This window comes from Mirounga angustirostris, unplaced genomic scaffold (assembly GCF_029215605.1).
Source record: "Mirounga angustirostris isolate CCGP_5_RB_7025 unplaced genomic scaffold, mMirAng1.0.hap1 SCAF_5, whole genome shotgun sequence".
In the NCBI taxonomy this organism is placed as follows: domain Eukaryota; kingdom Metazoa; phylum Chordata; class Mammalia; order Carnivora; family Phocidae; genus Mirounga; species Mirounga angustirostris.
In genome coordinates this window covers 108,816,327-109,104,684 of record NW_026991713.1, presented here as the reverse complement: position 1 = coordinate 109,104,684, position 288,358 = coordinate 108,816,327, and the positions used below count along the sequence as shown (strand labels likewise).

General features: G+C 37.3%; 2 protein-coding genes and 2 pseudogenes across 2 annotated transcripts; 3 read left to right on the top strand and 1 right to left on the bottom strand.

Moving 5' to 3' along the window:
- The first annotated feature begins 13,142 nt into the window (after positions 1-13,142).
- LOC123842362 (putative ankyrin repeat domain-containing protein 26-like protein) lies at positions 13,143-16,262 on the top strand. Its single transcript, XM_064590293.1, has 4 exons — positions 13,143-13,204; positions 14,669-14,783; positions 14,941-15,114; positions 16,171-16,262. The coding sequence occupies exons 1-4, from the start codon at positions 13,143-13,145 to the stop codon at positions 16,171-16,173; spliced, it is 354 nt and encodes a 117-aa protein (XP_064446363.1). The 3' UTR covers positions 16,174-16,262.
- Positions 16,263-65,585: 49,323 nt separating this feature from the next.
- Positions 65,586-242,594, top strand: CCDC7 (coiled-coil domain containing 7). The gene is made up of 18 exons (XM_064590292.1): positions 65,586-66,418; positions 67,563-67,655; positions 82,880-82,963; positions 113,493-113,513; positions 113,837-113,869; positions 122,404-122,570; positions 131,155-131,216; positions 132,292-132,348; positions 148,711-148,786; positions 163,447-163,477; positions 163,909-163,998; positions 179,307-179,392; positions 181,433-181,481; positions 191,864-191,929; positions 201,289-201,507; positions 239,000-239,158; positions 239,992-240,061; positions 242,503-242,594. The coding sequence occupies exons 1-18, from the start codon at positions 66,140-66,142 to the stop codon at positions 242,592-242,594; spliced, it is 1,734 nt and encodes a 577-aa protein (XP_064446362.1). The 5' UTR covers positions 65,586-66,139.
- LOC123845202 (U4 spliceosomal RNA) lies at positions 222,435-222,594 on the top strand (annotated as a pseudogene).
- A 7,531-nt stretch (positions 242,595-250,125) lies between the features above and the next one.
- LOC123841757 (60S ribosome subunit biogenesis protein NIP7 homolog) lies at positions 250,126-250,652 on the bottom strand (annotated as a pseudogene).
- Between the last annotated feature and the right edge of the window lie 37,706 nt (positions 250,653-288,358).

Sequence of the window (288,358 nt, the reverse complement as noted above, 5' to 3'; positions counted from 1 at the left end):
ATAACTTTGGATTTATTGCCTGTACGCATTACTCTAGGAGATAACTGAAAATCTTTTGAAAATACAGTGTTAATTCTACAAGAAAAGAAAGAACATAAAACTACAGGGGTGAAAAAAATATTGTACGATTTATTAGTACAGACCTGATCAATGACTGATAAAAGGCATGGAATGAACTGGTACATTAAGTAGAGCACACATTAGAGGTGGTTAATCAAAAGACAGAGTATCTTAGTAGAATTAAAATTGACTTTCCATATATTATTTTTAAATAATATTGTGCTCCTTAACACCAATATTCCATTTATTTATTAAAAATAATAAAGGGTGGGGCGCCTGGGTGGCTCAGTCATTAAGGGTCTGCCTTCCACTCAGGTCATGATCCCAGGGTCCTGGGATTGAGCCCCGCATCGGGCTCCCTGCTCCACGGGAAGCCTGCTTCTCCCTCTCCCACTCCCCCTACTTGTATTCCCTCTCTCGCTGTGTCTCTCTCTGCCAAAAAAATAAATAAAATCTTTTAAAAAAATTTAAAAAAAATAATGAAGGGAGGTGCCTGGGTGGCTCAGTCAGTTAAATGGCTGCCTTCAGCTCAGGTCATGATCCCAGGGTCCTGGGATCAAGTCCTGCATTGGGCTCCCTGCTCAGCTGGGAGTCTGCTTCTCCCTCTGCCACTCCTCCCACTCGTTCTCTCAATTTCTCTCTCTCTCAAATAAATAAAAATTTTAAACAACAACAATAATAATAAAGAGGCACCTGGGTGGCTCAGTGAGTTAAGTGTCCAACTTTTGATTTAGGCTGAGGTCATGATCTCAGGGTCATGAGATTGAGCCCCCCCATCAGGCCCTGTGCTGAGCGTGAAGCCTGCTTGGGATTCTCTTTCTCCCTCTCCCTCTCTCCCCCCCCCTCTCTAAAAAGATAAAATAAAAATAATAAAACAAGGAGATGTACTATGCATACATAGCTGAGAAGATGATACTATATAGTAAATTCTCAACTATTCCCATTACTGCTGGGAAAGCCAACTCTAAAAAAAAAAAGTCATACAGAACATAGGAAATATTTTAATATTTGATTTGGGAAGGTGCTTTTTTTAGTTACAATGAATACAGCTTGACCAATACTTGTGAATTTAGAGCTATAAAATAAAGCTAAGAAACTATGTTTTGAGTAAGCAATCTTTAGATCTCTACCTAGTATTCCCAACTGGTCCCAAAGTTCTCAATATAATCCTGCTACCTACTCTCAAGTGAATGCTAAAAACTAGCCCAAAGGAAATTACTTTCTCGAAATTTTTATTCAGATGTTCCTTTGGTTAGAGGAAGAAGACAAATGTCTTGCTAAAAGATATTCTGTTTGGTTGTAGGTTGAATAAAAGGAGTAAACACAAAGTAAATTTTGCCACAAAAATATTTTTGAAAAATCACATATGGGGACGTCATGGAGAGACTGAATGCTTCTTTATTACCTTGTTTGTGCTCTCTGCTTTCTGGTAGGTGTGATTTACACAGGTCATGGAGTTTATAATTCTCTAACAGAAACACAGCTCCAATATTATTAATCTTTTCTTTCTCTATGAAGGTCGTCCGTCCAAATTCTGTGGATGCTGACTGATTTTTGGTCACCGATTGTGATACAGATGGGCATTTATCTTCAACTCTCAAATCCCTGGATCTTTGACAAGGCTCATTAGAGTGGCCCAAACCCACAAAAGACTTCCAACAGGAAAAAACTGAAAATAAAATTTCATTTATTAGAATGTAAGTAATAATATAAACTTGGCTAATTTCTATAAATCCTCTTCTCAGAGGAGTCCCATGTCCTACTCTTCTCCCACACTATGACTCATTCGTACCTTATAGTATTTTACATGTCCTATACTTGCCATTCACACAGCTGAATTTAACTGTCTCTTTTTTTATACTCTAGTATTCCATATTTAATTTACTCACCAAGCTCTATTATATATTCTGTATTCCATAAGAGCTCTTGTTCATTAATAATTAAGATTTTCAAGGGTATGAATTTTTTTAGTAAGAAAATTTATGCCTACCTTTTATGTTTAAATACGCACAGTGGGGGGCGCCTGGGTGGCTCATTCATTAAGCATCTGCCTTCAGCACAGGTCATGATCCCGGGGTCCTGGGATCGAGCCCCAAATCGGGCTCCCTGCTCCATGGGAAGCCTGCTTCTCCCTCTCTCACTCCCCCTGCTTGTGTTCCCTCTCTCGCTGTGTCTCTCTCTCTCTGTCAAATAAATAAATAAAATCTTTAAAAAATAATAAAATAAAAATAAATACGCACAGTGGGGGGTGCCTGAGTGGCTCAGTTGGTTAAGTGGCTGCCTTTGGCTCAGGGCATGATCCCAGGGTCCTGGAATAGAGCCCCACGTAGGGCTCCCTGCTCAGTGGGAAGTCTGCTTCTCCCTTGCCCTCTGCCTGCCTCTCTGCCTACTTGTGCTTTCTTTCTCTCTGTCAAATAAATAAATAAAATCTTTAAAAATAAATAAATAAATAAATAAATATGCACCATGTGTTCTAAAGACATGGGTTTTAAAAAACTTTTAATGAATGGTACTACCTTTAATTACAGTGAGATGGTCTTTCCTCAATGCACCAACATCTTCAGAAATTTTTATTTTTTTAAAGATTTATTTATTTATTTGTCAGAGAGAGAGAGAGAGCGCGCGCACAAGCAGGGGGAGCAGCAGAGGCAGAGGGAAAAGCAGGTTCCTCACTGAGCAGGGAGACCGATGTGGGACTCGATCCTAGGCCCCTGGGATCACGACCTGAGCCACAGGCAGATGCTCAACTGACTGAGCCACCCAGGCGTCCCTATCTTCCGAAAATTTTAAGCCTTGGACAAACATCATAAATTCATCTGAGAAATGAAAGCCTCGGGTAATCTAATCATTTCCAGGTAAAAACAGAATAAGTCTCAGTCCACACTAGATCCAAAAACTAGAGTGCCATGAAACAGAAAATGAATATATAACAAAAATACTTTCCTTTTTTTTTTAAACAAGATTTTCTGATTTAAACCTCTTAAGACAAGGGAAAGAAAAAAGCAAGAAATGCAGAAATGAAACCTTAATGCCCATTTCACCACAAGTGCCCCTTTATCATTTTGTATCCATGAACCCTCTCCATGGTTTAAAACAGTTCTCCCATGTCATCTGAGAATCTCCGGAGTTCCAAGATCCATCCATTCAATGATGCTAAATGTTATTTGACATTTTCACTCTCATTCTCTTATTAAGTGTACTGTGAAGTTTTCTAAAGATAGGATATGTGATAGTATCACAACTCCCATGATTAGTGGGTCAGAGCTCTAACGGCTAACAATGTATGATCAGGTATGCTTGTATTTTAAATGCTTGTTTTAATTTCTAATATTGTAAATATCAACACTTAAACAGAAGTTCTTTGGAATTCCTAATAATTTTTAAATAGTATAAAAGGACCCTAAGGCCACTAAGTTTAAGAATTACGGTTTTAAAAGATTGTATCTACCAAATATTAGGATATAATTAATTACTTCCCCCATTTTTAATAATCAAAGACACCACACACACACACACACACACAGAGTCTGCTAATCAGAACATCTGTTTGGCTTATGATCAACATAATAACACTAAGATGAAATAAACTTAAAACACAATTGACATGTTAGCAAGTGAAGCTTTACTCTAGGTAAAGGTCAGAATTGAAATAAGCATTGTGAACACTGGAAAAATCTGAGAGTCTAATAATTAACTTCTGGGAATCCCAAGGAAGTAATGGGATTCCAAACTGGGAACTTCAGGATTTCAAAACATAAAAGTAGAAACTAGAGCTAAAGCTTACATTTTTAAAATCTCTTTTTCTTATGCTTATAAATATCTTTGGTTCAAACATGAGTATCAACAATGGTATCTACCTTAGTTATGTCAAATCCTTCAGTTAAATTTGCCACCAAAAAAAAAAAAAAAAAAGAATTCAGAATAAGAAGACTGTGAGCATTTCAAATATTTTAGTGTACTTCTTTCCACTGTTAAATTTGTATTGTAAAATTTACCTGAGTTGGATGTTGGTTTTTCCTTCATTTCTACTGTTTTATTAGGAACAGAATCTTTCACTTCAACGGTAGGCTGAATGGGTATTGAAACAATATGATTAAGACATGATGTACCTAGTAGTATTCGAAGAGTGCTTTTCCTCACCGACGAGTCTAACTTCTGAAAATGTTCAGAAACGCTCAGGCAACTCTCGCCAACATTTGAAGGGGAACCCAGCCCGGCTCACAAGCGATGGCTGAGATTTGAGAGACTTGGACCTCACACATGCGCTTTGGGCATCCTTGGCCGCCAGCCCTTGGTGCACACGTGCAGCCACGCCAGTTTGTGAGGTGCGCCAGCGCATTTGTGTTTGGCGTCGTTATTCTGCGCTCAAAGATGCCAAACCGCGGAGTTTCGCTACTGTGATGTAGTGGCGAGGCGGGTTTGGTTTATCTCTAGCGCTAGTGATAGGGGAAGGGGAAGTGCTTGTGAAGCCTCCAGGCTTTGCGATGAAGAAGTCTTTTAGCTTCAGGAGTAAGAAGGGCGGGTCGTCCTTTCGCGTTACCAGCTCGCTGAGGGACCGCTTGGGCATCCGGCGTGAGAAAAGAATTGGAACCAACAGCTCGGGGCGGGGCTACAACATCCGAGACAAAGATCTCAGAAAGATCCACAAAGTTGCCGGCATGGGGGGGCGGAGCAAGATGGCGGAGGAGTAGGAGACCTGGATTTCGTCTCCTCTCAGGAATTCAGCTGGATAGGGATCCAACCATTCTGAACACCTACAAACTCAACAGGAGATCGAAGAAAAGAAGAGCAACAACTCTCTCATCAGAAAAGCGACCATTTTCTGGAAGGTAGGACAGGCGGAGAAGTGAATCCGCGGCGATATTCGGGAGGATAGTTGGCGGGGGAGGGGCCTCTGTTGGCGGGGGAGGGGCCTCTGTCGGCCGCTTCTGGCAAGTGATAGAACCACGGAGCACAAAATCGGAACTTTTAAAAGTCTGCTCCGCTGAGGGACGTCACTCTGGTGGCTAAGTGGGGGGTGGAACCCTCCAGGACAGTGTGGTCTCAGGACCCTCGGGGTCACAGAAAGACCGGGGGTGCCTGAGTGTGGCAGAGCTCCCAGGTATCGGAGCCGGGAAGCCGGCTGCAGAGGCGGAGCCCAGGCGCAGGCTCTCAGCTCGGGGTGGCCATAAACCGTGATCCGCGGCACAGTCGGGCCACTGCTCCTCCAGCAGGGACCCAACAAGCGGCAGATCCGGGGAGACTCCCCTTCCTCCCCCGGGAGGAGCCGCACGGAAGTGCACCGCAGGGATCTGCTGGGTTTGGAGACTCCAAACTGGGTCGGGTGCCGGAAATAGAAACGCGCAGTCACAGGCCAGGTGAGCACGGAGTGCGGCCGGAGACCGGGGAGACGGGAGTGACTGACGGCTTTTCTCTGGGGGCTCACTGAGGAGCGGGGCCCCGAGTTCTCGTCTCCTCTGGAGCGGAGATTGGGAGGCCGCCATTTTCACTCTCCGCCTCCAAAGCTGTACGGAAATCTCGCAGGGAACAAAAGCCCCGGAGAGCAAACCCGAGAAGATTACTTAGCCGGGAGGGGGAAAGGGCGGAGCAATTCCGCCTCGGGCAAAGACATTTGGAAACCACGGCAACAGGCCCCTCCCCAGAAGATCAGCGAGAACAGCCAGCCAAGACCAAGTTTACCGATCAATGAAAACGGCAGAACTCCAGCGCTAGGGGACTACTGCACATAGAATTCACGGCTTTTTTACCATGATTCTTTAGTCTTTTAAAGTTAATTTTTTTTAACTGTCTTTTTTGTCTTTTTATTTCTTTTTGAATTTTTCTTTTTCCCCTTTTCAACCAACATCTTATCAATCCCTTTTTTTAAAAAAACATTTTTATTTTTCATTTTTAGAGTCATATTCTATCCCTTCATAATAGTTACCCATATTTTTGGCTTATATATATAAGTTGTTCTCTCTTTAAAATTTTGAGATAGTTTCTTCTAACAGATTAAAATATACCCTAAATCTCTAGTATATGGTGTTTTCTATTCCCCTGCCTGATCACATCCTCTCCCTTTTTTTCTTTTTCTTTTTTCTTTTTTTAAATCCTCTTCTTTCTTTTTTCAAACAACTTCTTATCAATTCCTTTTATAAAATTTTTTATAATTTCCATTTTTACAGTCATATTCCATCCCTTCATCATATCAACCCTTATTTTTGTACATATATAAGTTTTTCTTTCTTTAAAGTTTTGGGAGGCACTTTCTTCTAAAAGACCAAAATACACCCCAAATCTAGTGTGTGGCACTGATCAATATACCGTATAGCTCATATTTGATCACATTCTGGTTTTTCTTTTGTTGTTGTTGTTTTGTTTTGTTTGTTTTTGTTTTTATCTTTATCTTTTTCTTTTTTTCTTTTTCTTTTTTTCTCTCTTTCCCTTTCTTATCCCACTGCTTCAGGTCTTTTCTGATTTGTTTAGAGTATATTTTCTGGGGACGTGGTTACTCTGCTAGCATTTTGTTCTCTCATTAATCTATTCTCCTCTGCACAAAATGATGAGATGGAAAAAATCACCTCAACAAAAAGAACAAGAGGTAGTACCGACTGCCAGGGACCTACTAAATACGGACATTAGTACGATGTCAGATCTAGAGTTCAGAATCATCACTTTAAAGATACTAGCTGGGCTTGAAAAACATATGGAAGTTATTAGAGAAACCCTTTCTGGAGAAGTAAAAGAGCTAAAATCCAACCAAGTAGAAATCAAAAAGGCTATTAATGAGGTGCAATCAAAAATGGGGGCACTAAGTGCTAAAATAAATGAGGCAGAAGAGAGAATCAGTAATATAGAAGATGAAATGATGGAAAATAAAGAAGCTGAGGAAAAGAGAGATAAACAACTACTGTATCACGAGGGCAGAATTCGAGAGATAAGCGATACCATAAGACGAAACAACATTAGAATAATTGGGATCCCAGAAGAAGAAGAAAGAGAGAGAGGGCCAGAAGGTATAATGGAGCAAATTATAGCAGAGAACTTCCCTAATTTGGGGAAAGAAACAGGCATGAAAATCCAGGAAGCACAGAGAACCCCTCTCAAAATCAATAAAAATAGGTCAACTCTCCGACATCTAATAGTAAAACTTACGAGTCTCATAGACAAAGAGAAAATCCTGAAAGCAGCTCGGGAGAAGAGATATGTAACCTACAAGGGTAGAACATTAGATTGGCAACAGACCTATCCACAGAGACCTGGCAGGCCAGAAAGGACTGGCAGGATATATTCAGAGCACTAAATGAGAAAAATATGCAGCCAAGAATACTCTATCCAGCTAGGCTGTCATTGAAAATTGAAGGAGAGATAAAAAGCTTCCAGGACAAACAAAAACTAAAGGAATTTGCAAACACAAAACCAGCCCTACAGGAAATCTTGAAAGGGGTCCTCTAAGTAAAGAGAGAGCCTAAAAGCAACATAGACCAGAAAGGAACACAGACAATATACGGTAACTGTCACCTTACAGGCAATACAATGGCACTAAATTCCTATCTTGCAATAGTTACCCTGAATGTAAATGGGCTAAATGCCCCAATCAAAAGACACAGGCTAACAGACTGGATTAAAAAACAAGACCCATCAATATGCTGTCTGCAAGAGACTCATTTTAGACCCAAAGACACCCCCAGATTGAAAGTGAGGGGGTGGAAAACCATTTACCATGCTAATGGACACCAAAAGAAAGCTGGGGTGGCAATCCTTATATCAGACAAATTAGATTTTAAACCGAAGACTGTAATAAGAGATGAGGAAAGACACTATATCATACTTAAAGGATCTATCCAACAAGAAGATTTAACAATTGTAAATATCTATGCCCCTAACATGGGAGCAGCCAGTTATATAAGGCAATTAATAACAAAAGCAAAGAAACACATTGACAACAATACAATAATAGTGGGGGACTTTTAACACCCCCCTCACTGAAATGGACAGATTGTCTAAGCAAAAGATCAACAAGGAAATAAAGACTTTAAATGACACACTGGATCAAATGGACTTCACAGACCTATTCAGAACATTCCACCCCAAAGCAACGGAATACACATTCTTCTCTAGTGCCCATGGGACATTCTCCAGAATAGATCACATCCTAGGTCATAAATCAGGTCTCAACCGGTACCAAAAGATTGGGATCATTCCCTGCCTATTTTCAGACCACAGTGCTTTGAAACTAGAACTCAATCACAAGAGGAAAGTCGGAAAGAACTCAAATACATGGAGGCTAAAGAGCATCATACTGAAGAATGAATGGGTCAACCAGGAAATTAAAGAAGAATTAAAAAAATACATGGAAACCAATGAAAATGAAAACACAACTATTCAAAATCTTTGGGATGCAGCAAAGGCAGTCCTAAGAGGAAAGTATATAGCAATACAAGCCTTTCTCAAGAAACAGGAAAGGTCTCAAGTACACAACCTAACCCTACACCTAAAGGAGCTGGAGAAAGAACAGCAAATAAAGCCTAAACCCAGCAGGAGAAGAGAAATAATAAAGATCAGAGCAGAAATCAATGAAATAGAAACTAAAAGAACAGTAGAACAGATCAACGAAACTAGGAGCTGGCTCTTTGAAAGAATCAACAAGATTGATAAACCCCTGGCCAGACTTATCAAAAAGAGAAGAGAAATGACCCAAATCAACAAAATCATGAATGAAAGAGGAGAGATCACAACCAACACCAAAGAAATACAAACAATTATAAGAACATATTATGAGCAACTCTATGCCAGCAAATTAGATAACCTGGAAGAGATGGATGCATTCCTAGAGATGTATCAACTACCAAAACTGAAGCAGGATAAAATAGAAAACCTGAACAGACCTATAACCACTAAGGAAATTGAAGCAGTCATCAAAAATCTCCCAAAAAACAAAAGCCCAGGGCCAGATGGCTTCCCAGGGGAATTCTACCAAACATTTCAAGAAGAATTAATACCTATGCTTCTGAAACTGTTCCAAAAAATAGAAACGGAAGGAAAACTTCCAAACTCATTTTATGAGGCCACCATTACCTTGATCCCAAAACCAGACAAAGACCCCCATCAAAAAGGAGAATTACAGACCAATATCCCTGATGAACATGGATGCAAAAATTCTCACCAAAATACTAGCCAATAGGATCCAACAGTACATTAAAAGGATTATTCACCATGACCAAGTGGGATTTATCCCTGGGCTGCAAGGTTGGTTCAACATCCGCAAATCAATCAATCTGATACATTAACAAAAGAAAGAACAAGAATCATATGATCCTCTCAATAGATGCAGAAAAAGCTTTTGACAATGTACAGCATCCTTTCTTGATCAAAACTCTTCAGAGTATAGGGATAGAGGGTACATACCTCAATATCATAAAAGCCATCTATGAAAAACCTACAGCAAATATTATTCTCAATGGGGAAAAACTGAGACCTTTCCCCCTAAGGTCAGGAATGCGGCAGGGATGTCCACTATCACCACTGCTATTCCACATAGTATTGGAAGTCCTAGCCACAGCAATCAGACAACAAAAAGAAATCAAAGGCATCCAAATTGGCAAAGAAGAAGTCAAACTCTCACTCTTTGCAGATGATATGATACTTTATGTGGAAAACCCAAAAGACTCCACCCCAAAACTGCTAGAACTCATACAGGAATTCAGTAAAGTGGCAGGATATAAAATCAATGCACAGAAATCAGTGGCATTCCTATACACCAACAACAAGACAGAAGAAAGAGAAATTAAGGAGTCGATCCCATTTACAATTGCACCCAAAACCATAAGATACCTAGGAATAAATCTAACCAAAGAGGCAAAGGATCTGTACTCAGAAAACTATAAAATACTCATGAAAGAAATTGAGGAAGACACAAAGAAATGGAAAAACGTTCCATGCTCATGGATTGGAAGAACAAATATTGTGAAGATGTCAATGCTACCTAGAGCAATCTACACATTCAATGCAATCCCCATCAAAATACCATCCACTTTTTTCAAAGAAATGGAACAAATCATCCTAAAATTTGTATGGAACCAGAAAAGACCCTGAATAGCCCAGAGGAATGTTGAAAAAGAAAAGCAAAGCCGGCGGCATCACAATTCCGGACTTCAAGCTCTATTACAAAGCTGTCATCATCAAGACAGCATGGTACTGGCACAAAAACAGACACATTGATCAATGGAACAGAATAGAGAGCCCAGAAATGGACCCTCAACTCTATGGTCAACTAATCTTCGACAAAGCAGGAAAGAATGTCCAATGGAACAAAGACAGTCTCTTCAACAAATGGTGTTGGGAAAATTGGACAGCCACATGCAGAAGAATGAAACTGGACCATTTCCTTACACCACACACAAAAATAGACTCCAAATGGTTGAAAGACCTCAATGTGAGACAGGAGTCCATCAAAATCCTAAAGGAGAACACAGGCAGCAACCTCTTTGACCTCAGCCGAAGCAACTTCTTCCTAGAAACATCGCCAAAGGCAAGGGAAGCAAGGGCAAAAATGAACTATTGGGACTTCATCAAGATAAAAAGCTTTTGCAAAGCAAAGGAAACAGTCAACAAAACCAAAAGACAACCGACAGAATGGGAGAAGATATTTGCAAATGACATATCAGATAAAGGGCTTGTATCCAAAATCTATAAAGAACTTATCAAACTCAACACCCAAAGAACAAAGAATCCAATCAAGAAATGGGCAGAAGACATGAACAGACATTTTTCCAAAGAAGACATCCAAATGGCCAACAGACACATGAAAAAGTGCTCAATATCGCTCAGCATCAGGGAAATCCAAATCAAAACCTCAATGAGATACCACCTCACACCAGTCAGAATGGCTAAAATTAACAAGTCAGGAAACGACAGATGTTGGCGGGGATGCGGAGAAAGGGGAATACTCCTACACTGTTGGTGGGAATGCAAGCTGGTGCAGCCACTCTGGAAAACTGTATGGAGGTTCCTCAAAAAGTTGAAAATAAAGCTACCATATGATCCAGCAATTGCACTACTGGGTATTTAGCCCAAAGATACAAAAGTAGGGATCCGAAGGGCTACATGCACCCCGATGTTTATAGCAGCAATGTCCACAATAGCCAAACTGTGGAAAGAGCCAAGATGTCCATCGACAGATGAATGGATAAAGAAGAATTGGTATATATATACAATGGAATATTATGCAGCCATCAAAAGGAATGAGATCTTGCCATTTGCAATCACGTGGATGGAACTGGAAGGTATTATGTTGAGTGAAATAAGTCAAACAGAGAAAGACATGTATCATATGATCTCACTGATATGAGGAATTCTTAATCGCAGGAAACAAACTGAGTGTTGTTGGAGTGGGGGGTGGGGTGGGAGGGATGGGGTGACTGGGTGATGGACACTGGGGAGGGTGTGTGCTCTGGTAAGCGCTGTGAATTGTGCAAGACTGTTGAATCTCAGATCTGTACCTCTGAAACAAATAATGCAATATATGTTAAAAAAAAAAAAAGAAGAAGAAGGTAGCGGGAGGGGAAGAATGAAGCGGGGGAAATCGGAGGGGTAGACGAACCATGAGAGACGATAGACTCTGAAAAACAAACTGAGGGTTCTAGAGGGGAGGGGGTTGGGAGGATGGGTTAGCCTGGTGGTGGGTATTGAGGAGGGCACATTCTGCATGGAGCACTGGGTGTTGTGCACAAACAATGAATCATGGAACACTTCATCTAAAACTAATGATGCAATGTATGGGGATTAACATAAGAATAAAATTAAAAAAAAAAAAGTTGCCAGCATGGGCGACGTAAGGAAACTGCAGGAGATTCTATTTTTCGGGAAACACAGCTTGGACGAAAGAGACAAGATGATAGAGGAGGTGGGGCTGACCCGGAGAAGCGCGCACCTTCCCGGTCTCCGCCTGTGGAACGGAGCCCTCCTGTCACCGAGGGCACTTTGAGGTCTTCCCTCCTGAGGTCCTGCAGCAGGGTTCTAGTGCCCAGGCTGGCTGTCTGAGCATGAAAACGAAATCTTCAACTGCCTTTGGACCCACTCATAATTCCTCGTGTAGACCACTTTACAGACAGGTGGTTTTTGTTTTTTGTTTTTAAGATTTTATTTATTTATTTTTCAGAGAGAGACAGCTAGAGAGGGAACACACACAGGGGGAGTGGGAGAGGGAGAAGCAGGCTCCCTGCTGAGCAGGGAGCCCGATGCGGGTCTGGATCCCAGACCCTGGGAACATGACCTGAGCTGAAGGCAAGCACTGAACTGACTGAGCCATCCAGGTGCCCCTCTTATTTTCTATTTAAAAAAAATTTGGGAGTGCGGATGGGGATTGGTATCTTCTGACAACGTTTAACCTCTTCAGAAGTAAAAGGAATGTTTTTCCCTGTACATGTTGATTTTATTCATACATTAAATATATACATGTTTTTTGTTGTATGTAGCTTTATTACATATAAGTGATTATAGATTAATTATTTTATTTTAGTTACATCCTTATGAAAATTAATATAAATGATAATATAAAAGTTTATAAAATTTTAGTTGTGTCCTTATGAAAAAATCAAAAATAGGAAATATAAATGATTATTGCAATTTCAAATGTATTGCTTGACTTTATAAAAGTTTCCTTTAAAAATACTGAACTCTGGGGTGCATGGGTGGCATAATCAGTTGAGCATCAGAGTCCTGAATTCAGCGTGGGTGGTGATCTCGGGGTTGTGGGGTCGAGCCCCATGTCAGGCTCCATGCTTGGTGGGGAGACTGCTTGAGATTCTTTCCCTCTGCCCTTACCCCCGCTTGTGCATACTCTCTCTTTTTCTCTAAAAGAAATAAATCTTTAAAAAATATTGAGCTCTCCAACTGTATTTATCTACTCTTTCAATCCATTTATTTATCAAATAGAATCTGAACACATGTAATGTAGGAGACATACTCTATCCAGAATCTTTTCATTCTTAAAGACTTCATGTTGCCCAGTATTAGTAAGATGAGAAATTCTATTTATTTTATTTTATTTATTTATTTATTTATTTAAAAGATTTTACTTTTAAGTAATCTCTATACCCAACATGGGGTTTGAATTTATATCATTGAGACTAAGGTTGCATGTTCTACTGATTGAGCCAGCCAGGTACTACTAAGATGAGAAATTTTATTTTATTTTTTTAATTTTAAGAAAAGATTGCTTTATTTGAGAGAGAGAGAGAGAGAGTGAATGGCAGTGGCTGGGGAGGGAGAAGGGAGGGTTAAAGGGAGAGAGAGGATCTCAAGCTGACTCCACGCTGAGCACGGAGCCCGACATGGGGCTTGATCTCAGGATCTGGAGATCATGACCTGAGCCAAAACCAAGAGTCAGACACCCAACCAACTAGCCACCGAGGTGCCCCTAAGATGAGCAATTTTAAATTGAAGTATTAGGACTTAATCTCAGTTAAAGCTTTTCCTCCTTCCTTTCGAATGAAAACATTTCTGAAGATAGGAAATTGTAAAAGTTAACCTTTACCTGTCCTTTTGAAATTTATACTAGTATTAAATACTAATATTGATAATTGGTAGTACTTGATTTTTCTTGTGATTTATAAATCTAAATATTTAATAAAATGAGCTGTCCCTGTTTATTTAAATCCTGAGTTTCCTTTGGCTTAAAGTTTCTTGAAAATCAGAGTAAGAATTACTTAAAAAACATTCTCCATTATTTTAGTCCTCTTTTAATGCTTTCAGGAACTAAAATTTATTTAAATGCCAGGTATATGACTAGAACTGCAATAGACCTGTTGTGTATATCATTATTTCATTTAATGTAAGGCACCATAGATTGTCTGATGCCCCAGTATTTTCTGTACCAATAAGAACTTTTAAAACAATTCTGCCAATTATAGTTGTAAGACATTTTGAATTATAAATTGCATTCCAATGTCAGAGATATTAAAAGGTGACAAAATGAGAATCTTAGAATCACTGAAATGAAGTATTCTTGCGAATCCTTAAAACATATCTACAAAGTAGGCATAATTGTATCACTTTACCTAATTGGATGTTGTCTTTGTAAAATGGTAGTAATAGTAATAGTTATAATAATATTATGTAACAAACTCTGCATAGATCCTCATTTAAGCATCACACTGAGGTCTTGTGAGATAACTAGTCTTTATTTTATTTATTATTATTATTTTTTAGTAATCTCTATACCCAACATGGGGCTCGAATTCACGACCCTCAAGATCAAGAGTCACATGATCTTCAAACTGAGCTGGGCAGGGGCCCAGAGATAACTGTTTTTATCCCCATTTTGTTGATGAGGAAATTGAGGATAAGGCTAAGTAAGTGATAACTGTTAAGTGACAGAGTTAAAGTAGGATTCAAACCGAAGTTAAGCTGAATCCTGAGGTCATGCCCTACCTACTCAGATAGGCTGCTCTTTATTAGTGTGGTGAAGAATCACTAATAAATATTGTACTTTCTTCAAAAGAAAACTAAATCTTTCTTTTGGAGTCATAGGAATAAGATGCTATTTAACGTTTACAATTACATGAATTAACTGCATGTTTTGAAATAGTGCACTATAATTTCCTAAAAAGTTCTTTCACTTTCATAGGACTGCTCTCCATTTGGCCTGTGCCAATGGCCATCCAGATGTTGTTGCTGTCCTAGTGGAGAGGAAATGCCAGCTTGACCTCTTTGATAAAGATTATAGGACTGCTCTGATGAAGGTATGTGGAAGCAGCTGTGTCTGCCTGAGATGGATTTGATTTAATTACTTAGAATGAAAACTTATTGCATTTAAACATAACTAATTGGTGAAACCTGTGGCATGTTTACTTTAAATTCCCAGAATTGACACTCTGTTTCTTGGTATAATACTGACAGGCTGTACAATGTCAGAATGAGAGATGTGTGACTATTCTTCTAGAACACGGTGCTGATCCAAATCTTACGGACATTGCTGGCAATACTGCTCTCCACTATGCCGCCCTTGGTTCGAATACATCAATAGCAGAGAAGCTGCTTCTACACCATGCAAATATTGAAGTGAGAAACAAGGTGCAGATCAACTGTATTTATAGAGTATTTGAAATAATATATATATGTATATATAATTTTTTTTAGCCACAAAACATTTTATTAATGTATTTATTTATATGTGTAATAAATACATATACTGAATTCTATATATCAGGTCCTGTCATCCTGGACACAACTCCAAAGCCAGGGCAGGGAGGGCTAGAGAAAGGTGATGCCCATGGAGAGGGCGAAGTTCTGTCTCCCAGCCCCGCTTCCACCCCAGAAAGAAAATCTTCCCATTAGTGCTTGGGAGTGGATGGTGGGCTCAGAGCCCACAAAGGATTGAAGGCCTAGAGGGGAGTGGAGGTGGTGGAGGCTGGGTGCTGTGCAGGGGCTTAGGAAATGGGTGCTGCTGGGAATGGGTGGGAGACCCTGACCCAGTGGGGTAACTTGGGTGAGTGCAAGTGGGAGGAGAAAGCAGCAGGTTGCAGGCCCTGGGCACTTGAGGCCCCAAGGTTCTGAAAATGAGAGCAAAGGGATCAGGTCATGACATCCTACAGGGGCATTTACTTGTGCTTGTAGCCACTCTTCCCGCCACGTACCACATTGGGGTCTCCCATTTCAGAGAGTAGTTCCTGCTTAGCCTTGTGTAGTTCCTCAGTGGGGTGGTAGCTGTACATGGGGAGTAGTTGATGACCACGCGCACCAGTCCACCTTCTGTTTCTGTGACATGCATTATTTCTACCACTGCCCTTACAGAAACACTGTTGGTTGACATAGGTAGGGTCAGTTTTTCATATTTGGAAGCTCCTGCATTCCCTGAATGAAAATATTTTGAAATAACTTAATTGTCTAAGATTTCACTTTAATGATACTTTTTTTTTTTTTTTTAAGATTTTATTTACTTGAGAGAGACGGAGAACAAACATGAGTATGGAGGAAGGGCAGAGGGAGAGGGAGAAACAGGGGAGCCTGATGCAGGGGTGGATCCCAGGACCCCGGGGGTCATGACCTGAGCCAAAGACAGATGCTTAACTGACTGAGCCACCCAGTTGCCCCAAAGCCACTCTTTTAATTCGGAGTCCATCTCCTCAGTGACCCATTTGGATCAAGAGTGCCTTATGTTGCCATCTGGGATCCTGATACCATTGACAGAAGAGAATCAAGCATGTTTGTGTAACCTGGAGAAAACCTTCATTTTTTTTTTTTTTTAAGATTTTATTTATTTATTTGACGGAGAGACAGCGAGAGAGGGAACATAAGCAGGGGGAGCGGGAGAGGGAGAAGCAGGCTTTCCGCCAAGCAGGATGTGAGGCTCGATCCCAGGACCCTGGGATCATGGCCTGAGCTGAAGGCAGACGCTTAACGACTGAGCCACCTAGGTACCCCGAAAACCTTCATCTTTATTGGAAAGCTCTCAAAACTATATCCCCCAAACTCTAATTTCTCAAATGTTAATGTTTGCCACAAAAAAGTATTGTCAAATGGGGATAAGCAAATTTAAACGAATTTCTTTTGTGCTTGATACATAGTGCAGTTTTGTAATATTTCTCAAACATAGATGATCATTGAATCTTTCTATTGGGGGACAGTACTTACCTTCCAGCAAAGTGTATGTTCTTTGGAATGTAATTTAAAAAACACTACTCCAGAGATAATCATTTAGGTTGTTAACTCAATAAAAATACTTAAAGCATTTACTGCTATGCTTTAGATTTTGGAGACGTAGAGAAAAAAAATAATCCCTTCCCTCAAGAAGCTCTTGGTTTAGAGGGGGTGCAATAAAATAACTAGAGTATACCATAATAAATACTGTGATAGAAGCCAAGATTCTTGGAACCAGTCAATGAAGTGAGTTTTGGAGAATGACTGCAGTTAATCTGTTGAAGAGGTGGAAGAGGGCTATTTAATTTAGTTTTATTTATTTTATTTTTTAAAAAAGATTTTATTTATTTATTTGAGAGAGAGAGAGAGTGGGCGAGAGAGCAGGAGCATAAGGGCGGGGCAGAGGGAGAGGCCAACTCCCCTTTGAGCAGGGAGCCTGACTTGGGGCTGGATCCCAGGATGTTGGGATCACGATCTGAGCTGACCTGAGCCCAAGGCAGATGCTTAACCGACTGAGCCACCCAGGTCCCCTGTGGAGGGCTATCTTAAAGAGAAGGAGCAGCTGGTGAAAGCACAGAAGTGTGAGAGTACTTTCTATATTATATATTTGAGTTTAGAGGATCCTTTATAAGTTTTAAAATTCAGTATGGAAATATGTAATTTTGTAAATTATAAATTGTTTTTGCACTTTTATAGGATGAACTCACCATTTTTACTTGCTGTGAGAACAAACAGCAAATGGTGGAATTTTTAATAGAAAAAGAAGCAAATGCACATGCAGTTGATAAGTTGCAAAGGTACAGTAGTTTTGGGGTTTTTTTTAAAACCTTATATTGTTCTAGAGTGGTACAGTTACTCGTCATAAAGATTAACTTAATAAGAAGAGGATTAATTTATATAGTGAAAAATGTCTACATGTCATCAGTTAGGCAGAAAGCAATTATTCTGATGGGGCAACATGAAGAACAGTATATGGTAGAATTTATATTCCTTCATATTATTGACTGATGTCATTTGCAGTCTTTTTTTTTTTTTTTTTGCCATACAATTTTATATTAGCTAAAGGGGTTTCATATTAGTTTTATTAGTTTTATGTGTGGACTCCTAACTTTTATTTTACTTTATGATGTAATATTGGGCTTCTTAACCCTTTTATAGTATTTTTGAAACTTCTACTTCATATATATTTTCCTTAAAAGATGAATATTAAACATAAATAGGAGTTGCTTTGTCTTTTGGATGACTCTTTGCTTTAAATTGATTTTTGTTTTTGAAGAATACTGATGTTAGATGATCCCTAAGTGATTATTAATTACTCTTACCAGATAATATGGGCTCATCATCCTTTTTCATGTTCAGTATATATTTTTTTTGTTTTCATTGGTAAGGATAGAAGGATGAAAGATAACTTTAATTGAATAGGCTTTTCCTTTAATGAGGACAAATCATAGGTGGGTATAAAGAGAAAAGAGATGGGCTTTAGATTGACACAAGACTAGGTTTAATTCCTAGCTTTCCTACTTGCTGGGTGTGTGACTTTGGAAACATTACTTATCATAACCAGATACATTTCCTGATATGAAAAGGATAATAATATATCCTTCAAGGGTGGTTGTGTGTAATATTTCATATATATATAGCATTTAATTTAGTGCCTACCACGTGCTTATCTTAGCATCATTAACTGCAACTATGACTGTTTTATTACCATTAGTATGAATACTGTTATTTTAAGCCTGCAAATAAGATTTTTTATTTTTTAATATTTTTTTATTTTTAAAGATTTTATTTATTTGAGAGAGAGAGAGAGCATGAGCAGGGGGAGGGGCTAGAGCAGGGAGCCAGACCTAGAGCTCCATCCCAGGACCCCGAGATCATGACTGAGCTGAAGGCAGACGCTTAACCGACTGAGCCACCCAGCGCCCCTGCAAATAGCTTTTTATACGTATCTGTCCTCTAGATGGCTTGGAAGTACACTGTATCAGATTAAGGAAGAAATGGGGAATTCTTTTTTAAAATCTTTACCTATTCAGATAAGTGACCTCAGCATAGTTTCTTGTTCATCAAAGGATTTTTTTTTTTTTAAGATTTTATTTATTTATTTGACAGAGAGAGAGACAGCGAGAGAGGGAACAGAGCAGGGGGAGTGGGAGAGGGAGAAGCAGGCCCCCCGCCAAGCAGGGAGCCCGATGCAGGGCTTGATCCCAGGACCCTGGGATCATGACCTGAGCCGAAGGCAGACACTTAACGACTGAGCCACCCAGGCGCCCCCATCAAAGGACTTTAAATTAGCAACTTCTACTGTCATAGCCAAGTAGGACAAGGGGCTTCTTTTTTGTCCTTTCATTTTAGCCATGGAGGTATTTACAAAGATGAGCACTTGAACTTGTTAATGGTCAATTCTGTACTGACAGGCAAGATATTAACCTGATAAACTATATCAAATTAGCTGTTTAAATAACTCTTAAGTTCCTAAGGGTGAAGTTCTCTCTCTGTTATTTTAGAACAGCCCTCATGCTTGCTGTACATTAGGATTCTGCGGATCTAGTCAGGGTTCTTCTTCAGCAAGGTATTAATATCTTTTCTGAAGATGCGTGTGGGTGGACTGCAGAAGAATGTTCTATTTATAATGATCTTAAAGTGTAAGTGTTTACATTAAAATGTTAGTTATTACTAAACTGAGGTATATAATAATTCAACTGTTAGTTTTTTTTTTTTTTTTAAGATTTTATTTATTTATTTGACAGAAACACAGCGAGAGAGGGAACATAAGCAGGGGGAGTGGGAGAGGGAGAAGCAGGCTTCCCGCTGAGCAGAGAGCTTGATGTGGGGCTTGATCCCAGGACCCTGAGAGCATGACCTGAGCCGAAGGCAGACGCTTAACAACTGAACCACCCAGGCACCCCTATTTGTTCTTATGTAACAGATGAGAATTCATTGTTTGATTCAGGCAGTTTGGGAATGGCAGTGAGTTAGCCCATGTCATTTGCCAGAAATCAAGAAAAAGGCTAGACTAGTAAGAAGTAGTAATGGGTGCAGGAATCTTTTTCTCAGGACTATTGAGACCTTTATCCTTAGGGATCCTAACTGTATCTGTTTCATTCCAAGTATAACCATTATGCATGAGGTACAAATAATGTTACATCTGTGTTTTTTCTTTTTCTTTTTCTTTCTTTCTTTTTTTTCTTTTGTAGATTTTATTTATTTGAGAGAGAGAGAGAGAGCACAGGTGTGGGAGGGACAGAGGGAAAAGCAGATTCCCTGCTGAGCAGGGAGCCTGATGTGGGGCTCCATCCCAGGACCCCAAGATCGTGACCTGAGCCGAAGGCAGACGCTTAACCGACTGAGCCACCCAGGCGCCCCAACATCTTTGTTTTTTCGAACTAGTTACTTGGGTCTTGAGATGTTCAGTTTAGTAGAAGACCCTATACTTTCCCTTGAGGGCTATCTCCTATACTTTCCCCCTTGAATTTTTCAAGAACCTGGCAAGTTCCCTAAGACCAAAGAGACCATTTTTTTTCACAAGTCATTTGGAAGGAAAAGACATTCTTATCTTTCCCTTGTTTCCTCTGATTCTACTACTACAGCATTGCCATTGAAACTGGTTCTGCAGGGCACCTGGGTGCCTCAGTTGGTAAAGCGACTGCCTTTGGCTCAGGTCATGATCCTGGAGTCCCAGGATTGAGTCCTGCATCAGGCTCCCTGCTCAGCAGAGAGTCTGCTTCTCCCTCTGACCCTCCCCCCTCTCACGCTCTCTCTCTCAAATAAATAAATAAATAAATCTTAAAAAATAAAGTAAGAAAGAAACTGGTTCTGCAGTCTGGTCATGATTGACCTTTGCTCCTAGGATGCCCTTGCTGATCCACATTCCTCAGTCTTCATGGTGATCCACAGTTAGACTTCAAAGTTACAACTTATTTTTAGTTTACTACATATGCTTATATGCTCAGCTATTCCAAAGCACCAGCACCCTGTTCTGTCAGCTGGGCCTCCTGGTTTTAGCCCACACACCCTTCCCTTCATACTCAAAAGCCTTATGTGAAGCCCATATGTTAGCCCAGACCTTCATGAGGAATTATCCTTGTCTTTTCTGCTAGCAGATGGTAGTTGGGACCATTCTAAGCTGTTAAAGAGGTTCAAATAATGCTGCAGGAAGAGACTGGACTTCTCTTTCTCCTTTGTTACTAGACCTATATCCCAAGCCTGCTTTAAATCCTGTGGAGCGCCTTTTCTTATTAGATGACGAAAGGTCTCATATTGCCCTTCCCAGAGTAGTGGGCATCACCTTTCCCGGAAGGCCATGTTTTGGGTTTAATACTTCCTTAAATCCTCTTAACAACCTTGTAAAATAAGGCAGTAAGATGCCTGTTTTATAGAGGAAGACTTTGAGCCCAAGAGAAGTGGCTTGTCCAAGAGGAAATAGCTGTGAGACTTAGGACTTCTGAGTTCTAGACACTTTCCATTATGGCAAGCTAACTCTAATTTACTAGCTAATTACTAAATTACTAATTCATGACTGGTTCACCTTACTTTTTTCTCCTTTAATTACATACTTAATAAAAAGTGTATAGAACTTACAAATTTGAAGTATATGGGGTACTTCAAGTTTTGATATTAGTTCTGATATTATTTGAAATACTCTTAAGAATTTAATATTTGGTAAATGTTTTTCATATCAGTATTACAATAGTAACATTGTTTATCACCCTTTTTTATATGTAGCAGTCGCCAACTAATTGCCGAACATAGAGAAGAAAAACTTAACAATTATTTGCAAAGTAAGAATGCAGGTAAGACTTTTCAGAGTGAATTACTTTTGGTGGTCCTAACATAGATGAAGTCAGAGTAAGGATGTTTTGATAATGAAAGAGCAATGGAAAAAAAACACAAAACCTAATGTGTAAATTGCATATGTATTTTTTTCTTTTGTCTTTTCTTTTTTTTTTTTTAGATTTTATCTATTTATTTGACAGAGAGAGATAGTGAGAGAGCACAAGCAGGGGGAGTGGCAAGCAGAGGGAGAGGGAGCAGCAGGTTTCCTGCCTGCCGAGCAGGGAGCCTGATGTGGGGGTTGATCCCAGGGTCTGGGGATCATGAACTGACCTGAAGGCAGACGCTTAACCAACTGAGCCACCCAGATGCCCCTATTTTTTTTTCTTTGTTAATTTCTTTCTTAATAGTCTAGTATTCAGGATTATTTAAGAAGTTAATTGTAGGCATTGCTGTCATGAACAATGGGAAGAAATCAGAGGGAGACAAACCGTGAGAGAGACTGGACTCCGGGAAACAAACTGAGAGTTACAGAAGGGGGGGGGGTGATGGGGTAACTAGGTGATGAGTATTAAGGAGGACACGTGTTATGATGAGCAGTAGGTGTTACATGCAACTAATGAATTGTTGAACACTACATCAAAAACTTACAATGGACTATATGCTGGCTAACTGAACATAATAAAAAAAATTAAGTACCTCAGTATGAACAACAACAACAAAAGAAGTTAATTGAAGGTAATTTAAAATATGAGGCGGTATTGTCTGAAAAGAAATTCATTATTTTAGTCATGACCCCTAAAATCCCATAAGATATCTTTGTGTAAATAAGAAAAAGAGATTTTTAAGTTAGTATGTTTTATGTTTTCTCTATAAGCATATTATAATAAATTGAACCTGTTATGAAAATGAATCTTTGGGCGCCTGGGTGGCTCAGTTGGTTAAGCAACTGCCTTCGGCTCAGGTCATGACCCTGGAGTCCCTGGATCGAGTCCCGCATCGGGCTCCCTGCTCGGCAGGGAGCCTGCTTCTGCCTCTGACCCTCCCCCCTCTCATGTGCTCTCTCTCTCATTCTCTCTGTCTCAAATAAATAAATAAATAAATAAATCTTTAAAAAAAAAAGAAAATGAATCTTTTAATTTTTACAAGTGGATTACATTTAGTAAATATTATTATATCGTGATTTGTCTCCTTAAAAAAGGAACTATCCTTAAAACTGGGGACTTTACAATACCTTCCTGGTATTGTAAACAAATGGCAAACAATAAGAACTGCAAAACTTAGCTAGTATGCAGCAATACCAATGAGACTTTTTTTTTAAGGTAACTGTCTATTGCTTTTGCAATTTATTTATTTTCATTTGTTCACTTAACAAGTAACTATCAAGTGTCTTTTAGTTCCTGTTATTCTGATGTTGTAGAGTGCAAACATTCAAAAAACACAATCCCTGCCCTCCAGTAATTTGTTATTATCATTGTCATTTTTATTACTCTACTTTATTCAGTGCTTACTATGTGCCAGAGTTCCCTAGTGGTTATGATTACCACTGTTATTTTTTTATTGGTATTTGATATGTTCCAGATACTGTAAGTCCATAGTGAGGAATTAGAGTTTTAGGAGAGTGGGTAGAATTTAGGGTAAGTATGCAGACTGAATAGTAAGTTTGCCAGGTAAAGTGGTAGAAGGACGATGTTTGGCAGGAGAAACATCCATCAAGATTACATGTTTTGCAGACGGAACAGCAGTGCAAAGGCTAGGATGTACGAGTGAACTTTGGAAGATTTATGAGCAGTTCAGTTTTGCCAGTACAAAAAGTGTGCTATGGGAACGGTTGGAATGAGGTGAATACTTAGCTAAGGCAAGCTTATGAAAGTTTTTCAGTCGTATGGAAAGGAGTAGATCTTACCCTGTAGACCTTGGTAACTTTATCAGGTAAAATGCTTTTAGCTGCAAATAATAGGTGACTTATAACAGTGACTAAAACAGGGGCACCTGGGTGGCTTAGTCAGTTAAGTGTTGACTCTTGGTTTTACACAGTCTCGGGTCCTGAGATCAAGCCCCACATCACGTTGGGCTCCATGCCCAGCATGGAGTCTGCTTGAAGATTCTCTTCCTCTGCCCTTCCCCCCATTCGTGCACTCTCTTGCACGCTTCCTCTCTTTCTCAAATAAATAAATCTAAAAAAAAACCAAAACAGTGACTAAAACAATAGGAACTAGAATTGTTTTGATGGTTCAGTGATGTCATCAGGATCCCAGGTGTCTCTTTTTCAGCTTTGAGGTTGGCAGTATTTTATGTCTCCCTGGTTGGCTAATTAGCAACAGCTCCAGGCCTAGTCTCACATGACAATATCCAATGACTGGAAGGACTGTTTTTCTTTATATGTTTCTTTCATTAATTAACTAATTAATTTATTTAAGATTTTATCCATTGATTTGACAGAGAGAGAGAGAGAGACAGCGAGAGAGGGAACACAAGCAGGGGGAGTGGGCGAGGGAGAAGCAGGCTTCCTACGGAGCAGGGAGCCTGATGCGGGGCTCAATCCCAGGACCCTGGGATCATGACCTGAGCTGAAGGCAGATGCTTAACAACTGAGTCACCGAGGTCCCCCTCTATGTTTCTTTTATTTTTTATTTATTTTTATTTTATTCTATTTTTTTTTTTAAAGATTTTATTTACTTATTTGAGCTAGAGAGAATGAGAGAGAGCACATGAGAGGGGGGAGGGTTAGAGGGAGAAGCAGACTCCCTGCCGAGCAGGGAGCCCTATGTGGGACTCGATCCAGGGACTCCAGGATCATGACCTGAGCCGAAGGCAGTCCCTTAACCAACTGAGCCACCCAGGCGCCCCTATATGTTTCTTTTAAATAAGTAGAAAACTCAGAGGCTTGCAGTGAATTTCCTCTAACATTTTATAGGCTAGGTTATATCGCATGCTTGTTCCTAAACCAGTCACTGGTAAATCAGATACTGTGATTAGCTTAGAATAATCATTTCTCCTTTTGAAGCTGGGGTGAGGCCCCCTTCTTTGTGTATGGGGACAATAAATATCCAAATAAAGTTGTAGTTCTGCAGCAAGAATGAAGAATTACGAAATGGCTACCAGAGAGGGAGCCGGCAGTATTTGATGCAGGGATTCATTGGAGAATTTGAAGCAGAAGGGTAATAAGGTTAGATTTGAATTAGGGCCCTCTGGTTATGGCATAAAATAGGGATCACCAAGCTTTTTCTTTCAAGGGCCAGATCGTGACTTTTTTAGGCCATGTGGTTTCTCAACTCCAATTACCATTGTAGGGTGAAAGCAGCCATAGCAATATATAGGTGAATAGATGTGGCTGTCCTCCAATAAAACTTTATTTACAGAACCAGATGGCAGGTCGGACTTGGCCTGTGGCCGTAGTTTGCTGGCCCCTCATGTGGAGGATATATTGAAGGAAACCATGTAAAGAGACTGGAAGACAAAGGAAGCTTATATTTCCTTAGCCTAGTATCAGTCCATTATGAAATTTTCACCCTTCTATACTGAAAAAGTCAGGAGGCTCAGTTTATTCAATTTAAAATGTTGTTCTTTTTCTAGGCCTTATGTCTTTCTCATTTTTTAAAATTTAAACAATTTTTTTAAAAGATTTTATTTATTTGAGAGAAAGAGAGAGATAGGGAGCACAGTGGGGCAGAGGGGCAGGGGCAGAGGGAGAGGGAGAAGCAGACTCCCTGCTGAACAGGGAGCCCGATGCGGAGCTTGATCCCAGGACCCTGATACCATGACCTGAGCTGAAGGCAGATGCTTAACTGACTGAGCCACCCACTCGCCCCCTTTCTCATTCATTTTGCTTAAAATTTTTTTATTCATTTAAGAAATAACAATAGTTGGTGGCTTTTTTTCCCCCTCTGAAAGTCATCAGTTAACAGCTCATGTTTGAGTAGGGCAGTGGCAGGGGAAATATAAAGCAGAGACAGAAAAGAAGTATAGTTAATATGATTTCATGATTATTGAATGTAAAAAGTTAGGGGAGAGAGGAAATCTAAGAAGATTCATATGTTTCCAGGTTGTACACTAGCATTTAAATTGGACATGAAGAATGAGTAGGACTTTATTGGATGAAGAGAGGAGAGCGGTGGGAATAGGGAAGACCAGGTTTTTTTCTGTATATGTTGAATTTGATGGAATGTCCATGTAGTATATTTTCAGTAATTGGATAATCGAATACTAGGAGTTTCTAGCTGGAGATAGAACTTCAAGGTTGGAGGTCCAGATTTGAAATAATCTGATTAGAATTATTAAGCAAAGTGATAGCTTGGACAAAGATTGAGCTTGTCCATGGTGGAGAAACATATAGAATGAGAAGGAGGCCAGTGAACAAACCCTGGGAATACCAATATATAAGGGGTGGATGGAGGAGTAGGAGTTAGTAGAGAAGACTGAGGAGTGACTGGGGAAACGTAAGAGAGGAATTAGAGGAAGTGATGTTGAAAAAATTAAAAAATAATATTTCAAGGAGGCGTATTACTGAAAAGAAAGAAATTACTGAAAAGAAAGTTGGATTTAACTTTTAAAAGCTCTTTGGTGGTAACCTTTTCAAAAGAATTTTTGAGTTGTACAATCTATTATTTACATGATTGGTACTTTCTATGTCCAGATATGGAAAAATAACACATCAAGTAAGGTCCTATGTAACTTTTTTGTAAGTGCAGTATCTACCCGGACAGGGTCAAGGGAAAATGGTCTAGCCTGGTGAGTAGACTTGCCAACATTTTTCCATAATTGTCCAAACCTAGGAGTCAAGTGTGAGGAAGAGTGTTGTCTTTTTACCTGTTTCCGGTGGAGATACTTGAGTTTTTCCTCAAGTCCTTGATACACTCTTCTGGATGAATCCGAAAACAGAAACAGCAACAGGCAGGAAGCCACTGTCAGGCCCTATCTCTGATATGGAATCATGATGCAGCTGTATTTTGAGAGTTTTAAATTTTGATCAGAAATAGTTTACAGACCTACAGTTTGGAGACTTTTGACCTCTTTTAATTATTTTATTGCAGAAAACTAGTATAATACCAAGGAGAAAATATAAGGTGATACGCTGAATATACTAGTCTCACTAGTTTAGGAATTCTGTGTCAGTAAAAACAGTCAATACGTGACTATTTTGGTTAGTGCTGTCTCTCTTGATCCTTTTTTCATTTGCCTTCTTCTAATATCTCCACTTTTACTGCTCCTTTCTGAATTTCATCTCTAAAGAAAGCACTAAGGAAAATTGTCTTGGAATCCAACATTATTAGAACACATTTCTACCATATGTATGTTTGACATATATGTGTATTTCCTTCTAAGGTAATGGGCTACCTAATCTAAAGTGTATCTCATATTTTATTAGTTTCTTGTGCTAAATTTCTTTGTATCTGTATCACAGTGACAAAGTTAGTAATGATGGTCAGCCAAGACTGAAAGCATTTTCTGGATTGTCAGAAATTTTTATCTGATACAGTTTTAATGGAATCTTATAGAGACTCAGTGCCTGAAGTTTTCTTGAAATGATAATCATGTAGGCATCTTCTCCCTAGCGTATACCAAAATTCCAGGTTCCCTGAAGGAAATCAAGTATACAGGATAAGACACCTGGTTTGTACCAACACTTAGGCACAGCCACTCTTACCAGCTATGGAATGGTGGGAACCCTCCCGAAATCCAAGTTCCCAGATACCAACCAAGGGCCAGCCATTCAAGTGGGATCTAATGGTGGCAGTCTTTGGCCTGCTCTATGGAATCTTTTTTGCACAGGAATTATAGCCCTGACTTAATTTTTGTTGTTGTTTTAAGATTTTATTTTAACAGCAAGTAATATGATGGTATCACATGGTACTGGTTTCAGTAGCATGATCTGTATTAAATTGAAGTGCTGGTTACTTTTTTGACTTTTGGTGAATATTTAACAGGTATTTGTACATAAATTACTGGGGCAATATTAGGTAATTAAAATCTTTTTTTTATCTTATTAAACTTTCATTATGATTCTTAGATTAAACAATGATTTCTGATATAAAATTAGAATAAAAACTCTTAATTATATAGATAATCCAGTTTTGTTTCATATGATAGTGAATCCCTGTTTATAAGATTCGATTATATAGTTGTCCATTTTTTTCTTGCCTAAGTATGCAATTAAAATTATTTGCTTTATGTATTTTCACATACTTCAATTCAGTGGATAATACCTGTATTCTGTTACTTCGGTCTTTATCTTAATTTTCATGGTGGCTGTATCTTACTTTAGTACATGGTAATAGCAGGCTCAATGGATACCTTTTTTTTTCTTCACGATAAATAGACCTTACTTTTTTAGAACATTTTCAAGTTAACAGCAAAATATAGCAGAAAGTACAGAGAGTTTCCATTTACCCCATGTTCCCATACATGCATAGCCTCCCCTGTTGTCAACATCCTGTACCACAGTGATACACTGTTTTATTTACATTACTCATTTTTATCATCCAAAGTCCATAATTTACATTCTGGTTCAGTCTTGGTGTTGTACATTCTATTGGTTTTAACAAATGTATAATGACATGGAATAGTTTCACTGCCTTAAAAGTCCTCTGTGCTGTGCCTATTCATCCCTCCCTTTGCCGCAACCCTTTATTCCTAACTTGAAAAGTTTGGCTTTTTCCAGAATGTCATATAGTTGCAATCATACAGTGGATATCTTCTTGAATGTTTATTTTTTATTTATTTTTATTTTATTTTGTTTATTTTTTTAAAGATTTTATTTATTTGAGAGCGAGAGAGAGAGAGAGAGAGAACTCGAGGAGGGGGAGGGGCAGGGGAGAGGGAGATGCAGACACCCCCACTGAGCAGGGAGCCGGATGTGGGGCTTGATCTCAGGACCCTGAGATCATGACCTGAGCTGAAGGCAGATGCTTAACCGCTTAACTGACTGAGCCACCCACACGCCCCTCTTCTTGAATGTTTAAAAAATTAAAATTCCAAGGTAATTGAATGTAGTGATTCAAGATATTCTTTGTCCTTTGTTTTGTTTTGTGTTCATCAGTGTAGGATCTAATGACATATGCCTTACAGACTGAAAAAGTGTGATTTCTATAGACATTTGTCACATAATGGGGAGGGTTGAGAACAATGACATCATGTACTACTACCTAGAATTAACCATTGGTACCACCCTGGTCTAAGAGGTGGGTCCAGATAGACTCTCTAACAATGAAAGTAGATAGTCTCAAGAGGTTATACTTTATATCAGTAAAATCACTAAATCTTTCATACTTACCTGCAATTGAAATACGGCCAGAGAGAGTCTCTTTGCTATGTTTTGCCATGCTGCAAAATACAGTGGCTATAGACCAAACTTTGTGATGAGATGTTTCATCCTAAACTTAACAGTCTCTGCTGAAGAGCTGGAGAAGTTCTGTTGTGTTACAGCAAAATAAATACGGTCTCTTTTAACTGCTCCTAGTAGTGGAAGTCCAGAAGAATCATGTTATTTAGGTTTGACATTGTCGGTCTATGATAATGATTCTGCTAATGATACCATTTCTGTCAGTCTCATAGGGTTTGGTTACAATTATGGTCATTATAAACATTCACTTGTAGGTATCAAATTCTAATAAATACCATTCTTTTCTTGCATTTGGTAAATGTAGAGGAGAAAATAAGATTTCTTAATGCATTAACTGCCTACCAATAATATAATTAATACTCATTCCAGTATGGTTTCCAGGTGTGGTCTTGAAGGAATACTTTTTAACAAATCATCAGTCTTATACTTTTAATATTCTGTATTTTCCTATTGTTGATTTAAAATGTATTTTGCTTTTTTCTTTAGTGGTGGATAAGAGTTCTGAAGAAGAGTCTTTAAGCAGGTAGGATTTTTATGGAGTCTTTAAAATTATGTGTTAAGTAAGGGAATGCAGAGAAAAGCATTGGTTGGGTTCTGCTCTGGGCTAGACAGCATATTATGTGCTTGACATTTATTACTTATATAGTCATGGCAATAGCTTCACAAAGTAGCTCTGCTATTATAGCCTATTTTTTTATGAGTCAGCTGTGGTGCAGGGAGGTTGATTAATTGACCCGTGATTGCATAGTTAATGAGTAGCAGACCCATGATTTGACTGTCAGCCTGTGTGACTCCCATCTCCATTCTTTTGTCCCTCAGCAGCACTGGGATTTAGATACAGATCCTAATCAGATCAACTCAGTCAAATTTAGTTATGTGTTAATCCTGATTTAGAGTTTTCTTAAGAAACCAGGTTAGTTCAAGCATTTGTCCTAATATATTTGACAACTAGTGATAACTAGAGGTAATTACTGCAGTGGTAACTAGTCTGTTGTTTTTACTGTCAAAGATTTTAGGGTGGATCTCAGTTATCTATGGCCACAGTACATAGCTTTTACATAAGCAAGACCTAATCAGGCAAATTCTTAGATATAGTGATGTCTGCTCTCCTTGAGATGAATGATTTTTCCAGAAGTGAAGGATATGTAATCTAGGTGTAGACCATGTTACATTAATTAAATTTATCATCCATTTAGAGGATATTTCTAAATGATTCTCTATTCACTGACTTCCCAGTCTAGTTTTCCCTTTAGGCTAGTACCCTTGACCAGTTTTTTGAAGCTTCTTCTTTTTTTTGTAGACCTCTTTCTTTTTCTCCATGACTTTTCTATAATCTTTTCTTGATTTTTTTTTTTTTTTACTTTGTTCTCTGCTTTTCTTGGTATTTCTTTTAGTCTATTAATTGTTTCCATTCTGCCAGCTAAATAGTCTCTGTTTTTCTATAGACAAAATCAAAAGCACATAGAATTTCAGGATTTTAAGGAATCTTAGAGATGAATTAATCAAAATACCCTCTGATACTGCAACCTATGTTTAACATCCTCACCCAGTGGTTGTCTAAATGGAGAATTTGAAACTCAAAAGAGATTAAAAGTGACTTATTTGGATATGATAAGTGACAGAAATGAGATTTAAATTTAAGTTTTTTCCTTTTTCTCATCTTGGAGGTAAATGTTTTAATAATTGAAAGATGGGGAGGGGATCTTATGAACACAGTGAAAGGGGGGTAAGGAAGGAGTTAGCAGGAGATGCCAAGTTTCAAGAAGAATAACACTGGGTTGATAGTTTTAGAAAAGATGTCAGAATATGGGGTTTATGATAAGTTAGATAAGGATGAATTATAGGAATGAAGGACACACACACACACACACACACAGGAATGAAGGACACAGGATATTGGGAGTTGTTTAGAAAGGCATATTAAAATAGAGGGTAGAAGAGAATCTTGAGCAGCTTTTTTGTTTGTTGGTTTAATTGAATGAACTAGCATACTTCAGGTTTTCTGTTGAGAGATATTAAAATCATTTGAGCCACTGGGAAGAATCTTTTTACAGCATATAAGAATGTGATATCATCTACTTCCACCCCAACTTACAGAGAGTGGCTTAGATCCTCTTGAGTAATAGGCGGAATGGAGATTCTACACAACATAGATGTATGGCCCAAGGTAGCGGTCTCCTCACTCCATCTCTTTTCTTAATTCTCTGATGCCCTGCCCATTTACATGTAGGGTTTGGTGGGGTACGACTGGCTGTCAAATCAGTAACAGAGTTTTATTTGGGTAGTTGGTAACATGTCTATGTTGAGATGACTACATGGATGACTGAAATTCCATTTCGCTTGTTCTCCAGGAGCAGGAAATGACTCTTACTCTTGGTCATTTGAGCCTATCCTTGTTTTGGGAGTCTGTGCTTTCATAGGCTAAAGACTTAAAGGTTGGAGGGTACCACTGAGCCCTGCAGAAGAGTGATAATAGGAGTGGGAACTCACAGAAAGAAAATATTAGGCAGTGTATAGGGAAATAGAGGCACAGCTACCCGGACTCTATTTTTATAGCAGTCTCTCTTCTTGGGTATCTGAGTGCCTATGAAGGTTTTTACGGTGTGGCTAGTTTATGTGGACCTAAATAAGGCAGGACCTGTGAAGGAAAAAATTTGGACCTTATAATTTTTAATCTTTTAATCTGGGAATAGTATTCCCACTAATAACATAAATTTGTTCTTTAACATTTATATATTTATTTATTTATTTTAATTGAGGCAAAGTTGACACAAGATGTTATGTTAGTTTCAGGCGTACAAGGTAGTGCTTGAACAACTCTATATGTTACACCATGCTTACCACAAGTGGAGCTACTATCTGTTAAACTGCAAAATGCTATTACAATACCACTGACTATATTCCCTATGCTGTACTTGTATCCCTGTGACTTACTATAACTGGAATCCTGAACCTCCCATTCCCCTTCATCCATTTTGTCCGTCCCCCAACCCTTCCCTTCTGGCAATACAGAATTCCCTCTATTTCTGGGTCTGTTTCTGCTTTTTGTTTGTTCATTTGTTCTGCTTTCTAGAGTCTACATATAAGTGAAATCATATAGTATTTGTCTTTCTCTGACTTATTTCACTTAGCATAATACCCTCTAGGTACATATACATTGTTGCAAATGGCAAGATCATATTCTTTTTTATGGCTGAGTAACATTCCTCTGTGTGTGTGTGTGTGTGTGTGTGTAAGAGATACATCTGTTGATGGACACTTGGGTTGTTTCTATATATTGGCTGTTGTAAATAATGCTGCAGTAAACATGGGGGTGCATATATCTTTTCAAATTAGTGTTTTCATTTTCTTTGGGAAAGTAAATAACCAGTAATGGAATTACTGGATCATATAGTATTTCTATTTTTAATATTTCAAGGAACCTCCATACTGTTTTTCACACCATTTTCTATCCCCATCACCAGTGCACAAGGGTTCCTTTTTCTCTACATCCTCATCAACACTTGTTTTTTGTGTTTTTGATTCTAGCCATTCTGACAGGTGTAAGGTGATAATTCATTGTGGTTAACTTTTGAACAATTAACTTTCAAACATTTCAGAGAATTCCTTGCCTGTCACTCTTAGTTATGGGAACTAAGACTGGGTCTTTACTAGGTATTTCACATCTTCGGAGAGGTGGAGGCAAGATAGATAACGAAAACCTTTTTAGAAAAAGAGACCAAATTTTGAAAGACCTGTACTCTAACAACTATAAAACATTGATGAAAGAAATTGTGTCAAGACAAAAGAAGTGGAAAGACGTTGCATGCTCATGGATGGAAAAAACACATATTGTTAAAATGTCTATACTACCCAAGGCAATCTACAGATTTAATGTAATGCCTATTAAAATACCAACATTTTTCACAGGACTAGAACAAACAATCCTAAAATTTGTATGGAACCACTGAAGACCTCGAATAGCCAAAGCAATATTGAAAAAGAAATTGGAAGTATCACAATTCCAGATTTCAAGTTATATTACAAAGCTGTGTCATCAAAACAGTATGGTACTGGCAAAAAACAAATATAGATCAGTGGAATAGAACAGAAAACCCCAGAAATAAACCCATAACTATATGGTCAATTAATCTGTGACAAAGCAGGAAAGAATATCCAATGGAGAAAAAGCAGTCTTTTCAACAAATGGTGTTGGGAAAACTGGACAGCTACATGCAAAAGAATGAAACTGGACCACTTTCTTTAACAATAAACTCAAAAATGGGTTTAAGACCTAAATGTGACACCTGACATCATAAAAATACTTGAAGAGAGCACAAGCAGTAATCTCTCTGATATTGGCTGTAGCAGTGGGTTTTTTTTTTTTTTTTCTCTAATTATGTCTCCTGAGGCAAGAGCAATAAAAGCAAAAATAAACTGTTGGGACTACATCAAAATCAAAAGCTTTTGCACACTGAAGGAATCAGTCCACAAAATGAAAAGGCAACCTATGAATAGGAGAAGATATTTGCAAATGACATATCTGACAAAGGGTTAGTATACAAATATAAAGAACTGATAGAACTCAACACCCAAAACACAACCCAGTTTAAAAATGATCAGAAGACATGAACAGACATTTTTCCAAAGAAAACCTACAGATGGTCAACAGGCACATAAGAAGATGCTCAACATCACTCATCATCAGGGAAATGCAAATCAAAACTACAATGAGACACCACTGCACACCTGTCAGAATGACTAAAATCAAAAACACGAGAAACAAGTGTTGGCGAGGATGCGGAGGAAAAGGAACACTCTTGGATTGTTGGTGGGAATGCAAACTGGTGCAGCCACTGTGGGAAACAGTATGGAGTTTCCTCAAAAAGTTAAAAATAGGGCGCCTGGGTGGCTCAGTTGGTTGAGTGACTGCCTTCGACTCAGGTCATGATCCTGGAGTCCCGGGATCGAGTCCCGCATCGGGCTCCCTGCTCGGCAGGGAGTCTGCTTCTCCCTCTGACCCTCCTCCCTCTCATGCTCTCTGTCTCTCATTCTCTCTCTCTCAAATAAATAAATAAAATCTTTAAAAAAAAAAAGTTAAAAATAGAACTACCCTATAATCCAGTAATTGCACTACTGGGTATTTACCCCAAAAATACAGAAACACCAATTCAAAGGGATACATGCACCCCTATGTTTACTGCAGCATTATTTACAAGAGTCAGCCCAAGTGTCCTTTGATAGATGAATGGATAAAGAAGTGCTATATATACACAGTGAAATATTATTCAGGCATAGAAAAGAATGAAATCTTGCCATTTGCAATGAAATGGGTGGAACTAGAGAGTATTATGCTAAGTGAAGTCAGTCAGAGAAAGACAAATACCATATGATTTTACTCATATGTAGAATTTAAGAAACAATAAAAATGAGCAAAGGGGAAAAAAAAAGACAAACCAAGAAACAGACTCTTTTTTTTTTTAAAGATTTTATTTATTTATATGACAGAGAGACAGCGAGAACAGGAACACAAGCAGGGGGAGTGGGAGAGGGAGAAGCAGGCTTCCCGCTGAGCAGGGAGCCCGATGTGGAACTCGATCCCAGGACCCTGGGATCATGACCTGAGCCGAGGGCAGACGCTTAACAACTGAGCCACCCAGGCGCCCCAAGAAACAGACTCTTAATGATAGAGAACAAATTGTTAGTTACCAGAGGGGAGATGGGTGGGGGAATGGGTGAAATAGGAGATAGGGATTAAGGAATGCACTTGTCATGATGAGCACTGGGTGATGTATGGAATTGCCGAATCATTATATTGTATACATGAAACAAATATAGCACTTGTATGTTAATGATACAGGAATTAAAATAAAAACTTAATAACAAAAACTGAGGCCAAATTTTAACTATATCAAGAAACTTCATTCAGTAAATAGCTGACCTTTCATTCGATTTTTCTTTTTAATGAACTTGTTTTTGTTGTATGTTTTTGCTCTAAAGTATTTCCATTAAACCTGGTACTGATGATTCATGGCCTACATCAGATGATGAAGACTTTAATTTTGATATCAAGGTAAAGTACTCTTGTGAAATTTGTTTTCCTGCTCTGAATTTAGTTTGTATATTTACTCTTAAAATTTAGCAGTGGCCTACCTATCATCATTTTATGTTTGTAATGGAAAATGGTCAGAAAAACCATTTTGTAGAAATATGACGAGTTGAATTCCCCCCCCACCCCCCCCGGTGAATACTGAAGGTGGAGGCTGAAAAAAATGGGCTGGAAAATACATAATGACAGGAAAATTATATTGGGAAAAGCTTTTCCATAATGGAGGAAATAAGATATTTGGTCAAGGATATGGATTTTTAATATGAGTTTTAAATTATCTTAACGTGACTTTTCTTTCTTTCTTTCTTTCTTTTTCTTTCTTTCTTAATATGACGTTTATAATACTCATGCCTAAATGAAATCTTTAGTGGATTCAATTATTGCGGACATTTTTTACCTCAGTAACATATAGTTTTACAAAAGACTTTTTTCTCTATTTCTATCCTTTGTTGTACATTTAGACTAAAATAATATTAGAAATTGTGGAAATTCAGAAATTTAAATTGTTTCTCAAAATTTATATTGCAAAGGTATTCCACTGTGTTTTCAAAATAATTCCTTTAAGAGTATAGTTAAAACGTTATCTAAGTGAAGAATACATGTTTTGCCTAAAATAATAATCAGCTCTAGAAGCAGAGGCTCTTCGTACCCATATGGTAAAAGGTCCAATTTCAGAAATCTTTTATATTACAGTTTTTAAAAATATCTACTCAATCTTTGTATCAGATTCTAAAATTTAAAATTTCATTCTTATTTAAATACTCATTTTAAAGCCCCTGCATCATTATACGCTACTGGATGTTAGGAAACGTAATTGTGCATCTCCTGGAACACCTAGAATAAAGTCCTGCTTAGAAGAAGCAATTTAATATATTTTGAATGTGAATAAATGAGCAGACAGATGGAATTCTGTATAATGGAATGTTATAAGTAATGTACATAATGTGTCATAATTAAGTATATGAATTTTTAAAAATATGGCTCAAATTTATATTCCTTTTTTTTAAAGATTTATTTATTTGAGAGAGAGAGAATGAGAGAAAGAGAGCACATGAGAGTGGGGAGGGTCAGAGGGAGAAGCAAACTCCCTGCCGAGCAGGGAGCCCAATGCGGGACTCGATCCCAGGACTCCAGGGTCATGACCTGAGCCGAAGGTAGTCGCTTAACCAACTGAGCCACCCAGGCACCCTATATTCCCTTTTTATGTTTAAGATTGATAAGTGAATTATGTTGAGCAAATAAATAAATAAGAAAAATTTTACAGTGTATTTTTTAGTATCCTCTAATTGTGAGCTCAGAATTTTCTTTTTTCTTTTTTTTTAAGATTTTATTTATTTATTTATTTATTTGGGAGTGCGCGAGAGAGAAACAGCATGAGAGGGGAGAGAGTCAGAGGGGGAAGCAGCCTCCCCGCAGAGCCAGGAGCACAATGTGGGACTCGATCCCAGGACTCCGGGATCATGACCCGAGCCAAAGGCAGACACTTAAGCGACTGAGCCACCGAGGTGCCCCATGAGCTCAGAATTTTAGATTAAAATTCCTCAACTTTTTTCTTTAACCCCATCTGTGTCTCATTAGAATATCCTTTCAAGGTGTACATTTCTCCTTAGAATTCTCATTACCAATTCTTTCTCCATGTGGAAAGTTGATGTGTTAGAAATATTTCTTTTTCTATTTTTTTCTCTCTGTAGTAATAATTTATAGCTTTCAGGTACTGATAAGGTAAAGGGAAGTGGAAAAAATATTTTTCAGTATATATAAGTATGATTATGGATATACTATAAACAGAAGTCTCTTAAATTTTTTGAATTACATATTATAAATATATATATTACATATATATTATAAATATATATATTACATATATATTATAAATATATATATTACATATATATTATAAATATATCTAAAAGGCTTTCGTTCATAGTATATTCCTAATAACACTGACTTTTCTCACTCTACAATTATTTGTTTATAAATACTGTAGTAAAGAATTTAATATTTTCACTATAAAGTAAATTGTTGGGGTGCAGGTGACCCTTCAGATCACTATGTTTGTATCCTTTGGATAAACACCTAGTAATGCAATTGCTGGGCTGTAGGGTAGCTTTATTTTTAACTTTTTGAGGAAGAATTTATATAATAATCAGTTAGGGGTAAGGAAAATAACATTTTGGGACTAGCTATTAAATCTCTCATAATCCTCATCCCATGAGAAAATACAGGCTTAGTAAATGGCAGAACTGAGATTTGAATCTACATTTGAATGATTCCAAAACCTGTGTTCTCTGGGTAGTGGTGCTCATTTGATAATGGGGAATATTATAATTCTTTTATCAAATGTGATACTTGTAATCCTTAAAACTATTAATTTTTTCCTAGACTGTCGCAAAACCAAACTTAAGAGCGCTAATGAATGCTTCTGAGCAATTCAAAAATGGTAAGCTATTTGAAGACGTGTTATTCACTGATTTTTGTCCATTCTTGTATTATTCAGTAATTCAAAATTACAGATATTTTCGTGTTCTTTTTATTTTGTTTTTTACTAAGTGGGAACTAAATGTGGCCTTATAACACTAGGAGGTAGAACTTTATCTGAGCATGATAATTCTGATTATGAAGATGAAAATATAGTTGGACTTCTTTACAAACCACCATTCAAAGCCAATGACTTTTCTTGCTTTTTCAAAACCTTCTGTCAAATCGTTAGCAGGCCATGGTGTGATAAAGGTAAGTTGTTCTGTTTTAAACTTTTTTCCCTTTTTTTTTTTCACATACCATCCTCTTGATCCTTAAAATGAAAAGAATCTTAGGAAAAAACGGAAGTCCTCAAGATCATAAGGGGAAATAATGTAATAACAACAGAGAGGTAAGTATCGGATTGAGATTTATAAAGGATGGTGGGAGTAAACAATTCTTAGGTATGCCATTATGGAAGGAAAGAATTAGAAAGCAGCTGGAAAGAACAGCTAGATGGATGTAAAGAGGAGGGAGGGGGTGGGGGGAAGAATTCTTTTAAGAAGGGCAAGATGAATGTAAAGATTGAAGAGTTGAGAGAGATTATTATAAAAACACAACAGCAGTAGTGAGGCTAAGGGAGAGCAGATACTCTATATTACAAAATATGGTAGAAATTATTTTAAGTGCAAAATAAGAAAACAAAGTCAAGTAATAAAAAAATGCTTAGACTCTTCTGAATGACTTACAGCTGACTTTTATGAAGAACTGGAAGAAAATTTTATCCTTCCATTTAAGTTTAATAAAGTGTGATATCTTATATTTAATTTAGCAAAACCTGTGTTTATAGATAATGCAAAGTGAAATCTGTTTTAGGCCTTAATCAGATTTATTCTGAATTTTGAATTTTTGGCCATTGTCTTCCTTGTGGTTTCTTTCTTTTTTTTTTAAGATTTTATATATTTATTTTTGTGAGAGAGAGAGTGTGAGTGCACGAGCAGGGGGAGGTGCAGAGGGAGAAGCAGACTCCCCACTGAGGAGGGAGCCTGATGCAGGACTCAATCCCAGGACCCTGGGATCATGACCTGAGCTGAAGGCAGACACTTAACCAACTGAGCCACCTAGGTGCCCTTTCTTGTGGTTTCTGATTTAACTTCCTGTGTGGTAGAATCTTGGTAGGTTTTAGATTTTTTTGAGACTGAAGAGAGGAAATAAGTAAACATTTAGTCTTTTCATTAATTAAAACTGAAATTTCTGATAATGTAAGTGAGGTTCTTTACCCAATAAATGAAATAAATTTTAAGCTGCAACACTCTGATGAAAGAAAAAATACAGAATTTTGTTTCTGGATTGTGATTTATAATTTATTTTTAATTGTAGCTGCATTTAATAGATACATAGACACACATCAAATGAATGAACTCAGAATTTATAGTTTTTTTTCTAATATGAACTGTTTTGTCATTGTAGAATCACAAGGAAGGAAAGGTTGCCAACAGAGTATACAGAATTATTTCTGGAAGATGATTTTTAGTTTTTCAAATATCTCCAATAGTAGATACATTTTATATTATTCTCAGGAAACTTTAGTATTCATAGTTGTTAATTTTTGTTTTAGATTTAAAAAATTTTAAGTAATCTCTATACCCAACATGGGGCTTGAACTCAGAACCCTGAGATCAAGAGTCACACACTGTTCTCACTGAGCCAGCCAGGCGCCCCCATAGTTGTTAAATTTAACATGTGAATTCTTTCATATCTGAAACTCAGAAATACTGGTGATTTGATTTTTTTTTGTCCCTTTCTTCTTTCCTCATGTGAATATTGGGTCCTGCTTGATAATCATACATGTATTTGGAGACTTTAAAACCTTCAACTTGGATGATCATAATTATTAATTTTTTAATACTAGATTCTTTCCCCAGTCTTTAACTACCATCCTATATTCATAGATAGGAAATTAGAGCTATTAGTATGCTGTTCACAGTGGAATAAGAAAATCATGTGAATTTTAAAATAGGGTTTTATATATATATTTACATATATATTTTTTCTTTTTTTTTTTTTTAAGATTTTATTTATTTATTTGACAGAGAAAGACACAGTGAGAGAGGGAACACAAACGGGGAGTGGGAGAGGGAGAAGCAGACTCCCTGCCAAGCAGGGAGCCCGATGCGGGACTCGATCCAGGGACTCCAGGATCATGACCTGAGCCAAAGGCAGTTGCTTGACCAACTGAGCCACCCAGGCGCCCTATATATTTTTTTTGTACATTGTAGTAGTACTTAAAGATGCCTCAAAATTCTATAATCCCATAAGTATTTCTCTTCTACAATTTAAATCTTTTAAAATTAATTTTTAGAAAAGTATTCTTACAAAATCTTGAATTGGTGTTTTGCAATTAAATCTTTTTATTAATCTTAAAAATGCTATTCATTACAGAAATTAATACTTGCCTATATATATATTTTTTTTCTAAATATTTATTTCAGAGGGAGAGAGAAAGTCGGGGGGAGGGTCAGAGGGAAAGGAAAAGAGAGGGAGAGAAGCAGACTCCCCAGTGAGCATGGAGCCTGATTTGGGACTCAATCTGACAAACCTGAGATCATGACCTGAGCCAAAATCAAGAGTCAGATGCTTAACCAGCTGAGCCACCCAGGTGCCCACTAACTTGCCTATATTAATAAAAGTCTATTTTCTATCCTTGAAACTAATGTTGAAGTATATAAATGAACTATTGAATCCCATGGTGTTTTCCCCCCTGCTTTTATTTTTATTCTGAAAATTTCAGAGCTCTGTGTAAGTTCACATATAGATATTTATGTTTTATTATTTTTTTTTAAAGATTTTATTTATTTATTTGAGAGAGAGAGCACATGAGAGGGGGGAGGGTCAGAGGGAGAAGCGAGGAGCCCGATGCGAGACTCGATCCAGGGACTCCAGGATCATGACCTGAGCCGAAGGCAGTCACTTAACCAACTGAGCCACCCAGGCGCCCGATATTTATGTTTTATTAACATCATGTGCTTTTCCTGTCATTTTTTCCTACTCCAAATGTATTTGTCTAAAACTTTCTCCTTAAGTCTCCTGGATGCTTCAAATTTGGTATGTCCCAGATTGAAGACGTTTCTGACCCATTCCTCTACCCTGACCTTTTGTAATCTGCTTTGTCATTTGTTTTCCCCATCCTAGTATATTGTGCCACTGAAACACTGAAGCAGGAAAAATCCTGGACTGCAAACTTCCCTGAAATTACTACATCCAGGGGCACCTGGGTGGCTCACTTGGTTAAGCATCCGACTCTTGATGTTGGCTCAGGTCATGATCTCAGGGTCCTGGTATCAAGCCCTGTGTCAGACTCCATACTGAGTAGGGAGTCTGCTTGAGGATTCTCTCTCTTCCTCTCCCTCTGCCCCTCCCCCTGCATGCACACACACTCTCTCTAAAAATAAGTAAATCTTTAAAAAAAATCACCACATCTCTACCTTTGAAACTAGTAATACATTATATGTTATTTAATTGAATTTAAATTAGAAAAAGGGATGCCTGGGAGGCTCAGTTGGTTAAGCGGCTGCCTTCAGCTCAGGTCATGATCCGGGGGTCCTGGGATTGAGTCCCAAGTTGGGCTCCTTGCTCAACGGGAAGCCTGCTTCTCTCTCTGCCTGCCACTCCTCCTGCTTGTGCTTTCTCTGTCTCTGACAAATAAATAAAAAATCTTTAAAAAAAAGTAGAAAACAAAACAAAAAAATCACCACATTCAGTATTTTGTCCCTGCTTACCATTTTTCATATCTTATTATCATAATTCACTCTCTCACATATAGTTTTGAAATACTCTTCTGGTTTTGGTTCCTTTATGTTCAACTTTACATTGCTGTCAGACCTTTCTAAAATATATTTCTGATGATGTAACTCCTCTGCTTATTTAGTGGATCCCCATTACATGAAGGAGAAAGTTCATATTCTAGCATGACACTTGCCTTTTTTGGTTCAGTCCTGATTTTCCAATTATCTCTCTCTATCCCATTCCCAAAAATTGTGTTCCAGTTTTGCCACATTCTGGAGCTGTCGTCACTTACTGCGTTATTTCATACTTCATCCTTTCGCTCATTCTACCTTTTCTAGAATGTCCTTCACACCCTCCTTGTGCACCTTGTCTGTCTGTCAATATACAGCCCTATCTGCAGCATTTCCTGAGCTTCCCATATGCAACTCTTTTCTCCTTTGTGCCTTCACTGTGCCTTAGTCACTTCACCTGTAGAACTAGTAAATGATACTCTTCTGTTCTTAATTGTTTTGGTCCATCTCTACCCCTACTAGCATATGGGGCAGTCTCTGTCGTTTATATTTCCAGCTTCTCCCACGATAGTGCCTATGACTTGACAGGTACGGTATGTATTTGTCTTTCTGAGTGAGTGAGTGAGTGAACAAGTGAATTAATGTGATGTTTTCTGAAGTTGGGTTTTTGTTTTGTGTTGTTTTTATAGGAAGGAGAGGTGAAGCCGGCAACTGGAAAAAAGGACAATGGTATATTACTGAAAGTGCTCCACAAGAGCAAACAGTTAATGACAATCTGACTTCTGCTGATAGAGCATACAAAAGTAATAGTAGTGGTAAGTTAGTAAACATCTATGAATTTTTTCCTGTGCTCAAATGCTATAAAGAAATCTGAAAGTATGTAGATCCAGATGTTATGCATTTCATTAAGATATTTTTCTTTTGCTGTCTTTCTTTTTAAGTATCCCGACTACTACCAACTTTTTCTTCCTGAAAATAATTCAACCCTCTGGAAATCTTTACTGCTATTACTTTTATTTTATTGAAATATTCATGAGTGGGGATAAGCTTGTACATATGTTTAAAATTCATAACAATACATGTTCTCATTAATGTATCTGTGACTGTATTTTATAGTTATGATGTCAGCATTAGGATTAGGAGAAGAGGAAGATGGAGAATCACCATGGGATTCTGAGATACTGTTTTCTTATTATTTTAAAATATAAGCATTGAATGATGTTAAAGCATAAAAGGGATGCTTAGACTTTACTCTGTCATCTCTGCATTTGCCCATAAAAACTATTTCCTTATACTTTTTACCTGTAATTGATAAAATAATGATGTGCTAAATATAATAATACAGCATAATACAGTTCTGCTAATTTGCAAGCTTAACTTAATGAAAGCTGTGTAGTATTATTGCAGAAAACTGAGGCTTAGGAGTGATAAGGAATTAGTTTGCATTTTGAAATTAAGTTATCTAAAAAACTAAAGAATTACTCCAGGCCAGTCTATGGCCAGATGTGATTCTGTGGTGTATATGGATGTGCAAAATTGTGATGAGTTCTAGAAAGTTTGGATTATAGTTCTTTACAACTTGGAACTTGAAAAGCTAATGTCTGGGACTTGAAAGTATTATATATATATATATATTTTTTTTTTAAGTTTTTATTTATGTATTTGAGAGAGAGAGAGTGTGAGTGAGCAGGAGGGAGAGGGGGAGAGAATCTGAAGCAGACTCCACTCTGGGCGCAGAGCCTTACTGATACCAAGAGTTGGACACTCAACTGACTGAGCAATCCAGGGGCCCTGAAAGTATTATATTTGGATAATCAAGTAGATTTACAAGGAGCATTGGGATTATAATAACAATTTGGTTTAGTGGTGTTTTATTTATTTACTTTAAAAAAGATTTTATTTATTTATTTGAGAGAGAAAGAGATAGAGAAAGAGAGCATGAACTGGGGGAGGTGTGGAGGGAGAGGGAGAAGCAGGATCCCCCTGAGCACATGGGGCTAGATCCCAGAACCGACTGAGCCACCCAGGTGTCCCTGGTTCCATGGTGTTTTAATAGGTAAAAGCCATTTTGGATAGTTAAAATAGTGTGCATTGAGTATCTTTGTGGCAGCCATACTTGTAGAAACATAAGTATAAAGTAATGATGACCTATTCTAAGGTGACAGACTTTGGAAGGAGATAAAAAGGGGCTGATCTCTTAGCACAGGCAGGTGCTTCAGAATGGTGCAGGCACCGTATCTGAAGTCGAAAGATATGGTAGCATCCTGGTTCTGTCACTTGGTAGCTGTGGGATCCCAGAAAAACTTGTTTAACCTGTTTGAATGTCAGTGACCTCATTCATAAAAATGGTACTAATACCTACCTCTCAGGTATGTGTAATGAACAAATGTGGTAACAAATGTGAAAACACTTTGTATACTGTAAAGGCTGCTGTAGAAATATAGGACAAAAATGATCACAGCCATATTTAGTGATTTATTAAATATTGAGGACACTTTTTTTTGAATGTGAAGATTTCTGAAGGACAGTAACATAAATGGCAGTAGTGTCCAGAAAAGAATGGGAAAGTTAGAACGGGCAGGTGCATTTCTAAGTTGGGGTATGTTACGTTTCAGTGACATTGTATAGGTATACTGTTGACCTTGGAACAGGATGAGTTTGAATTGTGTGTCCACTGACACACAGACTTTTTTTTTTTGATACAGTACAGTACTGTTAATCTGTTTTGTCTTCCTTATGATTTTCTTAATAACCTTTTCTTTATATTGTAAGAATACAGTATATAATACATATAACATACAAAATGTGTTAATTGACTTTACATTATTGGTAAGGTCAGCATTAGGTTATGATTTACTCTGACCTTCCATGCTCAGTTTGCAGAGTCAATGGCCAAATGAGGATTAAGACGTAGATTAGATCTAGAGAGCATATACGAGGTCTTCTATTTAAATGTTTTGGTTTTTAATTTACATTTTTCCTATTTTTAAGTCTAATTGCTTTTGAAGTAGGAAGTTCAATAGGAGATTAGTAGTTAAGTTTTTGGGGAATCAAAAGTTATATGTGGATTTTTGACTGCACGGCTGTCAACGCCCTTAACCCTTGCATTGTGTAAGGGTCGACAGTATAGTGACTTGGCACTTGAGACCTTCTCAGTGAGGTGATTTTACTTATTTTTTAGAGAGAGAGAGAGAGAGAGCGTGTGAGAGGGGTGGGGAGGGGCAGAAGAAGAGGGAGAGAGAGAATTCCAAGTAGGCTTCATGCTCAGCACGGAGCCCGACATGGGGCTTGATCTCATGACCCTGAGATCATGAACTGAGCTGAAATCAAGAGTTGGACACTTAACTGACTCTGCCACACAGGCACCCCCTCAGTGAGATTATTTTAAATGTTTTGACCTTAAATACATTTCTGTTATTGAATATCAGCTATGTACCAGGCTGTATAAGTTGAGGGGTTAGGCTGTAGTGGTAAGAGCAGAAAAAATAAGGAAACAACAATCCATTGTAAGTTACTGTGAGTGCTTCATATAAAGAAAATGGAAATGTTAGGTTAGGGAATTTGGGGGGAGTTTGTAATTAGGATGGGGATGAGAATGGGAGTGGAATTTTGTCAGGAAAGATCTCTCTGAATGTGGCAAGAGCCACCAAGTGGCGGATGAGAAGGACCAGTCGTGCGAAGGTCTTGGAGAAGGACATTCTAGACAGAGAGAACCATGGATCACATTTATTCACCATTTCACTCTTATGTCTTGGAATGACCAGGAAGCAGGAAGATCCACCCCATTGTCATAATCATTGTTATTGTTGTGTGTAGAAAAGAAAATGTGCATACTAAAATAAGTGCCTGGTACATTTTAGGTAATTAATAAATGTTCTTATTCTTCCCTTATGAAAGCTTACTATACTTTTTGAAGAGTTTCATCCCCGCATCTAAAATTTTTTGCTATTATTTAAATATAATTTCAAGAAAAGTTTTTCTTCCTACTTTGCCATTTCATTCAACCATTTCTCCTATCAATAAAAATTCCAAGCCCTGTTTATCTAAATGAAGCAGCAGCTACCACAGTGTTCTGTTTATACTCAACATGATATACTCCAAGGTTTCTCATCATGTCAAGTATCTTACTTTAGCACTGAAAAAGTTTCTGCCATTAGGAACAGTTTAAATTTGTAGCAAATATACTTATTAAATAATTTGTTTAACTACATATTTTTAATGTCCTTTTATTTTGGTGGGAAATGCAAAGGAGAGTTAGGTGTTTTGTTAGTTCCTGTTGAAATGTACATATAAATCAGTCTTCTGTCTATGAAAGTATTAACTCTGGCCTTCCATGTTCAATTTACAGAGTCAGTGGGCAAATGTAGATTAAAAGGTACACTTGATCTAGAAAGCATATATGAGGTTTTTAGATGTTTTGGTTTTCAATACATGCTTTTGTTATCTGTAAGTCTGATTGCTGTTAAAGTAGGAAATTCAGATATTTTCTTAGAAAAGGATTAGGAAGTCTTTATGTAGCTTATTTTTGATGTTAATTTTAACAAAGTATTTCTGAGAGTCTTCCAAAGAAAGACATTAAACATTTATTTGGAGCTGCGGATCAGAAAGGACCACGTATATTAAATGAACAAGTAGAAGGTAAGAATTGTATTTTCTTAAAAAGTCACTTGATAGAATGTTAATTTAAAATGGGAATACTGATATGATCTAATATCCAAAGAAAATCACCTATTAAATGCATAGAAAGGAGAAAGATGTGAAAAGGAGATAAACTGTATATCTTATCAGGTGTCAGCAACAGATTAAATTGAGAGTGCCACTGAAGGAGCTAAATTACCTGTTCCATTTCAAGATACTCTAAGACCTAAGGAACGTCAGGAAATAAGAGGAAAAGAGGGAATGATGAGAAAGGCGGAGAGTACCGGGAGTAAATGAAGGACAAAGCAGCTCTTTATAGTGGAAGGTGGTAACATAAAATAATTCTTTTAAAAGGAAGAGCAGAGTATTTGAAATGCAGGAATAATATCAAGTGAGCTTCCAGCACCAAAGTTTGTCAGAGTAGTATGCCAAAATTTTTCCACTATTACTGATTTCCTCACTGTTGGGAAGACATTAAGGACTGGCGTAGCTGATTATGCAGAGCTATGTCCTAGTCAGCTATAAATGTATATATGTTAATGTCATATAAAATGGTGGCACTTCATAAGAAGTACCATTTAGTACAAAATAAGAGAATTGGAAGGAAGAAGAGAGCAGGGTCAGTTAGGGGGAGATCAAAGCTTTATCCCTGATAAAAAGTCCATTAGAAAGTTTATGACTTTTTTTTAAATTAATTTACTTATTTGTCACAGAGAGAGAGAGAGAGAGAGGGAACAGAAGCAGGGGGAGTGGGAGAGGGAGAAGCAGGCTTCCCGCCAAGCAGGGAGCCCAGTGCGGGGCTCGATCCCAGGACCCTGAGACCATGACCTGAGCTGAAGGCAGATGCTTAACAACTGAGCCACTCAGGCACCCCGAAAGTTTATGACTTTTAATACATTTTCAGTTTTGGAGAATCGATAGTGATGAATTTGAGGCTTTTTCTAGAAGGTTAAGTTAAGGTAAAGGAATGTGGCAACATACTCAGTATGGACCAGAATTTCTCAAATTTTAGTGAATCATCCGAGACCTTGTTAAAAATGCACATTGTGAGCAGCAGGTCTGGGATTCTGCATTCTGACTTCTCAGGTGATGCCAGTGTTGGTCCTTGGGTCATGTGCTCTGTAGCAAGGATGTAGACTTCCCTTTAGAGAAATTTGGAAAGGCCACTGATAGTTCAAGACATAATAGGATCAAGGAAAAGCATTATTTTGTTTTTAGCTAGAGGAGAGCAGGGAGATGCAGAAATAGAGGTTATAGATGTAAGATACTACTGCTAAACAAAGAGGAAAGAAGTGGTGGAGATAATCCATAATAAAAGGGATGTAAAAGCAGAACAATCAAGACCATAGATCCAGAAATTACTTTTTTTAAAGATTCATTTATTTATTTTAGGGAGAGAGAACGAGCGACCAGGGCGAGGGGCAGCGGGAGAGGGAGAGAGTATCCTTAAGCAGACTTCCTGCTGAGCCTGGAGCCTGATGCGGGGCTCAATCCCAGGACCCCGACATCACGACCTGAGCCAAAATCAAGAGCCAGACACCCAACCGACTGTGCCACCCAGGCGCCCCAGAAATTACTTTTGAAGAAGGTGGATAGTGAAGGGAGGGAGGGAAGAAAGAAAAGCGTGTTAGCTAGGAAATTTTGGAGTTGATGAGGAAACTCGAGAGAATTCACTTTAGATGGCTTGAGTGTATTTGCACTAAAACAGATTAAATTATAGCTGCTCCACAAAGAATACTGAAAGCAGATGGAGTGCTAAACTTGGGGTAAAACAGCCACTCATTCATCCTCCTCAGATCTATGGGACATCCAAGATCTCTGTTGTATTGGTATTCATTATTCAAATGAGATTAATTTGAATATGGAAGCTTTGGCTTTTTTTTTTTTAAGATAGCTGATTTATTGATATAGCTGTTTTCAAAATAACCTTTTAAAGACTAACATGATGTACCAATCAAACTAATTTTGGAAACAAAAGAGATTATGGGGTTCATTCCCTAAATGCTAAAATTGTTATTATCGGCAAATATGACACTGATTTTGAAATACAAAAGATTTTCAGTATCTAAAAATTCTGTGGCAATTAAATTGATTTTTTCCATTTTGGTAGTCATATTTCCATATTGAAAGCTTATTATACATCATTTCTTAGATGTGTTTTATATACCTTCTTGCATGAGTGGATCAAGAAACTTTAAGATGGCTAAACTAGAGGATACAAGAAATGTAGGCATACAAATAGGCCACATGGGTATGGACAAAAATGAATACTTTTATTAACTATTATCCTACAAGTGTATATCCAAGCTGATCAATTCATAACACTTTCTCTGATGAAAACTAAGTTATGCATTCAATTGAACTATCATCACACTGTGTACTGCCTAAATTATGGGGCAAATTGAAGAACATGGTAAATATTTGTAGGATAAGGGTATAAATGATTCTGCTGTACTGCATTAAGAATGTGCTGTTGCCTTCTACCATTGGCTTTCACGCTTATCCTCTCAGGGTCATGATTTGTTCCTCTGATTAAAAATTGCTTTTCTCCCCATCAATCAGCACGTTCACATTAGTATATGTGCACTTTTCTATTTTAGTTATAGTCATTTGCAACATAATCTTACTTTTGAAATCCTAACTGCATGTTCTGTTGAACATATATTCGTATTTTTTTCAATATTTATAATGGGTTCACATTTCTCTCTTGTCGCTGTCCTAACCCACCTTCCTATTTCCAGAAACAGAACACCAAAACCTAATGTAATCATTTTCAGAGCCAAGCATGAGGATTCAGCTTAGTACTAACTGCATGAACGTTTAATTGGCTTTCATGTTTACATATAATTAACTATATGTCCATTTTGCTGTTTAGATTCTCCTAAAAGATATCCTTACGTGAAGGTAAAACTTTTATATTTTTATTTTGAATTTTTACCTACAGATTGTATGAAAGGTCCATCATGTCTTAATCATAATGTTTCAATACCCATTCAGCCTACCGTTGAAGTGAAAGATTCTGTTCCTAATAAAACAGTAGAAGTGAAGGAAAAACCAACATCCAACTCAGGTAAATTTTACAATACAAATTTAACAGTGGAAAGAAGTACACTAAAATATTTGAAATGCTCACAGTCTTCTTATTCTGAATTCTTTTTTTCTTTTTTTTTTTTTTTGGTGGCAAATTTAACTGAAGGATTTGAAATAAATAAGGTAGATACCATTTTTGATACCCATGTTTGATCAAAAGATATTTATAAGCATAAGAAAAAGAGATTTTAAAAATCTAAGCTTTAGATTTTTAAAAATCCTTGGGATTCCCAGAAGTTAATTATTAGACTTTAAGATTTTTCCAGTGTTCACAATGTTTATTTCAATTCTGACCTTTACCCTTAACATCGTATCAGTCCCTTGGCCAGACATGGATCAGTGTAGGAGGGGACTACACAAGGATATGAAAACCAGGAGACAAGGATCATTGAGGGCATCTTGGAGATTGACTAATATATATCACTATATATTAGTTTTACTGTTTTTGAAATTCATATAAAGGGAATCATGCAGTATATGCACTTTTGTGTTGGCTTCTTTTGTTTAACATAATGTCTGTGAGATTTAGGTTATTGTGTGTGGTGGTGATTGCTATTTATATTGCTGATTAGCATTCTGTCCTATGATTGTGACACAGTTTGGTTACTTGTCGTTCTGTTGATGGACATTTGTACGGTTCAAGTTTGGTATTATTATGATTAAACATTCCATGCCCTTGTCTTTTTGTGTACATGTTTCATTACCTAGGAATGGATTTGCTCAGTCAGAGGGTAAGATTATGTTTAACTTATAAGGAATGACCGAAATGTTTTCTAAAATTGTGTTGTCATTTCACGCACTCATGAGCAACGTATGAGAATTCCAGTTGTTCCATATTCTCAGAACATGTGGTATTCAATAATATTTAGCAGTTCTAGTGGTTATGTAGTGGTATCTCACTGTATTTTAATTTGCAGTATCTCACTGTATTTTAATTTGCATTGCCTTAATGAGAAATAATGTTATTGATGCTATGCATTCACTTATGAAATACCTGTTCAAATCTTTTGTTTTTGATATGTAGGAATAATTTAAAATATTTTCTTTTTAATCAGCTTTATTGAAGTATATTTTACATAAAATAAATTGCAGCCACCTTAAGTGCTCAGTTTGATGAGTTTGGACAAAGGTACATAGTGTGTGACCACTATCCCAATGAAGATATAGAACACCCTAGAAAACAGCCTGGCAGCTTCTGACAAAAGTAAACACACCCTTACCATATGCCCCAGCAACTTTAGTTCCAAACATTCATTCACTGAATAATTTTAAGCGAAGCATCAATACATGGGGGATTATTTTTGTAATTTGTATTTAAAAAATTACATATAGGAAAATTGACTTCTTTGGTGTACATTTCTGTGAATTTTAACACATGCATGGATATAATCATTGAATTATGAAACAGAATAGTTTCATAATGCCAAAACGCTCCCTTATGCTATCCTTTTATGATCATATAATCCCCCACCTCTAACCCCTGGAAATTGATGATCTTTTCTCCCTTACTACAGTTTTTGTCTTTCTGAGAATGTCATATAAATGGAATGATACAGTGTGTAACCTTTTGAGATTGGGTTCTTTCACTGAGCATAATGCCTTTGAGATTCATCCAAATTGTTTTGTGTATCAATAGCTCCCTTTTTTTTATTGCTGAACAGTATTAATGATTGTAATGATACACCATAGCTTGTTTATGTATTCATTTGTTGAAAGATAATTTATTTGGAAGAAGTGCAGTTTATAAATTTCTTTTTTTATAGTTAGTACTTGTCTAAGTACCAGTCAACTCATATTATAGTTGTGTGTTGTCTAGGACAACTTTGCTTATATCAAGATCATGAATATGTTCTCTCATGTTTTCTTCTAGCTTTATGGTTTTTGTTTTTACATTTAGGTCTCTGTTGATTTGGGCCCTCCAGGAAGCAGATGCCAAGATGAGTTATAAGTGAAAGATTTATTGGGGGTTACAACAGTGAAAGTTAAAGGAGAGAAGGAGCAGGAGGGGCAGAGGAAGCTTTCAGATGATGATGTAGATCTGATACCTGTGAAAGGCGAGGGAGGAGGAAGGAGGGTTAAGTAGAAAGATTTCGAGCATTAGACTGTGGCATAGCTGTGAGAAAGTCTCTGGAAGCCCAGTGGAGATCTCAAGTCCAAAGAATGCCCATGGAGGAGTTCTACATTGGCCAAAATAGCAAGTCTTTATATCATTGTGTGCTCAGTTATGGGGTGGGGGATGCTCAAGGAGGCAAGTGGACTCAGCTCAAAGGCTGAGACAGAGCCTGAAGTCAACCACAGCTGGAGGCTCTCAGCAGCCTGTACTCTTTACTTCAGGTTCTCTCTTGAAGGGAGATGTGATCGACACAGGTGAGGTCTTCATGGCTGTCACAGTTCATGCTTTGCTTCACATGTAGTTCTCCTACACATTCAGGCGCAGCTCCTCCACAGCTCCTATGGACCTTTCTTCCTGAGAATAAACTTAAAAGAGGGAGGTTTATGGGCCAAATTACAGTCTTCACTGTTGCAGTTGGTTTGGGGGCTGAAACACCTCTCCACTATCCATTCCCTTCCCCACCTCCATCCTAAATTTCCTTGTCTTCAGCTATCCCCGCTGTTGGTCATGACAGCTTACGTGGTGGTGTGACCCAAACTCCTGGGTGGTCTGACCCCTAGACCCACACAATTCTTAGGCTAGGTTTGCTGCATTTGCTTATTCACAGTTGTAATTGGGAAAGGGAGTACCAAGAGGCACTCAGGCGGATCACCCAAATTTCATATATTCCTCCCTGCTACCATTGTGTAACATTAGTTCTAGTTTACCCTGCTGATCAGTATTATTTATGCCTGTAAACACAATGATTCCTCTTCCAGCCTCCTGGTTCCTGGATACAAGGATCCTGGGATGTCTAGGTGGCAGCCCTGGCAGCTCTAGCTTGTAGTTCAATAGGAGGCTTGCTTTTTCCTTTGGGGAGTTAGACTTTTAAGTTTTTGAAGTCCAGAGTTGCAGGAAGAAAAGAACAAGGTTCCTTAGTGGTTATTGGGAATGATGCTAACTGGGATATCTCCTGCTTCTATCCCTTGGTTTCCAGACCCACATATTTTACTGGTCCTTCCAGGATGGAATGGGCACCATTTAATCAACCTGCCACCAAATGGCCAGGTAGGTGGTCTCCTCAAGGAATAATGTCACACTAGGTTATTGGCCTCTGTTGCTGTCATGGTGGATATTCAGAGGCAACAGTAGCTTGATTGGCTTTGGTAAGAGGAAATCCATGATTTTGGACTGATGTGTAGCCCAATCTCTCCTACTGTGACCACTTCTTTCATGTGCCCAGTGTGCCAGGTTCATATGAATGAGGACAAAGTTTGGCTAACATCAATTAGCTATATTGTTTTATCTACTAAGTTGTTTGGTGCTTCTTCTGTGGTGATGTCTTCTAGTAGATAATTACGTGTGATATGGAAAATTTCATGTCTATCCACATGCCTCTACTTAAGACCTTGTCTGTGACTTTTTTTTTTTTTAAGGATTTTATTTATTTATTTGACAGAGAGAGAGACAGCAAGAGAGGGAACACAAGCAGGGGGAGTGGGAGAGGGAGAAGCAGGCTTCCCGCTGAGCAGGGAGCCCGATGCGGGGCTCAATCCCAGGACCCCGGGATCATGACCTGAGCCCAAGGTAGATGTTTAATGATTGAGCCACCCAGGAGCCCCAATAATTGCATTTTTTAAGGAATTTTCTTTACGGTTACTCTGGTTCATGAGGTCACATGGTGCATAGCTAAATTAGTTTCCCAGTTCATATGCCACTTGGGAGACTTACAGAGAAACTTAAGGAAAACAAATTTGGAACTATCGGTAATGGAAAAAGATGCAGCGTGGAGATTAAGGCAAGCCCAAGTGGATAATCACAAATTTGAGGAGGTACTTTCTGGGTTGTGCAAGTGCAGGCTCAGGACCTAAAAGGGAGTGCCTCCTTAAATCTTCTAGGCGAGGTGCCTCTATGTGGGTCAAGCTCTTTGGACTATTGACCTTGTTGGCTATAAAGTCATCCCGGTTACTTCTATGTTTTGTTCTAGAAGCTTTATAGATTTAGGTTTTCACTTAGGCCTATGATCCATTTTGAGTTAATATGTATTGATGGAGCTGTTGGGAGATAGTTCTCCATGATTCTCTCTTGTTTCTGCATATCTTCTGATAGATTTTGTTCTGGATACCTTTCCAAGGATATTTGTACGGCAAATAGCTTTGGAAAATACGGCATCTCTCTCTGGGACAGAGGGCAGATTTGTTGGCTGTTCATGATAATAAAGACAATGTCTCTCACTGGAAAATAGATGAGAAGATTTGCTAGCAGTGTTTTTAGAGAAGGCTGGGGCTGTCTCTCTCAGGGAGCCCAACTCACTGAGTGTGCCAGCATTACCTAGCCATTGTTGCTTTGCCCTGTAGGAATTGGGGCTTGGGGAGCCAGCAACTCTGGTTGCTGTTATTGCTGCGATTAATAAGTGGTCCTTTGTCTCTAGCCCAGGAGTCTCAAATGTTATGCCAGTGTCTATGATATTGTGACAGGCTAACTTGTTTTCCAGCAGGTAAGGAAAATTGTAGACTTTTCATGGTTCTTGATGGTTTCAGTAAAAAAGCCTGAATATTGACAAGACCTGGCTTTCTGAAATAGAAAAGACCAGAGCTTCCCCATTTAATATGATTTGAGGGACATCCTTGGGATTTAGTAGCAGCCATATTATTCAATTATTCAATCAAGCAATAAATAAGTATCCACTTTGTTCCCTGTTGCTGAGGAGGGAGATGGTTGGGAGGGAGATGGTTGCAGGCTGTATACTGGGAAGTAGGGTCAAAGGTAGCTGCCTGAATGGTAGATAACTTAGTTGTTCTTACTCCTTGGGGTGGGGGCTGAAGGGACAATTTGATGGTTAGCCTTATACCTGCCCTGTTGAAACAATTGGTACTAAGATCCATTCCAGGTTAGAGGAAGGTTTTGATCCTTTTTAGACAACACTTACAGAGACACACATATACACCAAATGCAAAAGGAGGGGAAATTTGTGACCCCTATGGGGAGAACTCATGTAAATTTTTAGAACTTTGGATTGTTAGCTTAGGAGATGAGGGGGAGGGACATGTAATGTTTTTAAAGAGGAATGACCAAGTTTGGCCCTCTTACGGCTCAACTGCTCCCGAATTCTATCAAGCTGATCTTAGATGATTTCAAAGATGACAGTACAAAGTGTGAGTTATTTGAGATGTTTTTTTTCTGGCCATAAGGGCATTCTGGCCCTCTTACTGAAAGTTCCTTGAAACAGAGAAAATCCCATGGGAAATCATACAGCATATACTGTATAATATTCCAGCTCTTACTGTCCCACCTTGGGTCTATACTCTCCCACATACTGGCCCACATGGGCAGAAAGAAGGGGACATAGCGGGTCTTTATAAAAAACCCCTTTGGATCTCTTGTTTCTGACTGATTCTTCTAGATGAAAAATTTGGGTGAGAGTGGAGGACAATTTGAAAGAAGTTATAGTTACAGGAATGGGACACATTAATTTTGTGGCAATGGAAGGATAGGAAGAAAACCTAAGCACCTGGGGATGCAACACCTTAAACAGCGGGAGGTACTGGGAAATGAAAGAATATTAATATTCTTTTGTCTTTTACCATAGCTCCTGGACCCTTCCTCACAAGGACAGTATCTTGGTCCAGCTCTCCCAAACTATTGCAAGTTCCTTGAATTTAACTGACTTTTTTTTTTTTTTTAAGATTTTATTTATTTGTCAAAGAGAGAGAGCACAAGCAGGGGGAGCAGCAGGCAGAGGGAGAAACAGACTCCCCACTGAGCATGGAGCCCGATGCAGGTCCATCCCAGGACCCCGGGATCATGACCTGAGCCGAAGGCAGACGCCCAGTTGACTGAGCCACCCAGGCGTCCTGAATTTAACTGACTTCTGAATTGCTATCTGCCAGATGGCTTTGACTACAATTTGACTGCTATTCTCTTAATCTTACTTCTCAGTATTGGAAATAGCAGCAAATGGCCCGTTTCTTCACCTCCTATGCAAAACCTTATGAAAATTTTTGTTGTCATTCTCACACACATTCCCATATCTATTATTCAGGCATTTCATGGGATGGACAAATCCCACCGAACTGTTATTATAAACAAACAAAGAACAGATTGGACTGACTGCCATTATGCAGTCTCTCCAAAAAACATAGGTTCTCAATGATTTGAACAGAAGAAAGAACCCTAAGGTGTGTCAGCGGCTGAGAGGCCATGTTGGAGCCAACTGCTTACTATGAGAGCTATGGGTGCCACCTGGGGGAGGGAGGGCATTGCTCAGCAGTTGTAAATAAGACTTTATTCCCAGGGGCACCAGGAACTCCTCTGGGACTATGCTTTTTGTTTGAAGCCCTCCAACTGTATTCTTTTTCAAAGTTGTTTTGGTTATTACAGGTTCTTTTCATTTCCATAGGTGTTTTAGCATCAGGTCGCCAATTTCTTCAAAGAGGCCTGCTGGTATTTTGATTGGGATTGTTTTGAATTGATACATTAAGTAGGGGAGAGGTGACATCTTAACATTATTAAATCTTCTAATTCATGAGCATGGTATTGCTGCATTTACTTAGACCTTTATTTTCTCTCAGCAATTTTTTATAGTTATCAGTGTAGAGGTTTTGCACATTTTTCAGCATTATGCATAAATACTTCATATTTTTAATGCCATGGTAAATGGTATTTATGGTATTTTGGGTCCTCATTGTTCATCAAGAGCATATAGAAATGCAGTTGATTTTTGTATTTTGAACTTGTATCCTGCAACCAAGTTAAACTTATTAATTTTTGAAGATTTCATCAGATTTTCTACATAGATCATTTTGTTTCTTTATTAAAAAATTCATTTTTCGGGCGCCTGGGTGGCTCAGTTGGTTAAGCGACTGCCTTCGGCTCAGGTCATGACCCTGGAGTCCCTGGATCGAGTCCCTCATTGCGCTCCCTGCTCAGCAGGGAGTCTGCTTCTCCCTCTGACCCTCCCCCCTCTTATGTGCTCTCTCTCATTCTCTCTCTCAAATAAAATCTAAAAAAAAAAAAAAATTCATTTTTCTTCCTTTCCAGTTTGAATTCTTTCTATTTCTTTTCCTTGACTTTTGCACTGGTTAGGACTTCCAGTAAGTACATTGTTGAAAAGAAGTAATGAGAGCAGACAGCCTTACCTTGTTCTTTATCACAGGGGGGAAGCAATCAATCTTTACCATTAAGTATGATGTTAGCTGTAGGTTTCTCATTGATGCATTTTATCAGGTTAAGAAAGTTTCTTTTTTTTTTTTTTAAAGATTTTATTTATTTTTTTGACAGAGACACAGAGAGAGAGAGGGAACACAAGCAGGGGGAGTGGGAGAGGGAGAAACAGGCTTTCTGCTGAGCGGGGAGCCCGATGTGGGACTCGATCCCAGGACCCTGGGATCATGACCTGAGCCGAAGGCAGACGCTTAAAGACTGAGCCACCCACGCGCCCCGGGTTAAGAAAGTTTCTATTTCAAGTTTCAGATTTAAAAAAATCTGGAATGGATGCTGGATTTTGTCAATTACTTCTTCAGCCCCTCTTTAGATAATCATATGTGTGTGTGCATACATGTTTGTGTTTTAGCCTGTAAATATGATGATTTCATTGATTATCATATGCTAATGCAACCTTGCATCCCAGGGATAAACCCCACTTGGTCATGACTACTATTTTTTATATATATATATGGTTTGGTTCAATTTGCTAAAATTTCATGAACAATTATTGCATATATGTTCAGGTGGGATATTGACCCGTAGTTTTCTTTTCTTTAATGTCTTTGGTATTGGTGTTAGGGTAATGCTGCCTCTCAGAATGAGTTGGGAAGTATCCCTGGATCCTCTGCAATTTTCTGCATGTATTTGTATAAAATTTGTATTGTTTCTTCTTTAATGTTTTATTACTCACTAATGATGCTATCTGGACCTGGAGTTCTCTTGGTGGAAAATTTTCTTGATTTTTTAAACAGAAATTTAATTTCTTTAGATATAATGGTATTCAGGATATATTTTTCTTGTTGAATAAGCTTTGATAATTTCTGTCTTTTAGGGAATTTATCCATTTTATCCAAGTTGTTGAATTTATGGGCATAACATTGTTCAAAACCTCCTTTATTATCCTGTTAACATCTGTAAAATTTGTAGTGCCTGATACTGGTAATTTGGGTCTTTTCTCTCTCTCTCTTTTTTTCCTGCTGATTACTCTGGGTAGATATTAATCTTTTTTTTCTTTTTTTTTTTTGGATTTTGTGAAACAGCCAGATATTGGGTTTATTGGTTTCTGCTATTTTGTTTTTTAAATTGATTTCTGTTCTTAATCATTTCCTTTCTTCTGCTCCCTTTGTGTTTCATTTGCTCTTTTTTTTGTTTCTTCCCTTTCTAATTGAAGTAATTGATTTGAGAACTTTCTTCTTATTATAGGTGTGTAGTATAGTGATATATACATTTTCCTCTACATGCTACTTTAGCAGCATCCCACACATTTTGATATGCTTTGTTTTTATTTTTATTCTGTTCAGTATACTTTTTAATTTCCCTTTTGATTACTTCTTTGACACATGAATTACTAATTGGTTGATAATGTTGTTAGTATTGAAAACATTATTCAAGTTTCTATATCCTAAGTGATTTTCTGTCTACTTATTTGATCAGTTATGGAGGGAGACATTGTTGCAGGATTGCAGGGTTCTTGTCTCATGCAGTCAAAGAAGAAGTCAAAGAATGAATCTCGCGGACACAAAAGGGTGAAGTGAAGTGAAAGTTTATAAAGTGAAGGTGAGAACAGAAAGGAAAGAAAAAGCTCTCTGGAGTGAGAGAAGTGCCGAATGGGTTACCACTGAGGGTTTTTAGGGCAGGTCTTTTATTGAAAATTTGACCAGGAAGCTAATCGCCTTGAGATTCTTGTGCCATCTTGGTTTGAGCAAGAACTATTGATAACATCCTTAATGACTTACTTCTTTGAGGTCTGGTCATTTTCTGTGATTACAATGTAGCTGCCAAAGAAAAATACTCCCTAATATCCAGGACCAGGTGGTCTGGTCTATTCCCTTATCTCTTGTTCACTCTGTCTTAGTGCTTCTGCCTGCCAGGAACAGTTTCAGAGCCTAGTCAGGGACCCACCCGCCCCCCATCTCTCCCTGCCTATACCTTAACCCTTTCCTTACTCAACATGATGAAATCTCTGACTTTAATGGTGGGTTTGTCTATTTCTCCTTGAAGTCCTATCAGTTTTTGTTTTAGGTATTTTGTTCCTCTCTTGTTAGGTCCATAAATGTTTACGATTGTTGTATCTTCTTAATGAATGGCTTATCATTATGAAATAACCCACTTTATCCCTGGTAAGAGTCTTTACTCAAAATTCTAGTTTTTCAGTAATTAATATAAAAACTACAGCTTTCTTTTGACTAGTGTTAGCATGGTAGCTCTTTTTTCATCTATTGGGAGACCATTTTCCATGGATCTCTTACATTTTTGCACTTTTTTTTAAAAAAAGATTTTATTTATTGAGAGAGAGAGAATGAGAGAGAGAGAGAGCATGGGGGGGAGGGTCAGAAGGAGAAGCAGACTCCCTGCTGAGCAGGGAGCGCAATGCGGGACTCGATCCAGGGACTCCAGGATCATGACCTGAGCTGAAGGCTGTCGCTCAACCAACTGAGCCGCCCAGGCGCCCCACATTTTTGCACTTTTGGAAAAAGTTACAACGTTCACTTAACAAGCATTTATTATTGTGTGCTGATACCTAGGAAAGGATAAAACATAAATGTTTCCTGTCTTTTAAACATGTATATCTCAATATATAGAAAGTTTGTTACATATAAGCATATTGGATTCATGTATATGAATAAATGTGTCACATACCTTCTATATAACTGAAAATTAGAAAATGGAGTCAAGGGGAAATTCCACTTTTTTTTTTTTTTTTTTTTTTGAGACAGAGAGAACAAGAGAGAGAGCACATGAGAGGGGGGAGGGTCAGAGGGAGAAGCAGGTTCCTTGCTGAGCAGGGAGCCCGATGCGGGACTCGATCCAGGGACTCCAGGATCATGACCTGAGCCGAAGGCAGTCGCTTAACCAACTGAGCCACCCAGGCGCCCCAGAAATTCCACTTTTTGTCAGAATTTAAATTGTCCCAGATCCTTGCAATGACCACAGTATCAATTGAACATAAATTGAAATATTTTTAAGATTAGCAAATGAATCTCCTTTGCCTTTTGAATTGTTGCATTTGCCTTGGGGTCTGAGGGTGGCAAGTGAGTCTGTGCACAAGCCCTTTAAGAGTGGATTTTCTGTTCTATATTTATAGTGGTTCTCCTGGAAGTAAACTTTCATTTTCACAGCCAGACATTTTGGGGGGCTTGTCTCTCTGGTAGAGGCCCCAAGAGTTGGGGTGCCTGGTGTGGGGCACAAATCCCTCCCTCCTCAGGGACAACCGCTATATTATGAGATCTCTCCTAATTGTGGGTCTGCTGAGCCTGGGGTGGGGTTTCTTGTAAGACTTGTCTCTACCTCTTCTACCTGTCTCAATGTGGCCCTTTTCTCCTATGTTGTGGAGGTGCTGTTCAGCTAGCTTTCAAAGTCCCTTGTAGAGGAAAATTTTCCATATGTAGCTGTAGATTTCTTGTGTTTGTGGGGGAAGAGGTGAGTTCAGGATCCTTCTATGCCTGGATCTTGACCCCTCTTCCATTTTTGCACTTCTTGTTTCAGCTTTTGTTCTGGACTATTTATTTGAATATTCGTAGAGTAAACCAAACACAGCCATTATTAAAAAATTAAATTATATCAAGTTAGTATTTTTAAATATAAAAAACTTTACTTCGGGCAATAAAACTTTATTTGGAGAGTGTTTTAAATCAATAACCTTCATTTTTTTTTAAGAGAAAAAAGAATTACTTTAAGTCAAACTATCAAAAAAGCTCTACGTTGGAAAATTGCATATGAAAGCAGGTCAGAGAAACTGATGGCAAGACACTGCTTATGTGGCACGATTCAACTTTTTCGTCCGTTTTATTTTTAAAACGGCGAAGCCGCAGCACAATTCCGTGGGAGCTTAGAGTCTGGTAAAGGACTCTACAAATCCTCGGACTGAAAACAACTTTAGAGAGCGGCAGATGAGCGGCTGGACGCCCAGGTTTTGCAGGTGAAGCCCAAGTTCTCAAAGCACCGAATAGGCCCCTGTTTTATTTCTTTAGGCCAAATGTCTAAAAGAATCTCACTTGGGCAGCGTCCCGGAAGGAAACCTGGGGAGCGAGAAAGAGGGCGCGGTCTGAACCTAACTACTTTTAGGGTTCCACCGTTGCGGAAATTCCTCTCGCCTTCCACTCGGCGAAAAGCCTCAGCTCAAGCTCTGGCTCCTCGCGCTGCGCGGGTCTCGCCGGCGGGGGCGCGCGCGGCCGGGGTTGGGGGGCGGCGGGCGCGCGCGGCCGGGGTTGGGGGGCGGCGGGCGCGCGCGGCCGGGGTTGGGGGGCGGCGGGCGCGCGCGGCTGGGGGGCATCGGTGTCGCGGCGTCAACCGCCTACCCTGCGGCGGTGCGCCGGGTCCTGGTCGTTGCTGCCGCCTCAGGGCGCAGAGGCCCGGCCTTCCCGCCCAAATGTCAGTTTGTAAAATAACAGCGCTGGAGTCTGCAGGGTTCGCAGGCTCCCGCCTTGTAGGAAGTCTGGGAGGCTCGGAATTTCCAACTCGTTCACCTTAGAGTCCTCTTCGCCCAGGCAGAACCACCCAGGAGCCTGGCTTCCCACAGCCTCGGCAGGTACACGGGCTGCTAGGAGCGGAGGCGTGCGCGGTACTTTCCTCCTCGGATTGTGGGAGTTTGCGTTGGGTTCTCTGGCAAAAGGTTTGCGTTTCCTCTCTCAGTGGCAGTTGTGCCTCTGTGGATGAGAACTCTAAGGCAAATCCGAGCTTTCCTATCCTGTGCCCCCCACCCCCATTTCACTGTGTACTGTATCATGAGAGGGTTTGAAGTGACCCCTGCAAGGAGGACCGGAAAACGTTTGTCTCCGTGGTAGCAGGTGACTGATGAACTTGAGCAAATCTGTGGTGATATAACGTACACCTCCTAGCATGACTGGGAGGGTTAAATGAAGAGACTATGTAAAATCCTTAAACATTTTCTTGTAAATACAAGCGTTTACTCCACGTAACCTTTATTTGTATGTGCATGTGGACTTCATTGATGAGGTGGTTTTGTAGCACCTGGTGAGCGTCCCGGCTTTTCCTTAATTGGTTTCTTGACGTGGCCGGCATCCCAGCCTTCCCATTACCACAGATAAATGTAACCTGTGCCTACCTTAAGTGCACGGGCGCATTTGTGCGTTAAAACCCATTTCCCCTTGTTTACTCCAGGATATCATCCCGTCGATTTCCTTCTATACCAGTAAATACATTTTGCTTTCTATTGGGTCATTTCCATCAGCATATGTATTAGTTTCCTAGGGCTGCCTAAAAAAAGTACCACAAACAACAGAAATTTATTCTCTTTGACCTCTGGAGGCTGGAGGCTGAAGGCTGAAAAGTGTTGGCAGTGTTGGTTCCTACTGGAGGCTCTGAGGGAGAATTTGTTCCATGTTTTTCTTTCCTAGCTGCTGGAGGCTGCTGCCAATCGTAGGTGTCCCTTAGTTTGTAGAGTCATTGGGCCAGTCTCTGCCTTCGCATGGTGTTCTGTCCTGTGTGTATCTATTTTTTTCTTCTAATACACCACTCAGGGGGTGGGGACCGCCCTAGTCCAGTTTGAATTCATCTTAACTTGATTACATCTACAAAGACCTTATTCCCAAATAAGGTCACATTCACAGGTTCTGGGGTTAGGACTGGAACATATTTTTGGGGAGAGGACATAATTTAACTTATGACAGTATACAAACTTTTCTCATCAAAAAAAAATCTTCCTCTTGCCCATATTTTACTCCCTTTTGTAGCGCAATTTCTCAGGTGCTTAACATTCATATTCACTGTCTCCACTTCCTCTTGGACAATTCTCTTTTGAACTTAGGTCAATCAGGCATTCACCTCCATCACTCTTGAAATTGTTGCTGTACTTTAGGTCACAAGTGACCTACCTCCATGTTGCTAAATCCGTTGGTTCTTAGTCTTCCTCTTACCTGACCAGCATTTGACAAAGATCATCGCTCAGGCATGAGTTTTTCTCACTGTATTTTCAGTGTATCCCCTCTTGGTTTTACCTTCTGACTCATTGGTCACTCATTCTTAAGTCTTGTTTGCTGGTTCTTCTCTCTCAGACCTGACACTTTTGATGGAATGCCTTTGGCAATATAATTTCGTTGAAATTCTTTTGATGCTTTTTAGTTTTGTAAATTGAATTTTAGTTTCTGTATCACTTACTACATTAACTTTACTTAAAACATTATGCCGCAGTTAATATGAGAAAAATATAAAAAAAAGGAATATTTCCCAACAGGGGACTTTGGCTTATGTTCTATAATGTATATATTTATTATTATTATGAACAGGTTCCAAAAGAGCATTGCATTCTTCCTTCAAAATAAATTTTTAGTGACATGGCATCAAATAATGTTTCCCAATACTTATTTGATTATGATTTAAAAATCATGTTTGGCAACCGTGTTTTTAATTAACTGTGGTGTTTCTAAAACAATAAAGCTGTTGTATAGTTTGTGAATGAAATAAAAATTTTCAGTGTTGTCGTAAGATATTTTTGCTCTATCATTCATGACCAAGTTAAAAAAATGTCTTGACAAGTTGTGCAAAATGTCATAGAATTTTAGTTTTTGAGTATTTTCTCTTTGCTTTGTTTTTCTCATATGTATTTGAGGCATTGTATCCCAGTTATATATACATATATACATGTGTATATATATATATATTATATATTTTTAAGTATTTTTTTGGTAAGCTCTTAAAAATGTGTATGATTCTTCTCCAGCTGTGTCATCTATTGGTTAAGATCCTAATACATGTTCACATATAGAAATATTTGCATTTTGGAAATCCACAATTATATCAATAATTGTTATGTGCCTTCTGTGTTTTACATTAGGGATTGTGTCCAAAATAAGTGAGAAATAATTAGTTTTTAAAAACCTTATTCAAACTGATTTTATTCATAATGTATCCTATAATATTTATTATTTGGTTTATTTTACTTCCTAAATAGTCTATTATTTGGTGTTAATATTTGTATTTTGCAACAATGTGCTAACAGGATGCCACTGACTTTTGCCATGGTTTCGGCTAAATAAAAAAAATACCTATTATCAGGCTCTTAAAATTTATTAGATGACCCTCTCTACACTAGGTACTACTCTAAAAATTTAATCGTGTTTTTTTTTTTTTTTGTTAACAAATGCAGGCCTATATATTCCCATTTTTCATAGGATTGTTAATTTTTTAAATTCTTTAAAATCTGATATTAACTCTTAATACTTACTGATGATATATATTATGCATTTCACTTTATTCATGTTCAAGAATGTGTGATAAATGCTGCTCATCTTTGCATCATTTTTATTCTTCAGCTGAACTCTGCATCCAGAGAGTTTTCAATTTAGACAAGATCTTTCAAGTTAGACAAGATCAATCCTTTGAGGAGAGATGTTATTAAAACCTGGTGGAAATTCAGTTCTTCCTCCTTTTTAGGTTATATACTCTTTCTGAAATCTTTCAGATTTTTCTCTTTGAGGTTCTTACATTTCATTCTGTGTTTGTGTTTTGTTGTTTATCTGTTTACTTTTTGGCATTTTGTGAACACTTTTGATCTATGGTGCCACTGTTCTTAAATCTGAGAAATTTATCTTTATTATTTCTTCAAATATTTCTCTCCTGTCTATATTTTCTTTCTCACTGGATCTTCTATTGTGTGGTTTTTGGCATTTATATAATTCTACATATCTCTTATTTTTCATTTCTATTTTTTTTATCCTTTTCTGCTGCTTTCTGGCAGAACACCTCAGTCTGATCCTCCATTTTCCTAATTTATTCTTCAGCAGTATTAGTCTGTGATCAGTTATGTTGTTTATTATATTTTTCATTTGTAATATTTCTACTCAAGTCTTAAAAAAAAATACCCTGTGTACCTGTTTTCTATTGCTAATATTCTGTGTGTGTGTGTGGGGGGGGGTGTTTGTGTATTTTTGGTTTCTTTTTAAGTTTGTTTGTATGTATGTATGTACGTATGTATTTAAGTAATCTCTACACCCAGCATGGGGCTGGAACTTACAACCCTGAGGTCAAGAGCCACATGCTCTTCTGACTAAACCACCCAGGTGCCCTTGGACTTTTTTTCCCTCCAGTTTGTTGTTTTTCTTTTGCAAAACTTGTATTTTTCAGGGTCAAGTTATTTTCATCTGTGAGCTCATATGCCCTTGGGAGTGTCGCCTACTCTTGTCTGGTAATCTATTATCATAAAATGGTCAAAAGCCAGGCCCCAGTTTATGTCCCTCCCATGGTTTAGGGAAATTATATGTGTGTATTTGTTTCCCAGGACTGTCATTACAAAATACCACAAAGTAAGTGGCTTAAAACAATAATAATTTATTCTCTCATAGTTCAGGAGTCTAGGAATCTAAAATCAAGGTGTTTGGGCGCCTGGGTGGCTCAGTTGGTTGGGCGACTGCCTTTGGCTCAGGTCATGATCCTGGAGTCCCGGGATCGAGTCCCGCATCGGGCTCCCTGCTCGGCAGGGAGTCTGCTTCTCCCTCTGACCCTCCTCCCTCTCATGCTCTCTGTCTCTCATTCTCTCTGTCTCAAATAAATAAAATCGTTAAAAAAAAATAAAATAAAATCAAGGTGTTTGCAGTGCTACGCTCCTTCTAAAGGTTCTAGGGAAGAACTCCCCTTGCTTCTTCCTAGCAAGGATACTGGCAATCTTTTAACATTCCTTAGCTTGTAGTTGCATTGCTCTAGTCTCTGCCTCTGTCATTACATGACCTTTACCCCTGTTTTTCTATGGTGTCTTCACATGATTTCTTTTTTTAAAAAAAATAATTTATTTTAGAGAGAGAGAGAGAGAGAGAGAGAGAGAGTGGTGCTAGAGGGGAAGGGTCAGAGGGAGAGGGAGAGAGTCCCCAGCAGACTCCACGATGAGCGCAAAGCCTGATATGGGGCTCGATCTCATGACCCTGAGATCAGGACCTGAGCCAAAACCAAGAGTCAGATGCTTAACCAACTGCACCACCCAGGTGCCCTTATATGGCTTTCTTATAATGACACTAGCCATTGGATTTAGGGCCCATTGTAATCTAGTATGACCTCATCTTAACTTGTTTACTTCCGCAAAGACTGTATTTTCAAATATGGTCATATTCACAGGTGCCAGGGGTTAGAACTTGAACATATTTTTTTCAGGGACACAGTTCAGCCTACAACAATGAGATATCTAAGTTCAGACAACAGAGAACCAATGCTATTCTATATTAATTTTGTCAGTCTATGAGACAACTCCCATGGTCAAGCATATAGTTTAAAACTCTTTGGGAGGGGTGCCTGGGTGGCTCAGTCGGTTAAGCGGCTGCCTTCGGCTCGGGTCATGATCCCGGGGTCCTGGGATCGAGCCCCACGTTGGGCTCCCTGCTCAGTGGGGAGTCTGCTTCTCCCTCTCCCTCTGCCTGCTTCTCTGCCTACTTGTGCTCTCTATCTCTCTGTCAAATAAATAAATAAAATCTTTAAAAAAAAATAATAAAACTCTTTGGGAAAAGGCATTGTCCTGAGTTTTAATCGGCTTTGGAGGAGTAGAAGAATGAAAGCCTAAGACCTGTCCAGTCTGTACTTTTTATCTCAGTCCAACTTTGGTGTTGCCTTGATATTACTGGGCCTAGGCTATTATTCCTATAGAAATAATGGTAAAGGGCATATATTACCTTAAAAAAATGGGGGAAAGGTAAGAATAAAATTTGAAGTTTCCTAAAGAAATTCTCTCATTCCTGCCACTGTCTCTGTCTCTTCAGCCCCCATCCTAAATGCCCATACATAAATCAGCCTTCAGCCACTTGTAGGGATTTCTCACAGTATTTTTGGTTTGCTTATTTTTTAAATTTTTTGTTGATATTTATTGTTAGGAATGTTATTCTCTCCATTTTGTAATTTCTGTAGAGCTGATTTTGGGACTCACGATCTTCATGGTGATTGATAATCCTGCCATAATGTTTAATCTGAAATCTTAATGTTTTATTCACAGGGAGGAATACAATTTTTTCATCTATAATTTGGAAGCAAAGTAAAATAACAAAATGAAGCCAGCAAAACATCTGTTAGCCTCTAGTAATAAATTGGCAAATGTTCCAGAATTCACTTACAAAAAAGGACTGTTGAATTTACCATTGTCACCTAAACCAAAGAAAAAACATAGTACAAAATTAGTACGTGATAAACTTGAACCAATGGTCTTAGGATCTCCACCAACAGGGGAATCCATCATAAGGTATGCTTTGCCCATTCCATCAAGTAAGACAAAGGAGTTAATAGCAGAAGATGAATTGATCAGGAAAATTACCAAACATCTGAAGATGGTAAGACACTTGTTGGTCCTTGTGTTTGGGGTCCCCATGACCAGTGCCAGGCTTAGTGATTTGTTAGGAAGGTGCACTAGACTCAAAATATAGTCCTGTTGATGGCTAAGATTTATTACGGTGAAAGGGTACAAAGCAAAATCAGCAAAAGGAAAAGGCTTATGGGGTGAAGACTGGAGGAAACTAGGTCCAAGATTCCTCTTCCTTTAAAGTCACACAGGATGTGCTTAATTCCTCCAACAACACATTATGACAACACGTGAAATGTCTGTTGGAGAAGCTCATTAGAGACTCAGTGCCCAGAGTTTTATTGGATACTTTGCCTAGCATGTACCGAAATTCCAGACTCCTGAAGGAAAGCAGATGTTTAGCATAAACCACATTGTGCAGACAGTTTAGGGACAATGAGCCACCGTTACCAGTGAATGATGGGAACACACCTAAAATCCAAGTACTGAGACACCAGTCCAACGCCAGCCTTGAAAGCAGATCTTTCTAACGATAGGCCTTTCTAAGTTTTGTTCCTGCTATGCTAACTCTTCTCAGCACTTTAGAAACTTTCGCTCTTAGTGTTGGGGAAAAAAAAATTTCCTTTTTCTCTGAGTTTCTCTTTGCACAATGATCCAGAATTGAATTGTGGTTGTACCAAATACCAAATGAGAACAATGAGGAGTAGTACAAATATAAAAAGAACATAGTTTGTCAAATTTCCAAAATATAAATTTCCTCAAAGTTTGAGGCGTTAGCTCAGAGAATTTCCTTTATGGCTCTTTGGTTTCCATTTCTGTTTTGCCCACTTCTCTTCAAAGAAGAAAGCTGAGTCAGTCATATTTTGAGGAATACTTTGGTAATAAGTGGAGTTGATGCTTCAACTATTCATAGTCTTTTACATGCCTGTCAACACAGAAATAAGAGTCATAGGGACTTTCTCCATTGCTAGGGAGTAGAGTCAAGGACTGTTTCTCATCATTTCTTTATGGTGATATGAGATGGGGTGTGAGATGGAAAATTTAAGTTTGTGGCACTGGCAGAATTAAGTCTCACTGCTAAGAAGGTCCTGACATGTTTGATTAAATGTCTTTTTACATTTAATATAATAATTTTAAACTATAAAAATACTTAATTTTCTTTGATTCACTCACAGATTGTTTCTACTTTGGAAGAAACCTATGGATTTGGCATTCAAAATGGAGAAAAATCAGTTGTGAAGCCTGAACCTGAGGAATTAACTTTATCGGTAAGTATATGTAACCCTAATGTAGAGACATTAACACTGAAAAGGGTTAAGATTTTCTTTTGGATTCCATTTATATTCTCAGAATGAATTCCCCATCCATGAAAATGACCCAGTTAGGGAACTTGAAAGTAGAGTACTTATTTTTCTATCCTCTGCTTAAAGTTTAATTAAGACATATCTATATTCTAAACCTACTTTTATTGTTAATTCCTATTCTATTTAATTTTTAAACATTTGGTTACTTGTTGGTTTGAGTTGTATATTCCTTATCATGTTAAGAAAGTATTCTTCTATTTCTATTTTGCTAAAAAATAAAACAAAACCAAGAAGTTATTGAGTGTTAGCAAATGTCTGGTATATAGTGAAGTTATGTAACTGTTAAGGTGATTAAGTATGTGGTTCTCCTTTAATCTATCGAGGAGTTGAATTACTTTACACATTTCATAATATTCAACTGTACTTTTAATACTTGTAGAGTATTATTTTTCTAATTACTTTTGTTAGGGATTGAGTTTGGCTCCATGTAATAAAATAGCTATGCTGAGTCTTTCAATTCATGAACATGGTATGTCTCTCCATTTATTTAGATCTTGTTTGATTCTTTTATCACCAAATTATAATTTTCATCATACAGATCCTATACATGGTTTGTTAGATTTATGCATTTATATTTCATGTTTTTTAGAATTATTTTTAATAGCATTGTTTTTAATTTTAGTTTCCACATGTTTGTTACTAGTATATAGAAATATGATTGATTTTTATATGTTTATCTGATATCTTGCAATCTTATTCAATGTACTTTTTTATTCTAGATTTTCTATAGATTTCTTGGAATTTTCTACATAGACAATTATATCATTCTCAGATAGAGACAATTTTACTTCTTCCTGTCCAGTCTGAATGCTTTTTATTTCTTTCTCTTGTGCTGGCTCTGGCTTCCAGCATTATATTTAATAATAGTGATGAGGACAGATATCTTTGACTCATTGTGACTACTACTTCCAGACAGGAATGGAAGTTCAGTTCCCTGCTTAGTTTCACCAGCACCACTCTGGTGGGGGAATTGGAGGGCCAGTTTTCACTGCCATATTATTTTTCAGCCCTACTGACACATATGGGTAGAGGTGCACTTTATTTCTTGGTGTTTGGCTCAGGTAGGATAGGTATTGTCAGAAGGTTTTTGGATTATGCTAGAGATGCCTTTTCACAGTCCTTTGACTTTTCTTTCCTTTCTTCTTTCTTTTTTTTTTTTTTTAAAAGATTTTATTTATTTATTTGAGAGAGAGAGAGCATGAGTAGGGCAGAGGGAGAGGGAGAAGCAGACTCCCTGCTGAGTAGGGAGCCCTTGTGGGGCTCAATCCCAGGACTCTGGGATCATGACCTGAGCTGAAGGTAGATGCTTAACTGACTGAGCCACCCAGGTGCCCTCTTTGGCTTTTCTTAAGGCATTTTTTTTTTTTTTTTTAAGTCTGTGCTTATTGGAAGTTCCAGGTTCCAGTGCTCCCTACATTTTATATGTAGGTAAAAAGAAAACCTAAGGAATTCATGTTCCTCAAGTTTTGAGAACTCTGCCTTTCTCTTACTATGTTTCAATTTTCCTGTATTGGTTTGTTGTGTTGTCTATGGTATTTTAATTGCAGGAGGGAGGATTAGAGGAATGGGCCTAGTCCATCATTGCCAGAACTGAAAGTCCAAAATTATTTTTTTATTTTTGATACAGTTCTGTGTTCGGATGTCTCCTTTATCTTTCTTATGATTAGTCATTGTGTGTTATATCTTTTTTTTTTTATTATGTTATGTTAATCACCATACATCATTAGTTTTTGATGTAGTGTTCCGTGATTCATTGTTTGCATATAACACCCAGTGCTCCATGCAGTATGTGTCCTCCTTAATACCCATCACCAGGATAACACATACCCCCAACCCCCTCCCCTCTAGAACCCTCAGTTCGTTTCTCAAAGTCCATAGTCTCTCATGGTTCGTCTCCTTCTCCGATTTCCCGCCCTTCATTTTTCCCTTCCTGCTATCTTCTTCTTCTTCTTCTTTTAAATATAATGTATTATTTGTTTCAGAGGTACAGGTCTGTGATTCATCAGTCTTACACAATTCACAGCGCTCACCATAGCACATATCCTCCCCAATGTCTGTCACCCAGCCAACCCATCCCTCCTACCCCCCACCACTCCAGCAACCCTCAGTTTGTTTCCTGAGATTAAGAATTCCTCTTATCAGTGAGGTCATATGATATATGTCTTTCTCTGATTGACTTATTTTGCTCAGCATAATACCCTCCAGTTCCATCCATATCATTGAAATGGCAAGATTTCATTCCTTTTGATGGCTGCATAATATTCCATTGTGTATATATACCACATCTTCTTTATCCATTCATCTGTTGATGGACATCTTGGCTCTTTCCATAGTTTGGCTTTTGTGGACATTGCTGCTATAAACATTGGGGTGTACATACCCCTTCGGATCCCTACATTTGTATCTTTGGGGTAAATACCCAGTAGTGCAATTGCTGGATCATAGGGTAGCTCTATTTTCAACTTTTTGAGGAACCTCCATACTGTTTGCCAGAATGGCTGCACCACCTTGCATTCCCACCAACAGTGTAGGAGGGTTCCCCTTTCTCTGCATCCCCACCAACATCTGTCGTTTCCTGACTTGTTAATTTTAGCCATTCTGACTGGTGTGAGGTGGTATCTCGTTGAGGTTTTGATTTGGATTTCCCTGATGCCGAGTGATGTTGAGCACTTTTTCATGTGTCTGTTGGCCATTTGGATGTCTTTTTTGGAAAAATATCTGTTCATGTCTTCTGCCCATTTCTTGATTGGATCATTTGTTCTTTGGGTGTTGAGTTTAAGAAGTTCTTTATAGATTTTGGATACTAGCCCTTTATCTGATATGTCATTTGCAAATATCTTCTCCCATTCTGTCAGTTGTCCCTTGGTTTTGTTGACTGTTTCCTTTGCTGTGCAAAAGCTTTTTATCTTGATGAAGTCCCAATAGTTCATTTTTGCCCTTGCTTCCCTTGCCTTTGGCGATGTTTCTAGGAAGAAGTTGCTGTGGCTGAGGTTGAAGAGGTTGCTGTCTGTGTTCTCCTTTAGGATTTTGGTGGACTCCTGTCTCACATGGAGGTCTTTCAACCATTTGGAGTCTATTTTTGTGTGTGGTGTAAGGAAATGGTCCAGTTTCATTCTTCTGCATGTGGCTGTCCAATTTTCCCAACACCATTTGTTGAAGAGACTGTCTTTTTTCCATTGGACATTCTTCCCTGCTTTGTCGAAGATTAGTTGACCATAGAGTTGAGGGCCTATTTCTGGGCTCTCTATTCTGTTCCATTGATCTATATGTCTATTTTGGTGCCAGTACCATACTGTCTTAATGTTGACAGTGTTGTCATAGAGCTTGAAGTCCGGAATTGTGATGCCGCCAGCTTTTCTTTTCTTTTTCAACATTCCTCTGGGCTATTCAGGGTCTTTTCTGGTTCCATACAAATTTTAGGATTATTTGCTCCATTTCCTTGAAAAAAGTTGATGGTATTATTTTATTTATTTATTTATTTATTTATTTATTTATTTAATCTAATTTTTTATTATGTTATGTTAATCACCATACATTACATCATTAGTTTTTGATGTAGTGTTCCATGATTCACTGTTTGTGTATAACACACAGTGCTCCATGCAGAACGTGCCCTCTTTAATAGCCATCACCAGGCTAACTCATCCTCCCACCTCCCTCCCCTCTAGAACCCTCAGTTTGTTTTTCAGAGTCCATAGTCTCTCATGGTAAAAGTTGATGGTATTGTGATAGGGATTGCATTGAATGTGTAGATTGCTCTAGGTAGCATTGACATCTTCACAATATTTGTTCTTCCAATCCATGAGCATGGAACGTTTTTCCATTTCTTTGTGTCTTCCTCAATTTCTTTCATGAGTATTTTATAGTTTTCTGAGTACAGATCCTTTGCCTCTTTGGTTAGATTTATTCCTAGGTATCTTATGGTTTTGGGTGCAATTGTAAATGGGATCGACTCTTTAATTTCTCTTTCTTCTGTCTTATTGTTGGTATATAGGAATGCCACAGAATTGTGTGCATTGATTTTATATCCTGCCACTTTGCTGAATTCCTGTATGAGTTCTAGCAGTTTTGGGGTGGAGTCTTTTGGGTTTTCCACATAAAGTATCATGTCATCTGCAAACAGTGAGAGTTTGACTTCTTCTTGCCTATTTGGATGCCCTTTATTTCTTTTTGTTGTCTGATTGCTGTGGTTAGGACTTCTAGTACTGTGTTGAATAGCAGTGGTGATAGTGGACATCCCTGCCGTGTTCCTGACCTTAGGGGGAAAGCTCTCAGTTTTTCCCCATTGAGAATGATATTCGCTGTGGGTTTTTCATAGATGGCTTTTATGATATTGAGGTATGTACCCCCTATCCCTATACTCTGAAGAGTTTTGATCAAGAAAGGATGCTGTACTTTGTCAAATGCTTTTTCTGCATCTATTGAGAGGATCATATGGTTCTTGTTCTTTCTTTTATTAATATATTGTATCACACTGATTGATTTGCGGATGTTGAACCAACCTTGCAGCGCAGGGATAAATCCCACTTGGTCGTGGTGAATAATCCTTTTAATGTACTGTTGGATCCTATTGGCTAGTATATTGGTGAGAATTTTTGCATCCATGTTCATCAAGGATATTGGTCTGTAATTCTCCTTTTTGATGAGGTCTTTGTCTAGTTTGGGGATCAAGGTAATGGTGGCCTCATAAAACGAGTTTGGAAGTTTTCCATCCATTTCTATTTTTTGGAAGAGTTTCAGAAGAGTAAGTATTAATTCTTCCTTAAATGTTTGGTAGAATTCCCCTGGGAAGCCATCTGGCCCTGGGCTTTTGTTTGTTGGGAGATTTTTGATGACTGCTTCAATTTCCTTAGTGGTTATAGGTCTGTTCAGGTTTTCTATTTCTTCCTGGTTCAGTTTTGGTAGTTGATACATCTCTAGGAATGCATCCGTTTCTTCCAGGTTATCTAATTTGCTGGCATGTAGTTGCTCATAATATGTTCTTATAATTGTTTGTATTTCTTTGGTGTTGGTTGTGATCTCTCCTCTTTCATTCATGATTTTGTTGATTTGGGTCATTTCTCTTCTCTTTTTGATAATCTGGCCAGGGGTTTATCGATCTTGTTAATTCTTTCAAAGAACAAGCTCCTAGTTTCGTTGGTCTTTTCTACTGTTCTACTGTTCTTTTGGTTTCTATTTCATTGATTTCTGCTCTGATCTTTATTATTTCTCTTCTCCTGCTGGGTTTAGGCTTTATTTGCTGTTCTTTCTCCAGCTCCTTTAGGTGTAGGGTTAGGTTGTGTACTTGAGACCTTTCTTGTTTCTTGAGAAAGGCTTGTATTGCTATATACTTTCCTCTTAGGACTGCCTTTGCTGCATCCCAAAGCTTTTGAACAGTTGTGTTTTCATTTTCATTGGTTTCCATGAATTTTTTGTAATTCTTCTTTAATTTCCTGGTTGACTCATTCATTCTTTAGTAGGATGCTCTTTAGCCTCCATGTATTTGAGTTCTTTCCAACTTTCCTCTTGTGATTGAGTTCCATTTTAAAAGCACTGTGGTCTGAAAATATGCACGGAATGATCCCAATCTTTTGGTACTGTTTGAGACCTGATTTATGACCTAGGATGTGATCTATTCTGGAGAATGTCCCATGGGCACTAGAGAAGAATGTGTATTCTGTTGCTTTGGGATGGAATGTTCTGAAAATATCTGTGAAGTCCATTTGGTCCAGTGTGTCATTTAAAGTCTTTATTTCCTTGTTGATCTTTTGCTTAGATGATCTGTCCATTTCAGTGAGGGGGGTGTTAAAGTCCCCCACTATTATTGTATTGTTGTCAATGTGTTTCTTTGCTTTTGTTATTAATTGCCTTATATAACTGGCTGCTCCCATGTTAGGGGCATAGATATTTACAACTGTTAGACCTTCTTGTTGGATAGACCCTTTAACTATGATGTAGTGTCCTTCCTCATCTCTTATTAGAGTCTTTGGTTTAAAATCTAATTTGTCTGATATAAGGATTGCCACCCCAGCTTTCTTTTGGTGTCCATTAGCATGGTAAATGGTTTTCCACCCCCTCACTTTCAATCTGGGGGTGTCTTTGGTTCTAAAATGAATCTCTTGCAGACAGCATATCGATGGGGCTTGTTTTTTAATCCAGTCTGATAGCCTGTATCTTTTGATTGGGGCATTTAGCCCATTTACATTCAGGGTAACTATTGCAAGATAGGAATTTAGTGCCATTGTATTGCCTGTAAGGTGACTGTTACCGTATATTGTCTGTGTTCCTTTCTGGTCTATGTTGCTTTTAGGCTCTCTCTTTGCTTAGAGGACCCCTTTCAATATTTCTTGTAGGGCTGGTTTCGTGTTTGCAAATTCCTTTAGTTTTTGTTTGTCCTGGAAGCTTTTTATCTCTCCTTCTATTTTCAATGACAGCCTAGCTGCATATAGTATTCTTGGCTGCATATTTTTCTCATTTAGTGCTCTGAATATATCATGCTGGTCCTTTCTGGCCTGCCAGGTCTCTGTGGATAGGTCTGTTGCCAATCTAATGTTTCTCACATTGTAGGTTACAGATCTCTTCTCCCGAGCTGCTTTCAGGATTTTCCCTTTGTCTTTGGGACTCATAAGTTTTATTATTAGATGTTGGAGTGTTGACCTATTTTTATTGATTTGAGGGGGTTTCTCTGTGCCTCCTGGATTTTGATGCCTGTTTCCTTCCCCAAGTTAGGGAAGTTCTCTGCTGGAATTTGCCCCAGTATACCTTCTGCCCCTCTCTCTCTTCTTCTTCTGGGATCCCAATTATTCTAATGTTGTTTCACCTTATGGTATCACTTAACTCTCAAATTCTGCCCTCGTGATCTAGTAGTTGTTTATCTCTCTTTTTCTCAGCTTCTTTATTTTCCACCATATGGTCTTCTATATCACTAATTCTCTCTCCTCTGCCTCATTTATCCTAGCAGTTAGAGCCTCCATTTTTTATTGCACCTCATTAATAGCCTTTTTGATTTCGGCTTGGTTAGATTTTAGTTCTTTTATTTCCCCAAAAAGGGTTTCTCTAATATCTTCCATGCTTTTTTCAAGCCCAGCTAGTATCTTTAAAATGATCATTCTGAACTCTAGTTCCGACATCTTACTAATGTCCATATTGATTAGGTCCCTGGCAGTCAGTACTGCCTCTTGTTCTTTTTTTTGAGGTGATTTTTTCCATCTTGTCATTTTGTCCAGAGGAGAATAGATGAATGAGAGAACAAAATGCTAACAGGGTAACAACGTCCCCAGAAAAATATACTCTAAACAAATCAGAAGAGACCTGAAACTGGGGAAAAGAAAGGGAAAGAAAGAAAAAAGAAAAAGAAAAAGATAAAAACAAACAAACACAAAAAAACCCAGAATATGTTCAAATATGATCAGGCTGGTGAATAGATCAGTGCCACACACTAGGTTTTGGGTGTATTTTGCTCTGTTAGAAGAAAGTGCCTCTCAAAATTTCAAAGAAAAACTTATATATGTACAAAACTAAGGTTTAATACTTTGAAGGGATGGAATATGACTGTAAAGATGAAAATTATAAAAGATTTTATAAAAGGAATTGATAAGAAGTTGGTTGAAAAAGGAAAGAATTTAAGAAAAAAAAAAGGGATGGAATGTGATCAGGCAAGAGACTAGAACAAAGCCATACACTAGAGATTTAGGGTATATTTTGGTCTGTTCGAAGAAACTGTATCCCAAAATTTTAAAGAGAGAACAACGTATGTATATATATATATATACCAAAAATAAGGTTAACTACTATGAAGGGATAGAATATGACTCTAAAAATGAAAAATAATAAAGATTTTTTAAAAATTATTGTTATGTTAATCACCATACATTACATCATTAGTTTTTGATGTAGTGCTCCATCATTCACCGTTTGTGCACAACACCCAGTGCTCCATGCAGAACGTGCCCTCTCTAATACCCATCACCAGGCCATCCCATCCTCCTACCCTCCTCCCTTCTAGAACCCTCAGTTTGTTCTTCAGAGTCCATCGTCTCTCATGGTTCGTCTCCCCTCTGATTTCCCCCCTTCATTCTTCCCCTCCTGCTATCTTTTTCTTTTTTTTCTTAACATATATTGCATTATTTGTTTCAGAGGTACAGATCTGTGATTCAACAGTCTTGCATAATTCACAGCACTCACCATAGCACATACCATCCCCAGTGTCTATCACCCAGCCACCCCATCCCTCCCACCCACCCCCCACTCCAGCAACCCTCAGTTTGCTTCGAGATTAAGAATTCCTCATATCAGTGAGGTCATATGATACATGTCTTTCTCTGATTGACTTATTTCGCTTAGCATAATAGCCCCCAGTTCCATCCATGTCGTTGCAAATGGCAAGATTTCATTCCTTTTGATGGCTAAAAATGATTTTTTAAAAAAGGGATTGATAAAATGTTGGTTGAAAAATGGAAAAAGAAAAATTAAAAAAAAAAGAAAAAGAAAGTTAAAAAAATTAACTTTGAAAGACTAAAGAATCATGGGAAAAAAACCATGAATTCTATGTGCAGTATTCCCCTAGTGCTGGAGTTCTGCCATTCTCATTGATCGGTAAACTTGGTCTTGGCTGGCTGTTCTTGTTGATCTTCTGGGGGAGGGGCCTGTTGCCATGGTTCCCAAATGTCTTTGCCAGAGGCGGAATTGCCCCCTCCCCCCCCCCCCCCCCCCGCCCCGCCTTGCTGGTCTGGGCTAAGTAACCTGCTCGGGTTTGCTCTTGGAGCTTTTGTTCCCTGCGAGCTTTCCGTACAGCTTTGGAGGACAAGAGTGAACTGGCGGCCTCCCAATCTCCACCCCAGAAGAGCCGAGAACTCGGGGCCCCACTCCTCAGTGAGCCCCCAGAGAAAAGCAGTCAGTCACTCCTGTCTCCCCAGTCTCCAGCTGCACTCTGTGCTCACCTGGCCTGTGACTGAGCGTTTCTATATCTGGCACCCAACACGGTGTGGAGTCTCCAAACCCAGCAGATCCCTGCAGTGTGCTCCCATGCCGCTCCTCCCGGAGGAGGAAGGGGAGTCTCCCCAGATCTGCTGCTTGTTGGGTCCCTGCTGGAAGAGCAGTGGCCCGACTGTGCTGCGGATCACAGTTAATGGCAACCCCGAGCTGAGAGCCCACGCCTGGGCTCCGCCTCTGCAGCCGGCTTCCCCGCTCCGATACCTGGGAGCTCTGCTGCACTCAGGCACCCCCGGTCTTCCTGTGACCCCAAGGGTCCTGAGACCACACTGTCCCAGTGAGGGTTCCACCCCCCGCTTAGCCACCAGAGTGACGTCCCTCAGCGGAGCAGACTTTTAAAAGTTCCGATTTTGTGCTCCGCTGCTCTATCACTTGCCAGTAGCGTCCAACGGAGGCCCTCTCACCCCCCTTCTATCTTCTCGAATATCGCCTCGGATTCCCTTCTCTGCACGTCCTACCTTCCAGAAAGTGGTCACTTTTCTGTACACAGAGTTGTTGCTATTCCTTTCTTCGATCTCCTGTTGAGTTCGTAGGTGTTCAGAATGGTTTGATCCCTATCCAGCTGAATTCCTGGGACCAGATGAAATTTAGGTCTCCTACTCCTCTGCCATCTTGCTCCTCCCTCTATTGTGTATTATATCTTCTTTCAAACTTTATTTTCAAACTATGTTTATTTACCATACCTCTTTGAAACAGCATATAGATGCATCTGTTTTTTTATCCAGTCTGACAATGTCTGTCTTTTAATAGGTTTAGTTCATTTACATTTAATTGATACAATTAAATGTATTGCCATGTAATTAATTTATTATAATGACACATTCATGAAATAATGTGAATTAAGTCTACTTTCTTGCTATTTGCTTTTTGTCCCATATCTTCTTTGCTTCTTTACTCTTTTCTGTTTTGAGTTAATTATGTATTTTTTAGCATTTCATTTTATTTTCTTAGTTTTAGGCAATTTTTTTTTTTGTGCTTGCTCTAGAGATTCATCATGTATTTAAACTTACCACAGTCTACCTTGAATTAATATTATACACTTCATTTCTCATGTGAGAACATTATAACAGTATAATAACATTGACCTCACTTATGTTTTTTGTGCTATTGTGTTATATTATTATTGTTTCCCTATTTTTTTCTGTCTGCTTTAAAGATTTTATCTTTGGGCTTTAGCAGTTTGATAGAAGGTATACCTAGCTGAGGCTTTCTGTATATTTATTCTGTTCAGAGTCCATCAAGCTGAATCTGTGAGTTGATGTTTTCCAACAAATTTGGAAATTTTCATTTATTATTTCTTTAGATCTTTACTGCTTCTCTGCTCCTTTTTTATGAGATTCTAATTATACCTATATTAGACTGCTTTGATACTGTGTAAGAAGTCACTCACACTCTCTTCATTTACTTCAATGTTTTCTCTTTCTGTGCTTCAGTTTGGGCAATATATGTTATCCTATCTTCAAATTCACCAATCCTTTCTGTGGTGTCTGATCTGCTGTTAAATTCTAGCCAACGAAATTTTTATTTTAAATATCATAATTTTCATATTTAGTATTATCTTTTGGTTACTTTTTAGGGGGTTTTATATTTCTCCTGCTACTATCCATCATTCACCTAGTCTATCTATCTTTTCCTGCAAATTCTTTTTTTTTTTTTTTTTTTTAAAGATTTTATTTATTTATTTGACAGAGAGAGAGAGAATGAGCACAAGCAGGGGGAGTGGCAGGCAGAGGCAGAGAGAGAAGCAGGCTCCCCACAGAGAAGGGGGAGCCCGATGTGGGGCTCGATCCCAGGACTCCGGGATCATGACCTGAGCCGAAGGCAGTCGCTTAACCAACTGAGCCACCCAAGCGCCCTCCTGCAAATTCTTTTATCAGGCACAGAGTTTTAAAAGTTTTTGCCTGCTAATTTCCAATATCTGGGTCAACAGTGTGTTTACTTCTATTATTTTTTTCTTTTGATTATGGATTGTATTTTCCTGGTTCTTCATATGTTTTGTAATTTTTTTTATTGGATCCCAAGCATTAGATTTAGAAAAACATTGGAAACTGTGGTACACTGTTTATTTTCTAGAGAATGGTTACTGTTTCCTTTCTGGCATTTAGGATGAACAGCTAATAATTCTTTCCTACAAGAACTGATTTGAGCAGGAACTGGTCCATATTTTAATTAAGTTGAATTGTTGCCTGATTTGTCTAACCCATAATCTCTCCTATTGCTGCTTCCCCTGAGGGGCTGATTTCTTTGATATTGCCAGTATTTTAGCTGGCAAGAGTTTGAAATCTGATTTTAAAGTTTTGGTTCACATCTTGGTTCAATCCTGGCAGAGCTTCAAAATACAATTACCACAAGAACATGCAGGATGAGATTCCTCTGTTTCTTAGTTCCTGTTTTTTATAGTTGTGTAAATGCCAATCAAACCTTAAAACATTTTCATTATCCCCCAAAGCCTCCTTGTACTCCATTTACAGTCAATTCTCTCCTATCCTGGCTCCAGACAACTACTGATTGATCCATCACTATACTTTTGCCTTTTCTAGAATGTCCTATAAATAAAATCATATAATATGTAGCCTTATATATCTAGTCTTCCCTATTTCATCATCATGTTTTTGAGATTCATCCATGTTGTTGTAGTTTGTTTCTTTTATTGTGAAGAATATTCCATTGTATGGCTATACCACAGTTTGTTTATCCATTCATCAGTTAATAAACATTTAGGTTGTTGGATCCAGTAGCTATTTGGGCTGTTATGAATGAAGTTTCATTATTTTTTTCAATTTAACTTCAATTAGCCAACACATAGTACATCATTAGTTTCAGATGTGGTGTTCAACAATTCATCAGTTGTGTATAACACCCAGTGCTCATCACATCACGTGCCCTCCTTAATGCCCAACACCCAGTTCCCCCATTCCCCCATCCACCCCCCTTCAGGAGCCCTCAGTTTGTTTCCCGTAGTTAAGAATTTCTCATGGTTTTTCTCCTTCTCTGATTTCTTCCCATTCAGTTTTCCCTCCCTTACCTTGTGGTCCTCTGCACTGTTTCTTATATTCCACATATGAGTGAAACCATATGATAATTGTCTTTCTCTGATTGACTTATTTCCACTTTGCATAATACCCTCCGGTTCCATCCAGGTCAATGTAAATGGTAAGTATTCATCCTTTCTGATGGCTGAATAATATTCCATTGTGTGTATATATATATCCATATATCCATATATATCCATGTGTATGTGTATATATATATATGGATATATGTGATATATAGATATATATATATATATATATATATATATATATATATGGATAGATGGGATATATATCACATCTTCTTTATCCATTCATCTGTCGAAGGACATCTTGGCTCCTTCCCCAATTTGGCTATTGTGGACATTGCTGTTATGAACACTGGGGTGCAAGTGCCCCTCCATATGAATGAAGTTTCTGTGAACATTTGTGTGCAAGTCTTTGGGGGGACATATGTGTTTATTCATCTTGGATAATTGCTTTGGAATAGGACTGGTGATTTATAAGTATATGTTTAATTTTATGAGCAATTGCCAAACGACTTCCCAACATGGCAAAACGATTTATGTTCCTACCAGCTCTCTGGGAGAGTTCCGGTGGCTGTACATCCTTACCAAAATTGGTATTGTCAGACTTTTTAATTCTGACCATTCCTAAGGAATGTAGGCCTCCTTTTCTGCTACCATATTGGCAAAATTCAAATGGGGAGGGGTTTGGTAGAAGAAGAATGGTTGAGTTGAGTGATTTGCCTTGGGAGCTTTTCTCATTCCAGTCTATCTCCTAGCCTAAATGTCTGTCAAGGGCTCAGCTGGTTTTTCTTCATCCTCTGAATTCTGTTTGTCAATGGTAGGCCTGCTTTTTGACTTGGTTGACTTGACACACTTTGCACACACTAGACCAAGCTCTCTTTCTCCACCATGCTCCCTTTAGGTATGGATATGTCTTCGGTTCTTTGCTTATCTATGAAGTGTTCTTCTGTGGAGGTCAGTTCATCAGATTTTTATCCTATCCTCTCCTTCAGTATCCTCAAGGAAAGGGGTGATAATTATATAATTTTATATATTTTTCCTTTCTGGATGTTTAATTTTCTTTTAAAAAAATATTTTTTTTTATTTGAGAGAGAGATCGAGAGAGAGCATGAGTAGGGGGAGGAGCAGAGGGAGAGGGAGAAGCAGACCCCCCCGCTGAGCAGGGAGCCCAATGTGGGGCTCGATCCCGGTACTCCGGGACCATGACCTGAGCCGAAGGCAGACGTTTAACCGACTGAGCCACCCAGGTGCCCTGTCCTTTCTGGATGTTAACACCAAAGTGAATACCTCTCATACATTTTCACATCATAATCATAAGTGGCATTTCTGCTTCCTTTTTAAAGATCTTTTTAGAAGTGCTGCCCCACAATCTCTTTTTGTCTCATTGGTCTGATTGGGACACGAGGCTAACCTTATTGGTAAAGGAGGCTGGAAATTTTATTATTATTGTCATTTTTAAAAGATTTTATTTATTTGAGAGAGAGAGAGAGAGAACACGAGTGGCATGGGGAGGGCAGAGGGAGAGAGAGAAGCAGGCTCCCCACTGAGCATGGAGCCCAACACAGGACTTGATGCCAGGACCCTGGGATCATGATCTGTGCTGAAGGCAGACACTTAACTGACTGAGCCACCCAGGTGCCCCTTATTATTATTATTACTAGCTATGCATGTTGGGATTCCCAATAAAATTGAGGTCCTGTTAGTAGGCAACTAATAGTCTCTATTATAATGACCATTAAAATACCATTATAATAGTATAAGTGATACTATTTTAAGACTATTATATACTTGTCTCACAACACTGTTGTCATAATTTTTGATGATTTTGATATACATGTAGATGATCTTTGCAAATAATCCAACATCTCAGTTCGTTGAATTCCTTTCCTCCAATGATCTTGTCTTCTATCCTATCTCAGCAACTGACAAGATGATATCCTCTAGTCTTTGTCATAACCAATAACTAACTTTTCCATAATTTGTTTCAATCATCTTAATCTGTGGTCACTACCTCTTATCTTTCCCACTTAGTCTGTCTAATATTCTGGCTCCAAAAGTCCTTTGATTACATTCGGAACTATAATCCATTGGTCTTACTGCCTTTTACTGTCCCAAATCCTCCTTGTGGTCTTAACTTACCTAGCTTAAATTCCATGGTCCATTATTATTATTGCTCCCAAGCATATGTACTTTCTTGCCCTGCCATGCTATATTGATTTTATTTTGTTAAACTGCAACCCTGATCAAATCAGTCACCATCTTCTCTATATTTGTGGCATCTGAATGTGAGTAGAAGAAAAAATCCCCAAGTATGCTTATAGTCTCATTTTATATTTATAATTAATAAACCGAGTTCATTCATTTTCCCACTTTCCTGAACGATTAATTCAGTTTTCCCCCCTCTCCTATATGGGTATAAGTCTTTTTCATGACAAAAAAAATGTATCAGCCTGTGAGTATGTTTTAAAATGTGATGTTAAATGAACATATTCCTCATGGAGAACATTCTGTGAGAATCCTAACTCTATATAAGCATCTGAGATTTGTGTATCATAGGTTGTCTCTGATTTACAAATCACTATTCTACTAGAAAAGATTCAGTCATTATGATATTTTCATCTGCCACTATTTTTTCCTCAAAGTATTCATTTGCCCATTGAGTGAGAGTAAAAGACTACAGCTCTTGGCAAGTATACTTATATTGAGAAGTCATAATGAGCATTCATTTTCTAACACAAAGAGATATTTCTATATATTTCTGTGTACAGAGTGGCTACCTTTTTTTGGGTATTCATAACTTTCAGGAGCTTAAATCCGGGATGCTTGCTTTTCTGCAACAGTGCAGGGGAGAATAAAAGAGGCATAGCAGGATATATGTCATTAATGGGCCAGTCCCCAGAATGTACTCTCTTTCACTTTCTGGAGGAATTTGCTAGTAGAGCATTTGGAGCATGATTTCTTGTCTTATAGGTTTGAAGGGACATAAATTATAGGCAAAAAAATATTTTCCAAAATAATTAAATATACTAAAATGTAGATGGAGATGCATATGGATTCTGAAATGAAAGTAACTTTTTTTTGTTATTCTTTTCAAAAGGTTGGGGATGATCTGAATTCATTCTTGAGATGTTGTTCACAATTTGCTGCTCAGTTAGAAGAAGCAGCTAAGGAAGAACGTAACGTATGCATTCTGTGTAAACTGTCAAGTATAAAATATTTACTATTTTAATGATTTAAATTATTAGTAATGTTAATAAATTTTGTATTAATAAATTGTATATTAATTTATTAAAATCATTAATTGTTATTAATAACAATTTTAGTAATACAATATTTAAAGCTATACTGGTTGTTTGAACTTGAATGTGATAATCCATTCAGCAGTATTAGTCTAAATACAATGCCTTAAAGAGTTTTAAAAGGCATTAGAAAGTTTTATTTACTTTTTTCTTTTTTTTTTTTAAGATTTTATTTTTATTTATTTGACAGAGAGAGACAGTGAGAGAGGGAACACAAGTAGGCAGAGTGGGAGAGGGAGAAGCAGGCTCCCCACTGAGCAGAGAGCCCAATGCGGGGCTCGATCCCAGGACCCTGGGATTATGACCTGAGCCGAAGGCAGACGCTTAACGACTGAGCCACCCAGGCGCCCCTACTTTTTTATTCTTAATGTAGGCATTTAGATCTGTGATTTTTCCTTTAAGTACAGCATTGACTGGGTCATTAGTATTTTCATATTTACAAATGAAAACATAGTATTTTTTTAAAAGATTTTATTTATTTATTTGACAGAGAGAGAGAGACAGCGAGAGTGGGAACACAAGTTGGGGGGACGGTGGGAGAGGGAGAAGCAGGCTCCCGATGGAGCAGGGAGCCTGATGCAGGGCTCGATCCCAGGACCTGAGCCGAAGGCAGCCGCTTAACGACTGAGCCACCCAGGGGCCCCGAAAACATAGTATTAATAGTATTTATATTTTAGTGTTTTAAAAATTTTTTTATTTAAATCCAATTTAGTTAACATATAGTGTATTATTAGTTTCAGGGGTAGAAGTTAGTGATTCATCAGTTGCATATAACACCCAGTGTTCATTACTTCAAGTGCCCTCCTTAATGCCCATCCCCCAGTTATCCGACGACCCCCACCACCCCTCCAGCAACCTTCAGTTTGTTTCCTATAGTTAAGAGTCTCTCTTTTTTTTTTAAGATTTTATTTATTTATTTGAGACAGAGAGAATGAGAGACAGAGAGCATGAGAGGGAGGAGGGTCAAAGGGAGAAGCAGACTCCCTGCCGAGCAGGGAGCCTGATGTGGGACTCGATCCAGGGACTCCAGGATCATGACCTGAGCCGAAGGCAGTCGCTTAACCAACTGAGCCACCCAGGCTCCCGGGTAAGAGTCTCTTAAGGTTTACCTCCCTCTCTGTTTTTATCTTATTTTATTTTTCCTTCCCTTCCCCTATGTTCTTCTGTTTTGTTTCTTAAATTCTGCATATGAGTGAAATCATGCGGTATTTGTCTTTTTCTCACTTATTTTGCTTAGCATAATACCCTCCAGTTCCATCCAAATAAGGTAATTTATATTACAAAAGTAATATGTCATAATTAATGATAATTTCAAAAAAGATATGCATAAAGAAGAAAACAAAAATTACCATAATCCTATTTCCCCAAGATAACCAACTACTGTTAACATATTTTTGTTTCCCTTCCTGATTTTCCAAAGTTATAAAGATTTAGAAAAAATGAAATAATACTGAACAGACTATTTGGTATGTACTATTGAGTGAGGGTAAAAGTACTACTGTCTAATATTCTGGCTCCAAAAGTCCTTTGATTCCATTTGGAACTATAATCTATTGGTCTTACTGCCTTTTACTGTCCCAAATATTACCTTTTGAAAAGACTAACAAGACAAAGTTAATTTTATTTCAGAATCCATATGCATCCCCATCTACATTTTAGTATAATTAATTATTTTGGAAAATATTTTTTGCCTATAATATGTATATAATACTATTTAAAAATTTTTTTTAATTAACATATAATGGATTATTTGTTTCAGGGGTACAGGTTTGTGATTCATCAGTCTTACACAATTCACAGCGCTCACCATAGTACATACCCTCCCCAATGTCCATCACCCAGCCACCCCATCCCTCCCACCCCCCTCCACTCCAGCAAACCTCAGTTTATTTCCTGAGATTAAGAGTCTCTTATGGTTTGTCTCTCTCACTGGTTTTGTCTTGTTTCATTTTTCCCTCCCTTCCCCTATGATCCTCTGTCTTGTTTCTCTAATTCCTCATATCAGTGAGACCATATGATACTTGTCTTTCTCTGTTTGACTTATTTCACTTAGCATAATACCCTCTAGTTCCATCCACGTCATTGCAAATGGCAAGATTTCATTTTTTTGATGGCTGCATAATATTCCATTGTATATATATACACCACATCTTCTTTATCCATTCATCTGTTGATGGACACCTAGGCTCTTTCCCTAGTTTGGCTATTGTGGACATTGCTCCTATAAACATTAGGGTGCATGTGCCCCTTTGGATCACTACATTTGTATCTTTGGGGTAAATACCCAGTAGTGCAATTGCTGGTTTGTAGGGTAGCTCTCTTTTCAACTTTTTGAGGAACTTCCATACTGTTTTCCAGAGTGGCTGCACAAGCTTGCATTCCCACCAACAGTGTAGGAGGGTGCCCCTTTCTCTGCATCCTCGCCAACATCTGCCGTTTCCAGACTTGTTAATTTTAGCCATTCTGACTGGTGTGAGGTGGTATCTCATTGAGGTTTTGATTTGGATTTCCCTGATGCCGAGCGATGTTGAGCACTTTTTCATGGGTCTGTTGGCCATTTGGATGTCTTCTTTGGAAAAATGTCTGCTCATGTCTTCTGCCCATTTCTTGATTGGATTCTTTGTCTTTTGGGTGTTGAGTTTGATGAGTTCTTTATAGATTTTGGATACTAGCCCTTTATCTGATATGTCATTTGCAAATATCTTCTCCCATTCTGTCAGTTGTCTTTTGGTTTTGTTGACTGTTTCTTTTGCTGTGCAAAAGCTTTTTATCTTGATAAGTCCCAATAGTTCATTTTTGCCATTGTTTCACTTGCCTTTGGCGATGTTTCTAGGAAGAAGTTGCTGTGGCTGAGGTCAAAGAGGTTGTTGCCTGTGTTCTCCTCAAGGATTTTATTTTTTTATTTTAATTTAATTTTATTATGTTAGTCACCATGCAATACATCATTAGTTTTTGATGTACTGATCCACGATTCATTGTTTTCATATAATACCCAGTGCTCCATACAGTACGTGCCTTCCTTAATACCCATCACCAGGTTAACCCATCCCCCCAACCCCCTCCCCTCTAAAACCCTCAGTTTGTTTCTCAGAGTCCATAGTCTCTCATGGTTCGTCCCTCCCTCCAATTTCCCTCCCTTCATTTTCCCCTTCCTTCTCCTAATGTCCTCCATGTTATTCCTTATGTTCCACAAATAAGTGAAACCCTATGATAATTTACTTTTTCTGCTTGACTTATTTCACTTAGCATAATCTCCTCCAGTCCCATCCATGTTGATGTAAAAGTTGGGTATTCATCCTTTCTGATGTCTGAGTAATATTCCTTTGTATGTATGGACCACATCTTCTTTATCCATTCATCTGTTGAAGGGCATCTCAGCTCTTTCCATAGTTTGGCTATTGTGGACATTGCTACTATGAACATTGGGGTGTGTATGGCCCTTCTTTTCGCTACATTTGTGTCTTTGGGGTAAATACCCAGGAGTGCAATTGCTGGGTCATAGGGTAGTTCCATTTTTAATTTTTTGAGGAACCTCCACACTGTTATCCAAAGTGGCTGTACCAACTTGCATTCCCACCAACAGTGTGAGAGGGTTCCCCTTTCTCCACAACCTCTCCAAAATTTGTTGTTTCTTGCCTGGTCAGTTTTTGCCATTCTAACTGGTGAAAGGTAGTCTCTCAATGTGGTTTTGACTTGAATTTCCCTGATGGCTAATGCTGATGAACATTTTTTCATGTGTCTGTTAGTCATTTGTATGTCTTCTTTCAAGAAGTGTCTGTTCATGTCTTCTGCCCATTTTTGGACTTGATTATTTGTTTTTTGGGTGTTGAGTTTGAGAAGTCCTTTATAGATCTTGGAAATCAGCCCTTTGTCTGTAGTGTCATTTGCAAATATTTTCTCCCATTCTGTGGGTTGCCTCTTTGTTTTGCTGACTGTTTCCTTGGATGTGCAGAAGCTTTTTATCTTGATGAAGTCCCAAAAGTTCATTTTTGCTTTTGTTTCACTAGCCTTTGGAGATGTATCTTGAAAGTTGCTGTGGTCAATGTCAATGGATTCCTGTCTCACATTGAGGTCTTTCATCCATTTTGAGTTTATCTTTGTGTAGGGTGTTAGAGAACAGTTAAGTTTCATTCTTCTGTATATAGCTGTCCAATTTTCCCGGCACCATTTATTGAAGAGACTGTCTTTTTTCCATTGCATGTTTTTTCCTGCTTTGTCAAAGATTATTTGACCATAGAGTTGAGGGTCCATATCTGGGCTCTCTATTCTGTTCCATTGGTCTATTTGTCTGTTTTTGTTCCAGTACCATGCTGTCTTGGTGATCACTGCTTTGTAATATAGCTTGAAATCGGGCAACGTGATGCCCCCAACTTTGTTTTTCTTTTTCAACATATCCTTGGTGATTCGGGGTCTTTTCTGATTCCATACAAATTTTAGGATTGTTTGTTCCAGCACTTTGAAAAATGTCATTGGAATTTTGATCGGGATGGCATTGAAGGTATGGATTGCTCTGGGTAGCATAGACATTTTAACAATGTTTATTCTTTTGATCCATGAGCATGGAATGTTTTTCCATCTTTTTGTGTCTTCAGATTTTTTCATGAGTGTTCTGTAGTTTCTAGAGTATAGATCCTTTACCTCTTTGGTTAGGTTTACTCCGAGGTATCATATGGTTTTTGGTTCTATTGTAAATGGAATGAATTCTTTAATTTCCTTTTCTACAGTTGCACTGTTAGTGTATAAGAAAGCAACTGATTTCTGTGCACTGATTTTGTATCCTGCTACATTACCAACTTGCTGTATGAGTTCTAGTGATTTGGGGATGGAGTCTCTTGGGTTTTCCACATAAAGTATCATGTCATCTGCGAAGAGAGAGAGCTTGACTTCTTCTTTGCCAATTTGAATATGTTTTATTGCTTTTTGTTGTCTGATTGCTGTTGCTAAGACTTCTGGTATTATGTTGAATAATAGTGGTGAGAGTGGGCATCCTCGTCATGTTCCTGATCTTAAGAGAAAGGCTCTCACCTTTTCCCCAGTGAGGATGATATTTGCTGTGGGTTTTTCATAGATGGATTTTATGAACTTGAGGAATGTTTCCTCTATCCCTATACTCTGAAGAGTCTTAATCAGGAAAGGATGCTGTATTTTGTCAAATGCTTTTTCTTCATCAATTGAGAGGAACATATGGTTCTTTTCTCCTCTTCTTAATGTGTTCTGTCACATTGATGGACTTGCAAATGTTGAATTACCCCTTGCATCCCGGGGATAAATCCCACTTGGTCGTGGTGGATGATCCTTTTAATGTATTGTTGGATACTATTAGCTAGGATTTTGCTGAGAATTTTGGAATCCATATTCATCAGGGATATTGGTCTTTTTGATGGGTCTTTGCCTGGTTTGGGGATTAAGGTAATGTTGGCCTCATGGAATGAGTCTGGAAGCTTTCCTTTTGTTTCTGTTTTTTGAAACAGCTTCAGGAGAATAGGTATTATTTCTTCTTTGAATGTTTGGTAGAATTCCCCAGGGAATCCATTAGGCTCTGCACTCTTGTTTTTTGGGGAGGTTTTTGATCACTGCTTTAATCTCCTTACTGGTTATTGGCCTCTTCAGGTTGTCATTTTCTTCCTGTTTCAGTCTTGGGAGTTTATAGGTTTCCAGGAAGGCCTCCATTTCTTCCAGGTTGTTCAATTTATTGGCATGTGGTTGTTGATAATAATATCTAATAATTGTTTCTATTTTCTTGGTGTTAGTCGTGATCTCTCCCCTTTCATTCATAATCTTAGTGATTCGGGTCCTTTCTCTTTTCTTTTGGATAAGTCTGGCCAGTGGTTTATTGATCCTATTAATTCTATCAAAGAACCAGCTTCTAATTTCATTGCTCTGATCTACTGTGTTTCTGATTTCTGTTTAATTTATCTCTGCTCTAATCTTAATTATTTCTCTTCTAATACGTGGCTTAGTCATTGTTTGTTGCTTTTTCTCTAGTTCTTTAAGATGTACAATTAGTTGGCGAATTTGAGATTTTTCTGTTTTTTTGAGTAAGGTTTGGATGGCTATGTATTTTCCTTAGGACCGCCTTTGCAGTATCCCATAGATTTTGGACCAATGTGTTTTCGTTCTCATTGGTTTCCATGAACCGTTTAAGTTCTTCTTTGATTTCTTGGTTGACCCAAACATTCTTGAGCAGAGTGGTCTTTAGCTTCCAAGTGTTTGAATCTCTGCCAATTTTTTTCTTGTGATTGAGTTCCAGTTTTAAAGCATTATGGTCTGAAAAGATGCAGGGAATAATCTCAGTCTTTTGGTATTGGTTGAGAGCTGATTTGTGACCCAGTATGTGGTCTATTCTGGAGAAAGTTCCATGCGCGCTGAAGAAGAATGAGTATTCTTTTGTTTTAGGGTGGAATGTTCTGTATATATCTATGAGTTCCATCTGGTCCAGTGTGTCATTCAAAGCTCTTGTTTCTTTGTTGATATTCTGCTTAGATGATCTGTCTATTGCTGAGGGTGGAGTATTGTGATCTCCTACAATTAGCATATTGTTACCAATATGACTCTTTTTTTTTTTTTTTTTTTTTCATTTTTTTATTCTTATGTTAATCCCCATACATTACAACATTAGTTTTAGATGAAGTGTTCCATGATTCATTGTTTGTGCATAACACCCAGTGCTCCATGCAGAATGTGCCCTCCTCAATACCCACCACCAGGCTAACCCATCCTCCCACCCCCCTCCCCTCTAGAACCCTGTTTGTTTTTCAGAGTCCATCGTCTCTCATGGTTCGTCTACCCCTCCTATTTCCCCCGCTTCATTCTTCCCCTCCCGCTACCTTCTTCTTCTTCTTTTTTTTTTTCCTTAACATATATTGCATTATTTGTTTCAGAGGTACAGATCTGAGATTCAACAGTCTTGCACAATTCACAGCGCTTACCAGAGCACATACCCTCCCCAGTGTCTATCACCCAGTCCCCCCATCCCTCCCAACCCAACCCCCACTCCAACAACACTCAGTTTGTTTCCTGCGATTAAGAATTCCTCATATCAGTGAGATCATATGATACATGTCTTTCTCTGTTTGACTTATTTCACTCAACATAATACCCTCCAGTTCCATCCACGTCGTTGCAAATGGCAAGATCTCATTCCTTTTGATGGCTGCATAATATTCCATTGTGTATATATACCACATCTTCTTTATCCATTCATCTGTCGATGGACATCTTGGCTCTTTCCACAGTTTGGCTATTGTGGACATTGCTGCTATAAACATCGGGGTGCATGTACCCCTTCGGATCCCTACTTTTGTATCTTTGGGGTAAATACCCAGTAGTGCAATTGCTGGATCATATGGTAGCTCTATTTTCAACTTTTTGAGGAACCTCCATACAGTTTTCCAGAGTGGCTGCACCAGTTTGCATTCCCACCAACAGTGTAGGAGGGTTCCCCTTTCTCCGCATCCCCGCCAACATCTGTCGTTTCCTGACTTGTTCATTTTAGCCATTCTGACTGGTGTGAGGTGGTATCTCATGGAGGTTTTGATTTGGATTTCCCTGATGCCGAGCGATATTGAGCACTTTTTCATGTGTCTGTTGGCCATTTGGATGTCTTCTTTGGAAAAATGTCTGTTCATGTCTTCTGCCCATTTCTTGATTGGATTCTTTGTTCTTTGGGTGTTGAGTTTGATGAGTTCTTTATAGATTTTGGATACTAGCCCTTTATCTGATATGTCATTTGCAAATATCTTCTCCCATTCTGTCGGTTGTCTTTTGGTTTTGTTAACTGTTTCCTTTGCTTTGCAAAAGCTTTTTATCTTGATGAAGTCCCAATAGTTCATTTTTGCCCTTGCTTCCCTTGCCTTTGGCGATGTTTCTAGGAAGAAGTTGCTTCGGCTGAGGTCAAAGAGGTTGCTGCCTGTGTTTTCCTTTAGGATTTTGATGGACTCCTGTCTCACATTGAGGTCTTTCAACCATTTGGAGTCTATTTTTGTGTGTGGTGTAAGGAAGTGGTCCAGTTTCATTCTTCTGCATGTGGCTGTCCAATTTTCCCAACACCATTTGTTGAAGAGACTGTCTTTGTTCCATTGGACATTCTTTCCTGCTTTGTCGAAGATTAGTTGACCATAGAGTTGAGGGTCCATTTCTGGGCTCTCTATTCTGTTCCATTGATCTATGTGTCTGTTTTTGTGCCAGTACCATGCTGTCTTGATGATGACAGCTTTGTAATAGAGCTTGAAGTCCGGAATTGTGATGCCACCGGCTTTGCTTTTCTTTTTCAATATTCCTCTGGCTATGCGGGGTCTTTTCTGGTTCCATACAAATTTTAGGATTATTTGTTCCATTTCTTTGAAAAAAGTGGATGGTATTTTGATGGGGATTGCATTGAATGTGTAGATTGCTCTAGGTAGCATTGACATCTTCACAATATTTGTTCTTCCAATCCATGAGCATGGAACGTTTTTCCATTTCTTTGTGTCTTCCTCCATTTCTTTCATGAGTATTTTATAGTTTTCTGAGTACAGATCCTTTGTCTCTTTGGTTAGATTTATTCCTAGGTATCTTATGGTTTTGGGTGCAATTGTAAATGGGATCGACTCCTTAATTTCTCTTTCTTCTGTCTTGTTGTTGGTGTATAGGAATGCCACTGACTTCTGTGCATTGATTTTATATCCTGCCACTTGACTGAATTCCTGTATGAGTTCTAGCAGTTTTGGGGTGGAGTCTTTTGGGTTTTCCACATAAAGTATCATATCATCTGCAAAGAGTGAGAGTTTGACTTCTTCTTTTCCAATTTGGATGCCTTTGATTTCTTTTTGTTGTCTGATTGCTGTGGCTAGGACTTCCAATACTATGTTGAATAGCAGTGGTGATAGTGGACATCCCTGCCGCGTTCCTGACCTTAGGGGGAAAGCTCTCAGTTTTTCCCCATTGAGAATAATATTTGCTGTAGGTTTTTCATAGATGGCTTTTATGATATTGAGGTATGTACCCTCTATCCCTATACTCTGAAGAGTTTTGATCAAGAAAGGATGCTGTACTTTGTCAAATGCTTTTTCTGCATCTATTGAGAGGATCATACCAATATGACTCTTTATTTTGGTTAACTGTTGGCTTATGTAGTTGGCTGTCCCATCTTGGGGGCATAGATATTTACAATTGTTAGATCTTGTTGGATAGATCCCTTAAGAGTGATATAGTGTCCTTCTGTGTCTCTAACTACAGTCTTTAGCTTAAAAGCTAATTTGCCTGATGTAAGAATTGCTACCCCAGCTTTCTTTTGAGGTCCGTTGGCATGGAAGATGGATCTCCATCCCTTCACTTTCAGTCTGGATGTGTCTTTAGGTTCAAAATGAGTCTCTTGTAGACTGCATATGGATGGGTCCTGTCTTTTTATCCAGTCTGGAACCCTGTGCCGTTTCATGGGAGCATTTAGGTTGTTCACATTGAAAGTGATTATTGAAAGATATGAATTTATTGTCATCATGTTGCCTGTGAAGTCCTTGTTTCTATAGATTGTCTCTGTAGATTTCTGTTGTAGATCACTCTTGGGGTCTTTCTCCTTTTATAGAACCCCCCTTAATATTTCTTGCAGGGCCGGCTTAGTGGTCACATATTTCAGTTTCTGCCTGTCTTGGAAGCTCTGCATCTCTCCATCCATTCTAAATGACAGTCTTGCTGGATAAAGTATTCTTGGCTGCATGTTCTTCTCATTTAGTGCCTTTCATATGTCTTGCCAGGCCTTTCTGGCTTGCCAGGTCTCTGTGGATAGGTCTGACATTATTCTGATGTTCCTCCCTCTGTATGTAAGGAATCTCTTCCCCCTAACTGCCCTTAAGATGGTTTCCTTGGTTGTAAGATTTGTCAGTTTTACTATTACATACCGGGGTGTTGGTCTGTTTTCCTTGATCTTGGGAGGGGTCCTCTCTGCCTCTAGAACACGCATGTTTGTTTCATTCTCCAGATAAGGGAAGTTCTCAACTAGAATTTGCTCAAATATATCTTCTAGTCCTCTCTCTCTCTCCACCCCCTCAGGGATCCCAATAATTCTGACATTGGAATGTTTCATGGTGGCACTTATTTCTCTGATTCTATTTTCATGGATTTTGAGTTGTTTTTCCCTGGCCTCCTCTTTTTCCTTCTTGTCTATAAATTGGTCTTCTAGATCACTAATTTGTTCTTCTGCCTCAGTTACCCTAGCTGTTAGATTATCTAGATTAGATTGGATCTCATTGATAGCATTTTTAAATTCTGCCAATTCAGCTTTCATCTCTGCCCTTAGAGACTCTATGTTGCCATTAATTGATTTCTCCATTCTAGCTATTGTCTTCACAATTGCTACCCTGAATTCCATCTCCGACATCTTGGTTATGTCTGTATCCATTTGTTAATCTATGGCAGAAGTCACAGTCTCTGAGTCTTTCCTATTTTGGGGCTTTCTCCTCCTAGTCATTCTGTTGAGGGGTGGTTGAGGGAATGTACAGAGTCCAAATTATTGATCACAACCCAAGCAAGGGACCTTAGGGTTGCTGTCCTCTTGTTCTCCCAGCCTGTCTTCTGGGGGAGGGGCCTGCCTTGCTGTTACCCAGGCAACCCTGTTTGGGCAGAGTTGCCCTACCTTCTGTGGGGGGAGTGGGGGAGGGACTCAGTGAAAACTGTTTTTTGGGGGCTTTTGTTCTCTTGCAGTTTTCCCTGGTGGCTTTCTGCACCTCTTCTAACAGTCAGAGCAGAAGAGATTGTTTCAAACCCACTGCCTCAGAGCAGAGAGATCGCAGTCTGTTCTTCAATGAGCTCTCCAGGCCACACTATCTCTGTTTCTGTCTGTGCTGGTATAAAGTGCAGCATCCTGGGTTGTGAGCCCCTCAGCTGCTCTCCCAGTCCTTGCCTCCAGGTTTGGACACATCTCTGTCCTTTGTGCTTCTAAAACCACCAGCCACCCCCCAGTTCGCACGCGGGCCCCACTCCTCCAGGTTTCAGTCCAGGGGGGCTGCCCTAAAGTCCTTTCCCCATCACTACCAGTCTGCAAATCTGTGCCCTGTCCCCAGTGCAGGAGGCTATGGCTCACTGGTGGTGCAGGATCCCCATGGTTCCCTCCCCCTTCTGTTTAACTTCGGATATGTGCCTGGCGAATCACGGCTCCCTGCTTCATACCTGGAAACCAACTGCTTGCAATATTCTGTTTGTAGAGATCCAGATGTATCTTCTTACATCTCAGCCTGATTTCATGGGTGTTCAGAGTGGTCTGGTAGATATCCAGCTCAATTCCGGTGACCAGTTGGAATAGCTTTCCCTAATCCTCCACCATCTTTTTTCTCCCACCATTCTCTCCTCAAGGATTTTGATGGGTGCCTGTCTCACATTTAGGCCTTTCATCCATTTTGTATCTATTTTTGTGTGTGGTGTAAGGAAATGGTCCAGTTTCATTCTTCTGCATGTGGCTGTGCAATTTTCCCAATGCCATTTGTTGCAGAGACTGTCTTTTCTCCATTTCCTGCTTTGTCAAAGATTAGTTGACCATAGAGTTGAGGGTCTATTTCTGGGCTCTCTATTCTGTTCCATTGATCTATGTGTCTGTTTTTGTGCCAGTACCATACTGTCTTGATGACGACAGCTTTGTAATAGAGCTGGAAGTCCAGAATTGTGATGCCGCCAGCTTTGCTTTTCTTTTTCAACATTCCTCTGGCCATTCAGGGTCTTTTCTGATTCCATACAAATTTTAGGATTATTTGATCCATTTCTTCCAAAAAAGTGGATGGTATTTTGATAGGGATTGCATTAAATGTGTAGATTGATCTAGGTAGCATAGACATTTTCACAATATTTGTTCTTCTATCCATGAGCATGGAACCTTTTTCCATTTCTTTGTGTCTTCCTCAATTTCTTTCATGAGTATTCTATAGTTTTCTGAGTACAGATCCTTTTCCTCTTCAGTTAGATTTATTCCTAGGTATTTTATGGTTGTGGGTGTAATTGTAAATGGGATCAACTTTTATTTTTTGACTTTTGGAAAATAGTGTTTATTGTTTCTTACCTGATTGTAAACATATTATTATTTTTTAAAGATTTATTTATTCTGAGAGAGAGAATGCATGAGCGAGAGGAGGGACAGAGGGAAGGGGAGAGAGAATCTTAAGCAGACTCACCACTAAGCACAGAGTCTGAATTGGGGGCTGGATCTCAAAACCCTGAGATCATGTCCCGAGCTGAAACCGAGAGTTGGATTCTTAACTGATTAAGCCACCCAGGAGCCATTTATTGTAAACATATTATTGTTGAACATTTGAAATTGAGGAAAGTATATAGGAAAACAAGTTACCTGTAGTCTCAATCTAGTATAAATGCACCATTAACATTTTAGAAAATGTTTTCTAGCATGCTGTGAATGTGTATATACACACAAACACATATATATACATATACACATTTATACACACACATATATATGCACACACATGCTGTGTATGTCTGTATATGCACATTCATTTATATGTACATTGATATATATCTTTTCTAATTTTTTATTGTGGCAAAATACACATACTGTACAACTTAACTATATTAACCATTTTTATGTGTACAGTTCAGTGGTATTAAATACATTAATATTGTGCAATGATCACCTCTGTCCATCTCAGAACTCTTTTCATCTTGCAAAACTGAAACTATATGCATTAAACAATAACTCTTTATGACCCCCAGCCCCTGGTAACTACCATTCTACTCTGTGTTACTATGAGTTTGGTGGTCTTTCTTTCTTTCTTCCTTTCTTCCTTTCTTTCTTCTTATCCACATGTAAGTGAGATCATGCAATATTTGTCTTTTCGTGTCAGCTTATTTCACTTAGCATAAGGTCTTCCAGATTCACCCATGTTGTCACAAACGGCAGGACTTCCTTATTTTATTATGGCTGAATAATATCACAGTGTGTGTGTGTATTACGATTTCTTTATCCAGTCATCCATCCATGGGCACTTAGGTTGTTTCCATATCTTGGTTATTGTGAATAATGCTGCAGTGAATATAGGAGCGCAGGTATTTCTTTGAGATACTAATTTGTTTCCTTTGGATATATATCTGGAAGTGGGATCACTAGATTATATGGTAGTTCTGTTTTTAAATTTTTGAAGAGTCTTCATACTGTTTTCCATAGCTGCTGGACCAATTTCCCTTCCCACCAATGGTACACAGGATTCCCTTTTCTCCAAATCTTTGTCAACAATTGTTTTTTCTTATCTTTTTGGTAATAGCCATTCTAACACGTGTAAGGTAGTATTTCACTGTGATTTTGATTTGATTTGATTTACATTTCCCTGATGATTAGTGATGTTGAGCACCTTTTCATGTACCTGTTGGCCATTTGTATGTCTTCCTTTGAAAAAAATGTCTTTTGCCCATTTTTCTTTTTCTTTTCTTTTTTTTTACCATCGAGTTGTATTAGTTCCTTATATATTTTGGATATTAACCCCTTATCAAATATATGCTTTGCAAATATTTTCTCTCTCTATAGTTTGCCCTTTTCATGTCCTTTTTCTTTGACTATGCAGTAACTTTTTAGTTTGATATAGTCTCATTTATTTTTGCTTTTGTTAATAAGCCTTTGCTTTTGATGTCATGTCCAAGAAACCATTGCCAAATCCAGTGTCCTGAAGTTTTTATTCTGTTTCTTCTAGATGTATAATAGGTTTAGATCTTATATGTAGGTCATGGATTTATTCTGAGTTAATTTTGTACATGGTGTAAGTGGTGTAAGGGTCCAATTTTGTTTTATTTGTTTGCATGTGGATATCCAGTTTCCCCAGTGGTATTTGTTGAAGAGATTGTTCTTTCCTCATTGTGTTGTCTTGGTACTCTTGCCAAGAATTATTTTGCTATATATGCAAAGGTTTATTTCTGGTCTCTCAGCTTTGTTCTGTTGGTCTCTTTATATTTTAAATTTTTTATTTTATTTTTATTGAAGTGTAGTTGACACAATGTTACATTTGTGTCAGGTTATTTTTTAATTTTTGAAAATCGAGATATAATTGAACTGTGGTATAATAAAACTTTATCAGTTTTATGTGTAGGTATGTATATTTTGTTTATGTAGCGTATTACATTGTTTCATGTTATTGCAAACAGTGAGCCAGGCTTGTGTTCCAGACATAAATCCTTTTTGGTTTTACTGTGTGACCCTTTTAATGTGTACTTTTTTTTTTTAAGTACACTTCACACCCAGCATAGAGTCCAGCACTGGGCTTGAACTCATGATCATAAGACCAAGACCTGAGCTGAACACTTAACCAACTGAGCCACCAGGTGTCCCTTAATGTGCTTTTAAATTCTTTGTGCTAGTATTTTGTAGGATTTTTGCATCCTTTTTTTCTATCATTATTAATCAGGGATATTGTCTGTAGTTTTCTTGTGTTTTCGTGTAGTTTTGATATCACACTAATGCTGGCCTTATGGAGTTGGTTTGGGAATTTCCTCCTTTCTGATTCTTTGGAAGAGTTTGAGAAAGGTTGGTGTTAATTCTTTTTTAAGTGATAGAATTCTCTAGTGAAGCCATCTGGTTCTGGGCTTTTCACTTTGGGGAGGTTTTTGATTACTGCTTTAATCTCACTAGTTACAGGTCTGTTCAGATTTTTCTATATTTTATTTTTTCGTGGATTGGCCTTGATCGATTGTATGTTTCTAGGAATTTATCCATTTCTTCTATGTTATCCAATAGTCTTTTATGATCTTTTGTCTTTGAGTGGAGTGGACATCATTATAATATCTCTTCTCTCATATCTAATTTTAGCTATTTGAATATTCTTTTTTTTCATACTTAATATAGCCAAGTCCTGTTCACTTTTGTTAATCTTTTCAAAAACTACTCTTGGTATAATTGATTTTTTTCTGTTCTCTATTTCATTTATCTCTGCTCTAATATTTATTATCTCCTTTCTTCTGCAAAACCTGGGTTAAAAATTTTTTGTTGTTCCTTTAGGTGAAAGGTTAGATTGTTCTTTTGTGATTTTTAAATGTAAACATTTACCACCATAAACTTTTTGTACTGATTTTGCTGAATCCCATAGTATTTTGGTTTTTGTTTTCATTTACCTTCAGATATTTTCTAAATTCCATTATGATTTTTTCTTTGATCTATGGATTGTTGAAGAGTGTGTTAATTTTTACATATTTGTGGATTTTTTTTTGTTTTCTTTCTGATATTGATTTCTAGTTTTACACCATTGTGTTTGAAAAAATGCTTTGTGTGATTTTGATCTTAAATTTGTTAAAACTTATTTTGTGTCCTAACAGGTAGTCTATCTTGGAGAATGTTCTATGTATGCTTGAGAAGAACATGTGTTTTGCTGTTGTTGGGTGGGGTATTCTGTATGTTTGTTATGTCTATTTTACAGTATTGTTTAGTCTCTCTTTCTCTCTCTCTCTTCCCCTCCCCTTTTCTCCCTTGATTATTTTGGAAGTCTTGTCTTCTAGTTTGCTGATTCTTTCTTCTACCTGGTTAAGTCTGTTGTTGAGTTCCTGTAATGGATTTTTTTCCAATTCAATTATCATATTCTATAGTTCCAGAATTTCTGTGTGGTTTTTCTTCATAGTTTTTTTTTCTCAATATTCTCATGCTCATGTATTGATTTCCTTTATTGTCTTTTTGTGCTCTCTTTTAGCTCATTAAATATCCTTATGATGACAATTTTGAATTCTTTGGCAATTTGTATATTTCTGCTTCTTTAGTTTCTGGAGATTTAATTTTAAATGTGCCATGGTTTCCCTTTCCCTTGTATGTCTTGTTACTTTTTGTTGTTCAGATCTGGCATCTGAAGCATCAACGAACTCTTCTAGATTTTGTGGTCTGATTTCCTATAGGGAGGACTTTCTCCATTCAGTCTGCCTGGATTCTGGAGACCTCTTCAGTCTTTTTTGAGTAAGTGTTTCTCTGGGCTTGTGCATGTAATCTATTAGAAGAGGCTTGTAGGTTTCTACTCAGGTACTCCCCCCTAGTGCCTCCCTGGTGCTATAAATTTCAGTATGGGCGCTCCACCCTGTGTCTGTTTTTGGTACTGCAAACCCTAGTGCATCGTGTATTCTAGTCTTAGTTCTCAGAGATTCTCAATCTGGCATCCTATTGTTGTCAGTACTTGGATAGAGGCAAGAGGGAAACTGGCTGCTTGGATAACCCCTTGCCCCAAATGTCAGAATATTGGATTCCATCCCCAAGGGGAAAACAAGAGTTGAGGATTTCTTCCCAATTGTGCTGCCATGTGAGAATAAGGAGAGGATCTGGCAAGTTAATGTTGAGAGTATCAAATCTTTTTTAGTGGACTTTGATGTGGTTGGTTGTCTTTGCCTAAGATACAGGAAACTTTTAACTGGTTTTGGGATTTCTCAGAGGCATTTGGTTTGTTTGATGTTAAATTCCTATTTTTCCAGGGGAAGGAGGGTTTCAGGCTTCATATTCACCGTCTTGCTGATAAAATCCTGTTTCTTTAATGTGGAAGAGCATTAGAAACCAATATGTGATAGTTAATTGTGTCCAGTGATCCTGGGACAAATGCTTTTATGCCATTTCAGCAGACAGAACTAGGAAATGTATGTAGGTATGCACACATATACATATACACAGTTCATATACTTATATTCCTATTTACAAATAAAGTGCATATATACATGAATGGACATACTTAGAAATCTGGAGTTCTCGGGGTGCCTGGGTGGCTCAGTCAGTTAAGCGGCTGCCTTCAGCTCAGGTCATGATTCCAGGGTCCTGGGATCAAGCCCCGCATCAGGCTCCATGCTCAGTGGGAAGCCTGCTTCTCCCTCTCCCACTCCCCCTACTTGTGTTCCCTCTCTTGTTGTCTCTCTCTCTCAACTAAATAAAATCTTAAAAAAAAAAAAAAAAAGAAAGAAATCTGGAGTTGTCACAGACACCTGTAATACCAGTCTCTGAACTCAGGGCTTATTCTTACCTTCCTTCATTTCATATGTATATGTCCTTCTTTCCACAGTTAGAATTCTAACTCTTAACATCAGTACATTTACTCTTTTGTTCAATCTTATAATACTTCCAAGATTATTTAAGAATTTCTTCTCCTGTATCACTACAAAAACAAACCTACTAAAAAGATTTTGTGATTTCTTTTGAACTACCTGCCCCCCTCACCCTTAGCAGCATTCTTGTCCAAGACTGAGTATAAGGTATATGTTAAATTCTATATTGATGAGTTACTTGGATTAGTTCTTTTTTCTTTTTCCTTTGCTAGTTTCACCTGTTTAAGTTTGAAAACAAAAACTTTAACTTGAAAAGATATATATACCCCCTTGTTCATCGCAGCATTATTTATAATAGCTAAGATATGAAAGCAATCCAAGTGTACATCACTAGATGAATAGATAAAGAAGATGTGATATATATACACACACACAATGAAATATTATTCAGCTATAAAAAGAAGGAGATCTTGTCATTTGTGACAACATGGATAGACTTAGAGCGTTTTATGCTAAGGGAAATAAGTTAGAGAAAGTCAAATATATGATTTCACTTATATGTGGAATCTAGAGAAATGAACAAACAAAAAAACAAAACAAAACAAAACAAATGAACAAACAAAAAATTAGTAACAGAGCCATAAATATGGAGAATAAACTGGAGAGTTTGGTTGTTGGAGAGGATGGGTGTGGGCAAAAAGGAATAAAGAGGAGTGGGAGGTTCAGGCTTTAAATGTAATGAATAAGTCAGAGGGATGAAAGTTACAGCATAGGGAATATAGTCAATGGTATTGTAATAGCGTTGTATGGTGACAGATGGTAGCTACACTTGTGGTTTGTAATGTATAAAGTTGTCAGATCACTATATTGTACACCTGAAACTAATGTAACATTGTGTGTCAATTATACTTCAATAACAAACAGAAAGTAACACTAAAAGATATTTTTTGGAGAGAGAAAATGACCCAGAGGGAAGGTCTGAGAAACAAGTAGAAAGAGCAACCAACATGATAAATGTAGTAAACACTGAATAAGTGTATATATATGTATGTAATATAAATATATATTAATAATTTAAATCTTATGGATAAGAAAATGAAATAGAACAAAATGCATGGTAATTATGTACATTAGGAAAGAACTTAGATTTGGAATTAACTGCAATTATAGTATAATCTAAGGTCCTTGTATTGTTTGGGAGAATAGTAAAGACTTTAATAAGTTAGGTATTCCTGTTAAAAATTTCTTTTTTTATAATATAAGTAGTATGTAGAATTTTTACTCTAGTAGAGGAAAATTGAATGACAAAAAAAAAATCCAAAAGATTCTAAAAAAGTAGAGGAAAAAAATAAGGAAGTTGATCCACAAGTAAGAGAGTAGAAATAAATCTAAATATATCAGTAAATATACCAATTAAATGTACCAATTAAGAGAGAAAAATTGATGAAAAATAAATTTAAACTATATGTTTACTAGAGACATATTAAAGCATAAAAATACAGAAAGGTTGAAAGTAAAATATTAAAGAATAGAATACCTAGGGAAAAATTTAAGGATGTGAAGGATGTGAAATATCTGTACACTAAGAACTATAAGACATTGATGAAAGAAATTGAAGAAGATACAAATAAATGGAAATATACTTAGTGTTCATGGATCAGAAGAATAATATTAAAATATCAATGCTATCTAAAGTGATCTGTAAATTCAGTGCAGCCTGCATTAAGATTCCAATGATATATATATATATATAGTGGAGAAAGGATGGTCTCTTCAATAAATGGTTTTGGGAAAACTGGACCCCTATCTTACCTTATGCATAAAAATCAACTCAATATGGGTTAAAGACTTGAATATAGACCTGAAACCATAAAACTACTAGATGAAAACTTGGGGGTAAGCTTCTTGAGGTCAGTCTTGGCAATGATTCTTTTGCATGTGATATCAAAAGCAATGGCAACAAAACAAAAATAAATAAATGAGACTACATCAAACTAAAAAGCTTCTACACAGTAAAGGAAGCCATCAACAAAATGAAAAGACAACCTACAGAATGGGTGAAAATGTCTGTAAAGCTTATGTCTGATAAGGGGTTACTATCCAAAATATATACAGAACTTACATGATTCCCTGGGGGGAGACCCAAACAATCCAAGTAAAAAATGGGCAGAGGACATTTTTTTCCAAAGAAGACATTCAAATGGCCAACATGTACATGGAAAGTGTTCAGTGTCACCAATCATTAGGGAAAGGCAAATCAAAACCACAATGAGATATCACCTCATACTTGTTAGAATGACTATCATCAAAAAGACAAGAGAACACATGCTTGCAAGAATGTGGAGAAATGGCAACCCTTGTGTACTACTGGTGGTAATGTAAATTTCCACTATGGGGAAAAAAATGTGGAATTTCTCAAAAATCTAAAAATGTAACTACAGTATGATCCAGAAATTTCGCTTCTGGGTGTATATCAGAAGGAAATGAAATCATTGTCTTGAAGAGATATGCACCCCCATGGTTATTGCAGCATTATTCACAATGTGGTAAAAGACAAAGGGGCGCCTGGGTGGCTCAGTCAGTTAAGCGTCTGCCTTTGGCTTGGGTCATGATCCCGGAGTCCTGGGATTGAGTCCTGTGTCGGGCTCCCTGCCCAGCAGGTAGTCTGCTTCTCCCTGTCCCTTTACCCCTCCTCCCTGCTTGTGCTCCCTCTCTTTTACTCTCTCTCAAATAAATAAATAATATCTTTTTTTAAAAAAAGCCCAAGGCATGGAAGCAACTTAAGTGTCCCTCAATCAATGAATGGATAAAGAAAATGTGATATCTCTATATATAATGGAATATTATTCTTCCATAAAGAAGGGAATCCTGCCAAATGCAGCAATATGGATGGACCTTGAGCGCATTATGCTAAGTGAAATAAGTCAGACAAGGAAAAACGATGTATGATCTGACTTATATGTGGAATCTAAAAAAACTTAATTCACAGAAACATAGAACAGATTGGTGGTAGCCAGAGGTGGCAGCGGGGTGGTGGTGTTTGGTGGTGGTGGTGAGAGGTGGGAGAAATAGATGATGATGATCAAAAGGTACAAGAAGTTCTGGGGTATAATGCACTGCATGGTGACTACAAAATATATAATAAAAACAAAAAATAAAGGAAAGTAAAATGATAAACAAATATATGGTAACTTAAAGCTAGCATAGTTTATTATTGTTAGACAAATTAGAAGTTAAGGCAAATAAAATTAGAGATGAGTCTTCATACAATGATCAAAGCTTTGGTTCACCAGGAATATATAATAGTTCTTAGGCTGATCTCAATAATAATACAACACGAGGGGGGTAAGGTGTTGTCCAGCAAGATGTGGTATATGTGTTGAACCAACTGTGGTGCTATGTTCCCAGTTACTAGAGTTACACAGATCCAGGAATCAAAGTAGATTTGGCTCCTCTTCTCATCACTCCCAATGATCCACTTTGGGAATATTTATTTCCAGTCCCTGCAAGTCTAGGTACTGCGGGATTGGAGGCTGTGATCCTACAGGGGTGGAATTGTTACTAGAGGTACAATAATAGTTCCACTGAACCTCAAACAACTGTCTCATCCAAGTTCAGAAATTCATGCTAGCTTCTAACTGAAGTACATCGTGTGTTTTTGACTGGCAGACTGAAATTGCTGCAGTTAATATTCCCAGAATTGATGAGTAAGTATCCTTTGTGGACATATATGAAGTATATTCACACATGCTCTAAAATGGTCCCTCATGAGATTGAGACTCAGTTGCTCCTAGTAAAAACTCATGTTTATGGTCTATACACACCATTCTTTGTTTGATTTCTCCACTCTCTCCCCATATTTTTTGGGATTACCTTACAAACTACTTCACATGATTCTTGTCTCAATATCTGCTTTTGGTGGAACCCAAACCCAGATAATTCCCCAACTTCTTATAAGAGGCTAACATATTCTTGTACCTAAAGCTTATATAGACATTTAGATAAAGATAAATTAGAGTGCAATTTTACTTGTAAACAGGTGTAAAAATCCTAAGCAAAACATCATTAGTTGAATCCAATAATTATGCTTTTTAGATGAATTGACCATTTGGTTATTATGAAATAGTATTTCATATGTCTATGATAATATTTCTCATTCTGTAGTCTGCTTTGTCTGATAGTGATACAGTTACTCTTACAATTAGTGCTGTCATGCTATTTCTTCTACTTAACATATTTATATCTTTCTATTTAAAATGTGTTTCTTATAGACAAACTGTTTTTTTTAATTTTCAGTCTGATGATATCTGCCTTTAATTGGACTGTTTTGACCATATGCATTTAGTGTATTAATAACATGTTTGGGTGTAAGACTGCCATTTTGCTTTTTTTTATTTTTTGGTATTGATCCTCTGTCATGCCCTGCCTTTATTTTTTTATTTTTAATTTTTTAAAATATTTATTTATTTATTTATTTGAGGGGGGGAAGGGCAGAGGGAGAGGGAAAGAGAGAAAATCTCAAGCAAACTCCCCATTGAATGTGGAGCCTGATTCAGGGCTCTATCTTACACCCTGAGATCATGACCTGAGCCAAAATCAAGAGTCGGACACTTAACTGACTGAGCCACCCAGGTGCCCCACCCTGCCTTAATTTAGATTGAATAATTTTTTTGTGTATCATTTTATCTCCGCTACTGGTTTATTATCTATAATCTCATTTTATTTCAAAAAGGTTTTTAATATTTTAGAAATCAGCAGAAAGTTTTTTGCCAGATAGTTTTGTGGTAACATGAAAATAACAATTACTGTAGTGGAATAAAAATATTATTTCTTTTTATCTACTAAAATCTCATTATTCTAAAACATTAAATTTCATTTTATGACAATCTCATTTTAAACAGTCCTTAAATACCAAGAATATACAAAAATCTCTCCCAACTTAAATGACTAAAGAAGTATGACTAAATTATTCTTAATTAGTTCAGATTCATTATACTTTAACAGCTACTGTGGAAAATAGTATGGAGGTTCCTCAAAAAATTAAAAATAGAACTACCATATGATCTAATAATTCCACTACCAAATATTTACCCAAAGAAAATGAAAATATTAAGTTGAAAAGATATGAAACTAGAGGTACAATAATAGTTTATTGCAACATTATTTACAATACCCAAGATATGGAAGCAGCCCAAGAGTCCATTGATAGATGAATTGATAATGGTGATGTGGTGTGTGTGTGTGTGTCTCACACACACACACACACACACATATGTATAATGGAATATTACTCAGTTATGAAAAAGAATGAAATCTTGCCATTGTGGCAACATGCATGGACCTAGAAGATATTATGTTAAGTAAAATAAGTCAGAAAAAGACAAATACTGTATGATTTCACTTATATGTGGAAACTAAAAAACCAAATGAATAAACAAAAAGCAGAATCAGATCTATAAATACAGAGAAGAAACTGATGATTGCCAGAGAGCAGAAGGTAGCCGATAGGCAAAATGGGTGAAGGGGAATAGGAGATACAGGCTTCCAACTATGGAATGAATAAATTATGGGAATGAAAGGTGTAGTGTGGGGAATATAACCAATGGCATTGGCATAGCATTGGATGGTGATAGATGGTAGCTATACTTGCATAGCATAAGTTACAGAGTTGTTGAATCCCTTCACTGTGTTGTATACTTGATACTAATGTAATATTGTGTGTCAAATATATTGAAATAAAAAAAAAGGAAGTAACTATGTAGTTAAATAAAAAATACAAAAAATAATGTATTTTTGGTTTTTGAATACTTTTTTCAATACAATATAAAGCATAAAACATAAGTAATTATAAGTCTATGTTAATGAGCACACAATGTATAAAGTTCTAATTTATGACAGAAAGGGAGGATGAAACTGTATAGGAACAGAGATGTGTCATTTTGAAGTTAAATTAGCAGCAATTCAAACTATACTATCAAAGGTTCATGATATTCATTGTAACCCTAAGGTAACTACTAATAAATAATTTAAAAATATATAAAAAGGGAAATGAGAAAGGAATCAAAAGAGTATGCTACAAAAAGTTAAACCAAACAAAAGGAATTAATAGAGGAAATGAGTTTTTTTTTTTTTTTTTTTTTTAAGATTTTATTTATTTATTTGAGAGAGAGAGAATGAGAGACAGAGAGCATGAGAGGGAGGAGGGTCAGAGGGAGAAGCAGACCCCCTGCTGAGCAGGGAGCCCGATGCGGGACTCGATCCCGGGACTCCAGGATCATGACCTGAGCTGAAGGCAGTTGCTTAACCAACTGAGCCCCACCCAGGCGCCCGAGGAAATGAGTTTTTATTTTATTTCATTTTTTTATTTTTTTAAAGATTTTATTTATTTATTTGAGAGAGAGAGAATGAAAGACAGAGAGCATGAGAGGGGGGAGGGTCAGAGGGAGAAGCAGACTCCCTGCCGAGCAGGGAGCCCGATGCGGGACTCCATCCCGGGACTCCAGGATCATGACCTGAGCTGAAGGCAGTCGCTTAACCAACTGAGCCACCCAGGCACCCGAGGAAATGAGTTTTTAAAATAGTTTTAAATAGTTTTAATAGTTTTAAAATAGTATGATCTATAGAAAAATAACAAATTGGCAGAAATAAATCATTCCAGGGAGGTAGTTACATTAAATATAGGGTAAGGTGAGCCTGGGTGGCTCAGTCAGTTAAGTGTCTGCCTTCAGCTCAGGTCATGATCCCAGGGTCCTGGAGCCCCACATCAGGCTCCCTGCTCAGCAGGGAGTCTGCTTCTCCCTCTCTCTCTGCCCTTCCCCCACACTCATGCTCTCTCTTAAATAAATAAATCAAATCTTTAAAAATAAATAAATATAGATTAAATTATATATATTAATATAATATAAATTAAATAAATATAGATTAAATTCTTCAATCAAAACCAGAGACTGGCATTTCTAAATTTAGTTTGTTTGAGGAATCTCCATACTGTTTTCCACAACAGTTGCATCAGCTTACATTCCCACCAACAGTATACAAGAGTTCCCTTTTCTCTACATCCTTGCCTACATTTGTAGTTACTTATCTTTTTGGTACTAGCCATTCTGATAGCTGAGGTGATATGTCATTGTGCTTTTGATTTGCATTTCCCTGATAATGTTGAGCATCTTTACATGTATCTATTGGCTATCTATATGTCTTCTTTGGAAAAATGTCTCTTCAAGTCCTCTGCCCATTTTTTAATTGGATTGTGTTTTTATTTCTTTTCTTTTTTTGGTTTTGAGTTATGTAGTTCTTTGTATATTTTGGATGTTAGCCCCTTATGAGATACATCATTTGCAAATATCTTCTCGCATTCAGTATATTGCTTTTTTGTTTTGTTGGTGGTTCATTTACTATGCAAAAGCTTTTTATTTTGATGTAATCCTAATGGTTTATTTTGCTTTTGTTTCTCTTTCCTTAGGAGACCTAGCCAGAAAAAAGTTGCTATGGTCAGTGTGAAAAAAAAAAAAATAGTGTCTGTGTGCTCTTCTAGGATTTTTATGGTTTCAGGTCTCACATTTAGGTATTTAATCCATTTTTAGTTTATTTTTATGTATGGTATAGAATGGTCCAGGTTCATCCTTTTGCATATAGCTGTCCAGTTTTCCTAGCACCATTTATCAAAGGGAGTGTTTTTTCCCCATTGTATATTTTTGCCTTCTTTGTTGTAGATTAACTGACTATACAAGCATGGGTTTATTTCTGGATTTTCTATTTTGTTCTATTGATCTATGAGTCTATTTTTGTGCCAGTACCATACTGTTTTCATTATTACAGCTTTGTAGTATATCTTGAAATCTGGAATTCTGCTACCTCCAGCTTTGTTTTTCTTTTTCAAGATTGCTTTGGCTATTTGGGGTCTTTGTGGTTCCATACAAATTTTAGGACTGTTTGTTCTAGTTCTGTGAAAATGCCATTGCTATTTTGATAGGGACTGCATTAAAGCTGTAGATTGCCTTGGGTAATATGGACATTTTAACAGTATTCTTTCAATCCGTGAGCATGGAATATCTTTCCATTTGTGTTATCTTCCACTTATTTCATCAGTGTTTTATGGTTTTCAGAGTACAGGTCTTTCACCACCTTTGTTATATTTATCCCTAGGTATTTAATTTCTTTTGGTGTAATTGTAAATAGAATTGTTCTCTTAATTTCTCCTTCTCCTATCTTGCTAGAAATGCAACAGATTTCTGAATATTAATTTTATATTCTGCAATGTTACTGAATTCATTTATTATTTCTAATAGTTCTACTAGTTCAGGGTTTTCTATATATAGTATTAGGCCATTTGCAAATAACAACAGTTTAACTTCTTCCTTACCAATATGGATGCTTTTTATTTATTTTTCTTGCCTGAATGGTGTAGCTAGGACTTCTAGTACTATGTTGAATTAATTAATAGTGGTGAGAGTAGACATCCTGTCTTATTCCTGACCTTAGGGGGAAAGCTCTATTTTTTTTCCCCATTGGATATGATGTTAGCTGTGTGTTTTTTTAATATGGCTTTTGTTATGTTGATGTATGTTTCTGCTAAACCCACTTTCTTGAGAATTTTTATCAAGAATGGCTGTTGAATTATGTCAAATGCTGTTTCTGCATTTATTGAGATGATCATATGATTTTTAATCTTTTTTGTTGATATGATGTATCACATTGATTTGTGAATATTAAACCATCCTTGCCCCCTCAGGATAAATCTCTCTTTTTTAAAAAAAGATTTTATTTATTTGAGAGACAGAGAGAGCACACATGAGTGGGGGAGGGGCAGAGAGCAAGGGAGAGGGACAAGCATACTCCCTGCTGAGCAAGGAGCCTAACACTGGGCTTGATCCCAGGACCCTGAGATCATGACCTGAGCCAAAGTCAGACACTTAACCATCTGAGCCACCGAGGCGCCCCAGAATAAATCCCTCTTGATCGTAGTGAATGATCCTTTTAATGTATTGTTGAACGTGGTTTGCCTATATTTTGTTAAGGATTTTTACATCTATGTTCATCAATGGTATTGGCCTATAGTTTTCTTTTTTTGTGGTGTCTTTGTCTGATTTTGGTATTAGGGTAATGCTGGCCTTGTACAATGAATTTGGAAACTTTCCTTTTTCTTCTGATTTTTTGGAATAGTTTGAGAATAGGTAGTAACTCTTCTTTAAATGGGTGTCAGAATTCACCTATGAATCCATCTGGTCCTGGACTTTTATTTTTGGGAAGTTTTTGATTACCAATTCAATTTCATTAGTAGTAATTGGTCTTCAGATTTTCTGTCTCTTCCTGATTCAGTTTTGGAAGATTGTATATTTCTAGGATTTTATTCATTTCTTCTAGGTTGTCCAGTTTGCTGACATATAATTTTTCATAGTATTCTCTTATTTTCTGTTCTATTTCTGTGGTGTAAGTTGATTCTTCTCTTTTCTTTCTGAATTTATTTATTTGAGTTTTTTTCTTTTCTTCCTTGATGAATTTGGCTAAGGGTTATCAATTGTGTTTATCTTAATAGAGAGATACATAGCAACACAGGCCTACCTCAAGAAACAAGAGAAAGTTCAAATAAGCAATCTAACCTGACACCTAAATGAACCAGAAAAAGAACAAAGCCCAAGGTTAATAGAAGGAAGAAAAGCTAATAAAGATCAGAACACAAAAAAATAAAAAGACTTTTAATAAAGTAAAAGATCAAGAGCTGGTTCTTTAAAAAGATAAACAAAAGATCCAGGCTCCTTGAATGCTGGATTGGAAACCAGAAGTCTATTTATTTTGAAAGTCTGTATTCCTTGATTAAATATTTTGTCTCTCAGGCCTCTGTTCCTGTTGCTTGTGGTCAGCTGGTGGATTTGAGAAAGATTTCCTTAAATGCCTTGAGCCACACAAAAAATAAATAAATAAAGAAGAAAAGGAGAAAAAAATTTTCCTGTTCCTTTAAGATTGGCTCTGTGTTGGGGCACTCCTTCAAAGCTTAGCCAGGCTGTTTACAAATCTTGAGTTAGCCTTCATTTTCTGCTTGCTCTGAGATAAAGATAAGCCAAAGGTGGAAGTTTAATGTTCATTCAGATATTTTTCTGAGCATGAGTCTTGGCCTGGGCAAGTGCATGGCTTACTAGATTCCCCCTTATATATGGGATCTTTTCAAAATCCCTAGTTTCCAAAGTAACTCTTTACCCAGCTTTTTCTTTTAGGCTGTTGACATGTATATTATTTGTCACAAAGGCAATCTTTTTCTCAGGGAGCTGTAGCTTGTTTATTTGCCTTTCAATGTTGAGGAATGCCCTCTACTTAGCTGGGTTTTTGTTCTTTTGTTTTTGTTTTGCTTTGTTTGTTTTTTGCCTTGAGAGAGTTTTGAGCTAGATGAAACAAAGGCAAAAGCTGCCAGTCCTTCAGGACTTCTCTCGGCTTCAGTGACACAATATGCCTATCTGGAATTTTGGTTACAGCTTATTATTTCACTTTAAAAAATATTATGCCATCTTCTCATTAGGAAGTCTTTTATGACAGTGGCATTGAGTGCCAGCCCCATTAGCCACAATTCTTTTTAAGAGTGGGGTATTTACTCAGATGGCTAACAGACACATGAAAAAATGCTCAACATCACTTATCATCAGGGAAATACAAATTAAAACTACAATGAATATCACCTCACACCTGTCAGAATGGCTAAAATTAACAACACAGGAAACAACAGATGTTGGTGAGGATGTGGAGAAAGGAGAACCCTCTTACACTGTTGGTGGGAATGCAGACTGGTGCAGCCTCTCTGCAAAACAGTATGGAAGTTCATCAGAAAGTTAAAAATAAAACTACCCTACGATCTAACAATTGCACTACTTGGTATTTATTCAAAGAATAAAAAAATATTAATCCAAAGTGGGGGAGACATGTACCCTGATGTTTATGTTACAGCAGCATTATCAACAATAGCCAAATTATGGAAAGAGCCCAAATATCCATTTACTGATGAATGCATAAAGAAGTCGTGGTATATATACACAATGGGATGTTACTCCGTCATTAAAAATAGTGAAATCTTGTCATTTGCAACAACGTGGATGGAGCTAGAGTGTATTATGCTAAGTGAAATAAGTGAGTCAGAGAAAGACAAATACCGTATGATTTTACTCATATGTGGAATTTAAGAAATGAAACAGATGAACATAGGGGAAAAAAGAGGTAAACCTTAAAACAGATTCTTTTTTTTTTTTTTTAAAGATTTTTATTTATTTATTCATGAGAGACAGAGAGAGAGAGAGGCAGAGGGAGAAGCAGGCTCCCAAGGAGCAGAGAGCCCGATGCGGGACTCGATCCCAGGACCCTGGGATCATGACCTGAGCCGAAGGCAGACATTCAACCATCTGAGCCACCCAGGCGCCCTTAAAACAGATTCTTAACTGTAGAGAACAAACTGAGGGTTACTGGAGGGGCGGTGGGCGGGGGATGGGTTAAATGGGTGATGGGTATTAAGGAGGGCACTTGTGATGAGCACTGGGTGTTATATGTTCGTGATGAATCACTGAATTCTACTCATGAAACTAATATCACCCTATATGCTAACTGATTGGAATTTAAATAAAAAGTTGAAACAATAAGAGGAGGGTATTTATTGGTTACTTTGCCTATAGTTTTTTCATGTGTTTACTTTTCTAAGAATAAATTTTGGTTTTGTTTGCTAGGTTAGAATGTGTGGTGAAAACATTTCTGAGCCTTTGAATTTCTGAAAATAGTTTTATCTTGGCTTCACACTTACATGATAATATCTTTAAAATTAGAGTTGGAAGTTTAATATTTTCCTGGGGAACTTTATATATATTCTTCCATATTTTCATAGAATTTTCTCTTTCTATTTAGTGTTTGCCTAAAATTGATTTTCTCAGTTCTGGTCTGTTTCCACTTTTATCAGTAATGTTCTAGATTTAACATTACTAGTGCTCACTTCAGCAGCACATATACTAGATTTAACATTACTAGAACTGATGTCTCAGTAGTTGAGGAAGCCTTTGTTCTCCAGGCTTTTAGTAGTTTAGTTGTTGAACTCTGGCTCTAATGAGTGGATGAATTGATATATGATGGTTTCCCATCATCTTCTGAGATAGGAAAAGAGGTTTTGAGAACCTTAGAATCTCTTTTGATAGTGGGAAGAATGAGTTTATTACAAGGTAGTATGCCTCAGTGAACATTAGTTTCTAAATCCTTATGTAGCTGAAAATATTTTCCTTCAGACTTGGATATTTATTTACTTTGGTATGTTTTCTTGATGATCTCAGCCCTTTTTGCTTAGATTTCTGATTTCTTATCACTTAGCACAGTGATTCTCAAACTTTAGCGTGCAGTGGAATCAATTGGAGGGCTAGTTAAAATACAAATTGCTGGCCCTACTCCCAGAGTTTTTGATTCCGTTGACTGGGGTAGGGCCTAGGAATTTACATTGCCAATGAATATCTTTGTTTGGGTGATGCTGATGCTTTTGATTGTGGGACCACAATTTTTGAACTATTGATTTAGAGTTAGTGTGACAGAAGAGGAATTTTAGACTAGCCTGATTTTTTAGTTAAGTAACTTTTTTTTTACTGCCTGAATGAATGTAGTAATATTTTTCCTTACCAAAGTGATTAAAAACTCTTATCTGGATATGATAGAATGGGCTTTTATTTTGTGTGGCAAACATAATCATTTTAACATTACATTTTCTAAGTGTTAAATATTGGTATTTTGGATTGTATGATTCATTTTGGATATTCAGTTTCTGTCACAATCTCCCAAACCTGTTCCTTGCATTTTCAGTCAAAAATATCAAGTAGTGGGGTGCCTGGGTGGCTCAGTTGGTTAAGCGACTGCCTTCAGTTCAGGTCATGATCCTGGAGTCCCGGGATCGAGTCCCGCATCAGGCTCCCTGCTCGGCAGGGAGCCTGCTTCTCCCTCTGACCCTCCCCCCTCTCATGTACTCACTCTCTCTCATTCTCTCTCTCTCAAATAAATAAATAAAAAATCTTTAAAAAAAATATGAAGTAGTAGTATAATATTTTATATCTTGATTTTTAGGCCCATTATCAGAGCAAAGTCCTATTGAAGAGATAATGTTCTTATGATAATGCTTTTCATTACTATATTCTCTGCTATATGAAAAAAATCTCTTCCAAGAGGAATCTTAATTTTTTCCTTATCTGTATTAAGAAAATATATGAAATCATATATGTGAATTATTTTGGGGTATCCTAATATAGATCTATAAAGGTGGAAATTTTTCTAGAATTGTCTATGCAAGATATACTAAAAACTATATCTGTAATTATAAACATTATGATTTTGGATTATAGAGTTATAGTTGTAATTTGTGCATTTTTCTGATTGAGAATTATAGAGACTTATTACATCATACACTGTGAAGAATTTTTTAAATGTTTTAATTAAAACTTTATTTTCCAGATTTTGGAATCTCTTTTTAAGGTATGTTCAATATATTGCAGTTTAAACCTACTAACATTTAATACAGAAATACATATTAATGAAGAAGAGGTTTCTAAGTTTTGAGGAAGTAAAAAGAATTCCCAAACTTGCTACTATACATATTTAAAAATGTTATGTTTGAGTTGTATGTTGCATTAGGCCCATTCTGAACCCTAGGATAATGATGTTTGGTTCAGGGCTAACATTTGATAGATGAAGACACAACACACACACACACACACACACACATACACACACAAATGCACTCATGTATCTATATGTTTGAATAACTTGACAATAAGTATTCCTTTTTTTTTTTAAAGTGGTTTCAGCGACAGGTCAATCAGATGGAAGAGGTAAGTATAACATTTCTTAATTGTGAATTAAATTGATATTAAAATTTTGAATAATCATTGTTTATAATCTTTTCATTTAGATAGAGAAGGAATAAATGGGTAGAACAAAATGTTTCTCAGTGATTACACACTACATTCCTGCATGTATCTGGAATTCTCTGAGTTTGACACATTGTTTCTCCTAAAATTAAATTATTCTTTCCTAATTTACATAGAAGAGTAAGTGACAAGACAAAACTTATCAATTTAAACATTTCTCCTGTATTTAAAAAAGCATGTATAGGGGTGCCTGGGTGGCTCAGTCGTTAAGCGTCTGCCTTCCGCTCAGGTCATGATCCCCGGTCCTGGGATCGAGCCCCGCATTGGGCTCCCTGCTCTGTGGGAAGCCTGCTTCTCCCTGTCCCACTCCCCCTGCTTGTGTTCCCTCTCTCGCTGTGTCTGTCTCTGTCAAATAAAGAAATAAAATCTTTAAAAAAAAATTAAAAAAAATTAAAAAGCATGTATAATATAATCTACTTACTTATAAAATTATATATTGGTTTTCTTTAAACTTAATGTTATTTTAATGATTTCTTTTTTGTACTTTAGATTTTCAGATGTTTTATGACCATTTTGAAAGCTAGTGGTCTCTAACCTTAAGGGTTTTTAATTCTATTTTGGGAAAGACTTTATGCTGTTAATATAGCAGAATGATTTCTAGGGTAGCCTCAGTGATTTATAGAATGATTCTTGTTCTCCCTTGGTTATACTTATGGTTTAGTCCAATTAAACACTTTTGAATCCCAGGTACTTTAAATTAAATAGGTTCATTTATTTGGGATGTAAAATTAAAAAGTAAAGATAGAAATTGTAACTATCTCCTAGTACCCTCTTATTATTTTACCTTTGGCTCCAGAGTAGACTTTTATGGACTGTATACTATTTGCTTTAGGATAGATATGGTTGACATTGGAAGAGTGTTAAGTAGTTCTTCTTTGACTATGGTAGATTGATCATTATCTTTCCACAGATGGAGAACTGAGGTGAAGTCCACTGTTCTCCCCTCTTGTAAAATGCATACTTTGCAGCTTGAACAGTCTAGCTTGCCTTCTGCCTTCTTACTTTCATCTACCAACTTCTTTTTATTCTATTTTATTCATGGATTTGTCTCACTTTCCTCTTTTTATTCTTAGTCCTGTCAGTGTGAAGACCCACCCCAAATCCTAGCTTCTCAGTTCCTTGACTCATCTCCCCAGAACTAGTGTCTTTCTTTACCTTTGACCCTCACTTCCTGTCATACTCTAGACCTTATCATTAACCAAATTGCTCTATTTTAAAAATCACTAATTCAGGCAACTTATTCTTGAGCTACAAATTTCTATCTTATCAGTTATTATTTAAATACTATTCTGGCCACTCTTTGACTTTATCAAGACCACTACTGCATTCATTTCTTAACCTTCCTGTAGGTTTTTTACTCATTTTTCTTTTAAGCTTGGAGAATATGTACTTAATAACAGTGAATTTCTTAACTTCCTACTCTCCTTTACCTCTTGCTTTTTTCATTGCACACATTTAACAAAATTTAACCTTGAATAAATGCAATTATTTACTCTTTGGGCCTTTAGCTTAGCTGTGAAACACTGATGAAGTGACACAGTTATTCAGAAATAATTATTCCAAATACTGCCTGGCAATTCCTTTGTATTTCCAAAATGAATTTCAATCCTTTTCATCTATCATCTCAAACCCACATTCCCTCTGTCCCATTTTCATTTTCACTGTCAGCCAGTCACTTAAAATGCTTGAAAATACAAGCCATCAGCTAGAACTCCTTCATTTTCTGCTATCAAATAAAAATTTATTTATATCCATGCTCATTCTACACTCCTTTCCTTTGTTAAACAGATATTATTCCTCTTCCTACATAAAACTCATTCTTTTACTTGTTTTGGATCTTAAGAAATTTGATTAATCATTCTTGTATATTAAACTTTTCCTAATAAATTGTGTCATTCCTTTCAGGTTTTAAATATGCTCATATCTTTCTCATTTGATGCCACAATCTCTACAGTTACAGGCCTGTTTCTCTTTTGCCGTTCATAATCAACTTTTAAAAACTATTTTGTATGCAAATCACGAGGAAAATAGTTGTTAGATTATTGTTGGAGAATAAAGGCAAAACCCAAGATTTATAAAAGAAAGGAGAGAAGGGGCACCTGGGTGGCTCAGTTCATTAAGTGTCTGCCTTCAGCTCAGGTGATGATCTCAAGGTTCTGGGATCCAACCCTTGTCCGGCTCCCCACTCAGCAGGGAACCTGCTTCTCCCTCTCCCTCTGCCCCTCTCCTTGCTCCTGTTCTCTCTCTCAAATAAATAAATAAATAAATAAATAAATAAATAAATAAATAAATAAAATCTTTTTTAAAAATTTTTAAAAAGGAGAGAAAAGCCTTACAGACAGTTTAGGAACAATGAAACTAGTTGAGTTTTTTTTTTTTTTTTTTTTTTTTTATAAAAACTGGCACTTAGTGAGGAGGTTAATCTGGGCCAACTAGGGCTATCAAAACAATTGGAATTGTCTATGGATTTTCTATAAAAATTTAACAGTTCAGCTAAGGGCTATACTTTACTGGTTCAGAACTAATTTTTTTTGATATCAATTTATTGTATATACTCTTCTTACTTCCAAAGCATTCTCAGCCTACCCAGACCGGATTCTCTCTCCATAACAAAGAAAACATTCTGTATGGTTCTCTGCAATTTTTATACTGTGAAATTCAATAGGCAATTTTCTTTACCTCAGCCATAGTTGACACTGTTGATCATTTCCTCATTTTTAAAACACTATTTCTTTGGCTTTTGTGAATTACACTTTCCTGGCTATTGTCTTACCCCTTTAGCTGTTTACTTTGTAGAGTCACCTTCCTTTTCTAACCAGTAAATATTGGAGTGCTTCGAGATTTCATTCTGTGCCTTCCTTTTTTTTCTTTACTCTGAACTTCTCCCCCTAGGCAACCTCAACCAGTTTTTCTATTTAAGTATTACCTTTATACTGATAATTTAGAAATATACACCTCTTGCTCAAAACTGTCCTCTGAACTCCTCTAGACTATTTCACCTCAAGCCCAAAGAGTCAAAGCCAAGAATTTTTTACCCCTAAACTTATACCTCCTCCAGTATTCCCTATCTCAGTGAATGGTAGTAGTATTTATCCATTTGGGTAAACCAGAAGTGTGGTGATTTACCTTGACAACTCAATTTCCTAATATTCAGTACATTCCTGAGTCCTTTTGATTTTATAACCTAAATAGCTGTCATATGTGTCTATTTTTCTCTGTATCTACTCTGTATCTATTCTCTTAGTGCCAGTTACCATAATTTCTGGTATTCCTGAAATACTGATTTATGCATTCATGTTCATCAAGAGGAATCTTCAGTATACAACTAAACTTCTGATCTGGAATTCTAAATTTTTTAGTTTTTATATCCATAATTAATTCTTTTGAATAATCACTTAATTTGGTGTATCAGATACATTGCCAAAATGTATTATCTTCTGCCTTTTGATGAGTGTTTCTTAAAATATATTTGATGGATTATGTTTAAATATCACCCAAGATACCTGTTACAAATGCACATTTCAGAACTCCAAGTCAGACTTACTGAATTAAAGTTTTCTTGTGTGTATATAGGTTAGGAATCCACTTTTTAATAGGATTTTTAGAGGATTATTATGTACACGAACATTTGACAATTGTGGAATAATCTCATATCTATTGCTGACACATTTTATTGTTAGCACATGCTGGTTTATATGCTTGTGGTCTTGTTGCATTAACAAGATACATGTGGAAGCCTTCATAATGTATGGTGAGCCATAGCAGAGAAATGTAGGATAAGCATGTAGCCTATGAGCTTCAGAGTTGTTCTGCTGGAACCTGTGCCCAGTATTTCTCTTTGATGAAATCTTATAGCCTATAAAATCATTGTCTATTCCATATTCCTTTAGTTCTGTGACATCATCTCTTCTCCCAGACAGGACTTAAGTTTAAATTGAATTCCTAATGGGAAATATAATGTATCACTTAGGGACTGATCAAAAGATAAAAACTACACAGTAATCTGAATAGGAAAAGTTTAATATAAAGAATTATTTATTATAACAGGAGAATAAGTGATAAAGACAACTCTAAAGAATACAGGATAGAAAGTATAAAGAGCAGCCTCTAATGATGGGATGGAAGCATAGTACTTAAGGAAGGAACAAATCTTTTTTTTTTTTTTATTCTTATGTTAATCCCCATACATTACATCATTAGTTTTAGATGAATTGTTCCATGATTCATTGTTTGTGCACAACACCCAGTGCTCCATGCAGAATGTGCCCTCCTCAATACCCACCACCAGGCTGACCCATCCTCCCACCCCCCTCCCCTCTAGAGCCCTGTTTGTTTTTCAGAGTCCATCGTCTCTCATGGTTCGTCTACCCCTCCGATTTCCCCCGCTTCATTCTTCCCCTCCTGCTACCTTCTTCTTCTTCTTTTTTTTTTTTCTTAACATATATTGCATTATTTGTTTCAGAGGTACAGATCTGAGATTCAACAGTCTTGCACAATTCACAGCGCTTACCAGAGCACATAGCCTCCCCAGTGTCTATCACCCAGTCACCCCATCCCTCCACCCCACCCCCCACTCCAACAACCCTCAGTTTGATTCCTGCGATTAAGAATTCCTCATATCAGTGAGATCATATGATACATGTCTTTCTCTTTTTGACTTATTTCACTCAACATAATACCCTCCAGTTCCATCCACGTCATTGCAAATGGCAAGATCTCATTCCTTTTGATGGCTGCATAATATTCCATTGTATATATATACCACTTCTTCTTTATCCAGTCATCTGTCGATGGACATCTTGGCTCTTTCCACAGTTTGGCTATTGTGGACATTGCTGCTATAAACATCGGGGTGCACGTACCCCTTCGGATCCCTACTTTTGTATCTTTGGGGTAAATACCCAGTAGTGCAATTGCTGGATCATATGGTAGCTCTATTTTCAACTTTTTGAGGAACCTCCATACAGTTTTCCAGAGTGGCTGCACCAGCTTGCATTCCCACCAACAGTGTAGGAGGGTTCCCCTTTCTCCGCATCCCCGCCAACATCTGTCGTTTCCTGACTTGTTAATTTTAGCCATTCTGACTGGTGTGAGGTGGTATCTCATTGAGGTTTTGATTTGGATTTCCCTGATGCTGAGCGATATTGAGCACTTTTTCATGTGTCTGTTGGCCATTTGGATGTCTTCTTTGGAAAAATGTCTGTTCATGTCTTCTGCCCATTTCTTGATTGGATTCTTTGTTCTTTGGGTGTTGAGTTTGATGAGTTCTTTATAAATTTTGGATACTAGCCCTTTATCTGATATGTCATTTGCAAATATCTTCTCCCATTCTGTCGGTTGTCTTTTGGTTTTGTTGACTGTTTCCTTTGCTGTGCAAAAGCTTTTTATCTTGATGAAGTCCCAATAGTTCATTTTTGCCCTTGCTTCCCTTGCCTTTGGCGATGTTTCTAGGAAGAAGTTGCTTCGGCTGAGGTCAAAGAGGTTGCTGCCTGTGTTCTCCTTTAGGATTTTGATGGATTCCTGTCTCACATTGAGGTCTTTCAACCATTTGGAGTCTATTTTTGTGTGTGGTGTAAGGAAATGGTCCAGTTTCATTCTTCTGCATGTGGCTATCCAATTTTCCCAACACCATTTGTTGAAGAGACTGTCTTTGTTCCATTGGACATTCTTTCCTGCTTTGTCAAAGATGAGTTGACCATAGAGTTGAGGGTCCATTTCTGGGCTCTCTATTCTGTTCCACTGATCTATGTGTCTGTTTTTGTGCCAGTACCATGCCGTCTTGATGATGACAGCTTTGTAATAGAGCTTGAAGTCCGGAATTGTGATGCCGCCGGCTCTGCTTTTCTTTTTCAATATTCCTCTGGCTATGCGGGGTCTTTTCTGGTTCCATACAAATTTTAGGATTATTTGTTCCATTTCTTTGAAAAAAGTAGATGGTATTTTGATGGGGATTGCATTGAATGTGTAGATTGCTCTAGGTAGCATTGACATCTTCACAATATTTGTTCTTCCAATCCATGAGCATGGAATGTTTTTCCATTTCTTTGTGTCTTCCTCAATTTCTTTCATGAATATTTTATAGTTTTCTGAGTATAGATCCTTTGTCTCTTTGGTTAGATTTATTCCTAGGTATCTTATGGTTTTGGGTGCAATTGTAAATGGGATGGACTCCTTAATTTCTCTTTCTTCTGTCTTGTTGTTGGTGTATAGGAAAGCCACTGACTTCTGTGCATTGATTTTATATCCTGCCACTTTACTGAATTCCTGTATGAGTTCTAGCCGTTTTGGGGTGGAGTCTTTTGGGTTTTCCACATAAAGTATCATATCATCTGCAAAGAGTGAGAGTTTGACTTCTTCTTTGCCAATTTGGATGCCTTTGATTTCTTTTTGTTGTCTGATTGCTGTGGCTAGGACTTCCAATACTATGTTGAATAGCAGTGGTGATAGTGGACATCCCTGCCGCGTTCCTGACCTTAGGGGGAAAGCTCTCAGTTTTTCCCCATTGAGAATAATATTTGCTGTAGGTTTTTCATAGATGGCTTTTATGATATTGAGGTATGTACCCCCTATCCCTATACTCTGAAGAGTTTTGATCAAGAAAGGATGCTGTACTTTGTCAAATGCTTTTTCTGCATCTATTGAGAGGATCATATGATTCTTGTTCTTTCTTTTGTTAATGTATTGTATCAGATTGATTGATTTGCGGATGTTGAACCAACCTTGGAGCCCAGGGATAAATAAGGAAGGAACAAATCTTAATACCCCTCTCCTTACCCTCTTCCTCACCCAGGGCTAAGGTCTGCACCCATGAAGAAGGAGCAGCTGTCATCACTGAGTGGCAGAGAAGTTTGCTGGGGTGCCATGCTGGTGGGAACTGGGATTTACTGGGAAGCTGCCCATGATGGCAGTACATTGGGAAGCCGTCCTCTGTGGTGCTGGGAAAAGCCATCTTCCAGGGAGGTACTATACCTCTTGATGCCTACAAGGGTGGTATGCTAGAAAGCTTCCCAGAGGGAGGTTCTGCACTGGTAGATTTTGCTAAGAAGTTCTGGGAGAAGCTGCCCAAGGGAATGAGTCATGCCAGGGACCTTGTGAGGAAGACACCTATGGGGGTGGTGCTGTTGAAACTTTCTGGAGTGTGCTCTACTAGGTATATTATGCAGTGTCCTAGGATTAAGCAGAAAGAGATAACAGAGTTAGGAAGAAAGCTGCTTCTTTCTGTAGTGGCTAGGACCTTCTATCAATAAAGTTTAGCATGATACCTGTCAAGAGAGAAATGTTCCACTGTTATAAGCAGGACAATGAAGAATGGATTTTTAGATGAGAGGCAATAAATTGATAACTGGCTACATCACTTTTAGACTCCATTTATGATTTGGCAATATATCTGATATACCAAATTATGTCCTCTTTTTGGCATCACGCCTTTGTCCATAGAGTTCCCATACATCTCCTATTTCCCTTCCACCTGTTCTGCATCCCTCAATTTCAGACTTCTAGTTCATTGCCCAGTATATACTTCCTGCTATTATATCCTAATTCCATTTCAAGTAGGCATTACTAAAATGAAGTCTCTTTTAAATCCCATTGCTAGAATTTCTCTTTGCTAGGTTTTAGGCCTATGTCTTGACGACTACTTCTTCTTCTTCTTCTTTTTTTTTTTAGCTTCCACTCCCATCATTAGGGTTGGAAGTGTATATATACAAAAGTAGATCTCTGCTGTTTTGTAAAAAAAAAATTTTTTTTTTTTTTTTGTCTCAATTGCTACTCTGCTTGTTTATGTCTCCACATATTGGCTGTTTCTGTGTTTCTTTCATTGTGCCTTTTTTTTTTTTTTTTTTTTTTTTTTTTTGTTAGTGGGGAGGCACTCATCTTGCTCAGCTTTCTTTAAACAGACTTAATACCTAGGATATCAGTTATGGTCTATCATATTATTCTGTGTATCTTACTGATTCTCCTGATTGCTCATTATTCTGTAGCTTGGTCTATTCTAAAAGTCTTGAGACGCCCAAATGGGTCTCAGTTTTTCCCAGACAGACCAAGGAATGCCAGTTTCATAGACTTTTATATATTAACTTCTGAGAGTTACTAGTAGAAGGTATTGCTTTTGAGAGCAAATTACTGTCTTTCCATATTTATCATAGGTAAGACTGATCCTGTTTCAATTATTATTGAACTTGCTTAAAATTCTTATATATTTAGATATTAAACAGAAGATTGGATTGAGTTTTGACATGTAAAAGTCAACACTTAGCTGTAATTCTGTTGCTAGGTAATTACTTGTAAAATTATATTTATAAAATATCAGTATTTGATTATAGCTATAGATAAGAGTATTATAAAAATTATTTAAATATGGTAAATGATGAAATTTCTTTGAGGTATAGGAGCAAAATGGGTATTTCCTAAGTAACTGGCTAATGTTATCATTTTAGATAAGTAAAGATCAAACTTTTTTAGAGGCAGAGTTTCCAGCACCTGACAGAAGAGCCACCTTAAACGTTGCGCAAGTAGTAGAGCAGGTGCAAGCACTAGAAGTACTGAAAAATCACCTTAAACAACAGTCTAAATACTCCTTGAGGACCGCATTGTCTAAAGCCAAGTAAGTAAAATATAAGAGTTAATAGAACTCAAAACAATGAATTGGTATATACTTAGTAATGCATGTAAGATAATGGTTCAGATATTATACTGCACATAGAGTTTCTAAATCAAATCAAATAGTCTAGTCAGCTTGCTCTTATTTGAAATTTTTAATAGTTTGAAATGGCACTGTCCAATCAGTAGTCACTAGTCACATGTGGCTACTAAAATTAAAACTGAGTTCAATTTAATTAAAAAATCAATTCTGCTGTCACATGAGCCACATTTCAACTGCCTAGTAACCAATGTGGTGGTTGTTAGAAAGTTCTATTGGGCATGGCTGGCTTTGAATATCTGGGTTTAAAATCTTCTCTCAGTTTGATTATGTAGCTTCTATAATAAATAGGAAACTAGGATATAATTAAATAATTGTTTATGAACAGCATTTTTAAAAATTTCAAAGGGACAGGGATATGTTCCAAAGAATAATTTCCTATTTTTTAGTTGAGAAAAGCCTTTTTTTTTTGACAGATGGAAGATTCAAATTATGACTACAATGATACTCCTATTAACTGTTGACACTCACTTTTGATATTTGAGGTTTAGCTGCCTTAAAATTAAATAGATGAATAAATTATCATCACAGAATACCTTTCATGACTTTTATTCCACCTCACAGTTACTTTTTTTTTTTTTTGTGGTGAGATCACTCCAGATCCACTCTCTTAGCAAATTTCAAGTATACAACAGTATTGTTAACTGTAAACACTATGTTGTACATTAGATCTCTGATTTACTCAACTTTTGTTATTTTTTATTTAGTGATTATATAGTGATTCAACAGAATTGTTGATACATCACCCGGTGTTCATCACAACAGGTGCACACCTTAATCCCATCACCTCTTTCACCCAACCTCCCATCCTCCTCCCCTCTGGTAACCATCAGTTTGTTCTCTGTAATTAAGAATCTGTTTCTTAATTTGTCTCTCTCTTTTTTTCCACTTTTGCCTGTTTGTTTTGTTTCTTTAATCCACATGTAAGTGAAATCATATGGTATTTGTCTTTCTGCTAAGTGACTTATTTCAATTAGCATTATATTCTCTAGCTCCATCCATGTTATTGCAAATGGCAAGATCTCATTCTTTTTGGTGGCTGAGTAATATTCCATTGTGTATATGTACCACTTCTTCTTTATCCATTCATCAGTTGATGGATACTTGTGCTGCTTCCATAATTTGGTTATTGTAAATAATGCTCTATAAACATTGGTGTGTATGCTTTTGAATTTTTTTGATATTTTTGGGGGGTAAATATCCAGTAGTGGGATTACTGGATCATAGAATAGTTCTATTTTTAACTTTTTGATGAACCTCCATACTGTCTTCTACTATAGCTGCACCAGTTTGCATTCCCACCTACAGTGCAAGAGTGTTCCTTTTTTTCCACATCCTCACCAACAGCTGTTGTTCCTTGTGTTGTTACATTTAGCCATTCTAACACGTGTGATATGATATCTCGCTGTAGTTTTGATTTGTATTTCCCTGATGCTGAGTGATGTTGAGCATGCTTTTATGTGTCTGTTGGCCATCTAGATGCCTTCTTTGGAAAAATGTCTGTTCTTGTCTTCTGCCCCTTTGTAAATTGGATTATTTGGGTTTTTTTTCTGGTGTTGATTTATATCAGTTCTTTATATATATTTTGGATACTAGCCCTTTATCAGATATGTCATTTGCAAATATCTTCTCCCATTCCATCTCTTGCCTTTTAGTTTTGTTGATTGTTTCCTTCGCTGTGCGGAAGCTTTTTGATGTAGTCCCAATAGTTGTTTTTGTTTCCCTTGCCTCAGCAGAGCTACCTAATAAGAAGTTGCTATGGCCAATGTCAGAGACATTACTGCCTATGTTCTCTTCTAGGATTTTTATGGTTTCAGGTCTCATGTATAGGTCTTTAATCCATTTTGAATTTATTTTGTGTATGCTTTACAAAAGTGGTCCATTTTCAATCATTTGCATGTTGCTCTGCAGTTTTCCCAACACCATTTGTTGAAGAGACTGACTTTTTCCCATTGGATATTCTTCCCTGCTTTGTTGAAGATTAATTGACCATATAACCATGGGTTCATTTCTGAGTTTTCTATTCTTTCCTATTGATCTATATGTCTATTTTTGTGCCAACATCTACTTTTTGATTACTGTAGCTTTGTAATATAACTTGAAGTGTGAATTGTGATACCCCCACCTTTGCTTTTCTTTTTCAAAATTGCTTTGGAAATTCAGGATCATTTCAGGATCATTCCACATAAATTTTAGGATTTTTTGTTCTGGCTCTGTGAAAAATGCTATTAGTGTTTTTTTAGGAATTGCATTAAATCTGTAGATTGCTTTGGGTAGTATAGACGTTTTAGCAATATTTGTTGTTCCAATCTATGGGCATGGGATGTCTTTCCATTTCTTTGTATTTTCAGTTTCTTCATTAGTGTTTCACAGTTTTCAGAGTATAGGTCTTTCACCTCTTTGGTTAGGTTTATTCTTAGTTATCTTGTTATTTTTGGTGCAATTGTAAATGGGAATGTTTTATTAAGTTCTTTTTCTGCTGCTTCATTATTAGGGTATAGAAGTGCAATAAATTTCTGCATAGTGATTTTGTATGCTGTGAGTTTACTGAATTAATTTATTAGTTCTAGCAGTTTTATTGGTGGAATCTTTAGGGTTTTCTATTTAGAGTATCATGTCATCTACTTGTCTACATGTCATTTACTTCTTCTCCAATTTTGATGCCTTTTATTTCTTTTTATTGTCTGATTGCTGTGGCTAGGTCTTCTAGTACTATGTTGAATAAAACTGGTGAGAATAGACATCCCTGTCTTGTTCCTGACCTTAGAGGGAAAACTCTCAGTTTTTCCCCATTGAGTATGATATTTGCTGTGGGTTTTTCATATATGACCTTTATTATGTTGAGGTATGATCCCTCTAAACCTACTTTGTTGAGGGCTTTTGTCATGAATGGATGTTGTACTTTGTCAAATGCTTTTTCCTCATCTATTGAAAGGATCATATGGTTTCTTTATCCTTTCTCTTACTGATGTCATGTATCGTGTTGACTGATTTGCAAATATTAAACCACCCATGCAACCCAGGAATAAATCCCACTTGATTGTAGTGAATGATTTTTTTTAATGTATTGTTGCATTTGGTTTGCTAGTATTTTGTTGAGGATTTTTGCTTCTGTGTTCATCAAAGATATTGGCCTGTAGTTCTCTTTTTTAGTGGTGTCTTTATCTAGTTTTGGTGTTAGGGTAATACTGGCATCATAGAATGGATTTGGAGGTTTTACTTCCTTTTTTTATTTTTTGGAATAGTTTGAGAAGAGTATGTATTAACTCTAAATGTTTGGTAGGATTCACCTATGAAGTTGTCTGGTCCTGGACTTTTGTTCTTTGGGAGTTTTGATTACTGATTCAATCTCCTTGCTGGTAATTGGTCTATTCAAATTTTCTATTTCTTCCTGCTTCAATTTTGGTAGTTTATATGTTTCTAGGAATTTATCCATTTCTTCTAGGCTGCCCAATTTGTTGGCATATAGTTTTTCATAATATTCTCTTACGGTTGTTGGTGTTTCTGTGGTGTTGGTTGCTATTTGTCCTCTTTCATTTGTAATTTTGTTTGGGTCCTTTCTCTTTGTTTTTTTGATGGGTCTGGCTAGAGACTCACAAATTTTATTTTTTCAAAGAACCAGCTCCTCTTGGTTTTATTTACCTGTTTTTTGTTTGGTTTTGGTTTTTTAGATTCTCTATCCTTTTTTTTTTTTTCCCCAAGAGGCAGAGGGAGGATATTACTGAACTACATGACACCCAACTTCCCCAGGCCCCTTGAGTGTTGGGAGTCCTTCAGCCATGGGGCCCCAGCAGTGTCCCTTGCTCCTACAGTCACTCAGGACTCTAGCCAGTAGGGAGGGCTGGACTGACAGTGTCATGGGTGGGAGAGCAGGGTTCAGGGTGAGACTCAGAGTTGGGCACAGGATCCTGATAGGGTAGGGACGAGATCCATGGTCAAGGCTGGCCACAAGTCAGGATTGGCCTTGTGACGAGGCTTAGGGTCAGAAGATATGACAGAATTAGGAGTGAGGGTAGATTCAGAGCCAGAAACAGCTTTGGAGTGGGATTAGGGAGGGAGCCCTGCACAGAGTTAGGGTCAGGACCAAGGCCAGAGCTGGGTTCAGGGCTAAGGCCCAGGACAGAGGCAGGAAGAGAGAGCATCAGGACCCAGGAGGGAGACCTGCTCTGGCCTCAGCACTGAAGCAGGGTTGAGGCCCTGGCCTGTGGTGGCAGCTGCAGCTGCACCCTCATACACCCACTTGTGCGTGGTGAGGCTGGAGGCTTGTCAGAAAGCCTTGCCACGGAGCTGACAGCGGTAGGGGGCACACCTCGGAATGCATATGCAGGTGCTGCAGCAGGGAGGAGCTCTCCCACCAAAGGCCTTGGAGAGTGGGGACAGGCATAGGACCGTTTGGTGGTGTGGATTGGCAAGTGATGCAGCAGGTTGGAGCTCTGGCCGAAGGCCTTGTGGCAGTGGGGACAGCGGTAGGGGCGCTCTGCCGTGTGTCCGTGTGTGTCTGTGTGTGTGTGTGTGTGTGTGTGCGCGCGCGCGCGCGCACGTGCCCGCGCCTGCGCTCGCGCGCGCCTCCAAGCATTGGTATTGCCAAGGTGCTGAGCTCTGACCAAAGGCCTTGCCGCATTGCAGGCATGGGAATGGCCGCTCGCCGGTGTGCACTCGCAGGTGCTTCAACAGCACTGAGCCCTGCCTGAGCCCTTGGTGCACACTGGGCACTTGCACGCCCGAAGGCTGCTGTGCATGCGCAGGTGCTGCGCTAGCAGCAAGCCGCGCCGAACACCTTGACACACACCGGGCAGTGCTGCGGCTTCTTGGGGCTGTGGCCGCCGCACTGCTTCAGCCGTGTGGAGTGCCAACTGAAGGCTTTGCTGCAGATGGTGTTCGGGTCGGGCCACCGGCCGGTGTGGATGCCGTGGTGCTGTGCCAGCGCGGCACCATGGCCGGACGACTTACTGCAAGTCAGGCAGCAGTCTGGCTTCTTGCCGCTGTGGGTGTGGCAGTGCTGGCTCAGTCCAGAGCAGCGGCAGAAGGCTGGACCATAATCCGGTCAGGAGAAGGGTTGGAGAGGGCTGGCAGGTGCAGGGAGCACCATGGGGCTAGTGCCAGGACCTTGGGTGTAGCAGTGAGCCTGAATGAGGGGGGGTGAGGTGTGGGGCTTTGGTGGGGCCGAGGTGCACACTGAGTCAAGAACCGGGGGAACAGGGCGCCTGATTGGCTCAATTGGTTAAGCATCTGACCTTGGCTTAGATCATAATTTCAGAGTCCTGGCATCAGCCCCGCTGGGGCTCCATGCATAGCAGGGGAGTCAGCTCTCCTCTCCCTCTCCCTGAATCCCTCCCCCTGCTCCTGCTTTCTCTGTCTTTCAAATAATTAAAATCTTAAAGAAAAAAAAAAGAACCAGAGGGACAGGGTTAATGATGTCCGGATCAAGGTGGAAACTTGAAGATATGGGGTCCAAATCTTGGAGATCCCAGTCACAGTCCTGAGATGGAGTGAGCTTCAGCATCAGGGTCTAGATCCTCAGAGAGAGACTCAAGTTTTGGTATCATTTAGTTCTGCTCTAATTTTTATTATTTCCTTCCTTCTGCTGATTTTGGGTTTTGTTGTTCTTTTTCTAGCTCCTGTAGATGTAAGGTTAGGTTGTTTATTTGAGATTTTTGTTGTTGTTGTTGAGATTGGCCTTTATAAACTTGCCTCTTAGAACTGTTTCCGCAGTATCCCGAAGGTTTTGGACATGGTGCCTGCGAGTTCTTTTGTTCCTGGAGGGGTCTCTCTGTGAACACTGCCTGTCCGGGACATGGTGGGAGATGAGCATATAACCTCCCCGCTCTGTGCTCCAGGCACCCTTCAGATCACTGTTTCCATGCTGTATGTTCACAGGCTGTTTACCCTGCCTTTTCTCCAAGAGTAACCCCAGTGCCCTCCAGGGTCTCTCCCAGCCAAACCCATTGATCTTTAAAATTCCAGGCTTCAAGCCCCACTGGTTGCAAGAATTCAAGAAATTCAGCCCCTCTTGCTTTTCAAGGCAATTGCTATTGGGATTCGTCTTCCATGTGAGCTCTAGTCTGTCTCTTGCCCTTCTCTATGGCTGCAGCTCCCTACCCACCACAGGGCCATAATCCGTTTTTCTCCCAAACCATATCTCCTTACTTCCTACCTTCTTCGATGTGGCCTCTGCTCTACATTTAGCTATAGTTTGTTCCACCAGTCTTCTGGTTGATTTCTGGGGTATTTAGGATGATTTGATTGTTATCTAGTTGTATTCATGGGACCAGGTGAACCTAGGGTTCTCCTTCTCTTCCGTCATCTTCCAACCTCTCTAGCATCATTCTTAGGGTACCTAGGATTTTCAAAATGGTAAATGGGCATTGGCTTAGCTTGAAGTCACCATCTGCATTAGTCCCTAACAAGAGAATCAGCCTGTTTGAAGCTTTGAAGCCAGGCATTGATTCTCTTTAGCTATGAAAGTACTAGGTGCCATCTTCTTCCAATAAAAGACTGTTTTGCCTACATTGAAAATCTGTCATTTAGTGTAGCCACCTTAATTAATTATCCTAGCTAAATCTGGATAAGTTGTCGCAGCTTCTGCATGAGCACATGCTGCTCCACCCTGTGCTTTTATGTTATGCAGATGGCTTCTTTTCCTTAAATCTCATGAACCAACCTCTGTTAGTTCCAGACTTTTCTTCTGAAGCTTCCTTACCTTTCTCAGCATTCATAGAATTGAAGAGTTAGGGCTTTGCTCTGAATTATGCTTTGGCTTAAGTGAATAATATGGCTGGTTTGATCTATCTAGACCAGTAAACGTTTCTCTGGATCAGCAATAAAACTATTTTGCTTTCTTATCATTTGTGTATTCACTGGAGTACTACTTTTAATTTCCTTCAAGAACTTTTCCTTTGCATTAAGAACTTCGATAACTGGTACAAGAGGTCTAGCTTTCAGCCTATCTTGGTTTTTGATGTACTTTCCTCACTAACCTTAATCATTTCTAGTTTTTAATTTAAAGTAAGAGACATGAGACTTTTCCTTTAGCTTGAACACTGAGAGGCCATTATAAAGTTATTAACTGGCCTAATGTCAGTACTGTTGTGTTTCAGGGAATAGGAAGGCCCAAGGAGAGGGAAGGAGGTGGGGGACAAGCTAGTTGGAGCAGTCAGAACACACACAACAGCTATTGTTAAATTTGCTGCCATATATGAGCATGGTTTATGGTACTCCCAAACAATCCCAATGGGAACATCAAATATCAGTGATCACAGATAACCATAACAAATATAATAATAATGAAAACCTTAAAATATAGTGAGAAGTACCAAAATATGACACAGAGACACAAGGTGAACAGATGCTGTCAGAAAAATGGCATCGATAGACTTTCTGTGAGCAGAGTTGCCACAAACCGATTTGTAATAAATGCAGTCTTTGAAGTGCAATAAAGTGAAACACAATAAAATAATGTATGCCTGTACCTAGTAATTTTGTATTATGAATTAATGATTTATGTGTAAGTCTTCCTGGAAAGACTATTTCCTCAAGTTCAGAACTAGTCACACACATCTACATATTTCCTATCACATATAAACAGTAAATAAATATGTATAACTTTTTGAGTATCTGAATTAAATCAACTCATTTGTTCCCCTATTATTCTGTTATTGCCAACTATATCTGGTATAGTACCTTATCTAAGTAAAAATTTACATAGAGCCATTTTTTGCCTTAGACATATACTAAACCCATTTATTTTACAGTGTTAGAGTAATTGGGAGGGACTACTGTTTATTATGCAATTACTTTATTTATATCTCTGTCAATGACTAGATTTAAAGGAATAAAAGGAGGGGCGCTTGAGTTGGCTCCAGTAAGCACTACATAACTGGAGCTTTAGTTCAGAGGCTCAGATAGAATCATTTGAGTTATCTATTGTGAGGCACAAAATTAGTTTCAGACCATATATTAATAGTAATACCTGAAATTTAATTGTCTGATGTGTACAGGTATTTTCCTTGCAACTTTACATGTATTGGATCTTTACCACTACTTTATGAGATATGTACTCTAATACCCGAATTTTAATAGATGAAGAAACTGTAAGTCAGAGGGGTTAAGTAACTTACCCCAAATCATAAGTTAGTAACTGCGTGAAACAAGTTTTGAGCCAAGCAGTTTGACTCTAGAACTTGTGTTCTTAACAATTACACTATTAAATCTCATGCTTCTACCCAATTTACTTTTGCTATTTTTGTTGTTAATATAGTTGGTATACCTAATTATATTCATGGAATATATAGCATTCATAGAATTACATAGTGTGACTTTTATACTTATTTGCTTGCAATTATACTAATTTACCTTAGTGTCTGAATAAAGGTTAAAGATTATGTTAAATTTTATTTTATAAACTACATATATCTAGAGCATATATTCTATTTCTTAACTCTTATTCTTTGATAATAAATAAATGTTGTACTTATTAAAATTTTAACAGGGATAGTGAAAATTTACCAGGAGCAGTACATAGTTACGAAGCTGTACAGCAGATAATCGAAGGTGATGATATTTTACACATGTTTAGCATTTATAGGGTTTTCTGCATTACATTAACATTTTGAGACTTAGAGTTTAAAAATTTATAGCCATAAAATTATACAATAGCAAATTTAAAAAGATATTCAGCAGTGAGTTTAATATTTTCAGTAAAAGTTCTTATGTTTCAGAGTCTGGGAGTTGAACAAAACAAATAAACCATGGTTGTTAGCCACCATAAAATACATAACTTAGTAAGGACACAAGCACATTATGCATCACTTTAATATATAGTGTAACACATGATAAAATTTATGTGTAATTTGCAGTGAGTCCACAGATAGCCGATTTGTTCAACCCAAGGAAGTTGGGAAGATTTTATGCAACCTTAAAGAATGAATAAAATTTAGTCAAGTGAAGAAGGGAGATATCTGCTATTTTACAAAGAGGATGTAGCATGGACAAACAGCATGAGTAGGAAATTACAAGTAGAAGGGTATTAGAATGTGCAGCAGTAAGTAGGGATATGGTAAGAAAGGGCCAATCAGAGGGATTGGATGGTGTGCTAAGGAATTTTGTTTTCATATATAATAGGGAATCACTGAAGACTTTTTGTAGGGAAGTGGCATTGGATTCAATTGTAGACAGATTATTCTGGCCATTTGTAGAAGCTACATTTGGAGATTAGGAATAGGAAAGGGAAGTTATTGCTCTGTTTTAGGTGTGTGGTAAGTGCTTACATTAGAGCACAAATAAGAAGAAAAGGGACAGATTTGAGAAAATTTACTGGTAAAATGGGCAAAACTTGGTGACTGGATATGAAAGGAAGGGAGATTAAATCATGGTAATGTTAAGAGACTAGAAGAGGAAAAATAAGTGTTGTTGAGAAAATGATGAGTTCATATCACTTAGTTGATACACATTCATTCAGATATTACCATGTGTTGCCTGACTGGGGGGATCTCCAGTGTTGATGGCTCTGTTGTTTTTCTTAGAGTTTTCTTTCTCTTTAATGTTATTTAAAAAAAAAACTATGAAATTTAAATTCAATACATATAATTGATATTTGAAACATATGACAAACTTACTATTATTTCAGAATTCATAAAAACCCACTCAACTGAAGAATTTATAGATGTCTCTGCAACTGATCCACGTAAGTTTCTACTTGTTTAAGCATTATTGTGTTAATAACATGCCAAATGCATTAATTTTTATAATTTTCTATAATTTAAAGTTATTATGGCAATAACATAGATTCCTTGGGGTTTGGAGTCATACAGTTGAGCAGGCTATCAAGCAAGGATTGAAATTCCTAGTTAAGGCAACGTGCTACAAAAAATAGATTAATTTTTGAGGAATACCTTGCTATCACTTGGATTGAAGTATTTTTAGTTTTGATTGGAATATGCTACTGAAATGTTTCAGGAGTGCTAGGACTTTGAGATGAACAGTGATAAATTTAAGAGGTCATTTGTAGATTTTTTTTTCTATGACTTATAGATCATCTCATATGCACTAATGCCTTGACAACAGCTGAGTGCCTGTCAATTCATTAATATAAAGAGCTGCTAGAACTAGTATGTTAAACTTCTGACTACTTATCAGCAGAAGGGAGAAACTACCTTGCTTATGTCTTAGTACTGGAAAGAATTTTGAAGCAATCATGTAATGTATGTTATAGAATACAATTTAGAAGTGGAAAATAAGATTTGGTTGGAAAAGGTTGATGGGAATCCTGTCCTCTTTCAACTTCAGCTTTAAACCCTAATGTTGCCATATTTAAGCCAGGGGCAGCTTGATGCTACAGCACTCCCAAGTTCTGTAGATACCTTTGACCCAAGAGAGTCCTGAATGACTAGATGGAGAGAAAATTATCTAGAGCTTTGGAGTGGAGAGTGAAAACTTCTTTCTACCTCAGAGGAAACCCTCTGCACATCTACGGAGCTCTCTCTCTCTATCTGTGCACCTACCTTCTCTCTAATGCTGTGCCCTTTGAATTCTAGCTTCTTTGGGCTTCCAAACCTCTAAACCTTGTCTCTGAACTCCAGGAGAACAATAGACTCTGTATGGGTCCCCCTTCCTTTTGCTGTGGCCTGGAAAATTCAGGAAGTAAGATGGGGTCATCAAAGGGCTCTGTTTCTTTGTTTTCCTTCTGTCAGAGATTAGTGTCTTGCACCTTTTGTTTTCCAATGTCTGAGTTGCTTTTTCACATATTTTCATCCAGATTTTAATTGGTTTAAAGTGAAAGGATAATTCTAGTCCCTGATGCTCTATCATGGACAAAACCAGAAGTCTTTATGCCCGCATATGGGCTGATGGAACATATCCTCCAACCAAGCCAAAAGAATAAAATATGATAGTAGAAATGTTAGTGATGATTTCAAAATATTCTCTTTCTTTTTGTCTGTCTGTTACTTTCTGTCTCTTTCTTCATTCATTTATTTGAGGTTTAATTGACATACAACATGACATTAATTTCAAGTGTATGATATTTGTATATATTGCAAAATGATCATCACAGTAAGTCTAGTTAACATCTATCACCACACTGTACAAGAATTTTTTTCTTGTGATGAGAACTTTTAAGGTCTACCCTCTTAGCAACTTTCAAATATGCAATATAGCATTACTAACTATAGATGCCATCCTGTGTGTACATTCCATTCCATGACTTACTTATTTTATAACTGGGAGTTTGTATCTTTTGACCTCCGTCACCCATTTTGCCCACCCCACCTCCGCCCCCTACATATGGGAGCCACCAATCTATTCTCTGTATCCATGAACTATCTTTTTCCATGGCAGCTGCCTCAGTCCCTGGACTCTTTTGGTATAGATCTACTGTCTCAATATTGTTCAGTTTTACTTGTATACACTCTTTTTCTGTTAAAAGTACCCTTTTTTTTTTAATCTTATCCAGACAAACTTTATTCTCTTCTCTTCCCATTCTCTAAATTCTGATAGCATAGCCTAATCATCAAGACAAAAGCTACCTTGGTATTCCACTCTGTTTTTATACCACCATTTAATTTTGATGTTGCTTCATTTCATAATTAGTGGAATTAACTTTTCTTTTAAAAAATTACTTATTTGTCAGAGAGAGAGAGAACGAGAGCGCACATGCAGGGGGAGCGGCAGGCAGGGGGAGAAGCAGGCTCCCCACTGAGCAGGGAGCCCGATGTGGGGCTCGATCCCAGGACCCTGGGATCATGACCTGAGCCAAAAGCAGATGCTTAACTGACTGAGCCACCCATGGAATTAATTTTTTTTACAGCAGTTTTAGGTTTATAGAAAAATTGAGCAGGAAGTACAGAGTTTCCATATATCCATTCTCTGCCTCCTACTCCCTGCACAAAGTTTTAACATTTTGCATTAATGTGCTACCTATGTTAAAATTGATGAACCAATATTGATATATTATTACCTAAACTCCATAGTTTACATAGGGTTCAATCTTTGTGCAACAGAGTTCTATAGGTTTTGAGAAATGTAAAATGTTATGTATCCACCATTATAGTATCATGCAGAAGAGTTTCACTGTTTTGAATCCCATGTTCTACCTATTCATTTGTCCCTCCATCCATCTGAGTCCTTGGCAATTATTGATCTTTTTGATATCTCTGTAGTATTGCCCTTCCAAGAATGTTATGTATTTGGATTCATACAGTCTTTCTTTTACTTAACAATATGCAATAAGCAAGTTTCCTGCTTAATGATTTTTGGGTTTTATAGCTAATTTCTTTTTATTACTAAATAATAATCCATTGTGTGGATGCATCATAGTTTGTTTAATCAATTTATTTATTGAAAGACATCTTGGTTGCTTCTAATTTTTTGCAATTACAGAAAAGCTGCTGCAAACTTAAGTTTTTCGTGTAGACATGTTTTTCAACTGATTTGGGTGAATACCAAGGAATGCAATTGCTGGGTCATATAGTAAATATATGTTTAGTTTTGTAAGAAACTGCCAAACTGTTTTGCAAAGGGGCTGCATCATTTCGTTTTCTTACCAACAATGAGAATGAGAATCCCTGTTGCTCTATACCTTTGTTAACATTTGGTGTTGTCAGAATTTTGGATTTTAGCCGTTCTAAAAGTTGTTTAGTGGTATCTCATTGTTTTAATTTGTAATATCTGATGTTGAGAATTTTTTCATTTTTTTTTTTTTTGCCATCTTTGGTGAGGTATTTGCTCAGATATTTTACCCATTTTTAATTGGGTTATTTGCTTTATTATTGTTGAGTTTTAAGTGTTCTTTGTATATTGTGGACATAAGCCCTTTGCCAGATAATTACAAAGATTTTCTCTCAGTCTGTGGATTCTGTTTTCATTCTCCTAATGGCACCTTTTGTAGAATCGAAGTTTCTAATTTAATTTAATTTAATTTAATTTTTTTAAGATTTTATTTATTTATTTGACACACAGAGAGAGACAATGAGAGAGGGAACAGAAGAAGGGGGAGTGGGAGAGGGAGAAGCAGGCTTCCTGCTGAGCAGGGAGTCCGATGTGGGGCTCAATCCCAGGATCCTGGGATCATGACCTGAGCCGAAGGCAGACGCTTAACAACTGAGCCACCCAGGCACCCCAGGAAGTTTTTAATTTTAATGAAATTGAAATTATTCATTTTTTCTTTCATAGATTGTGCTTTTGTTGTATCTAAAAGTCATCTCCAAACCTAATGTAATCTAGATTTTCTCCTATTTTATCTTCTAGAAGTTTTATATTTTTGCATTTTACATTTAAATCTATGATCTATTTTGAGTTAATTTTACCCATCCCCACATCCACCTCCCCTCTGGTAACAGTTTGTTCTGTATAGTTAAGAGTCTGTTTCTTGGTTTTCTCTCTCCCCCCACCCATGATTGTTTTGTTTGTTGATATCATATTTCTCTGACAGACTTATTTTGCTTAGCATAATAGTGTCTAGCTCCATCCATGTCATTGTACATGGCAAGATTTCATTCTTTTTCATGGCTGAGAAATATCCCATTGTATATATTTCTATCTATCTATCATCTATCAATTATCTATCATCTATCATCTACCTATTGATCATTCTCTGTCAGTCTGTCATCCATCTCCTCTACTACATCTTCTTTATCCATTCATCAGTCAATCAACATTTAGGCTTTTTCCATAATTTGGCTATTTGTTGATAATCAGAGTGCATGTATCCCTTTGAATTAGTATTTTTGTATTCTTTGGGTAAATACCTAGTAGTGCAATTGCTGGATCATAAGGTATTTCTATTTTTAACTTTTTCAGAAACCTCCATACCATTTTCCAGAGTGGCTGCACCAGTTTGCATTCCCACCAACAGTGCAAGAGGGTTCCTTGCCAACACTTTTTGTTTCCTGTGGTGTTAATTTTAGCTGTCCTGGCAGGTGTGAGGTGATATCTCATTGTAGTTTTGATTTGCATTTCCCTGATGATGAGTGGTGTTGAGCATGTTTTTATGTGTCTTTGGAAAAATATGTATTCATGTCTTTTGCCAATTTGTTAACTGGATTATTTGTCTTTTTGGGTGTTGAGTCTTATAAGTTCTTTATATATTTTGGATACTAACCCTTTATCTGATATGTCATTTGCAAATATTCTCTCCCATTCCAAAGGTTACCTTTTAGTTTTGTTGATTGTTTCCTTCACTATGCAGAAGCTTTTTATTTTGATGAAGTCCCCATAGTTTATTTTTGCTTTTGTTTCCCTTCCCTCAAGAGACATATCCAGTAAGAAGTTGCTACAGCTGATGTCATAGAGGTTACTCCCTGTGTTCTCCTCTAGGATTTTAATGGTTTCCTGTCTCACATTTAGAATTGGAAGAACAAATATTGTTAAAATATCTATATTACTCAAAGCAATCTACAGATTTAATGCAATTCCTATCAAAATACCCATAGCATTTTTCACAGAGCTAGAACAAACAATCCTAAAATTTGTTTGGAACCACGAAAGACCCCAAATAGCAAAAGCAACCTTGAAAGAGAAGCAAAGCTGGAGACATCACAATTCCTGACTTCAAGTTATATTACAAAGCCATAGTGATCAAGACAGTCTGTTACTGGCACAAAAATAGACATATAGTTTAATGGAACAGAATAGAAAACCCAGAAATGAACCCACAACTATGTGGTCAATTAATCTTCAACAAAGCAGGAAAGAATATCCAATGGAAAAAAGACAGTCTTCTCAACAAATGTGTTGGGAAAACTGGGCAGCCACATGCAGAAGAATGAAACTGGACCACTTTCTTAAGCCATACACAAAAATAAACTCAAAATCAAACATTTAGTTTCTTGATGATGTTTTCATTACATGAAAATAGTTTATATCACCATTTTTAAGTCTTTATTAATTTGTTTTTGCAATGTTTTGTAGTTTTTAAAAAAAAGTTCCTGTAAGGTTTCATTAAATTTATCTGTAGGAAGTGCATCTTTTTGGATACTAGTGAAAATAAAATTTGAAAAAAAAATTTTCCAAGATGGAAGGCTTATTATAAAGCTGTAATAGTTAAGACAGGGTAAAGATAGACAAGGAGGCCAACTGAATAGCATTGAAGCCCCAAATCAGACCTATGCACTTAGGTACACGATACATGACAGAAGTGGCACTATAGATAAGTTGAGAAAACAGCACATTTTCAATAAGTGGTATTGTGATAATTGATAGTTATATGAGAAAAATAAAATTGGAGCACTGCCTCATAACATATTCAAAAATGAACTCCATGTCATTGAACACCTACATATGAAAGGCAAAAGTATAAGTATTTTCTTGGATAATTTAAGAGAATATCCTCATTACTACGTGGTAAGAAAACGATCTTTAAAACCAGACATAAAAGTTACCAGTCATAAGGGATAAGTTTGATAAAGTTGACTATGTTAAAATTTAAAATTTCAGCTTGTCAATACACACTATCAGGAAAATTTGAAATAAATCAGAGTGGAAAAAAAGATTCTGAATACTGAAAACTGTCAAATAATTAGTATACAAAAGACATAAAGAACCATTTTAAATCCAGAAAAAAGGACAATTATTTCAGTAAAAGCAGGCAAAAAAAAAAAGGAAATTTAACCAAAGAAGGAATCCAAATAGCCAATAAAACTGAATAATCAAGGAATTGCAAATTAACCACAATGGGAAACTGTTTCATACCACTCAGACTGTCAAAAATTAAATACTGTAGGGTACCTGGGTGGCTCAGTCTGTTGGGTGAATGCCTTGGCTCTGGTCATGATCCTGGAGTCCCAGGATCGAGTCCCGAATGAGGCTCCCTGCTCAACAGGGAGTCTGCATCTCCCTCTGCCCTTCACCCTGTTTGTGCTCTCTCTCGTTCTCTCTCTCAAATAAAAAAATAAAATAAAATAAATAAATGGTGAGGCTTGGATGGCTATGTATTTCCCCCTTAGGACGACTTTGCAGTATCCCATAGGTTTTGGACCAATGTATTTTCGTTCTCATTGGTTTCCATGAATTGTTTAACTTCTTCTTTGATTTCCTGGTTGACCCAAACATTCTTGAGCAGAGTGGTCTTTAGCTTCCAAGTGTTTGAATTTCTGCCAAATTTTTTCTTGTGATTGAGTTCCAATTTGAAAGCATTATGGTCTGAGAAGATGCAGGGAATAATCTCAATCTTTCGGTATTGGTTGAGACCTGATTTGTGACCAGTATGTGGTCTATTCTGGAGAAAGTTCCATGCACGCTGAAGAAGAATGAGTATTCTTTTGTTTTAGGGTGGAATGTTCTGTATAAATCTATGAGGTCCATCTGGTCCAGTGTGTCATTCAAAGCTCTTGTTTCTTTGTTGATTTTCTGCTTAGATGATCTGTCTATTGCTGAGAGTGGAGTATTGCGGTCTCTTACAATTAACATATTGTTATCAATATGACTTTTTATGTTGGTTAACTGTTGGCTTATGTAGTTGGCTATTCCCAACTTGGGGGCATAGATATTTACAATTGTTAGATCTTCTTGTTGGATAGACCCTTTAAGAATGATATAGTGTCCGTCTGTGTCTCTAACTACAGTCTTTAGCTTAAAATCTAATTTGTCTGATATAAGAATTGCTACCCCAGCTTTCTTTTGTTGTCCATTGGCATGGAAGATGGATCTCCATCCCTTCACTTTCAGTCCTAGTGTATCTTTAGGTTCAAAGTGATTCTCTTGTAGACTGCATATGGATGGATCCTGTGTTTTTATCCAGTCTGCAACCCTGTGCCATTTCATGGGAGCATTTAGGCTGTTCACACTGAAAGTGATTATTGAAAGATATGAATTTATTGTCATCATGTTGCCTGTGAAGTCCTTGTTTCTATAGATTATCTCTGTAAATTTCTGTTCTATATCACTCTTGGGGTCTTTCTCCTTTTATAGAACCCCCCTTAATATTTCTTGCAGGGCCGGCTTAGTGGTCACATATTCTTTCAGTTTCTGCCTGTCTTGGAAGCTCTGCATCTCTCCATCCATTCTAAATGACAGCCTTGCTGGATAAAGTATTCTTGGCTGCATGTTCTTCTCGTTTAGTACCCTGAATATGTCTTGCCAGGTCTTTCTGGCTTGCCAGGTCTCTGTGGATAAGTCTGACATTATTCTGATGTTCCTCCCTCTGTATGTAAGGAATCTCTTCCCCCTAACTGCCCTTAAGATGGTTTCCTTGGTTCTAAGATTTGCAAGTTTTACTATTATATGCAGTGGAAAAAAGACAGTCTCTTCAATAAATGGTGCTGGGAAAATTGGACAGCTTTATACAGAAGAATGAAACTTGACCATTCTCTAACACCATACACAAAGATAAACTCAAAATGGATGAAAGACCTCAATGTGAGACAGGAATCCATCAAAATCCTAGAGGAGAACATAGGCAGTAACCTCTTTGAAATCAGCCACAGCAACTTCTTTCAAGATACATCTCCAAAGGCTAGTGAAACAAAAGCAAAAATGAACTTTTGAGACTTCATCAAGATAAAAAGCTTCTGCACAGCCAAGGAAACAGTCAGCAAAACAAAGAGGCAACCCACAGAAGGGGAGAAAACATTTGCAAATGACACTACAGACAAAGGGCTGATTTCCAAGATCTATAAAGAACTTCTCAAACTCAACACCCAAAAAACAAATAATCAAGTCCATTATTGGGAGAAGATATGAACAGACACTTCTCCAAAGAAGACATACAAATGGCTAACAGACACATGAAAAAATGTTCATCATCATTAGCCATCAGGGAAATTCAAGTCAAAACCACATTGAGATACCACCTTACACCAGTTAGAATGGCAAAAATTGACAAGGCAAGAAACAACAAATGTTGGAGAGGTTGTGGGGAAAGGGGAACCTTCTTACACTGTTGGTAGAAATGCAAGTTGGTACAGCCACTTTGGAAAACAGTGTGGAAGTTCCTCAAAAAATTAAAAATAGAGCTACCCTATGACCTAGCAATTGCACTCCTTGGTATTTACCCCAAAGACACAGATGTAGTGAAAAGAAGGGCCATATGCACCCCAGTGTTCATAGCAGCAATGTCTGCAATAGTCAAACTGTGGAAAGAGCTGAGATGCCCTTCAACAGATGAATGGATAAAGAAGATGTGGTCCATATATACAATGGAATATTACTCAACCATCGGAAAGGATGAATACCCAACTTTTACATCGACATGGATGGGACTGGAGGAGATTATGCTAAGTGAAATAAGTCAAGCAGAAAAAGTAAATTATCATATGGTTTCACTTATTTGTGGAACATAAGCAATGGAATGGAGGACATTAGGAGCAGGAAGGGAAAATGAAGGGGGGTAAATTGGAGGGGGAGACGACCCATGAGAGACCGTGGACTCTGAGAAACAAACTGAGGATTTTAGAGGGGAGGGGTTGGGGGGATGGGTTAGCCTGGTGATGGGTATTAAGGAGGGCACGTATTGCATGGAGCACTGGATGGTATTTGAAAACAATGAATCATAGAACACTGCATCAAAAACTATGATGTACTGTATGGGGACTAACATAACATAATAAAATTAAATTAAATTAAAAAAATTGTGACAATATTAAGTGTTAACAAGGGCATATACCAAGAGGAAATCCTCATATATACACCGAGTGAGGTATACAGTGGCACAATCACTTTTTTTTTTAATTAATTATTTTATTTTTGTGGGGGCAGGGGAGAGAAATTGCACAAGTAGGGGGAGGAGCAGAGGGAGAATGAGACTCTCCAGCTGAGCAGGGAGCCTGATGTGGGTCTCAATCCCAGGATCCTGGTATCATGACCTGAGCCCAATGCAGATGTTTAACTGACTGAGCCACCCAGGTGCCTGGCACAATCACTTTGAAAAATTGCTTTTCTTTAAGTCATGGATGTATATACCCTTAAACTCTTTTTTCACAGCTTTGTTGATATATAATTGACGTATATAAGTTTAAGGTGGTCAAAATTATTTGATATGTATATATTGCAAAATGCCTACTACAATAAGGGTAGTTTATTCATCTTGTATCTCACATAATTCCATTTTGTTTTTGGTGGTGTTATGGTGAAAACATTAAAGCTCCACTCTCATAGCAGCTTTCAAGTATACAATACAGTACTAACCATAGTCACCATGTTGTACATTTGATTCCCAGAACTTATATTATAATTGAAAATGTGTACCCTTTGACCAACATCTCCCCAATTCCTCCTTGCCACAGCTCCTGGAAACCACCATCCTACTCCCTGTTTCTTTTTCAATATTTTTATTTTTATTTTTTAAAATTATGTTAATCACCATACATTACATCATTAGTTTTTGATGTAGTGTTCCATGATTCATTGTTTGCATATAACACCCAGTGCTCCATTCAGTACGTGCCCTCCTTAATACCCATCACCAGGCTAACCCATCCCCCTCCCCCCCTCCCCTCTAGAACCCTCAGTTTGATTCTCAGAGTCCATAGTCTCTCATGGTTCATCTCCCCCTCCAATTTCCCCCCTTCATTTTTCCCTTCCTGCTATCTTCTTCTTCACTTCTTTTTTTTTTTTAAAACATATAATGTATTATTTGTTTCAGAGGTACAGGTCTGCAATTCATCAGTCTTACACAACTCACAGCATTCACCATAGCACATACCCTCTCCAATGTCTATCACCCAGCCACCCCATCTCTGTGACCTGCTCCACAGATGACCTCAGCAGCTTCCATCACTGAAGAAACCAATGGCCAGCACAGCCACTGAGAACACCCTGTAGATTTCACTGGGTGAAATTACCCCCTACCACTCCAGCATTAGATTCCACATGTGAGATCATATAGTATTTGTTCTTCTTTTTCTGGCTTATTTCACTTAGCACTATGTACTCAATGTCCATCTGTGTTGTCACAAATGGCAGGATTTCCTTTTTTATGGGCAAGTCCTGTATCTTTATTTCTTTGGGACCAGTTACTGGAGATTTATTGTATCCCTTTCATGGAGTCAGCTTTCCCTGATTCTCTGTGATCCCTGTATCACTGCATAGTTGTCTGTACATTTGCAAAGGGAGTTGCCTCTTTTAGACTTTATAGACTGACTTCAGTAAGGAAAGATCTTCAACTGCAGGTGGGGGGATGCTGGAGTGTGACATGACCCTATGGTCTGGTGCCAAGTATGGTGTGTGTGTGGCAGAACTAGTCTGGAGGTATTGTGAGTTGTTGGCTCAGGCTGTTGCAGTCCACTGCATCAACAACTGCATGGTCCTTGGCAAATATTTTAGGAGTCTGCAGAGACTTCAGAGGCTGTTGAGGTCTTCAGCATTGTTTCTAGGTTCTAGCCACAAGGGACCAGGGCAAGCAGTGGTGTGGCCAGAGCTGGTGTACACACTTGGCTGAAGGCCAGCAGCAGGTGTGTGTGTAGTGGCAGTGGCCAGTTGTAAACACATATGTAGCGGTGGGGTCCAGGGAAGACATCAACTGCTGAGGCCAGTTGTGGGCACACAGAGAGCTTGGGGTACCTGGCTGTCTGGGTGCATTGCTGTGGCGTCTGTGTTTTGCTATAGGCACACAGCAGTGGAGGCTGGTAATGGGCTAAGGGTATGCAGGTGCACCGTTGGAAGGGCTAGCAACAGGTGAGTGCAGTGGTGCAGGACGGTGACAGAAGACAGGGGCCTCTCTGGGCCTGCAAACAGCTGCAGGGATCTGGCTGTTGGCAGTGCTCTTCTATGACTACCTAGTCTCCCTCTGGGCATGCACATGGCAGTAGAAGCTGGTGATGGGTTGAGCTGGAAGCATGCAGGTATACAACTGGAGGGGTTAGCCCTGAGTGACCACATGGCGGTGAGTGTTAGCTATGGGGTCTAGGCTGGTGTTTTTTACTTGCACAACCATAGAGTCTTGGGCTGGCTGCTGGTTTGGTTCTTGGGTTCCAGTGGTGGTGGTGGTAGTGTGTGTGTGTGTGTGTGTGTGTGTGTGTGTGTGTGTGTGTGTGGTGGGGTGGGGGGAGTGGGAATTGGGAAGGGATTCAGGCAGCTGGCATCAGCCAATGCAAATACCTGTGGGACAAAACCCAGTGAAATCTGCAGGGTGTTCTCAGTGGCTGTGCTGGCCATTGGTTTCTTCAGTGATGGAAGCTGCTGAGGTCATCTGTGGAGCAGGTCACAGGGAACCATAGTGACTCAGGCTCTGTGGCTGATATTGGTAGCACCTGTGCTTCTTCCTTTTTCCTAGCTGTATTTATAGGTGTCAGGTTTACCTGTCTCTGGGTGGGGTGAAACCTAAGTAGATTCTTTATAGAGTGGAGGAAAGGCTGGGTGAGCTGGTTGCTGACCCTACTCTTTTTTTTTTTCTTTTTTTCTTTTTTACCGGCCAGGGGAACTCTTTCTAGCTGGGGAGTTGCCATTTGGTGCTAAGTAATGCTGGCTTGGGGAATAGGATAGTGCAGGCACAAAGAAGGTTTTCTTCCTTTCATTTCTATGCAGTTATTCTTAAGTTTCTTATTTCAGCATGTGGCTGCAGTTTTTAAGTAGAATCTGGAGCCCTACCTGAGTTGTTTTCATTCATGGACAGCTGTTTAGTGGTTGGTCTTTGTGGAGAGATGGAAGCTTGGGTCTCCTACTCTGCCATTTTGGTGATGTCCTTAAACTCTTGTCCATATGCTCTGGGATACATGTACAAGCATTTTCATACCAAGTTTTTGGTTTTTTTTTTTTTTTTTTTTTTTTTGTAATAGCCCCAAAATTGAAGATTCCAAATATTTGTAGAGTGGAGTAGATAAACAAATTGTGTCCTGTTCATGCAATGGAAAATCATACCCTAATGAAAATGAAATGGCTACTCATAACACCATTAATTTTTCAAATGTAATATTGATTGAAAGAAGCAAGTCATAAATACAGGGGGTATTTTCATTTGTAAAAAACTCAAAGCTGGGAAAATTTAAACTATGTTGATTAAGGATATTAACAAAGATGGAAAAGATATAAAGATGAGGAAAAAATGGGATAATAGGCTGAAGGAAAGGGTTGTGAATGGGGAGGGACACATAAAGAGCTTCTGGGATATTGGCAATCCCAGGCACCCAGTTGTTGACCTTGAGTGGTGGTTGTGTGGATACTTGCTTTGTAATTATTCATTAAACGGTAAATATATTTTTATGTATGACTCGGTGAATATGCCAAAGTTCATGATTATAAAATATAAAATAAAACTAAGGGGGTTAATTTATCTTGAGACTTTTAAAGAATGAAGTAAAGCCCAGAAACTATAAAAGAAAAAATCAATAGATTTGACTAAGTATAAAAATTCTGTACATTTGAAATAATCCATAAATATTAGTAAGTAAATAATTAATAGCAGATGAGAAGATATTTGTTACACATTATATAGTAGTATTAATTGGCCCCTACAAATGAATAATAAAAAGTCAAACAATTCAGGAGAAAAATGAACAGACATATGAACAGGCATTTCACAGAAGCAGAAATAAAAATGTCCAAAAACAAATGAAATGAAGCTTGAGTTGATTAGGGATCATGGAGATGAAAATTAAAATTATGGGAAAAAATATTTTATTTATAAGACAGTATTGAAGTTAAACATTAATAACAACTAATATTGGTGACCATATGGAGAAAAACTCTGTCATACTTCATTGGTTTGAATGAAAATAGTTCTCAAATTTATGGAACTCACTGTAGTATTATCTATAAAAATAGAAATGTGCATACCTTAACAATGAACACTTTTATTTTTAGGAATTTGTCTCAACAGAGATACTGGCATGATGTATTAGCAGTTTTAATGGACATATAGTATTCTATTTTATGGTTATGTCATAATTTATAATTCTCCCAGAGATGCTCATATAGATAATTTTTATATTTCTGTTTCTACAAGCAGTAATACTCTTAGTATATTTGTATAAGCAAAACCATGGAAACAACATGCATTTTAGGACTGACTAAATGAATTATGGTCAATTCATAGCAATGGAATGTTGTGTAGCTTTTAAAAAGAATAACTTTACATAAACTGCTTAGAAACATTTTCCTTGACATTTAAGGGGATAAAGCAAGATAAAAGCATTTTATATACATTTTTGTCCCATTTTTATAATCCATCTATGTGCATGAATCCTACATGTTAGCTGTTTCTCAGACCTCTTCCAAAGAAGGAAAAGAAAACCTGTCAACTGATAAGTAATATGCATTAATTATTAATAATTTGTATCAATTAATAAAATACTGCAGCTTCTATAAAAGAGATAAAAGAGGTCCACATTCCCCCACAATATGCAGCTAAATCTCCCTTTCCCATTTTAGCTACTTCAATATTACTTCATAGGCCACTTTGGTAACCAGGGGTACTCTTCTCTGGAAGAGGATCTTCACCAGAACATTTCAGTAAGAATAAGAAATGAGGGCACCTGGTTGGCTCAGTCAGTAGCATGTGACTCTTGATTTCAGGGTTGTGAGTTTGAGCCCTACATTGGGTGTAGAGATTACTTAAAAATAAAAAAATCTTAAAAAATGAAAGGGGGGAAATTGGAGGGGGAGACGAACCATGAGAGACTACAGACTCTGAGAAACAAACTGAGGGTTCTAGAGGGGAGGAGGGTGGGGGGATGGGTTAGCCTGGTGATGGGTATTAAAGAGGGCACGTACTGCATGGAGCACTGGGTATTACACGCAAACAATGAACCATGGAACACTACATCAAAAACTAATGAGGTAATGTATGGTGATTAACACAACATAATAAAAGAAAAAAAATAAATGGGTTTCCTGATCTCTTTTATTTTTTGGTTTTCAAATTATTCATAATGAGAATTTGAGGAAGAACAATTGGTTGATTCCTCAAACTATTCCACCTGGTAATGGAAGTATAATGTTTCCATCTATACATTCTATGATACTGAGTTGAAATTCCTAAATTAGTGGCATCACAGATGGAGGCCTGTGTTAGTCAGTTTAGGCTGCTATAACAAAATACCACAGATTGGGTGACATACACAACAGAAATTTATTTCTAATGATTCTGAAGGCTGATCAGTCTGAGATCAGGGTTCCAGCATGGTCAGTTCTTCTGAGAGCCTTCTTCCTGGTTTGCAGATTATCCTCAAATGATGGAAAATAGAGAAAGGAAGTAGTCTCTCTCCTGTCTCTTGTATCTCATGTGCCTAATGATTTAATTACCTCTCAAGGGCCCCATCTCCAAGTACCATCATACTGGAGATTAGGGTTTCAACAGATGAATATTGGTCCATAGCAGGGCCTTTTCTCCCTTCTGTGAACTGTACTTTCAAATTGTGACAGAAATACAGTTGATGTTCTTTGTAATCCTTTACCAAATCCAGGGCATAATTTTAAATGATGCCGTATGCTATTATCAAATTAATCTTAATTTGATATGGTATAATATTTTTTATTTATTTATTTATTTATTTATTTATTATTTATAAGACTAATTATTTGAGAGAGAGTGTGAACGAGGGGTGGGAGGGCAGAGGGAGAGGGAGAAACAGACTTCCCCTTGAGCAGGGACCCTGATGCAAGGGCTTGATCCCAGGATCCCAAGATCATGACCTGAGCTGAAGGCAGACACTTAACTGACTGAACCACCCAGGTGCCTCATATTTTATGCATTTTAAGTATTCTCTCTTGCCTATAAAAAATTCTAAATTTGATTTTTCTAAAGATGACTCCTTTTAATACACATTTTGAATGTTTAAGGAGTATTCACTCTCCTAAAGCGAAGCCTCTAGTTTATTTCGTTTCTTTATATACTTATTTTATTTTTAAAAGATTTTATTTATTAATTTAAGAGAGAGAGAGAGAAAGCATGAGTGAGGGGAGGGGGCAGAGGGAGAGAGAGAATCTCAAGCAGACTCCCTGCTGCCCAGGGAGCCCAACTTGGGGCTTGATCTCATGAACCATGAAATCATGTTTACTTATTTGGTTTCCTTGATATATGTTGCACATTTCTACTTTTCCTATCTTTATGATTTTGCTGTTTTTTTCTAATAAAACTCTATCCATTCTTTAAGGCTCAGCTGATTTCTATCCTCTTCCTTTCTCTTCTCAGTGCCTAAACATTTATCATATTTCTCTATATCACTATTTTGACATGTGGAATAGAAAAAAATATAATTGATATTTAGGAACTGTGGACTACTTCCATGTTATTTAACATTATCTTTGTACATTTCATGTTTGGTTTATCTAGCATCAAACTTAATGAAGTTTGTCTTCTGTCATATACTTTTTGTGTTACAAGATTGAAGAATCTTGTGTTATTACCCTGAGACTTCATTGATTACAATGGATTCTCATTATGTTGTTTTCCTTTTTTTTTTTTTTTAAGATTTTATTTATTTATTTGCCAGAGAGAGAGAGAGAGAGAGAGAGAGAGCACAAGCAGTGGGGAGTGGTAGGAAGAGGGAGAAGCAGGCTCCCTGCTGAGCAAGGAGCCCAATGCAGGACTCGATCCCAGGATCCTGGGATCATGACCTGAGCTGAAGGCAGTCGCTTAACCAACTGAGCCACCCAGGCACCCCTATGTTGCTTTCCTTTTAAGTAGCATTTTAGTTAACCTTTTGGTTATTTGATTCAGGTGGAAAACTTAATTGATTGTTGGATCTTCATGTAGACTTTAATGACTTAGCAGCAGCAACCAAAGCAGTTTTCTCTTAGCATCTTAGAGTCCTCTTATATGCAATGTTATAAGGAGGTGCCACATACTGACATCAATCCAGTTTTGTCACTTACTAGATGCATAGTTTTGATCAAGTTATAGAACCTTTCTAAGACTCAATTTATTTATTTGAAAATGGTGACAATATCTTTTTTTTGGGTTATTTTGAGGATTAAGAGAATGGTAAAGTAGCATAGTGACATAACGGGACTTTAATAAAATGGTAACTATATTTATCATAAGCATTTGTTCCTTGAGTACTGTCTCCTCGTTATGTTCACTAGTTCTCACACATACAGCAGTGAGTTATATCAGCATAGAGGTATAGTTTTAGCCATTTGTAATACCTTTACATTTTTTCCTTTTTCTTCATGATAGAAACTGCTTACTCCCTGAGGAAGAGATTAGATGTCATGTTGAAAATATTTGAAAAACAGTCAAATATGTTGGAGAGGTAAGCTTTTAAAATAACTCCTTTTCTTAATTATGAAAATGAGTAGACATGTATTTTAGAAAAATTGGAAACATAAATAAGACCACTGTTAAAAAACTTTAGTGTTCTTATGTCAATTTTTGTGATATTGTAATTTTAAAATTATAATCATGCAGAATATAAAATTGTATAGCCACAATGGAAAACAGTATGTCAGTTTCTCAGAAAATTAAAAATGTAATTACCATATGATCCAGTAATTTCATTTCTGGTTAGATACCCTGCAAAATTGAAATCAGGGTCTCAAAGACACTCATGTTTACTGTAGCCTTATTTGCAATAGCAAAGGGTGGAAGCAACCCAAGTGTCCAAAAACAGATAAATAGATAAAGAAAATGTGATACATACATACAATGGAATATTATTTAGTATTAAAAAGGAAGGAAATTCTGACATATGGTACAACATGAATGAACCTTGAAGATATTATGCTAAGTAAAATAAGGCAGTCACAAGAAGACAAAGTTATATGATTTCATTTATATGAGGTACCTAGAATAGTCACTGTGAATTACCCACAGTTCTTTCAGGTGACTAAGATTAAATTAGTAAAAAACTTGCACGTTGAAAAAGCATGTCTTGTAGAATGAAATCACAAATCAACTTTTATTTGGACACTTTTGGTTCATTTATATTTGCTAATTGAAGCTTATTTTCCCCCTGCTCCTGGATAAAAACTAGGGTAAATCATGACTTTTTTGATTACTCTCAGATAATAATTAATTTAAATTTAATTTAGAAGCACTGTCCTAATTGGGAAATTAAAATTCCTTGTCAAATATTACAGTCAATATTTTAATTTTTATTCTAAGTTAAAATGTCCTTTTCCTCCTACCTAGTATACCAGCTGAAAACTGCTAGGGGTTATGATTGGCTTTTCTCTTTCATTACCTCCTTTCCAACTAACTAGTTGTAGTTTCTGTTCTCCATGTGTTTAGGAAGAGAGGGAATAAGGTATAAGGTATACAGGAAAAGTCTTACTTGACTGTCACTGGCTTCCTTCTCCATAACTACAGATAACACCAAATTTTCTAAGTATTCTCCTTAAAGTGTCTCTCACTAGGCTTGAGATCAGGGCAAGCATATCCTTCTCTCCCTTAAGGGTTTGTATATGGCTCAAGGCACCCACTAGCTCTCTGCAGAGCAATACTCTTTCTAAATCTTCTTTCCTGACCCTTTTTATACTGTCCATATCAATGAAAGGTTTTAGTGCTCTTTCTTGGCTGCCTCCTTTTTTTTTTTTTTTAAGTGCTAATGGTCATCTGCCTCACCCATTACTTTGGCATGTGATACTGGGAACTTAGGGTCTCCATTGATGCCTCCTTATACAACTTGTTACAGTTACATCCTTGAAAATTCTGTTAAAATAAAGATAGGGTGTGACAAAAGGCTTAGTGCAGTTTTAAGATTTAATAACCTCAGAACTAGGAGGGAGGGAAGATGGTGGAAGAGTAGGGCACCCGCATTTCATCTGGTACCTTGAATTAGCTAGATAGCTATCAAATCATTCTGAGCACCTGTGAATTCAACCTGAGATGTAAGAAAAGGATTGCTGCAATTCTACAAATAGAAAAGTGACCATTTTTTGCAAGGTAGGAGGTGTGGAGATGTGAATCTGAGGGGATATATTGGAAGATAAATCATGGGGGGAGAGAGCCTGTCAGCAGGCTACCAGAAAGTGATATAGCAGTGGAGCACAAAATCGGAACTTTTAGAAGTCTGCCCCTGTGAGGAATGACCCTGCCTGAAATGTGTTCAGGTGGTGAAGTGGGGTGGAATCCTAGGTGGGACAGTGTGGTCTCAGGATCCCCAGGGTCTCATAAGGAAAGGGGGGGCCTAAATGTGGCAGAGTTTCCAAGCATTGGAGCAGGGAAGCCGGCTACAATTAGTGAGCCCCCGAGTGGCCTCTCAGCTAGATGTTGCCATAAACTGCAAACCACAGCACTGTTGGGGACTGCTGTCAGAGTAGGGGCCCAGCAAGTGACAACCACTGTGAAATCCAGCTCTTTCCCCCCTGGAGGAGCAGTGGGAGTGCATGCACAATTGGGCAAATGCTCCCTGAGAAGGGGCCCAGCAAGCAGCAGGGTGGTGGTGAGACACCCCTGCCTCCCCTGGGAGGATTGGTGTGGGTGTGCACCACAGGAGTCTGGGGAGTTTGGCCCACATGAAAGGGATTGACTGCCTTTCCCCAAGGGTGCACTGAGGAGTGGGGGCCAGGACCTTTCAGCTCCAGGACTGGAGATTGGGGCACCACCATTTTTTACTTTTTTTTTCATCCTCTAAAGTAGTACAAAAAGCCTTCAGGGAACAAAAGCCACATAGTACAACCCAAAGCAGCATACACTGAGCCCAGGCCCCTGGCAAGAGGCAGTGCAACTCTGCCCAGGCAAAGACACCTGAGAATCAGTGCAACAGGCCCCTCCCCCAGAAGACCAGCAGGATCCTCAGGCAAATACCAAGTTTAAAATTCCTGTGCTAGGGGAAAATAGTATAAAGAACTGGAGATTTTTTCACATGAGTCTTTAGTCTTTCGGTTTAAATTTTTCTTTTTCTTTTCCTTTTCAACTAGTTTCTTATTTTATCAACTCTTTGTTTTTAAGTCTTTTTTTAATTTTCATTTTTACATTTACATTTTATAGATATATTCTTCATTTTTGGCTTCTGTTCATTGTATTCAATTTTATTTTTGTGTGTATATATATATATATATAAATTTTGCTTTCTTTAAAATTTTGGGATTTAGTGTCTTCTAACAGACCAAAATACACCCAGGACCAAGTGGATTACCCGGTTTTGTCCATCTGTGAGATTATATTCTCTCTTTTCTCCCTTTTTTTTTCCTTTTTTTTTTGGTTTCTGATCTCTTGGATTTGTCTAGTGTGTACTTCTCTTGGGTCGTGGTTGATATTTTTGATTTTGTTCTCTCGTTCATCTATTTCTGCTCTGGGCAAAATGACTAGAAGGAGGAATTCATAACAAAACAAAGAACCAGAGGTAATACTCTCTGCCACAAATCTAATCGATATGGATATAAGTAAACTGTCAGAGCCGGAATTCAGGATAATGATTATAAAGTTACTACCTGGGCTTGAAAAAAGCATAAAAGACACCAGAGAATCTCTTAGTGCAGATATGAAATCTAATCAGGCTGAAATTTAAAATGGCTTAACTGATATGCAGTCTAAAATGGATGTTCTAACAGCTAGGGTAAATGAAGCAGAAGAGTCAGTGACATAGAAGACAAGTTGATGGAAAGGAAGGAAGCTGAGGAAAAGAGAGAAGAACAACTAATAGACCATGAGGGGAGGCTTCGAGAAATCAGCAATACCATAAAGCAAAATAATTATTGGGGTCCCAGAGGAAGAAGAAAGAGAGAGAGAAGGTATATTTGAGCAAATCATAGCTGAGAACTTCCCTAATTTGGGGAAGGAAACAGGTATTCAAGTCCAGGAGGTAGAGAGAACCCCCTCAAAATGAATAAAAATAGTTTAAGACCCCGACATAAAATAGTGAAGCTTGCACATTTCGGAGATAAAGAGAAAATCCTGAAAGCAGCTCAAGACAAGAACTCTTTAACCTATAGGGGTAGGAACTGGCAGCAGACCTATCTACAGAGACCTGGCAGGCCAGAAAGGGCTGGCATGATATATTCAGGGTACTAAATGAGAAAAACATACAGACAAGAATACTTTATCCAGCATCTATCATTCAGAATGGAAGGAGAGATAAAGAGCTTCCAGGACAAACAGAAACTAAAAGAATCTGTGATCACTAAAACCAGCCCTGTGAGAAATATTAAGGGAGGTCCTGTAAGTGAAGAGAGAGTCCGAGAGTAACAGTAACCAGAAAGAAACAGAGATAATCTATAGAAACAGGGACTTTACAGGTAATACAATAGCACTAAATTCATATCCTTCAATAGTTACTCTGAACGTAAATGGGCTAAATGCTCCAAACAAAAGACACAGTATCAGTTTGGATAAGCAAGACCTACCTATATGCTGTCCACAAGAGACTCATTTTAGACTTAAAGACACCTCCAGATTGAAAGTGAGGGGGTGGAAAAACCATTTATCATGCTAAAGGGCATCAAAAGAAAGTTGGGGTGGCAATCCTTATATCAGACAAATTAGATTTTAAACCAAAGACTGTAATAAGAGATGACACAATGACACTGTGGTATAGTGTCATAATTAAAGGGTCTATCCTACAAGAATCTAACAATTATAAATATTTATGCTCTTTAACTTGGGAGCAGCCAATTATATAAACCAATTAATAATAAAATTAAAGAAAAACAAATAATAATACAATAATACAAGGGGACTTCACCCCACTCACAGCAACAAGGGCTTTGAATGACACCCTGGAAGAACAACAAGGAAACAAGGCTTTGAATGACACCCTGGGCCAGATGGACTTCACAGATATATACAGAGCATTCCATCCTAAAACAACAGAATTCACATTCTTCTTGAGTGGACATGGAACATTCTCCAGAATAGATCACATCCTAGGTCACAAATCAGGTCTTAGCTGATACCAAAACATTGGGATTATTCCCTGCATATTTTCAGATCACAAATGCACTGAAACTTGAACTCAATCACAAGAGAAAATTTAGAAGGAACTCAAACATTTGGAGAATAAAGAGCATCCTACTAATGAATGAATGGGTCATGAGGAAATTAAAGAAGAATTACAAAAATTCAAGGAAAGAAATGAAAATGAAAACACAACTGTTCAAAACCTTTGGGATACAGCAAAGGCGGTCCTAAGAGGGAAGTACATAGCAATACAAGCCTTTCTCAAAGAATTGGAAAACACTTAAATGCACAAGCTAAACTTACACCTAAAGGAGCTGGAGAAAGAACAGCAAATAGAGCCTAAACCAAGCAGATGGAGAGAAATAATAAAGATTAGAACTTTGAAATCAATGAAATAGAAACCAAAAGAACAGAACAGATCAATGAAACTAGAAGCTGGTTCTTTGAAAGAATTAATAAGATCAATAAACCTCTATCCATACCTACCAAAAGGAAAAGAGAAAGGACCCAAATAAATAAAATTATGAATGAAAGAGGAGAGATCATGACCAACACCAAAACTGAAAAAGGAAGAAATAGAAAATCTGAACAGACCCATAACCAGCAAGGAAATTGAAGCAGTAATAAAAAAAACTCCCAATAAACAAGCGTCCAGGCCTGGATGGCTTTCCAGGGGAATTCTACCAAACATTTAAGAAAGAACTAATACTTTTTCTTTTTTTAATTTAAAAAATTTTTTGTTTAAATTTTATTTTATTATGTTATGTTAGTCCCCATACAGTACATCATAGTTTTTGATGTAGTGTTCCATGATTCATTGTTTTCGAATAACACCCAGTGCTTCATGCAGTACATGCCCTCCTTAATACCCATCACCGGGCTAACCCATCCCCCCAACCTCTCCCCTCTAAAATCCTCAGTTTGTTTTTCAGAGTCCATAGTCTCTAGTGGTTCATCTCCCCCTCCGACCCCCTCCCTTTGTTTTTCCCTTCCTTCTCCTAATGTCCTCCATGCTATTGCCTATGTTACATGAATAAGTGAAACCATATGATAATTGACTCTCTCTGCTTGACTTATTTCACTTAGCATAATCACTTCCAGTCCCATCCATGCTGATGTAAAAGTTGGGTATTCATCCTTTCTGATGGTTGAGTAGTATCTCATTGTATATATGGACCACATCTTTATCCATCCAGCTGTTGAAGGCCATCTCAGCTCCTTCCACAGTTTGGCTATTGTGGACATTGCTGCTATGAACACTGGGGTGCATATGGCCCTTCTTTTCACTACATCTGTGCCTTTGGGGTAAATACCCAGGAGTGCAATTGCTGGGCCATAGAGTAGCTCTATTTTTAATTTTTTGAGGAACTTCCACACTGTTTTCCAAAGCGGCTGTACCAACTTGCATTTCTACCAACAGTGTAAGAGGGTTCCCCATTCTCCAAAACCTCTCCAACATTTGTTGTTTCTTGCCTTGTCAATTTTTGCCATTCTAACTGGTGTAAGGTGGTATCTCAATGTGGTTTTGACTTGAATTTCCCTGATGGCTAATGATGATGAACATTTTTTCATGTGTCTGTTAGCCATTTGTATGTCTTCTTTTTAAAAGTGTTCATGTCTTCTGCCCATTTTTGGACTTGATTATTTGTTTTTTGGGTGTTGAGTTTGAGAAGTTCTTTATAGATCTTGGAAATCAGCCCTTTGTCTGTAGTGTCATTTGCAAATATTTTCTCCCATTCTGTGGGTTGCCTCTTTGTTTTGCTGACTGTTTCCTTGGCTGTGCAGAAGCTTTTTATCTTGACGAAGTCCCAAAAGTTCATTTTTGCTTTTGTTTCACTAGCCTTTGGAGATGTATCTTGAAAGAAGTTGCTGTGGCCGATGTCAAAGAGGTTACTGCCTATGTTCTCCTCTAGGATTTTGATGGATTCCTGTCTCACATTGAGGTCTTTCATCCATTTTGAGTTTATCTTTGTGAATGGTGTTAGAGAATGGTCGAGTTTCATTCTTTTGTATAAAGCTGTCCAATTTTCCCAGCACCATTTATTGAAGAGACTGTCTTCTTTCCATTGCATATTTTTTCCTGCTTTGTCCTAGATTATTTGACCATAGAGTTGAGGGTCCATGTCTGGGCTCTCTATTCTGTTCCATTGGTCTGTATGTCTATTTTTGTGCCAGTACCATGCTGTCTTGGTGATCACTGCTTTGTAATATAGCTTGAAATCGGGCAACATGATGCCCCCAACTTTGTTTTTTCTTTTTCAACATTTCCTTGGCAATTCGGGATCTTTTCTGATTCCATACAAATTTTAGAATTGTTTGTTCCAGCACTTTGAAAAATGTCCTGGGAATTTTGATTGGGATGGCATTGAAAGTATAGATTGCTCTGGGTAGCATAGACATTTTAACAATGTTTATTCTTCTGATCCATGAGCATGGAATATTTTTCCATCTTTTTGTGTCTTCTTCAATTTCTTTCATGAGTGTTCTGTAGTTCCTAGAGTATAAATCCTTTACATCTTTGGTTAGGTTTATTCCGAGGTATCATATGGTTTTTGGTGCTATTGTAAATGGAATTGTTTCTCTAATTTTTCTACAGTTGCGTTGTTAGTGTATAAGAAAGCAACTGATTTCTGTGCATTGATTTTGTATCCTGCCACATTACTGAATTGCTGGGTGAGTTCTAGTAATTTGGGGGTGGAGTCTTTTGGATTTTCCACATAAAGTATCATGTCATTTGCGAAGAGAGAGAGTTTGACTTCTTCTTTGCCAATTTGAATACCTTTTGTTTCTTTTTGTTATCTGATTGCTGTTGCTAGGACTTCTAGTACAATGTTGAACAATAGTGACCAGAGTGGGCATCCTTGTTGTGTTTCTGATCTTAAGGGAAAGGCTCTCAGCTTTTCCTCATTGAGGATGATATTCAATGTGGGTTTTTCACTGATGGTTTTTATGAACTTGAGGAATGTTCCCTCTATCCCTATACTCTGGAGAGTTTTAATCAGGAATGGATGCTGTATTTTGTCAAATGTTTTTTTTTTTTTTTTTTTTTTTTGCATCAATTGAGAGGAACATATGGTTCTTCTCTCTCCTCTTATTAATGTGTTCTATCACAATGAGTGATTTGTGAATGTTGAACTACCCTTGAATCCCGGGTATAAATCCCACTTGGCCGTGGTGGATGATTCTTTTAATGTATTGTTGGGTCCTATTAGCTAGGATTTTGTTGAGGATTTTGGAATCCATATTCTTCAGGGATATTGGTCTGAAATTCTCCTTTTTGATGGAGTCTTTGCCTGGTTTGGGGATTAAGGTAATGCTGGCCTCATACAATGAGTCTGGAAGCTTTCCTTCTGTTTCTATTTTTTTGAAACAGCTTCAGGAGAATAGGTATTATTTCTTCTTTGAATTCTTGGTAGAATTCCCCGGGGAATCCATCAGGCCCTAGACTCTTGTTTTTTGGGGAGGTTTTTGATCACTGCTTTAATCTCGTTATTCATGTTGTGAATTTCTTCCTGTTTCAGTCTTGGTAGTTTATAGGTGTCCAGGAAGGCATCCATTCCTTCCAGGTTGCTCAATTTATTGGCATATAGTTGTTGATAATAATTTCTAATAATTGTTTCTATTTCCTTGGTGTTAGTCATGATCTCTCCCCTTTCATTCATAATTTTATTAATTTGGGTCCTTTCCCTTTTCTTTTGGATAAATCTGGTCAGTGGTTTATCGATATTATTAATTCTTTCAAAGAACCAGCTTCTGGTTTTGTTGATCTGATCTACTGTGTTTCTGGTTTCTAATTCATTTATCTCTGCTCTAATCTTAATTATGTCTCTTCTAATGCGTGGCTTAGGCATCGTTTGTTGCTTTTTCTCTAGTTCTTTACGGTGTAGAGTTAGTTGGTGAATTCGGGATTTTTTTTTTTTTTTTTTTTTTTTTGAGTTAGGCTTGGATGGCTGTGTATTTCCCCCTTAGGACGACTTTGCAGTATCCCATAGGTTTTGGACTGATGTGTTTTTGTTCTCATTGGTTTCCATGAATTGTTTAACTTCTTCTTTGATTTCCTGGTTGACCCAAACATTCTTGAGCAGAGTGGTCTTTAGCTTCCAAGTGTTTGAATTTCTGCCAAATTTTTTCTTGTGATTGAGTTCCAATTTGAAAGCATTATGGTCTGAGAAGATTCAGGGAATAATCTCAATCTTTCGGTATTGGTTGAGACCTGATTTGTGACGCAGTATGTGGTCTATTCTGGAGAAAGTTCCATGTGCACTCGAGAAGAATGAGTATTCTGTTGTTTTAGGGTGGAATGTTCTATATAAATCTATGAGGTCCATCTGGTCCAGTGTGTCATTCAAAGCTTTTGTTTTTTTGTTGATGTTCTGCTTAGATAATCTGTCTATTGCTGAGAGTGGAGTATTGACGTCTCCTACAATTAACATATTGTTATCAATATGACTCTTTATTTTGGTTATCAATATAACTATTTTGACTCTATATTGTTCAACATAGTACTAGAATTCCTAGAGAGAAGGGGACCGGTTAGAATAGGGTTCCCTACCTCTCCGCCATCTTTTTTCTCCTTAATACCTATTCCTCTGAACGTGTTCTCAGATTGACCACAACCCAAACTTATGTGTTTGCCTGCTCCCATGTTGGGGGCATTGATATTTACAATTGTTGGATCTTCTGGTTGGATAGACCCTTTAAGAATGATATAGTGTTGTCTGTATCTCTAACTACAGTCTTTAGCTTAAAATCTAATTTGTCTGATACAAGAATTGCTACCCTAGCTTTCTTTTGAGGTCTGTTGGCATGGAAGATGGATCTTCATCCTTTCACTTTCAGTCTGGGTGTATCTTTAGGTTCACAATAAGTCTCTTGTAGACAGCATATGGATGGGTCCTGTCTTTTTATCCAATGTGCAACCCTGTGCCGTTTTATGGGAGCATTTGGGCTGTTCAGGTTGAGAGTGATTATTGAAAGATATGAATATATTGTCATCATGTTGCCTATGAAGTCCTTGTTTCTATAGATTGTCTCTGTAAATTTCTGTTCTATATCACTCTTGGGGTCTTTCTCCTTTTATAGAACCCCCCCTTAATATTTCTTGCAGGGCCAGCTTAGTGGTCACATATTCTTTCAGTTTCTGCCTGTCTTGGAAGCTCTGCATCTCTCCATCCATTCTAAATGACAGCCTTGCTGGATAAAGTATTCTTGGCTGCATGTTCTTCTCATTTAGTACCCTGAATATGCCTTGCCAGGCCTTTCTGGCTTGCCAGGTCTCTGTGGATAAGTCTGACGTTATTCTGATGTTCCTCCCTCTGTACGTAAGGAATCTCTTCCCCCTAACTGCCCTTAAGATGGTTTCCTTGGTTCTAAGATTTGCAAGTTTTACTATTACATGCTGGGGCATTGGTCTGTTTTCCTTGATCTTGGGAGGGTTCCTCTCTCCTCTTGGGCGCGAATCTTTGTTTCATTCCCCAGATTAGGGAAATTCTCAGCTATGATTTGCTCTAATATATATTCTAGGCCTCTCTCTCTCTCTCCACCCCTCAGGGGGAGATGAACCATGAGAAACTGTAGACTCTGAGAAACAAACTGAGGGTTCTAGAGGGGAGGGGGTTGGGGAGATGGGTTAGCCCAGTGATGGGTATTAAAGAGGGTATGTAATGAATGGAGCACTGGGTGTTATATGGAAACAGTCATGGAACACTACATCAAAAACTAATGATGTAATGTATGGTGATTAGCATAACATAATAAAATAAAATAAAAAGAAAGTGTTTGTATTGGAAAGGAACAAGTAAAACTACCTCTTTTTGTAGATGTCATGATCTTGTATACAGAAAATCTTAAGGGATCCACTAAAATATATATGAAGAAATAAATAAATTCACATTTTGCTGCATACAATATTTATAAATAAAAATCAATTGTATTTCTATACACTAATTGTTACAGGTTGAATTGTGTTCCCCAAAGAGTTATGTTGAAGCTCTAACTCCTAGTATCTCATAATGAACTTATTTTCAAATAGGGTCATTGTAGATGTAATTCGTTTAGATGAGGTCATACTGGGATAGGATTGGTCCTTATTCCAATATGACTGGTATCCTTGTAATAATTGGAGAAGACAGTACACAAAGAGGGAAGAAGTAATGGAGGCAGAGATTGGATTTAAGCTACTACAATCCAAAGGATACAAGGGACTACTAGAAGCTAGAAGATGCAAACAGGGATTCTCCTTTAGAAGTTTCAGAGGGAGCATGGCTCTAACAACTTAATTTTAGATTTATAGTCTCCAGAACTGTAAGAGCATAAATTTTTGTTTTAAGTTACCCAGATTGTGATTTTTTTTTTTACAGCAGCCTTAAGACTAGTACACTGTGATGAACATTCCACAAATGAAATAAAGAAAACAATTCCATTTAAAATAACATCACAGACAACAAGAAAGAATTTAACAAAAATAGTATAAGACCTGTGTACTGTAAACTGCAAAGCTTTGAAAGAACTTAAAGAAGACCTAATTAATGGATATTCCATTTTCATGGGCTGTTAGATTTAATAATCTTGAGATGGCAATGCTCCTCAAATTGATCTACAGATTCAATGCAATCTGTCAAAATCTCAACTTTCTTTTTGATGAACTGACAAGCTGATTTGAAAATTCATGTACAAATGCAAGGAATCCAGAATAGCCAAAGAAATCTTAGGAAGAACAAAGTTGGAGGACTCACATTTAATTAATTATTTTTTTATTATGATTTTTTACATTTAACTAATTTTAAATCTTTATACAAGGCTGTAGTAATCAATACAAAGTGGTACTGGCATAAGGTTAGACCTATATACATCAGTGGAATAAAATAGAATATCCAGAAATAAACCCTTAAATTTATGGTCAATTGATTTTTAACAGGGAGGCCAACACAATTCAGTAGAGAAAAGAATAGTCTTTTTTTAAAAAAATTTTTTTATTTTTTATTCAAGTATAATTAAAAGAGTCTCATATTAGTTTCAGAGGTGTATAAGATGATTCAAAAATTCTATACATTACTTGGTGTATTCTTAAACCCCTTTATCTATTTCATCCATCCACCCACCCACCTCTCCTCTGGTAACCACCAGTTTGTTCTCTATATTTAGGAGTCTGTTTCTTGGGTTGTCTCTCTCCCTTTTTTCCTTTGTTCTTTTGTTTTCTTAAACTCCACATATGGGGGCGCCTGGGTGGCTCAGTTGTTAAGTGTCTGCCTTCAGCTCAGGTCATGATCCCAGGGTCCTGGGATCGAGCCCCACATCGGGCTCCCTGCTCGGCGGGAAGCCTGCTTCTCCCTCTCCCACTCCCCCTGCTTGTGTTCCTGCTCTTGCTATCTCTCTCTGTGTCAAATAAATAAATAAAATCTTAAAAAAAAAAAAAAGAAAACAAGAAACTCCACGTATGAGTGAAATCATATGATATCCGTCTTTCTCTGACATATTTCAGTTAGCATTGTACCCTCTAGATTCATGTTGTTGCAAATAGCAACATTTCATTCTTAATATGGCTGAATAAATACTCCATTGAATGTGTGTGTATATCCATCTATATCTATATCATCTATATCTGTATTTCTTCTTTATCAATTCATCTACTGATGGACACTTTGGCTGCTTCCATAGTTTGGCTATTGTAAATAGTGCTGCAATAAACGTAGGGGTGCATCTATCCTTTTAAATTAGTGTTCTTGTATTCTTTGGTTAAATTCCCAGTAGTGTGATTACTGGATTTGTAAGGTAGTGCTATTGTTTATTTTTTTTTTTAAGGAACCTCCATACTGTTTTCCACAGTGGCTGCAACACTTTGTATTCCCACCAAAAGTTCACAAGTGTTTCTTTTTCTCCATATCCTTACCAACGCTTATTTCTTGTGTTTTTGATTTTAGCCATTATAGAGGGTGGGAGGTGATATCTTATCATGGTTTTGACTTGCATTTCCCTAATGATTAGTGATGTTGAGTATCTTTTCATTTGTCTGTTTGCTGTGTGTATGTCTTTGGAAAAATGTCGATTCATGTCCTTTGCCCATTTAAAAATCAGATTGTGGGTTTTTGTGGTGTTGACTTCAGTAAATTCTTTATATATTTTGGATATTAACCTTTTATTGGATATATCATTTGTGGAAAGAATAGTCTTTTTAATAACTGATATTTCGACAACTGGATGTCCATATGGGAAAGAATGAAGTTGCATCCTTTCTTCGTGCTATCCACTAGAACTAACTCAAAAATTACCAAAGACCTAAATTTAAGAGCTAGAACTATAAACCTTTTAGAAGAAACATAGGAATAAATCTTTGTGGCCTTGAGTAAGGTAATGTCTTCTTAAATAGGACACCAAAAGCACAACCAACAAAAGAAAAGAAAATAGATAAGTTGACTTTCATAAAATTAAAAACTTTTGTACTGCAAATGATAAATCAAGAGTGTGAAAAGGTAACTCAGAATGCAAGAACTATTCACAAATCATCTATTTGATAAGGGACTTGTATGTAGAATATATAAAGAACTCTTATGCCTCAATAATAAAAAGATAAATAACCCAAATTAAAAATGGGCAAATAATCTGAAATAGACATTTTCTGAAGCAAGGTATACCAATGGTCAATAAGCACATGAAAAGATATTCAATATCATTGTCATTAGGGAATTTCAAATCAAAACTGCAGTGATATACCACTTCACACCCATTAGGATGGCTGTAAGAAAAAAAAGATGACAGTAACAGTTGTTGGCTAGGATGCAGAGGAATTGGGACCCTCATACATTGCTGGTGGAATTGAAGTGGTGTGTCTGCTATGGAAACGAGTTTGTCAGTTCTTCAAAATGTTAAATACAAAGTCAACATATGACCCAGAAATTCTGTTCCTAGGTTTATACCTGAGTGATCAAAAACATATATAAGCAAAAACTTGTACATGGATATTCATAGTAGCATTATTCATAATAGCCCCAATTGGAAACAATATAAATGCCCATAAACTGATGAATGGATAAATAAAATGTGTACACCTGTACAATGGAATAATATTTGGCAGTTAAAAGGAACACAGCACTGATATATGCCACAACATGGATGAACCTTGAAAACATTATGCTAAAGAGCTTTCAATAATAAAATAAAATAAATATATTTTTATTTAAATGAAATATCCAGAATAGGCAAATCTCTAGAGACAAAAAGTAGATTAGTGTCTGCCAGTGTTGAGGCAGTGCTGGGAAGAATGGGGAGTGACTGTTAATGGGTACAGAGTTTCTTTTTGTGGTAATTAAAATGTTCTAAAATTCAATAGCTAAAATAGATGCTCAAGTTGGCGAATATATTAAAACCCATTGAATTGTACACTTTAAATAAATGAATTGGATGGTATGTTAATTATATCTTAAAGCTTAAAAAATTTGGATTATAATAAATAACTAATTTATCAAAAATATAGTTTACTCATACCTTAGAGCAGTGTTCAGCAAACTGCAGCCCCTGAGTCAAATCTAGCCAGACCCATTCATTTACCTATCATCTATAGCTGCTTTTGCAGAGCTGGGGTAGTGACCGATTGATCATCTGACCTGCAAAGTCTAAAATATTTCCTATCTGGCTCTTAATAGAAAAAGTTTGCCAAATCCTGCTATGGAACAAGAAGTGGTACTTAAAAGGAGTGAAATATATCTGTATTTATTAATATAAGTAGATCTCAGACATTGGGTTAAGTGAAAATAATAAGTTTAGGACAATATATACATTGATGCCATTTATGTGAAAAAGAAAACAAAACAGTCATCTAACCCACTAGCAAAAATTATAGAATCGAATAGGTACATGTAGCGTTTTATGAATGCATCAAGCAAGTTCTGAAAAGATACACAACAATCTGATAATATCTCTAGAGAGAGAATTGGATTTTTGGAATGGTAGTCAAAGCGTACTTCAACCTTGTTTGTATTCTTAATTTTTTTTCAAAGAAAATATGTAAGTATGTTATATAAGTAAAAATAAAAATGTAAAAGGATAATACATTATAGATATTTTTGGTTTGTTTTTCAGAGCTGTGAGTGATCAAGGTTTGTTAGAGGCTGTAAGTATAGCACTCTCAGTTTGAAATTGCACTTTGCCCTTGATAATGTTAGATTCTAGAAATTGTCAGGATGAATAATCTTAAAGATTCAATACTTCCTCAGTTTATTCAAGAAATTTCTGTGCATATGTATGCTGGGAAGCTTTGTCTTTTTTGACTTTACTAGACCTTATTATCACTCAAAAACCGTTCACTTCTGAAATATTGAACTATAATACCATATAGTCTTCTAAATTTCTATTCATTGTACTTATAGTTTGTTTGCCTCTTTCAGCCCCAATTATCATTCATTATGCAGATTAATACCAATGGTTCATATTTTCATGAGTTAATGAAGAATTTCTTACTTTAATAATTAAGTGCCCAAATAATTTCTCTATATTGAAATGTATGCTTTTCATCATTACTAAAATTATAATATTTGTTTTTAGAAATTCAAACAAATGGAAAGTGATTTTCAAGTGTTATTAGAGGAGAAATTGGGGCTGGAAAATGAATTACAAAAGCTGAAGAATACTGAGGTTAGTTCAATTTTAGTGTCTGAAAATGGTAGAATACCTAAAAAACCTTATTATTGTAGGATAGAAATTAAAGATATATTTAAATGCTTTATAATACATTTTTGATATTAATAATAGTTAACAGCTGTGCTTTAAAAAATAAAATAATGCTATTTTCTAAATTACCATATTAGCTATTAAAACCAAAAAAATGCTATGAAAAATGGACATAAAATTTAAACATTCCAAAAGACATTTCTAGGCCAAATATTTATTTATTAAAATTTCAAGTAATTAAAAAATGTCCAATTAATTAGAGTTTTCAAATATATTTTCTTTTTAAGTCTTAAAAAAATTCCAGTTAACATACAGTGTATTAATATTAGCTTCAAGTGTACAATTTACTGATTTAATCCTTACATACAACACCCAGTGCTCATCATAATAAGTGCACTCCTTAATCCCCATCACCTGCTTAACCCATTCCCCCACCCACCTCCTTACTGGTAACCCTCAATTTGTTCTCTATAGCTGAGTCTGTTTCTTGGTTTTCCTCTTTTTTCCCCCTATGATCGTTTGTTTTGTTTCCTAAATTCCACATATGAGTGAAATCATATGTTATTTGTCTTTCTCTTATTTTTTTTTAAAGATTTTATTTATTTATTTGAGAGAGAGAGTGAGAGAGCACAAGCAGAGGGAGCAGCAGAGGGAGAGGGAGAAACAGGCTCGATGTGGGGTTAACTATGTGGGGCTCAATCCCAGGACCCAGGGATCATGACCTGAGCTGAAGGCATATGTTTAACCGACTAAGCCATCCAGGTGCCCCTCTCTGACTTATTTTGCTTAGCATAATATTCTCTAGTTCCATCCATGTCATTGCAAATGGCAGGAATTCATTCTTTTTCATGGCTGAGTAATATTCCACCATGTGTATGTGTGTATGTCCATATGTATGTATGTTTGTATGTTTGTGTGTGTGTGTGTGTGTGTATACACATCACATCTTTTTTATCCATTCAACAGTCAATGGACATTTGGGCTCTTTTCATAATTTGGCTGTTGGTTGATAATCTGGGGACATGTATCCCTTTGAATTATTATTTTTGTATTTTGGGGGTAAATGCCTAGTGGTGTAATTGCTGGATAGTAGGGTATTCTATTTTTAACTTTCTAAGGAACCTCCAAACTGTTTTCCAGAGTGGCTATACCAATTTGTATTCCTACCAACAGTGCAAGAGTGTTTCCCTTTCTCCATATCCTGCCAACACCTGTTGTTTCCTCGGTTGTTAATTTTAGCTATTCTGACACATGCGTGAAGATATCGCATTGTAGTTTTGATTTGCATTTCCCTGATGATGAGTGATGTTGAGCATGTCTTTATGTGTCTGTTGGCCATCTGGATATCTTCTTTGGAAAAATATCTATTCATGTCTTCTGCCCATTTGTTAACTGGATTATTTGTTTTTTGGGTTTTGAGTTTTATATTTTCTTTATATTTTTTTGGATACTAAACCCCTCATCAGATATGTCATTTGAAAATATCTTCTCCCATTCCAAAGATTACCTTTTAGTTTTGTTGATTGTTTCCTTCTCTGTACAGAGGCTTTTTATTTTGATGTCCCAATAGTTTATTTTTGCTTTTGTTTCTCTTGCTTCAGGAGATATACCTAGTAAGAAGTTGCTACAGCTGATGTCAAAGAGGTTATTGCCTGTGTTGTCCTCTAGGATTTTGATGGTTTCCTGTCTCACATTCAGGTCTTTAATCCTAATCCTTTAGTCCTTTTGTGTATGGTATAAGAAAGTACTCCAGTTTCATTCTTTTGTATGTTGCTGTCCAGTTTTCCCAACACCATTTGTTGAGAAGACTTTTTTCCATTGGATATTCTTTCCTGCTTTGTTGAAGATTAATTGAATGTGTGTAGTTTTGGGTTCATCTCTGGGTTTTCTATTCTGTGCCATTGATCTATTTGCCTGTTTTTGAGCCAGTACCATACTGTCTTGATCACTACAGCTTTGTAATATAACTTGAAGTATGGAATTGTGATGCCCCCAGCTTTACTTTTCTTTTTCAAGGTTGCTTGGCTATTTGGAGTCTTTTGTGGGTCCATACAAATTTTAGGATTGTTTGTTCTAGCTCTGTGAAAAATACTATTGGTATTTTGATAGGAATTGCATTAAATGTGTAGAATTTGGGTAATATAGACATTTTAACAATGTTTGTTCTTCCTATCCATGAGCATGGCATGTTTTTCCATTTCTTTGTGTCACATTCAATGTCTTTCATCAATGTTTTATAGTTTTCGGAGTATAGATCTCTTACCTCTTTGGTTAGGTTTATTCCTAGGTATCTTATGGTTTTTGGTGCAGTTGCAAATGGGATTGGTTCCTTGATTCTCTTTCTGCTGCTTCATTACTGGCGTGTAGAAATGCAATAGATTTCTGTATGTTGATTTTGTATCCTGAAACTTTACTGAATTCATATATCAGTTCTAGCAATTTTTTTGGTGTAGTCTTCAGATTTTCTATATAGAGTATCATGTCATCTCCCAATAGTGAAATGTGATTTCTTCCTTGCTGATTTGGATACTTTTATTTCTTTTTGTTGTCTGATTGCTGTAGCTAGGATTTCCAGTACTATGTTAAATAACAGTGGTGAGAGTGGACATCCCTGTCTTGTTCCTGACTGTAGGAGAAAAGCTCTCATTTTTTCCCCATTAAGGATGATATTAGCTGTGGGTTTTTCATATATGGCTTTTATGATGTTGAGGTATGTTCCCTCTATCCCTACTTTGTTGAGGGTTTTTACAATGGATGTTGTACTTTGTCAAATCCTTTTTCTGCATTTATTGAAAGGATCACCCTTTCTTTTGTTAATGTGCTGTATCACATTGATTGATTTGTGAATATTGAACCACCCTTGCAGCCCAGGAATAAATCCCACTTGATTTTGGTGAATGATTTTTTAATGTGCTGTTGGATTTTGTCTGTTAGTATTTTATTGAGAATTTTTGTATCCTTGTTCATCAGGGATATTGGCCTGCAGTTTTCTTTGTTATTGGAGTCTTTATCTAGTTTTGGTACCAGGGTAATGTTGGCCTCGTAGAATGAATTTGGAATTTTTCCTTCCTTTTCTATTTTTTGGAATAATTTGAGAAGAATAGGTATTAACTCTTCTTTAAATGTTTGGTAGAATTTGCATTTGAAGCCATCTGGCCCTGGACTTTTGTTTCTTAGGAGATTTTTTTATTACTGATTCAATTTCTTTGCTGGTCATTGGTTTGTTCAATCTTATATTTCTTCCTGTTTCAATTTTGGTAGTTTGTATGTTTATACGTTTCTAGGAATTTATCCATTTCTTCCAGGCTTATTGGTATACAATTTTTCATAATATTCCCTTATAATTGTTTGTATTTTTGTGGTGGCGGTGATTATTTCTCCTCTCATTTGTGATTTGATTTACTTGGGTCCTTTCTCTTTTCTTTTTGATAAGTTTGGCTAGGGGTTTATCAATTTTATTAAATTTTTCAAAGAACCAGCTCCTGGTTTCAATGATCTGTTCTATTGGTTTTTTTTTTTTTTTTTTTTTTTTTAGTTTCTATAGCATTTGTTTCTGCTCTAATCTTTATTATTTCCCTCCTTCTGCTGACTTTAGGCTTCATTTGTTGTTCTTTTTCTAGCTTGTTTAGATGTAAGGTTAGTTTGTTTATTTGAGATTTTTCTTGCTTCTTGAAGTAGGCCTGTATTATTATATACTTCTCTCTTAAGACCACTTTGGCTGCATCCCAAATGTTTTGGACCATTGTGTTTTCATTTTCATTTGTTTCCACAATTTTTTTTTTATATCTTCCTGATTTTCTGGTTGACCCATTCATCGTTTAGTAGCATATCGTTTAACCTCCATGTATTTGTGGTCTTTCCAAATTTTTTCTTGTTGTTGACTTCAAGTTTTATAGCATTGTAGTTGGAAGATATGCATGATATGATCTCAATCTTTTTGTACTTGTTGAGGCCTGATTTGTGACTTAGTATGTGATCTATTCTGGAGAATGTCCCATATACACTCAAAAAGAATGTATACTTTACTGCTTTGGGACGGAATGTTCTGAATATAACTTAAGTCCATCTGGTCTATCTGTCATTCAAAGCCATTGTTTCCTTGTTGATTTTCTGTTTAGATGACCTGTCCATTGATGTAAATGGGGTGTTAAAGTTCCCTATTATTATTGTATTATTATCAATTAGTTCCTTTATGTTTGTTATTAATTGTTTTATATATTTGGGTGCTCCCATCTTGGCGGCATAAATATTTGCAATTGTTAGATCTTCTTGTCAGATAGTCCCCTTTATTATTTCCTTCTTCATCTCTTGTAACAGTCTTTGGTTTAAAATCTAATTTGTCTCATAAATATTGCTACTCCAGCTTTCTTTCGACCTCCATTTGCATGGTAAATATTTCTCCATCTCTTCACTTTCAATCTGCAGGTGTCTTTAGTTCTAAAATGAGTCTCTTGTAGGCAGCATATAGATGAGTCTTGTTTTTATATCCATTCTGACACCCTTTGTCTTTTGATTGGAGTGTTTAGTCTATGTATATTCAGAGTAATTGCTGATAGATATGAATTTAGTGTTCTTGTATTACCTGTAAAGTGAGTGTTTCTGGAGATTTCTCCACTCAAAGAGTCCCCTATAATATTTCTTGAAGGGCTGGTTTAGTGGTTATGAGCTCCTTTGGTTTTTGTTTCTCTGGGAAACTCTCTATCTCTCCTTCTATTTTGAATGATAACCTTGCTGGATAGAATATTCTGGCTGCAGACTTTTCCCATTCAGTACTTAGAGTATATCATGCCACTCTCCTCTGGCTTGCCAAGTTTCTTTTGAAAAATATCCTGCTTGCTCTATGGGTCTTCCCTGGTAAGTTAGGGACTTTGGTCTTGCTGCCTTTTTTTTTTTTTTTTTTAAGATTTATTTATTTATTTATTTGACAGAGAGAGAGAGACAGCGAGAGAAGGAACACAAACAGAGGGAGTGGGAGAGGGAGAAGCAGGCTTCCCACTGAGCAGAGAGCCTGATGCGGGGCTCGATCCCAGGACCCTGGGATCACGACCCAAGCCAAAGGCAGACGCCTAATGACTGAGCCACCCAGGCACCCCTGTCTTGCTGCTTTTTTAAGGTTGTTTTTCTTTATTGCTATATTTTGCCAATTTAATTACAGTATGTCTTGGTGTTGTTGGCCTGCTTTTGTTGATTTTGATGGGAGTTCTCTGTGCCTCATGGATCTGGATTTGTGTTTCCTTCCCCAGATTAGGGATATTTTCAGCTATTATTTCCTCAAATATATTTTCTGCCTTCTTTTCTCTCTCCTATTCTTCTGGGACTCCCATAATATGAATGTTATTATGTTTGGTGGAGTCACTGAGTTCCCTAAGTCTGTTCTCATGTTCCATAATTCTTCTTTCTCTCTTTTGTCAGCTTCATTATTTTCCATTATTTTATCTTCTGTATCACTTATTTGTTCTTCTGCTTCTTCGAGCCTTGTATTCATTACATCCAGTCTATTTCTAATCTTGGTTATTGCATTTTTTCATTTCTGAATGATTTCTTTTTAACTCTTATCTCTGGGTTAAGGGCCTCCCTGAATTCTTCCATTCTTATCTCAAGCCCAGTGAGTATCCTTGACTCTTGTTTTAAATTCTCCATCAGGCATGTTACATATATCTGTTTCACTTAGATCTCTGGCCATGACCTTATCTTGTTCTTTCATTTGGGATGAATTCCTCTGTCTTGGTATTTTGTTTAAGTCTCTGCCTTCTCTGTGTTAGAAAAGCCAGTTATGTTTCCTGCTCCTGAGAGATAATGGCTTTATGAAGAAGAGATCTTATAGTGCCCAGGGCCTGGCACTTCCAGGGAGTGTCTCTGATGTGTGCTGCTTGCGCTTTGCTGCTGTATTTTGGCTGCTCTGTCCTTCAGGCCGGTCATCTGAAGAGGCTGTCCTCACCTGCAGTTGGCGGTGTTTGGTCCTTGGCCAGAATGTGGTGAATTTTAACAAGGCTTGCTCTGGTCTGTTTGTTAAATGACACCTGATACTACCACTAGAACTGAAACCCTGCCAAACTCTCTTGTTGGGAGATGTGCTGTGGGCAGGGGTTTCTGCTGGTCTTCTGGGGGAGTGGCCTGCTCTGCTGGGATTGAGGCAGGCTTGATGGAGAAGGGCAGTACTGCCAGAGTGCATGGGTATAGTACTTGGTGTAAGCAGGTTAGGCAGCTAGTGTTGGTGCTGTGCTGCTTACCTCAGGTAGCTCTGTGTTTATGCTGAGGGGTGGGGGAGAGAAATGGTACCAGCCAGCTCCTTTGTCCCCAGAGAGGCATCACTGTAAGTGCTGCCCCCAGGCATTTTTCAGATTGCTGTTTCCACACCATCTGTCCCTGGGTCATTTACTTGCCTTTTCTCCAGGAGTAGGGCAATGCCCTCTGGGGTGTATACCAGCCATTCCTGGTGACTTTTCAAACTCCAGTCTTTAAGCCCTATCTGTTGCAAGAGCTCATGAAAATCCACCCCTCTTGTTTTCCCAGCCAATGGCTTTGGGGAAATGTTTTCCTTGTGCATTATCCTGTGTGCTTCTCTCTCTCTTGCCTTTCTCTATGACCACAGCTCCCTCTCCTCCACAGCACCAAACGTCTGTTTGGATCTAGGAAAGACTTTAGGGTTTGAGGCTGGTCAAGAAAGAATTCTTGAGATATCTTTGGTGCAAAAAAGGTGATTTCATTAAAGCATGGGAACAGGACCCATGGGCAGAAAGAGCTGCGGTGGGGTTGTAAGGGGTGGTGATTATATACTATGGGGTGGGGGAAGGTAAGGAGAAGGGAGGTTTTGAAAGAACTTTCATGTATTAAAGAAGACACACAGGATACTGGAGGTTTTGCTATTTGTCAAGTTAAGGTTGTTTTTCCTTCTAGTAAGGCATTAACAGTAAGATAGTTGGGAGCTTCCTGGAGGAATGTTATATTCCTTCTATCACACATCCTTATCAAGGGTCTGTAGGTTTAAAAGAAATTGAATTTTATTTACATTTCCTTCTGCTTCAGCCTCCCTCGATTTTATGGAGGGGAGGGTGATGTTAGGGCTTCAGGAAACTGAGTTATGGGTCTCTGGAAGTTCGGCTATTGATAAGAAGGCTTCTTCCTTGTAAATCACTAGGACATTTGTAAACTGAGGGAGACTCCTGTCCTGCAGGACTGTGATCTCTATTATTTAACTATTTGTTTTTCCTTTCCTTAGCTTTAGGGCAGACAGGAGTGCCTGAGGAATGTCACACATATCACATGGGGGGGTGCTGCCGTGTAGGGTGCCTGCTTCTGCTTTGTCCTCAGCTGGCCTTCTGCTCACTCATCATGTTTCTCCCCCAAACCATGTCTCCCTACTTCATAACTTCTTTGATGTGGCTTCTTTCTCCTATTGTGGAGTTTGTTCTGTTAGTCTTCAGGATAATTTCTGCAGTATTTAGAATGATTTGATAGTTATCTAGTAGTGTTTGTGGGATGAGACGAGTCTGGGGTCCTCCTACTCTTCTGCCATCTTCTCTCCCACCTCCTCAAATATATTTTAAAAACATTTTATTGTATTTGCAGTTATGTAATGCATGTGTACAGGTTCACAGTACCAGGCAGAGTGAATAGAAATACTAAGGATAAAATTTGTCTGTTTTTTTTTTTTTCCTTTGCTATTTTTAAATAGCTTACAAAAGTCAAAGTATAGACAACATCAAATGGTTTAGAAACAAATTTTTATTAACCTTTTAAATTTATAAACTGTGTTTCAATGTAAGGTCAACATAAAATAAAGTACTCTTGAATTAATTAATGTTGATTTCTTGATATTTCTTCCTTAGTAGCGGAGGAAGCAGAAGGAGGCCCAGTAAATTTGCTACTTAATCAGTTAGAGAAGCAGTGATCCTACACAAGTGTTCAATATAAGATCAAGGCTGTTACATATGTTCAGTTAGGAATAATTTCATTTAGGTATAGTTCCAAGTAGGAATAGAAAATTTAAAAAAATAAGTAAATAAATAGATATAAAGTAGTAAATTATCATATTAAATAATTGAATAGTCTGGCCAAGTGTAGGAATTTTGCAACACTTTAATCGTGTGTTAGATCCACATTCAAAAAACTTGGGAGTTTTTTAGATGACTTGAGGATGTTGCCACAGTTTCTGATTTTGCTTTCTTGTGTTATATCTTTAGGTTTTATGTATCTAAACTACAATTATTCTTCTCTGTAGAACAATGATTTTTGTATGGGCCTCTTTTATGTATCGTTTTAAAACACGGTTTTCCTGTTTGATTTATAGAAACTTTGGTGCTTGTTGATAGATTATACCTCTTATTCATTTTTGTCTCCATTCCTGCACATCATTACTGCTTCACTCTTCAACTGGGTTAAATGGATGATGGGTGTTAAGTAGGGCACTTGTCATGATGAACACTAGGTATTGTATGTAAATGATGAATCACTAAATTCTACACCTGGAACTAATATTACATTGTATGTTAACTAACTGAAATTTAAATGAAAACTTGAAAATAAAATAATTAAAGTTCAGTGGTTACATTTCCAATACTTTACTATGTGAGATGTAATCAGTGAATGACTGCTCTTAACTTCTTTCATTGGAAATTACTTGTAGCATTTCTGATCATTGTGTGGAAATGTGAAGGAGAAATGTGGAAGGAGCATTACTACATGTATAGTAGTAATGTTATATCCGCACAAAGTAGTGATGACGAGATCTTGAGAGAGAGTATTTTTTCAGAGAAGAGTGTTGGTGTAATAGGATGGTAAGAAGAGAATAATGGCTACAGAATTATGTCAAGCTCAAGATTTTGAATAACAAATATATCAGTTTTCTTCCAAAGGAGGCTTACTTTCCTAACTTAATTATCTCTCTTAATAACTTAATTTTTGTAGACAACCAACTTTTTAAATTGAAGTATAGTTGACACACAATGTTACATTAGTTTCAGTTGCACAACATAGTGATTCAACAACTTTATATGTTATACTGTGGTCACCACAAGTGTAGTTACCATCTGTCACCATACAACACAGTATAATAATATTGACTATATTCCCTAGGTTGTACCTTTTATTCTTGTGACTTGTTCGTTCCTTAACTGGAAACCTGTACCTCCCATTCACCTTTACCCATTTTGCCCATCCTCCTACCTCTCTCCCATCTGGCAACCACCAGTTTGTTCTCTGTATTAGTGGTTTGTTTCAGTTTTTCTTGTTGTTTGTTTTGTTCTTTAGACTCTACATATAAGTGAAAACATTTGGTATTTGCCTTTGACTTATTTCACTTAACGTAATACCCTCTAGATCCATCCTTGTTGTTGTAAATGGCCAGACTTCATTCTTTTTTATGGCTGAATAATATTCCATTGTATATGTATACTGTATCTTCCTTATCCTTTCATCTCCTGATGGACACTTGGGCTGCTTCCATAGTTTGGCTATTGTAAATAATGCTGCAATAAACCTAGGGGTGCATCCAGTCTTTCGAACTAGAGTTTTTCTAGTCTTTGGTTAAATACTCAGTAGTGTGATTACTGGATTATAAGGTAGTTCTATTTTTAAATTTTTAAGGAACCTCCATACTGTTTTCCACAGTGGCTGCACCAGTTTGCTTTCCCCCAACAGTGCACAAGGATACATTTTTCTCTACATCCTCACCAACACTTGTTATTGTGTTTTTTATTTTAGCCAATCTTACATGTGTGAGGTGATATTTCATTGTGGTTTTGATATGCATTTCCCTGATGATGAGTGAATATAAGTATCTTTTCATGTGTCTATTGGCCATCTGTGTGTCTTCTTTGGAAAATTGTCTATTTATGTGTATTCAACAAATTTGAATTAAAGCTACATTTGATTACTATCCTTGTGTGCCAAATCTTAATCAGTAGTTTCCCAGATGTCACTTAAAGGTTTTATTTACTTTTTTTGCAAGCAGGAAAAACTGAACCTATATAAAGCAAGAGATTTATTGGATGTGTATTAGGATAATTCAAAGAATTGAAGGGAAATTGAACAATATATTTGGTGAGGGATAGAACCAGGACAACTCTTGGAGTCAAAATAATAGGAGCTCATGGACAGCCGCTACTTCTGTCCTTTCAGAGAATTTTTAGAGAGGGAGTTTATGGCTATTCCTCCACCCTCCCATCTCTTTGGATACTGACTCTGGAATTACTCAGCTCCAACTGCTTCCTTTCCATAATAGTCATTTTTTAGGTGATTGGATCTGATTGACTTTGCTTAGGTCAAATGTCACCAGGACAGTTTGAGATGGGGGAGGTGCAGAACCCACCTTAAAATGTGGTGCTGTTTCTTAACAAAAGTAAAAAGGATACTGGGCACAAATATCCTGTGTCTGCTATAACTTGATAGTGTTTCCCTAATTACTAAATTAACCATTTTGTTATTCCAGATATCAGCAAACATTTACTGTAATGGGCTAGATAAGTATTTTAGGTTTTGTAGGCCATACAGCCTATGTTGCAACTTAAGTCGCTTCTATGGTATGAAAATAGTTATAAATGAATAAGCATGGCTATGTTGCAATAAAACTTAATTATTTACAAAAAAGGCCACAAGGCACATTTAGCCTACAGTTTGTTGTCTCCTTATTTATTTCATTTCTGCTAACACATGGCTTTCTATTATAGCTTCCTAAATGGGATCTTCTAGGTGTGTATGTTTTGGTATGCTGTTTCTGGAAAATGTCTACTGCTTAAAGAAGATTTGTTTCTGCTTTCTATTCTATTCCATTGGTCTTGTCTAGTTCTATGCTAATGCCTGGGATCCTTAATGACTAGAGATTTAGAACAGGTCCTGATATTTTGTAGGACAAGTCAACCCACCTTGTTATTTATAAGAATTTATTTAATTTTTGGTCTTTGCACTTACATATAAATTTTAGGGTTAACGTGTCAAATTCTATAATTGCATTGAATCTGTACATCAGGTTGTAGAGATTTACATCTAGGCTATCAAGATATACCTATTTTTTTTTATAAACATAAAATATCTCCATTTTGAAGGGTTTTTTTAATGCTTACAATGTTGTGATTTTCGTCATAAAGCTCATTCATTTTGTTAATCTTAAATGTTTCATATTTTTATGCTATTTTGATTGCTGTCTTTTTAAAGATATTTTTAAACTGTTGTTAGAGAAGTGTAATAAATTTTTGTGTATTGAATTTTGCATCCCAAAACCTACCTACATTGTCAGAATGATTACCTTTTTATTTCCTACTTGCAAAGTCAAAGTATGTGTGAATAATAATAGCCTAAATTTTCTTGCTTTCCAATTTGTAATGCTATTTTTCTTTTTTGTCTTGCTGCACTGGAATGATACTGACCTCTAGAATGATACTGAATAGACATGATGAGAATGGGTATTTTTCATTTGTTCCTGATTTTATTTTATTTTATTTTATTTTATTTTATTTTATTTTTTATTTTTTTTTAAAGATTTTATTTATTTATTTGACAGAGAAAGACACAGCGAGAGAGGGAACACAAACGGGGAGTGGGAGAGGGAGAAGCAGACTCCTTGCTGAGCAGGGAGCCCGATGCGGGACTCGATCCTGGGACTCCAGGATCATGACCTGAGCCGAAGGCAGTCGCTTAACCAACTGAGCCACCCAGGCGCCCACATTTGTTCCTGATTTTAAAGGGAATGTTTACTTGTTTCTGTGGTCAGTCAGCATGCCTGTGCCTGCCTCTTTTTCTCTCTCAATATCATTTATCAGGTTAAAGTATTTTTCTTCTTTTCATAATTTTCTAAATATTTTTTTTCATGCTCCATAAAATTCTTTCAGTTTCCGCCTACTGCCCAATTCTGAAGCCACTTCTACATTTTTAGTTATATGTTACAATAGCACCCTACTTCCAGGTAACAAAATCTTTATTACTTTTGTATTTGCTGCTCAGTTGATTGCTTTATTAGTTGCTTTACAGCAAAGTGCTTACAGTCTGGTTTTAAGTTATTGCAGTCTATATTCAAGTAATATGAAATCACTTAAGAACTGGGGCGCCTGCGTGGCTCAGTCAGTTAAGTGTCCGACTCTTGATTTTGGCTTCCATCATGATCTCAGGGTTGTGAAATCGAGCCCCTCCTTGGACTCTGTGGTCAGCATAGAGTCTGCTTGAGATCTCTCTCTCTCTCTCTCTCTCCCTCTCCCTCTGCCCCTACACACGCTCTCTATCTCTGTCTAAAATAAATAAATAAAACCTAAAAAAATGAAATCACTTAAGAACCTTAAGATAATATACTTTTATTTGTCCTTTTCCAGCCTTTGTGCTATTATTTTCATACATTTTACAACCTATGATATAAACTGCACAACACATTGCTATTAGTTTAGCTGTAAACTATTACCTTTTAAAGAGATTTAAATAATAAGAAAAACAGTCATATTTTATATTTATTTACTCATTTAATTATTATTTCTGTTGGTCTTTAATTTGTATATTTTCTTTTTTCTGTCTAGTATCATTTTTCTTATGCTTGAAGGATTCTTCATAATTTTTTTTTGTTCAGGTCAGCAACTGATGTATTTTTCACCTCTTTGATTTCTGACAAAAATTTTTTTCTTTTGCCTTCAGTTTGGAAAGATGTTCTCTCTGAATAAAGAATTCTAGGTTTGACTGTTTCTTTTCTTCTAGTATTTAAAGGTATTTTTCCTTTGTCTCTGAAAAGAAGTCTGCTGTCCATTTTATCCTTGTATATAATCTACTTCCCTCCTCTGTCTGCTTTTAAGATTTTATCCTTATCACTGCTTTTAATAATTTTGTTATGATATGTCTTGGAGGTAGTTTTCCTTTTATTATTGTGGGTTTGTGGCTATGAAGTTCTTGTCAAATTTGAAAATAAAATTTGGCCATTGTTCAGAAGACATGAACAGACATTTTTCCAAAGAAGACATCCAAATGGCCAGCAGACACTTGAAAAAGTGCTCAACATTGCTCGGCATCAGGGAAATCCAAATCAAAACCTCAATGAGATACCACCTCACACCAGTCAGAATGGCTAAAATTAACAAGTCAGGAAACGACAGATGTTGGTGGGGATGCAGAGAAAGGGGAACCCTGCTATACTGTTGGTGGGAATGCAAGCTGGTGCAGCCACTCTGGAAAACAGTATGGAGGTTCCTCAAAAAGTTGAAAATAGAGCTACCATATGATCCAGCAATTGCACTACTGGGTATTTACCCCAAAGATACAAATGTAGGGATCCGAAGGGGTACGTGCACCCCGATGTTTATAGCAGTGATGTACACAATAGCCAAACTGTGGAAAGAGCCAAGATGTCCATTGACAGATGAATGGATAAAGAAGGTGTGGTACATATATACAGTGGAATATTATGCAGCCATCAAAAGGAATGTGATCTTGCCATTTGCAGCGATGTGGATGGAACTGGAAGGTATTATACTGAGTGAAATAAGTCAATCAGAGAAAGACATGTATCATATGACCTCACTGATATGAGGAATTCTTAATCTCAGGAAACAAACTGAGGGTTGCTGGAGTGGTGGGGGGGTGGGAGGGATGGGGTGGCTGGGTGATAGACATTGGGGAGGGTATGTGCTATGGTGAGCGCTGTGAATTGTGCAAGACTGTTGAATCACAGACCTGTACCTGTGAAACAAATAATGCGATATATGTTAAAAAAAAAAAAAAAAAGAAGAACATAGCAGGAGGGGAAGAATGAAGGAGGGGAAATCGGAGGGGGAGATGAACCATGAGAGAGGATGGACTCTGAAAAACAAACTGAGGGTTCTAGAGGGGAGGGGGTGGGGGGATGGGTTAGCCTGGTGATGGGTATTAAAGAGGGCATGCTCTGCATGGAGCACTGGGTGTTATGCACAAGCAATGAATCATAGAACACTACATCAAAAACTAATGATGTAATGTATGGTGATTAACATAACAATAAAATTTTTTTAAAAATTACCCCAAAAAAATAAATTTGGCCATTGTTTCTTCAAATACATATTTTCTTTCTGTACCTCTTCTCTCCATCATGTACTGCGATTATAAGCATATTAGTCGCTTTAAGTTCTCTCAAAACTCACAGATAATCTGTTGATCATATTTTTTGAGCACTATTTTTTAGCCTTTTTCCTTTTCATTTTTAAAGTATTTTTTGATTGTCAATGTATATTAGATTTTTCCATATAGGGAGTATATCCCAAAACTCATATTTAAACTAGAAAGTTATTTGGGGACCTTAACAATTCTCATTAAAAATTATACTTATTTTTCATATTTTATGAGGTATTATTACACTTTTTGTTTAACTTGTGAGAACTTTGCCACTACTGAATTTGTGTCTATTGGAAGTTTTGGTATAAAACAGGAAATAAACACCTAATGTGTGCCTTAATATGTCTCTATTATTAAGGCCATCTAAAAATTTAAATAATCTAATTGTTAAGTTTTTTCTCAATTTCTTATATAAAATAATCTGGTACTACACAGTAGTTCAAAAATACTTTAAAGTATGTGGTTAGTTCTCCTGTATTTGCTTTGAAATGCAAATTTGAACACAATCAATTTGAACCAAATATGAATTTTACATGTTTATGTACAATTTCATCTGCAAAAAGTACAAGGTGAAAGCAGAAAATTTACTCTATACACTATCTCGGTTCACCATGTTTTTAGTATACCACACGAGTCCACATCTGTTACAACTTTTTGTCCGATTTTAGATAAGCCTTCTTCCAAAACCACAATAACAAGTTGCAACCTATTCGATGCTCATTTGCACAAACAAGTTTCAAGTCTTTCTCAAGATAAAGAGCTAGCTATATTTCTCATACTAAGTATTTCTTAAATCATTTAACTGTGTAAAACAGAACTGTTTTTATTAGGTTTCTATTTTTTAAAAAATGTATCATTGACAGTGTTTTTTGCATGCTGGGCACCTTACCTCATTTCTCTCATATATCCTGAAGTTCTTAGTGCATGATTTTTCATAGTGAGATGATTTTCAGAAAGGCATATGTTATATTATAGAAGAATTGATTGCAATTTGCCAGGGGAACTTAATTTTTTTATATAGAGAGTAAATTGCCATAAGAAACATCCCGACTGTATCCTTAATTTTGTTTTGCTTCGGTTTAGATAATTTTCCTTGAAACATAGCATAGTGATTCTCAAAGTAAAATTGAGATCTTGGTAATGTTTATTATCTTTTATTTCCGTCTAATTTATTACCTCATTAACTATCTATTTCTGGCTTATATAAAATTACACAGAAAACAAAGTCAACGTACAATAGGACAAAGAAAACTATAAAAACTGAGAAGAAAAAAGACAAAGGAAAACCTGAGGATTCAGAAGAGTAAGACATAAAGCTACATGTTAATATTTTTTCCTTGTTAATTTATATTTTCATTTTATACAATTTGAGGTCATATAAGCATAACTTAACAGTTTCTAAAAGATATAACACTATGTAATACATAGTTTTATAAGCAGACCAGGATATGATGGTGGGAGAGGACTGAGAAGGGAAGAAGAAAGAGCTAAAGGGGGGTTAGTGGAGAATGAAACACAAGATATTAAGGAATAAGTAAACAGAATTAAATCTGAAAATCATTTTAGGGACAAAAGGATTTACATTGTTTCCCTGGTGGTTTGGTTAATGATTTGTGATTTGCACATTAACTCTTTAGTCTGGGCTGTTCTTTTTTTTACTCTACTTGATTATACTTATTTTATAAAATCAATTATCTATTTTTTATGCATGTGGATTATTGTAAAGTAGCCTTATTAAGTGAATATTTTCTTTAGTAATATAAAATATTTTTTTGCATTTTGAATTTGCTTTAGTCAAATCCTAACATAAAATTATTTTTAAAAGAAACTGTGAATTTAATCTTTATAGAGTTTTACAAATTCTGAAAAGAAATTCGATGGACAGCCTTGACCTTTGTCTCAGAAAAGATGACCACTCTCTTTCCTTTTTTCTTTTGCTTATTTGTTTTGTTTCTTAAATTCCACATATGGTATTTGTCTTTCTCTGACTAACTTATTTCCCTTAGCATAATATTCTCTAGCTCCATCCACATCGTTGCATATGGCAAGATTTCATTCTTTTTAATGTCTGAGTAATATTCCAGTGTGTGTTCCTGTGTGTGTGTGTGTGTGTGTGTGTGGAATAACATTTCTCAAGCTGATTTCTCATTGGTATGATTAAAATATGGAAGTGAGATAAGGCAAGGATTTGCAAAGTACATTGATCATTTTTTCCTCTCTGGTCATCTTTTCTTAAGTTTTTAGTTAAATTCCAGTTATTTGATATATAGTGCAATATTAGTTTCAGGTGTACAATACAGTGATTTTTTTTTAAAGATTTTATTTATTTATTTGAGAGAGAGAGAATGAGAGAGAGCACATGAGAGGGGGGAGGGTCAGAGGGAGAAGCAGACTCCCTGCCGAGCAGGGAGCCCGATGTGGGACTCGATCCAGGGACTCCAGGATCATGACCTGAGCCGAAGGCAGTCGCTTAACCAACTGAGCCACCCAGGCGCCTCAATACAGTGATTAAACACTTCCAAACATCCCACTGCTCATCACAAGTGCACTTGTATATCTATATACACATATCACATCTTCTTTATTCATTCATCAGTCAATGGACACTTGGGCTGTTTCCATAATTTGGCCTTTGTAGATAATGCTGCTATAAACATCGGGGTGCATATATCTTGTTGAACTAGTATTTTTGTATTCTTTGGGTCAATATCTAGTAGTGCAATTGCTGAATCGTAGGATAGTTCTATTTTTAACTTTTTGAGGAAGCTCCATATTGTTTTCCAGAGTGGCTGCCCAGTTTGCATTCCCACCAATAATGTAAGAGTGTTCCCCTTTCTCCATATCCTTGCCAACACCTACTGTTTCTTGTGTTGTTGGCAAACCAAGAAACAGACTATAGAAAACAAACTGACAGTTACCAGAGGGGAAGTAGGTAAGGGGGTGGGCTAAATAGGTGATGGGGATTAAGGAGTGTACTGTGATGAGCACTGGGTGTTGTATGGAAGTGTTGAATCACTGCATTGTACATCTGAAACTAATATTACACTGTATATTAACTAACTGTAATTTAAATGAAAACTTAAGAAAAGATGACCAGAGAGGAAAAAATGATCAATGTACTTTGAAAATCCTTGCCTTATCTCACTTCCATATTTTAATCATACCAATGAGAAATTAGCTTGAGAAATGTTATTCAATTATTTATCACTTATATGGATTATGATTCTTAAAAATATGAATTTCTTTTGAGAAATTTTATTTACAAATGGTTTAAGTACTACTCAAGAAAGCAGTCATGCAATTTAAAATATCATGATATATTTAAAAACCTTTTTAATAACAGGAAGAAACCTCTAGTCAAAGAAATAAAAGGAGATTTGCTTCAAGTCCAGGTAAGAACACATACTCTCTCTATGCATCTAAATTTAATTAGTATATTCTCTGATAATTATATGTGTAGACAACATTAGTATGCATGTGAACATAGGGATGTGTATGTGTATGTGTGTATATTTGTATGTGTGTATTAAAGTTCTTTCTAAGATATTTCTTCCTTGTTGGTTGACTTTTCTCAATAAGTTTCAGAAAATAAAATGGTAAATCCAAGCATGTTTATTGTCAAGGTTATGAAGATTACCATGGTTTACTCAACTACAGGTAATATCATGGAGGAAATAAGATCATATTGGGAGTTAAAACAGGGTCTTACTAAGTTCTGTGACACTGGACAAGTCCCTTTAAACTACTTGAGCTTTATATTTTTGGTCAGTAAAATGGGTAAAACAATATCTTCTCTATCTCAAAAAGGTGATATAAGAGTTACAAAAATCAAATAAGAAAAAGCCCTTCAGTAATTGTGAACTATAGAGCCCACTCTTTTTTATGTGATCCAATGAAAGGTAAGTAACCTTTTATTTCATCTTGACTTTGGAATACTTTTTTTTCTTTTTGGTACAAGTTAAACTTTTTAAAATAACAGCCAGAGCATCATACCACTCATTTCAGTGAGTGGCTGGAGTTAAGGGTCCCACAAGCATGCACCTGAATGCTTTAAGAATCAGGTAACGTAAATTTGGGAAGAAAATGAGAGTACCACTTGAGATATTGAATATAAAATATTCAGCTTTATGGTCTTAATTTTCTATTTCTGCATAACAAGTTACCATAAATTTTTCAGTTATTAAAACAACTTATATCATCTCACGGTTTGAGTGGGTTAGGAGGCTGAGCAGGCTTAGCTATGTCCTAGCTTGGTCCTATGCTCACTAAAGGCAATTAAGGTGTTAGGTAGGCTCTATTCCATTCTATTAGTTAGGGTACTCTTCTAAGCTCAAGTGGATGTGTCAAACTTCAGTTCCTTCCTAGGACTGAGGCATTTGGCCATGGGACCTTTTCCACAGGCAGTTTACATCACAGCAGCTTGCTTCTTCCTCAAGGCCAGCCCAAAATTTCTCTTTTTGGCTAAGACAGAGCCTTAAATAATGTAACATGATCATGAGAATGATACCTTGTCACTTTAGCTATATACTACAATCTAATAAAGTAAGTGGCATCTCATCACTTTGTTATCTTCTATTGGCTAGAATCAAATCACAGGTCCCACCCATACTCAAAGGGAGTGGAATATTCAGAGCATAACCACAGGGATGGAGATCATGCTGGCCATATTAGAATTCTGCCTACCACATTTACCATTTTATTTTATATAGAACAGTATTTTGTATATTAATCAAATTATTGTAATCCCATTATATAATTAATATTAGAAGTTAGTGTTTTAGTTCATTTGGACTGTGTTTTAGTCCATTCAGAGTGTTTTTTAAAAAATATCAGTGACTGGTTAGTTTATAAACAACAGAAATTTGGGGCGCCTGGGTGGCTCAGTTGGTTGAGCATCTGACTCTTGATTTCAGCTCAGATCATGATCTCAGGGTTGTGGGATCGAGCCCTGTGTGGGGCTCCATGCTCAGCATGGAGTCTACTTGAAATTCCCTCTCTCCTTCTGCCCCTCCCTTTTCATGTGTGTGTACACCTTCTCTCTCCCTCTCTAAATAAATGAATAAATAAAATCTTTTAAAAAAAATAAAATGAAATTTAAAAACCCCAGAAATTTATTTCTCACAGTTCTGGGGTCTGGAAGGTCAGGATCAGAGTGTCAATATGGTGGGGTGAGGGCCCTCTTCTGGATTGCAGACTTCTTATTCTTTCTCACATGGCAGAAAAGTCAAGGGCATTCTCTCAGGCCTCTTTTATAAGGACATTAATCTCATTCACAAGGGCTCTGCCCTCATGACCTAATCACTTCTCAAAGGCCCCACAACCTAATACCAACACACTGGGCACTGGATTTCAACATATGAATTTGCGGGGGAGGGGAGGAGAGACACAAAAATTCAGACCACAGTAGGATTCTATGATAAAGAATGGGTGACTTAAATAACATTTATTTCTTACAGTTCCGGAGGCTGGGAAGTCTAAGATCAGGCACCAGCAGATTTGGTGTCTGGCGAGAGCCAAATTCCTGGTTTATAGAAGGCTATCTTTCTGTGTTTTCACATGGCAGAAAGGGCAAGGGAGATCTCTGGAGCCTCTTTTATAAAGGCATTAAACCATTCATGAGTGTACTACCTTCATGACCTAATCACCTCCCAAAGGTGATTCCAAATACCATCACATGGGGATTAGGTTACAGTATATGAATATTGAGAGGGGGGGCATAAACATTCAGTCTGTGGCAGCTAATGTCATTTAAAATTTCTTTTTTGTCTGAATTTAAAGTCAAAATTTTTTGTGTAAGTATAATTTTTTCTGGAGAAGGTCTATGGATTTAATGAGAATTTTAAAGTAATTTATTTTCCTCTTCCAAACTCTATTCTGAACTATCATTGATCTAGGATATTTTGCAGAGATCAATAGAAGCTAAAAAGTGACTTGCTTGGGGTTAGAGAATAAATTGGTAGTGAAATCTGAACTGCAAATAAGGTTCTCTGAACCCTACTCAGCATTTGCAGTTAGCGAAAATATATTTGGTTTTGCTTCCTCAGGCAGCATGGATAACAGAATCAATTGGTATTATTATCTATTTGTTCAAGTAATTATAATGCTTTTAAAATGTTTTAATAAGTCCTATAAAACTTTATTTTAGTTTTTAAATGAACTTGTTTTTTGTTGCTGTTGGTTGTGTACCTTTTAGAGGATCATTATTCCAGTAATTATTCTAACATTCTTTTCAAGGATGTAGATTAAATAATCCATTTGGACCCAAGGCTGCCCTTACTTTGTACAATTGTGCAGGGAGTGGGTTAAGGGAAAAGCAGATGTTGAAATCTAGCCCATGGTTTGCCAACTGTGTACCCTGGCATAGGGCTGCATTTGCCTGAACAAAGGGTCTTTTTTCATCAAAGACATCATATGGACTAGCAGGATTGTACTTAACAAAATCATGCTTAGATAAAATGTTATAAAGTGTTTTGTTATTCTATTAACTTGCTTTTCAGATTATTTGTTAGAAAAATAGAGTGCATTTACTTTAGGCAAGTATCCACTAGGTGGGTTAATTGGCAGCTTAATCATATGGATGAGGACATATTTTTTTGTAACCTAAAATTTTAGAATATAGAAATATTTTACATATTTGACTGTTTTCTGAGTCAAATCACATATACCATATTTTAGTAGGCTTAGCAGTAATTACTATCATAGTAGTCCTCCCTTATCCATAGGGATACATTCCAAGACCCTCAGGGGATGCCTGAAACTGTGGATAGTTCCAAACCCTGTATATTCTGTGCTTTTTCTTATACATACAGAGATACATACATACCTATGCTAGAATTTAATTTATTAATTAGACATAGTAAGAGATTAACAACAATAATAAAAATAGAAAAATTATAACAATATACTGCAATAAAAATTATATGAATGTGATTTCTCTCAAAATCTCATTGTACAGTATTCCTCCTTGTGATGACATGAGATGATAAAATGTATACATGATGAGATAAAGTGAGGTGAAATTACATAGGCATTGTGCCATAGCATTAAGCTACTATTGATCTCTGACTATAGTCAACTGCTTTCAGACTGGGGTTGAGCATAGGTAATTGAAACTGCAGAAAGCAAAACCATGGATAAGGGGAGACTACTGTATTCCATTTTTAGAAGAGGAAACTCAGAGATATTAAATAACTTGACCAGATTTGAAGAGTTATAAGATATACCCTGGTTGGACTGGATAGCCCAGGATCCTCTCTATTTTTTGGTGGGCTAAAATGACTAAGAGCGTACTTGCAAATGTGATCTCCCCATTTATTGTTTCTTTTCAAGGATCATCAATTTTTAAAGTTTATAGAAACTTAACTTGTCTTTTCTATGCATAGTGCCAAGAACTCTCTGTTAAAAGTACTTACTCTTTAAGTATTAAGGATATTAAATATATAAACAGTAACTATAATTGCATTCTATATGTATGTGAATAAATTGAATAAATTTGTTGCATATATCATAATATAATGTAATATAGAAGGTGCAGACTTGATAAAAATACTGAATTTTTTAATCTAAGGCTTCTAAAGAATTTATTTTAAAAAATGAGATATAATTGACTATATTAATTTCAAAGCTGAATATGTTAACACATAGTTGATACATAATATCCCTAATTCCAACATAATAAATGCAATATAAAAAGGGAATTATGACATAGCAATTGAGAATATGGTGTTAGAAAACAGGAAGGATTTCTATTTAGAAATAATATGTATAAAGACAAAGACCCGAGGGAACAGAGGCTATTCAGAGAAATTCAAGTGCTTGAGTATGATAGGATTTTTGGATTAAGGAGAAGAGTAGTAGGAATTCTGAGAGAGGCCAAGTATGGATGGCATTAATAGTTTGTATTCTGAGTAAGAAATGGGGATTTATTGAAGAATATTAAGAATGATCCATTTGGTATTTTTTATTAATATTACTGTGCCAGCTTTATGAAAGATGAATTTGGGGGTACAGATTGGATTTTGCAGTCAGGAAGAACAATTAGAGGGTTTTTGGAATAATTTAACTCAGTGATAAAGTAGTTAATTATAAGTTACATGAATTTATTAAGATGGAATTGTAAGTAGTACTTCTTGTAATCTAAATTTTAGTGTTGCCAAATGGGAAAATTTAATGTTATAAAAATATTGATCTTTTCAAATTAATATAACAAATGTAATACATTTAGTCAGAATTTAAAAAGGACTTTTTTTTTAATGAGGGAGACATAATTTGAAGATTATATAGAAATCATTTAGGAGCCTTTTTTAAAAGAAATGATAGCTCTTTGACCACTTGTCCCAATTCCTTTTGAGATTATTGGTGCGTTTATTTTAATATAGATTCATCCATTTTTAATGGTTTTTTTCAAAGCCATTGGTTAGAAGTTTACATTATGCTATTTTAGGATTTATTTTGTTTTCTTTTTCCTGTATCTCTTTTTCCGTTTATTTTTCATTTATAGAAGTATTTGTTTTTTGTTTGTTTTCCTCTCAATCAGGTTTGTCAGGCGACTGTGTATTACCGGTGCTTTCAACTAACTGATTTTAGGTTTCATTTAACTGTTCTGTTTTATTTCTTGTTGCTGTTACTGTTTTCTATTTAATTACTTTAATCTTCATCTTTATTAATTTCTTCTCCCCCTTTTTCTTCATTTTTAATTCCTCAGATGTCTGGTGGTTGGAGGAATGGTTAAGGACTGAATCTTTCTCATGTCATTCCTCATCATTTAATAGTCAAGCCCAAGCATCCATCCTTCCATGGCAGCTTGAATCTAATAGGTCAAAAGTAGAAGCTGCAAGATCTCTTATGATCTGAGCTCAGAAGCCTGAGAACATAATTTCCATTACATTTTATTGGTTAGGAGCCAGCCCAGACTCACAGTGAGGGAAAAGAGTCTTGATGAGAGAAGTAGAATATATATATATATGTATGTATGAGTGGGACAAATTATAGATGGCCATTTTTGGAAATAGTCTGTGATAATCTTTCCTCTGGCCACAAGTTAATGTTTCTCCCACAGGCAAAATGTGCTCACCCCTTCCTTCTAAAATCTTGCTACTACAGTTTTCTTTTGACATCTATTTGCATGATGTTTCTCCATTCCCTCACTTTCAATCTGCAGGTCTCTTCAGGTCTGAAATAGATGAGTCTTGTTTTTTTATCCATTCTGTATCCCTATGTCCTTTGACTGCAGTGTTTAATCCATTTATACTCAGAGTAATTATTGATAGATATATATTTATTGCCATTTTGTTACATGTTTTCTGGTTTCTATAGTTTTTCTCTGATCCCTTTAGCTCTTGCTATCTTTAATCATTTGCTGGCTTTCTTTAGTGATATACTCGGATTTCTTTTTCTTTTTCTTATTCTTTGCATATCTATTACTGGATTTGGGTTTGGGGTTACCATTAGGTTTGTATAGAACATTGCATGTAACAATCTGTATGAAGTTGATGGTCACTTAAATTGGAACCCATTCCTTACTCTCTCACTCTCTCCCATTTTAGGTATGTGGTGTCATATTATAAATCCTTTTATTTTGTGAATCCCTTCACTGATATTTACAGATAGACTTATTTTTACTTTTGTTGTGTTTTGTACTTTCCATATTCTCACTTATGGTCTTTCCTTTCCACTCTAAGAGTCCCCATTAATATTTCTTGTGGGGACGGTTTAGTGGTCATGAGCTCCTTTAGTTTTTATTTGTCTGAGAAACTCTTTATCGCTGTTTCTATTCTGAATTATAGCCTTGCTGAATAGAGTATTATTGGCTGCAGATTTCTCCCTTTCAGCACTTTGAATTTATCATGGCACTCCTTTCTAGCCTGCAAAGTTTCTGCTGAAAACCAGCTGATATCCTTATGGGGTTTCCGTTGTATGTAATAGTTTTTTCTCTTGCTGCTTAAAAAATTTTCTCTTTATCACTACATTGTGATTAGCAGATGTCTTGGTGTGGACCTCCTTGGGTTGATTTTGTTGGGGGATCTCTGCTTTCTGGATCTGGATATCTGTTTCCTTTCCCAGATTAGGAATGTTTTCAGCTATTATTTCTTTAAATAAATTTTCTGCCCCCTTTTGTCTCTCCTTCTTCTGGGATCCCTACACTGTGAATATTATTATGCTTGATGAAGTCACTGAGTTCCTTAAGTCTGTTCTCATTTTGTATATATATATTTTTCTCTCACTTACTTTGCTCGAATACTTTCCATTATTCTGTCTTCCAGGTTATTAATTTGTTCTTCTGCTCCCTCTAGCCTGCTATTTATTCCATCATGTGTATTTTTAATTTCAATTGTCATATTCTTGATCTCTGTTTTCTTTTTAATCTCTTTGTTAAGGGTCTCATTGACGTCTTCTATTCTTTTCTCAAGTCCACTGAATATCATTATAATCATCACTTTAAATTATCAGGCATAACTTAGGTTATGAGTTACAACTGTTTCACTTAGGTCTCTTGCTATGATTTTGTCTTATTCTTTAATTTGGGACATATTCCTCTGTTTCTTCATTTTGCCTAACTCTCTGTGTCTGTTTCTATGTGTTAGGAAAGTCAGTTACATCTCTTGCCCTTGAAAGTAGTGGGGCATGCTCTTTTAATAAGGCTATGTCTGTCTTCTTCCCACAGGGGTGCGTAGCCACTTCTGAGACTGAGCCAGCCACAGCTGCTCAGGGGAGTGCAGTCTTAATAATACGCACTTGTCCTCTGCAAGAATTCAGGAGATGCAGTGTTGGCATGGTTTGCACTGGTTTTCTGGGGAGGGGACCCACAGCTTTGGGACTGAGGCAGCCTCAGCTGGAGGGGGGAAGGGATGGTGTAGGGAAGTTAGATAGTGAACGCCAGTGCCTGGCTGGTTCCCACATGTGGCTATGTGATTATGCTGTGGGATGGGGAAGGAAATGGCACCTGCTAGCTCCTTTTTTCCTGGAGAAGTTCCTCAGTGAACTCTGGGATTACTAACTAACTCTCCCTCCTATATGCCCAAATATTTTTGAAACTGCTGCTTCTAAGCTGTATCTTACTAGCAGTTGTGCTTTCTCTTTAAGGCTGAGGACTCAGCTTCCTAATACCCTCCAGGCTCTTTTAGAGTGGAGTCACTGACTTTTGAAAATTCTAGGGTTAAATCCTGCTGGTTGTAAGAACTCATGAAATCTGGCCCCCCTGATTTTCAGAGCCAAATGTTATGGGGATTAATCTTCCCTGTTCAGGGTCTCCAGTGTGATAGTCTATTTCTTACCCCTCTCTGTGCCAACAGACCGCTCCCTCCCATGGATGGCCCACTATCCATTTAGGTCCCTACAGTGTCTCCACCCTTCCTACCTTCTTTGATGTAGCCTTTTCTCTACATTTAGTTGTGGAGTTTGTTCTGCCAGTCTTTGTGTCTTTTTCTGGGTTATTTGCACTGATTTGCACTGGGTTATTTGCACTGTTATCTATTTGTTTCTGTGGGATGAGGTGAAGTTAGGATCCTCCTACTCTGCCGTCTTTCCAGGAAGTCCAATAGTGTCTTCCCTCTTGACATTTTAAGTTCAAAACTATGTTTAAAAAATAATCTCAGTGGATCTTAATTTATGGCTATAAATGCATCCATCAGAGCTTTCTGAGTTCTGTTTTCTTGTAGTTATTTTCTGTCTGCCCCTTTAGATCTGCCTTAGTGGGGATACCTCTTTGTATCATTCAAATTAGTCTTCCTCTCTGAAGTTACTTAGTCCCAGTAAATGGCTTGTTATATTTCTGTGCCTATTTCTGAATGTGAGTTTCCACAGTACATTATAGTCCTAGACAGAGATCTCTTTAACAGGAGCTAGAAGGCTTTTGTCCTCATTATTACCTTTTTCTGTTTTTATAGATGTTGTATTTGTATTCTTTCAAATTTCAATGAGAATAAAAATATAGATTTAAATCTTTCTTCTGTTTCTTAAGATAACACTTTCAGAAGAGAAACATTTACTCTATACTTTGAAGATGGTTTTCCATTTTCATTTAAAATTCATATTTTTCTGATGAGAAGCAGTCATTTAAAGCAACATTTCTCTCATGTAATTTGGCATTCTCTTCGTCTACTTTTAAGATTTTCTCTTTTCACTTGGTTTTCAACATTTCATTCTGATGTGTGTAGGCATGATTTTCTTTATATACATCAACTTGGGGTTTGCTGGGCATCTTGAGTATGTAAATCTTACCAAATTTGAGAAAATTTCAGCTACTTTTTCAACCATTTTTTCTATCACTTTCTCTCTTTTCCTTATGAGAAAGCAATTACATGTTAGATATTTGATAGTATTCCAAATGTTCCTCAGTCCCTCTTCATTTTTAAAATATTCTTATGTCTTTAGATAGGTGTTTTCTACTGATGTATCTTCAAATGGTCTGACTCTTTCCACTGTCCTATCCAATTTGCACCTATGCTCATCCTTTAAATTTTTAAAATTCAGGTACTGTGTTTTTCTCTACTGTAATTTACATTGGCTCTTTTTTATAGGTCATAATAATCAGCTGAAATTTTTATTATTTCCTTCATTATGAACATATTTGCCCTTACTTTGGGTATTGTTATAATAGCTGCTTTAAAATTCTTGTACACTAATTTTAAAATCAAATCTATCTTGAGATCACTCTCTGTAGATTGTTTTTATCTTATGAGTAAGTGTCATTTTGCTGTTTCTTTAAATGTCAAGTAATTCTAAATTGTATATTGAATATTGGGAATATCATGTTCAAACTCTGGATTCTGCTATATTCTTCTGGTATGGCTTATTTTTGTTTGTTTTGCATTAATATACTTAACATTATTGGATGCAAAATGAAAATTCTGTGTTTAGGCAGCAGCTCAAATTGCATTTCAGTTCTTTTAGGTTTTGGTAGGCTGCTTGGTCTTCCCTATGCATATGTGGTTCAGGGCTTGGCGGGGGGAGGTTGGGAAGGGTTTATACAGAGTTTGGGTCGCCTTCTCTCATTGTCTCTTTTGTGTGACTTCCCCTAAGTTTTTCAGTGGTTATGATTGCCCTGATTTCCTTCCTCTGGTTTGTAAGGTGTAAAAACTCATTTTTTTTTTTTAAATCAGCTATTAGATGCGCTGTCTGGCTCAGGTAGGGCTTGCCCTCAGACTAGAAGCCAGGAAACAAGAATCTTACCTAGGACTCTTTCTTCTTCCAAGCATCACCTTCTCTCAAGAATCCACCTATTCTTGGTTGCTATCCAGTGTTGATATTTATATTTTGTTCTGGGTTTGTAGTTTTTATGTGTGGCAGGGTCTGTCCTGTAGGAACTTGCCCTGCTATACCAGAAACAGAGCTGGGGATTTTAGATATGATTCCTCAAACTGTCTCTCATCTGATGGAGAATTGCTGAGACATTTCATGTGTAACAGAATCCATTCATTCTCACAGAGTCAAAACTCTGCTTATTTTCTGTTAAGAGTAGAGTTGCTTCTTTTCATAAAATTTGAAATGTTTGTATTTAAATTTTTCAGGCCTAGAGAAAAGGAAAAATGAAATATTTAACTTACTGTAGTAATAATTTATCAGATTCAAGTCAGTTTTCCTGTAGAAAATCAGTAGGAAGATACAGCTGCAGAAATTATCCGCCATTATTCCTGAGAAAAGTGCAAGTACTGTGTGTGCTCCAGTCATCATCTTGGCTATCTCTGTATTTTAGAAAGATAATAATTGTAACAATAAATTCATAGAAACAGAAATACTAAAATGAATGCATTTTCTCCCTCATATTACATCGTAGAAAGTAGCCCACGCTCTGGAAATTGAGAACAAAGTCCTTCAGGAACAACTGAAACAGGCTTTCCAGGTAAATTACATAATGTTCTTTTAAAATTGTTAACAAGTGAAAGAAATATCTGTAAACAACTTTTAAATGAATAATTTTGACCTTGAAAACTAATAGGTGTATTGTACTATTTTTCCAGATTTAAAGTACTTTCATTTTATGTACTAGGAATACATTAATAAAATTTAATATTCATTATTACTCAAAACAATAAAATAGAAAAGTAAACTTCCTTAATCAAATAAAATAAATCTATTTCAAACTGAGACACTGTTATGTGGACAATAATGCAGGCATTCCAGCTCAACTCAATTAAACTAGGATATTGGTTTTTACTACTCTTTATGAAATTCTTGTTAAATGATTAAAGAAATGAAAAAAGCTACAAACATTTTCATAAGTGGATAGACAAAAGTATAATTATTTTTATATTACTTTTCCTTTGAAAAAATGCAAGATAATACACAAATTTATTAATGATATAATTCCAAAATGTGGCTGAAGACAAAATAGATATAAAAAAGCAATGGAAGGAGGCTGGGAAAATGGCAGAATAGGAGGACCCTAAGCACAGCTCATCCTACAGATATAGCTAGATAACACTCATATCAGCATAAATAACCCAGAAAACAACCTGAAGGCTGGCAGAACAAACTCCACAATTAAAGGTAGAAAAGAGGCCACATTGAAGAGGGTAGGCAGGGTGAGGACATGGTGGGGAGCTAAACATGCATGTGGGACTGTCCCCAGGAGGAAGGGACACTGTGAGTAAAAGAGGGAAGAGAAGCAGACCGTTACACTGGGGAGCCTGCATGGAGAAGATGAATCTCCGTAACATTTGACTTTGAAAACAAGAGGCTCCAAATTTTGTGAGTTCTCACAAGTAGCAGGACTTAAAGCCTGGAATTTTAAAAATTAGCAGGTGGGCTCTGAGAGAGCCCCAAGGGTATTAGGAAGCTGAGTCCTGTCTTTAATGAGACAGCACAATAAACAACTTATGGAGGTACAGCATAGTAGCAGCAGTTTGAAAAATGCTTGGAATATATGGGAGGGAGAGTTATTTACTCATCTCAGAGTGGTGAGAATCAAAGGGACACCCCTCCAGGACAAAGGAGGTGTTAGGTGCCTTCACTCTTCCCCACCTTCCAGCATAAACATAAGGCCATCTCTAGGAACCAGCATGATGCCAACATTCAGTACCTTACACTAAGCCCCACCCTCTCACCCTTCAGTAGACCCAAACTTCCCATTTGCCTCAGTCCCAGTGCTGTGGATCCCTTTCCCCAGAAGACCCATGCAAACTTCACCAGTACCTCCTTTTTTGTCTACTCATTTTGGTCCTCTTGGTCCTGGCAGTGGTGGCAGGCCCTATGGAAACCCAAGCTGCAACCTTGTTAAAATTGTGTGCCCTACCCATGCAGCACTGGTCCACTGCCACAGAAGCAGTGCCAGGTCTCATTTCACTAGCAGACTGGTGTGTACCTTGTAAAATGTGCTCCACCACAGCCTGGGACCAAACACTGTCAACAATAGGCAGAGAGTTCTGCAGATGACTGAAGAAAAAAGTGGCTAGGACACAACTGCAGGGCACATGCAACACATGTAAGAGACACCCCATGAGCATCAGTTCCTTGGGACAGGGGATGTTGCACTGCAGCTACTATGGTACCTCTTCTTCATAAGGCCGCTTTTAAGAGCATGAGATATAGCTGACTTTCCTAAAACACAGGAACATGTCCCAAATTAAAGAATCAGACAAAACCATATCAAGAGACCTAAGTGAAACAGATATGTGTTATACCTGATGGAGAATTTAAAGTAATGATTATAATGATACTCGCTGGACTTGAGAAAAGAGTGGAAGACATCAATGAGACCCCTAAAAAAGAGATTAAAAAGAACCAAGCAGAGACCAAGAACATGATAATTGAAATTAAAAATACACATGATGGAATAAATAGCAGGCTAGAGGAAGCAGAGGAACAAATAAATGACCTGGAAGACAATAATGGAAAGCAATCAAGCTGAGCAAGTTAGAGAAAAAAATTATGCAAAAGAGAACAGACTTAAGGAACTCAGTGACTTCATCAAGCATAATATTTTCAGTATAGGGATCCCAGAAGGAGAGACCAAAGGGGGCAGAAAACTTATTTGAAGAAATAATAGCTGAAAACTTCCCTGATCTGGGAAAGGAAACAAATATCCAGATCCAGAAGGCACAGAGATCTTCCAACAAAATCAACCCAAGGAGGTCCACACCGAGACACATGGTAATCAAATGGCAAAAAGTATTGATAAAGAAAAAAAATTTAAAATAGCAAGAGAGAAGACAGGAAGATGATGGCAGAATAGGAGGACCCTAGACTCACCTCATTCCATGAATATAACCTGGTAACTATCAAATCATCCTAAATACCACAGAAACCAACCTGAAGACTGACAACTACAGAAAGAGGGCACATCAAAGAAGATAGGACGTGCAGAGATGTGGTTTAGGGGAGAAACAGATCTTGGCTGTGGCAGAGGGGAAGCAGCTGTGGTCATCGAGAATGGCAAGACAGAGAAGAGCATGCAGTGGAACGTACAAGGGGAAGGTCTCCTCAAAGTCATTGGCTTGGAAAACAAAAGGGGCTGAACTTCATGAGTTCTTGCAACCAGCACAGCTTAAAGCCTGCAGTTTTAAAGGTCAAGAGGCTTGGCTGGGATAGAGCCCAGAGGGCAGTGTTGCTCTTGGAGGGAAGGCAGGCAAACAACTTGTGGACATACAACATGGAAACAGTTATCCGAAGAGTGCCTGGGGCACATAGTGGGGAGATTATTTGCTTTTCTCAGAGCATGTCCCTTGAGAGGCAGCATTCACTGAGACACCTCTCTGGGAACAAAGCAGCTGGTCACTAGTTCCCTGCCCCACCCCTCAACATAAACACAGAACCACCTGCAGGAAGTAGTGCAATGTGGACACTGGTGGCCTAGCTTGTTTACACTAAGCGCCATTCCCCTGTACTCCAGTGGAACTGCCCTTCTCAGTAACACTTACCTCAGTGCTGGCACAGTTGGCTCATCCCCCAGAAGACCAGCACAAACCCCTGTCCACATCACATCTACCATTCAGAGAGTTTTGCAGGGCCTCAGTTCCAGTGGAGGAGGTAACAAGTCTCATTTCACAAGCTGATCAGAGTACACCTAATTAAAACTAACCACATTCAGGCCAGGGACCAAACACTGCCAACAGCTGGCAAAGAAAGCCTCTGAAACGACTGACCTGGAGGATAGAGCAGCCAGAACATAAGAGCAGAAGACATACAACACACTGTAGGCACTCCTTGAACCTTTAGGCCCTGGGCACTACCTGACCTCTTCTTCATAAGGCCCTTACTTTTAGGAGAGGAGAGGGAAACATAACTGGCTTTTCTAGCACACAGGACAAGGCAGAGTCTTAGAAAAAATGAGAAGACAGAGGAAGTATCCCAAATGAAAGAAGATAAGGTCATGGCCAGAGATCTAAGTGAAGCAGATATAAATAATATGCCTGATGGAGAATTTAAAGCAATGATCATTAGGATATTCACTGGGATTGAGAAAAGAATGGAACACATCAGTGAGACCCTTACCACAGAGATAAAAGAATTAAGAAAATATTAATCAGAGATGAAAAGTGCAATAAATGAGGTTAAAGATCCTTGATGCAATGAACAGCAGGCTGGAAGAAGCAGAGGAATAAATTAATGGCCTAGAAGACAAAATAATGGAAAGCAATGATACTGAACAAGAGAGAATTATACAACATGAGAATAGACTTAGGGAATTCAGTAACTCCATCAAAGATTTTAACATTTGTGTTATAGGAGTCCCAGAAGAAGAAGAAGAGAGAAAAGGGAGTAGAAAATTTATTTGAAGAAATAATCACTGAAAACTTCTCTAATCTAGGGAAGAAAACAGATACCCAGATCCAGGAGGCATAGAGAACGCCCATCAAAATCAACAAAAGCAGACTGACACCAAGACATATTGTAATTAAATTTACAAAATATAGGGATAAAAAAAAATTTAAAAGCAGGAAGACAATGGACCCTCAACTCTATGGTCAACTAATCTTCAACAAAGCAGGAAGGAATATCCAATGGAAAAAAAGACAGTCTCTTAAATAAATGGTGCTAGGACATTTGGACAGCCACATAAAGAAGAATGAAGCTGGGCCATTTTCTTACACCATACACAAAGATAAACTCAAAATGGATGAAAGGCTTCAATGTGAGACAGGAATCCATCAAAATCCTAGAGGAGAACATAGGTAGTAACCTCTTTGACATCAGCCACAGCAACTTCTTGCAAGACATGTCTCTAAAGGCAAGGAAAACAAAAGCAAAAATGAACTTTAGGGACTTCATCAAGATAAAAAGCTTCTGCACAGCCAAGGAAACAGTCAACCAAAGAGGCAACCCACAGAATGGGAGAAATTTGCAAATGACATTACAGATAAAAGGCTGGTATCCAAGATGTATAAAGAACTTCTCAAACTCAACACCCAAAAAACAAATAACCCAGTCAAAAAATGGGCAGAAGACATGAACAGACGCTTCTCCAAAGAAGACATACAAATGGATAACAGACATGAACAAATGTTCAAAAGCATCACTCAGCATCAGGGAAAACAAATCAAAACCACAATGAAATACCACTTCACACTAGTTAGATGGCAAAAATTAACAAGACAGGAAACAACAAACGTTGACAAGGTTGTGGAAAAAGGGGAACCTTCTTACACTGCTGGTGGGAATGACAAGCTAGTGCAGCCACTCTGGAAAACAGTATGGAGGTTCCTCAAGAAGTTAAAATTAGAGGTACCCTATGACCTAGCAATTGCACTACTAAGTATTTACCCAAAGGATACAAACATAGTGATCTGAAGGGGCACCTGCACCCCAATGTTTATAGCAGCAATGTCCACAATAGAAAAACTGTGGAAGACACCGAGATGTCCTTCAGTGGATGAATGGATAAAGAAGATGTGGTTCATATATACAATGGAATATTACTCGGTCATTAGAAAGGATGAATATCTACCATTTACATCGACATGGATGGAACTAAGTGAAATAAGTCAATCAGAGAAAGACAACTATCATATGGTTTCACCCATATGTGGAACATAAGGAATAGTGCAGAGGCCCATAGTGGAAGGGAGGGAAAACTGAATGGGAAGAAATCAGAGAGGGAGATAAACCATATGAGACTCTTGACTCTCAGAAACAAACTGAGGGTTGTGGAAAGGGAGGGGGTGGGGAGGATGGGGTAACTGGGTGATGGGAATTAAAGATGGCACATAATATGATGAGCAGTGGGTGTTATATTCAACTAATGAATCATTGAACATTATATAAAAAACTAATGATGTACTATACCTTGGCTAATTGAATTTAAATAAAAAAATAAAATAAAAATGGGCAGAAGACATCTAGATCACCAACAGACACATTAAAACATACTCAACATCACCCATCATCAGGGAAATGCAAATCAAAATCACAATGAGATATCATCTCACCCCATCAGAATGGCTAAAATTAAAACCTCAAGATACATCAAATGTGGATGAGGATGTGTAGAAAATGGAACCCTGGTGCACTCACTATTGGTGGGAATGCAAACTGGTGCTGCCGCTGTGGAAGACGGTATGGCCATTCCTCAAAATATTAAAAACAGAACTACTGTATGATCCAGGAATCACACTACTGGATATATTACCCAAAGAAAACAAAAACATGAATTCAAAGGGATCTATGTTTATTGTAGCATTATTTACAATAGCCAAACTATGGAAGCACCCCAAATGTCCATTGATAGGTAAAGAAGATGTTATATATATATAACATATATGTTATATATATACATTATATGTGTTGTGTTATGTGTCATATATGACTATATATATTATATATATATAATGCAATATAATTCAGCAATAAAAAAGAACAAAATCTATATATCAAAAGAGAAAGACAGTTACCATATGATTTCACTCATATGTGGAATTTAAGAAACAAAACAAACAGGGACATCTGGGTGGCTCAGTCGGTTAAGCATTGGCCTTCAGCTCAGGTCATCATCCTGGGACCCTGGAATCAGCCCCATGTCGGGCTCCCTACTCAGCAGCAAGCCTGCTTCTCCTTCTGCCTCTCCCCTCTGCTCATGCTGTCTCTCTCAAATAAATCTTTAAAAAAAGAAAAAACAAACAAACAAAGGAAAAAGAAGAGAGACAAACCAAGAAACCGACTCTTAACTTCACAGAGCAAACAGATGGTTACCAGAGGGGAGGTGGGTGGGAAGTTGTGTGAAATAGTTGAAGGGGATTAAGAGTACACTTATCTTGGTGAGCACTGAGTAATATATGGTAAATCACCATTTTGTACACCTGAAACTAATATAACACTGCACATTAACTACACAGGAGTTAAAATTTAAAGAAAGGAAAAGGAAAAAAACGATAGGTTTCCTTTTTATCCAAAACAACCATTTAGAAACCTTAATGGAGATGATTCTATTTATTTATTTACTTACTTACTTATTTATTTATTATTTATTTATTTATTTATTTTACTTATTTTATTTAAATTCATTTAGTTAACATATAGTGTACCATTAGTTTCAGATGTAGAGTTCAATTATTCATCTGTTGCATATAATACCCAGTGCTCATTACATCAGGTGCCCTCCTTAATGCCCATCACCGAGTTACCCCATCCCCCCACCCACCTCCTCTCCAGCAGCCCTCAGTTTTTTCCCCATAGTTAAGAGTCTCTTATGGTTTATCTCTGTCTCTAATTTCATCTTATTTTATTTTTCCCTCCCTTCCTCTATGATCCTGTTTTGTTTCTTAAATTCCACATATGAGTGAAACCATATGATAATTGTCTTTCTCTGACTGACTTGTTTCACTTAGCATAATACCCTCCAGTTCCATCCATGTCATTGTAAATGGTATGATTTTATCCTTTTTGATGGCTGGGTAATATTCCGTTGTATGTATGTATGTGTATATGTATATATATGTATACACCACATATTCTTATCCATTCATCTGTCAACGGACATCTAGGCTCTTTCCATAGTTTGGATTGTGGACATTGTTTCTATAAACATTGGGGTGCAGCTGCCCCTTCAGATCACCACATTTGTATCCTTTGGGTAAATACCTAGTAGTGCAATTGCTGGGCTGTAGGGTAGCTCTATTTTTAACTTTTTGAGGAAACTCCCTACTGTTTCCCAGAGTGGCTGTACCAGCTTGCATTCCCACCAACACTGTAAGACAGTTCCCCTTTCTCTGTATCCTTGCTAACATTCCTTGTTTCCTGACTTGTTAATTTTTGCCATTCTAACTGGTGTGAGGTGGTATCTCGTTGTGGTTTTGATTTGTATTTCCCTGATGCCAAGTGATGTTGAGCATTTTTTCATGTGTAGAGATGATTCTATTTATAATACTCGAGTAGCATATTTAACAAAAAATACAGAGTTTTTTTTTAATGAAGAAAAACATACTTTACTGAGGGATATAGATGAATAGTGAAGAAATAGAAATTTATATTTTTGGTTTTGAAGGTTCAATATTATAAATATTTCAATTTTCTACTTTTTTCCAAATTGATATATAGATTTAAAGAAATTTATTTCTGGATGTAAATTGAGTTATTTTTTAATTTAACAGAATTATTACAGAATATATTAAAATAAGAAACTGGTGACTATACAAAAGAATAATAAGGATTTGGTCATTCAAAAATCAATGTGTAATGTAACACACTATAATAACTAAAGCAATGTGGTTCTGGATTTGGTTCTGAATAAAAAAATCCAGAAACAGATTCAAAGGAATGTAATAATTTAGTATATTATAGTTTTAGTTATTGAAACTTATTTATAGAAAGACAAAATAGTCACAAAAAGTAAACTACTATGAAAAAGTAGTTCTCATGTAATAGTTTGTGACATACATCAAAATAAGTTGCAGCCTGATTTAGGATCCAAAATTAATAAATGAAGTGTGACGTTAGAATAAACACTGGGTAACAGTTATATGGTCTTGGCTAGAGCAAGGTTTTCTAAGCATCATATTGCAAAGGAATATTGCAATATATTTGGCTATTATTAATTTAAAACTTTTGTATGGTAAAAGATTCATTAGATATAAAGATAAATGCAAATTCTTAACAGAATGTTTTATATGACAATCTTTTACAAATCTATAAGAAATATGAATGCCCTTCCCCCAAATAGATACAAACAGGCAGGCCCATAGCTTAGAAACACACAAGGGCAATAAATACATATGAATATATCCAACCTCACTAGTTATCAAATAAATGCAACTTAAAATGACAGTGCGATAGATTTTATTTTTACTTACCATTTCAGTAAAAATTTTAGGAACAGAAATGTCTAATATTTGCAGATATATGCTAAAATAAGTAATCTTTTATATAATTCTATTACTATGAATTAATACTTCTCTGGAAGAAAATATATAGCAAAAGTTTTGGGACAACATAGGCTTTTCATTGAATCATTGCAGTTACAAAAATTTATCATAAAGAAAAGAGTGTACAGGGATTTTGTACAAGTATATAATATAAAAAATTTTAATAGCAAAAATTTTTAAATTACCAATATGTCCCTAATAAGAAATTTGCTAAATAAAAGTATACTATTAAATGTCCTTCTATTAGCTATTCTGATTTAGATGTACATTTATTGTCATTGGAACATATCTATGACGTTATTTAATAAAAAAAGCATATCATGTATGTATAGTAGGAGCCTAAAAATTTTAAAAATACATATATGCACTAGTTATATTTAGAAATAATGAAAAAGGTTATATATCAAATCTTAACAGTGAGTTTTCTGTTTGTGGTGAGATTATTTGTGAACTTTATTTTTGTTGATCTAAGAAAAAAATTATTAAAAGTGGCATTTAAAAACCTTATATTCTAGAAGAAATAAATTATTTTCCACATTTTCTTTTATTTGATACTATAGATATTAATTACCTTAGTTACATTCTATCACCTTTTCTAATATATACCTTTTATTTAGTTTTATTATGCCCCTCTAATAATTAGAGCTTTAAAAAAAATAATAGGGGAGCTTCCTGGGATATAAAAATAGCCCTCAAAGTGGAAGGCATTTCTTCAGTTTTTAATTTTAACCTATGGGTTAATGCAACTATGGATTATACCAGTGGTTTAATTCAGCTTCTCCAATTTAGTAAAAATAAAATTGAGAAGTAATGTGGACATGAATATATTCTTATTCCTGAAAGTTGTAATATTGACAGAAAAATGTCACACATAATGCTTGATAAACCATTGCTTTTTTAAAAACAGGAAGCTGAAAGAGCGAAGCATCAACTTGACTATTTCCTAAATCAAGGGAAAGAATTATTTAAAAGTGAAGGGAAGACCAAGACAACAATGGAAATGGGTATTAGTAAAATAAAAGTTGAAGATTCAAAAGATATACCATTGGAGAGAGGAAGAAGACAATCACTAGTTAAAGATTCAGGTGGACAAAAGACAGATTCTAAAATCCGAGAACATCTACAGGTAAGGAAGTTACTGAAATAGAGAAAACAGTAGAGACAGAAAAACAGTAATCTGTGCTGTAAGATTCTTTTATATTGTTGTTTACTTCATTTGTATACATTATTTCAAAAAAACTCTGCCCTGTTTTTTTGCTTGGACCTTTTGTCTTTTACCTTTGGTTATAGCAATTCATTGTCTTGAATACAAATTTATAAATTAGATATGTATTGGTTTTGAATGATGATATAAACACCCGAGATTTGAGAGCCAGAAAAAAATAGGATTTCATAGACTAAAGATTTTTGCTATAAATTAACAAAGTTAAATATAAATGCTAAACTATGGGGAAACATTTTCAAATTTATCTTTTTACTGAAGTACATTTGACACACAATGTTGTATTAGTTTTAGGTGTACAACATAGTGACTTGTTAAGTATGTATGTTATGCTTTGCTTGCTGCAAGTGTAGCTATTATCTGTGGGGGAAAATTCTTGAAAAAATGTATTTTTGTTTGTGTTGTGCAGTTGTGCAGATTCAGAAGCTCTTTCTTGAACATTGAGATTTATTTTTTTTTATTTTTATTTTTTTTAAAGATTTTATTTATTTATTCATGACAGACAGAGAGAGAGAGAGAGAGAGGCAGAGGGAGAAGCAGGCTCCCAAGGAGCAGGGAGCCTGATGTGGGACTCGATCCCAGGACTCTGGGATCATGACCTGAGCTGAAGGCAGATGCTTAACCATCTGAGCCACCCAGGTGCCCGAACATTGAGATTTATTAATCTGTGCCTTAGAAGAAAAGAACAGTCTACACATAAGCAACTTTATTAACAAGTAATGGGAAAAGTTCAAGAACTAAAGCAAAACTGTCAAGAATATAATTTTGCTTGTCTTTGTTCTAGCAGGATAGCTATTATCAGGTCTCTCATTTCTTTAATATTTTATATTCTTTAGTGTCCTTCCTTCTTGTTTTCAGAATGAGAGTTTATGTGTATAAGAGATATCATAGTAAAACTAGCAAATGGGAAATTAATAAAGTAAAATTAAAGGTCAATACTCTAGCTTTTGTAAGGAGACTATCATCACAGTAATTTTATCCTTATTTTAATCTTTTTTGTAGATAATTTTTTAAGTTTTTATTTAAATTCCAGTTAGTTAACATACAGTGTAATGTTAATTTCAGGTGTACAATTTAGTGATTCAACTCTTACGTATAACATCTGCTGCTCATCACAAGTGCACTCCTTAATCCCCAACATCTATTTAATCCATTGTATATAATTTTAATTGCAAACTATGTCAGTTTCTTCTTGGAAAGATAAAAAATTGCTCTTAGTGAAAAAGAAATTATTAAGGTTATTAGGGTTTTTTTGTCTTTGTTTTTTGCCCTGAATTGCATACAAAAGCAAATTTTTTAGAAATGCATGTTTCTGTGAACTGGCTTAAAACAAAGATAAAGTGTGGCAACACAATTTAAAATGTGCTAGGCATTCTATATCCTCTATCATTATAAAATATGCTGGTGATTTTATGTATATGTGCTAGTCATTTACACAATAAGTAATAGATGCCAATCATTTACACAATAAGTAGTAAGATAGCTATAAGCACCCCCATTTTGAAGATGAAACTGGAGCCTAAAAACACTAACTATGCAACATCATAGTAATGTTGAATTAGACTTCAAACCTAGGTCTTTCTGGCTTCAAAATCATGTCAGGATATCTTCTTTTCCTGTGTGGCTGCATTTGAACCCTCACTTTGTTAAATGGCTAGTGTTTTTTTATTTCCCAGGATTTTCCCCATAACCAAAATAAAGGCTGTCATATATGACGAGTTAAATAGAAAATGTTAGATTAAAAAGTAAGATGATTTTGAAAGAGCAACTTCATTACCTGAAGCATTTTACCAGGTAACTTCATCACCTGCAACCTGGGCAGGTGATTTTTATTTTTAGTGGTTTTCAATAGATTAACACGCACCTCTCTTATTAAATATTCAGTTTAACAATCCTTATAAAACACCTACTATATACTAGGTTCTTTGCATGGATGGTGTATATAATATCATTTATTTGGATTGGCCTGCTCTGGTAATAATGAAACAGGAATCATTACTGAGGATTTTGATGGATTAGAAGTTGTTCATACTCACTGTTTCCATGTTCTTATAGTAATTCTTCACTTAACTGTAACCTTTTTTCCCAACTACTATATTAAAACTATTTTTGCCAAGGTCACAACAAATTTACTTGATCCTATTCTGAAGGATGCTTTATAGTTTTATCTCACTTATCCTCTTAGCATTATTTGATCATGTTTGACCATTTCTTTCCTTCTTTTTTTTTTTTTAAAAGCTTTATTTATTTGAGAGAGTGAGAGAGAGAGAACAGAAGCAGGGGAAGGTGCAGGTGGAGAAGGAGAAGCAGACTCCTCGCTGAGCAGGGAGCCCGATGTGGGGCTTTCTCCCAGGACTCTGGGATCATGACCTGAGCCAAAGGCAGATGCTTAACCCACTGAGCCACCCAGGTGCCCCCTGACCATTTATTTTTAATGAAGTCTGCGTTTTGTTTTAGAGACAGAATAATTATTTGGTTTTCTTTATATTTCTGTGTTTTGGTCTCCTCTTGTGCTGCCCATTTTTTAACTGTTGGTGTTTCTCTGAGTTTTCTCTTCTGGATTCTCTTTTTATTCCACATATTCTTTCTGAGCATGCTTATATACCTTTATGGCTTCAAGTGCCAAATAAATCTTGTGTCAAACCCAAATATCGCTTAATTTCCAGACCTATTATCTATCAGCTTATTGAATTTACCTACTGAAATGGTCCACAGCATCTAGAATTCATTATGTCCTGAAAGGAACTAATTGCTTTCTTCTTAGACTGCTTCTTCTCCCACTAGTCACAATTTCCTGGCATCCTCATACACCTAATTGCTGAAACTAGAATCTTGGGAATCAATTTTGTCTCTTCTTTTTTTTTAATCAATCCAATTATTAGCCATAAAATTTTGCCCTTTTTTTTCCGGTTTCACTGGCAATTCCCAGGATGCTACCAGGATTCTAATTGCTGTCCTTTTGTCCAGAATTTATTGTCTTTAGTCCAGTCTCCATGTTGATGTCTAGTCATCTTTCAAATTGAAATCTGTTCAACCTTCTTGCCTAAAATCTTTAATGGTTCCCATTATTCTTTGGTTGAAGTACAAATTCCTAATTATGGGTTAAGGTGTCCTTTCTTGAGATGCCAGCCTCATTTTTAATTAGTCCTCACCCCCCCACACACCCATTCACTGCACATGACTTCATAAGCATGAGTGTGCACACACACGTACAAACATATATTTATGCTTTAGCTACACTGAACTTCCTTAAGTTCATGGAACACACTATGTTTTCTGTCACCTTCATGATTTTGCATAATTAGCTCTCTTTGTTTTCAACACTGTTTCTCCCTCCCTTGTTTCTTAAAATTCATCTGGTTAAAAAATGAATGAAGAACAAAAAGGACTATGTTACCTTTTGGTACGTAATAAATTACTCCAAAACTTAGTAGCTTAGACAACAAACATGTATTATTTCATAGTATCTGTGAGTCAGAAATCCAGAAAGAAGGCTTAGCTAGATCCTCTAGTTCATGGTCTCTCACAAAGATGCAATCAAAGAAAAATCAGAGCTGGGCAGTCAAGTGGTAAAAACAGATTTTGTTCAAAGCCATTGCAATAGGAGAAAAAAGACCTCAGTATAGAACTGTATTCAATTCCTAATACACCATGGGGAAGTAGAAATTTATAGCCAAAGAGTAGGTTGGTGGTCAGTGGAAAATTACTAAGAGGAAACATTGGGGGTGTAATGGAGATTCTGGCTGAACTGACCTAACAGGATCTTTGCCAAAGATAGGCAAGAGTGATAGGAGTGCCTCCGTGGCTCAGTTGGTTAAGCGACTGCCTTTGGCTCAGGTCGTGATCCCAGGGTTCTAGGATCAAGCCCCACGTCTGGCTCCCTGCTCACCAGGGAACCTGCTTCTCCCTCTCCCGCTTCCCCTGCTTGTGCTCTCTCTCTCTGTCAAATAAATAAATAAAATCCTTACTTTATTTTTTAAAAATTTAATTTTATTATATTATGTTAGTCACCATACAGTGCATTGTTAGTTTTTGATGTGGTGTTCAAAAAAGTGTGATCAGCTATCACCTGGGGGATAGTGAAGGATAAGGAACCTCCTTAAGTATTGAGGGAGATCAATTATGGAGAATGGGGCACTGTTGCTAAATTGACTCAGGATTCTTATTAAACTGGATTTTAAAAGGAAGTGCACAACCCCCCAAAGTTTGTTGTTTCTTGCCTTGTCAATTTTTGCCATTCTAACTGGTGTAAGGTGGTATCTTAAAGTGGTTTTGACTTGAAATTTCCCTGATGGCTAATGATGATGAACATTTTTTCGTGTGTCTGTTATCCATTTATATATCTTCTTTGGAGATGTGTCTGTTCATGTCTTCTGCCCAATTTTGGACTTGATTATTTGTTTTTTGGGTGTTGAGTTTGAGAAGTTCTTTATAGATCTTGGATACCAGCCCTTTATCTGTAGTGTCATTTGCAAATATCTTCTCCCCTTCTGTGGGTTGCCTCTTTGTTTTGTTGACTGTTTCCTTGGCTGTGCAGAAGCTTTTTATCTTGATGAAGTCCCAAAAGTTCATTTTTGCTTTTGATTCACTTGCCTTTGGAGATGTATCTTGGAAGAAGTTGCTGTGGCTGATCTGAACGAGGTTACTGCCTATGTTATCCTCTAGGATTTTGATGGATTCCTGTCTCACATTGAGGTATTTCATCCATTTTGAGTTTATCTTTGTGTATGGTGTTAGAGAATGGCCAAGTTTCATTCTTCTATATATAGCTGTCCAATTTTCCCAGCACCATTTATTGAAGAGACTGTCTTTTTTCCATTGCATATTTTTTCCTGCTTTGTCAAAGATTATTTGACCACAGAGTTGAGGGTCCATATCTGGGCTCTCTATTCTGTTCCACTGGTCTATATGTCTGTTTTTGTGCCAGTACCATGCTGTCTTGGTGATCACAGCTTTGTAATAGAGCTTGAAGTCTGGCATTGTGATGCCACCAGCTTTGGTTTTCTTTTTCAACATTCCTCTGGCTATTCGGGGTCTTTTCTGGTTTCATACAAATTTTAGGATTGTTTGTTCCAGCTCTGTGAAAAATGCTGGTGGTATTTTGATAGGGATTACATTGAATGTATAGATTGCTTTCGGTAGCATAGACATTTTTTTAAAAAATTTTATTATGTTATGTTAGTCACCATACAATACATCATTAGTTTTTGATGTAGTGATCCATGATTCATTGTTTTTGTATAGTAGACATTTTAACAATATTTGTTCTTCCATTCCATAAGCATGGAATGTTTTTCCATTTGTTTGTATCTTCCTCAATTTCTTTTATAAGTGTTCTATAGTTTTCAGAATACAGATCTTTGACCTCTTTTGTTAGGTTTATTCCTAGGTATCTTATGGTTTTTGGTGCAATTGTAAGTGGGATTTATTCCTTGATTTCTCTTTCTGCTGTTCCATTATTAGTGTACAGAAATGCAACAGACTTCTGTGCATTGATTTTATATCCTATGATTTTGAAGCAATCCATTTTTATTGTACATTTTGTTCTTAGGTTAGATTTATAATTTATAATTGTAAACATTTAGCAGCTTTAATGTAAGCTTGTTTGACTAGTGAACTTAGGCAGAAAAAAATTTTATGTCTGTATGTATTAAAGCTGACATCTCAGCATATGCGTGCTTTTATTTTAACAACAATTTTAAAACTAGCTTTATTTACCAATTTATATTCCAGATCATATGAATCTAAAAAAAAAACCCACCAAAACATTTGTGTTAGTTTTTGTATTTTTGGGATTTGTCTTAGAAATACTTAATTTATAATGGCACTCATTCATCTCTAAGCTAATTTGAATAGAACTCCTTTAAGAGATTTTATCGAGTAATTTGATGATATCATTTGGAGGAAAAAAGAGCACACGTATATAAAACACACACATATAAACAAACATACAAACATGCAAAAAGAGATCTTAATGCTTTCATTCTAAAATTTTAGACTTGAATCAGTAAAATGTAATACAAACAAGTGGTTTATATGGAGGAGTTAGCTCTCATCTTTTTTCAACTTTATATTTTTATTCAAATTGTGTTTCTGGCAACTGGGACAAGTTAAGGTTACATGTTTGTCAATATTTGTGGAAGGGACTTTTTGCCTTGATCTGTAATCTAATGGAGGTGTGGACTAAGTTTTAGGTGAGTGACTGAGATGTCTAGTGGCTATCTGTCTCATCAAGTGGACAAAACACTAATTTTGTTTTCATATAGCCTCTTTCTCTCTTTTCAGCCTGAAATGGTTGCATTTGGGTGTCTGAGTCTCTTGAGATCTCTTCATAGGGAGTATGGGGGCTTAATGTTTAAGTGACTATAGGGAACCGAGGGGCTCAAGTCAGAAAGGGAAAGCCTGGCAGGGTAGGCAGAAGGATGAGGGAGGTTAGTGATTAAAGAGAGACATACCAAAGGATTCAAGAGAACCCTAGTGAAGATTGAAGGTTATAAAAAGAGGAAGGAGAAACATTAGTGATGGGAAGGAAGAGGTTTCAAAGGTTTTCAGTCAATTGAGAAGTCCCATGTTTTTAACTATTGGTACCTTTATACTTAAACAGAAAACTTAGGACTCAAACATAGCTTCTATTCCTTACAGATTAGCCTCTTACAAATAGAGAAGCCTGGAAATCTAATCCAGCCTCCACTTATATGAGACTCTAACCAGATTCTGGAGTATACTCAGAATCTTAAGAATCAAAATCTGTCCCTACTAACTTCAGTGGACATTTGCATGGAACAATGGTTTAGGAGTTGGACTCACCAATGGATCCTTAGTTAATCAGGAGTTAAGACAATGGCTTCAAAAATGCACAAAAATTGAGGTCCTGGGTGAGTGTTCTGGAGTCCAGTGATGAATCTGATTCTATCTGAGTCACAGCACTCTCACTGTCAAAGAAAAACAAGAGCTGGGCAGTAAAGTGGTAAAATCAGATTTTCAATGTCAATGTTGGCCTTGGCTGCATTTGGCTCAAGACCTAACTGGAGGAGGATATACTTGTGGGCTCAGTATATGCTCATGTAACTATTGTTGGCCCTTAGATATTTGCTGGATGTTGCTAGGGGACATCAGTTCCTTGCCATGGAGGCCTTTCCATAAAGCTACTTACAACATGGAAGCAAGGGCAGAAACAGGGAGAAAGAGAGGGAAAGCAGCAGGGAGGGATGGAGAAAGGTAGAATCTAATTGCAGAAGTGATATCCTATCACTTCTGCCATATCCTATTCATTAGAAGTAGAAGTAGTCAAGAGGGTCAGCCCAAAAACAAGGTAGGGTAATACAACAGGCATGCATACCATGAAACAGGGATCACTGGGAGCCATTTTAGAGACTGCCTACAAGTAGATTGATATGAGATTGTGAAAACTCTTGAACTGAATACTAAGTTAAGCAGTTTGGTCTTCAATTGTCAGAAAGGAAGAACTGCTTTGTATTGATCCTATAATTCATAAGGTCTTACCTATATATTGTAACTATAAATATATTTCATTTCTTTTGCTGATATAGCTGTCTTAGGTATTATAATGCCTTGTTTGGCTGTGGAGCTGTGATATTGCTAATATCAAGAGAGAGTTTTCTCAAATGAGGTGGCATGTTCCCAGTGCTCTTGGGCCTGGTTTCATAGGGAAGCCAGCTTATCACCCTGTGCTACTGGTGATAGAAACTTAAAATTTAAAAGGAGTGAAAGAAAAATATTTAGAACTCCTACTACTGGACATTAGATTGCATTACACAAAAGGTCTGTCATCTGTATATCTTAATGACATATTTAAGAAGTAGTTCCTCTTTGTTTTTGTACCTGTTTTTAAAGTTGCTTATTGGAATAGTAGTCTTTTTAAAATTAGAGGTTAGGGTAAGACCTATTATCTTTTCTATGTGTCAGGAACTGAAGACATTTTTCTATAAAACCCTTAGATATAGGAGGATGATAATACTTTATAAACATGTTAGAGTAAAATGAGATAATGTTTGTCAAATGCTTTTGTATATCATGAAGCACTGTGTGAATGTTATCATTATCATGTTATCATCATTTAGTTCTGTCCAGTTATCTACATAGTCCATATGAAAACCCATGGTAGTATATTAATATATAGGCTAACTCTTATCACATATAGGCCCAGAATGTGTAATGGCTCACATACGATAGAAAATTATTTCCTCATGTAAATACTTCCAGGAAGTTCAGGGTCCATGTTTGTGTTAGGGAGTCCTGCTCTACAGGGTCATTCCAGTATCCTGGCATATGGAAGTTTTGCCATCTTACATTGGCTTCCTGGGCCACATTAGGCATAGATATCCAGCTACCAGAAGAGGAGATGGAAGACCAAACATGAGTCAATTTTCATTGACCAGGCTGGAAGTGGTACACACCATTTTCTCTCATAATTAATTTACCACATTTAACTATAGGAGGGACTTAGAAATATAGACTAGTAATGTGCCTTAAGAAAAGAAAATTAGTTTGGTGAACATCAGAAGTCTTTGACACAGGTGAATAAGGATAAAGCTAGCTAATCTCTGTATGAAAGAAATTGAGTTAGGTAAAATTCAGGCCTGGGATAGAATCTAGAATCAATAATATGCTATAGGAAAACATGTTATCTTCCCAAGGGGTAAGTTATTAATAAAATCACACTCCTGAGGCCATTGGTTTCTTATATTTTTGATCACACACCTCAATAAGTATATTTTGAGCATGGATTCTCAATATACTTTTATATTTTTTTAAATTAAAAATTAAATTAAATTAAAAAAATACTATCATATTATATTATATATTAGTATACTATGTGTTAGTACCACCATATTCGTATACTCTTGGCATTTGAATTATAAATGCTTCAAAAAGAATATTAAAAAGATTAAATAATTATGTAATGGATATGTTTAAAATAATGTTTATTTACTATAAATATAATCGCTTCTCGGCCTTTTGGCTAAGATCATCAGGTGTATGTCCTATAAATATGAAGCCCTTTTTGCACTCATTTAGAAATATAATTTTGATAGTAGTTCATCTTCTACAGTGTTTCTTCCAATGCCAGGTATGATCATATCTTAGCTTTTTTGACACCTTAATCTTACAAAATTGTCATATTTAAAAACCTGCTTTGAATGATATTTTTCTAAATAATTTAGTATAAACATTTGGTGTGCATGTTTAGTGTATTTAAATTTAGTATTCTTTATCACAGATCTCAAGTGTCCCAAATGGAAGCCCAATTGACAAAAGGTAAAACATTTAAAAATATTATTTTTCTAGTCTTTATTAGTTTATATACCTAAATGGTGAAATAGCCATTCTAAATCCAGTATCATAAAACTCCTTGATTTATATCTTTGCTTACAATATTGTACTCTTTGGGACTAATTTTAAATAGAAAATGTTTAAAACTTTAGATGTTGTCAAACACCAACAGTTTTGGATGCTGTGAAAATCAAAAATTTTAAGGGAAAAATTTAAACTAAGGACTAGGTATGGTACAAAGCCACTTTCCTCCCCACATCCCCATACCCCCCACCTCCCCGAGCAACAATTAAATTTTCAGATAATGAGAAACTGAACATGACCCATTTCTTATTAAAGATTTTATTTATTTATTTGAGAGAGAGCACAAGTGGGGGGAGGGACAGAGGGAGAGCGAGAAGCAAACTCCCTGCTGAGCAGGGAGCCAGATTGGGTTGGGGGGTGGTTAATCCCAGGACCCTGAGCTCATGACCTGAGCCCAAGGCAGATGCTTAACTGACTGAGCCACTCAGGCGCCCCTGAATATGACCCTTTTTTAAAATGGTTTTTGTGTGAAAACAATTTTTATTTATCTTCAGGAAAATAGTTAGGGGTGGGATTACTTCATTGAGTCATGACCTCAATACATAAAACACTTAAATTTTTTTTTTTTGCATTTCATTTTTGCTTAATCACTTTATGTATATGCATATGCATGCACATAAATAATTGAGTTGGTTGATTTAACCAATTAAATCTTACAGTTTCATTAGTGAGTGAGTCTGTTTGATTAACATGTTATGATTCACAGACCTTTTCACAAACCTGTCAAGAAACAGAAAGCCTGAACCAGATAGATTAGTGGAACAGTAAATTCTGTCAGTAAGAGTTAGGTTGCTCTTCAATGAGAATAAACTATGGCAGTGTTTCCTTTCAGTCATTCACTTGAATTATTGTGAATTCAAATTCAATGTATATGAGGCACTTATTCTTTAATTATACATAGCTTAATATATAAAATTTTAGCTTTGATTGCCACGCAGAAAAGAGGAAAGAATTGTTTAGAAATGTGCATTTCTCTGCTTCATTACTATTTTTAATATTTCTAGATTATAGACCCAGATGAATTAGCAAGAATTAAGTAATAAATATTATGATTAAGGGCTAAGAGTTTTGGAAGTGTCCATTTTAATGTCTGTAGTGGTTATATTTTTAAAAGTATGTTTTTAATATCTCAAGAGAAGATAGACATTTATTTGTTGCTTTGCAAACTTATGGGTAGAGTTCTTGTCATTTATTACTTCACATTATGATTATATCTGATCAGTATTATGAATATTTGAGAAGGTATATGAAAAAGTATTAATAATTATCTTCAACTTTAATTGGAGCTTAACCAGCTTATGAACTGTAGAAATAGGAACAAATAAAGCATGATACTCTTTTATTCATGTTAAGACTATGGTAGAGCATGGCATACTACTATAATTTTTCTATGGAAAAATCATGAAGTAATAGGCTTTGAAATGCTGGAAAGCTAATGTCACCGTGAAGAACATGAAGTAGTAACTTTTCATATAAGTTGTTTTAATATTGGACATTTAGATCCTGCTGCTGAATTTGATAGACTATATTTGGTGAATCTCAGGAAGTAGAAATATTGGCTTAAACAGAAGTATTTTAAAGAGGATTTCTAGTCTCTATGAGAGAGTAAGGCAGTCTAAGTTACTTTCTATGAGCGTTTGGAAAAGTCTTGAAGATGGGTTATGATAGTGTTACTGTGAGTTACTACTCTTGCCAGCCCCCATTCTACTTGGCTGATAAGTCACAGTTAATAAGAGTAATAGTGGGAAGTGGAAGAATGGAAGAAGGGTTGGTTGGGGAATAATGGACTTAAGGATGATAGGGAATATAGGGCATCAAGAACAGAAAAAGATCATAGAATGAATATATAAAATTCCTCTTAAATGGCTTCCCCCCCCATATTAGTGTTAATTCATATAAATGTTGCCTAACTTCAGGAGGAAGATTATTCAATTCAGTTTAGTTCAAATAGGGAAATATGGACTGAATTTCCATGCTGTGCAAGGCACAGTGCTAGATATCATGAGGAATATCAAGATGACAGCTGTATCATCCTTGCCCTCAATGCATTAAATGTTCTAGTAAGGCAGACAAGACATGTGCAAAAATAAGTGCAGTATAATGCAGAAGATGCATTCTATAAAAGGTTACCAAAAGGTTGCATCAAAAAGGAGGAAAAGTTATTTCTGGCTTGAATGAGTGTAACAGCATTTAATTTAAGAAAGACAGGTGGGTTGAATTTTAACACGGAAATATGAGGAACAGGTGTTACAGGTGGACTGAACAGTTGAAACAAAAACAAGGGTGTTTAGAATCTACACAGTGTGCCAGGGAAAGACCAGTAATTTTTTTTTTTTTAGTTTAAACTGAGGAAAAAATGGGAGATATGACATGAGAAAGGTTGCTGTAGCTTGATAGATTTTATAGAATTTCCCTTAATAGCTGTAGGTTGAATATTGCTAAATATAATAAAAAATCAAACTGTTAAGCACATGGCACTATATTATTCATCAAACTTCATTTTGGGTTACTTCTTAGATCCTAATAGAATTTCTGAAATACTTTGGAAAAGTCTCCCTAACCTTCAGAGAGTGGATGGGAGCAAAGTAAGGAGATTCCACCTGAACAGACACATGGTATTGATTACAATAAAGTACTTTTTTTTTTTTTTTTTTGCGCTTTACAACATTTAGCGATTTGTTTTGGTTAGGGAATGACTTAGTGGCAAATATTTAATCAAACACAATAGATGTTAATAATTTAGTGTTTCGCATCAAACGTGGGGTTAGCTTTTCTTAAATGTTTTATAGCATTGAAATTTACACTTTTTGGATATGAAAATGTAAACTGTTTCTTGGTGTTTTATTTTTAAGAGTTATACATCCAACCTAATTCTTTCTAAATCCTTTTTTTACAACTTTCCCCCCAACACTAAGCACAAAAACATATACAAAAGAGGAAGTGTATTAATATGTGTCCATTTTTTCCCATAGATGATTAGCTATTAAATTTATTCATTTATTCACTAAACTCAATCATTCAACAAATATTGTCACCTTCATATGCCAGGTACTCTTTTGGGCATTGGGTTTTACTGATAACAAAAATAAGCTTTCTTTTCTTGTGATGTTTACATTATAGTGGGGAAGACAGGCAAAAAAACAAGTGAGAATACATGAACAAGATAATTTTATAGAGTAATAAATGAAGAGAACAAAACTCCCTTTCTGATAGGGAGTCACAGGGAAGGCTAATTTAGATTGGTGGTCAAGGATGATTATTATGTATCAAGAAAAGGGATGTCTAACTATGAAATTAAAAAAACCTGTCATAATTTTTTGACTCTTTCCAATAAACTACAAACGGAGATTTACCTTTTTAAAAACCCTAAAGGAGACTATAATTTCCTCAATTAATGGTTGTGCAAGTAACATATTACTTGTGGTCCAAATTATAGATATTAGTTAGATTTTATAGAGGAAAGCTTACAAACTAAGAAACAGTAGAGGGTACAATATCTCCTGAGCTGTCATTATTCTGCAGGAAAGTACATCAAATTCACCATGGAAAGTGCTCCTGAGAGGGACTTGCTCCTCACATAACCCTACAAAATTATAGAGGCATTGAGAGGGGATAGAGAGCACCTAGTCAACCATGTAACAGTGAGAGATTCCTGCTTGGGGCAGTGGCCTTGTTAGAAAAAGGAAGCTCCTGGAGGAGTAGGCATTTTGTATGTTAACATAGCTGGTATCAGTGAGAGCTATTTTTCCATTCAACAGTCCTGGTGAGCCAGCTCTGCCAAAACACCGAAAGGGAGAATGGAGAGAACTACCAGGGCCATGCCATAACAGAGATTTGTCTGTCCTCTGTCTACTTCTTGGTCTTGGGGTCTCACTAATAGGCTCTCCATTAGCTCCAGCTGACACCTGGTCCTGATCATAACAATTTCTACAGTATTGCCTGGGAGAAAGATGACAGTAGGGTCTCCAGCTGGGGTAGGTGTGGGTGCAAAACCAGCATAAATAAATAAATTCACAGATTATAAGCTTTACTTCCTGGACAGCCAAAGGCTGTTTTGGAATATCTGTACAATATCTGCAGTAAGAGAGAAATTTATTCATTATCTCCCTTGATATCCCCCCTCCAACCATTTCCCAAGGTCAGACATGTTCACGCTTGATAAACTGAGATCTGTTATTCCTTCTTGGAGATGAGCCAGCTTGTCATTTTTTTGGAGTGATAAATTCAGCAGGGACCCCAAAGTTACTATTTTTCCCTCAGAAGTCACCTGCAGGGTTAGAAGAGGATGTTTGCAGAAGAATCTGATGCAAAGACAATGTCCATCTTTTAAATGATCAGTCTGATTTGTCCATTCATATACTGAGATCAAAGGGAGTAAAAAAAAATGGGAATATAATATTTATCTTGAAATAATCTTTTCTTTCACTCTTTAGTTCCAAAGTACATTGGAATTCAACAAATGCAGAGAGGCCCTTGCAGGTTATGTCATCTTATAACTTGTGAACAACAAGGGGAAACTGGATTGACAAGCACTGTGGAGGTTGTTTTTAAAGAAACTGGCTTAGATGGCAAGTAGAATAGGCTGGATGGGCAACAGTGGCTTCTCTGTCTTTTAGATAAATTCCCTATTAAACATCTAGTTCCTTCATGGTGGGATAGAATGGAGATGGACCCAAGACCATAGTAGACACAAAGGTCATACGTTCTTGATTGACTTTTTTAGATCAGATATTTTTCTTTTAGATTTAGCTCCTTCTTGTGGGCATGTACACATGAAAAATAAGGATTAGGGCGCCTGGGTGGCTCAGATGGCTAAGCAAGTGTCTGCCTTCAGCTCAGGTCATGATCTCCAGGTCCAGGGATCGAGCCCCACATCGGGCTCCTAGCTCAGCGGGGAGTCTGCCTCTCCCTCTCCCTCTGCCTCTCCCCCTGCTTATACTCTCTCTATCTCTCTCTCAAATGAATAAATAAAATCTTAAAAAAAAAAAAAAAGAAAAAGAAGGATTGAGTTTGTTACTAAGTTGCTCTACCTATTTCCTTGGGTAGGGGGTGTCTCAGAAAAAAATATGTGTATTTAATAGTTTTGTCCTGTGTGGCCCAATGGCCTGACCATGTCACTGGGCCATTAGCGATGGCTCATGAGTGTTTGTAAAAGTATAATTCAATCTAAGGGTGTGCTCTGTGGCTATGAACAATGCCTGAAATTCACCTAATTTTGAAGAATGTCCAATTCTATGGGATCTTAACAACTTACCATTATTCTGGTGGACAAATGCAGTACCTCAATAGATTTTATGACTTTTGAGAGAGACTGTTGGATCAGTGAATCATACTTTCTTGTCAGGTGGCAAATCTTGTAGGCAAGGCAAGGGTCTTACTAAGTCAATGGTTTGGTTAAAACAGCAGGGGAGTATCTCTGTGCCCAGTGAGTGTGCAGACATATTTTATTAATTTGGCCAAGATCCTAAGGACCAGGATTGGCCCTTTATTGGATGTGCTAAGTCAGTTTCCTTTTCAATAGAATTTTCCAGGCTTGTACCACCTTATGAGATTTTGGTTTAGAGAAGATCCATCATGCGATAGGAACGTTTGTTTGAAAAGTGAGAAAATCTGCCCCATTGGGGCCCAATAATAGGCCAAGAGCATATAATATTTAGCAGTGGGAAGAAGTAATGGAGTTCAGAGTCCCAGGAACTGACAAATAATTTGAAGTATTGTTGCCAAAAGCTCCAGTCAGCAAAAGTTATTTACATGTCATGTACCTGTAATCCCATGAGTCTAAAGAATATAGCAGATATAAAGTTAAAATGTGCTTTTGTGATGCCTGGAACTTTTCCATAGCTTCTTAATGTAGGAGCTTTCATTTAAAATTAGTTGCTCTGAGGGGCGCCTGGGTGGCTCAGTTGTTAAGCGTCTGCCTTCGGCTCAGGTCATGATCCCAGGGTCCTGGGATCCAGCCCCGCATCGGGCTCCTTGCTCCTCGGGAAGCCTGCTTCTCCCTCTCCCACTCCCCCTGCTGTGTTCCTGCTCTTGCTATCTCTCTCTCTCTGTCAAATAAATAAATAAAATCTTTAAAAAAGAAAAAAAAATAAATAAAATTAGTTGCTCTGATACAGATGCTTTGAAGAGTCACTAGGTATAGAATGTGATGTCATCAGTACTTAAAGAAGAAAGTCCTTTGTGGTTGGGGCCTGCAGAGCTAATAAATGTTCTTGTAAAGGATGTAGAATATATCTTTTTGGTATTGTCCAAATGATCCCCTTCCCAAAATTCATTTGAATGACAGGATCATGGATTGTGTTTTCATTTAAATTATCTTTAATGAGATGTCCCTAGAAAATAAGCAGTACTTCTTCAGTGTTGGCCACTGTCTTCAATATACTAGAATGTCTGGAAATTGCTAGCAGTTCACGTTGTGCTGGTTTTACTCCACCTGTTGAAAATGTATGTCAGGAATTCAAATATTCCCAAGAAATATTAGTAAAGGTTGCATGTTGCATGTCTTTCTGCATACATGTATCAGTAGCGGCAGCAATTTATTCAGTAGCTGGTATAATAACAAAGACTTGGGGGGGATACAGTTGGGTTTTTTCCCACTGTTGAAGCTTTGACTATTATGCCCAATGTTGTTTTTATTTTAAAGATTTTTAAAACCTACTTAACTTACTTACTTACTTACTTATTTATTTATTTATTTGTCAGAGAGAGTGCGCAAGCGAGCGCACAAACAGAGGGAGAAGCAGACAGAGGGAGAAGCAGGCTCCCCACTGAGCAGGGAGCCTGATGTGGGACTTGATCCCAGGACCCCGGGATCATGACCCGAGGCCAAGGCAGATGTTTAACCGACTGAGCCACCCAGGCATCCCCCCAGTAGTTTTTTTTTAACTAGATATACTGGCATTTCATAGCATCCCTGCATGCATCAAATTTTATTTGGAGACTAATTTTATCTTTACCCTCCCTATATGCAATATTACTGAATGATTAGTTCAGACAGTTCTTCCCAAGTTCATGTACTTGGCCAATAGGGTAGTTTTCCAATCAGCATGGCTTTGTATCTCTTCTGGGTTTAGTATTCCAGAACTCCAGTGTCAGTTATATAATCCAAGAGAGAAAGAGCAAATTTGGTTGTAATATAAAGTACAAAAATAGTAGACCTATGTGTCAGGGGTTCCTAAGACCACTCCCATTACTGGGAGAACTCAGAGGATTCAGCATATGGTCATTATCATGGCTATGATTTGTTACAGCAAAAGGTTGCAAAGCAAAATCAGTAAAGGGAAAAGTTTCATGAGGGAAAATCCAGAAGAAACCAGGTGTAAATTTCCAAGAGTTCTCTACCAGTGGAGTCACACAGGATGCTCTTAATTCCTCCAGCAATGAATTGTGACAATACATATGAAATGTCAAGCTCATTAGAGACTCAGTGCCCAGGGTTTTTATTGAGGCTAGTCATGTAGCACCCTCTGCCTGCCATATATAAAAATTCCAGGCTCCCAGGAGCAAAGCAGGTATTCTGTATAAATCACATTGTTTGTGCTACCAATTTGGGCACAGTGAGCCACTCTTATCAGCTCCGGGAATTGTAGGAACCCTCCCTAAATCCAAGTTCCCAAATGCCAGCCAAGATTCAACCTTGCAATCAGGTCATTCTAAGGATAGCAGTCTCAGTGTTGTTAGGTCCACTCTTTGCTGTGCAGTACACCCCCTTGACCAAGGCATTTTTACAGTAAAAAATTATCATCAGTGGGTCCCCAGCCTCCAGGGTGAGACTAACCTGTAGTATTAATCTCAGTTATACCCTTTAGAAGTCCTGGACTTCTCTTGTAAAACAAATCCCACTAACCATATCTTATGGTTAGAAAGCCAAGTGACTTTCTCTTTAATTTTCTATATTGATCTTCTCTTTATCTTACCCAAGGCACCAATTCAGGAATTGTACAACTATGGTCAGTAAGTTGAAGCTGACCTGAAGGCCTTCCAGGGCTGAGACAGTGTCATGACAGTTAGGTCACACACGCAAGAAATTTAATCCCAGAGAGGACACATGGTACCCTTGGAAACAAAGACTTTATAATTGTTAGAGCACCCCAGGAGGACATACTTTAGTCAGGCAGTGCAGGTGAACAGGGCCCCAATGCGGCCTCTCACCTTAGGGTTTCTGGTCCAGACTGATTGGTTTAGTTGAATCATTTTGTTTTAGAAGGACTGCTTAAAAGCAGTCAGTTCCAGTTTTTCTTGTGAATGACACCAGTTAATGTACCTGGGAAATATAGATGACATCTGAAGCTGTTCCATGTGGAAAGTGCAGGATCCCCACCCCTGCTATCTCATCATCAGCACTGTCAAGTGCGATCTCAGGTCTCCACACTGTTTGAATTCAAGGTGCTCTCAGCAGCTCAGAAAGGCAGCACAGAGCATTTTCCTCAGGAAGAGGGGAAAACTTCTGGAACAGTTCTGAAAAACAAAGATTATTAGTGCCCTCTCCCTCCCTATGGCCTGCTAACGTGCTGAACTTTGTTTTTTTATCAGGTGTTACAAAAATCAGTGTTTTCATTCAGTAATCAAAACTTTACATTCTTTCCAAATCATGTTCTACTTTCACTTAGATCTTTTGACTAGAAGGGTTGTATGCAAGAAGGACAAAAGCATTTTTTGCAGAAAAGCATTTTTATACATCCTAACCAGAAAGATACAACATGTTTAGGAATTGATCAGGACAAATTCTGAATTTTCAAAATTTTCAAAATGTGTTTACATAACCTCCCATCCCTTTTGTTCTGATCATTTATCTAGTGAGCAGCCTAGAAAAAAAAAATCAATCACTTTGTGGGAACAGCTGTTTTTAATAGTCAAATGGACCTACTAAGGTGTGTATACCAGGAGACAAGTGAGAGAAGTAGAGTCAGAGTATCAGTCCATTGTTGCAAACTGCAACTAATCCAGCAAGTCAAACAATAATCAACATCCAGAGAGTTTGATCTGTTAAGAGCACGCAGTGGCCACAGTCCTTGAGATGTGCCCTTCCCCAACTTGCAACTTTTATCAGGGAAAGTGAGGGGTGTAGTTAGTCTCTGTATACAGAGTAGATCAGCAGCTGTATTTAAGATGGTTTCTTCAGAGAACAAGCTCTTTTCTGTGGATATTGGTATGTGATCCAGATGGTGCAGTCTGCATACATGATGTTTTTGGAGTTTAGGGACTCAAAGACAGGTGTCCTAGATCTGGAGCTGTCCCAGAGTCTGATTAAGCCTTTCTGCTTTTCATCCTTTAGAATAACCCATGCTGAGGCTGAAACAGCCTATAGCAGACAGTGTCAGGTTTTAACTGAGTCAGGTCCAGGTAATTAGGATCTATGAATTAGCTTTTTTTCTTTAATTATTATTTTTATTAGTAGCAACTCTGAGATGCCATAGAGATAGAGAGTCCTGTTACAAGTCCAAATGTCAATCAAGGTGTTACCAAACCTTCTTTGTCAGTCTTAGAGCCCAAGTTGACTCACTCAAAAATATGCACATCAGGCCAGAAAAATCATCATCATTAAGGGTCAAATGTCTGATTTTACAAGAGCCTATTAGCAACCAAAAACTGCTGTTTAAAACTCCAAATGTGGGTGCCTGGGTGGCTCAGTTAGTTAAGTGTCTGCCTTGGGCTCAGGTCATGATCCCGGGATCCTGGGATTGAGTCCTGTGTTGGGCTCCTTGCTCAGCGGGGAGCCTGCTTCTTCCTCTGCCTGCCACTCCCCCTGCTTGTGTTCTCTCTCTTTCTCTCTGACAAATAAATAAATAAAATCTTAAAAAAAAAAAAAAAAAAAAAAAGATAAAACTCCAAATGTGTATCTTCATTTAGGGATTGCCTCTCTTGCTCTTGTTGCCTTTCCTTTTCTAATAGGCAAAAATAGGCTGCCTTTCCTGCTTCTAATAGGCAAAATCATGATTTATGGAATCTAGTTCTATTTTTTTTTAAACGATTTTATTTATTTATTTTAGAGAGAGAGAGCACAAGTAGGGGGAGAGGGAGATGGAGAAGTAGACTACCCACTGAGTGGGGAACCTGATGAGGGGCTGGATTCCAGGACCCCAGGATCATGACCTCAGCCTAAGGCAGATGCTTACCTGAGCCATCCATATGCCCCATTGTTCTACTTTCAATATCCAGAGAATTTAAATTCCAAGTCACCCTTGGCAACAAAATCCCATTAATACTTTTCTTTGCAGCTTTCCCTGATCAGGATGATTCCTCTAGCATTTATGAAATTAAAACATACAGCATTTCACATCAGTTTTTATCATATATCCAGATGCAATAGTTACAAAATACAAAGCCATTTAAAAATTCTCCTTTTTACTCATTGCAAATTCATACTAGCAATACATTTAGCATTTACAAGGTTAACATTAGAGCCACAGAAGATCCCAGCTGGAATGGAAGGGGAAGAGAGTGATGCCACAGTAGTAGCAGGGCTAGGTTGAAGAAAAGACTAGAGTTCTCCCCACCCAGCCTTATCCCCCCTTAACACTTACCTCCACCTTTTTTCCCCTTTGCTCCAGCACTAGCAGCTGATTTAAACTTTTTCCTTTCCACCTGGAGGAAAGAATAACTACAAACTAGTTTTTACAGCCTTTGGCACATCCAAAGTCCACCTTTGGGTATTTTTAGGCCCTTTATCCTTCCACTTGGTAGAGAGAACAAAAATCCAAGACATCACCCAGGCTGCATCTTTTCCCCTCATTTCACCAGAAAAGCAACCAAGGAGATCCAGCAGACCAGTTCTCCTGGGGTTGAAATTATCATTTTCAAATTCTATAGGTAACTTTTACCTCTCAGCTGCTATCAGCTCAGCAGCTATTTCATAATAGGTGACTCTACAGCCACCCAAAGTTAATCATATTCCATCCCAACCTTTCATAACTCCTTTTCCCAAACAGTGCTTTCATCATTTTTTAGTGAGTGCAGGGGCCATTCTAGTGAATCCCACTTCTGATGCCAACTGTGTTGGGGGTCCCCAAAGCCATCCCTATGTACAGTGATTTACTAAGAGGACTAAGAGGGCTCCACACATAGTCATTATCATGATATTATAGCAAAAGGATACAAAGCAAAATCAGCAAAGGGAAAAGGTATGGGGCAAGGTTTGGAAGACATTAGGTAGAAGCATCCAAGAGTCCTCTCTTTGTGACAACACATGAAATTATTTCTACCAGGTAAGCTCGTTAGAGACTCAGTACCCAGGGTTTTTACTGGTGGCAGGTCTTATAGACACGCTGTTCCTACCATGTACCAAAAAATCCATATTCCCATAAGGAAAGCAGGTGTTCAGCATGAACCACATTGTTTGCACAGTTTGGGCACAATGAGCCACTCTTTGTCTGATGTAAGGCTTCCAGTGGGTTTATTTTCCACCTCCGTGAGGGCCCAATCAAACTAGTTCTGTTTTCCAAAGCTAAAATATCAGCTTTGTGCAGTGGCAGTATCGTAGCCAATGAGGTTTATCCGAGGCGCGATTATTGCTAATTGAAAACAAAGCTAAAATATCCAGATAACTCATATACAACTAAGAATATAATGTAGTTATTACACTACAATAGTATTTATTGAAAAAGCTTACAAGCAGAGTAGAAGCAGAACACATGTAATATTCCAAGCTCTCATTTTGCACAAGGAGTGTTTGGACTAGAGACAACTTGATGGATAATGGAAAGTGCTCTAGGGGAAGGATCCTGTTTACATACTAGTATATATATTTATAGAGAAGTAGGAGGGGTACAGAGAAAAATAGATGATTCTCTAATTGTGAAACTCCCTGATGAAGGGGAAGTAGACATGTCTATAGAAGGGTGTGTGGAGGGAGTTCACAGTCCAATATTGCAGGTATCAGTGAAAGATTTTGAGAATCTCTGCCAAGCTACTGACTAGGGAAAGGAAAATATCCACCTGGACCATACAAGAGAAAATATGTTTATCATCCTCATTAACCAATAATTTGTTTTTCTAGTGTTAGAATACTTTTCCTTTATTGTTTCATATACTTGCCTTATTTTATACTTTAATTCCTATTTTTAATTATTTCAGTAAAAACAATAGCTATTATTTGTAGCTAGTCAACATTTTCAGTGTAAGATATATATATATATATATATATATATTTTAAAGATTTTATTTATTTGAGAGAGAGAATGAGATAGAGAGAGAGCATGAGAGGGGGGAGGGTCAGAGAGAGAGGCAGACTCCCTGATGAGCAGGGAGCCCGACGCGGGACTCGATACTGGGACTCCAGGATCATGACCTGAGCCGAAGGCAGTCACTTAACCAACTGAGCCACCCAGGCACCCAGATATATATATTTTTTGTAGTTTTTAATTTTATTATATTATGTCAGTCACCATACAATACATCATTAGTTTTTGATGTAGTGATCCACAATCCATTGTTTTCATATAACACCCAGTGCTCCATTCAGTATGTGCCCTCCTTAATACCCATCACTGGGCTAACCAATCCCCCCTCCCCCCTCCCCCCTCCCCTCTAGAACCCTGTTTGTTTCTCAGGTCCATAGTCTCTCATGGTTCATCTCTCCCTCCAATTCCCCCCCCCGCATTTTTCCCTTCCTTCTCCTAATGTCCTCCATGTTATTCCTTATGTTCCACCAATAAGTGAAACCATATGATAATTGATTTTCTCTGCTTGACTTATTTCGCTTAGCATAATCTTCTCCAGTCCCATCCATGTTGATGTAAAAGTTGGGTATTCATCTTTTCTGATGCCTGAGTAATATTCCATTGTATATATGGACCACATCTTCTTTATCCATTCATCTGTTGAAGGGCATCTCGGCTTTTTCCACAGTTTGGCTATTGCGGACATTGCTGCTATGAACATTGGGGTGCATACGGCCCTTCTTTTCACGACATCTGTGTCTTTGGGGTAAATACCCAGGAGTGCAATTGCTGGGTCATAGGGTAGCTCTGTTTTTAAATTTTTGAGGAACCTCCACACTGTTTTCCAAAGTGGCTGTACCAGCTTGCATTCCCACCAACAGTGTAAGAGGGTTCCCCTTTCTCCACAACCTCTCTAACATTTGTTGTTTATTTCCCTGTCCATTTGGGCCATTCTAACTGGTGTAAGGTGGTATCTCAGTGTGGTTTTGATTTGGATTTCCCTGATGGCTAATGATGATGAACACTTTTTCATGTGTCTCTTAGCCATTTGTATGTCTTCTTTGGAGAAGTGTCTGTTCATGTCTTCTGCCCATTTTTGGACTTATTTGTTTTTTGGGTGTTGAGTTTGAGAAGCTCTTTAAAGATCTTGGATACCAGCCCTTTGTCTGTAGTGTCATTTGCAAATATCTTCTCCCATTCTGTGGGTTGCCTCTTTGTTTTGTTGACTGTTTCCTTGGCTGTGCAGAAGCTTTTTATCTTGATGAAGTCCCAAAAGTTCATTTTTGCTTTTGTTTCACTAGCCTTTGGAGATGTATCTTGAAAGAAGTTGCTGTGGCCGATGTCAAAGAGGTTACTGCCTATGTTCTCCTCTAGGATTTTGATGGATTACTGTCTCACATTGAGGTCTTTCATCCATTTGAGTTTATCTTTGTGTATGGTGTTAGAGAATGGTCGAGTTTCATTCTTCTGCATGTGGCTGTCCAATTTTCCCAGCACCATTTATTGAAGAGACTGTCTTTTTTCCATTGCATGTTTTTTCCTGCTTTGTCGAAGATTATTTGACCATAGAGTTGAGGGTCCATATCTGGGTTCTCTATTCTGTTCCATTGGTCTATATGTCTGTTTTTGTGCCAGTACCATGCTGTCTTGGTGATCACAGCTTTGTAATATAGCTTGAAATTGGGCAACGTGATGCCCCCAGCTTTGTTTTTCTTTTTCAACATCTCCTTGGCGATTCGGGGTCTTTTCTGATTCCATACAAATTTTAGGATTGTTTGTTCCAGCACTTTGAAAAATGTCATTGGAATTTTGATTGGGATGGCATGGAAGGTATAGATTGCTCTGGGTAGCATAGACATTTTAACAATGTTTATTCTTCTGATCCATGAGCACGGAATATTTTTCCATCTTTTTGTGTCTTCTTCAATTTCTTTCATGAGTGTTTTGTAGTTCCTAGAGTATAGATCCTTTACCTCTTTGGTTAGATTTATTCTGAGGTATCGTAGGGTTTTTGGTGCTATTGTAAATGGAATCGTTTCTTTAATTTCTCTTTCTACTGTTGCGTTGTTAGTGTATAAGAAAGCAACTGATTTCTGTGCATTGATTTTGTATCCTGCCACATTACTGAATTGCTGGATGAGTTCTAGTAATTTGGGGGTGGAGTCTTTTGGGTTTTCCACATAGAGTATCATGTCGTCTGCGAAAAGAGAGAGTTTGACTTCTTCTTTGCCAATTTGAATGCCTTTTATTTCTTTTTGTTGTCTGATTGCTGTGGCTAGGACTTCTAGTACTATTTTGAGCAACAGTGGTGAGAGTGGGCACCCTTGACGTGTTCCTGATCTTAAGGGAAAGGCTCTCAGCTTTTCCCCATTGAGGATGATATTCGCTGTGGGTTTTTCATAGATAGATTTTATGAGCTTGAGGAATGTTCCCTCTATCCCTATACTCTGGAGAGTTTTAATCAGGAAAGCATGTTGTATTTTGTCAAATGCTTTTTCTGCATCAATTGAGAGGACCATATGGTTCTTCTCCCTCCTCTTATTAATGTGTTCTATCACATTGATTGATTTGCGAATGTTGAACCACCCTTGCATCCCGGGGATAAATCCCACTTGGTCGTGGTGGATGATCCTTTTAATGTATTGTTGGATCCTATTAGCTAGGATTTTGTTGAGGATTTTGGAATCCATATTCATCAGGGATATCGGTCTGAAATTCTCTTTTTGATGGGGTCTTTGCATGATTTGGGGATTAAGGTAATGCTGTCCTCATAGAATGAGTTTGGAAGTTTTCCTTCTGTTTCTATTTTTTGAAACAGCTTCAGGAGAATAGGTATTATTTCTTCTTTGAATGTTTGGTAGAATTCCCCGGGGAATCCATCAGGCCCTGGACTTTTGTTTTTTGGGAGGTTTTCAATCACTGCTTCAATCTCGTTACTGGTTATTAGCCTATTCAGGTTGTCAATTTCTTCCTGTTTCAGTCTTGGCAGCTTATAGGTTTCCAGGAAGGCCTCCATTTCATCCAGATTGCTCAGTTTATTGGCATGTAGTTGTTGATAATAATTTCTAATAATTGTTTCTATTTCCTTGGTGTTAGTCATGATCTCTCCCCTTTCATTCATAATTTCATTAATTTGGGTCCTTTCTCTCTTCTTTTGGATAAGTCTGGCCAGTGGTTTATCAATCTTATTAATTCTTTCAAAGAACCAACTTCTAGTTTCATTGATCTGATCTACTGTGTTTCTGGTTTCTAATTCATTGATTTCTGCTCTAATTTTAATTATTTCTCTTCTAATGCGTGGCTTAGGCGTCATTTGTTGCTTTTTCTCTAGTTCTTTAAGGTGTAGAGTTAGTTGGTGAATTCAGGATTTTTCTATTTTTCTGAGTGAGGATTGGATGGCTATGTATTTCCCCCTTAGGACCGCCTTTGCCGTATCCCATAGGTTTTGAACCAATGTGTTTTCGTTCTCATTGGTTTCCATGAACTGTTTAAGTTCTTCTTTGATTTCCTGGTTGACCCAAACATTCTTGAGCAGAGTGGTCTTTAGCTTCCAAGTGTTTGAATTTCTGCGAAATTTTTTCTTGTGATTGAGTTCCAGTTTTAAAGCATTGTGGTCTGAGAATATGCAGGGAATAATCTCAATCTTTTGGTATTGGTTGAGACCTGATTTGTGACCCAGTATGTGGTCTATTCTGGAGAAAGTTCCACGTGCGCTCGAGAAGAATGAGTATTCTGTTGTTTTAGGGTGGAATGTTCTGTATAAATCTATGAGGTCCATCTGGTCCAATGTATCATTCAAAGCTCTTGTTTCCTTGTTGATTTTCTGCTTAGATGATCTGTCCATTGCTGAGAGTGGAGTATTGAGGTCTCCTACAATTAACGTATTGTTATCAATAGGATTCTTTATTTTGGTTAACAGTTGGCTTATGTAGATGGCTGCTTGCATGTTGGGGGCATAGATATTTACAATTGTTAGATCTTCTTGTTGGATAGACCCTTTAAGAATGATATAGTGTCCTTCTGTGTCTCTAACTACAGACTTTAGTTTAAAATCTAATTTGTCTGATATAAGAATTGCTACCCCAGCTTTCTTTTGAGGTCCGCTGGCATGGAAGATAGATCTCCATCCCATCACTTTCAGTCTGGATGTATCTTTAAGTTCAACATGAATCTCTTGTAGACAGCATTTGGATGGATCCTGTCTTTTTATCCAATCTGCAACCCTGTGCCGTTTTATGGGAGCATTTAGGCCATTCACGTTGAGAGTGATTACTGAAAGATATGAATTTATTGTCATCATGTTGCCCATGAAGACCTTGTTTTTATAGATTGTCCCTGTAAATTTCTGTCGTATATCACTCTTGGGGTCTTTCTCCTTTTATAGAGCTCCCCTTAATATTTCTTGCAGGGCCGGCTTAGTGGTCACACATATTCTTTCATCTTCTGCCGGTCATGGAAGCTCTGCATCTCTCCATCCATTCTAAATGAAAGCCTTGCCGGATAAGGTATTCTTGGCTGCATGTTATTCTCATTTAGTACTCTGAATATGTCTTGCCAGGCCTTTCTGGCTTGCCAGGTCTCTGTGGATAGGTCTGACATTATTCTGATGTTCCTCCCTCTGTACGTAAGGAATCTCTTCCCCCTAACTGCGCTTAAGATGGTTTCCTTGGTTCTAAGATTTGCAAGTTTTACTATTACATGCTGGGGTGTTGGCCTGTTTTCCTTGATCTTAGGAGGGGTCCTCTCTGCCTCTAGGACTCGAATGTTTGTTGCATTCCCCAGATTAGGGAAATTCTCAGCTACGATTTGCTCAAATACATCTTCTAGCCCTCTCTCTCTCTCTCTACTCCCTCCGGGATTCCAATGATTATGACATTGGAACGCCTCATGGTGTCACTTATTTCTCTGATTCTATTTTTCATGGATTCTGAGTTGTTTTTCCCTGGCCTCCTCTTTTCCCTTTTTATCTATTATACTGTCTTCCAGATCGCTTAGTCTCCCTTCTGTCTCAGTTACCCTAGCTGTTGGATTATCTAGATTGGATTGGATCTCATTGATAGCATTTTTAAGTTCTGCCAATTCACCTTTTATTTCTGCCCTTAGAGACTCTATGTTGCCATTAATTGATTTCTCCATTCTAGCCATTGTCTTCACAATTGCTAGCCTGAATTCCATCTCTGACATCTTGGTTATGTCTGCATCCATTTGTAAATCTGCAACATAAGTCATAATCTCTGAGTCTTTTCTGTTTTGGGGACTCCTCCTCCTAGTCGTTCTGTTGATGGGTGTTTGAGGGAATGTATTGAGTCGAAATTATTGACCAGAACCCAAGCAAGATGCACCTGTTTTCTTGGGACCTTAGGGTTGCTGGCCTCTTGTTTTCCCAGCCTGTCTTCTGCGGGAGGGGCCTGCCGCGCTATTACTCAGGCAACCCTGTTTGGGCGGAGTTTCCCTGCGCCCCTGTGGCAGATGATGGGCTCAGTGGGAATCAATCTTTCCACCCCCGGGGGTTGCAGTTCACCTGCTTGATCCCGGCGCACCGAGTTTCCGTCTCAGAGGCTGCAGTTCCCGTGTGCGCGACCCCGCCGGTCTGGTTTTCCACCCCGGGGGCTGCCCTAAAGTTCTTTCCCAATGCTACCGGTCTGCGAGTCTGCCCCGTCCGCAGCGGGTGAGGCTGTCACTCACCGGTGGTGTAGGATCCCCACAGCTGCCGTTTATCCTCCGATATCTGCCCGCAGGATCATGGCTCTCCACTTCGTACCTCAAAACCAACTGCCTGCGATATTCTGTTTGTAGAGATCCAGATCTTCTTACATCTCAGGCTGGTTTCACGGGTGCTCAGAGTGGTCTGGTAGTTATCCAGCTCAATTCCGGGGACCAGTTGAAATAGGGTCCCCTACTCCTCTGCCATCTTTCCCCTCCTCATGTAAGATATGTTTACTACGTTTACAAACTGTTTCAAAGTAGTAAACAAGCCTTGTTTTCTCTAGATGAAATGATTCTAAGTATTTTAACAATTCATTTTTCCAGGCTTTTAATCATTTGTATTTTTACTGAATCTTTTCAGAATTTTTGAGTTCCTTTTTAGTTGAGGAGCCTAAAACTAATCACTATGAAGAATTTGACCAATGATAATTATAATTTTTAAAACTATCAAAATATGATAAATTTTGAATGTTAATTTTACATTCATTATATTGAAATTTTCCTATGAAGTTAATATTTAGAATCATTTGAGGTTGTGCTACACACTTTGAATCCTAGATCTTTTGTTTTCCTTGCATATAGAAATACATACTACATCTTCCTCTATATTTCCATTGATAATTAAAGGTTCAGTGTATATATCAATATTTACAAGAGAATTTTTTTCCTAAGGGAAGAGAGAAATGCTTTGGGGATTATGCTGACAGTTTAGAAAATGGTTGGGGTTATAAGGAAAGCTGAAAAAAAAAGGTCTTCAAACAGAAACAGACAAAACAACTCAGGACAGATTGGGCAGTAATTCAATAGAAATCTTCCATTTTGCCTGGATGATAATGTGTTAAAAGGGTGTCTGATGATATGCATAACAGATTGTGCCTTTATACATCTATTTGCTTGGTGAGAAAAGGATGCAATGCTCAGATCTTCAGATTAACAAGGTATTTGTAAGCAAGAGGGGATTTATTCTTTTTTTTTTTATGTTATGTTAATCACCATACATTACATCATTAGTTTTTGACATAGAGTTCCATGATTTATTGTTTACTTATAACACCCAGTGCTCCATTCAGTATGTGCCCTCTTTAATACCCATCACCAGGCTAACCCATCCTCCCACCCACCTCCCCTCTAGAACCCTCAGTTTGTTTCTCAGAGTCCATAGTCTCTCATGGTTTGTCTCCCCCTCCGATTTCCACCCTCAGTTTGTTTCTTGAGATTAAGAATTCCTCATATCAGTGAGATCATATGATATATGTCTTTCTCTGATTGACTTATTTTGCTCAGCATAATATCCTCAAGTTCCATCCACGTCATTGCAAATAGCAAGATTTCATTCCTTTTGATGGCTGCATAATATTCCATTGTATATATATATACCACACCTTTATCCATTCATCTGTCGATGGGCATCTTGGCTCTTTCCACAGTTTGGCTATTGTGGACATTGCTGCTATAAACATAGGGGTGCACATACCCCTTCGGGTCCCTACATTTGTATCTTTGGGGTAAATACCTAGTAGTGCAATATCTGGGTCATATGGTAGCTCCATTTTCAACTTTTGAGGAACCTCCACACTGTTTGCCTGAGTGGCTGCACCACCTTGCATTCCCACCAACAGTGTAGGAGGGTTCCCTTTTCTCCACATCCCCACCAACATCTGTTGTTTCCTGACTTGTTAATTTTAGCCATTCTGACTGGTGTGAGGTGGTATCTCATTGAGGTTTTGATTTGGATTTCCCTGATGCCGAGCGATGTTGAGCACTTTTTCATGTGTCTGTTGGCCATTTGGATGTCTTCTTTGCAGAAATGTCTGTTCATGTCTTCTGCCCATTTCTTGATTGGATCATTTGTTCTTTGGGTGTTGAGTTTAAGAAGTTCTTTATAGATTTTGGATACTAGCCCTTTATCTGATATGTCATTTGCAAATATCTTCTCCCATTCTATTGGTTGTCTTTTGGTTTTGTTGACTGTTTCTTTTGCTGTGCAAGAGCTGAGCTTTTGTTTGATGAAGTCCCAATAGTTAATTTTTGCCCTTGCTTCCCTTGCCTTTGGCAACGTTTCTAGGAAGAAGTTGCTGTGGCTGAGGTAGAAGAGGTTGCTGCCTGTGTTCACCTTTAGGATTTTGATGGACTCCTGTCTCACATTGAGGTCTTTCTAACATTTTGAGTCTATTTTTATGTGTGGTGTAAGGAAATTGTCCAGTTTCATTCTCCTGCATGTGGCTGTCCAATTTTCCCAACACCATTTATTGAAGATACTGTCTTCCATTGGACATTCTTCCTGGTTTGTCAAAGATTAGTTGACCATAGAGTTGAGGATCCATTTCTGGGCTCTCTATTCTGTTCCATTGATCTATGTGTCTGTTTTTGTGCCAGTACCATACTGTCTTGATGATGACAGCTTTGTAATAGAGCTTGAAGTCTGGAATTGTGATGCCGCCAGCTTTGCTTTTCTTTTTCAACATTCCTCTGGCTATTCGGGGTCTTTTCTGGTTCCATACAAATTTTAGGATTATTTGTTCCATTTCTTTGAAAAAACTGGATGGTATTTTGATAGGGATTACATTAAATGTGTAGATTGCTCTAGGTAGCATTGGCATCTTGACAATATTTGTTCTTGCAATCCATGAGCATGAACATTTTTCCATTTCTTTGTGTCTTCCTCAATTTCTTTCATGAGTATTTTATAGTTTTCTGAGTACAGATTCTTTGTCTCTTTGGTTAGATTTATTCCTAGATATCTTACAGTTTTGGGTGCAGTTGTAAATGGGTTTGACTCCTTAATTTCTCTTTCTTCTGTCTTGTTGTTGGTGTATAGGAATGCCATTGATTTCTGTGCATTGATTTTATATCCTGCCACTTTACTGAATTCGTGTATGAGTTCTTGCAGTTTTGGGATGGAGTCTTTTGGGTTTTCCACATAAAGTATCATATCATCTGAGAAAAGTGAGAGTTTGATTTCTTCTTTGCCGATTTGGATGCCTTTTATTTCTTTTTGTTGTCTCATTGCTCTGGCTAGGACTTCTAATACGTTGTTGAATAGCAGTGGTGATAGTGGACATCCCTGCCGTGTTCCTGACCCTAGGGGGAAAGCTCTCAGTTTTTCCCCATTGAGAATGATATTTGTTGTGGGTTTTTCATAGATGGCTTTTATGATATTGAGGTATGTACCCTCTATCCCTATACTCTGAAGAGTTTTGATCAAGAAAGGATGCTGTACTTTGTCAAATGCTTTTTCTGCATCTATTCAGAGGATCATATGGTTCTTATTCTTTCTTTTATTAATGTATTGTATCACATTGATTGATTTGCAGATGTTGAACCAACCTTGCACCCCAGGGATAAATCCCACTTGGTCGTGGTGAATAATCCTTTTAATGTACTGTTGGATCCTATTGGCTAGTATTTTGGTGAGAATTTTTGCATCCATGTTCATCAAGGATATTGGTCTGTAATTCTCCTTTTCGATAGGGTCTTTGGTTTTTGGGATCAAGGTAATGCTGGCCTCATAAAATGAGTTTGGAAGTTTTCCTTCCATTACTATTTTTTGGAAGAGTTTCAGAAGAATAGATATTAATTCTTCCTTAAATGTTTGGTAGAATTCCCTTGGGAAGCCATCTGGCCCTGGACTTTTGTTTGTTGGGAGATTGTTGATGACTGCTTCAATTTCCTTAGTGGTTATAGGTCTGTTCAGGTTTTCTGTTTTTTCCTGGTTCACTTTTGGTAGTTGATATATCTCTAGGAATGCATCCATTTCTTCCAGGTTATCTAATTTGCTGGCATAGAGTTGCTCATAGTATGTTCTTATAATTGTTTGTATTTCTTTGGTGTTGGTTGTGATCTCCCCTCTTTCATTCATGATTTTGTTGATTTGGGTCATTTCCCCTTTCTTTTTGACAAGTCTGGCCAGGGGTTTATCAATCTTATTAATTCTTTCAAAGGACCAACTCCTAGTTTCGTTGATCTGTTCTACTGTTCTTTTGGTTTCTATTTCATTGATTTCTGCTCTGATCTTTATTATTTCTCTTCTCCTGCTGGGTTTTGGCTTTTTTGCTGTTCTTTCTCCAGCTCCTTTAGGTGTAGGTTTAGGTTGTGTATTTGAGACCTTTCTTGTTTCTTGAGAAAGGCTTGTATTGCTATATACTTTCCTCTTAGGACTGCCTTTGCTGCATCCCAAAGCTTTTGAACAGTTGTGTTTTCATTTTCATTTTTTTCCATGAATTTTTTAAATTCTTCTTTAATTTCCTGGATGACACATTCATTGTTTAGTAGGATGCTCTTTAGCATCCATGTATTTGAGTTCTTTCTGACTTTCCTCTTGTGATTGAGTTCTAGTTTCAAAGCACTGTGGTCTGAAAATAGGCAGGGAGTGATCCCAATCTTTTGGTACCGGTTGAGACCAGATTTGTGACCTAGGATGTGATCTATTCTGGAGAATCTTCCATGGGCACTAGAGAAGACTGTGTATTCTGTTGCTTTGGGATGGAATGTTCTGAAAATATCTGTGAAGTCCATTTGGTCCAGTGTGTCATTTAAAGTCTTTATTTCCTTGTTGATCTTTTACTTAGATGATCTGTCCATTTCAGTGAGGGGGTGTTAAAGTCCCCCACTATTATTGTATTGTTATCAATGTGTTTCTTTATTTTGTTATTAATTGGCTTATATAATTGGCTGCTCCCATGTTAGGGGCATAGATATTTACAATTGTTAGAACTTCTTGTTGTATAGACCCTTTAAGTATGATATAGTGTCCTTCCTCATCTCTTATTATAGTCTTTGGTTTAAAATCTAATTTGTCTGGTATAAGGATTGCCACCCCAGCTTTCTTTTGGTGTCCATTAGCATGGTAAATGGATTTCCACCCCTCTTTTCAATCTGGAGGTGTCTTTGGGTCTAAAATGAATCTCTTGCAGACAGCATATTGATGGGTCTTGCTTTTTTATCCAATCTGATAGCCTGTGTCTTTTAATTGAGGCACTTAGCCCATTTATATTCAGGGTAACTATTGAAAGATAGGAATTTAGTGCCATTGTATTGCCTGTAAGGTGGCTGTTACTGTATATTGTCTGTCTTCCTTTCTGGTCTATGTTGCTTATAGGGTCTCTCTTTGCTTAGAGGACCCCTTTCAATATTTCTTGTAGGGCTGGTTTCGTGTTTACAAATTCCTTTAGTTTTTGTTTGTCCTGGAAGCTTTTTATCTCTCCTTCTATTTTCAATGACAGCCTAGCTGGATATAGTATTCTTGGCTACATATTTTTCTCGTTTAGTGCTCCGAATATATCATGCTGGTCCTTTCTGGCCTGCCAGGTCTCTGTGGGTAGGTCTGTTGCCAATCTAATGTTTCTACCATTGTAGGTTACAGACCTCTTGTCCTGAGGTGCTTTCAGGATTTTCTCTTTGTCTCTGAGACTCGTAAGTTTTACTATTAGATGTTGGGGTGTTGACCCATTTTTATTGATTTTGAGAGGGGTTCTCTGTGCCTCCTGGATTTTGATGCCTGTTTCCTTCCCCAAATTAGGGAAGTTCTCTGCTATAATTTGCTCCAATATACCTTCTGCCCCACTCTCTCTTTCTTCTTCTTCTGGGATCCCAATTATTCTAATATTATTTCACCTTATAGTATCACTTATCTCTCGAATTCTGCCCTCATGATCCAGTAGTTGTTTATCTCTCTTTTTCTCAGCTTCTTTATTCTCCATCATTTGGTCTTCTATATCACTGATTCTCTCTTCTGCCTCATTTATCCTAGCAGTTAGAGCCTCCATTTTTGATTGCACCTCATTAATAGCCTTTTTGATTTCGACTTGGTTAGATTTTAGTTCTTTTATTTCTCCAGAGAGGGTTTCTCTAATATCGTTTATGCTTTTTTCAAGCCCAGCTAATATCTTTAAAATCGTCATTCTGAACTCTAGTTCTGACATCTTACTAATGTCCGTATTGATTAGTTCCCTGGCAGTTGGTACTGCCTCTTGTTCTTTTTGTTGAGGTGATTTTTTTCCATCTTGTCAATTTGTCCAGAGGATAATAGATGAATGAGACAACAAAATGCTAAAAGGGTAGCAACAACCCAAGAAAAATATACACTAAACAAATCTGAAGAGACCTGAAACCAGGGGAAAGAAAGGGAAAGAAAGAAAAAAGAAAAAGAAAAGAAAAAGATTAAAAAAAAAAAAAAAGAATATGATCAGGCTGGTGCATAGATCAGTGCCTCACACTAGATTTTGGGCATATTTTGTTCTGTTAGAAGAAAGTGCCTCCCAAAATTTTAAAGAAAGAAAAACTTACATATGTACAAAAATAAGGGTAATACGATGAAGGGATGGAATATGACTGTAAAGATGAAAATTATAAAAGATTTTATAAAAGGAATTGATAAGAAATTGGTTGAAAAAACAAAGAAGGGGATTTAAAAAAAAAAGGGAGAGAATGTGATCAGGCAGGAGACTAGAACAAAGCCATACACTAGAGATTTAGGGTATATTTTGGTCTGTTATAAGAAACTGTATCCCAAAATTTTAAAGGGAGAACAACTTACATATATACCAAAAATAAGGTTAACTACTATGAAGGGATAGAATATGACTCTAAAAATGAAAAATAAAAAAGATTTTTAAAAAAGGGTTTGATAAGATGTTGGTTGAAAAAGGGAAAGAGAAAAATTCAAAAAAAAAGAAAAAGAAAAAAAAATTTAAAAATTAACTTTGAAATACTAAAGAATTGGGGAAAAAAGCCATGAATTCTATGTGCTGTATTCCCCTTGTGCTGGCGTTTTGCCATTCTCATTGATCAGTAAACTTGTTCTTGGCTGGCTGTTCTTGCTTGTCTTCTGGGGGAGGAGCCTGTTGCTGTGGTTCCCAGATGTCTTTGCTGGAGGTGGAATTGCCTTACCCTTGTCAGGTCAGGCTAAGTAATCTCCTCAGATTTGCTCTCAGGAGCTTTTGTTCCCTGCAAGCTTTCTGTATAGCTTTGGAGGATGAGTGTGAAAATGGTGGCCTCCCAATTTCCACCCCAGAGGAGCTGAGAACTCGGGGCCCCACTCTTCAGTGAGCCCCCAGAGAAAAGCAGTCAGTCGCTCCCATCTCCCCAGTCTCTGCTGCACTCCCTGCTCACCCAGCCTGTGACCAAGCATTTCTATCTCTGGCACATGACCCAGTTTGGAGTCTCCAAACCCAGCAGATTCCTGTGGTGCACTCCTGCGCCACTTCTCCCAGGGGAGGAAGGGGAGTCTCCCCAGATCTGCCCCTTGTTGGGTCCCTGCTGGAAGAGCAGTGGCCTGACTGTGCCGCGGATCACAGGTTATGGCAACCCCAGCTGAGAGCCTGCTCCTCGGCTCCATCTCAGCAGCCGGCTTCCCTGCTCCAATATCTGGGAGCTCTGCTGCACTCAGGTACTCCCGGTCTTCCTGTGACCCTGAGGGTCCCGAGACCACACTGTCCCAGTGAGGGTTCCACCCCCAGCTTAGCCATTGGAGCGACGTCCCTCAGCAGAGCAGACTTCTAAAAGTTCCCATTTTGCACTCTGCTCTCTATCACTTGCCAGAAGCGGCCAACAGAGGCTCCCTCCCCCGCCATCTATCCTCCCGAATATCTCCTCAGATTCACTTCTCTGCATGTCCTACCTTCCAGAAAGTGGTCGCTTTTCTGTTCAGAGAGTTGCTGCTATTCTTTTCTTCAATCTCCTGTTGAGTTCGTAGGTGTTCAGAATGGTTTGATCCCTATCTAGCTGAAGTCCTGGGACCAGATGAAATTTAGGTCTCCTACTCCTCCACCATCTTGCTCCTCCCCGCTTTATATATCTCTATATATTATGTCTTTATATCACATCAGTGATGTTGAAGACTGTTATGTAGAATGCTATCAACATCCTTATTATCAAAGCTGTTAATATACATGCTCATAAGGATACTATTATACTCTGTGTTTTAACACAGTGATGACTAGAAAGAATCTTAATCAGAAGTGGAGGACAAATGATGCAAATTTAGCAAGACTTATAAAATATATTTAGGTTGTTTTGATAATTTACCAAAGATCGGGGATTGGGCAAATCATTATTTTCTGTGTGACTATAGGCTGACTTTCATAGACTTTCTATCCTCTTCCTCCTTTCTTCTCCTCTTCCTCCTCCTTCCCTCTTCCTCCTCCTTTTCCTCCTCTACCTCTTCTTTTCTTTTATCACTCAAACAAACATCAGGCCTTGAAAGTATGCCTGTTTCCACTTCTTAGAGATATCTGTTTGGCTGATGTGAGCTTGAACAGTACTGCTTGCATACCTTTCTAGTATTTTTCATTCTTGTCCCGCTGCAGAAGTATTATGGTGTTATGCAATGACAGTCCTTTATGGTTGTGGGAACCAATATAAGTGGGAAAAGCTTGCATGTGGGAATATGGTTATAAATAAACTTTGTATTATATTCTCTGTATTGTATTTAAGGCCTTGTTCTTGATATTGCCACACATTTTCTCTCTTGTTATAATAGGATCATTTGCCTGTGTAGAATCAAGTGATTAATGATATCCCCTAATAAACATTTCAAAATCTTTACTTTTTTTTATTTTTTTTTAAAGATTTTATTTATTTGACAGAGAGAGATAGCGATTGCAGGAACACAAGCAGGGGGAGTGGGAGAAGGAGAAGCAGGCTTCCTGCCGAGCAGGGAGCCCGATGTGGGACTCGATCCCGGGACCCCGGGATCATGACCTGAGCCAAAGGCAGACACCCAACGACTGAGCCACCCAGGCGCCCAAACATTTCAAAATCTTTAAAAGTATTTTGCTTTCTACTTATAGCTGTGTGGTAATATTAGCAACAGGAGTGGTGATTTGTTTATGGCTGCAGGTATGTTTGTAAAAAAGCATCAATTTATATTATGTACTTCAACAATTGTTACGCTTCAGTGGCCAAAAAATGACAACAGTCCTCTAGGATATGTCTTCAAAAATGGTTTACAGAAGAGTGTTAGACTATTTTATAACTAGTTTTTTTTTTTAATTCAAATACCTGATAAAACTAATAAATCATGTTTGAGGTTGAGATAGCCTTAATTTAGGATAGCCAGCCACCTATTCTCTTTAATATTGGAATCCATTTTATAACACTACTACAAAAGTCTGTTTGTCATAAATTGTCTTTTTAGCCATCAATTATCTTACACTTTCGTTCTCAGAATTGTCCTCCATATCCCTCTTTTTTATAATCCAAAATCAGGTGTTTGAAATTCATCCTAAAGTAACAGATTAGGATCGGTGACAATAGTTACGTTGTAAAATTTTGCATCTGTGTGACCAAAATTTAAATTATTTTCAGCACTGCAATAAACCTTAGGCAAATTATACTAACTGGAGTAATAGCTGTATAAAACAAAGAACCATCAAAATCTGTTTCATTTGATAGGGCTAGAAGAGCTATGTTAAATTCTATAAAACATAGGTAGTTTGTAGTTGGACCATTTAAATTATCATCTAAACTGGAGGAATGCTGGGACAAGCATACACTGAGACTGTGTGGACAAACCATGATATATGGTTACTAGTTCTGGAACCCTAATAAGCTGATCCTGACAACAGGTGAAGAATAAATAGTTACTACCTTGAAGAAAACTAACTCAGAGCTTGGAAATTGACTCTTGTGGAAGACAGTGATCTTTTATATATTCATTCTGAGATGAAATTGTGGAAAAATAACTTTGGAATAAATGTGACTAAAGGGCATCCTCTAAAACATCTTGTGCTCTACTTTGCCTGACCAAATATTTTTTGTTCTGTGCCTGTTATGATCTTGAATGGCTCTTATGTTAAGTATTTTAAATGTTACTTAATTCTGTATATCTATTTTAAATCCCAAAAGATATATTATCTCTGACTTGTTATCTAGCAGCAACTTCGTATTTGTATTACCATTAATGAATGAATAATTATGGTTGCTTATTTAATATTATTATAGATTATGAAAATGATTCTTCAATTACAAATAAAACATTTTCTTCACATCTAATACCAGATGTTTTGTAATTCTAAAGCTCAGAGAAGAAAAGAGCTAGCTCTGCTAGTTCAGATCTTTCACAGATCCTAAAGTCTCAAGATGGATCAGCTTTTTTAGGGAGTTCAAAAGGAGTTTCAGCTGATAAAGACCTACTCCATATACTTCCATTAAAGACCCAGGATAAATCCTTAACAAGACTATTATCAAACGAAGAGATTGAAGACTTACTGTCTGTCAAGACATCACTTCAAGGGGATGGAACAGCAACAGCGTCACTCATTTCATATCCTGTTCTTACCAGAAGAAAGCCAATGGATAGTGACATCTCAAAGGTAAGATATAGTACAATAATTTGAAAGCTGTTTACTTTGAAATGCTAGATTCCCTTAATATTTTAAGTAAATGTTAATTAAAACTCATTAATATTTTCTTATTTAAAAGGAATAAAAAGTTTGCCTTTTAATATAATCTGTTTTATATTTAGGATGTTTAAGGTATATTTGAGAATCAGAGTGATATTTTAACATAAAAAATTCTAAGCTGTATCGACAAAGAAGTTGTGGCTTAGATTACAGTTTTAATGATAAAATATATATAATTCCTAGGTGAGATAGAGAAATGTTCATTTCAGGTTCATCTAGAAAAAATATTTTTATATAGTAAGGTAATTGTGAAAACACAGTTCTTTTGAAATGACTTTATATACCTTAAACAAGGCCTAGAAAATTATTAAATGCTGGGGAAAAAAGAAATGATAAAAAGGCTATATATATTTGACATATATCTACAATACACTTTTATCATAGAATTTATTAATGTGACCTTAAAAAGAATTTCATGAGTCATTTGAGTTGGTCTAGAGATTGAATCAGACTAAAATGTAAGTCTAAAGTAGAATCATAATCATTATTAACATGATTTATTTGGAATTATTTATGAGGAGAATCACAATATAGCTTGGGTTCCCTCCACATGAGTGTTCCCAAATGCCTTTCAGATCCATTAATTGTTCTCATGTTTTTATTTGATGCATTCGGGATATAAAAATAAAACATTTATGCAATGACATTGTAGATAATGAATAAAAATTCTTGCTCTGAGAGAAAGTAATTAGAGTTCTAAGACACATAATTTGAAATTACTTATTATAATTTTTGTCATTAAGGCTGTTGGAGAAGAGAAATTACAAAGTAAGACTGAAAAACAAACTTACCAAGAAGCAAGAGAATTTCAAGGTAAAAATATTTTCTGTTTTGTAAGGTAAAAATGTGAATGATTGTGTCTTCCCATGGTATAATTATAAATAAATGAAGAGAGAACATTATTAAATATGGAAATAACTCCTTGGACAGTCATCACATAATATGGAAATCTATTGACCAGTATGTAAAAATTAATTTGGTGACTTAACTTTACCCAGAGTTTGTTTCAACTAAGATCTGTGTAAAAGGACAGTGGTAGCTTTGCCTCAACCAAATAACAGTTTTTGGCATTATGAATTCTTAACATATCATGCCAAAAACTCATCAGGGTACAGCAGGAAAAAGATGATTTGTGGTATAAATAATTCATATTTTAGCTAGATTCTTTAGGTATCTTATATATTTTAAAACAGGGTGCCTGGGTGGCTCAGTTGGTTAAGTGACTGACTCTTGATTTTAGCTCTGGTCGTGATCTCAGGATCCTGGGATCGAGCCCCACATCATGGGGCTCTGTGCTGGGGGGGGGGGGGTGGAGCCTGATTAAGATTCTCCTCCTGCCCCCACCCCCAACTTGAACGTGTTCCCTCTCTCTCTTAAAATATATATATATATATGTATTATATATATATATTAGATATCTATATTAAAACTGATAAATTTGTTCTTTCCTTCCAACATATATAACTTTTATAATCAACCCATATCTTACAACATTGGCTTGAACTTTCAAAATAAAATTAAATGGTTGTGATGTAGAGTGCAGGAGAATTACTCTTCTATTGTGCTTTGAGTTGAGAGTTCCTCTGCTTATAGCTGTTATAACCTATGTTACCAGGTTATCTGAGATAAATATTCCTTATTATGATCAGGATGTTTTCTTTTATTCAAAGTTTATTACAAATTTTAACCAGCAGTTGGCCTGAGTTTAATCAATCTACTAAAATTTTTTTGTGGTAAAATATATATAACATGAAATTTGCCATTTTAATCATCATTTAAGTGTACAGTTGCATGGCATGAATGACATTCACAATGTTGTGCAACCATCACTACCTCTATTTCCACAACTTTTCATCACCCAAAAAAGAAATTCTTAATTAAGCAATAACTCCCATTCCTGCCCCTATCCAGCCCCTGGTAACATCTAATTTACTTCTATCTCTCTGAACGTGCCTATTATATTTCATATGAGTGAAATTATACAACATTGTCCTTTTGTAGCTGTCCTATTTCACTTAGCATAACGTTTTTAAGTTTCATCCATGATGTGTCAGAACTTCCTTCCTTGTCTGATGGCTGAATAAGATTCCGTTGCATGTGTGTGTGTGTATCACATTTTGTTTATCCATTTACCTGCTGATGCACATTTGTGTTGTTTCTGTCTTTTGGCTATTGTGAATAATGCTACAATGAACATGGTGTATGGGTAACTGTTTTAAATCTGTTTTCATTTATTTTGGGTAGGAGTGTAATTGCTGGATCATATGATAATTCTAATTTTAGCTTTTTGAGTAACTGTGCAACTGTTTTTCACAGTGGCTGCACCATTTTATACTTCCACCAGCAATATAGAAGGATACACATTCTTGCCAACACTTGTTTTCTTTGCTCTTTTAATTGTAATAATTCTAGTAGGTATGAAATGTATCTCATTGTGATTTTGATTTGCATTTCCCTAATTACTAAAGATGTTAAGCATTTTTTTATGTGCTTACTGCTCATTTGTATATCTTCTTTGGAAAAAAACATCTATTCAACTCCTTCACCATTTATAATTGGGTTGTTTGTCTTTTTGTTGCTGAGTTGTATAGGTTCTTTATATATTCTGGATATTAAACCTTTTGTCAGATATATGGTTTACAAATATTTCCTCTCATTGGGTAGGTTATCTTTTCACTTTCTTGAAAATGTCCTTTGATGCAAAAAAATAATTTTATGAAGCTCATTTTATCTGTTTCTCATTTTGTTGCTATGCTTTTGGCGTCAATATCTGAGAACCAATTGCCAAATCTCAGATAACAGAGATTTATCCTTATGCTTTCTTCTAAAAGCTTTATGGTTTTAGCTCTTATATTTAAGTGATTGGTACATTTTGAGTTAATTTTTGTATATGGTATGAAGTAGTGATACATACAACTTAATTTTTTTTTGCCTCTGGAAATTGACTTATCCCTGCATTGTTTGTTGAAGAGGCTCTTCTTTTTCCACTGAATTGTATTGGCACCCTAGTCAAAAACCAGTCAACCCCATGTATGTGTTTATTTCTGTGCTCTTAATTGTATTCCACTCGTGTATATGTTTATCCACATGTCAATATCACACTGCATTGATTTACTTTAGCTTTGTAGTAAGTTTGGAAATGGGGAAGTGTGAATTCTTAAATTTTGTCTTTTTCAATACCACTTTGGCTATTTTAGACCTCCTGCAACTAATTATGAATTTTAGGATCAAATTTTTTTCATTTTTTCAAATAGGCTTTTGGGATTTTCATAGAGACTGCACTGAATCTGTAGATCACCTTGGGAAGTACTGTCATCTTAATAGTATTAAGTCCCCCAATTCATGAACCCAGGAGGTCTTTCCATTTTATTTAGGTCTTATTTAGTTTATTATAGCAATATTTGATAGTTTTCAATGTATAATTCTTGGACAATATTATTCCTAAGTACTTTATTCTTTCTGACATATTGTGATGGAATTTTTTTTTAAAATTTCATTTTCAAGTTACTCATTGCTGCTGTTTAGAAATACAACTGATTTTGTATGCTGACCTTGAATCCTGAAACTTTGCTGAATTTAACTTTAGTATTTCTGTATGGAATCTTTGGGATTTTCTAAATATATGATCATGTCATCTGTGAATAAAGATAGTTTTACTCCTTTTCCAATTTAGATGCCTTTTATTTCTTTTTATTTTCTAACTGCTCTTGCTCAAACTCCTAGTACAATGTTGAATAGTACTGGTAAAAACAGACATCTTTGTCTTGTTCCTGTTCTTATGGAGAAATGTTTCATTCTTTCACCATTGAGTTGAATTTAGCTGTGGGTTTCATAAATGCCATTTGTCATGTCCAATTGGTGTATAATGTTGTTCAAGTCCTATATTTATTTGTGGATCTTTTATCTGCTTGTTTGCTTCATATATTTTGGGGTTCTTTTTTGTGTGTGCATATGTTCATAGTTATATATTCTTGATGAATGACCCTTTTGTCTATATATAATGTGATTCTTTGTCTCTTGCAACAGTTTTTGACTTAAAGTCTGTCTTGTTTGATATTAATAAAGCCACCTATATTAGGGTTCTCCAGAGAACTAGAACAAATAGGATATATATAGATATAGATATCAATATTGATATAGATATATAAAAGGAGATTTATTGTAATAATTGGCACATGCAGTTATGAAGGCCAAGGAGTCCCATGATTCACTGTCTGCAAGCTGGAGAACCAGGAACACTGGGGGTGTAATTCAGTTTGAGCCCAAAGGCCTCAGAATTGGGAGGCTGTAGATGGTGTAAGTCCCAGTCTGAGCCAGACTCCCTAGAACCAGGAGTGCCAATGTCCAAGGGCAGGAGAAGATCGATGTCTCAGTTCAAATTGTGAAAGAAAATTCACCTTTTCTCCATCTTTTTGTTCTACTTAGGCCCTCAGTATCTTGGAGGATGTGCACCCACATTGATGAGGGTGATCTCAGGCTATTGACTCAAATGCTAATCTCTTCTGAAGATGCCTTCACAGACATCCTCAGAAATAATGTTTTACCAGGTATCTGGGCATTTCTTAGCCAAGTCAACACATAAAATTGATCATCACACCACTTCCACTCTCTTGGTTACTATTTACATAGAGTTCCATCCTTTCACTTTCAGTCTATTTGTCTTTGCATGTAAAATGAACCCCTTATACACAGCATCTAGGAGATTATGCAGTTGGTTTTTTTTTAAACCTATTCTGCTGATACCTGTCTTTTGATTGGATAGTTTAATTCATTAATTACTATTAAGGGAGAACTTGTCAAGTTTATATTTGTTTTCTGTATGCCTTAAACCATTTCCCCTTCATTTCCTCTCTTACTGTATTTTGTTTGGGGACCTAAATAAGCCAAGACGGCACTGAATTCACTGGTGAGACAGGACCACTGGCTTTGCTCTGTAGACAGGAAAAGCCATGGGGTGTACTCTCTGTTCGAGTGCCACTATAAGCAGGGCTGTTGGATGAGCTACATGGCTTTCCATGTGGTATGGTTAGGTTCCCTGGTTGGTTGGACTTAAGGCTATAGTCAGCAGTGGGCAGGGCGACAAATTAATTTCCCTGCACAGGCACAGGGGGAACCAGCTCCATGGCCAGAAAGGCTCTTTGTGATCTTGACTCATGCTAACCCATTCTGCAAGTTCCCTGGCTGAATAGGACCACTTGCTTTGCTCTGCAAACTATCAGATCTACCTGTTGGACTCTCTGTTTGAGTATTTCTGGGCTGTGCAGATTAGCAAAACTGCTAGTTGGGCCTACAACTTGGGCACTGACGTAGGAAATCAGTCTGCCTAGATCTGAGAGCTGGTTGCTACAAGTCCCTCTTCACTTCCTCATCACAATCAGATTCCCAGTGGTCAAACCCTGCATATTCCCTTGAAATCCTCATGACATGAGATTGCACTGGGGATTCCTAATAAGTGACTCACAATGCTAGTGAGCTCGATATCTACCCTGGGTTCTTTTTTTTTTTTTTTCCCCAAAGGAGGAATGATAGGCTTAGAAGAGACCTCTCAGTGTGATGTTGCACTGGCCTGAGGGAGGGGCATTGTGGTTAGTGTGTAACCCCTTCTCTTATTCTTCTAATGTGGTCTGTCTTGGTCTCTGTAATGCTTTAGCCTCATCCCCATGTTTTAGGATTTTCTCACTGGTGTCTGTCTGTGAATAATTATTTGTCCTTCTTATGAGGGAGAGCAAAGTCAAGAATGACCTATGTCGCCATCTTGGTGATGTCACTCACGTTAATTGCTTCTTTTGCAGTGTAGAAGCTTTTAAGTTTGATGTCCCACTTACTGATTTTTTCTTCTGTTGCTTCTGCTGTTGATGTCAAACCCAAAAAAATCATTGCCAGACCAATGCTGAGGAGCTCATATTTTCCTGTTTTCTTTTAGGAGTTTTATAGTATCAGATCTTATGTTTAAATCTTTGATCCATTTTGAGTTAATTTTTGTGAGATGTGTAAGTTAGGGGTATGATTTCATTTTGTTTGCATGTGGTTATCTGGTTTTCCTAGCACCATTTGTTGAAGAGACAATCATTTCCCCATTGGATGTTCTTGTCTCCCTTGTCAAATATTAGAGGACCATATATGCAGAGGTTTAATTCTGCATTTTCTAATCCATTGGCCTATGTATATTTTTATGCCAGATCATACTGTTTTATTTACTATAGTTTTGTAATATAGTTTGAATCAGGAATTGTGATGCCTCTTCTTTCTCAGGATTGCTTTGCTATTGGAGTTTTTTGTTGTTCCATACAAATTGTTGTATCTATTTCTATGAAAAATTACATTGGAATTTTGATAAATATTGCATTGAATCTATAGATAGTTCTGGATAGCATGGACATTTAAACAATATTGACTCTTCTGATTCATAAACATGTATTTCCTTCCATTTGTTTGTATCTTCTTCAATTTCTTTCAAGAACTTCTTGTTCTTTGTAGTTTTAATTGTACATATTTTTACTTCCTCTGTTAAATCTTCTCCTAGCTGTTTTATGATTTTCAATGCATTGTAAATAGGATAGTTTACTTTATTTCTTTTTCAGTATTTCACTATTAGCATACAGAACTACAGCTGACTTCTGTGTATTGATCTTATATCCTGCAGCCTTATTAAATTCATTGATCATATTCCACAGTTTTTAGTTTTGGGGATTTTCAATATACAATTGACCCTTGAATAATGAAGGGGTGGGGCACCAAACCCCTGTGCAGTCAAAAATCTGTGTATAACTTTTGACTCCCAAAACTTAACTATTAATGGCCTACTGTTGACCAGAAGCCTTACCAATAACATAAATAGCCAATTAATACATGTTTTATATGTTATATATATTATATACTATATTCTTACAATAAAGCAAGCTAGAGAAAAGAAAATGTTAGGAAAATCATAAGGAAGAGAAAATAACATTTATGTCACTGCATTTATTAAAAAAAATCTGCATATAAGTGGACCCATGCAGTTCAAGCCATGTTCAAAGGTCAACTGTACAAAATCTTACCATCTGCAAATAATGAAAATTTTAATTCTTTCCTATTTGGATGCCTTTTATTTCTTCTTCTTGCCTGATTGCTCTAGCTAGGACTTCCAGTACTGTATTGAATATTGGTACACTTGTATTGTTCCTGATCTTAGAGGAAAAGCTTTACATTTTTCTTCATTGAGTATAATGTTAGCTATGGGTTTGTCATATGTAACTTAATGTGCCTTCTATACCTAAGCTTCTATGCCTAAGCTGTTGAAGGTTTTTATCATAAAAGGACGTTGTATTTTGCCAAATGCTTTTTCTGCATCTATTAAGGTGATCATATTATTTTTATTTTTCATTCTATTAAACGAATTGTGATATATCACAATAATTGATTTATGTATGATGAACTATCCCTGCATCCCAGGGATAAATTGCACTTGGTCACGGTGTCTGATCCTTTTAATGAGTTCTTGAATTTGGTTTGCTAATATTTTGTTGTCAGTTTTTGCATCTATATTCATCAGGAAAATTAGTCTGTAGTTTTCTTGTACTGTCCATATCTGGCATTTGGAATCAGGTAATACTAGACACCTACAATGAGTTGGGAAATATTCCTTCCTTCTTAAATTTTTGAGAATGATTGGCATTAGTTTTTCTTTAAATGTTTTATATAATTCACCACTTAAACCATCTGGTTGTGCAGTTTTCTGTGTTGGGAGGTTTTTGATTACTGTTTTAATATCCTTACTTGTTATTGGTCTCTCAGATCTTCTGTCTCTTCCTGCTTCAGTCTTGATAGGTTGTATAATTCTAGGAACTTATTCATTTCTTCTAGTTATCTAATTTGTTGGCTTATGATTGTTCATAGTAGTCTCTTATGATCCTATGGATTTCTGTACTGTCAGTTGTAATTAAATTACTCCTCTTTCATTTCTGATTTTATTTATTAATCTTTTTTTTCTTAATTAGTCTTGCTAAAGGTTTGTCAATTTTGTTTATGTTTTGGAAAAAACTGTAGATTTCTTCTATTGTTTTTCTGGTCTCTATTTCATCTATTTTCATTCTTACCTTTATTATTTCCTTACTTCAGCTATGTTTGGGCTTAATTTGTTCTAGTTCTTTGAGGTGCAATATTAGATCATTTGTTATCTCCCTAATTTCTTAAACATGGGTATAATTTTATGCAGATTTTTTTGATAAATGCAGTACAGTACATATATGTATTTTCCTTATGATACCTAAAAGTTTTTAAATTCCAGTTAGTTAACTTACAGTATAATATTAGTTTCAGATGTACAATATAGTGATTCATACATCATCTAGTGTTCATCACAAGTGCTCTCCTTAATCCCTATCACCTATTCACCTGCCCACTGCCCTCTGGTAACCATCAGTTTGCCCTCTATAGGTAAGAGTCTTTTTCTTGGTTTTCCTCTTGCTCTCTTTTCCCCTTTGCTTGTTTGTTTTGTTTCTTAAATTTCTCATGTGAGTGAAGTCATATGGTATTTGTTTTTCTTTCTCGGATTTATTTTGCTTAGCATAATACTCTCTAGATCTATCAATGTCCTTGAAATGGCAAGATTTCATTCTTTTTTACGGCTGAATAATATTCCATGGTGTGTGTGTGTGTGTGTGTGTGTACACATATATTACATTTTCTTTATCCATTTATCAGTTGATGGACACTTGGACTATTTCCATAGTTTGGCTATTGTAGATAATGCTGCTGTCTCTTAAGTCCAGTTGGTCCACTGTGTCATTCAAAGCCATTGCTTCCTTTTCGATTTTCTGTTTAGATTAGCATAATATAATAAAAAAAAAAACAAAGCCATTGCTTCCTTTTTTATTTTCTGTTTAGATGATCTGTCCATTGATATAAGTGGGGGCTTAAAATCCCCTACTTTTATTATAATATTATTATTAGTTCCTTTACATTTGGTATTAACTGTTTTATGTATTTGGGTGCTCCTATGTTGAGGGTGTAAATATTTACAATTGTTAGATCTTCTTGTTGGATTGTTCCTTTTTATAATTACTGTCCTTTTTTGTCTCTTGTTACAGTATTTTAAAGTCTATTTTGTCTGATATAAATATTGCAACTCAAGCATTCTTTTGACATCCATTTGCATGATAGATTTTTTTTTTTCCATCCCCTCACTTTCAATCTGCAATTATCTTTAGGTCTAAAATGAGTCTCTTCTAGGCAGCATATATTTGGGTCTTGTTTGGTTTTGTTTGTTTTTTTTTTCATCCATTCTGTCACTCTGGGTCTTTTGGTTAGTGTGTTTGGTCCATTTACATTCAAAATCATTGTATTTGTATTTTGTATTTGTATTTATTGTTATTTTGTGGTTGTTTATGTAGTTTTTCTCTGATCCTTTCTTCTCTTGCTCTCTTTCATGGTTTGCTGGTTTACTTTAATGATATACTTGGGTTCCCTTCTCTTTATTCTTTGCATATATATTAGTGTTCTTTTTTGGATTTAAAATAAGCAGTATATTAATTAAAGACTTTTTTTTTTTTACAATACAGGCAGTTTTTTAAAACTTAGTGGAATTTTTTTCATTTTTAAAAAATATTTTTTATAATTTCAAAATTAATTTTGGCAGTCATGGGAAAGGGTAGAGGTGCTTATTTCAGGGTCTCTGATTAGTGCCTTCTATCTAGTCCAGTCAGGTAAGTAAAGGTTCATGAGGGATACATTTTAAAGATGATGAAAATAACATTAGCCTGGGATCATACCATCTAAATAAAAGAAAGTTCAAGGACCAAGATATATAATTAGACTATACTCATAAGATCCTACTCTTAGTAATAGAAATACCTAGTATATGCAATATAAAATAATTCTTACCATTTATTTAACACCTATCATTTGCCAGGCACAGTGCTAAGTGCTTTATAAACGTGATTTCTAATTCTAAAAACCATCCTTAGATAGATGGTTAAAGCTGTTTTTGAAACAGAAGAAGAAAATCAAACTTATTAAAATTTAATAACTCCTATAAGGCCATACAGCTGGTAGGTGTTAGAACTGGGGTTTGACTCCAAACCTACTGTATAGAAAATTAGCAGAACAAGTTGCTGTTATTATTATTTTTAAAGATTTTATGTATGTATGTGTATGTATGTATGTATGTATGTATGTATGTATGTATGTATTTAGCCTGAGCAGGGGAGGGGCTGAAGGAGAGGGAGAGAGAGATCTCAAGCAACTCTGGGCTGAATACAGAGCCTTATGCAGGGCTCAGTCTCAGGATACTGAGATCATGACCTGAATTGAAATCAAGAGTCAGACACTTAACCAGCTGAGCCACCCAGGTGCCCCTGCTGCTATTATTATTTTATCCAAATTTCATTTGTAAAATCCCATACATGGCCTACCTTTCTGATATGGCAATATGTAATTTTCATCATATTAATAAATAATGAAGGAAATCCATTGTATTCTTATTATGAGTTTGGAAAACAGTGTTGTTACAGATAACAGTAAGCTATTCTTTTTTAAAATTTTTATTTTTTATTTAAATTCAATTAGCCAAGGTATAGTACATCAATAATAAGCTATTCTTGTCCTGAGTTCCAGTGATTTAGAACCTGTTACTCAAGACCAAAAGCTCTCTGATTCAAATATAAAACACAGTATTCTATTTAGTCACAAACACAAAGATCTAAAATGCCATTTTTGAGCCATTTCTGCATAACAGTCCAGCCTACATTCATCCCTTCTAGAGATAATATTAAACTAAGAAGTCCTTGAAGAATTTACATTGTTAACAGAATTCAACATTACCCTAGAGCATACACAGATACAGGAAACAAAGCAAGGTCTTTCCATATAGCATAAGTCCTTACAATGATTTTGTCTTAAGTCAGTGTCTCTTCATGCCGCACATATTCCCCAATGTCTGTGATGAAATACCAGAATCACCATGGAATCTACTTTCCTTCAGTCTTGTGCAGACTTTGCTGCCACCCCAAAATTCAAAGGGATGTCTGTCATGGAGTACACCACCTCTCCTTGGTACTGAAAATTATTTTCAATGATTCAACCCAGTCTGGATTTCAACACATTTTTCCCATACAGGAAGGACTGCTCTGCTCCAGGCTTTATTCACACTTCATACTTGGCATAGGGTGCAAGATAATCCAGAATTGTGACGTGCAACTGGATTTTGTGAGTCTTAGTGAGGTATTCCATGACACCAGCTTTTCCCTAGAGATGTTGGTGGCCAACTTCAGAATCTTCTCATTCATATAGTACCCCTAGTCATTGTGTAGCCTGAAACAGTAGTTGCCATTGGGCCTGTTGACCAGGAGCTGAAGATTCTCCCAAATGTATTTCGCTATCATCTCAAACATTATGTGGTCTCTTTTTCAATCAAAGGCTGCATTTTCCCACTGGGTTGCAACACTGAATCTACATGACTCAGTGGCCAGAAACAGAACTATTAGCGGTTTTTGACTAGTGGTTAGAACATCTTCTGTATGTAGACATCTATATTAAGTTGATGGCCACATAAGTTTGAACCCATTCTTTACTCCTCTCCCACCCACATTTTAGATGTATGGAGTCATATTTTACATTATTTTGTTAACCCCTTGACTGATTTTTTTTTACAGAAAGCTTATTTTAACAGATTTTGTTTTCTACTTTTCATACTCTTATTTATGGTCTTTCCTTTCCACTCAAAGAGTCCTCTTTAATATTTCTTGTAGGGCTGGTTTAGTGGTCATGAACTGTCATGAACAGTTTGTCTGAGAAACTCTATCTCTTCTTCTATTCTGAATAATAGCCTGGCTGGAGGGGGTGGGGCTTGGTGTAAGAAAAGTTAAGTAGTGAATGCCTGCAGTGCTGGTTCTCACAAGTGGCAGTGTGTTTATGCTAGGAGGTGGGGGATGAGGCAAATGGCATCTGCCAGCTCCTTTGTTCCCAGAGAAGTCCCTCAGCAAACTCAGATCAGTAACTAACTCTCCCTCCCATAAGCTCTTAGTACCTTTCAAACTGTTGCTACCAAGCTGTATGTCCAGGGGCTGTTTGCTAAGCTGGATGTTTAAAGATGGGACTCAGCCTCTAGTTGCCCTCCAAGCTCTCCTAGAGCCCAGCCTGCTGATTTTTAAAATTCCAGGCTTTAAGTCCCACTGGTTTCCAGCAGCTCATGTGTGGGCTTTCAGATGGAGTTTACAATGCATCAGTGGGAATTGAATACATTTTATGCCCTCTGAGAATCCTTTCTGCCGCTCTTGTGATCTCTTCCTTTTCGTCATCATGGACCTCCTTCCTCACTACTATGTATACTGTAAGAAAGAACTGATTCTCTTTGGTAGTGTTCCAGACAGCCGGGGGATCTCAAGTGCCCCCACTGTCTAGTAACTACCATTATCTTTTCTTCTATTCCCTTATCTTCTCATCTCTGTTTTTATGAGTTTGACTTTTTAAAAACTTCTACATATAAGTGAAACCATATAGTATTTGTCTTTGTCTGGCTTATTTCACTTGCCATTCTGACTCCAAACTCATCCAGGTTGTCACAAATGACAAGATATCCTTCTTTCCAGTGATTGAATATTCCATTGTATGCCTATACTACATCTACTTTATCTACTGAGGGACACTTGGGTTCTTTCCATGTCTTCGCTATTGTGAATATGCTGGAGTGACCATGGGTGTGAAGATGTCTTTTTGAAATACTTATTTCAATCACTTTGGATATATGCCTGGGAATGAGAATGCTGGATGATATGGTAGTTCTATTTTTAGTTTTTTGAGGACCTTGCATACTATTCGCTGTAATGACTGTACCAGCTTCCATTCCTATCAACAGTTTAAAAGTGTTGTCTTTCTCCACATCTTTGCCAACACTTAAATCTTATCCTTTTGACAATGTGCATTCTAAAAGGTAATATCTTGTTGTGGTTTGATTTTTATTTATTGGATGATGTTGAGTACCTTTTTTATTATTCAAATTCAATTAGCCAACATATACTATATCTACCGTTTTTGATGTAGTGTTCAATGATTCATCAGCTGTGTGCAACACCCAGTGCTCATCACATCATGTGCCCTCCTTAATGCCCATCACCCAGTTACCCCATCCCTCACCCCCCTCCCCTTCAGCAACCCTCAGTTTGTTTCCCATACTTAAGAATCTCTCATGGTTTGTCTCCTTCTCTGATTTCTTCCCATTCAGTTTTCCCTCCCTTCCCTTGTGGTCCTCTGCACTGTTTCTTATATTCTACATATGAGTGAAACCATATGATAATTGTCTTTCTCCAATTGACTTATTTCACTTAGCATAATACCCTGAAGTTTCATCAAAGTCAATGTAAATGGTAAGTATTCACCCTTTCTGATGACTGAATAATATTCCATTGTATATATGAACCACATCTTTATTCATTCATCTGTTGAAGGGCATCTTGGCTCCTTCCACAGTTTGGCTATCATGGACATTGCTGCTATGACCATTGGGGTGCATGTGCCACTTCTTTTCACTACATCTGTGTCTTTGGGGTAAATACCCAGTAGTGCAATTGCTGGGTCATAGGGTCTCTATTTTTTTTTTTAAGATTTTATTTATTTGACAGAGAGACACAGCAAGAGAGGGAACACAAGCAGGGGGAGTAGGAGAGGAAAAGCAGGCTTCCTGCAGAGCAGGGAGCCTGATGCAGGGCTCGATCCCAGGACCCTGTGATAATGACCTGAGCCAAAGGCAGATGCTTAATGACTGAGCCACCCAGGTGCCCCTCATAGGGTCTCTATTTTTAATTTTTTGAGGAACCTCCACACTGTTTTCCAAAGTGGCTGTACCAACTTGCATTCCCACCAACAGTGTAAAACGGTTCCCCTTTCTCCACATCCTTGCCAACATTTATTGTTCCCTGTCTTGTTAATTTTAGCCATTCTGACTGGTGTAAGGTGGTATCTCATTGTGGTTTTGATTTGTATTTCCCTGAAGCCAAGTGATATGGAGCATTTGTTCGTGTCTGTTGGTCATTTGTATGTCTTCTTTGGAGAAGTGTCTGTTCATGTCTTCTGCCCATTTCTTGACTGGAATACTTGTTTTTGGGGTGTTGAGTTTGAGAAGTTCTTTATAGAACTTGGATACCAGCCCTTTATCTGTTATGTCATTTGCAAATATCTTCTCCCATTCTGTAGGTTGCCTTTTAGTTTTGTTGATTTGTTTTCTTTGCTGTGCAGAGTCTTTTTTTTTTTTTTAAAGATTTTATTTATTTATTTGAGAGAGAGAGAGAATGAGAGAGAGCACATGAGAGGGGTTAGAGTCAGAGGGAGAAGCAGACTCCCTGCCGAGCGGGGAGCCCGATGCGGGACTCGATCCAGGGACTCCAGGATCATGACCTGAGCCGAAGGCAGTCGCCCAACCGACTGAGCCACCCAGGCGCCCATGTGCAGAGTCTTTTTACCTTGATGAAGTCCCAAGAGTTCATTTTTTATTTTGTTGCCCTTGCCTTGAGAGACGTATCTTGTAAGAAGTTGCTGCAGCTGAGGTCGAAGAGTTTACTGCCTATGTTCTTCTCTAGGATTTTGATGGATTCCTGTCTCACACTGAAGTCATTCATCCATTTTCAGTTTATCTTTGTGTATGGTGTAAGAGAATGATCCAGTTTCATTCTGAATGTGGCTGACCAATTTTCCCAGCATCATTTATTTAAGAGACTGTCCTTTTTCCATTGGATACTCTTTCCTGCTTGGTCGAAGATTAGTTGACCATAGAGTTGAGGGTTCACATCTGGGCTCTCTATTCTGTTCCATTGGTCTATATGTCTGTTTTTGTGCCAGTACCATGCTGTCTTGGTGGTCAGACCTTTATAGTATAGCTTGAAATCAGGCAGCGTGATGCCCCCAACTTTGTTTTTCTCTTTCAACATTTCCTTGGCAATTTGGGGTCCTTTCCCTTTTCTTTTGATAAGTCTGGACACAGGTTTATCGATCTTATTAATTCCTTTAAAGAACCAGCTTCTAGATTCATTGATCTGTTCTACTGTTTGTTTTGTTTTGTTTTTTGTTTTTTGTTTTGTTTTGGTTTTGGTTTCTATCTCATTGATTTCTGCTCTAATCTTTATTATTTCTCTTCTCCTGCTTGGTTTAGGCCTTATTTGCTGTTCTTTCTCCAGCTCCTTTAGGTGTAAAGTTAGCTTGTGCTTTTGGGATTTTTCTAATTTTTTGAGAGAGGTTTGGATGGCTATGTATTTCCCCCCTTAGGACCGCCTTTGCAGTATCCCACAGGTTTTGGACTGATGTGTTTTCATTCTCATTCATTTCCATGAATTTTTTTTAAGTTCTTTAATTTCCTAGGTGACCCATTCATTCTTTAGTAGGATGGTCTTTAACTTCCAGGTATTTGATTTCCTTCCAAATTTCCTCTTCTGATAGAGTTCCAGTTTCAAAGGACTGTTGTCTGAATATATGTAGGGAATAATCTCAATCTTTTGGTGTCAGTTCAGGCCTGATTTGTGACTCAGTATTTGGTCTATTCTGGAGAAAGTTCCATATGTACTCAAGAAGAATGAATATTCTGTTGTTTTAGAATGGAATGTTCTATATATCTGTGAAGTCCATCTGGTCCAGTGTGTCCTTCAAAGCCTTTGTTTCTTTGTTGATATTCTGCTTGGATGATCTGTCTATTGCTGTGAGTGGGGTGTTGAAGTCTCCTAATATTAATGTATTAATGTATTATTATCAATACGTTTCTTTACTTTGGTTATTCATTGGTTTATGTAGTTGGCTGCTTTCATTTGGGGACATAGGTATTTACAATTTTTAGATCTTCTTGTTGGATAGACCCTTTAAGTATGATATAGTATCAGTCTACATCTCTTACTACAGTCTTTGGTTTAAAATCTAATTTGTCTGATATGAGGATTCCTACCCCAGCTTTCGTTTGAGGTCCATTAGTATGGTAAATTGTTCTCCACTCCCTCACTTTCAGTCTGGAGGTGTCTTTAGGTCTAAAATGAGTCTCTTATAGACAGCATATGGATGATTCTTGCTTTTTTATCCAATCTGATACCGTGTGTGTTTGGTTGGAGCATTTAGCCCATTTACATTTGGAGTAACTATTGAAAGATATGAATTTGGTGCCATTGTATTACCTGTAAAGTCCCTGTTTCTGTAGATTGTCTTTGTTTCTTTCTGGTCTATGTGACTCTTGGGGTCTTTCTTTGCTTACAGTACCCCCCTTATTATTTCTTGCAGGGCTGGCTTGGTGGTCATATATTCTTTCAGTTTCTGTCTGTCTTGGAAGCTCTTTATCTCTTCTTCCATTCTGAATGACAGCCTTACTGGATAAAGTATTCTTGGCTGCATGTTCTTTTAATTTAGTACCCTGAATATGTCTTTCCAGTCCTTTCTGGCCTGCCAGGTTTCTGGGGGTAGGTCTGAGGCTATTCTGATATTCCTCCCTCTGTACGTATGTAAGGAACCTCCTCTTCCTAGCTGCTCTCAGGATAGCTTCTTTTTATCTAAGATTTGCAAGCTTCACCATTATATGTTAGGGTCTTGACCTATTTTTATTGATTTTGGAAGGGTTCCTCTCTGTCTCTTGGACATGAATGCTTGTTTCCTTCCCCAGATTAGGGAAATTCTCAGCTGTGATTTGCTCAAGTGTACCTTCTCGCCCTCTCTTTCCCCACCTCCTCATGTACCCCATAATTCTGACATTGGTTCGTTTCATGTCATCATTGCTAGACACGTTTCTTCATGGGCTATTAGTTGTCTTTCTCTCTTTTACTCAGCTTCCTTCCTTTCCATCAGCCTGTCCTCTAGATCATTTATTTTCTCTTGTTCCTCATTTACCCCAGCTGTTAGAGCTGTTAGAGCATCCAATTTAGACTGTATCTCATTCATAGCATTTTTAAGTTTGGCCTGATTGATCTCATTTCCACCCTTAGAGTTTCTGTATTGTCATTTATGCTTTTCTCAAGCCTATCTATTAACTTTATAATTGCTATCCTGAATTCCATCTCTGACATCTTATTTATATCCATATCTATTAGCTCTGTGGCAAAATACATTGCCTTTGGTTCTTTCTTTTGTTATGAATTTCTCCTTCTGGTCATTTTGCTCAGAGAAGGATGGGTAGCCAAATGAGAAGAGTCCAAAATATCAACCACAACCCAAGCAAAATACACCTTAGAAAAATCCAAGTGATTGGAAGCCACCACAGAAAAGCAAACAAAACTACAATGAAACAAAGCAATAAAAAGGGGGTGGGGAAGAAAGACTATAATAATATCACAGGGTGGCCAATGCAGGGTGATCCACTTGTTCCTGACTGAATTTTGGTCTCTCTGTTAGAAGACACTACATCTCAAAATTGCAAAGAAAGCAAAACTTATATATATATATATTTGAATAGAGTAAAAAAAGGACTAAACTGAAGCATATATCTATAAAATGTAGATGTAAAAAGTAAAAGTTAAAAAGCAATTTAAAAACATAAATTGGTAAAATAAGAATCTAGTTGAAATGGGAAAAAGGTAAAAAAAAAAAAAAGAAAAGAAAAAGAAGCAGAACATTTTAGACTGAAAGATAAAAGTCTTGAGAAAACACCTATAGCTCAATATACTATTTTCCCCTGGTGCTAGAGTTTTACAGTCTTGTGGGATCCATAAAGTTTTATTCCACCAGTTCTTCTAATCTGTCTTCTGGGGGAGGAGTCCTGCTGTGCGACCTCTCAGGTGTCTTTCCCTGGGTGGAGTTGCCCCACCCTTTGTCAGGGGTCTGGCCTCAGTGTAAACTTATCATATATCTGGCTTTTGTTCCCTGGAGGTTTTCTGTGCCTCTTCAGAGGATCAGAGCAAAAATGGCCAAGCCCAGATCTCTGGCCAAGCTGAGAGATCATGGTCCTCCCCTCTTCAATAAACCCTCTGGGACAAACAGTTTTCATTTTTGTGTGTGCCAAACCCCGCAGACTCTTTCCATGTGCACCTACTGCAGTCCATCTGGGGGGAGTCCCAGGGACCCGCAAGCACCCCTGCCCTTTGTGTCCTCAGGACTGCCAGTGGTTGTTGGCTTATGCAGGCATTCTGCTCTGCTGCTCCTGGGTCATGGCTGGGTGCCGGTCTACTGTCCTTTCGGGAACCACCACCACCCTGAGAGCTGTTGCCTGGTTGTGGACACAGCTGTTTTGCCCCTCCCAGGGAATGGTAAATGGCCCACGCATTCCAGTCCTTTTCACGGTGCTCAGGCAAAGAGTGGTCACCCGACTGGCCTGGCTCACAGTTTATGGCAACCCAAAATGCGAGTTCCCTCCTGGGCTCACTGACCATAACCAGTTTCCCTGCTCCACTGCTTGGGTACTCTATCAGTTCAGGCATTCCCATTCATTCTGTGTCTCCTGGGATGCTGAGACCACAGTGACCCACCTGGAATTCTGCCCCTTTCATCCCCTGAGCCCTTTTCAGTAAGGGATATCTCTCACTGGAGCGGATTTCTAAAGGTTCTAATTTTGTGCTCCAGTGTTATATCACTTTTCAATAGCCAGCATATGGAGTCTCCCTCCCCCCCTCCATTTATTTTCCCATCTCTCCCCACAGATTCACAACTCTGCACATCCTACCTTGCAAAAATCAGTTGCTTTTCTACTTGTAGAGTTCCAGATACATTTTCTTACCTCTCAGGCTGAATTTGTGGGCGTTCAGAATGGTTTGATAGTTAATCCAGCTAAATTCAAGGGACCAGATGAAACGAGGTCCCCTACTCTTCTGCCATCTTGCCTTTTTCTCCTGAGTACCTTTTCTCGTACCTCTTTATTTGTATGTCTACTTTGGAAAAATGTTTATTTCTGTTATTTCCCCCTTTTAAAATTGTGTTGTTATTTTGTTGTTGAGTTTCATGAGTTTTTTATATTTGGATATTAATCAAATATGAGGTATGAAAACACTTTTACCCATTCTGTAGATGGCCTTTTCATTTTGTTGACTTTCTTAGCATTTTGTTTGGGGCAGTCCTACTTGTTTATTTTGTATTTTTTTGTCTTTGCTTTTGGTGTCAAAGGAAAAAAAAAAAAAACATAGTCAAGTCCAATGTCAAGGAGATAACCTCCTTTGTTTTCTTCTATAAGTTTTACAGTTTTAGCTATTAACATCCAAACCTTTAATGTATTTTGAGTTGAATGTTGTATATGGTGTAAGATAAGGGTCTGGCTTCATTCTTTTTTTTTTTTTTAAGATTTTATTTATTTATTTGACAGAGAGAGACACAGCGAGAAAGGGAACACAAGCAGGGGGAGTGGGAGAGGGAGAAGCAGGCTTCCCACTGAGCAGGGAGCCTGATGCGGGGCTAGATCCCAGGACCCCGGGATCATGACCTGAGCCGAAGGCAGATGCTTAATGACTGAGCCACCCAGGCACCCCTTCATTCTTTAATTTGTGGTTACTTAATATTTAGCAAATACCATTTATTGCAGAGACTGTCCTTTCTCCATTGTATATCCTTGGCTACTTTGTTAAAAATTAATTGATAATATATGCATGGGCTTCTTCTGGGCTTTCTGTTCTGTTCACCAGTGTGTTACTTCAATGCCAATATCATGTTGTTTGGATTGCTATAGTTTTGTAATGTAGCTTGAATTTAAGAAGTGTGATGCCTCCAGCTTTATTCTTTCTCAAGATTCCTGTGTCTAGTCTAGGTCTTTTGTGGTTCCATACAAATATTAGGATTATTATTTCTATGTCTGTGATAAATGCCATTGGAATTTTGACAGGGATACATTGCATCTGAGGATCACTTTGGGCACAACAGACATTTAAAAATACTGAGTTTTTTCAATAAATGAACATTGAATATTTATAATTTTTTGTGTTTTTCAATTTCTTTCATCCAAGTTTTGTGGTTTCAGGGTACAGATATTTAACTTCCTTTGTTAAATTTATTCTTAAGTATTTTATTCTTTTTGATGCTACTGTAAATGGCAATGCTATTTATACTTCTTCAGATATTTTATTGCATAGAAATGCAGTGATTTTTGTATATTGCATTTGTATCCTCAGACTTTGCTGAATTTTTATATTCATTCTAACAGTTTGTTGGTGGAGTCTTTAGGATTTTCTGTATATGAGATCATATAATCCCAAACGGTAATATATATTTTTTTTCTTTTCCAGTGTACATGCCTTTTATTGATTTTTCTTACCTAATTGCTGTGGCAATGATTTCCAGTACTAAGTTGAATAAAAGTAGAAAAAAATGTGCATCCTTGTCTTGTTTTTGATCTTAGTGGAAAATCTGTCAGCTCTCTTTGGTGAATATGCTTAGCTTTGGTCTTGTCATTTATGGTCTTTATTATGTTAGTATATATTCCCTTTATGGTCATTTTGTTGGCAAATTTTTACCATGAAAGGATATTGAATTTATTCAGATGCTTTTAATGGATTTACTGATAACATCATATGGATTTTATCCTTCATCTTGTTAATGCATATCACATTTACTGATTTGCATATGTTGAACATTATTGGACTAAATCTCCCTTGGTGATGGTGTATGATCTTTTAATGTACTGTTTAATTTGTTTGCAAATATTTTGTTGAATATTTCTACACCTATGTTCATCAGGGATATTGGCCTGTAATGTTCTTTTCTTGTAGTGTCCTTTTCTGGTTTTGGTATCAGAGTAATGCTGGCCTTGTAAAATGAGTTTGGAAGTGTTCCTTTCTCTTCATTTTTGGAAAGAGTTTAAAAAGGATTAGTATAAATTCTTTTTAAAAATGTTTGGTAGAACTTACCAATGAAGCCATCTGGTACTAGACTTTTCTTTTTTGATTATTAATTCATCTCCTTCTCAGTAATTGATCTCATCAGATTTTCTTCTCTTTTCTTTTTTACAGATGTCATTTATTTATTTGAGAGGGAAGAGAGAGAGAGAGAGTGCACAGGTGGGGGGCAGAGGCAGAGGGATAGGAAGAAGCAGACTCCCACTGAGCAGGAAGCCTGATGCAAGGCTCAATCCCAGGACCCTGAGATCATGACCTGAGCCAAAGGCAGATGCTTAACTGACAGAGCCACCCTGGTGCCCCTGATCTCATCAGATTTTCTATTTTTTCATGATTCGGTCTTTGAAGGTCATATGTTTGTAGGAATTTATCCATTTCTTCTAGGTTGTCCAACTTATTGGTGTGTAATTGTTCATTGAAATCTTTTATTATCTTTTCCAAATTGGTGTTTTGTAATGTCTTCTGTGTCATTTCTTACTTTACTTGTTCTACTCCTCAAATGAGTGGCTGAATGGTAAAAACAAACAAAACCCAAATATATGTTTCCTGTAAGTGATTTGTTTCAGCTTTCAGGAAACATATGAACTGAAATAGAAGCAATGGAAAAAGATATTCCATGGAAATAGGAACCAAAACAGGGAAGTGACTATACTTATATTGAACAAAATAGACCTTAAGATAAAGAATGTGACAAGAGACAAAGAAGGTCATTATGTAGTAAAGATGATATAACATTTGTAAATATTTATGCACCTAACATAGGAGCAACAAAATATATATAAAACAAATACCAACTGATCAGAAAGGAGAAATGGAGACACAGTAAGAGTAGGTGACTACCTAGAATGAGTCATAAGGAAATAAAAATCTGAATGAACCAAAAATGAGTAAGGAGATTGAAGCAGTAATAAAAATCCTGAACCTAAGAAAAACCTAAGAACAGATGGCTTAACCGGTGAATTCTATTACACATTTAAAGAAAAATTAACGAAATCCATTTTAAACTCTTGTTAAAAATTGAAAAGTAGATAACACTTGTAAACTCATTTTAGGAGGCCAGCATTACCTGGACATCAGAGATAAAGACACTTTAAGCAAAGAAATATACTGACCAGAATCCCTGATGTATATAGGTGTAGTTTCTCAAGAAAATATTAGCAAACCACATTCAACAGGACATTAAAAAAAATAGTCAACATGATCAAGTGGATTTTTATGCTTAAGATGCAAAGATGGATCAACATAAGCAGAAAGTCTCAACCAAAAAACTGTTAGAACTAATATATAAATTTGGTAATGTTAAAGGACACAAAATCAAGATATAGAAGAGTGGCATTTCTATACAGCAACAATGAAATGAACTATTTGAAAGAGAAATTAAAAAAGATGTCATTTATCATAGCATTAAAAACTGCTTAGGAATAACTTTAACCAAGGAGATGAAAGACCTATACATTAAAAACTGTAAGACATTGAAGTAGACACACTTGGAAAGATATCCCATGTTCTTGTATTTGAAGAATTAATATTGTGAAAATGTCCATATTACCCAAAGTGATCTACAGATTCAGATCAATCCCAATCCAAATTCTAATGACAATTTCTACATAAATAGAAAAATTATCCTAAAATTTGTATGGAATCACAAAAGACCCCAAAGAACCAAAGCACTCCTGGGAAAGAACAAAAGTGCAAGCATCACACTATCAGATTTCAAGCTTTATTACAAAGCTATATTAATCAAAACAGTATGGTACTGGTATAAAAGCAGGCACATAGAGCAGTTGAATAGAATAGAGAGCCCAGACTTAAACCCATGCATATACAGTCAACTAATTTTTGACAAGGATGCCAAGAACTCACAATGGGGAAAGTATAATCTCTTTAATAAATGGTGTTGGTAAAACTGAATATCCACATGCAAACTAATGAAACTAGAGCCTATCTTACACTATTCACAAAAATTAACTTTAAATGGGTAAAAGACTTAAACATGAGATCTCACCATAAAACTCCTAGAAGAAAACTTAGGGAAAAGAACCTTGATATTGGTCTTAGTAATGATTTCTTGGATAAGACATCAAAAGGACAGGCAACAAAAACTAAAATAAATAAATGGGACTACATTAAAGGTTTCTGCACACTAAATGAAACAACCAATTGAAAAGAACCTACAGAATGAGGGAAAATATTCATAAACCATATATCTGATAAGAGATTAATATTAAAAAATATAAAGGACTCATATAACTCAAGAGTAAAAAAAAACACAATTTAAAATTGGGCAATGAATCTGAGTAGATAATTCTCAGAGATGTACAAATGTCCAATATGGGTATGAAAAGGTGCTCAACATCACTAATCAGAGAAATGCAAATGAAAACCACAATGAGATGTTACCTCACACCTGTTAGCATGGTTATAATAAAAAAAAGAAATTACAAATCTTGGCAAAGATGTGGAGAAAAGGGAACCCTTATATAATGTTGGTGGGACTATCAAATAGTACAGCCACTATGAAAAACAGTATGGTAGCTCCTCAAAAAATTAAAAATTGAATTTTTATGATGTGATCCAGCAGTCCTGCTCCTGGTTATATATCTGAAGAAATTAGTACTTCACACCTATGAGACTGTACACCCATGTCCATTGCAGCATTATTCAGAATTGCCAAGATATGGAAACAATCTAAATATTCTTCTATGGATGAATAAAGAAAATGTGAAAAAGATATAAAAAAGAAGGAAATCATACCTTTTATGAGTACATGGATGAAACTGGAGATCATTATGCCAAGTGAGGTAAACCAGAAAGAGAAAGACAAACACTATATGGTATCACTTTTATGTGGAATATAAAAAACAAACAAACAAAAACTCAACTTCATTGAAATAGAATTTTGGTTTCCAGGGGCTTGGGGAAGATGGAAATGAGTTGATATAGATCAAAGGGCAAAATATTTCAGCTGTAAGAAGAATACGTTCTGAGCATCTAATATACAGAATAGGGACTATAGTCAAAAATATAATATTGTATACTTGAAGTTGTTAAGAGTAGATCTTAAGCATTCTCACCAAAACAAACAAAAAACCACCACCCAGAGTTACCATTAGCATGTATGCGAGGTGATGGACATATTAATTATCTTGATCTTGGTAATCATTCTTCAATATATATGTATATCAAATGATCATGTTGTACATTTTAAGTAGATACAATTAAATTGTTAAAAAATGGTTGAGAAAAAAGAGGTCTCAGATGGTATATTCCAGGCAGAGAATTTTCTCAATGTATGATGTAGCCAGGCAGGCCTACAGTCATTGTTACTACTTTTAGCAGTGCAACTTAAATAAGATATTGTGTCACTTTGAAAATCGTAGACATGGTCTGCAGAGTTTTGTTGTCCTAATATTTGAAATAATAACACATCAGAGAAAAACTTGAGCTGTGTTGAAGCCTGACATTTGGAGTTTTTGTAAATTACTGAATCTAATCCCATCTCTAATCTATTGTGGACTATTTGTTAAGGGTCATACTTAATAAGAACATACTCATCAATAATTGCTTTATAGCAATTTACATTTATTTACATTTATATGTAAATGAATATGTATATGTAAATGAATTAAATTTCTTAAATATAAGACAGGGTGAATGAATAGGTAAAAAAAAAAAAAAAAGAGAGACACATCTAGGGGCGCCTGGGTGGCTCAGTTGGTTAAGCAACTGCCTTTGGCTCAGGTCATGATCCTGGAGTCCTGGGATCGAGTCCCACATCGGGCTCCCTGCTCAGCGGGGGGTCTGCTTCTCCCTCTGACCCTCTTCCCTCTCGTGCTCTCTGTCTCTCATTCTCTCTCTCTCAAATAAATAAATAAAATCTTTTAAAAAAAAAGAGAGACACATCTATATATTAGTTACAAGAGACTCCTTTCAGAAATAAAAACATAAAACAATGAATCATGGATCACTACATCAAAAATTAATGATGTGACTAACATAACATAATAAAATTAAATTAAATTAAAAAAGTATAAAAAAGAAATAAAACACACAGATGTAAGTGAAGAGATGAAAAAAGAAAGATGATGTAAACTATACCTATACCAGACAAAAAAGATTTTATTTTTTTAAAAGATTTTATTTATTTATTAGAGAGTGAGCACAAGTGGGGAGTAGAGGCAGCAGGAGGAGCAGCCTCCCCACTGAGTAGGGAGCTGGACATGGGGCTCAATCTCAGGACCCTGGGGTCATGACCTGAGCTGAAGGTAGATGCTTAACTGACTGAGCCACCCCGGTGCCCTGACAAAAAAAGATTTTAAAACAAAGATTGTCATAAAAGACAAAGAGGGATACTACATAATGATAAAAGGGTCAATCCAGCATGAAGATATTACATTTATAAGTATATATGAATTTAACACAGAAACATCAAAATATATAAAGCAAATATAAACAAGCTTAAACAGACAAATTGACAGCAATACAATAATAGTAGGAAACACTCCACTACATCAATGAATAGATTATCCAGAGAGAAAATCAGTAAGGATCAAGACAAGGATGTCCACTCTCCCTACTTTTATTCAACATAGTATTGGAAGTCCTAGCCATAGATATTAGGCAAGGAAAAGAAATAAAAAGCATCCAAATTAGAAAGGAAGAAGTAAAACCGTCACTATTTGCAGATTACATACTATATATGGAAAATGCTAAAGACTCCACCAAAAAATGATTAGAACTAATAAATTAATTCATTAAAGTTGCAAGATACAAAATTAATATACAGAAATACGTTGTGTTTCTCTATACACATTATGAAGTATCAGACAAATCAAGAAAACAATATTATATACAAGTACACCACAAAGAATAACATACCCAGGAATAAATTTAACCAAGGAGGTAAAAGACTATACACTGAAAACTACAGGAGGTTGAGGAAAGAAATTGAAGAAGAAAAAATTACTGGGGAGATATTCTGTGCTCATGAATTGGAAGAAATAATATTGTTAAAATGTCCATACTGCCCAGAGAAATCTGCAGATTCAGTGCAGTACCTATCAAAATTTTGATGTAATTTTCCACAGAACTAGAACAAATAATTCTAAAATCTTCAAGGAAATAAAAATGACCCTAAATGGCCAAAACAATCTTGAGTAAGAAGAAAAAAAACAGAGACATGGTGCTTCCTATGCTTAAACTATACCACAAAGTCTTTGCTTGAGGTGAGACATCCATCTTCTGCTTTCTGACATAGGTGCTTCTAGTGTTCTGGCCTTCTGACTCAGACTGAGATTTATACCACTGGCCATCCATTTCTCAGGTCTTCAGACTCAAACTCAATTATACCACTGGCTTTCCTGGTTCTCTAATTTGCAAATGGCAGATCATGGGACTTCTCAGCCTCCATAATCACAAAGATGGCAGAATAGGAGGACCCTGACCTCACATTATTCTACATTTACAATTAGATATCATCACGACCAGAGAGTGATCCAAAGACTGGCAGAACAAACTCCACAACTAAATATAGAGAAGAAGCTGTATCTGAAAGCTTAGGAAGGTAAAAAAGGCAGAGAATGGCTGCCCACAGGAGACAGGGAACTACAGGAGCAGAGAGGGCAGGTCAGGGATCTGACATCGGGAAGACTAATCCCCAAAATGTTTGGCTTTAAAAACTAGGGAGACTGAACTCTGAGTTTGTAAAACCAGTGGGACTTGGAGCCTGAAGCTTTAAAACCTGACTCAGCACTGGGTGAGTTGGGAGGGTAAGTGATAGCTGGATCATGGCCTTTAAAGAGAGAGTAGCCTGCATGCAGAGAGGTTACATAAAAACAGCAGTTTACACAATGTCAGGAACAAACAAGAGACAGCTCTATTAATACAGGTTTCAGAGTGTGTTGGGGGGCTTCTTTGAAAATGAGGGAGCTGGCAGGCACCATTTTCCTCCCCCAATCCCAAGCATAAACTCAGAGCCACCTTCAGTAGGTGGGGCTACATGGATACTTTTTGCCTTGACCCAGAGCTCAGGGAAAATTTTGTAAAAGCTGTGCGTGCACCCAGACCAGTTGCCAGGTGTACAGTTGCTACCACATGACTGGCCCAAATGCCACATCATGAAGTCATATGCCCCCAGTCACCATTGTGCACTGGGCCCACCATGTGCAGCCATCATCACAGACCACACCCAGCCTTGCATCCTTGGTGGCTCCAGCACACAGCCCCCAGCTTCCACAGCACTTTGGGGGATCTGGCATAGATCTAGTGGCCCAACACAAAATATGCTAACATGGCTGCCCTGCTCCCAAGTTCCCTGGTGGGCATGCCCCCTCAGAGCTGGCCTGCCTGGGGTCCAACTAACACTATAGAGAAAAACACAGCCCACAACAGGCAGAGAGTCAGTGCAGATGACTGCACTGAAAGGAACAATGACTCAGACATAACAATGGGGCATAAGCATCACATATAGAATACTTTCCTGAGTGCCAATTTCTAGTGAACTGGGGACACTGCACTGGAGGGCACTCCAGGACCTCCTTTTTATAGCCACAACTTTCAAAAGCAGAAGACACAGTCACTTTCTTAACACATAGAAACAGACCCAGAGAGGCACACAAAATGAAGAGACATTTATCCCAAATGAAAAAAAACAGGAGAAGGTCACAGCCAGAGAGCTAAGTGAAATAAATATAAGTAACATGCTGAATAGAGAATTTAAAGCAATGATCATAGGATACTCACTGGACTTGAGAAGATAATGGAAGACATGAGTGAGACCCTTAACACAGAGATAAGGAATAACAGCAGAGATAAAGGGCTCAATAAATGAAATGAGGAACACCCTTGATGGAATGAACAGCATGATGGAAGAAGAAGGGAAATAGATTAGTGACCAAGAAGACAGAGTAATGGAAAGTAGTTAAGCTACACAAAACAGAGAAAAAACAATTACATAAAAAGAGAAAAGACTTATGGAACTCAGTGACTCCATCAAATGTAATAGCATTTATAATGTGGGAGTCCCAGAAGAAGAAGAGAAAAAAAGGAGCAGAAAATTTATTTGAAGAAATAATAGCTAAAAACTTCTTTAATCTGGGGAAGGAAACAAATAGCCAGATCCAGGAGGGATGAAGAACTCACAACAAAATAAACAAAAGCAGACACATAACAGGACATATTGTAATTACATTTACAAAATACAGGGATAAAGAAAAAAAATCTTAAAAAGCAACAAGACAAAAGAAGTCAGTAACTTACAAGAGAAAAACCCCTAAGGCCAGCAGAAGATTTTTCAAAAGAAACTTGGAAAGCCAGAGGGAGTGGCATGACATATTCAAAGTGTTGACTGGGAAAAATCTGCAGCCACAAATACTATACCCAGCAAGGCTATCACTCAGAATAGGAAGAGAGATAGTTTCTCAGACAAACTAAAGGAGTTCATGACCACTAAACCAGCCCTCAAGAAATATTAAAGGGGACTCTGAGTGGGAAGAAGAGACCAAAAGGGACAAAAAAGGTTGGAAACAGAAAAGCAGTAAAAATGAATATTTCTGTAAAAAATGAATCAAGGAACACACACACACAAAGGATATAAAATATAATAATATATACCTAAAAGGTGGAGAGGGGAAAAGAGTGGGTTCAAACATAAATGACCAACAACTTAAGATAGACTGCTATATGCAGTTATATAAACCTAATGATAGCCATATATAAAAACTAATAAGCATGCAAAGAACAAAGAGAAAGAATTGCAAATGTATCACTAAAGAAAATCAGCAAAACATGAGAAAGACAAGAAAGGATCAGGGAAAATCTTCAGGAACAACCACAAAACAAGTAATAAAATGGCAATAAATACATACCTATCAATAATTACCTTGAATGTAAATGGACTAAATTCTCCAATCAAAAAACATAGCGTGCCAGAATGGATATTAAAAAAAAAAACAAAACAAAACGGGGGAGGAGCAAGATGGCGGAGGAGTAGGAGACCTAAATTTCGTCTGGTCCCAGGAATTCAGGTAGATAGGGATCAAACCATTCTGAACACCTATGAACTCAACAGGAGATCGAAAAAAGGAATAGCAGCAACTCTCTGAACAGAAAAGCAACCACTTTCTGGAAGGTAGGACGTGCAGAGAAGTGAATCTGAGGTGATATTCGGGAGGATAGATGGTGGGGGGACTGAGCCTCCGTCAGCTGGCTACTGGCAAGTGATAGAGCAGCTGAACACAAAATTGGAACTTCTAGAAGTCTGCTGCACTGAGGGATGTTGCTCCAGTGGCTAAGCGGCGGGGGGAAACCCTCGTGGGACAGTGTGGTCTTGGGACCTTCGGGGTCACAGGAAGACCAGGGTGCCTGAGTGTGGCAGAGCTCCCAGGTATCAGAGTGGGGAAGCTGGCTGCAAAGACAGAGCCGAAGAGTGGGCTCTCAGCTTCAGGTTGCCATAAACAGTGATCCTCGGCGCAGTCGGGCCACTGCTCTTCTAGCAGGGACCCAACAAGCGGCAGATCTGGGGAGACTCCCCTTCGTCCCCCAGGAGGAGTGGCGTGGGAGCGAACCACAGGAATCTGCTGGGTTTGGAGACTTCAAACGAGGTCATGTGCCAGAGATAGAAATGCTCAGTCACAGGCTGGGTGAGCATGGAGTGCAACTGGAGACTGGGGAGACGGGAGTGATTGACTGCTTTTCTTTGGGGACTCACTGAGGAGTGGGACCCCAAGTTCTCAGCTCCTGCAGGGTGGAGATTGGGAGGCCGCCATTTTCACTCTCATCCTCCAAAGCTGTATGGAAAGCTTGCAGGGAACAAGAGCTCCAAGAGCAAACCCAAGCAGATTACTTAGCCCAGACCCAGCAAGGGCGGGGCAATTCTGCCTCTGGCAAAGACATTTCAGAATCACTGCAACAGGCCCCACCCCCAGAAGATCAGCAAGAACAGCAAGCCAAGACCAAGTTTACCAATCAATGAGAACAACAAAATTCCAGCACTAGGGGAATAGAGCACATAGAATTCATGGCTTTTCCCTCCCTGATTCTTTAGTTTTAAAAGTTAATTTTTTTAATTTTAATTTTTTCTTTTTCTTTTCCCCTTTTTCACCCAACATCTTATCAATCCCTTTTTTGAAAATCTTTTTGATTTTTTTTTTCATTTTAAGAGTCATATTCTATCCCCTCATAGTAAACCTTATTTTTGGTATATATATAAGTTGTTCTCTCTTTAAAATTTTGAGATAGTTTCTTCTAACAGACCAAAATATACCCTAAATCTCTAGTGTATACCTTTGTTCTAGTCTCCTGCCTGATCACATTCTCTACCTTTTTTTTAAAATTTCTCTTCTTCCTTTTTTCAACCAACTTATCAATTCTTTTATAAAATATTTTATACTTTTCATCTTTACAGTCATATTCCATCCCTTCATCGTATTTACCATTATTTTTGTACATATATAAGCTTTTCTTTCTTTAAAATTTTGGAAGTCAGTTTCTTCTAACACACCAAAATACACCCAAAATCTAGTGTGTGGCACTGATCTATTCACCAGCCTGATCATATTTGATCATATTATTTTTTTTTATCCTTTTGTTTTTCTTTGTTTTTTTCTTTTTTCTTTCTTTCCCTTTCTTTTCCCCCAGTTTCAGGGCTCTTCTGATTTGTTTAGTGTGTATTTTTATGGGGTTGTTGTTACCCTGTTAGCATTTGATTCTCTCATTCATCTACTCTCATCTGGAAAAAATGACAAGACCGAAAAAAATCACCTCAAAAAAAAGAACAATAGGCAGTACTGACTGCCAGGGACCTAATCAATACAGACATCAGTAAGATGTCAGAACTAAAGTTCAGAATGACGATTATAAAGATACTAGCTGGGCTTGAAAAAAGCATGGAAGATATTAGAGAAACTCTGGAGAAATAAAAGACTAAAATCTAACCAAGTCAAAATAAAAAGGCTATTAATAAGGTGCAATAAAAAATGGAGGCTCTAATGGCTAGGATAAATGAGGCAGAAGAGAGAATCAGTGATATAGAAGACCAAATGATGGAGAATAAAGAAGCTGAGAAAAAGAGAGACAAACAACTACTGGATCACGAGGGCAGAATTCGAGAGATAAGTGATACCATAAGGTGAAACAACATTAGAATAATTGGGATCCCAGAAGAAGAAGAGAGAGAGGGGCAGAAGGTATATTGGGGCAAATTCCAGCAGAGAACTTCCCTAAATTGGGGAAGGAAACAGGCATCAAAATCCAGGAGGCACAGAGAACCCCTCTCAAAATCAATAAAAATGGGTCAACACCCCGACATCTAATAGTCTGAGACAAAGAGAAAATCCTGAAAGCAGCTCAGGACAAGAGGTCTGTAACCCACAAGGGTAGAAACATTAGATTGGCAATGGACCTATGCACAGAGACCTGGCAGGCCAGAAAGGACCAGCATGATATATTCAGAGCACTAAACGAGAAAAAAAAAAAAATGCAGCCAAGAATACTATATGCAGCTAGGCTGTCATTGAAAATAGAAGGAGAGATAAAAAGCTTCCAGGACAAACAAAAACTAAAGGAATTTGCAAACACGAAACCAGCCCTACAATAAATACTGAAAGGGGTCCTCTAAGCAAAGACACAGCCTAAAAGAAATATAGACCAGAAAGGAACACAGACGATATACAGTAAGTCACCTTATAGGCAATACAATGGCACTAAATTCCTATCTTTCGATAGTTACCCTGAATGTAAATGGGCTAAATGTCCCAATCAAAAGACACAGTGTATGAGATTGGATAAAGAAACAAGACCATCGATATGCTGCCTGCAAGAGACTCATATTAGACCCAAAGACACCTCCAGATGGAAAAAAGGGGTGGAAAACCATTTACCATGCTAATGGACACCAAAAGAAAGCTGGGGTGGCAATCCTTATATCACACAAATTAGATTTTAAACCCAAGACCTTAATAAGAGATGAGGAATGACACTATATTCTACTTAAAGGGTCTACCAAAAAGAAGATCTAACAATTGAAATATCTATGCCCCTAACATGGAAGCAGTCACTTATATAAGCCAATTAATAACAAAAGCAAAGAAACATATTGACAACAATAGAATAATAGTGGGGGACTTTAACACCCCCCTCACTGAAATGGACAGATCATCTAAGTAAAAGATCAACAAGGAAGTGAAGACTTAATTGACACACTGGACAAAATGGACTTCACAGATATTTTCAAAACATTCCATCCCAAAGCAACAGAATACATGTTCTTCTCCAGTGCCCATGGAACATTCTCCAGAATAGATCACATCCTAGGTCACAAATCAGGTCTTAAATGGTACCAAAAGATTGGGATCATTCCCTGCATATTTTCAGACCACAATGCTTTGAAACTAGAACTCAAACACAAGAGGAAAGTCGGAAAGAACTCAAATACATGGAGGCTAAAGAGCATCCTACTAAAGAATGAATGAGTCAACCAGGAAATTAAAGAAGTATTTAAAAAATTCATGGAAACCAATGAAAATGAAAACACAACGGTTCAAAAGCTTTGGGATGCAGCAAAGGCAGTCCTAAGAGGTAAGTATATAGCAATACAAGCCTTTCTCAAGAAACAAGAAAGGTGTCAAATACACAACCTAACCCTACACCTAAAGGAGCTGGAGAAAGAACAGCAAATAAAGCCTAAACCCAGCAGGAGAAGAGAAATAATAAAGATCAGAGCAGAAATCAATGAAATAGAAACCAAAAGAACAGTAGAACAGATGAGCGAAACTAGGAGCTGGTTCTTTGAAAGAATTAACAAGATTGATAAACCCCTGGCCAGACTTATCAAAAAGAAAGGGGAAATGACCCAAATCAACAAAATCATGAATGAAAGAGGGGAGATCACAACCAACACCAAAGAAATACAAACAATTATAAGAACATATTATGAGCAACTCTATGCCAGCAAATTAGATAACCTGGAAGAAATGGATGCATTCCTAGAGATGTATCAACTACCAGAACTGAACCACGAAGAAATAGAAAACCTGAACAGACCTATAACCACTAAGGAAATTGAAGCGGTCATCAAAAATCTACCAACAAACAAAAGCTCAGGGCCAGATGGCTTCCCAGGGGAATTCTACCAAACATTTAAAGAAGAATTAATACCTATTCTTCTGAAACTGTTCCAAAAAATAGAAATGGAAGGAAAACTTCCAAACTCATTTTATGAGGCCACTATTACCTTGATATCAAAACCAGACAAAGACCCCATCATAAAGGAGAATTACAGACCAATATCCTTGATGCACATGGATGCAAAAATTCTCGCCAAAATACTAGCCAATAGGATCCAACAGTACATTAAAAGGATTATTCACCACGACTAAGTGGGATTTATCCCTGGGGTGCAAGGTTGGTTCAACATCTGCAAATCAATCAATGTGATACAATACATTAATAAAAGAAAGAACAAGAACCATATGATCCTCTCAGTAGATGCAGAAAAAGCATTTGACAAAGTACAGCATCCTTTCTTGATCAAAACTCTTCAGAGTATAGGGATAGAGGGTACATACCTCAATATCATAAAAGCCATCTATGAAAAACCCACAGTGAATATCATTCTCAATGGGGAAAACCTGAAAGCTTTCTCCCTAAGGTCAGGAACACGGCAGGGATGTCCACTATCACCACTACTATTCAACATAGTACTAGAAGTCCTAGGCACAGCAATCAGACAACAAAAAGAAAGAAAAGGCATCTGAATCAGCAAAGAAAAAGTCAAACTCTCACTCTTTGCAGATGATGTGATACTTTATGTGGAAAACCCAAAAAACTCCACCCCAAAACTGCTAGAACTCATACAGGAATTCAGTATAGTGGCAGGATATAAAATAAGTGGCATTCCTATACACCAACAGCAAGACAGAAGAAAGAGAGATTAAGGAGTCGATCCAATTTACAATTGCACCCAAAACCGTAAGATACCTAGGAATAAATCTAACCAAAGAGGCAAAGGATCAGTCCTCAGAAAACTATAAAATACTCATGAAAGAAATTGAGGAAGACACAAAGAAATGGAAAAACATTCCATGCTCATGGTTTGGAAGAAAAATATTGTGAAGATGTCAATGCTACCTAGAGCAATCTACATATTTAATGCAATCCCTATCAAAATACCATCCACTTTTCTCAAAGAAGTGGAACAAATAATCCTAAAATTTGTATGGAACCAGAAAAGACCCCGAATAGCCAGAGGAATGTTGAAAAAGAAAAGCAAAGCTGGCGGCACCACAATTCCAGACTTCAAGCTCTATTATAAAGCTGTAATCATCAGGACAGTATGGTACTGGCACAAAAACAGACACATAGATCAGCGGAACAGAATAGAGAACTCAGAAATGGACCCTCAACTCTATGGTCAACTAATCTTTGACAAACCAGGAAGAATGTCCAATGGAAGACAGTATCTTTAATAAATGGTGTTGGGAAAATTGGACAGCCACATGCAGAAGAATGAAACTGGACAATTTCCTTACACTACACACAAAAATAGACTCGAAATGTTTGAAAGACCTAAATGTGAGACAGCAGTCTATCAAAATCCTAAAGGAGAACACAGGCAGCAACCTCTTCGACCTCAGCCACAGCAACTTCTTCCTAGAAACATCACCAAAGGCAAGGGAAGCAAGGGCAAAACTGAACTATTGGGACTTCATCAAGATAAAAAACTTTTGTACAGCAAAAGAAACAGTCAACAAAACCAAAAGACAACCGACAGAATGGGAGAAGATATTTGCAAAGGACATATCAGATAAAGGACTAGTATCCAGAATCTATAAAGAACTTATCAAACTCAACACCCTAAGAACAAATAATCCAGTCAAGAAATGGGCAGAAGATATGAACAGACATTTTTCCAAAGAAGACATCCAAATGGCCAACAGACCCATGAAAAAGTGCTCAACATCACTCAGCATCAGGGAAATCCAAATCAAAACCTCAATGAGATACCACCTCACACCAGTCAGAATGGCTAAAATTAACAAGTCAGGAAATGACAGATTTTGGTGGGGATGCAGAGAAAGGGGAACCCTCCTACACCATTGGTGTGAATGCAAGCTGGTGCCAGCACTCTGGAAAACAGTATGGAGGCTCCTCAAAAAGTTGAAAATAGAGCTACCCTACAACCCAGCAATAGCACTACTGGGTATTTACCACAAAAATACAAATGTAGGGTTCCAAAGGGGTATGTGCAACCCGATGTTTATAGCAGCAATGTCCACAATAGCCAAACTATGGAAAGAGCCAAGATGTCCATCAATAGATGAATGGATAAAGAAGGTTGTGGTATATATACAATGGAATATTATGCAGCCATCAAAAGGAGTGAAATCTTGCCATTTGCAATGACGTGGATGAACTGGAGGGTGTTATGTGAGCGAAATAAGTCAATCAGAGAAAGACATGTATCATATGATCTCACTGATATGAGGAATTCTTAATCTCAGGAAACAAACTGAGGGTTGCTGGAGTGCTGGGGCTGGCAGGGATGGGGTGCCTGGGTGATCGACATTGGGGAGGGTATGTGCTATGGTGAACGCTGTGAATTTTCTAAGACTGTTGAATCACAGACCTGTTCCTCTGAATCAAATAATAAATTATATGTTTTAAAAAAAAGAATGAGATAGTAGGAAGGGAAAAATGAAGGGGGGGGAATTGGAGAGGGAGAGGAACCATGAGAGACTATGGACTCTGAGAAACAAACTGAAAGTTCTAGAGGGGAGGGTGTGGGGGATGGGTTAGCCAGGTGATGGGTATTAAAGAGGGTATGTATTGAGTGGAGCACTGGGTGTTATATGCAAACAATGAATCATGGTACACTACATCAAAAACTAATAATGTAATGTATGGTGATTAACATAACATAATAAAAAACAAAACAAAACAAAACAAAACAGACCTATCTATATGCTGCCTTCAAGAGACCCATTTTAGACCTAAAGACACCTGCAGATTTAAAGTGAGGGGATGGAGAAACATCTCTCAGGCAAATAAATGTCAAAAGAAAGCCAGAGTAGCAATACTTATATTGGACAAACTAGACTTTAAAACAAATAATGTAACAAGAGACAAAAAAAGTACACTATATAATCATAGAGTGGACAATCCAACAAGAAGATATAACAATTGTAAATATTTATGCACTGACATAGGAGCACACAAATACACAGTTAATAACAAGCATAAATGAACTCATTGATAATAACACAATAATAGTAGGGGACTTTAACACTCCACTTACTTCAGTGGAAAGAGTATCTGAACAGAAAAGGAACAAGGAAAAAATCTCTTTGAATGGCACTTTAGAACAGATAGATTTAACAGATATATTCAGATCATTCCACCCTAAAACAGAATACGCATTCCTTTCAAGTGTACACGGATGGAGTATTCTCCAGAATAGTTCACAAAACAAACCTCAACAAATTCAAGAAGATCAAAACCATACCATGCATATTTTCTGACTATAATTTTATGAAACTAGAAGTCAACCCTAAGAAAATCTCTGGAAGGACCCAAACACATGGAGGCTACTAAACAATGAATGGGTGAACCAGCAAATAAAAGAAGAAATAAAAATTACATAGAATCAAGTGAAAATGAAAAAACAGTCTTTTGTCAAATGCTTTTTCTGCATCTATTGAAATGATCATATGGTTCTTATTTTGTCTTATTGACATCATATTGGGATGCAGCAAAAGCGATTCTAAGAGGGAAGTACATAGCAATACAGGCCTACCTCAAGAAGCAGGAAAAATCTCAACCTAATTTGACACCTAAAGGAGCTAGAAAAAGAGCAACAAATGAAGCCTAAAGCCAGGAGAAGGAAGGAAATAATAAAGGTTAGAGCAGAAATAAATGATACAGAAACCCCATAAAACAGATCAATGAAACCAGGAGCTGGTTCTTTGAAAAAAATCAATAAAATTGATAAACCTATAGGGACACCTAGGTGGTGCCATCCATTAAGTGTCCAACTCTTGGTTTTGGCTCAGGGTGTAATCTAAGGGTCATGAAATTGAGCCCCATATTGGGTTCCATGCTCAGCAGAACTGCTTAAGACTTTCTCTTACTCTCTCTCTGCCCTCCCTCTAAACTAAGTAAATAAATCTTTAAAAAAATTAATAAACCTCTAGCCAAACTTATCAAGAAAAAAGAGAAAGGATTTAAATAAGTAAAATCATAAATGAGAGAAGAGAAATAACAGCCAACACCACCAAAACACAAATAATCATGAGAATATTCTAAAAAACTATATGTCAAAAATTGGACAACCTAGAAGAAATGAATACATTCCTAGAAACATATAAACTACCAAAACTGAAACAGGAAGAAATAGAACATTTGAACAGACTGATAACCAGGAAAGAAATTGAATCAGTATTCAAAAAATTCCCAACAAGCAAAAGTCTGGAACCAGATGGCTTCATAGATAAATTCTACCAAAGATTTAAAGAAGAATGGCTTCACAAGCAAATTCTGCCAAAAATTTAAAGAAGAGTTAATACTCATTCTCAAATTATTCTAAAGTATAGAATAGGAAGGAAAACTTCCAAATTCATTCTATGAAGTCAGCACTACCCTAATACCCAAACCAGATAAAGACACCACTGAAAAAGAGAACTACAAGCAAATATCCCTGATGAATATAGATGTGAAAATTCTCAACAAAATACTACTAAACAGAATTCAAAGTACATTTAAAAATCATTCACAATGATCAAGTGGATATATTCTTGGGTTACAAGTGTAGTTCTATATCTGCAAATCAATTAATGTGATGCATGATGTTAATAAGACCAAATAAGAACCATATGATCATTTCAATAGATGCAGAAAAGGGATTTGACAAAATACAACATCCATTCATGATAAAAACCCTCAACAAAGTAGGTTTAGAGGAAACACACCTCAACATAATAAAGGACATATATGAAAAGCACAAAGTTAAGATCATACCCAATGGAGAAAAACTGATAGCTTTTCCCCTAAGATCAGGAATAAGATGAGGATGTCCACTTTCACCACTTCTATTCAACATAATATTGCAAGTCCTAGCCACAGCAATCAGACAACAAAAAGAAAAGGTATCCAGATCAATAAAGAAGAAATAAAATTTTCACTATTTGCAGATGACATGACACTATATAGAGAAAACCAAAAAAATTGTTAGAACTGATAAATGAATTGAGCAAGGCCACAAGATATAAAATCGGTGTATAGAAATCTGTTGAATTTCTATACACTGATAATGAAACAGCAGGAAGAGAATTTAATAAAACAATCCCATTTACAACTGTACAAAAAACATAAGATACCTAGGAATAAACCTAAGCAAAGATGAAAGACCTCTCCTCTGAAAACTATAAAATACTGTTGAAAGAAATTGAAGATGACACAAGAAATTGAAAGACATTTTGTGTTATGGGTTGGAAGAACATACATTGTTAAAATGCCCATACAACCCAAAGCAGTCTACACAATTAATTCAATCCCTATCCAAATACCAATAGCGTTTTTCACAGAACTAGAATAAACAATCCTAAAATTTGTATGGAACCATAAAAGACCTCAAATAGCAAAAGCAATCTTGAAAAAGAAAAACAAAGCTGGAGGCATTGCAATTCCAGACTTCAAATTATATTACAAACCTGTAGTGATCAAAACAATATGGTACTGTCACAAAAACTGACACATGGAACAATATAGAAACCCCAGAAGTGAACCCACAACTATATAGTCAGTTAATCTTTGACAAAGCAGGAAAGAATTCCAATGGAAAAAAGACAGTCTCTTCAACAAATGGTAATGAGAAAACTGGACAGTAACATGTAAAAAGATAGAAAGTGGATGACTTTTTTACAACATTCATAAAAATAAATTCAAAATGGATTAAAGACCTAAATGTGAGACATGAAACCATAAAAATTCTAGAGGAGAACATAGACAGAAACCTCTTTGATATCAGCCATAGCATAGATATGTCTCCCGAGGCAAGGGAAACAAAAGCAAAAATAAACTATTGGGACTACATGAAATAAAAAGCCACTTCACAGTGAAGGAAACAATTAAAAAGTAAAACCTATGGAATGGGAGAATATACTTGCAAATGACATATCTGATAAAGGGTTAGTATGCAAAATATATAAAGACCTTATACAACTCAACACCCCAAAAAACAAATAACCTGGTTAAAAAATGGGCAAAAGACATGAACAGAGAGTTTTCTGAAGAAGACATCCACATGGCCAACAGACATATGAAAAGATGTTCATCATCACTTATCGCCAAGGAAATACAAATAAAAATAAGATACCACCTTGCACTTGCCAGAATGGTTAAAATCAACAACACAAGAAACAAGAGGTGTTGGCTAAGATGTTGAGAAAAAGAAACACTCATGCACTGTTGGTGGGAATGCAAACTGGTGCACCCACTCTGGGAAACAAAAGTTAATAATATAATTATCAAAAAGTTAAAAATAGAACTATCCTCAAAAGTTAAAAATATTAACTATCCTATAATCCAGCAATTGCATTACTGGATATTTACCCAAAGAATACAAGAACACTAATTCAAAGGGATACATGCTCTCCTAATGTTTATAGCAATATTATTTACAATATCCAATATAGGAATCAGCCAAAGTGTCCATTGATTGATGAATGGATAAAGAAGGGACACACACACACACACACACACACACAGAGGAATATTATTCAGCCATAAAAAAGAACAAAATCTTGCCATTTGCAGTGACATGGATGGAGCTAGAAAGTATATTGCTAAGTGAAATATGTCATTCAGAGAAAGACAAATACCACATGATTTTACTCATGGAATTAAAGAAACAAAGGGAAAAAAGAGAGACAAATCAAGAAACAAACTGACGGTTACTAGAGGGAATCAGGGTTAGGGGATGGGTTAAATAGGTGGTGGGGATTAATGAGTACACTTGTCATGGTGAGCATAGGTAATGTGTGGAAGTGTTGAATCATTATATTGTACACCTGAAGCTAATATAACACTACATGTTAAGCAACTGGAATTAAAATAAAAATTAAAAAAAACTATCTTAAGTTTTAAAAAGTACAGTATTTGCACAAAAATAGGCACATAGATTAATGGGACAGAATAGAAAACCCAGAAATAAACCCATATATGAGTGATTGATTTTCAATAAAGGAAGCAAGAAAGGACAGTTTCTTCATTAAATTGTGTTGGTAAAACTGGACCACTGTCTTACCCCATACACAAAAATTAACTGAAAATGGACTTAAGACTTGAATGTAAGACCTGAAACCATGAAACTCTTACAAGAAAGCATGGGTGATAAGCTCCTTGGTATAGGTCTCAGTCATGTTTTGTTGAACCTGTCTGCAAAGGCATTGGAAACAAATGCAAAAATAAATGGGACTATATCAAACTAGAAAGCTTCTGCACAGTGAACGAATCCACCAACACAAAATAAGCTACTGAATGGGATAAGATATTTGCAAATCAAATATGTGGTAAGAGATTAATATTTGAAATATAAAAGGAACACCTACATGGGGCACCTGGATGACTCAGTGGGTTAAGCATCTGTCTTCAACTCTGATCATGATCCCAGGGTCCCAGGATTAAGCCCCGCATTGGGCTCCCTGCTGTGGAGAGACTGTTTTTCCCTCTCCTGCTGCTGCTCCCCCTGCTTGTTCTCTCTCTCTGACAAATAAATAAATAATTTTTTTTTTAAAAAGAGCCCTTGAATAGACCCACAGACTGGTAGTGATGGGGAAAGGACTTTAGGACAGCCCCCTGGACTGAAACCCAGAGTGGTGGGGGCCATGTGTGTGAATTGGGGGTGGCTGGCAGTTTTAGAGACACAAAGGGCAGAGATGTGCCCCGACCAGGAGGCAAGGACTGGGAGCGCTGCTGAGGGGCCCACAACCCAGGATGCTCCAGTTTATAGCAGCATAGACAGAAATGGAGATAGTGTGGCCTGGAGAGCTCACTGAAGAACAGACTGCAATCTCTGAGACAGAGGGTTGGAAAAGGTCTCTTCTGCTCTGACTCTCAGAAGAGACACAGAAAGCTGCCAGGGAAAGCTACCAGAGAACAAAAGCCCCCCAAAACCGGTCTTCACTGAGCCCATCCCCTGCCACAGGGGGCAGGGCAACTCTGCCCAAACAGGGTTCCCTGAGTAACAGGAAGGCAGGCCCCTCCCCCAGAAGACAGGCTGGGTAAACAAGAGGCCAGCAGCCCTAAGGTCCCTAGAAAACAGGTGCATCTTGCTTGAGTTGTGGTCAATAATTTGGACTCTATACATTCTCTCAACAACCCCTCAACAGAATGATTAGGAAGAGGAACCCACAAAATAGGAAAGACTCAGAGAATATGACTTATGCCACAGATTTGCAAATGGATTCAGATATAACATGTTGGAGATGGAATTCAGACTAGCAGTTCTGAAGACAATAGCTAGAATGGAGAAATCAATTAATGGCAACATAGAGTCTCTAAGGGCAGAAATGAAAGGTGAATTGGCAGAACTTAAAAATGCTATCAATGAGATCCAATCTAATCTAGATACTCTAACAGCTAGTGTAAGCAAGGCAGAAGAACGATTTAGTGACCTGAAAGACCATTTAATATATAAAAACGGAAAAGAGGAGGCCCAGGAAAAACAACTCAGAAACCATGAAAATAGAATCAGAGAAATAAGTGCCACCAAAAAACATTCCAATGTCAGAATTATTGGAATCCCTGAGGGAGTGGAGAGAGAGAGAGGACTAGAGGATATATTTGAGCAAATTGTAGCTGAGAACTTCCCTAATCTGGGGAATGAAACAAACATTCGTGTCCCAGAGGCAGAGAGGATCCCCCCCCAAGATCAAGGAAAAGAGGCCAACACCCCGGCATGTAATAATAAAACTCGCAAATCTTAGAACTGAGGAAACCATCTTAAGGGCAGTTGGGGGAAGAGATTCCTTATGTACAGAAGGAGGAACATCAGAATAACGTCAGACTTATCCACAAAGACCTGGCAAACCAGAAAGGCCTGGCAAGACATATTCAGGGAACTAAACGAGAAGAACATGCAGCCAAGATTTGTTCCTTGATTTGTTTTTCTGTGGCGTATAGAAATGCAGCAGATTTCTCTATGTTGATTTTGTATCCTGCAACTTTACTGAATTTGTGTATTAGTTCTAGCAGGGTTTTTTTGGTGGAATCTTTCAGATTTTCTATATAAAATATGTCATATGCAAATAGTGAAAGTTCAGCTCCATCTTTGCCAATTTGGATACCTTTTATTTATTCTTGTCTGATTGCTGTTTAGGTCTTCATGTACTTTGTTGAATAAAAGTGGTCGAGCAGACATCCCTGTCTTGTTCCTGACCATAGAGGAAAAACTCTGTTTTCCCCCACTGAGGATGATACTAGCTCTGAGTTTTTCATATATGGCCTTTATTATGTTGAGCAGTGTTACCTCCAAACCTACTTTGTTGAGAACTTTTGTCATGAGTGGATGTTGTACTTTATCAAATGCTTTTTCTGCATCTATTGAAATGATCATATGGTTTTATCCTTTGTCTTATTGATGTCATGTATCATGTTGATTGATTTGTCAATATCAAACCATCCTTGCAACTCAGGAATAAATCTCACTTGATCATGGTGAATGATTTGTTTAATGTACTGTTGGGTTTAGTTTGCTAGTATTTGTTGAGGATTTTTGCATCTAGGTTCATCAGAGACATTGCCCTGTAGTTCTCTTCTTTTGTGGTGTCTTTATGTTTTTGTATCATGGTAACACTGGCCTCATAGAAAGAATCTGAAAATTTTCCATCCATTTCTATTGTTTGGAATATTTTGAGAACAGGTATTATCTCTTCTTTAAATATTTGGTAGAATTTGCCTGTGAAGCCATTGGCCCTGGACTTCTGTTTGTTGGGAATTTTTTGATTACTGATTAAATTTCTTTTCTGGTTATCAGTCTGCTCAAATTTTCTATTTTTTCTTGTTTCATTTTTGGTAGTTTTTATGTTTCTAGGAATTTAACCAGTTCTTCTAGGTTGTCGATTTTGTTGGCATATAGTTTTTCATATTACTCTCTTATATTTGTATTTCTGTTGTATTATTTATCCCCTCTCATTTGTGATTTTACTTCTTTGAGTCCTTTCTCTTTTCTCTATGATAAGTTTGGCTAGAGGTTTATCAATTTTACTAAAGTTTTAAAAAGAAACACCTCCAGTTTCAATGATCTGTTCTATTGTTTTTTTTTTAAGTTTCTATTTCATTTATTTCTGCTCTAATCTTTAATATTTCCTTCCTCCTGCTGGCTTTAGGCTTCACTTGTTCTTTTTCTAGTTTCTTTAGGTGTAATTTTAGGTTGTTTGACATTTTTCTGGCTTCTTGAGGTAGGCTTGTATTGCTATCCACTTCCCTCTTATAACCACCTTTGCTGCCTCACAAAAGTTTTGGACCATTGTGTTTTCATCTCTCTTGTTTCCATGTATTTTTAAATTTCTTCTTTAATTTCCTGGTTGACTCATTCTGCTTAGTAGTATGTTATTTTACCCCCATGTACTTATGGTCTTTCCAGAGTTATTGTTGTGGTTGACTTCTAGTTTGATGGTGTTTTGATCAGAAAAGGTTTATTATTTTGTGGTTGTCTCTGGATAATTTCTCCATTGTTTCTTGTCTCTCTCTTTCATGTTTTGCTGATTTTCTTTAGTGATATATTTGGATTTCTTTCTCTTTATTCTTTGACAGTTTTTAGTGGTTTTCAATATATGGTTACCAGTAGGTTTATATATAACCTCTCCTACAAATATTAATTTGATGGTCATTTAAGTTTGAACCCCCTCTTTTCTCCTCTCCTCCTCACATTTTAGATATTTGTTATTATATTTTATACTTTTTTGTGAGTTCTTTGAATGATTTTTTATAGAAATATTCATTTTTACTGCTTTTGTGTTTCCTACCTTTATACTATCACTTTTGATCTCTTCTTTCCACTCAACGAGTCTTCCTAAATATTCAGCATGTTGAATATGCTATGCCACTCTCTTCTGTCTCGCCAAGTTTCTGTTGAAGAGTCTCCTGCTAGCTTTATGGTTTCTTTTTTGTCTTGTAAGTTATTGACTTCTTTTGTCTTGCTGCTTTTAAGATTTTTTCTTTATCACTATATTTTGCAAATTTAATTACTATGTACCTTGGCATTGGCCTGCTTTTGTTGATTTTCATGGGAGTTCTCTGTGCCTCCTGGATCTGGGTGTCCATTTCTTTCCCCAGATTAGGGAAGTTTTCAGTTATTATTTCCTTAAGTACATTTTCTTCCCCCTTTTCCCTCCCTCTTCTTCTGGGACTCCTGAATGTTATTATGTTTGATCAAGTCATTGAGTTTTCTAAGTCTGTTCTCATGTTGCATAATTCTTTCTCTTTTGTTCAGCTTCATTGCTTACCATTACTTTGTCTTCTAGGTCAATAATTCATTCCTCTATTTCTTCCAGCCTGCTGTCTATTGCATCAAGCATGTTCCTAATCTCGTTTATTGCACTTTTCAACTCTGATTCTCTTTTTACTCTTTTATCTCTTCAGTATGGGTCTCACTGATGTCTTCCATTCTTTTCTCAAGCCCAGTGAGGATCCTTGTGATCATTGCTTTAGATTTTATTTATTTCTTAAAGTAATCTCTACCTTCAACATGGGACTCAAACTGACAACCCTGAGATCAAGATTTTCATGCTTTACTGACTGAGCCAACCAGGTACCCCCCTTTATGATCATTGCTTTTTTAAAAATATATATTTTATTTATTTATTGGAGAGAGAGAATATGAGTGGGGGGAGGGATAGAGGGAGAGGGAGAAACAGACTGCCCTGCTGAGCGTGGAGCCCAATGTTGGACTCAATCCCAGGACCCTGAAAACATGACCTGAGCTCAAGTCAGATGCTTAACTGACTGAGCCACCCAGAGGCCCAATGATCATTGCTTTTTCTCCATTAGGTATGTTGCTTTTATCTGTTTCACTTGCATCTCTGGCTGTGACTTTGTCTTGTTCTTTCACTTGGGATAAATTCCTCTATCTTCTCATTTTCTCTAAGTCTCTGCCTTCTTTTTTGTGTTAGAAAAGCAAGTTATGTCTCCTGCTCCTGAAAGTAATGGCCTTATGAAAAAGAGATCATGTAGTGCCTAGGGCCTGGCACTTCAGGGAGTGCCTAGAGTGTGTGTTGCATGCACTCTGCTGTCATGCTTATCCTTCACGCTAGTCATCTGGAGAGGCCCTCCTTGCCTGCTGTGGGCAGTGTTTTGATCCCTGGCCTGAATGTGGTGAGTTCTAACTAGGAATGCTCTGGTCTACTTATGAAATGAGACCTGTCACCATCTCCACTGGAACTGAGGCCCTGTGAAACTCTAGTTGGGAGACCTGGTGTGAGCTGGTGTTCATTCTGGTCTTGTGGGGGAGGGGCTTACCATGCTGGAACTGAGTTAAGCATGACTGAGAGGGACTTATTGTAGTTAGGTTAAGTAGCCTGCGTCTGCATTATGCTGCTTTCTGCAGGTGGCTTTGTGTTTATGCAGAGAGGTGAGGGAGGGAAATGGCACAGGTCAGCTCCTTTGTTTCCAGAGAAAGTTGCTTCTTGGGGACAAACTCTGAGAAGAGCAAATAACCTCCCTACTGTGTGCTCTTAAGATCATTGTTTCCATGTTGTGTGCCTTCGGGTTTTTTGCCTGCCTTCTCTCCCAAGAGCAGTACTGTGTTCTCAGGGTTTATCCCAGCCAAGCCCACTGACCTTTAAAACTCCAGGTTTTGAGCCTCCCTGGTTGCAAGAACTCATGAAATCCAGCTCTTCCTGTTTTCCAAGTCAGTTGCTGTGGGGAAAGTTTCTCCTTGTTTGTCCCCCTGTGTATTTCTCTCTCTCACATACTTCTCTAAGAATATGGCACCCTCCCCTAAGCAGCAGCCCCCAGGAGCCATTTCTCCCTTAAACCACATCTCTGCACTTCCCACTTTCTTTGATGTAGCTCTTCTCAGCCTTTAGTTGTGGAGTTTGTTCTGTCAGTTTTCAGGCCAATTTCTGTGGCATTTAAGATGATTTCATAGTTATCTAGTTGTATTTATGGGATGAGGTGAGCCTAGGGTTCTCCTACTCTGCTGCCATTTTCCTATCTCTATTCTATTGGTCTATGTGTCTTTGTGCCACTAGCAAAGTATTTAGATTATTTTTGCTTTGTAATATGTTTTAAAATTATTAAATGTTATATTTCCAAAGTTGTTATTATTTTTAAAGATCATTTGACTATGTGGGATTTCTTGAGATTTTGTATGAATTTTTAAATTTCTATTTCTACAAAAAATGCTTGTGGATTTTTATAGTGATTACACTGAATCTGTATTTTTCATTGGGCAGTACTGATGTTTTAATTATATTAATTTTTCCAATCCATGAACATAAGATGTTTGTTGGGAGGTTTTTGATTACAGATTTAATCTATTTACTTGTTATTCTTTCACATTTTCTGTTTATTCTTGAGTCAGTGGTATGTTGTGTATTTCTAAGAGTTTATCCATGTCTTCTAGGTAATCCAGTTAGTTGGCATGGAATCATTTGTAATGTTCTTGTATGATCCTTTTTATTCTTGTGGCATTGGTTGTAATGTATCTTTCATTTTTGATATTATTTGAATCTTTTTCTTTCTCATCTTAGCTAATCTAGTGAAATGTTTCAATTTTGTTCAGCTTTTCCAATAATCAGTTCCTGCTTTCATTGATTTTCTGTATGTTTTTCTATCTCTATCTCATTATTTCTGCTCTAATATTTATTTATATTTTTAAATTTTTCTTATTATTATGTTATGTTAATCACCATACATTACATCATTAGTTTTTGATGTAGTGTTCCATGATTCATTGTTTGCGTATAACACCCAGTGCTCCATGCAGAACGTGCCCTCTTCAATACCCATCACCAGGCTAACTCATCCTCCCATCCCCCTCCCCTCTAGAACACTCAGTTTCTTTTTCGGAGTCCATCATCTCTCATGGTTTGTCTCCTCCTCTGTTTCCCCCCCCTTCATTCTTCCCCTCCTGCTATCTTCTTCTTTTTTTTTTTTAACATATAATGTATTATTTGTTTCAGAAGTACAGATCTGTGATTCAACAGTCTTGCACAATTCACAACGCTCACCATAGCACATACCCATCACTCCCACCCCACCCTCACTCCAGCAACCCTCAGTTTGTTTCCTGAGATTAAGAATTCCTCATATCAGTAGGTCATATGATACATGTCTTTCTCTGATTGACTTATTTCGCTCAGCATAATACCCTCCACTTCCACCCCTGTCGCTGCAAAGGGCAAGATTTCATTCCTTTTTTTTTTTTTTTTTGATTTTTTTTTGATTTTTTTTTTATTTCATTCCTTTTGATGGCTGCATAATATTCCATTGTATATATATACCACACCTGCTTTATCCATTCATCTGTCGATGGACATCTTGGCTCTTTCCACAGTTTGGCTATGGTGGACATTGCTGCTATAAACATCGGGGTGCACATACCCCTTCAGATCCTTACATTTGTATCTTTGGGGTAAATACCCAGTAGTGCAATTGCTGGGTCATATGGCAGCTCTAATTTCAACTTTTTGAGGAACCTCCGTACTGTTTTCCAGAGTGGCTGCACCACCTTGCATTCCCATCAACAGTGTAGGAGGGTTCCCCTTTCTCCGCACGCCTGCCAACATCTGTCGTTTCTTGACTTGTTAATTTTAGCCATTCTGACTGGTGTGAGGTGGTATCTCATTGAGGTTTTGATTTGGATTTCCCTGATGCCAAGTGATGTTGAGCACTTTTTCATGTGTCTGTTGGCCATTTGGATGTCTTCTTTGGAAAAATGTCTGTTCATGTCTTCTGCTCATTTCTGGATTGGATCATTTGTTCTTTGGGTGTTGAGATTAAGAAGTTCTTTATAGATTTTGGATACTAGCCCTTTATCTGATATGTCATTTGCAAATATCTTCTCCCATTCTGTCGGTTGTCTTCTGGATTTGTTGACTGTTTCTTTTGTTATGCAAAAGCTTTTTATCTTGATGAGGTCCCAGTAGATCATTTTTGCCCTTGCTTCCCTTGCCTTTGGCAATGTTTCTAGGAAGAAGTTGCTGAGGCTGAGGTCAAAGAGGTTGCTGCCTGTGTTCTCCTTTAGGATTTTGATGGACTCCTGTTTCACATTGAGGTCTTTCAACCATTTGGAGTCTATTTTTGTGTGTGGTGTAAGGAAATGGTCCAGTTTCATTCTTCTGCATGTGGCTATCCAATTTTCCCAACACCATTTGTTGAAGAGACTGTCTTTGTTCCATTGGACATTCTTTTCTGCTTTGTAAAAGATTAGTTGACCATAGAGTTGAGGGTCCATTTCTGGGCTCTCTAATCTGTTCCACTGATCTATGTGTCTGTTTTTGTGCCAGTACCATGCCGTCTTGATGATGACAGCTTTGTAATAGAGCTTGAAGTCCGGAATTGTGATGCCGCCGGCTCTGCTTTTCTTTTTCAATATTCCTCTGGCTATGCGGGGTCTTTTCTGGTTCCATACAAATTTTAGGATGATTTGTTCCATTTCTTTGAAAAAAGTGGATGGTATTTTGATGGGGATTGCATTGAATGTGTAGATTGCTCTAGGTAGCATTGACATCTTCACAATATTTGTTCTTCCAATCCATGAGCATGGAATGTTTTTCCATTTCTTTGTGTCTTCCTCAATTTCTTTCATGAGTATTTTATAGTTTTCTGAGTACAGATCCTTTGCCTCTTTGGTTAGATTTATTCCTAGGTATCTTATGGTTTTAGGTGCAGTTGTAAATTGGATTGACTCCTTAATCTCTCTTTCTTCTGTCTTGATGTTGGTGTATAGGAATGCCACTGATTTCTGTGTATTGATTTTATATCCTGCCACTTTACTGAATTCCTGTATGAGTTGTAGCAGTTTTGGGGTGGAGTCTTTGGGGTTTTCCACATAAAGTATCATATCATCTGCAAAGAGTGAGAGTTTGATGTCTTTGCCGATTCGGGTGCCTTTTATTTCTTTTTGTTGTCTGATTGCTGTGGCTACAACTTCTAGTACTATGTTGAATTGAGGCAGTGGTGATAGTGGACATCCCTGCCGTGTTCCTGACCTAAGGGGGAAAGCTCTCAGTTTATCCCCATTGAGAATAATATTCGCTGTGGGTTTTTCATAGATGGCTTTTATGATATTGAGGTATGTACCCTCTATCCCTAAACTCTGAAGAGTTTTGATCAAGAAAGGATGCTGTACTTTGTCAAATGCTTT

What these genes read in the sequence shown, in the direction of transcription:
- LOC123842362 (XM_064590293.1), top strand. Translation starts at nt 13,143, where the DNA reads ATGGGGTTTGAATTTATATCATTGAGACTAAGGTTGCATGTTCTACTG. An exon ending in CTACTGATTGAGCCAGCCAG is followed by an intron (nt 13,205 to 14,668) that starts GTACTACTAAGA and finishes TCACTTTCATAG; the next exon opens with GACTGCTCTCCATTTGGCCT. An exon ending in ATAGGACTGCTCTGATGAAG is followed by an intron (nt 14,784 to 14,940) that starts GTATGTGGAAGC and finishes TAATACTGACAG; the next exon opens with GCTGTACAATGTCAGAATGA.
- CCDC7 (XM_064590292.1), top strand. Translation starts at nt 66,140, where the DNA reads ATGAAGCCAGCAAAACATCTGTTAGCCTCTAGTAATAAATTGGCAAAT. An exon ending in ATCAAGGTTTGTTAGAGGCT is followed by an intron (nt 163,478 to 163,908) that starts GTAAGTATAGCA and finishes ATTTGTTTTTAG; the next exon opens with AAATTCAAACAAATGGAAAG. An exon ending in AAAAGCTGAAGAATACTGAG is followed by an intron (nt 163,999 to 179,306) that starts GTTAGTTCAATT and finishes AAAATTACACAG; the next exon opens with AAAACAAAGTCAACGTACAA.